Consider the following 288,358-nt stretch of genomic DNA (forward strand, 5'->3'; position numbering starts at 1 on the left):
AAATGTTAATGCAAACAACATGCTAAAATATGTCAACAATACAACAAAAATACTGTATTTACAATTACAGTACTATTTACCTTGTTGGGTATATATTTACAGTATTGCACATTTGTACTGTTAAATATACAGTTTTTTTAACAGTGCAACTTTAAAATACAGTAAAATACTGCACATCTGTTCTACAGTACAATTCAGTTTATTTTACGGTTCAGTTCACCAGTAACTTTCTGAAAAATTAATTACAGCAAAAAGAAAAAGTTAAAGTAAAAATAAATAAGTAAAAGTACCATATTTACATTTACAGCACTATTTACCTTGTTGTGTATGTATTTACGGTATTGTATAACTTAACTGTAAAATATACAGTAATTTTCACACTGAAACTTTAAAATACAGTAACATACTGCATAACTGTCCAACAGTAAAATTAGGTCATATAACAGTTTAACAGTATCTTCCTGTAAATCAATTACAGCAACAATACTACATTTACAGGACTATTTACCTTGCTGTTTATGTATCTAGAGTATTGCATATTTTACTGTAAAATATACCATAATTTTCCCAGTGGAACTTTAAAATACAGCAAGATACTGTATAAGTGTCTTAAAGTAAAATTCAGTTCATATTACAGTTCACCAGTAACACTGTAAATCAATTACGGCAAACATGCTATATTTAGATTCACAGCAATATTTACCTTGTTGTGTATGTGTTTGCAGTATTTGATATTTTTACTGTAAAATATACAGTCATTTTCACAGTTCAACTTTAAAATACAGTCAGACACTTCGTAACTGTCCTACAGTAAAATTCAGTTCATATTACAGTTCACTAGTAACACTTCAAATCAATTGCAGCAAAAGTATTACATTTACAGCACTATTTACCTTGTTGAATATGTATTTACACTACAGTTTTGTATATCTTAAAACAATGCAACTTTAAAATACAGTAATGTACTGCATAACTCTCCTACAGTAAATTCAGTCTATATTACAGTTTAATACCGTGTTATTTATAAAAAAACATTAACAGCATAGTAATGTGTTTAAATGTGCTAGTAATACTGTGCAAAACCATAGTAGCACTATGCTAAAACATGGTTTATCTTTCTTTCCTCAAAATGATCTATGCAACCTCAACATTTTCGACTTTGGTCTTTCATAACTTCTTAGACTCAAGATAACTAAAAATAAATGATGATTCATTGATTCATTTGTTCAAAGAACCACAGAGCCAAATCTGACATTTTCTGAAAAATAATTTATTTGCAGAATAAAATAAAAGATACTTTGCCATAAAAAATGATATGAAAAGTACACTGCGCACATTTCTACCTGCAGTGACGGCTGTAAAATAAGAAGGATGTGCTATGAAGCTTTTGAAGAAATTCAGATAACGTGAAAAGCAGAAACTCATCACGAACACTTTTCATCCCGGAGTGTCTTTTGATTATAGCACTCTTTCTGAACTTCTGAAGAACCCACAGTGCCATGTCTTATTGCTGTGAAGTGAAATAAAACCATTTAATCTAAACCCATAGCCGGAACACACATGATATGCAACATCATTACGGTATAAAATGTCATATTCTCCATCCAGCTCATAAATAGCAAGGGCCAGCCTGATCACCACCAGAAAGTTATTTGCTCTACGGAGATGAGAGAGCTGCTTATGAATGACAATGCTCTTCTGCCATTTAATGAAATGGCCTTTTTCCTAATACTCCTTCTCGGATGTCAGTCATAAGTTATATCGCAATATTCCCAAAAATCTAGACATGCCATTATTGTCATCTGAATAAAGAGGCATTCTTACGTTTATTAATAAAACTACTCATAGAAATTCTCTGTCTTAATTATCCAAAACAAAATCTAATGACAAAGAAAACAATTATTTATAGACAAAAAACCTTTCTGGCTTTTTTCTTTTTTAAATAGACGCTCCCACTATTGCACAGATGTATAAAGATGCTAATCATATACAGTATCAATAGTCTTTACAAATTAAGACATTTTAGGCCTTAATAACCAATATAAATTAACAACAGCAGAAAAAAAAGCACTTAGAAAGAGAAAGATTTCTCAAACATATTTATGTTTTAAGAAATAATTGATATAGTTTTTTTAATATATATATGTGTGTGTGTAAAAAAAACTGCAGTATAGTTTGTAATAGAACGATATATTAGTATTGATGTACTAAAATGATCTCCATAATAAAACCCAACAGGGATGGAGAGCGAAAACATGAACAGCATCAACCAGCCGTATGACAGATGACGAGTTAAACTAGTTAATCTTTTTAGTTGTATATACACACCTCCAGTCCAAAGTTTGGAATAATTATAGGAATCTTAAAATGTTTTTCAACGAGGCTCACCAAAGCTGCATTTATATGATCAAATAAATTAGTATTGCTGCCAAATATTTTTACAAGCTATATTCTATTTTAAAAGTTTAGTTATTGCTTTGTTGGCAAACAATTAATTAATTGTGCCAAAAGATCCTTTAAAAATCATTCTAACGTGAGGATTAGTTGCTCGAGAAACATGTATTATGTTATGTATCTTATAAAGTCTTAATTGTGTAGAATTGTTTTGTCTTGCATTATTGCAACCAGCTGATTCAAATGTCAATTAAATGGGTGTTCTCAGTGGTTATCAGCTGATAGATATGGGCTAGTGGGGGCCTTCGGCGCCTACTTGTTAAAAATTTTTAATTAGACATTGTATATCTAAAAAAATGTACTTAAGATTATGATTAACCTAAAAAATAAGTTTTATTAACATTAAAAGCGGCATAGGGGCGCAGTGAGTAGCACTGTTGCCTCATAGCAAGAAGGTCGCTGGTTTAATTGAGTTGGAATTTTTGTGTGGGGTTTGGATGTTATTATCCATCCACATTGTTAATCAGCTATAGATCACATACAGCCGTGGCTGGAAGTTCACAAGAATTATTTATATTGTTTATATTAAATTCCCATTAATTGTATTACATTAACGTTTACCCCTACCCCTACCCTAAACCCAACCGTCACAGTAAAACAGATCTGGAGTCTTCTCTATTAGTATAGCTGATTAACCATGTGGATAGGTTAAAAAAGCCTTCTGAGCCTACCAGTAGGCACAGAAGGTCCCTACTGGCCCATATCTATCAGCTGATAACCACTGATAATGAGTGATAACATTCAAAGTGGCTGATTGCAACATGCATGTTTTGAATGGAATTGAGTATGGAAATTAAGTGTTTTGCTTTATATTTTGTGGAAACGGTAATAACTAGAAAAGCATCGAAATATATAAAAAAATCGAAAAGCCTGAGAATGACTCTGATGTCATCAAGACTCTGAGGATGGAAAAATGTAATTGCAAAATTAATAGTTCATACATTGAGTTGCGTAAATTGTTTGCAATGCAATTAAATCATTTGTGTCATTTCCTTTTTGGCACTGAGGGATGTCACATGATGTGATTGACACTTTTGTCAATATTTGGCATTAAAATAGTGAATTCATTTCCCAACTATGAACAATGATACACTGCCACAGAAGAGTGCGGTGTAAAAAATGAATGAATTAACACTTTGATGGCTAAACCGGGGTTTACACGGTGGTTCAGTGGCTAGCACTGTCACCTCACGGTTGCTGTTTCGAGTCCCAGCTGGGCCAGTTGGGATTTCTGTGTGGAGTTTGCATGTTCTCCCTGTGTTGCTGTGGGTTTCCTCTGGGTGCTCTGGTTTCCCTCATAGTCCAAAGACATGCGCTATAGAATTGAATAGTGTAAATGTTAGTGTGTGTAAATGATTGCGTTTTGATGTTTCCCAGTACTGGGTTGCAGCTGGAAGAGCATCAGCTGTGTAAAAAATATGCTGGATAAGTTGGTGGTTCATTCCACTGTGGTGACCGCTGATGAATAAAGGGACTAAGCAGAAGGAAAATAAATGAATGAATGGTCAAACTGACTATTAAATGCTGGGTTCAAACTATACAGAATGGTTTGGCACAATCCGTATTTAATATGGCGACCGTGATTAGTTGATCATGGCAATTTAAAAACATGTGCATGCAAGCATCAATTATTTGATGTCATATAGTATGTAATAGTGGAGGACAAACAACTGCTCTGTCACTGTAATCTTGAAGGCTCCGAAAATGGCTTTCAAACATGGTGAAAGGAAAGAATCGATGATATTGGTGACGAGAAGCGCCAATATGATGCGCTACAGCTTTATACTGTTTTCTATTTGCCACATACAGACACCAAATAGCGTGTGTAGCGTGTGCGCATAGTCATAGAAGAAAATGTTTAGAACTTTAAAAGATGTGGTGGGATGCGGTGGCGCTTGTCTGCTCCAAGTCTTTAAAGTCTCTCCATGAGTGATCATACAGGTGCAGATACATCTCTAGACTAGAGGGAGTCGATCACAGTGTCTCTGTGTGAATGTATGCTAACACCAAAAGCGACAAGAGGGTCAAAGTACCCAGAAGTCATTCATTTTTAAATGCAATAAGCGGCAGGGTGCGTGTTCGCGGGTGTGAGCGTCGAGGAGAGTTGAAATCCAGTTAACTTTATGATAACGAGCTATGACGCGGTTCGGCGGCAAGCAATCATAGTTTGTGCATTCTCCACTGTTACAATAGTGTAGTCTGAACCAGCCATATAACAATTAGGCAACAATTATTCCAAACTATGACTGATGGTGTTGTGTAGTTATTTTAGTAAAAAAAATTGTAGAAACAGTCATTTCATGGCTGCATTTGTGTTTGACGTCAGCGAATGCGCAGCTATGTGGATTTAAACAATCCAGTTGTCAGGCAACGACGTAGACGCCTTTAACTAACTACTACAACAAAAGTTTACTGGCACTGGAGAAACACCTTTGAACGTACTTCTAAAAACAAGATGGACCCAGTAGAAGAGTTTGAACGAGTTCACAATAAAGCTCAGTCCTGGAATAATAGTTAAACAATGCTTCAACTCACGCACTATAAAACGGACTCCATGTTTTCGCACCACTCGTGATCCTCCAGGTTGTATATAAATTTAGTCCTGTTGACTTGACTTTGACTGCTGTCCTTTCCGAGACTGTCCAGGTTCATGCTGGACGAGAACACTTCAGTGGGGGTGAGGTAGCCCTCAATGTTTTTGATGTATTTCTTGTAGTTTCTGCGCAGGCAATGCCAGGTGGTGGTGTAGAGGAGGAACGCCATGATTTTGAGGACGATAGCCATGCTGATGTACAGGTGCCGGTAGGTCACGTTATCGTACAGCAGACAGGCACCTTTGACCCCGCATTCGGCACTCCAGAAAAGACATGTGGAGTCGATCCCAGCACCAAATATCAAAGGAGGGGGAATGAACCCTGCAAGATAGTTTATTCTGCTGTAATAATGGTATGTGTAATACATTTTAATGACAGAATGATCAGTTTAAATAGACTTAAATGCATCTGCTCCAGCACATATGAGGTGTTTAGCCATATTATGTTGAGCTGCAGGATTGTTTTGCAAGTGTTTTAAACCTTTGACAGGTCAATAAGTGTTTGTACTGCTGCTAATAATACACAAGACATGTTTATGTAAAAAAAAAACACATTCAGTATCTTAAACCACACAGTATCATTATTTATGTTTCATAACAATTTTTATTGTTACAGAAGTACTGGTATAAATGTAAAATATTTATATTAGCATATTATAATACAACACAGATTAACATATATAATATTATTTACAATAGAATAAATTAGAATATATTTAGTTAAATTTATACAACAGTTCTGTCTGGTTCTAACTGCTGATAGCCATGCGATATTCTACAAATAACAGCACTCATCCAGCCTCCTCACCCTTCACACTTGTGTATTACTCCACCCACATACATTAACAAGAAGAGGACACTCTGAAGTTTGATGAATATTGCTACTGTTGGACAACATAATGTACTTTAATGGCTTTTTTTTTGTCAAGAACATAGTTGTTTAGATTGAAACTATGCAGTTTATTTATAAGGATAGTGCCTATTTTAAATATTTATTATTTCTGAAAGACAGCGCGTTGGTGGCCATTTGCCAGTCATTGAGCAGACCAAAGACAACTGACATTTCAATCCACAAGATGGCGACAGAGATCGCACAATAAGCCTTTAGAAGAGAAAACACCCAGCGTAATTTTAACCTACAGCTGATCAAATCATTATAAATCTGCTAGACAACTTTCTAAGTCGATCTCTCTCTTTTGTATGTTGTAGTGCTGTATTTATACCACAGTAATAGTAGTGTTTTGAGTGTGAGATGAGACTCAAATATTAGGAAAGTATGTATTTTGTGTTGGCCACTCTGTTTCTAATGAGTCTCCTGTTTTCGCCACTGTAGAATAGTTCAGTAAACAGAAAGCAAGATGAAACGCATGTGTTTAGCATTTTTCCTTTTCTTCTCCTTATCTAAATCTCTCTAGACTGATGGCATTTCATGCTTTTCAGCCTTATAATTTTAAAATGTGAGCAAAATCACCTGTTTTTTCATCACTTTAGATATTACGCTAGAGAATCATTCAAATATATACTTAAATGATGTTGGTGAAGTAGCAACGATTTTTGCTGTTCTGATGTCAGCTGCAGATGTCAATGAATGGCAGAAGAAAGTAGATCCTCACACAAAAGGGTTTTTAGACTCTCCGTGTTTGATTTTCTTTTTTTTTATACACGATTATGCTGTTAAACTGTTATAAATGCAATTTCACACTCGTAGCAGTGCAATGTGGCTGCATATCGTTGGCCTGTAGTCTTGTGCCAATGCACGCCTCCCACTCGTGCCGATATATAGCCACATTGCACTGTACGAGTGTGATATTGCTCATATATATATCAGACCTTTTAATCAGGACAAATCAACCCAACCTCACAGGAAACTGTAACAACTGTTGGCCAATTAGTGGCTAGTTTTTATGTTGTGTGATCTAAAAAATGTACAATTTTGTGGAAAATGTAAGCATGGAGGCTAGTCTGGAAGCATAAACCTCACTGGACCATGACCAAATTGTGGGAAAGCAAATTTATATGGATTAGTAGCTAGTTATTTGCCATTAAATTGTTTTGGACAAACAGCTGTAATTTTACTAAAGGGAAACCAGAAGGGGTTCTGAATAGAGTTGGCAAATCGACATGTCCTTATTTGACTGCACTTTGAATTGTGAGAAAATCTAATCCTTAATATGTTTCTCTTAACCCACTTTCAGCAAGGCAAACACATTATCTCCACTGTGTACTGTAAAAAGCAGTAGTTTGAGCTGTAAATGTGGCTGTGATTTCTCACCTAAGAGTCTCAGCAACAGAAAAAGAACTCCAAGGGCGTATGACTTCAGCTCTGGGCTGACAGTTCTAAAAGAGCAAGAGAAAAGTCATAAAAATATGCCCATTTCCATACACATATTTTTATCACACACACACACACACACTTTTTTTCTATTCCACTTTTTTGTGCATTCATGTTTTTGGAATCAACAAGATGTGAAAAGACGGTTTGAACTATATTCGTTCTGCAAAATGTAGTTTTTTTTGCAAGGACAAATCAAATCACTGGTCAAAATCAACCATTAAGACAACAGAAAATTAAAATAACCACAGAAGATTTGAAATAAATGATGCTCTTTAAAATGTTTATCAGGATATTATTGAAATAATCCCAAAGAAAAAGCATCATGGTTTACACTAAAATATGAAGCAGCATCTATATTGATTTAAACATCAATAATAATATGTAATGTTAATTGAGCATCTGCATATTAGAATGTTTCCTGAATTATAATATCATGTAATTGTAAATAATGTTCCACCCAGCAGGCACAGGACATCAACATGGCATCAGATTGATACTGTACCCCAATGTCTTGGGGATGTTGTATTTTGTTTGGAAATGAAAATCGAGTTGAACATTGTCCAACCTGATATCAACCAAATATCAATGTTTAATGATGTTACAACTTGAAATTGTGTTTGAACTTTACCACTATGACGTCTATCTAGTGTTGCATTTTGGTTGCCAGACCTGACAAATAAATGTCAGTATTTGACATCAATATGACGTTGGTTTAAAATGTTTGCTCGATATTGGATTTTGGTCACTTTCCAACACAACCAAATATCAACGTCATTTGATGTCGTTATTGGATGTCAAAATAACATTGTTTTTAGAAGCAGACTAGACATTTTGAATTTTTGGCTATTTCAATCTGAATCTAACCTAATATTAATGTCTTATGACGTTGTGTGCCTGCTGGGTATTCACTCTTGAATTGTATGTGGAGTAAGTCACCTGATGAGTATGATGACAGATGGGGTTTGGGCCATTGCCCCGATCATACTGCAGCCACAGATCACACACAGGAAGGTGAGAAAGGCCTCCTGGCAGCCTGGCCGCGGGCACTTGCCTGGCACAGCTGTGGCAAAGTCATTGTATCCGGAAATACATGCACATCCTGACAGGTTCTGAAAGTGTAAAAACACATAAGCACAATAACAACCAGGAAACAGGATTAGCTCACCATAAAAAAAACATTGTTTTCATCATTTAGAGATACAAATAAACATATTTTTAGTCAGATTTAAAAGATTTCTGTTCCTTCATTAAAACTCTGATTACCAAAATCTCCATAAAGAGATGTAAGATTCATTCCAATTGAATCAAATGGTTAAATCCAAGACTTTTAAAGCGATATGATCAATATATGAGAGCATATTAATTTTGGATATTTTTTTTAACCTGTAAACATTAAAGAGTAAACATGTGAACACTGCACATTTGCAGCTCAAATATGCAGCATTTAAAAAAAAAGAACCTCATTGGTTTTCACATTAAGCACACTTTCTTGTTCTTTAAGGTTCAATTCTAAATTCAGAATTTTTTTTCATTGATCAATGTTTAATGTTTACAAAAGCCTAAATTTAACTTAATAGATTGAGATTAAATGACTCACTTACGTAGATGTATTTATTCTATCCCTTTATGAGCATGTTTAAATACATTATGCATTTCGGGTGAATAATCCTTCAAAGGAAGAAATCTATAAAATGATACTATTTTTAATTTCTGTTATGAAGTTGAATAAAAATCAAATGAATATGGAATGACAAGATTTTTTTTTATTTTTTGGTCAAACAAACCTTTCAAACTGCTTGATTCAATAAAAATTACAAGTGTAAACACTGTCGGAAATGTTTAGAGCTTGTCCCCATTCAAACACTTTCAGAGCCAGAAACAATTGGATTGGTATTATAGGTTATCACATATACTGCACAAGAAATAGCAGTGCTTAATGTAACCAATGTAAACATGATGACCGGACAACTAGATATTTAATAACCCCAAAGAGAAGAAATTGCAGCAGTGTAATAACTATATCAGAACAAAACAAACTATCAAAAATTGTGTGAAAATGCCATTTTAAAGTTTGCCATCATCAAGTCATAAGTTTCGATTTAGCAGTGTGCGATGTTCTTTCAATAGTCCTTTTTTAACCACAAACCCACACCAACATCTTGCGGCTAAGAGAGCAGAATCGAAAACTAGTGCTCTCTGTATTACTTTCCATTTTCTCCTGTTACATTCATATATTCAAATTACACAATTTCATATCGCAATTTTAGATTAAAAGATCAGAAAATGCCAATACAAGACTCTCCCCTTAAATAAATCAATAAAAGTGTACAAAATAGACAGATCAAAACTCCAGGCATACACAGTGTGTGATTGGATTAACCAAAACACATTTTAACACTACGTAAGTGTAAACAGGAATTATAAATGCCACTGATTAAAAAAATAAAAAAGTAAATGTTAAATGAGCTTATAGTGAATTGGTGTAAAGTAAACGACTCATTATTAGCCATCTATTCGTGGTATAGTCAATTTTATCTACAGAGAACTGATGCACCCGAGAACCCTGGTGCGAAAAGCCTCATTAAACCCACCAGTTGGTATATTCACATCGTGCGCTAGCGCTCAATTACGATAATGCTAGTGGACTGTTGTCTTGGATTCATCTATTCCAGTCTGAACCATTCGCTTTGTATGGTAATGAGCGCAGAGGCCCCATAATGCACTGCCCATTAAGATGCCTGGCAGGCAGAGCGTCGTGTCCTTTCCGACATACTGTATATCTGATGAGCCGTGTGGGCTTCACTCCTAATGACCCACGCCGGACATGTGCTGTCCAGGAAATGAGCGCACAGTCAAAGAAACAGACATACGGAGAGACTATGACAGGGCTCAGAAATGAAGCAAAGAGAAGGAGACGAACGCTGTTGTGTAAATGATATGGGTAATGACCTGAGAGAGCGGAGCTGGTAGTCCGGTACTGATGGCTCTGGTGCAGCCGGCGAAACATGAGGACAAGTAGGTCACACCGTTGGAGCCACAAACCGGGCTGACGGATGAAGTGTAGCAGTTACAATGACTCATGCAGGGGGCTTCCGGTGTCTGGCCTACTTGCAGTGTCCTATTTACACACAAACACACATTCACCTGTTAAGGTTTTGTTGATATACTTAGAGTTTATCAAGTTATACAGAAATGTTCAATTGGTGTAGGGCTGCATGATAAATTGAAATAAAATCGCAATCTTGATTAATCAAAGGAGGCTTCTATGATCAGAAGTAAATGTCCCCAGAGAGCCAGAGGGGGCGCTCTGGAGCGGATTCTTCAAATACCCATGAAGAAGAAATTCAGGAAATCCCTATATCAGTTGTATAATAAACACAAGATTTAACTACTTTCGTTGATTCAATGTGCCTTAACACTCAACAAAAGTTATGCTTTTAAATGCAGCAGCAACACAGAGCTGTGGTTCTCTGAGAAGCGATACAAACAGCTATCATTATCAAAGAAAGATTATCTTCAATTTCATAATCGGCCAGCTAAAACTTCTGCGATTATGGCCATGATTTGTCATAGCTTATCAGTGTACTATGACTCTGTGTAGTAAATGCTGTCTCATCAAAAAGCACATAATAGAGATTTACTACTAATAACAGAACCGGCTTTACTGACAAAATGTGCATAAAATCATTTTTAACAAATTGTGCAGTGTTTATTTAGCTTAATGTTTCTCAATTTGATTCCCCGCGCTCCACCACTCTGCCCATTTTGTAACAGCTCACAAAGCAGACTCTTTGGGGACATACAGAGGGGTGTCGGACGTTTCCAAAACAGTATACCTCATTCACTCAGCCCTTTTAAACTTCTTCTTGTCCTTAAATGAAGAGTGAAAAAGAACTTTGTTTGAAGTATACTGGGGCTTTAAGTGCTGCCATGTGGTCCACAGTATATTCCACTATGCTTTAAGTTCGAGGGGAGGCATTCAGTAATTCAAATGGCGCTTTTGTGTCTGATATTGTAAATTGCATTTATTTAGAGAGGGATATTATGTCACACATCACGTCTTTAATTGTTCTATGAATGAACATTACCAAGTAAAGTAAAAATTTCCTGTGTTCAGGAAGTGTAGGGACCCTGTTATTTGAATAACGTGCGTTAAATATACGTAAGCAAAATATGCAGAGCAGTGGGGCACGAGGACTGCTACTGAGAACCACTGATTCTGTAAGTTATGTATTATCAGGTCCAGATAGAATTGCTTGACTTTGATTAGAGATTACATGTAGAGATTTTGTTAAAAGAGATAATTCACTAAAACATTTAAATGTACGATTCATTTTCTTTCACGGAAGAAATAAAGGTCAAGTACACCTTAGATAACCTGAGGGTGAGTAAATTAACAGGAAATTTTCATTTAATTTTTAGAGATATCCCTTTAATTAAAATGTTTAAACTTTGCATTTTATTTATTGATAATATTTGATATGTTGGACCTGTAATTAGTTGTGTAATTAAAAGTTTTATGTTTGATTAATATTTATTTAATATTTCTACATTTTTGAGCTAACAATTGCCTTAAAGTACGTTTATTACATGTATGTATATCTTAAAATGTAAAAAAAAGAAATGGTCTGTCACACGTGGCTAAGATATACACCATAAATTGATTGATTTTTACAGAAACGGTACTATATATCGAGATACACTGTATGTCATCAGCTTATGAGATGGCTTATATTGGGATATGAGATTTCTGTCATATTGCCCAGCCCTTGTTTCCATCATGAATTTCTTGTTTTCGGTAATCAGTGTGATTTAATAACTCAACACACCAATCTGTCGCCACCTACTGGTCTAATGATACAAACAACACAAACAAAGTCAACAGATCTTTTCCATGAACAGATTTAAAACACTTGATTCATCAATCTGATTCTGACTCATCCATATTGACCTTATTCTTCAATGCGGAAGTGCGCTTGTGTTTTTGATTATTTTAGAACTTCTGATTCAGTTGCCTATGGGAGAAATGACTTAGAAATAATAATAACGCCAGAAAACGGTCAAACTACTTGCTGTACAAACAAGTATTTGCATGACTATACAGACAAAATAGAATAATATAATAAGAAAATATCAGTTAGCAACATCAAGCAGGAGAAAGAGCTGTTTTAACATCTAAAAAATAAATGGAAGTGAATGACTGGAAGTCTTGAACTAAAAAGATTCAAATGGCTGCACCCGCTCGTGCGTAAAAAATAAGGTAAAAGTACCTTACAAAGGTACTTTTGAAGATTTTGAAGATACAAAGTAAAAGTAGCATGTAGTCCTGTCTTCCCTGTATCCCTTCAGTAAGGATTGTATAAATGGCACAGAAAATAAGACTTGTTTCGATTCTTATAATCGCTAGGTAATTTTGTAAAAGGGGGCTTCTGGTTTCTGGCCTACTTACAGTGGCCTATATACACAAACACACATTCACCTGTTTCTCTGATCTATTTAGTGTGAGTGAGTTCATCAGGATTTACAGTACTTAATTTAATTGATGTACAGTATTTTCAGCGGTTGCTTGACTTCCTTCTTATTCTGGGGTTTAAGCGTGATTTTCTAAGCAGAAACAAATAGTGAATGAGTCTGTGTTTCGGGCCTGAACAAACTGGAGCGGCACTGACATCCTGTTCGTGAGTGAACTGAATGAACTGGGACATGTTGTTCGTGAACAAACTGAATGAACTAAACATCTGTGGACTGACTGAGCAAGAAGGGGGCATGTAGTTTGTTCAGATCATCAGGCTTGTTTAAAGAACAGTTTTAAAAATGGCTGCTGCTGATGATAAGAAGTTATTGAAAATCTGAATTTAATTCATTTATTTAATTTATTTATTTTCTCTGCTTTTCTTTAAAAGTAAAGGAAACACGTGATTTAAAATCTAATTTGCTAAAAACAAACAAACAAAACATAGTTATATTAGAAAACAAATCATATTTCTTCCTTATAATAGTTTTAAAATGTTTTCAAAATAATAAATATATACCGGATGATAATAATGTGACTTTTTAAAAGTAAAATGAGTTAATAAAGATAATAATAACATACTATTTTTGATACTAAATCTGATACTGACAAAATGTAAGTGTAAAAAGTAAATCTAATAAACAACTGTTTTTTTTAACAAACACATGCTCTACTGATAATTTAGATTCAAATAAGTTATATTACAGTGGGTATAGAAAGAATTCAAATTTTTCACTCTTTGTTATGTTGCAGCCATTTGCTAAAATCATTACAGTTAATTTTTCCCCTCGTTACACACAGCACCCCATATTGGCACAGAATTGTTGACATTTTTGGATTTATTAAAAAGGAAAAATCGAAATATCACATGGTCCTAGGTATTCAGACATAATAATAGCTGTCCACCAACGCTTACCATCCAACCTGACAGAACTGAAGAGGATCTGCAAGGATGAATGGCAGAGGATCCCCAAATCCAGGTGTGAAACACTTGTTGCATCCCAAAAAGACTCAAGCTGTATTATATCAAAAGGGTGCTTCAACTAAATACTGAGCAAAGGGTCTGAATGCTTAGGACCATGTGATATTTTATTTTTTTTATCAATCTGCGAAAATGTCAACAATTCTGTGTTTTTCAGCCATTTGCTAAAATCATTTATGTTAATTTTTCCCTCATTAATGTACACACTGCACACCATACTGACAGAAAAACACAGAATTGTTGACATTTTCGCAGATATAATTGTAAAAATGGCTGTCCACCAAGGTTTACCATCCAAACTACAGAACTGGAAAAGATCTGCAAGGAGGAATGGCAGAGGATCCCCAAATCCAGGTGTGAAAAACTTGTTGCATCTTCCCAAAAAGACTCAAACGGTATTAGATCAAAAGAGTGCATCTACTAAATACTGAGCAAAAGGTCTGAATACTAAGGACAATGTGATATTTCAGTTTTGTTTTTTTAAATCAGTCTGCCAGAATGTCAACAATTCTGTGTCTTTCTGTCAATATGATGTGCTGTGTGTACATTAATGATGAAAAAAATAACGTTAATGATTTTAGCAAATGGCTGCAATATAACAACAAGTGAAAAATCAACGAGGGTCTGAATACTTTCCGTACCCACTGTACATTATTTTAAAAAGTATTCAAACAAAACTGATTAAATTCAGTATAGATTATAATAAAAATGATGATAGACTAATAATTTGAAGTAAAATTGAATTTACAAAAATATTAAAGTGCAAGAGAATAACAGGCATGTTTAAATTTACCTGCCATTTTTTTATATAATTATTAATTTAATTAGAAATTAAGTAATTTTATTTGTATGATTAATTTGTATAAAAAACAATTATATAATATAAATAAGAGTTGTTTTAGATTAGAAAAAGGAAATGAATTTATCTCAATAATTAAACATATTAAATAAATTTGCATTAAAATTAGAAGAAAATAATTTAGAATTCATTAATACATTTTCATTAAAAACATAGTAAAAATCAGCAACAATTTTTTTTTGTGAAAAATAACAATAAAACAATGTATTTTATGTAAAGTATCTTTATGTTTTGTAATTTTGTAAACACGTATATTTTATTTAAGGATAATAGGAATTATTTAAATCCTGAATTTCTTCTTTTAAGTGATTCAGTGCCTCAAAATACACACATTTTGGCCAGCTATGAACACTGAGATTTTAGAAGCATGTTTCACATGGGCCTGAAAAATAAACCTGCATGTATTACTGAACCATTCTATCCCCCTCCCCTTAAATTCTCAATAAGAGCAATCTCTGAAGAGCTGAAGCTGACTCATCCATATTATCCAAGTAAAAATATCGGTTTCAATATGTAGACTTGTCATCCCTGTACCGTATAAATGGCACAGAAAATAAGGAGACTGAGAGGAGAAAGCCGTCCGTACTCGTTGCCATAGGCGACGGTCACCCCGGCGACAGGACCCGTGTCACAGCCCAGGAAGAGGAAAGACACGTAGCAGGCGGTGGAGATCAGATTGACCAGCATGGCCATCCGAATGGCTCCCAGAGCAGACAGATTCAGCTTCTTCACCAGCAAACCTCCCAGAAATATGCCCAGACAGGCACATGGGATCGCCGTCATGCCTGGTTACAGAGAGAAAATTGGCAGAACATTGTGTTTATGTCAGATATATTTATACCCTTATTCTTTTTGCTGTTCTTTTGTGTTGCAGAACGTCTGATGTTGATGAACTGCTTTTTATCCAAAATTACAGATTTGGAAGTCATTTTGCTTAAATATAAATCATAATTTTTGCAATTACAACTTAAAATTGGGGTTATTTCAGGTCTACTGTGGATGTGCCATGGATTAATGTGTTAAAGGATTAAGAAAAAATTGAGAAGTCAACATTTATATAACCACAAATTGTTCTTTAATTTCATTTAATTTAATTATTTGTATTTAATTTAATTAGAAAACAATAAGCAATTTTTTTGCTGATTTATTATTGTTTCCTAATTTAATTTAATTTATTGCTAATACATATTTTATAAGTATATGTAAAAACACATTTTTAAAAATATTTTTTTGTTGCTAATAGCCCCTTTCACACATACAGACTTTTCTGAAAAAAAAAAAAACAAAACAAAAAAAAAAACAGAAAGGGATCATGTGTGAACAGACCCCTTTTTGAAAGTACCGGTAAATTAGTTTCTGCAATTGTCCCGAAAAGAGAAGTTGTAACACTACCGGTAAATTGCCGAAAGGCTGCTCTGTGTGTAAACTGAAGGAAAACTGCCCGAAAGAGTGTATTCACGTTTAAAATGTGCTGACATGACACGTGTACTCCAGACAAATTCACAACTGCACTGTTTAATAACATAAATGGCTTTAAATCCTTCTCCAGACACATTTAGCTGCTGCTCATTAGAAAAAAAGTTAAGGAAAAAATGATCAATAAAATGATAAACCGCTGTGAGTTTACCTGCCAACTCTGCGTGAGGCACATGCACGTGAAGGAGCGCTCCTGTGAGTCAGATTTCAGAAGCCTACAACATCGGTAGTCTTTTGTTTTAAAAAGCATCTCAAAAGCTGCAGCACAAACTCAAATGTACATCTCGATATGCGAAAGTGTTCCTCTATAACTTTGTTGCTCACAGTATCCATCAGAATATGTAACATTGTTGTCAAATGTGTAAACAAAGGTGATTTAAGCTGCGGTTAGCACCTCAAATGTTAAAGTTGGAAGAATTTTCCCAGTTATTTGGTCCATTTCTAGGACAAAAACATCTACATGAATGCTAAAGTTTTAAATAAAAGTAAAATCATCAAGAAAAAGACTGACGCCCTTCATGTTTAATACAAGCGTGGCTGTTTAGAGCTTATTTTTGGTTAATGATATCAGAATTTACCGGCATTTTGAAATGGAGGTGTAAAGCGTGGCCTGTGCGAAGAGCACATGTTTGAATCTACTGGTAAAGTCGTTCCAGTAATTTTCCGCATATTTACCAATATTACTGTGTGAAAGGGGCTAATTTTATAATTTTATTTTTTGTAATTTTATGTTATTTTTTTTACATATTTTTTTCCCCTGCCCTGGTAAAAATTTTGAATTTTAGTTTGGTTTTGATTTTTAAAACTAAAACAGCAGAGAAATTGCTAATAATAGATATTTTAAAAATCTAATACATATGGGGAAAGAGTTTATATACATTTGTTTTTGCCAACAATATGCGATGAAAATATAATTGTTTTGACATTATTTAATGTATTTTTTCCTCTGGAGAAAGTCTTTTATCTCTTTTAGCTTGTAGTTTTTACACTTTTAAAACAAATGTCAAATTATTGGATAGCAGATATATATATATATATATATATATATATATATATATATATATATATATATATATGTATATATATATATATATATATACTGTATATATATAGCAATTGAAGTCAGAATTATTTTTTTCATTTTTAAATATTTCTCAAATGATGTTTAATAGAGCAAGAAAATATGTTTTTGCTTCTAGAGAAAGTTTTATTTGAGCTAGAATAAAAGCAGTTTTTAATAATAAAAACATTTTAATTGTAAGTTTTTTTTGAGCTGTATTTAAAAAAAAAACTATGAAAAAAGATCTCAATAAATAAATAAAAAAATTAAATAGAAATATGCATAAACAATCTATACAAAAATGTGTCTTAAAATATAAATATACAGTTGAAGTCAGAATTATTAGCCCCCTGAATAGTTTTTTCTTTTTTAAATATTTCCTAATTTATGTTTAACATTTGAAAATGTACATACTTGCAGAGATTTATAGAAATAAATTGTTGCATACTCATGTTTCCTTACTTGTTAAATCATTGTTGACAACTATTGTGAGAAATCATTCACGTTCAGTGTCTCTTTACATAGATAAATATTTATTCATTTTCTTTTTGGCTATTTGGGAGTCGCCACAGCGGAATGAACTGCCACATAGATGAATATCTTTAAATTATTTTTTCATTCATTTTCTTTTCGGCTTAGTCCCTTTATTAATTTGGGGTCTCCACAGTGGAATGAATGGAATATTTTACGCAGCAGATGCCCTTCCAGCTGCAACTTATCTCTGGGAAAAATATCAATAATTATTATTAATAATATATAATTAAAAGTAAATTAAGCAAATTTGTTATTTGAGAAGTGTGTATAAAACTGGTAGACCTTCACATTAATAAGTACCCAAGAAGTAGCTCTCAGTTTCAAAAAGGTTGGTGACCTCTGCCCTAACCTATTAACCCAATTAACCTTGTTAAGTCTTTAAATGTCACTTTAAGCTGTATAGTAAGTGTCTTAAAAAATATCTTGTAAAATAATATTTACTGTCATCATGGCAAAGATAAAATAAATCAGTTATATGAGAAATGAGTTATTAAAAGTATTATGTTTAGAAATGTGTTGAAGAAATCTTCTCTTCGTTAAACAGAAATTGGGGAAAAAAATAAACAGGGGGGCTAATAAGTCTGACTTCAACCGTATTACATAATTCAAACGCAATATATTTTCTCCAAAAAATCTGAAAAAAGGTGGAAACAGAAAATAAATATAAGATTAAATTGGTTAAATATATTAATTTTGTAATAAAATAAAATAAAACGTGTACTTGTGTGAATGTACAGACAGTATGCATTTATTTCTACACACCCAGCAGCTGGTTAGCAGAAGAGGTGGTGAGGTTGAACTGCTGCTCCAGGTATTTGCCCAGGAAAGCAGCAAAGCCAGCAACAACCGCAATCTCCATACAGGCGGCCAAGACGATGCAAGTGAACACTGGGTTTGACAGCAGGTGCTTGGTCACCTTGGGAATAACTGGAGTGAAAAGAAAAAGACAGACGAGCAGTGAAGAGACAGTGAGGATGGACGAGAGAAAGACAGGCTTCAGTGAGTAATGAGAGCATATAGTTCAGTCTACGCCATTCAGTAAAAGTTAAGATGCCAATGACCTAGAAACATATGATTTATGATGCAATCGACAGACATTCACCCTTTAATTTCCTGTTTCTTTTCTAAAGTGCTGCAGAGCCATTCAGAAGAGTTGTCATTTTAACTGATATTTTTGACAGATGTTTCGGAAACGTCAGGACCGAGACTGCATTCACACCAGATGGCAAAACCTCCAAAAATGCATCAACCAAGAAGGACAAAACAGCTGCCTGCATTAAAGTGTGCCTTTAGCTAGTGGCTTCTGTGCTAGTAATGCATCACGATAGCAAGTATATAATCAGATCTTACATGATTGATGGTTCCTTTTGTACAAAATGAAAGGCTTACAAGTATAGCACAATACCAGCATAACAATTACTCTATTTACAGACAAACAGACGAGAAACGAAATGGCTGGTATGTGAAACTATAGAGTGACAGTTATCCTGCAAGTGTTTGGGCTGAAAGCTTCACTTCTTTTTTTTTTTAGTTTTGGCTGAAATCATGTTTAAAACTATAATAACAAAATGCAGATACAAACTAATGCATTTTGTGGCATATTTCTACAATTCTGTGACTTAAATATTTTTTGAAAATGTATGTAAAATGGTTTTGATTTATATCCTTGGTTTTACAGCACGGAATAATTCAAAGCACTTTTTGTTTTAGTCTACATATCACAAGATAATGTTCATAAACAAATCCTTGATATCTCCAGCAGAGTTGCTTTTTAACAAGTAGCATAAGGTGAGAGTCGTACACTTCTATCCAGTGAAAGCATAATCAAAATGTTACTGTGAGCAGCAATAGGACACCAAGCACAATGGAGGCAGAATGAACAGTGAGGGATCAACAGTGAGTAATGAAATGCATTTTAGGATCACTGCAGTCATAATGACTTAAATGTCATTACTAAATGTATTGGTTTGTCTTTTTAGGTGCTGTTGTACGCAAGTTTTGTCATGCAACATGGGAGAGAAGCTGTTCTCGCAGTGTTTGAAATATAGGAGTGCAAAAGCAGAGCCTTTATTCTTTACTCGTGCCTTCACCATGGTTGAATGAATGCAATACTTGAAACTCATAGACCGCTAAAAATTTTGTAGCGAACATGGAGACAACACAAAACATTTAATTTTAATGCTCATTTATAAATATATATATATTTTTATCTACTTTTTTCTGATTAAAAAAATAATGAAAAAAAAAAAACTATTTCTCATTTCGCACGCACGGACCTGCTTGGACAACACTGAAATAGATCACATCCGGTCGGCCAGTCCCAGTCTAGTCGCAGGAGTTCAAATATTTCAATGTATTCGCAGCTCAAATCGGAATTTAATTTTCCATATACAGAGATGATCAGAACTCCATGCAGCTCCCGGACTATTCTCCATTGGAAATGAATAACTTCCAGTCTGTGGTTTGTTTTTTGTCACGTGCAGTGGAAAGGTGGCTTCATTCAGGCTGTTTCTCAATATGGGTTCTTAAGCAATCTTCGTGTTCTCGTGTAACGTCATCATCAAAAATGCCAAAGTTCAGTTCCAATACTCAAGACAGCAAGAACTGAGGATCTGTGAAACTTCCCAGTTGTGTTCTTGATATCGATGACGCACCGATGCAGATGCAGACTTGAGCACCGATCTCACTCTGGAAGTCTCAGCAACTGGAGGTGGAAAGCGCAGCATTTTATTTAGATTTATTATTAAAGTTCAGAGATATCACTTATTTATCTCAGGAGTTTCCTTAAATGAAACGATTAATATAAACATTTTATGGACATCTTAATAAAGGAATAAACACATTAAGGATGTTTGTTTTCTGAAATTTGTATTAAAATCTGTTTTATTTATATTGTGCAATTATTTAAAATGTTTTTATGCAGAGTATATATTGAAAAGAATAAATCGCTGTATGAATGCTGTAATGTTTAAATAATTTTCCATTTAAACGCTGGAAGGGTCATGTGACCATTAGGAAGAACACAGGATCTCATTTCTCACTGGACGCGTTCTCTGGTCTGGTAGTGTCCCGAGTTCATTCTTCCGAGGTAACTTGGCAAGACTATTTTCCACAAGAACGCAAGTCTGTTCTCTGTTTTCTTGGAATTGAGAAACAGCCTCAGACTATTGAGAAGCCTTCAAATTTTTGCAAATGAAGAGACTATCTTGAGCGACAGCCAGTAGGAGCACCAGTAGAGCTTACGTGATCCTCTCTCTGCTCACTCAGAGACCGGTTGTATTCTCTGTGCTGTAGACCTAAACAGACCAGCGTTTGCAGCAGTTCGCCACTCAGAGCAACAGCCGGCTACTAAGTCGCTGCTAGTGTGAATGAGGCATCATTTTGCAACTCTCCTAACATTAAATGGTTGAGTTGTACAATTTCTTTTATGATTCAGAAAATCTTCGAGTCTGGAAGTAGCACTTTTAGCTTAGCTTAACATAAATCCTTGAATCAGGTTAGATTATTAGCATCTCGCTCGAATAAAACTTTTCCTATTTAAAGCTGCATTCTTCTGTAGTCATATCGTGTACTAAGACTGACAGAAAATGAAAAGTTTTCTTTCAAATGAGCTTTGCTGCTCTACCTTGGCTGCACTAGGCACAATAACATTACACAAAGCAGTAACCTAAATGGGGATTGTTTTTAGAAGCTGCATAATATCACTGCATCTGCATTTTTTGAATTTCATCAATTAATGAATGAATGAATGAATGAATGAATGAATGAATTAATTAATTCATACATTCATTCATTCATTCATTCATTCATTCATTCATTCATTCATTATCCTTAGTCCCTTTATTCATCTGGGGTCACCACAGTGGAATGAACCGCCAACTTATCCATCATAACCAAATATCAGCCATATCTTAGATTTTTTTAAATGTAGCTTTTTAAATAAAATTTTAAATGCAAGTGAAAATATTTAAAGTTCTTTCATTTTGTACCACTAGGATTCGATACTGTGCTGGAACTGTGGACATAAACTCAGGACATTTTTACCAAAACACACATCTACACTGATGAGCTCCTTTTCAAATTCATTTGTGCATTATTGAACATGACCATTATGAAAAAATGGCAGGGCAGAAGTTTGAAAAAAGCTTTTTTCAAAAATTCTAAATAGTGGAAAAATAGGATTATGAAGAATCATGCTATGTTATAATTCAGTTATGTTTTTCACAGAGCTTATTTTACTTATTACTTGAAAACCTTTATTATAACAGGAAAATCTTGAGGGAACTCGTTGTCAAAGGAATGATAAATTTTAACTCATTCCTTTCTAAAATGAATGGTAACTCTAACACATATCCACCTCTAAATTAGCAAAGCAAACTGTATGATGCAATTCATAGACCACCAGTCTATTTTATAAACATACAATTGAAAAGTTGTACCAGGTAATATTACTTTTATTGGCATTTTTATAAGCTAACATAATAACCCTGACTCTGACTTAGTTAACAAACAAAACTGCAACATGAGTACACTGGGATGTGTAGAACTCTGTAAATGACGAGCACTAAAATTCAGAGAAAATCTGCTAAGCTTTCAACAAACTCTTCAGGCTGTAGATTCCATGTAAGTCTGCTACTGAGTAAGACTTAAATCTAATTGTCTAATTGTCTCCTCAGTGTATCATTAAGTATAATTCGGCATGCGATTAGAGGAACATGTCCGGTACAGTTTAAACAGATTTAAACAGATCAAGCCTTCAATTTACGTACGCATGCTAATAAAAAAAGACCCACATCATGTTTTTGTGACTAACATTTCTTCAAATTCTTTAAAGGCATATTCACCCAAAAATATAAATCCCTTCGTCATTTAGTCAACCTTGTTCAAAACTTTTAGGATTTTCTTTTTTCTGATAAAAACAAAAGAAGATATTTTGAAGAAAACCAGAAACCTGCAACCGTTTACTTCCACAGTATTTGATTTTTCCTATTATGGAAGTCATTTGTTACAGATTTCCAGCTTATTTAATTTTTTTTCAATCATATTTCATGCTTTAAACTCATAAAGGAGTGGAACTCCATAAATAGTGAGTGCATTTTTTGGGGGGTGTACTATCCCTTTAAATGCAACTATACTCATTGACCTTAAGCAGACTAATCTCAATACGAGACATCACACAGTGACATTGGAGGTCTTAGACTGTGTGGAATGGAAGTGTTTAGCAGTTTTGTAAGTGCGTGTGTGTGTAGAGCTATTGGAACTGAGACCTCTGAGCTGCTGGCAGCAGGACAGACTGTTGCTGTTGGGCTGGTAGTTCTGCACGACTCCATTGCTGGGCTTGGATTTCTCAAAATCCTGTGATAAAGACGCGGGCAGCATGGCCTGTTCACTTTCAGGCACTCCTTCCATCTCCTTGCTGGGCAGGGATTGAGGGAAACCAAACATGAAGAGGGCCGAGAAGAAGAGTAAGGCACCGCAGATGAGGAATCCGCCCCACCATGCACCAATCCAGCGCGGGTCATCGGGGGTGATGTTCAGCTGAGCTAAAAAAAGCAAATATATAAATAAAATAAGGAGCATGTAGAGGAATGATATGCTCCCTTATATTCAGACATTTGAAAAGATCCACTTCTAAATCAGAAAAGCAAACTGTATGATGCAATTCAGAGACATCTGACATCAAAACTGAGCTTAGCTATTTGGTACATCTTATTCTACTAAAAATGTCTGAAGGGATTTCGTGTAATATCTGATGCAATGTGTGAAGTTGAAAAAGCCAAGACACTTACATTAAAAGAGATGTCCAACACTGACTACATTGTAATACATTTATATTAGCCACCTACTTAAAAATGATTACACTTCTTGTTTGAAGTACTTCCACTCAAAATCACTGAAAATAAATCACTTAAAATAATAAGATTGTGCTACAAATAATTAATATCTGTAGTTAAAAACCAGAGTATATTTGGCTTTGTGCTTTATTTTAATCCATTATGAAAATAACATTACACTTGGTATTGGAACATACAGTAAGATTAGCATCACAAGGCAATCTGTAGTGAAGCTCTTTTGAGATTCAGTAGCTTTGTTCCTTTAGATTATTTTCTCTTTGTATTCCCTACAGTACAGCAATTTTTTTTTTTACATTTCTGTAATATTGCTATATTTGTGGAGGTTAAAGGTGCAGTATGTAAGTTTGACACCCAGTGGTTGAACTAGGTATTACATTTCTGGATCATAACACACTAGCGCAGGTTTCCAGATTGACCAGCTGGAGCGAGTCTAACTATTGAGCCTAAAGACTGATTCAAATCATGTTCTAAATAAAAGCAACACGCAATAGAAGGAATATTTTCCATTTTAAAAGGAGTTTTTGTTCTAACCAACACCTCGATTTGTATTAGAAACAGCTTCTATTTCTTGCAGCTGAACAACAGGATAAACTGACAGAGTTGTTTACCTCAGGTACACCTCATGTGCTTTATTCAGTGTCAAATGCTACTAATGTGAGGTTAAATGCCATTTTACATTGAATTTATTGCCATACTACTGAAAGCAGCAGCAGATAGTTCACCTCAGATCTTGGAAATCAAATAAACTGTTTGAAAATTAACTTTAGAACTGTGAAATAATGCAAACCAACACATATGAGTGATTCAGCATGTCCATTTAATAACGTTAAAGAGGTTTAATATGTATTTATTAGATTATAAACCTTACCATTTTATGTGTGAGTGCATATTCAGTGCTACTGCACTGTAAAAAACAAAATCACCATTTGTTCAGCACACTGTACTTTTTCTGTCATATATACTAAAAATTGCGAATACGAACTAATTACATAAAAATATATGTTATGTCAACAATATTCACTAATATGTTATATCTACATGTTTAACTGACTTTTCTGGACAAACATTTTTGTGTTGAACAGGAATGTTGATATTTAAATAATTTATGCATGCGTGATGTGACGATCGAAAACTTAGTTTGTTTATCAGGTGCTTGAAAGACGGGTGACACAGTGGCGCAGTTGGTAGCACAGTCACCTCACAGCAAGAAGGTTGCTGGTTCGAGACCCGGCTGGGTCAGTTGGCATCATGTGGGTTTTCTCCGGGTGCTCCGGTTTCTGCCACAGTTCAAAGACATGAGGTTCAGGTGTCTGAGTGTGAATGGATGTTTGCCAGTACTGGGTTGCAGCTGGAAAGGCATGCGCTGTGTAGAACAGATGCTAAACAAGTTGGCGGTTCATTCTGCTGTGGTGACCCCGATGAATAAAGGGACTTAGCCAAAGGAAAATAAATGGATGAAGTAGTGAGTTTATGTTCATTTTTAAGTAAAATGATTAAAAACAGTATGATATGCTAACTAGAACTAATTACTTATTTTGCAAATTTGAAAAAAATCATCCACTAAACAGAAAAAAAATTATTTGACTCAACAGCAGTAATTGTTGCTTCAGTTGATGTGACAATAATATCTTTATTAGTAAAATACAATAATCAACATTGCATAAATAAACAAAATTATGTTAGCTGAACAAAATATTGTTACTGAGAAAAACTAAAAAACTGTTGTTGAGACAACTCAAAGTTCTTACTGCATCAAGTTGCCTTATTTTTTTAATGTTTCCTCAACAATTTATTTTTTACAGTGTGGAAGGTTATATTTAAATTTCTTGTTTCGTCTGGTGCAAACAGCCAAATTGCTTATCAATGCAAATCTCGTCACAGTGTATTGTTAGAACATGGTGTTACAATATAACCTGCTCACCGAATGTTTGTATTAGTAATATTCATATTATTTGGTAATTAATAATTACCTCATGTGGAAATCTGAATCGGTGTCTCATTTCGGAATCTGCTACTGTCTGCTACTATTTTTAAATGAATTAATTAAACATGTGGTTTTCCACCAAGGTATCCCAGGGTGCTGAAATATAAGTGGCTATACTGGCATTGGGTGGGTTAAAGAAACTAAAACAAAGACAGTGTTGTGTCACAGAACACCCCTTTTCAAGCAGAATATCTGACTTTAGCATTGTTTTTCAGATAAGCAAGAATGTTCACTTGGCATGTTTCTTTAATATCTGCGCACATATTATGGTGTTTATTTACATACAGCCTCCTAATCATGGTGTGCTGAAAGTATTTTGTTCATACTAATAAGTTGCCTTATATTGTTTGATGAACGCCAATATATTGGTCGATAGCTGGGTGGTACACTTCTTTGGGGCTTCTCCACTCCATAACTCTCCCAGATGTGGAAAGACAGTGCACTATATTCAAAACACACTAGCCCTGTTGGTTAGATTACATTTATGAATAATTATTTGTAAAAATTTGAGGGCAAATTCCTTTTTCAGATATCCCTTACAGCAGGAGTGTCAAATGTATGGCCTGTGGGCTGGATCAGGCCCGCAAATGGGTGTAATCTGGCTCACGAGATGATTCTGTAAAGTACAAAATAAGAGCTGCAATTTTTCAATAAAAGAAACTGCTGTTCCAATAGTGTCCACTGGATGGCACAATTGCAAACTGTTAATTTCATCCAATCCAAAGCCCTAAATCAGCGTCAGGTTAACAGCCTTCTCAGAGAGAAAGACCACATCTATGCCCTGCCATAGAGGTGGTCTTACAAGGAAACTTAATTATTTTCCGTTTTATCAGTTTAGTTTACCTTAGAGTTCAGTCGTATGAAAATGTACGATATAAAAAAAGGAGGCGTTGCACCCGACACACACCCCTAAACGCAACGGTCATTGGTGGATAAGCAAATCTCACTAAATTGTACGAATGAGATCATACAAATTCATATAAATTAGCCACTAAATCAAAATGTTATGAACTGCCATGAGATTGTGTTGTCCTCATGCTCCGGCTTTACGTTTTATGTTAAACGCAATAAAATAAACAAAACAATCTGAAGTTGTTGTTCTTAAGTTATATGATATATACCGCTTGTTCATTCTGCTGTGGCGACCCCAAATTAATAAAGGGACTAAGCCGAAAAGAAAATGAATGATTTAATTAATGATATGTACCATGATTTTACTGGTCTGTTGATTGATTTTCCTACATGTGGCCTCTGAGCTAAAATGAGTTTGACACCTCTGCCTTACAGTATATTACACTTTTTTTGTTAATGCCCGTTTGAGATTAAGTAAAAATAACAGAAGATGTAAAACACTAAAAACTGAACTACCCTGATCCAGTTACTATGACCATTTATGTGAAGCTGCTTTGACACAATCTACATTGTAAAAGCGCTATACAAATAAAGCTGAATTGAATTGAATGTAAATGCATTTGCTGAATAAACTCTGATGTAGTGAACATAAAACCAACATGACTAATCAGCTGCTCCATTGATAGTGTTTGTGGATAGATTTGCTTTACGTTGAAACACAGCTAACATCTTTCTGTATTATATGTGTGTGGTTTTGGAAGACACAATGGAGGAATGGAAAAACATCTGTAAATAAAATATCATTTTGCTGACATTTGAGAAAAGCTTCTAAAACAACAATGACAACAAATCTCTACATGACGAAACTCGCAGAAATCTAACATCAAAACTAAGTCACTGATCCACTTGGTGTATTTTATTCTACAAAAATATGTATCTAAAGAGTTTTCTTGTTTTATTTAATGCAATGTGTCTATTATAGAGATGCCAACATAGTGTATCAGCAAGCAGGAATGTGGATTCCAAGCGTGGCTGAAATGAATGCCAAATTTTTCTTCTATTTCAGATTCACTTGCTGATTATTGATTGTGACAGTGAGCCAGAATTTGAGGCCTTGTGCTTTCAATTATTCAAAAGACACAAGAGCCGTGGTGGTAAGAAACAAAATGCCTAGCAGCATTTTCTGTTGTTCTGAGTGTTTGTGTTGTATTTGGATTTGGAGTGCAGAGGATAAAGAGAAACTCACTTGTGTCGATGAACAAAGCATCCACATAAAAGTTGGTACAGACAGATCCCAGGATGAAACCACATGCAGGTCCAAACACCAATGTGGAAAAGAGGATACCTGAAATGCAATGATAAAAAATCATCAGAAATCTTATTTCAGTTTCACAATGATAAATCGAGCATGCATAAATTGAAGTTAAAGTGAAAAAATGTGAAGTCAAAGGGAACGCTTTACTTTACACTGCACTGCACTTTTCTCCCCATAGACTTCCATTCATACGTACGCAAATGCGTCAGATCAAAAATGCAAGCTCGTGCAACAAGTTTTTCAATTTCGCTGCATTGCAAAGTTCTAGTTTTGTGGACTCTGACCTGCGAAATTGCATCACTTGACTACGTGAGACCAATCAAGGATCAAAACATGACCTCTCTGTACAGTATGCAGCGCCATACGAGAGAATATTGCATGTTAAAACTCTAGTTTGACCGCAGCTTAATTTCGAGAGGAGCATGTAATATGATTAATTGTGGCTGGTCTCCCATCCATAATCATTAGTAAGCCAGTCGGATTAATCCAAACTCACTCTAAATAGCTGGTCTAGTATTACTCCCTTATTTTTATTTTTTTGAAGAATCTTCCCATCCTCCCCATCTCCCCTTTCCTCCTTTACCAAGGGAAGCTCTCGAGAACTTCCTGATCTCGTACCCCCTACATGCTCATCGACCAGGCGGGAGCCCTGGGCTCAATTATCTCCGAGCTCAGGGTCTTCTCCTGGGAAAGGATGCCAAACTTGCTAATATTATCAAGCAATATCGAAGTGTGAACTCTTGAAATGATGCTCATTATTGTAGTGCTACAAGAACAAAGTTATTTTAGTACCCAAGAAATACTTAGTTGTTGAGAAAATATTTTTATAATTCTTATCAATACCATATAAATAAATAAATAAATAAATAAATAAATAAATATATATATATATATATATATATATATATATATATATATATATATATATATATATATATATATATATATATATATATATATATATATATATATATATATATATATATATATGGGTCTATCCACACTACCACCACTGTGCCAGTATTAGAAATGAGTATTTCTAGAAAAAATCTTCTCTCTGTTAAAAAGAAATTGGGGAAAAAATTAACAGGGGGCTAAAAATATGTGTATAAAAAAATTGAAGTCAAAAATATTAGCCCCCCTGAATACAGAAGAAAAAAAATTATCAGAAGAAAAAAGGTTATTTTAAATGTTTTTAATATTAAAAAGTAGAAAAAAAGCAGTATTTCTTCTAAATAAAATGATTGTATATCCTGTAAATAATATTTTAAACAGTGTTTTTACATCTTCTGTAAGCAAATATTTTAATGTAAATAAAAAATTGAATGTAATGGACAATATGCTGTCTCTGCATCTCTGGTTCAGCTTCCAATCATTGCCACTATAGTGCAAAGTAAGGCTCAAGAATAGGTCCATCATCCTTCTTGACCAGAGATCAGATGTGGCTGCAAACCCTTGACCCTACACACATAATAGGAAAAGTAATTGAAAAAATTGACCTGGAAAAATTAGATTGATTATAGGTTCTAACTGTCGATTTCAATTACTTTTCAATTAATCGCCCAGCTCTAATAACTAACATTATTACAGTAGTTAATATTATAACTGAAGTAAATATTTCGTATCAAGCCACAAGGTGGCGCACTCAACCAAATAAATGGTCTCTTCTTAAAAAGAGACTGATCTTATTTGCCTTTAAAAATACATGGACATTTTTTGTTTGAGAAATCCTTCATCCTTTTCACACCTTTCAGTTTTTCTTAAAATATCAAGCAGAATCATTAAAGTGGGTGGAGTCAGTGTCTGAAGTAAGATTATATCTTAATGCATTGCTTAAATGAAAACATTACACTTTGAATATAATTTAGTAATTATACCGCATGTAAAGTAATACTAAAGACAAGCATTCAAACAAACGTCATTCCCAAATTATAACCATACGCTTTCTGAACAAATAACCAAATAAAAGTGAAGAATGACAACTAATTTTCCCCACAGTCAGAGTCATTCAGCAGGGATGACACTTTTGCATACAAAGCAAGAAAAAAAAAGGGATTTGCTTTGGAGAGAAATGGAGTGGCAGAGCTGCGCTGGCACCTCTCAGAAGCGGCAGACATCTGGGCCACAAATCCCTATTAATATGCTGTCAAAAAGTGTGACAGCGGCCCAGCACTATTCCTGCGGGTCACATGAAGCCTCGAGCTTATCCAGGCACTCTCATCAGCTTTCCCATGCACTGCCATTCTCTTATTAAAACACACACAATATTGCTTCATTATGGAGAGACACTGCAGGAGAAAACACTGCTGTTTAAAGCACCTGCCAATTTTTAAATTTTGTCTTTTTGGCTTTCCTGAAGTGTTTTTTGTTTTCAAAATACCCTTTAAAGTGTTTGTTGTAGGTAATTAGTCCATGTCTTCAGATTTCAAATATAAACTACAATATATATTTTACAGGCCACTTTCTCGAAGGCCTTTTTTCTTATGGACTGAACCATTTCAGCAGCACTTCATTTTACTGAGGGATTTGTTAATACATTATGTGCCTTATTTTAGGCTCACACAGAATCTGTGCACGCAGAAACCAATAATTGAGTCTCTTTATTGACTTGTGTAAATGTTTATATTTATTCAGTTTTATTAATAATTTCAGTAATTGACTAATATGAATGTGTTCATTTGATTTATTTACAATACAGTTTGTAAAGTAATATTTTCTGTCTGTCAGTAGATCTATTATATGAGAGATTCGCTTTGTTTACCAAATAAGTGGATCTAATTGGATTTGCATTGTAAACATTAAATACATTTTTTAAATATACACTATAAAGTTTTTAGTTATGATACTCCAAAAAGCATTTCACATAAATCCACAGATTTTTTTTGCAGAAATAGCTACTGGCCATGCTCATTATATATTATTTTATTTGACCAAATAAAAAAAAAAGAATTGAAAATGTATTTTCCAAATTATGGAGTGACAGATTTTACCAAATTCCTCTAACCTTAAAAAAAAACACCTGTTGAGATTATTATGATACAAATGTATGCAAATTAGGTATGCTGCATTACTCCGTACAATTTTAAACGATATATCCTCCGCAGTACAATATGCATATAGATATTGCAGTTTTTCAGTTTTGCATAAAAATTTTAAAATTGCATTTTGCATTTTCTACATTCTTTTATTACTCTCTAAACTGGCTCTGTGCATGTTAAAAGGTATGTTAAAACATTGCTCCTGGCGAGTAAAACACCCATTAATGAGCACTGAAGTAGGAGTCACTTTCATGTAAAAGTGAAAGTTACATGGGCCATATGTCAGAGTGCAAGTCCATGTGGGAAATCTGAGAAATGCCTTATTTGAACATGTGAATTAAAGTTATGATGCACAAATTAAATCTTGTTCTCAAAGATAAAAGTCAGTTATGACCATTAATTATGTCCATTGTCAGATGAAGCATTCAATTGGTTTTGCCTTGGAATGTAAACATTCATGAATTGTGTGGTATGTAACTTTCTCATTTTGCTGGCTGTGCCTTAAAGTAAAAACATCTTATTCCTGCTGTCTGAGCATTTAATATTAGTCAAACAACAACAGATAATGAGCAGTCAGCTCTTAACTGAATAATTATATACAGTAGGTTAATAAAAACCTTAAAAAGTATGTATTGCTGCAAATAGGTGCAAATTTAATGAATAATTTTTCATTTGATCACAAAAACTGGTCTCCTCTCCGAAAAATATTAAGTAAAAAAAAAAAAAACATACTAAAGGTTTCAGTAAATGTACTAAATGATAGACTAGTCATAATAATCAGAATATCAACTTATCGCACAACATGTAGACATGTCCTCAATAATATAATTTTTGGTGATTCAATATATATCGCTCATACAAAAAAAAAAAAAAAACAATTCTAACCACATTTTAGCAGGTTGCCCAACCTCTCTATCTCTATTGGATGTGTCAGTATGGTTAAAAAAACACAGTTTTTACAATAAACTACTATAGTATATTTTCATGTGGGTGCCTGATGACTGAAATTAGATCTGTTACTTTTTTCTAGTTCTTTTAACCTTGGACATCTTTGCTAATATTTATTATTGTTATTTATTTATTAAGGATATCCGTTTTCACAACCTGATTCCTATGCCTAATTACTAAATTGTTAAAATACTATAAATATTGACATATTCTTAAGAATAAGATATTATGTCTCCTTTGGAAGAGTGTACTTGCCTTATGATGCCATTATAGTGTCAAAATGCTCTTAAAAAGACAATAATCTTGTTTATCTCAATACATTTTGTTGCTGTATATCATACCACAAAAACAGATATGTTGACAGGCCTAGTAAATTACTGTTTTGAATAATGCAAAACTGCCATTTGACATGGAATCAGAATTGATGCTCACATTCAGTTAAAGCTAATGACAGATCATGATATCAAATTTGGCTATATATTATAACAGTTGTGCCAAAATACAGACATGTAGCACTGCTAGAAGTATGATATTGCATTTCATTTTTAGCGCTTTGAGTCTAAAAAAAAGTGTATTACAAATAAAATGTATTATTACTATAATTTATACCACAGTTCGTAAATTCAGTTAAAGCTAGTGACAGATCACAGTATAAAAAGTGTAACAGTGGGATAAAGCTGTATTTGGCTATATATAATAAGCAGTGTCAAAATACAGCCCTGAAGTACTGCTAGAAGTGTGACATTGCATTTATATAATACAACAGTTCAACAGCGTTCAAAAGTGTGTAAATAAAAAACAAAAATAACACAAAGTGTATTAAAACAATCTTTTAAAAGTGAACTACTTTATTCTGCCAATGTATCAAATATAAGGTCGACAGTTTTACCAGCTGAGCAAAATCTCAAAACCAGCACTTTTTACAGTTTTTCTCAGTCGCTTTGGTAAATTTCTCAGATCAGAATTGACATTTTTACAAAACCAAAAGTGCATTTCTCAAAACAACATGGTCAAGTAGCAAAACACCATGGATGACCTGCAGACCCAGTCTCTTGCTCAAAATTCTTAGTTCATCTCTCAAAATTAAATCAAAAACTGAATAAGAAGAGCAAGTCCTTGAGTCATTGTGTATGGATAAGACTATGGAAATTACTTCATGTTGTCAATACAACAGTGTAGTCTTGAGGGGTGTTCTGATGTAAACTATGGCAATATTTGCTGTTTGTACTGTAATTTGTTGACAGATGATGTCATTGTGATACAGAAAGGAAACGACAGCACTACACAGCACTACGAAAAATCAAAACAAAAGCAGAAATGTAAACATAGGACAATTTCCTTTGAGATGCACTTACATTAGAAAAAGTCAAGATTTACCTGGGAGAAATTTACCAATTGTAGACAGATCAGTCTAATGGAAATGTACAGAAAAATGCATTAAGACAAAATATTATGACAACTTTTTCAGCCATCTTGCATATAAAGACTTTTGTCATTAACAAATGAGTAAACATTAAATAATTACACATTATTAAACTAATCAAGAGAGACCAAAATAATACATTTTGATCAGCATGATATACGCAACTGATAACGTAGGAATCATCGAAGAATTGCACATAATCATTTGCATGGGTGTACAAAAGCATTTGCAACTTTTTCAAAGGAATGAGAAAGTGCTTTTTGATGTGCACAAGTTAGATAATAATGTTAATAAAAAAAAATTATATAATGGACAATATGCTGTCTTAAAGCATCTCTGGCGCAGCTTCCAATCATAGCCACTTTAGTGCAAAGTAAGGCTCAAGAATTAATCAGAGATTAGATGTGGTAAGATTTAACAGGTAGTTTTGAACAGGTAGTGTTTTGGTTTCGAGTTAATTCAATTCTGATCTGGGAAATGTACCAAAGCAACTGAGAAAAACTGTAAATTAGTATTTGAACATGTTTATTGCATTTCATTTCATTGGGTTTATTCGAGATTAAAACAACATCAGAAAAAATAAATAAAATCAAAAGTTATCTGCACAACTCATATAGCAATTTACCACCATTAACCACATAACACAAATAAATTTCTACAGAATTCAAAATAAAACCTAATCCGAGTCCGCAGACCACTAAAAGCACAATGATAAGCTTCAGTAGAAACCTGGCTTTGATGTGTGTGTGCTGAAACAACAGCTGCACCGGTGCCTGCTCTCCACTGTGACCTTTGATCAGTGAGCTGGAATTTTTCAAGTGCTGCTTATAATGTGCCTGATCTCAGCTCTGGGAAACAATGCACATCATCACACTATACAGTGTGAACGGATATGAGAACCACACCCAAACCCACAGACACACACGTCACTTCTGCATTCTGCCTCTGCATTTCAGCATCAGACGGATGGAGAAGAAGCCACAGTGAGGTCAGTTGTGGAGAGGAAGAGCTCTAGCAGTAGTGTTGTCACAATACTGAAACTTTATAACAATTGATATACATTGACACTTTGTATCTAGTTTGATGCCACTGGGAAATACTGCCATGGCATTAATTTAAATGACAACAAGGGTACTCACTGTCTTCATTTCTTTACTTGTTCAAGTTATAACCTCATGAAATGGCTCGATAGTAAAGATTTTTGCCACTGGTTTGGTCATGCCAGCTGTTTAGATTTTTTAGAAAAGCCATTCCAAAATGTTTACTAATCAACCAACCAATCAGTCCATAAATGAATAAAATAACAATAAAAATAAACATATCATTTAATAAATTATGCCATTTGGCATTCTAGTAAATGAGCACATTTATTCATTCTAATTTCAATATTAGAGAAGAAACTCCTAGCCTAATTATAATTTTGAAATGTCACTAAAGACAATTGAGCAATAAGCAATGCCAACCACAGAGCACTTCTATAGGTATCCATAATCCTGAACCAGGCCGTTACCTGAGCAGATGCTGTAGCGGTCATGGAGGAGTGTAGACCATGAGACTGATTCCTGAAAGATGCCAATCACAGACAAGTCTTTGCATTGGTCCAGCCTGAACACTTGCCGGTGACCAACTCACACCTGCAGCTTCTCCACGATGGACGTCTAGTTTTTTACAGCCTCTGGCGCCTAGACTGCAGCTCTGCACAAGAAGTTTGGCCAGAGGAGAAGTGGTCATGCCCATCTGAGCCTGGTTTCTCTTGAGTGTTTTTTCCTTCACTTATCAAATGGTCAAGTTTTGTTCCTTGCTATTGGCTTAGGACTTGTGCAGCTGCTCATCGATGGACTTGCTCTTCAGTGTTTAGACTTTCAGCAGTGAAATTTAAACCACACTGAACTGAACTGACAGTCTTACAGTTTTAATTTACTAGAACTTCTATGTAAAGCTGCTTTCACACAATCTACATTGTAAAAGCGCTATAGAAATAAACATGAATTGAACTGAATTAAATAAGAAAACTGCAACCAATAACAAATAAATGCAAAAAATGCAAAAAATAAAAAAATTTACAAGGAGAAGCTTAACAGCTTCAGTTTGGCCTTACAGTGTTTAGTTGCCACCTTATGAAGTTTCGTTCTCAATTTTTTCCCACAATATATTACTTAAACATTAGATACTGAGTATGTTTTAAATATGGGTATTATAGGATTATTAAAATACATTTAGCATATCAACTGAAGTGAAAGAAGGAAAAAAAGTGAAAGTGAAAGTGAAAAAGAGAACTCTGAGCACACCATGAAAAAAAGTAAACACAAACAATACAAGCATTGTGTTCTCTACTACACTTGATCTTTAAAATGAAATCTGAAACACCCATGGAGTTTGCAATTTTAGCTCTAAAAGGAGGAACCAAAACCTCTGGATAAATAAACAAAGTGAAACTGAAGCAAGGCAGTAGTCCAATGGAGGGCTGTAACATCAGAACAAACTGCTTTGAATGGTCTGAATGAGATGACAGGAGATGAGGACATGTTGGATTGTCTTTTGTGCAAACTCGGTCACTACATTTAAACGGAGAACAATATACCAACATGAACACAATTAAAACTCAACCATTTAGACAGAGATTTTTGATTCCCCTAATCTCTCGAAAGGAATACTCTCGCCAAAGTGGTGTATTACTATTTTAGTTACATAGTGCATTACATGTTCTTCACAACTATTGCCATTGTGTAGGACTTTTGACCACATTTTCTGAACAGATGTACAAAGATATATTAGTTTTATAACGAACTAAAGAAAATGGCTTTGAGTAAGAATTTGTTTACGCTGCAATCAGTTTGCACTTATATCATGATACAGAGACAAACAGGAATTGAACTGAATTAAAAAAAAACAATAAAGAACTGATTGTTTTAGTTGAATGTTTTTCTTCATTGCATTTATCTTTGCTTGTAGATTGTTTATTATATGTTATGTAGCTTCACTCCCCTACAGAACCATCCTAATCAATATAAAAATAGAAATTATTTTCAAATAGGGATATTTAAGTCATCTGGTGAAATTATATTCATATTGCAAAATATATTGTAGAAAAACAAAATATTGCAATGCAATTTTTTTGTTATATTATATTTAGCTATATGTCTGTTGAAGGAGCAGTTTTAGATATTAAGCAGACTCAAATGGACCATCAAAATAAAATGTTACCAAAAAAAATATTCTGGATGATTTAAAATGGCGTCATTTGCAGACATAAAGACATCTGCCACTAATTAATCTATCTAATTGCTATAACATTTATATCAGGAACATATATATAAGTTATTTTTTCAACTTATGTGAACTCATGTAAAAAAAATTTAATAGCGTCCTATTTAGACTGACGTAATTGACTGATGTCCATGTAAACGTACACACTGTCACACATCCTGATAGAGGATGGCAGTATGGATTAGGGCTGCACAATATATTGTTTCAGCATCGATATCGCTATGTGAACAAATCCGCAATATCACAGGATCTGCATTGTCAAGTGGGAATTATAGTTAGCCAGGAAATAGTTCAAAGCACATGATGTGATTACAAAGTTTAATCCTAATATAATGGTGTGAAAGATTTTTCATGTGCTTTCAAGGCCTGTGACTAAGATTTCAAGTGAACTTAAAATAATTTAGGAACAACAAATGATAAAGTCTGCCACTTTAACAATAAATGAATGTATATATTTATACAATGAAGACTCCATGCAGAGTTATTTTACACTATACTTTACCTTTTACACACCACCAAAAGCTATAAAGTGCTGTTTATTGAATTTCTATCATTGTGCTATTGTTTTCATCTGTGCTTTAACTTGTTTTGGGGTATATATATATTGCACTGTCGTTTTTTCCAAAACCATACAGCCCTAGTATGGACACTGTGGAAATAGATCAATATAGAACACTAGCTCATAGTAAACTGCACCAGGCCGACGCTACAACCACTTATAAGGCAGAAGCATAACAGATGTGGCTCACTGTCCTCCAGCAACTGCTTAATGAGTCTGTCTGGAAAAAATGAGTCACTTTCACCAGTCCCTACATTCTCAATGCTCAGATCAAAGCTGGAGTCTGGATATTAGAATGCTCGTTCGTGAGCTCTGCTTCCTGAGCTGCTGGCCATTCAAGAGCTCGAACTCACTTTCACACACGTACACTCTGAAACCACATGTCACCACTGAAAACCACAAACAGAAGATTTACTGAGCATCTTCACGTTTACCATGAACTAAGCAGGAACAGGTGGTTGTGAAATGTTTTCCTTTAGCTTAAGTTGAAAAATAATGCTTATTGAAGTTTACTCTAGAGAAGGTGGGTTGCACAAGATACTTTAGATAGACCAATTCAACTTTGTCATCAAAAGAATAAATTATCTTTAAAAAACTTTAATCTTTAAAAAAAATACAGTAGTATACAATAGTTTGACTGCACTTTCAATCAAAAGAACACAGCTTTGACAAATCTTCTTTCAAAACCATTAACAAATCGTGTGTATATTTGCTCATTTGACAAAAATGTGTATGTACACTATTATATTCACACAATATTTTCAAATTTACAGCCCTTTTTAGTGTATAAACAACAAATCAAACTGTTAAACCGGTGAGGTACTGGACTCGCAAGAAGCAGCTGCTACATCCAGTTGTTGGATTGCCAGTTAAAGACACTGCTGTGTTTTTACTGTGTGTTTCCTAAGAGACTGTGTGTGTATGTTTGTGTGTGTGTGCTCATCACTCATAGCAACACTTCAGCACTGACTACCTCACAGGAAAACCTCAAGAAGACAGCCGAAATCTTCCAGTTAACTTTAAAGAAGAGTCTGCTTGGGCTGAAGATCCCACCGCAGAGAAAACAAAACAAAAAACACACACTCCATCAACTGCTTCCATGTGCTGCTTACACAAATATATAGACTAAATGTATAGAGCAATTTCAGCAATATGGATGAGAAAACTCAAAAACACAAAACATAACCTCACAGAGAAACTATATGCAAATGTTAAATTGAAACATCAGTTTATATTTTCTAAAACAACTAACCACAGAGTTATGAGACCAGAAAAATATCAACCTGTAAACATTTTTTTGATTTAAAATGAGGGAAATGAACATGTAATATGGATGTGACAAAAAGTTAGCGAGTTTACAAAGTACAACATTGTTGTAACTTTGTTACAACTTTGTTGTAAATTAAACTGCACAACCCAAAAGAATTAAAGCAAATCAAAAGGTTAAGCTTGCTCACTATAGAACAATTTGTTCTACAATGATTTTTTATTTAACATTTTTGCTTTTATGAGGAAAAAGCTTTGTTAAGGTTATGACACCTCTTCATTATGGATGTGCCAAAAGTGAAATTGTTACATGTGTGACTTTGGTAAATAGGGCTGGGCGATATAATTGGTATCGATATTTATTGACGGAACACCCTTATTAATATTGATTAAAAAAAGAAGATTTGATATGTAGTTTCGGTATGAAGCTCTATAGCAGTGGTCACCAAACTTGTTCCTGGAGGGCCGGTGTCCTGCAGATTTTAGCTCCAACTCTAATCAAACACACCTGAACAAGCTAATCAAGGTATTACTTGGCATACTTGAAACGTTCAGGCAGGTGTGTTGAGGCAAGTTGGAGCTAAAACCTGCAGGGACACCGGCCCTCCAGGACCGAGATTGGTGACCCCTGCTCTATAGTTTTATAAAAATGTGGCAGCTGAGTGCATGCCTTGTAAGCAATATCAATAAGCTTAGGGTGTCAGTTTGTCATTTCCAATAAAGACGCGCAACTGAACCATGCACATTTTCCAGCCGCATCTAGTTGAAAACGTCTCAACTTTTCCAAATGCCACAAGGGCACAGCAATTCACGCAAGTAGAACCAATCTGCTTCACACTTTGAAATATAAACATTTTTGTAATAACGGCAGACTAATTACCTCAGACAAACACAGCGCACCCAAACATTGCAGCGCTTTTTACTTTCCATGTTGGTGTCTATTTTAAATGGTCAAGGAATCCACTCGCATGCTTGTCACTTCAGGTCAGAATCCCAACACATGCGAAAATGAGTGCCATGGCTAGCAGCAGTGAAGTAATTGTGAATAAAAAAGGATGTAAGGATGTCGCCAGAGTGGCTTTTTGGTTTCTTTTCTTGTGCATCACAACCACTAGCTCCCCATTTGAAAGATGTTTTAGCATAGGGGTAATATAGTCGTTCAACTTCACAATTTGTAATGTTGTAATATGTATTTGAATAATGATGGCTGGTTACAGGGGCGGACTGGGACTAAAAATCAGCCCTGGCCCTGTAGTCACACCAGCCCACATTACCACACCGACACAGCCCCACCCAAGCACACGCACATCACTACTTATATTGGTGTACAGATGGTAAAATTATATAAGCAGTACCTTATTTAAGAGATATTTAAACATTTAATGTATGTGACTGGAACAAAAGCAACCCATTTATATATGCAATCATGTCTTTCATTTTCTTTTCGGCTTAGTCCCTTTATTAATCTGGGAATCAGCAACTTATCCAGCATATGTTTTACACAGCGGATGGCCTCAAAGCTGCAACCCATTATACTGAGGTACCCAATTCACAATTGGCCTACCCAATTCACCTATAGCATGTGTTTGGACTTGTGAAAGAAACCAGAAGGAAATCCACACGAACATGCAAACTCCACACAGAAACACCAACTGACCCAGATGAGGCTCAAACCAGCGACTTTCTTGCTTGAGGCGACAGCACTACCTACTGCGCCATCACACTGACTCCTTTCGAGACTAGTTCAGTAAATTTAATGTATTTGGCAATGTCTGACTTGACTGCCTTTCCCTTTTTTTTTTTTTTGCACTTACTGTTTGTTTGACATTCTTGCCAGATTTTGATTACATCTGAGTAGCCTCAGATTGGGTCGGCCCATCTCTAAACCAGCTGGTTGTTGCCAATTGGGCCAATGCTTAACATTTACTATTATTCTTACTATTATCACCATCATCATCATAATATTCACATCTTGCACAAGATAAAAGCTGCCTACATTTAAAAAACAATACATATGAAAAAATAAATAAATAAAATAGGTGACCGGCCCACATTTAAAAAATGGTCCGGCCCTTCTGGCATTTGCCAGAATTACCAGATGGCCAGTCCGCCCCTGGCTGGTTCCTTTACTTAAAAGCTTAGATTTTTATTATCATACGTTGTGTTGTTGACAGTTTGAGGTTTACTGTATTATTATTATTCACACCTTAAAGTTTGCTTTGATTGTTCAGTATTTACTCTTTGCACACACTTTGTAACATTTTATTTATCAAGTTTAAGAGTCTCTTTGCCACTTACAGTATGTTTATCTTATTATAAAGATACGAGTTGATTTTTTTGACTATTAAAATTATTTGCCTTAGTAATGTAGGTAAATTAAATAAAGCGGTTAACTAAAAAAATCCTCATATTGCTAAATGTATTATTAAAAATATTTAACAATTATCAATATCAAATTGTATGAAACATGATATTATATTATTTTTGCAATATATCCCAGCCTTACTGGTAAATCAAATATAATGGTTCAAAAATATTGACAGAAACAGTTTTGAGTATTTTTAAAATACTGTAAAATACACACACACACACACGCACGCACGCACGCACGCACACACACACACACACACATACACACACAAATTCGCTATTTTTGACTAAATATTTGAGTGTTGAATAATATTATCAAAAACTCTTTTTCTCTTAATATGTGTTTTTCTGCTGCATTCTCTTTCTGTGCTGGGAGCCCTTTTATAATTTCGATTGATACAGTATATGTAACATATATAGGGTTAATAAAAACTTCCATGAACACAAAACTGTTCCTTTAGTCACTGAAGAAATGGGCTGCTTCCTACATCCTTTCCTCTAATCTTCAGCTTGCAGGTAATTAAGTCCAATTTTCTGCGGAGACCAAATTGTGTGGTTTGCATTTTTTACTTTACAACTTAAATCTTCATTATAGCAAAAAGCAGGTATTAAAATGGCATGCTGGGTAAGGTCCATGATTCACTTAATTACCTCTGAAATGGGTCTTTCTTCCAGGAAGTGTTGTTTGGGTACTAAGGAATAACATTTCTGTTGGCCTGCTAGAGCAGCACATTTTACCATCCTGTAGATACACTTTCAGCACAGTCTAGACACAACGGTATAATGCTGCAACATTTTACTGCCTGAAATGTCTTGATATGCATGATATCCTGAAAGAAAAAAATAAATTAAATATATATATATATATATATATATATATATATATATATATATATATATATATATATATATATATATATATATATATATATATATATATATATATATATATATATAAATGCATAAAAAATATTACAAAAGAGAAAGGTAAGCTCCATAAATTATTTGGTTATTATACTGTTGGTGTAGACTTTAGGGATGCTCATTTCAGTTATGTTTGCCAACTAACCAATGCTTTTTTTACCAAATCAGATTGATATTAAAGAGCCCCTATTTTGCATTATAAAACGTCATATTTTGGTTTAGGGGGACTCCAACAACAGACTGGCATGCAGCACTTTCATTGTCTTATAATATGCATTTATTTTTACCTAATTATCTCAATGACTCCCATATGACTCATTCAGGGATTCATTTGAATGAGACATGACAAATTTAGATTACAAAAACAAAAACATGACTCAATCTTTTTAAGAACTAGCATGGGCAGTTTTTTTTTTGTCCATCATATGTTTTTTTTTTTTATTCCATCAAATAAAAATAGCAGGCTACCTCAAATCGAACGCTCCAGGGAGAATATGCATTTAATTATTGGTCTGATGTTATTCTTATATCATAAAACTCAGTCAACATTTTTAAAAGAGTTAAAGTTTTATAGAGTTTAAAGTTTAAGCATCTGGTTTTACCTCAGAGCTTGTGTGCTAGACCGGGGTTGCCCAAACTTTTTCATAAGAAGGACCAAAAACCAAATATCATTAATTGTATTTTACATTATTGTTGCAATGGGTAATTTGCTTATTTATTTCCTAATATTTAAACATAAATAGAAAACTTTACTTTGAATCATATTAATGCAGTATACCATTTTTAAATTAGCCTAAACAATCACGTTTTTTAAAACATTGGAGTTCATTGCTAAATACACTAGTCAAGTGAAACCTGCTTTTGCCTTCATTTGCTTACCACAATCCTTTGTCCATTTGGTGACAGAATGTGGTTTTAAACTAAATCTGATAAATTGACATGATTCAAATTGAAACGTTTAATTTTAGTTTGTCTTTTTTGTAGCTTAACAATAAAACAAACAAATTAAAAGGTCACATTAAGTTAGAAATGACTCAAAAAGTCATCAAAAAACAGTGTCCCTCTCTGATCAGATGGGTTGGTGGGCCAAAGCAAAGGTTACTATGGGCCAACTTTGGCCCCCGGGTAGGTGGGTGCACACATAGGGCTCAACCTGTGCAGTGCACATGCCCTTTTTCTCTTAGCTAAAAAGTGTACCTGAAAAATTAACGAAAGGGCCCCCTGGTCTCAGTTTGCGAATTTTGCTAGTTCGGGCATCTCTGTGTGCTAGACAATGACAAGGATCATATGTTTACTTTTTGTAAAGCTACAACAGCATATAACAAATTTGTTGTTTTATATGATATTGCATGAATTCATATGAATTCATATACATGTTTTATAAACTATAAAATGAAAGCCTCAGTTTGGTGCACAGTTATCGTTATGCAAAAATCAAGAAAATCTTTGAATTTGTTTGATTCGTAGATTATGTAGGCTATTTTAAAAATGGATATTTTATAATAACTATTAATAACTGTAATTTTCCACATAGAAAAAAAGGTTGGTTTGTTGGTTGGACATGAAATCATTAAAACTATAGCCTATTTGTTGTGTTTATGAGCGTGCTCTGAGAGAAAACCCAGATGCTTCGACTTGTGGCCAGCTTGTTTCCAAAGCAGTGCACATTTCAGAAAGTTTTGTTTTGTGGTTTCTTTCTCCAATTGTGCAAATAAACAGAAGTGTTTATGACGGGACAGGACATCCAGAAAAGAGGCAATCAGCATCAGCACTGGTTTGGCATCCACTCATCTGTGTCAAACTCACCAGCAATATTCTTCTTTCATTTAGCTTCTTTGGCAAAATATGTCTGTAGGCACGTTTGGTTGCATGTGTTACCATTCCGCGACTTCATCACTAATGTTTAAGTAAAAAATCATCAGGCTCCGCAATTACTGACATTTTCAATATATATTTTTCTCTGGATTCACAGAGGAACCAAATGTGTGTGATGTGTCTCTGATGTTAAAGCTGCCAGTTGATCTTAATTGAACATTCTAATTTGATCATTTAATTGTTAAAGACTGGTCAAAAATAGAATGAATTAAAAAAATACAATAAAAACAAAAAATATCCTAGTGTCATTTGTGGCATTGCTGTTGCCTATTAGCACTGTGATAACTGCCTATGTTCTGTAATCTAGCCCAATGTACTGTAATACAGCTATCTGATTAGAAAAAATGCATGGAGCGAACATGCGTAAACAACCCCTATGACATACCAATGAGATAAAATAATAGATTCTTGAATCTCTTTGCCCATTGTTTACAATTCACAGCTCATCCTACATCAAACAGATTGTGCCAAAATTAAGCTGATATTGTTTAGTCTGAACCCAGCATTAACCTAGGTTGTCTACAATATAATCTGTTTTTAGACAAACAACAAAGCATTGAGTTTTGAAACTTACAGGATGTTTTTATAGAACAATCACCTCTTTTATGTCAGCACATTAAGGGAAAACTTTATTTCTCAGTTCATGACCCCTTTAATCAGTTCTAAGCCTTTATTTATATAAATATGGTGGTTAAAAATACAAATCAGCAAATGCTTAAGAACATAAAAGAGCATTTCAATACTTTTAATCACAATTTTGGAAATAAACATTTAAAATCTGCAGTAACTGAATAATTTTTGGCAGTAGTTTATTGAAAGCATATGGCAGTGGGTGACTTTAATGAGCTGTAAAATGAAACACTATGGTGTATTATATTATCATACAAGACTGCAAGATAAACCATGGTTTATGATAAATCCCTTACACTGTATGTACTACAATTAAGATAAAATAATATTAAGACAAAACATTTATAATTATCCTTATTCAATATCAATAAGGATTGCTCCTTTCTTTTATAAAGATCTGAAGACAAGCTGTTGTTTGTACATCACATAAAATACATCATAAAAGTATCTCAATAGGTTACTAATAATGATATGAAAAATGTGTGATGATTTAAATCAGTTGGGAATGGTAAACAAACTGTGATAGAACTGGAACATGGGGGTGAAAGTGGAACAGGCTGAATAGGATGCCTAAATTGACCTAAATTTAAAGTGGCAGATTCAGCACTAAAGCAGTAGTGTAACATACGAAACACTAAGCATGGGTTTAACTAGGATATTTATCTAGCTAAGCATTACTGCTACCCTTATAAATACAGCTAGAGTCAGTATATACTATGGTTCGGAATTTGCATACAAGCAGGACTAAAATATGTTTCCCTAAAGGCACAAAAACCTGTAGTTAAGCTTCAGTCAAGTGCTTTTTGATGTGCTCATCATAACCTGCTGCAGGAGACATTTTATTACCTGCATACCATAATCCAGAGTGAGCTTATAAAGCAAAATATGTGCATAATTCCACCTTAGCTTTCTTGACAAGAACAGACATACTCTGCAAAAAGACGTGACTAAACATGCACATACTGTACAGTACTTCTGATTTATTTTGAGTGCTTAAAATTATAGTTAACTTAAATAATCATTCTTTCATTTATTCATTCATTTTCTTTTCAGCTTAGTCGCTTTAATAAACAGGGGTCGCCACAGTGGAATGAACCGACAACTTATCCAGCATATGTTTTACGTTGCAGATCTTCCAGCTGCAACCTGTCACTGGGAAACACCCATATACTCATTCATCCACACAAATATACTATAGACAATTTAGCTTAACCAATTCACCTATAGCACGTCTTTGGACTTGTGGGGGAAACCGGAGCACCCGGAGCAAACCCACACGAACACAGGAAGAGCATGCAGACTCCATACAGAAATGCCAACTGACCCAGCTGAGGCTCGAACCAGCAACCTTCTTGCTGTGAGGCAACAGCGCTAACCACTGCACCGCCGTTAACTTAAACATAATGAATACTAAATGTCACAATGTAAACATGTGGCCCAAACATACACCTGGACCAAGTGGAAAGTTGCACCATGCTCAATGGAATAGCTTTTTGCTAGCTTTACCTGGTTCAGTTATCATTTTCCCATCCTGCACCACATGTTTAAATACAAATACATTTGCACCCATTTGTGTGCCCATAGGCCTGCTGCTCAGAAAAAAGAGGTGTAGTAAGGCACATTGTTGTCTCATTACTATTTTGAGGCAACTGAAACAGACCATGCATTTGACCAACTAAAAGCTAGCCATAAGTCAATGGTGTACTTACATTTTGTTTGTATTATTTAAAGAGTGTGTTAATGACAGGCAAATCCAAAATGCACGTACACATTGCTTATTACACACACAGTGATGTGCAGTAGCACAGAAATATCTTTAAAAATAAAAAAAAATTAAAGGATTAAAATGTAAAAAAGACTATTATTGTCTATATAAATATAAAAACTGTTACCTCCTCCCACACCTTTTTCACCTCTGAAGGCTTTAATGGAATCCAGCTCATTCATTTCCTTGCTAGTGAAACAGTCAGTTTTTCAGCCTACAAAGTTTGTCATGTAAATAGCCGATGCACCAGGGCATGACCAAAACTTGCTCTTAAAGGGAATGGGAGACTCTGGCCCCATTTACACTAATATGTTTAGTTTTAAAATGGCGTTGTAGAATGAAAACGATCCATGTCCACACTGGCGTTTCACCTAGCGTTTCCAAAAAGATCTCTGTCCACACTATACTGCTGAAAACGCACATCACGTGACCATACACAGATTCTGGCATGTGCTGCAATGAATGCGCGCGTCTGAGCTCCAGGCAGTCAGCTGGTGCTTTGAGCACACCTCCCCAGGTGATATACCGTTGGATTAGTTGTTAAACTTGATGTTTAATTCATTTGGTCTCTATCTAACGACTCTTTGGTCTTTTTAATCTATTAGTTTTTCCTCAGGTAATGTGTTTTGGCTGAGCACAAGGATAAGTTAATATATTAATGTAGCCACATGCACTGATTCTGCACATTTGACTCATTGCTTGCCTTTATGTCCTATATTGTATATAGTAAACTTCATGTACGTTATACTTCTATAATGGTCATTGTGGTGGGGAAGGCGTGATCGAACACCCAGAAAGGGGGGAGAGCAGGCGGAGACACCGGCGGCTGGTCAGTGGTCTAATCATAAATAATTATTAACACCTGTGTTTTCTAGTGATTGGGCCGGAAAGACATCTTCATAAGGGGAGGAGAAGGAGAAGCCGGGAGAGGAGAGAGCCTGTCGACCTTCAGACTCGACACGCGCACACACACAGAAAATTATAAATAAAAATTGTGCTTACCTGATATCGCCGACCCTGCCTTCTTCTTCCCACGAAACGAACATTATTACAGTGGTGCCGAAGTGCTTGTACTGCTGCCTTCTTCTAGCTCTAAATTACTCGCCAAGTGGCAAGGGCCATTTGAGGTCACACGGCGAGTGAACGATCTCGATTATGAGGTGGTACGAACAGACAGGAGTGGGGCACGTCAAATTTATCATATTAATTTATTAAAACTTTGGAGGGAGCCGGAGGACGTGGCGTTAGCAACGGTGATTACAGGCGAGGATGACCTGGGACCGGAGTGCGTAGACTGTAATCGGTCGAGTGCTCTGGTTGCCGGGGGTGATCATCTCTCGCTCGCCCAGCTCGCTGACGTCCAGCTCCTACAAAATGAATTTAAAGACGTGTTCTCACCCCTGCCCGGTCACACTAATATGATTCAGCACCACATCGAGACCGAGCCAGGCGTGGTCGTTAGAACCCGCCCGTACCGTCTGCCTGAACACAAAAAAAAAGTGGTTCAGGAAGAATTGGGAAAAATGCTAGAGATGGGGGTAGTAGAAGAATCACACAGCGACTGGGCGAGCCCGATCGTCTTAGTTCCTAAGACAGACGGCACGGTCCGGTTCTGTGTAGATTATCGTAAATTAAATGCCGTATCAAAATTTGATGCGTATCCAATGCCGCGGATTGACGAGTTGCTCGACCGGTTAGGCGCTGCTCGCTTTTATTCGACATTGGATTTAACGAAAGGGTATTGGCAAATTCCCCTTTCTCCAATATCCCGAGAAAAAACTGCCTTCACAACGCCGTTTGGATTACACCAATTCGTGACACTTCCATTCGGGCTGTTCGGGGCTCCGGCGACGTTTCAGCGCCTGATGGACAAAATACTTGCCCGCCACTCAGCATATGCCGCTGCGTATTTGGATGATATCATTATCTTCAGTAATGACTGGCAGCGGCATATGCAGCACCTGCGGGCGGTATTATCAGCGCTGAGATGGGCAGGACTCACGGCCAACCCGAGGAAGTGTGCAATTGGGCGAGTGGAGGTAAGGTATCTGGGCTTCCACTTGGGTCATGGGCAGGTGCGGCCACAAATTGATAAAACCGCAGCTATTGCAACCTGCCCGAGGCCCAAGACCAAAAAGGAGGTGAGACAGTTTTTGGGGCTGGCGGGATATTATAGACGGTTTGTCCCTGAATATTCGGCCCTCGTCAGTCCCTTAACCGATCTCACTAAAAAGGGGGAACCAGATACCGTCCAGTGGACGGAGCAGTGTCAACAGGCCTTCACCAAAGTTAAAGCTGCACTTTGCGGGGGGCCGCTATTGCATGCTCCTAATTTTGCTCTCCCCTTTATTTTACAGACGGATGCGTCCGATCGGGGTTTGGGGGCGGTGCTCGCCCAGGAGGTGGAGGGTGAGGAACGGCCGGTGCTGTACATTAGCCGCAAATTATCTAACAGGGAGGCGAAGTACAGCACCATAGAAAAAGAGTGTTTGGCGATCAGGTGGGCCGTCCTCACTCTCCGCTATTATCTCTTGGGCAAGGAGTTCGTCCTCTGTTCGGATCATGCCCCCCTCCAGTGGCTCCACCGCATGAAGGATACCAACGCGCGGATCACCCGTTGGTATCTCGCTTTACAGCCTTTCAAATTCAAAGTGATCCACAGGCCGGGCGCGCAGATGGTTGTAGCGGACTTCCTCTCCCGGGCGGGGGGAGGGGGGGGAGCTGCAGGCCGGACGGCTGCCCGGCCTGAGACGGGCGGTGGGGGTATGTGGTGGGGAAGGCGTGATCGAACACCCAGAAAGGGGGGAGAGCAGGCGGAGACACCGGCGGCTGGTCAGTGGTCTAATCATAAATAATTATTAACACCTGTGTTTTCTAGTGATTGGGCCGGAGAGACACCTTCATAAGGGGAGGAGAAGGAGAAGCCGGGAGAGGAGAGAGCCTGTCGACCTTCAGACTGGACACGCGCACACACACACAGAAAATTATAAATAAAAATTGTGCTTACCTGATATCGCCGACCCTGCCTTCTTCTTCCCACGAAACGAACATTATTACAGTCATTATTGATTTTTAAAACTGATATTCAGCAAAGAGAGGGTATGTTTTGTATTTTTCGAAAGAAATGAAAGGAGCCAGTTATGTTTGTTTTGTTATAAATATGCAGTGAAGATGACGGTCATATAAATATGTAACACCATGATGCCTAAACATTTTTGGTGTTGCTAATATCAAAATAAAAATAGGCAGTTCCTCTTATCATGTTTTCATTTTATTGTTAAGATAGTAAAACAACGTAGCCTGTGTGATGCGAATGACGGTTTAAATTACACTGTTTTTACCTGACGTGTCCTCAGGAGTGTGTTTTCCATGTCAAACTTGCAAAGTCTTAAGAAAAGGATGCATGACTAAACTGTGTGAACTTAATATTGAGGAAAAGCCCCGATCATATAGGACTGTCTCAGTTTTCCCTCATCCACACTGACACAGAGCAGCAACGTTTTAAAACCAAAACAGCCTCTCCAGCATTGCCAAATGCTCCATTTTCTGGGCTCGAAAACTCTGGGGTAGTGGGGACGGAAGGCGTAATCTTAAGCAAAACTTAGGCATTTTAAAACTAAAACGTATTAGTGTAAACAAGGCCTCTGATAAGATTAATGCCCATTATGCGCAAAACAAACACATAACTCATTAAATGAATAAGTACAACTCTTCTAGACCATGTGCCGGGAATACAAACTGTTTTCCTGTCTATAAAATAACATAAGTAGATTTTGAACACTCTAAATGCCCTTTAAGATCACACGCTCAGATTGTTGAAATAGTGTTTTCAAACATGTATCCCTTGGGTGTCACAGTGTTTGACCTAATAAACAAGGCAGCTTTAGAATGAAGCAAAAAAGTGCTTCTCTGTTCATCTTTAAAGTTTGAAGGGTGTGCCCTTTAGATCTGCTGACAGACTGACGGAGAAAAACATCCACAGTGACACTGAAGCAATTGGACTGGACATTTACACAGCAAAGGAATGCAAGAATAAAGAATACACAAATATAAAGACAGGTCGGGGCTTATTCATGATAACAGACTCCAAAATTTCATTTTCTGTTCCTCCACTTCTGTTTTGCTTTTTGAATGTGTAATATTTAGTTTGTATGGAGGAGATTATGAATGATGTAACACAAGATGTGTTGTGACACTGTCCATTATGAGTAAATGGCTCAAATGAAACCACCCTATTATATGTTTTTAGAGCTCTTGACTGGTAAAATGATGCTGATAAATGCTAAATAAATTACAGTATATGAATACATAACAGTTAAAAGGAGAGAAGAGGAAAAATAATTTAATTTAATAATGGTAAGTAACAGTCATTAACTGCATTTATTCTAGTGAGTTTTTTAGTTTAAAGGTTTAAAGTCACACTTTGTTACTAAAATTTACATTTTGAAAAAGTGACACCCAAGTGACAGTTTTTGTACCTTTATTTCTGAGAGTGTGTATTTTAAAATGACAACATAATAGTTTAAATACAGCAGCACTTTAGTTGGCTTAATTTTGGCACTCCACAATTACCTTTTGGTTTGTATTCTGGCCTAATACATGTATGTAACGTTACCTGATTTTTTTAGGTAAATTTTGACTACTTATCTCCAAATAAAGATTTTGAACGACAGACAGACAGACAGACAGATAAAAAATATTTAGGCAAAAAACTTTTTATATGCTTTACAAGCAAAACTTTTTTGATATGACATCATATGAAGTCCCGATCAAATAAATGTTTGTGTTGCTTCTATTCTTTTCTCCCCTGCTGTTCAAATCTATCAAACTGTCTGTCAATCACAGACTAATGTTACACGCCACTGACCAGAGGGCTGTCAGTCTCAATCCAACCTTGGATTTGGATAATGTTTTAGACAAAACTATCAAAGACAATAGATTTATATTTTCAAGACATTGTCAGCCCAAAAATCAAACATTCATTTTATCAGTGCAAAACTTAAATGAAATAATAAAATAAAACTTTTTCTAAATATGAACCTACTGTATGATATTTCTTAGAAGCAAGAAAATGCCCCAATAACCAAAATTTTAAATCACAAGCATGGAAAAATGAGCTAAAACCATATATAAAAACACTTCACAGTGGAAATGCAGACCACTAGATTTCTTCTCTGTTGTGATATACACTCACCAACTACTTTATTAGGTACATCTTAATAGTACCGTGTTGCACCCCCTTTTGCCTTCAGAACTGCCTTTATCCTTCGTGGCTCTGAAATGCTCAGACCAGCCCGTCTGGCACCAACAACCATACCACTTAAAAAAAAAACATTCTTACCTATTCTGATGCTTGGTTTGAACGGTAGCAGATCATCTTGACCATGTCTACATTCCTAAATACATTGAGTTGCTGTCATGTGATTGGCTGATTAGAAATTTCCGTTAAAGAGCGGTTGAACAGGTGTACCTAATAAAGTGGCCGGTGAGTGTATGCATGAACCTGTATAACAAAACATCACAGTCATGTTTAACTGTTTCTACAGCTTTACAACAAGTGTTTTCAGCACGTGCATTAAATGTAATATTATTTTGAAAAAATTTTGCCATGCGAACATATTTTTGAGACTGGGCTGGCTCTACTGCCTGTTACAAAAAACTAAAAACTTTTGTAATGTAAAATGCAAAGAATCCACAATCATGTCAAAATGAAACTGGAAACCAAGGAACCCAGTGCAAACAAACCATTTTAAGGTGAAACCAATGCAAATATGTACTTTCCCTACAGTGAATCAGACACACACACACACACACACACACACACACACACACACACACACACACACACACACACACACACACACACACACACACACACACACACACACACACACAAATGCTCACAGACACACGTCTTTTCTGATTTGGGCATGTTTAGAGTCCAGAAGGCTTTAGATTTCTGTCCAAGTGGTTTAGAACTGTTTGGTTTTCCCAGGGCGTGGGAGGAATTTACTCAAATTCCCTGTCTAAGAACTTTTTTCCGTCTGGCATCTGGAACATGAGGCGAAAAAAAAAAACAAGCATAAGCAATCTCTCAGATTATATAATTCACAACCTGCTTGACACACACATTCTGGTTTTATCGGAAAATGGATTTCTATTTCAGACTATCCAGACTGCTTGATGCTGAAAGATTAATGACTCAGTCACCTATAAATATAAAAAACACAGATGCGCATGCCATGGACGTTGATAATGATTATGATTACGCAACTATAGCCTGTCATGTGACCAAATTGCCTGAAAACATGGATCTGGAGCACAATCGGCCTTTAATTTTCCTCTAGTCAGATGAGGCGAACTTGTCCACTGCTTGTCAGTGTGTGATCGACATGCCTCATCTCATCAAAGTGACAGCGAGGAACAAACGCAGCCTTTGAAAAAAGAAAAGAATGGTATTCTCTGCAGGGTAATCAGAACATAAAGACCACCAAATGTCACTAAATGTCCTCCTTTTAACTAGACCTGCTTTACACTCTACACATTTTATTTTTCAAGCTATTTTTTTCTCTTTATTTGTTTCCAAGTGATACTCATCTTGAGCTATATGGGATGATTGATTACAGTTTTCAAGATATACCACGGTTTGGAAAAGTCAGGGTTTTAAAATAGCCAAAATTTTCTGCAATACTATTTCTAAGGTATGTGTAAGAATTTTTTTAAACTGTTTTTTTGTTTTGTTTTATAGGACAGCAATATCTTTAGCGGAAAATATATCTAAAGATGCCATTTCATGTCGTCAAGTATTTTTAGAATTGAATTCAATTTGATTTATGTTAAATTACATCTGTATCACAAATGCATGCAAGAACAAAGTAGAACAATATGATACAAGTCATCCTAAAATTCACTGTAAACGTTGAGCCTGGTTTCAAACAAAGCTTTTGAGAGATGTTTGTTTCTTGCTCATGTTGTATTGGCTGAATCTTACCGGGCTGCAAACTAGGCATGACATGTCTTTACGTTGTTTTTGATATGTTGCTTAATAACATAAACAGATGCAGCCCAGTTTGCATACCCACATAAAATAATGTGTCACAATCAGCTTCCTTGTTCAGTAGTCAAGGCACTGATTAAGGAGTGAGTAATTTTATGCGCTGTCTTAATTGCAAAATACTACTAGTGCACTGAAATGTTCGCAACCTGTAATGCACGGTGACAATGTAGCAAGAAAATCAGGGCTTACTGATGTGCACTATCCAACCATAGCAGAAGTTTAGAAGCATCAAACATATAACAAACTAAAGACATTTTTCCAAAGAAATAATACGTTATTTATATTCAACATGATTGAACACAGTTAGATAGGTTAAGAACAATCTAGCAAACGTTTATATTTGTTTAATGGATAAACTGTTGCTGGAATTTAAAATCTACAAAAAAAATCTAATCTAACCATATGATTTTGTTGCTCTGCACAAGACGTTAGGCCATAGGAGAAATGGTTGTTCGCAACTGAGCCTGGTTTTACTCAAGGTTTTTTAATTCTTCGCTTTTGCCAACTGGTGAAGTTTTTTTCTCTGCGCTTTTTTGTCGCCACTGGCTTGCATGTCTGTAGAGCTGTGCATCAATGGATTTGCTCTTCAGTGTTTGGACTCTCAGTAATGAATATTAAAACACACTGAACTGAGCTAACTGAACTGAACTTAAAGACTGAAAACTGAACTACACTGTTTTAATTTACTATGATCTTCTATGTGAAGCTGCTTTGACACAAGCTACATCGTAAAAGTGCTATACAAATAAAGGTGAATTGCATTGAATGATTTTGTTAGCTCATATGGCCAGTTTTGTGGCAAACAATTCATCTGTGCATGTCATTAAGAAAAAAATGGTTTGCTTTTCTAATTTTTTATTGAAATCTGAAAATGCACTTCCTGTTTGTTTTTCAGTTAAATTGTCAGACTATATATATATATATATATATATATATATATATATATATATATATATATATATATATATATATATATATATATATATATATATATATATATATATATATTAGCAATTGGGCATGGCTAACCTATTTTATCACACGGCTCCAACTGTCAGTTTTGACAGCAAACAGAAATAGTGAGCAGAAGGAGTCTGTTAGGTTGAAATAACTCTCCCCAAACCCTTTTCCCCATCTTTCTGAATGAAATTCCTAATTTACTACATCCATTCAGCTCAAACAGCTAACAAGCCACACCCACTTATTTCTCATTTAAAATTCAGTTACTCAAGGAACTGCGTCACAATACGACAAATAAGAATCGCAGCTTCCAGTTCATGGGGACTTTAAAACAATCAAAATATTTAGCTATGGTGTACTTTTAAAAATGATGTAAATGTAATATATGAAAAAAATATTAGTTCTGCTCTTGTTTATAAATTTTATTCCATTTGATATACAATAAGACTGTTCTTGTGTCACACGTCACACAACTCTAAAAGCATAGGCTTTTTGCATCTGGTGTACGATGTGCACAAATATGGATATTGGTTCTTTGAGGAAAAACTCAAAATGAAGTGAGATTGCATATTAATTTTGAAATCTTGTGGCTCAGTAACATCTATACCCGGTACTGGTTCACGACTTGTGCGTTTGGGACCCCTGCTCTACGACAATATTGTAAAAATAAAAAAAGTAAACACATGGCCCTAGATGAAATGAAAAGAGATTCTCCTCTGACTGTTCAAGCACTTTCTGAGAGACAAAAATGTATTTAGGTGCACAGATTGAACCAATGTTGCTGTGTTGGACCTTTGATTAATCAAATAATTATTTAACAAAAATAAAACAAGGGCTCACAGTGGCTAGCACTCACAGCAAGAAGGTCCCTGGTTCTAGTTCCATCTGGGTCAGTTGGCATTTGGGTGTGGAGTTTGGGGTTGTGTGGTTTTCCTCTGGGTGCTTCAATTTCCCCTACAGTCCAAAGACATGCGCTATAGGTGAATTGAATAAACTAAATTGGTCAAAGTTGATGCGTGTGAAGTGTGTTTTTCAATAATGGGTTGCTGCTGTAAGGGCATCAACTGCGCAAAACATGTGGTGGATAAGTTGGTGGTTCATTCCGCTGTGGTGACCCCTGATATTTAAAGGGACTAAGCCGAAGAAAAATGAATGAATGAATGAAAAAAACAAAACAAAATTAATATAATAAAAACAAATACAAATATTTTGTTAGGCAATCTATATGGAAAACATAAGCCATGCAACTATTTAAAAAAAAATGGTAGAATGGTGTATATACAAAATATAGAAACTATTAATAGCGTTTGGAGTTGAAATGTGCCCATACATGGTTCTACTGTATACAGAACACATGAAAAATTGAGGACAAAAAAGAGATTTGATAAGTCTGATAATCCTTTAATCTATTTGAGCCACAGAATTTAGGGTCCCATCAGCCAAAATGGGAGTGGATGCTTATAGATTATACTGCTTTTATTCTTGCTGTTCATTACAGCATAGGTTGTGTCATAAAGCATTATTATACACAACAACTACAAAAGCAGTAAGCTATCTTTTACAAAATAGTTTTTTAAATCAGATAAAAAGATCTAAAATGCTACAACTGTAATATTTGCAACAGTAACAGTAAAATCAAATCAAAGACATAACTCTACTGAAACCAATCTCAACTACGAGGCAGCACAAAACGCTTTAAGCGACTGTCTCATTGGCACATTTCTGTGGGTTATCAGGGATCATATTAATTAACTTCCTCTCATTAAATGCACAGTATTTCTGTTCTCCACCATGCTGACCTAAATTATAATCACAAAGCTAAAGAGAACAAAAGCAGAAGCCAAGTTCATAGCTAAATGATTACTTGTATAGACGACGACAAGCATACAATTACTAAAACACACATACTGTATTATACTTAAAGAGACAGCTCACCCAAATATGAAAATGTCCCTAAAATTTACTCCCACTCAAGTGGTTTTTAAATTGAATTCTTTCCCTGTGAGTGTTAAGATGTCTTGTCATTTACGGGACAATGCTTCTCTGCCAATGGCAAGTATTACGGGAATCTGTGTTAAAGCCAGCGTCAGGATGCAGATGCGCTGGGGCACTGTTGTTGCACGTCAGTGTTTATGAATAGATTACACCAAAAAGAACATGAGTAATCTTGACAAACTATACATCCTTCTAAAGCTACAACCCTCAAGCAGTGATTAGTCGATATAGCTACAATTTGCTACGTTTGTGTAAGTTGTACAGAAAACACTTATTAGATATAGAGTGAATATCATCGTCATAACAAAACACACATGCATTCATTCCTGTACATCATGGTTAATTTTGAAAGGTAAGAGTCCACAGAAATGTCAATCAATGGCGGCAACACCAAGGCTCCAAAAATACAAATTTATTAAATTAAAAAGGCTGACACAGAGCGTGTAACGTTTCGAGCCACCCGGCTCTTCATCAGACAATGTTCATCACAATCAGGTGCTCCTTTTTGTACACTTCCGGATCACATGATCTCTCACATATATATAAGAGTCCACAGAACAACATCCCATCACACACATTTAGTCCACCGACACAATAGTGTTGAATTATGGATGGTTATTCATTTGTTTATGTCACTGTTTCTACCGGAGACCTGTTGTTTACATGTTGCCTACGCGCAAAAATGTCACCTTTGTAAAACAAGACACACACAAATGCATTCCTGTACATCACGATTTGTTTTGAAGGGTAGGAGTACACAAAACAACATCACATTGAACACATTTAGTCCACTGACACAATGGTGTTGAATTATGGATAGTTATTCATATTTATGTCACCGTTTCTTGCGGATTCCTGTTGTTTACATTATTTACTATGCTACTTATGAGCGAAAATGGCGTCTTTGTGGTAAAAGGCAAGTCTATGTCATAGCTTACCGTGTTACAAATAAAATAAGACCAGAAACTGAATAAGAAGTCAAAGCTATATCTACTAAAATCTAAACAATGAGTGTTCTGTCAGTCACTTATGAGTAGTTACTTCCTAGTTTGACTGATGGAGAATTTAGCCAATGGCTGCATGATTCTTTCGATATATGGTGATGTATATTCTGTTATTGGACACATTGTTGTTTTATTGCACTGGTTCAGTGACCTGTCAATTATTACGTGACGTGATCTAACACACCTGCCCTGGACAGCTTTATGCTAACAGTTCAAGCTAATGGAAGAAAGGCTCGTTTGCAAAAAGGAAACAAAGAAAATCGACTAAATGCAATACTTCGTGTTTTGTCAAAGATGCTGCAAACTTGGGCTGTGTGATTTGTGAAAAATCTGTAATTGTGATTTTTTTAACAGATATTGCGGTTTTGATTTGATTTGCGATTTAATTTTGCAGTCAAGCTTCAGCTCAACATTCTTAGCTTCTTACTGCTAAAATGCAGTGAGTGTTAGTTAAAAAAGGAATTGAAAGATATCAACTTACTCCAACATATATTGACATTTGTTTAGAAATATTCAGAAATGAAACACTAATTTTTCTCTAGAGCAATCAGTAGTGAGTTATCATGGCGTTAGTTAAGTCCTGGTGCCATTGTGATGCTTTTTCATATGGTGTAACAACTGCAAACAACACTGAAATTGCACTTTGCTGTTGCTAGCTACTAGATTGAGTGTCACAGACAATACTTTATATATATATATATATATATATATATATATATATATATATATATATATGTGTGTGTGTGTGTGTGTGTGTGTGTGTGTGTGTGTGTGTGTGTGTGTGTATGTGTGCATTCTTTCATGGTCATCCATTGATAGGTGCAGGAATTCCTTTGAGCTCAAAAAAAGAAACTCAAACTGAAACAAGTGGAGGATGGTAACTGAATTTTCATCATTGGGTGAACTATCTCTTTAAAAATGGCTATTTTTAGTACTGCTACTGTATATGAAATAGCTTGTGCAATCAGTCTAGTTGCTTAGTGAAAGCCAAATATTCCAGAGATATGAGCATCTGGAAATGTTTAAATATTATGTATACTGCGGTATATTGTTCTAATATTCATGCAGTTTAACACATCTTGACTTATGATTTAGTGGAATATAAAGCTCCTGTAAGGTTGAAAGCTCATATTAGACTCGAGAATGATCGCTGATGGCTCTTTAATGCACTGGCGCCTCAGTGTTGAGTACCGTACCCTGAAACCGCAGCAAATAGCACACAGTCTAAAGCGCTGCAGGCAGGCGTATAATAGTAACAGCAATTATACTTGAGAAATGGGGTCTTACAAGGACAGCAGATAACACACTAAACACAGAAATCACTGTTTAAAATGAACAAAAATAGGCTCTTATTAAATTCCGGTGTTTCGTCTGAGGATATTTTGAATGCAAATATACAGTAAGCAGCCTATATTTGAAAAACATAGAACTATATAATGTGATTATGCTGTGATGATGGATCACAGAAAAAATAAAACATTATTAAAAACAATACTTTTCAATGCCTTCTTCAGATTTTATCGAGCAAACTTTAAATGGTTCAGAGGAAAAAAAAACAACAGATTTCATATTTGCTGTGTTTATTCATGAAATAATCATGTTTGTGTGCTGTTTTGGTTTTTCATAATTCTTAGATCTCTAACGTCTTCATCAAAACAGCTTACCATTCACACTCACACACAGACACACACACCTTAGGAACAGACGCATCTTGCCGCAGCAGAATCTCAGTCCAGTGTGTTAACCTTAAGTCAGGTTCACAGAAACAAGATAAGCCACGCTGCCTTTTGAAGAAAGATAGAAATCTGCACCTGTGCACTTTCTTTGACTCACTTCAAAGGATCCCAAAATACCCCAGGGTGGTAAAATCCACCAAAATGCAGGCTTATATGCAGAGAGATGCTAAAATGTGAATAACTAAAATATGCTCTTGAGTAGGAAATGTGTTTATGGTGGTCACGTTCAGGTTATTCAAGCAGATCAAATCACTAGAAAGAAATGTTCAAGTGATTTAATTTTTGCTTTTAAGGCTAAAACAACAACACCAACAACAACAACAACAACAACAACAACAACAAAAAGAAAGAAAACAAAACCAAACCTAATAATAAAAATTTATATAATAAATAATAAAAAAGAAGGAAAAACATTATAAAAAAAGAATTTATCGAGAATGATAAGAAAATTGGTTAGATGTTCAATTTCTTAACTTCAGAAAAAAAACCTAAATCAAAACAACAAAACAGAATTGAACAAAACACTAAATAAATAAACAAATAACATAAAACAAACAAACAAACAAACAAACAAATAAATACATAAATTAATTAATGAATTACTGAGTAAATAAAGAAATGGATAAAATAAATAAATAAATAAATAAATATAAAATGGAATTAAAATAAAAACTAAACCATCTTAATCAATTAAACCTTGACCCTTTTATTTAAACAGATAATGCCCAAGCAATCTCTTCTCCGGTCTAAATTGGCATTCTGAATTTCTTTGCATCTTCTGCATCACTGCCCTTTCTTTGCAGATGCTGCTTGTATAACAGTAGCTCGTGGCAGTCACACATTACCACAAACAAGATAAAAAATTATAAAAGCAGCACTGGCATGTTTGCAAACAGACCTGCCTGACTGTTTATACAGAACTGCACTGCAAGGACAACAAAAAAGAACAACAACAAAAAAAAGGAAAGACAACAAAAAGATTTCTTAATGATCTTTTTTCATTCATTCATTCATTTTCCATCAACTTAGTCGCTGATTTATCAGAGGTCACCACAGCGGACTGAACCCCCAACTATTTTCTTTCAGGCAAGTCATTTCACTTGGCGGCCATCTTTGAAACGCCTCTCGGGCAGTAAGCTCTGGCAAGCTTCTGTTTGAATGGGGAAACATGAAATTCTCTAAAACTTTTATCCAGGCTTACAATTGCATTACATATTTTGAATCACCAATAAAATTAACCAACAACTGTCTCATAAGTTTCATATCCAAATGTCCGAATCAAACAAAATCAGCAAATTTTCAGGTTGCCCAAGCTAATGTGCATGCTCAAAAGGAACTCAAAAGAAACAAGATCACCACATCAACCTCATTTACAGCCATTCTACACATTTTCATGCTCTGGATAATGATTGTCTGATCACGCTGGTCTTCTGAAGCAATTCACAAATTAGTCTTGATGGCGAATCTCTTTGTTTACACGTTTGTGGGTGTCGAGTAGTTGCTGTCATGTGATGTGTATTTGACAGGACAGACTGTACCTCACATTCGTTTCATACAAATTATAAAACCAAAAAACTATTAGTTTTTTAGTGTAGTGTCTTCATTTTAATAGACAGATTTCAAGCTTTATATTGATATATTTCTTAGTCTGTTAAGCAAGTATTTGCTGAGATTCCAGTAAGTTTGTTGAGTAAGGACTGGTGAGAGTGTTATGGAATGTACTAACGCATGGCAAATTGAAAGAAAAAAACTTCAGCGTTTCACCATGTGTGTGTGTATGTTTGTGTGTATGGCTCTTTACTGAGAGCCCCGTGTGTGGATCTTGTCGGAAAATATGGCGAAAAATCCTACATGAAATTATACGAGGCTTTGAGTGTCTCCATATGACACCTGAGGCAACCCATTGAATGCAATGGAATTCCTTTTGCGTCGGTATAGTAAACACAAGTACATCTTATTGAAAATCATTTATTTTCATCACCAATTATCATAGTAGAACAGTTTCTCAAGCAGTTTGTGATGCATTTTGGAAACAGGAGATGAGCCCCTTGTCCAATGCGCCACCAGAATTGAGAAACCCGATCTCAAAGGCTTATGATTTGGGTAGCACACATAATCTGAATGCCTTTGGCAGAATTCAAGTGAGCCATTTCAATCTAGATTAATCTAGATTAATTACAAGAATAATCTAGATAAAAAATAAAATCTATGCCCACCTATAATATTTTTCTATATTCTGTATTTCTAAAGTTTTCTAACTGTGGAAATTGATTTTTTTTTCTATATAGTTCATCTGTAAAAAAATCTGTGCAGTGAAGTGATACTTACATACATAAGATGAACAAAGACACATAAACGAATGTAAAGAATGTGCAGAAACAAAATACTATAGTAAACTATAGTATCTGAAACTTCCTTTTTAGAAATATCAATACCATCTGTGTTAAATCTGTTATCACCGAACTGCATCACAAATCGAATGGGATTCAGTTTTTGAATAAGCATCATATTGAACTATGACATCATACCCAGCCGTCATACAGTTTACAGCAGAGACAAAAATCCAGCAGTTCTGTCTACTAACATACTCTGACTACAGTGTCAGATGTTTCTCTTGGGCTGATAGCCAGAAACAGCCAGAGGCCTGAGCGCAGAGAGACAGACAGACAGTGGCCATGAGGAAGCAGCAGGCCTGAGTCTCCATGGAGCGATTGGAGAAGAGCTCCAGCTGCACTGCAGGAGGAGGAGGAGGAGGCGCAGTATTGACTACAGCTGCTCTACTCTCCTTCAGCAGGTGCATTGGCCCAATTACCAGCCTGACAGTGCCAACAGCAACTCTCCAGATATTTCCACACGGCATCCAGAGAGGAACCAGGCCACCGAATAAAGAGGCCCTTTAGAGCAATGCTATTCGTAATTGGCTGCTAATTGTACTGCATCCGGAAAGGAGGTGGTACAGGGGTCTCATTTATAATTGTGGCGTATGCCCAAAACATGTGCGTATGACACTATCCATGCAAAAGTTAGAGAAGTAAAAACTTCTTTAGAGAAAAAAATAAAAATTAAATGAGAGAATGTGAGCAGCGAACTCTAAAAAAAAAACATTTAACATATATATACTTTTATTTAACTTTGAACACACAAAAAATATACAGTTGAAGTCAGAATTCTTAGCCCCCCTGACTTATAAGTGCCCCCCCCCCCCCCTGTTTATGAGGGAGAATAAAGGTTGAGGGAATTTGATTTTTTTTAATCAACTAAACCTTTAAACACTAATCCATTACAATTATTTGTTTTTATTTATTTATTCATTAAATTTTTTGCATAATTTCACAAACTTAAAAATATTTATTTTATTCCAGTTTTATTATATCGCATAACAATAAACACACTGGTTTGCAGCACAAAGACTTAACTGACATTCATTAACCTTACACACTTCAAGAAACAAATCTGTAAAATAACAGAATAAAGTACTAAAAAGCTCATTACCCGCATCATTACCAGTGATTTACATGACCAACTCAGATAATATAGCCTCTTAAACAACTAAAAATGTCAATAAAAGCTATTTTGTAAAGTTTTTCAATAACAGGCTGTCAGAACACAGATCAAGGTCTAACAATACAATTCAAAAGCCAACAAAATGTGTAATAGGGACCATCAAGTCTTTCACAAAATAAAATAAAATAAAATAATAAAATTAAATACAATAAAATTAAATACAATAAAATTAAATAAAATAAAAAAGGCTAAAAGTGAGTGTTTAGCAATTTCAACTGGCATTACATTAAAGTTAATATAAATAAAGTTAAAATACAAACTTGAATCTTATATTACAACATTTATTAAGTAGCATAGAAAAACATGTCATAATGGCTAACTGACCAGTGTTCTGCTTTAAAGATTATATTTAATCATGTAATTAAGTTTAAATATAAACATCAGATGACAGCAAATATTAAAAATTTTACCTGTTTCTGTTTCTTTTTTCGATTTTACACAAAATGTCCTGTTTTGACTTTCACAGTATTTGTTTTTCCTATGGAAGTCAATGGTTTCAGTTTCAAAATATCTCCTTTTGTCTTCAAAAGATAAAGAAAACTCATAAAAATTTTAGATTGAAACAACTTGAAGGTATGTAAAGTTTCATTTTTAGGTGAACAATTCCTTTAAAATGTTCCATGCATCCAGAAAATGGTCGTGTAATGGGTGTTACTTAAACAGGAACAATAAACTAGCTCTTTAAAGAACTCAAAATAGTCTATTTCAGCAAACACCTCCCTTTAAGAACATTTCTTTTCAAAGTGTATCAATCTATCGCTAGCCCCAACAAAAGAAAACAAATAGCCACAGTCAGTATTGACTGTAAACACGTCTCAACTGACCAACACTAAACAGTGGATTATGGTTGGAAACCTGAGCTGTGAATTAGCTCACTGATGTATTTAATGCACAATCCCATTATGCATATTTACTTACCAACAGTGCTTCTGTTTCCCTAATAGTGGAGGATGTTTCAAACAATCAATATTGTGAATGAATTCAGAATGCAATAATTATAGCCATCCGTTATTGATCCGCAACCATTTAATTAGACAGTCTTATCCTGTGCCTCAAAATCCCTGTTGAAACGAAGTGCTGAACATGCAGAAGGGAGTTTAGAGAGCTACTACTTAAAAACCACTCAATCAATGCATCCAGGTATTTACACTAATGCCAAGGGCAACCTGAATCTCTAAGAACAGGCTATTCTAATCAAATCATCCCTGGTTAGAAGTGACACTGTTCCGGGATCAGTGAAAGTCAGTGAGATGGCGTGCCTTAAGAGGGACTGAGTGTCTCAATCTAATCGGTTCAAGGCCATATAGTACAATCAGACAAGCCACAGTTGTATTTTTTAATGCAACCCTCCCCCTATATTTTCGAACAACATCAAAAAAAAAAAAATCCGCTTTGTAATCAGCAGAGACAGAGACTTGTGACCCAGATTTCAGCAGTGAGGGTTATCAAGGTCAGGGGGATTGGTGAAATGTGGTAGATGATGCAGTTTAAGGATCACCATCAGTCGACCACTCTGTCTTTCTGGAGACTTTCTGGGCCTCAAGGGACATTCATAGCTGAAAAATGACCACTTTAAGAGTTTGCCAAAATGCCATCTCTTGTGACACATCTGCAGTCAGGCCAAACACTGTTGGTTAACTGAGAATAAAAATTATGTGTGTCCGAATCAAAGGTTGAGCAGCTTCAGAAGATATTTGGATACTTTGATCCAGGCAGCAAAGAATTCTGAACATTACAGAACAACTAAAGCAACATCTGAGTTGCACAATATGACTGGTCCGCTATTAGTCCATTTACTAAATCTAATAATAAGCTGAGACAAAGGCCCAAATCCATTTCTAGTTTTTTTTTTTTTTTACCCCAACCCCAGTGTGAAGGGCTTCACATTTTACCCCTAAGAAATGGGACACTAATACAACATCTGCACACGTCATGTGGTTGTAATCTTTTTATTCATAGCATATCAATGACAGCGACTGCTGTAGTTATTCCAATTGCATTATTTTTGGTATCTTAGGGAAATCCCTAAAGGCAACAATATCATGTTATCATAACAATATAATGCAGCAATAAGCATGTAATTGTACTGTGTATTTACACCGTGGCCATATTTCTCTACTGTATGTAAACACACAAAAAACAACATTCATGTTGTTGTCATGTCAAACAACATTAAATTCATTTAAACACTTTCCTCCCAGGATATTTGGATCTGACTGGGAAACTCCTACAAATGCACATTCAGAAAGGTCAGGTGCAAAAATAGCTGTGATCACTTCTTTTCAGACGTATTCTTCTCTGCATGTTTAGTAAATAGTAGAAATGTCCTGATCAGGTTTTTTGCCTTCGAGTCCGAGCATTTGATTTGAAGTATCTACCGATACTGAAAGCCAATCCGATACTTAATACATTAAAAAAAGAATAAAGCAGATCGGATCAAAAAGAGATTCAGGATGATTCTTATTTTTTTATTTAATTCACCTTATTTTAACATTCAACAACTTAACTGTTAACAAACAGAGCACTTCTGTTAGGTAGCTTAAAGATCAAGTAATAAATAACATCTACACTTCTGGACAGTAAATATATAAAAAATGTAACAAAAAAAAACAATAGCACCTCAACCTAAAATAACCCGGCAGGCAATCCCAATATCTCACAGTTTGCTATGGCAATGCTGTCGTCATCAACTTTATAATACTTCCAGACTGAAGACATACTCGCGTTTTCCACTTTAAGCTGCTTCTGTGATCTACTTTGCCAGCATTTATCCAATAGCGTCTCTGCAACAAAGTGATACCATGCCGCACTCGTTGTTATTGCTGTGTTAAGTCAATAAAGAGGTCTAAATATGAGAAAAAATAAGGAGAATATTGTATATATACATATATATATTTGAGTCCTGATCTGTAGGTAACGTCCTATTCCAATCGAATCTGAAGCCACGTGATCGGACCTGATTTCCTATCTCAAGATAGGATATGGACATTCCTAGTAAATAGTGAAAGTACTGATTTAAAGCCAAAAGTCAGTGCTCTAATGCCATGTGTTTGTAAATTGTCAAATGCATTATGGTCAAAGGGTTGACATTTATTTGTGTTTTGATAATATACTGTTAAATACACCTTGTTCAGTAACTGGGTTTGGTCATATAAAGGAATGAAAGTTAAAAAATGAAAAAAAAGAAAAAAAAGTAAAAAAAAATGAAAATGCAGTCTTGCAAGAAACATCCAAGAAACTTTCCCCCCATTAAAACACTCTACAAAACACCATTTTACAGTATGTCATGCTAAAAAAGCTTATAATGAAGAACAAATGACGCAATAAAACACAAGATAAAAATGTTCCTTTTTTAAATGCTGTATTTTATTCCTTCGTCACGGCTGAATGTCAGTCTCTGCTAAGCACAGATTGTTTGGAATGGAAAGTAGCTCTATTCTATTACACAGGATTTGTTTAGTCTGATTGGCGAGCTGGATTGACCAATGATAGGATTAAGTAAGCAAGTGACGCCAGATGACTCCAGTGATGTTACTCAACCTCTTTCTAATGCAGTCTTGAAGCTAATCTTGAAGTCTGCCTTTGTTCCATTTAAATTGATCACAGTTTCATCCAAGTTCAAAAGCAGTGGCTCCTCTGAGGTTGGACACGCTCTCCTCTGTCTAATCACCTTAGCTAGCTGCCTTCTGCCCACGTGATTCATTTCTTTCTGTCATGGATCCCCTCTTTACCTGCTATCTGACAGACTCTGCAGAAGTGTCATGTTGATGAAACCAACTTAACTTATCCAATTTCTGACTTTAGGATTTTTAAATCAACAAAAATATGAGAGTTTTTTAGGGCTGTAAGATATTAAAACAATCTGACAATGTTTTGTTTTGCTGCGATATATTTTGTGATATGAAAATACTTTCAACTGATGATTTGAATAGCTCTATTTGAAAAGATTTCATTAATGTAGATCAACTAGGAGGATCAAGACCTTTTCTATGCAGTGCATCAGCATAAACTATAATAAATTACGAGCATATATAAATACAGCAAAAATAAAAGATAAATAAACAGTGCTTTAAGGTTTTCTGGGGAGTCTAACAGCATTTAAGAAAAGAAATTAATAATCAAACGTAAAATAACAAGGTCATCATTGTTTTTCTATTTTTAATAATAATATTTTTATCTCTTAAACTTAATTTAAATAATCTAATCCTCTGATGTGACTACTGCGGATACACACATTGTGATATCGATGCTCAAACAATATATTGTTCAGCCCTAGTGCGTTTGATAGCTTGAGTTTCACAAACACTGTTTTGTAGGTCAAAATCTGTTTGAAATGTTTTATTTGTTACACTTGGTCTGTCATAACATCCACATAATTATTTTTCCTCATCTGCCCACTTTCAAAACTTTATTTATGTAATATCCTGTTTATTTTAAACACAACACAACATCATACATTTAAAGTAACAGTATTTGACAGTAAAATAAAATTTGTGACACCAGTGGCCATTAAGTGAATTGCAGCCAGAAACTTTTTTAACTTATCTTACTTTAACTTATCTTATCTTTTCTAATGTATGTGCATATTAGTCTGATAGTACATTATATTTTGTATATTTTCAAGTCCGGGCCTTCTGCATGCCAGTTTCCACTAAACCTTAGATGTACTCTATATTCAAATATAAAAACGTTAAAAAAAAAAAAAAAAAAAAATCGAACATTACTGTGTGTTGCAATTTAGTCAGTTATTACCGAGATATGATTGTATTGATGCATAGAAATATACATTAGATGTCGCCTACCCTGTTGTTGTCTATTAGAAGCAATGCATCAATAAAGCCGCCATTTTAGTACAGGGTAGCGCTCCTTTGAAATGAATGCAGGACCAAGCTGCCGTGGAGGACTGTGGCCATCCAGAGCCAGAGAATTACACATATACACATATATCTATGATCGGGAGTTTTCCCAGAGGTCAGTATGTACATTTTTTTTTTTGTTTAATTACGAAACTTATAATTTTACATCACTTTTCTACACTGATGGATGAGTGATCGCACAGGCATTCCTGACAAAAAGCTTGTGTTTGTGTGTTTGGAAATGTACTATTCACACTCCCTGTTAAATTTGATCTAATCATGTTCTGAAACAGACCTCCTCTCCTGCTTTCACTTCTTATACTGACGGAGGGAGCGATTTGTTTGTGAATGAATCTCCGTTGTGAACGTCTCATTCACTTAGCCGTCAATAATACAAGTTTCTGGCACCGCAGCATCTTGTCATATTTATTTTGCATTGTTTGCTGATTTTATTCAACAAAACTAGTATAAGCCGAGTGTTTAGTGTAAGTTGGTGCTACTTTGCCTTATGGTGAATGCAGTAAGTGACTGTATTATCATCAATAATGCTACCTGTTTAGCACAAAAGTTCATAACATCCAAAAAACGTAAAAAACTAAATCTTACCTATGAAATGTTCTGCCTTTGTGCTTTGTTTTCTTTGTTTGCTCATAACTACAATCGTAGACAGCGCTAAAGTCCCGCATCTTCACGTAGTAATAATGTCTTGTCTAGTGCGGTTGAATCACATTTGTCCTGGGAGCACTGTACAAATATGGCGGCACTATTCACGCACACTCAGGGTCCGTATACGATATCTAGTGTATATATCTATGGTATTGATGTCCCAAAGTACTCATGGTTAAGACGGTTTTGTATTCTGAGTAAAAAGAAGTTGGAAACACCTTTGCTTGTGGTATATGGATATTAAACAGCCTGACGCCACCCACACTGCTGACAGTGATGTTTAGATAAATAAATATGTGCTACGCTCTTTCTTCCCAATAAGAAAATAAACACAAACCACAAAGTCCGAGGTGAGAAAACAGCATTTAAGATGCATTTAATCACAGTGATTTGGATATGTTTGCACCAGCTCTGGATTTTAAGTAAACAGATGATGCCATTAAAATTACACTGTTCTAAGAGACTGATTACAATGTTTATCTAAAATTTTAGACAATGTGAGACGTGATTTTAACACAGCATTTACAGTTGTTTACTGTTAAAATTGCAATAATATTATATTTTGCATGACCCATGCATGTTTAACTATAATTTTAATAGTGTAATGCCATTTAGCACGTGCCTTTGGTAACTTCAGAGTGAAGCATCTGTGTTTTCAACGGCACAATATTAATAATTAATAATATTGGCAAATGTAATAAATGTAATCTTTTGAACACTGAAGTTTGTTACTTTAAGTCATGATGTTTCAGAAAACAAAGGGATGCAAATATATCAACACAGGCTCATTGGACATTGGTGCTTCAGCTTACATTTTTGTCAAATCTTAAAAATGACCTTCAACTTTAGTTTGACTGCAGTTATGGGGTAGTATGCCAACAACTGTTGTTCCTTTTCACACTTATTGTAATGTGAAGGGGATGCTGGACAACAGGGGTGCGGATCCAAATGCAGGTTTATTAAACAGAGATGGTCAGGCTAGCAACAGTCAACACAGGAACAAGCAAATACAGGCAATCTAGAGTCGTGGTCAATAAACAGACAGAAAGGTCAAAAGGTAGGCAGAAGACTAGAGGTGTGAACCTACACTGGTCTCACGGTTTGGTTCGGTTACTATTATCATGCCATCGATTTGGTTCAATTCGATATCTTGGTCATTACCGTCCATTGATGTTGCTTTCCATACACAGTTTTATACTTTCATATGGCAGTACAGAGTTATGATTAGGCTAACAAGCATTTGATATGCTATTTTCTTTCTTAGCGAACACAAAGTGTTGAGCAGGAGAATAAACAGTACACCTACATATAATATTAATATAGTTTTTTTTTTTTTTTTTACCACATGTTTGAGAAATAGCAATAATGATAGCCCGCTCATAATAACCTTTAAGTTACACCAACAGAATCGTGAGAAAATCGTGATCTTTATTTTAGGTAAAAAAATCGTGATTCTCATTTTAGCCAGAATCGTGCAGCTCTATTAAATACTAATCGGAATACAATTTTGTCCTTTAAAACAAACAGTTAGATGTATAAACTGTACCTTTAAAAACTCACATGCACAAAACAACATGAGCATTTATAGCAAATAAACAAAATAAATATCCCGCACACTTTTTGAGTCCTGTCTAACGAATTCTTTCTTACACCCCTTTGATTGGTCACGCGCTAAACAGAAAGAGGGCTGCGCGATTAGCTTTAACGCTCTGCCGCTGTTCACCGATAAATACATGGGAAAAACTCATTCTGCAGACCCTCACCATAGTAAGCTACCGTGACATATCACATATGAGATAAATGACGTCAGTACGTAATAACCGATTATGATTATTACTGTACTGATACTAAATTGTCTGCGTTTGCATAGCGGTGCACCAAAGAAACAACACCCCTACAGCAGACAGCGTAAAATAAACAAAATGGTACAAACACGGAAAATGCGTATAAATAATCATACTCAGTATTATGAGACTCAGCAATGAGGGTGTCAGAGTGAGCTTGTGAGTGTAATCAGTCCATGAGCAGCCTCAGCTGTTTGAGTCTAATCAATGGGAAACTGGAACAGGTGTGAGTGTGTGGTGCATGACAGGAGCTTGTTCATATACCGGCTGATTTGTAATTCTATGCAATCTGTGAGTTTACCAGCGATCTGTAAGGATTAAGTCGCTGGTGATTGTGACACTTATGATGAATAAAGGAATATTTTTGTGGAGTTCTTTAGACAACACTAAATAAATATCGCAAAACTATTTAATGTATATGATTTGTAATCAAATACATTTATTCATGTCTAACCTTTCTATCTCTGTATTGACAAATATTCTGGCAAGGTTAGTTTTCTCAGCAGCTCACTTTGTGAGTATTTGCGTTTGAGTCCATTCCAATACGATCCCGCAAAAGAGATATAAGCAATGTACAATCAAGGTAAAAATGTAGTTGCAATGCACTTTTCTCTAATGTTTGAAACATTTGAAAACATTATTGGTTTGGTTTAAAGGGTGTTGGACATTAGTTTGCATGTGTTCTGTATGACAAAAAGTGCATGTATCTGAAACAAACAACAAAGCATAAACTAAATAATGTTATTCAGATTAAAAAAAATGTAAACAGCACACTCTAGTGGATTTCACATCTGAAACTTGCATCGAAACACACCTGGAGCAACATATTTTAAGTTTTTACAAAATGTAGGCCAAGGCATGTGTTTTCAATCTGTTTGAAGCATTCAGATGCATTAAATAAAAATGTTTGTTACATTCTACAAAGATTGTGTATTATTATTTATACTTTGAAGTCTATACAGCGTTCTTTCATATTTAAATTTTCAATTTCTGCACCCAAATCTTCATAAAATCATGAAACGCTCTTCATTTCATTGACATATCATTCATGTACTGTTTTTATTAAAGTGTGTATTTTGAACTAATGAATTCCAAAAACTAGAACCATTAATGTCTTCTGGTGAAAATAAAACATTACAATATATATATATATTGTTCCAAATTCCATGCCGTACTATGATAGTAGCACTATCTGCAGTAAATGCAGTACTATCTCCTCTGCATCCTTCAGAGACACTACAGCGCGAGTCCTAACCTCCTGCCGTCAGCCACGCATGCTCATAAGCTACTTAAACACTGCACATGTAATGTCATCTTGAAGGATTAGATTCTAAATGGGTTTTTCCATCTCGCTGATAAGCTCAGTGCCAGAACCGCGCCTTATCAACTCCTGTTTGTTTAATTCAAGAACAATGAACGTTGTCATCTCTTGCTCAGCGGGGGTGAGGGAACAGACTCCAGCAGTCTTTTCTCTCCCAGACAAACCTATTGCTTTCAGGCTCCTGTCAACTCCTGCACTGCTGCACAAGACAAATGTAACCAAACCTCTCTTTAAGTTAGTCTCAAGTGCTGTAGCGCTAACCATTTTCAGTATAATTGGAACAGTCATGGGTGTCACACATCTATTTCTTTGGAGGTGTAGGAATTTAATCAATTTAACTTCAACTGTTTGAAAATAAATTTATACAAATTTTAAACAATTCAGTATATTTACTGGAAATATAAAGATTCTGTCTGGAATACTTCAAATATTGCTACAACATTTTGAACTGTATGTTGTTAACATTTATTAGTAATAAAATTACTACACTGTAAAAACTAATAAGTTGAGACTACTCACATGATTTGAGGAAAGCGATTCCCTCAGTTCGTTTGAGTAATGAGAAATCGACAGCTCAAATAATTGAGTTGACCAAATGTGGTCTCATTATTAAATTAACTTAAATGTTTAATTACAAATAACTTTAATGTTTAAGTACAGATAACTTAAAATGGCTAATAGACTAAACTTTGAAATTTATTAGCTTATATATTCTTTATTTATTTACTCCCAGGGCCATTTATATCGAAGTTGATATTTAGCCGCACCATGTTGGAAAAAAAAAAATGTAAATTTTTTTTTTTAAAAAACATAAATTTTTTTACGAGGTGAGTCGTTAGCTCAAAGCTCAACCCCCAATCAGGATATAAACACATTTACTACAGACAATTTAGCCTACAAAATTCACCTGTAGCGCGAACCAGCGACCTTCTTGCTGTGCTATCCACTGTGCCACCACTGCGTATATATACCAATTAAGTATATAATGCATATAAGCATTTAATTATCTACTTACTAACTGAACTTTTCTCTTTCGTCAGATGGGTTTAGGTAGTGCCTCTGTCCTGCTGCGCTTCAGCAAAATGCAGCATCACAAGCAAAACGACCTCCTTGTATCATATAACATATATCGACCAATCAGTGCGGTTTTCAAGGCAGAATTTCTAGCGCAACCAATCATTTTAAATAGAGACATGGTTAATCGTTTAAAGAAATTGAAATTTTAATTACTAATAACCTAAAATATTATTTAAAAGTTTTTTGCTGTCCAATGAGTAAGATAATTTTAAGTAATGTAAAGTAATATTAACATTCCCAGTGTTGGGTTGCGGCTGGAAGTGCATCTGCTGCATAAAGCATATGCAGGATAAGTTGGCGGTTCATTCTGCTGTGGCAACCCCAGATTAACAAAGGGACTAAGCCAAAAATAAAATGAATGAATGAAAGTTATATTAACCTAATATCTTCAGTAATGGCAACAGCTAGGTTTACAGTGTAAGTGTACCTAAAAGCAATGTTATTTAAGAGGGTCGATTACACAACAGTTTCAGTCAAAAACTGGAAACTCTTTGTACATTTAGCCACTTTTTGACACAACAACAGCATTTTTTGAAATGATAATGCATACATTTGAAACCAGGTATTAAAGTGGAGGTAGTTTAGACACAACCACTGAGCTAATGAAGGCATATCGCCATATCTCTTTAGGTACTGTTTACTAATCAGATGACAACACTAAATACTGGCCTGGTATACGAAACAGTGTATAACAAAGGCGGTTTGTGCAGATATGTGTAAAGTGGTTTCTTTTGTCATATAGATGTCAACATTTTCAAAATCGCAAGGAAAATACTGCTGCATCTTTATCAAGTACACTGGAAAAAATATCTGTTAATTAATTTGTTTGTGTTTATTTACTGTTATAAATTGCATTTATGATGTCTCTGCTCTGTTGACTTTGATGTTGGAAATTCAACTCTACAGTTTAACAGTGTTATTGCCATTTTAGTAGTTTGAGACAAGATATTGTTTAAAAATTAATATAGAACAAAATTTGTAAAATAACAAAATGTCTTGGCAGCTTATTACCAGGTTTTTGCAACCTAGACAATATATCACTTTAAACTATTAAAAATGTTCATTAAAGTCACTTTTTTAACTTTTCAAGGTTAAAAGTTGTTGTAAGAAAGATCAAGATCCCTTCATGCAATTTGAAAATATAGAAAACAGATTTTTTTTACACTGTAGTCTTATACATATTTTTATTTTAATAAGCTTAGCATTTTAGTTTCAGTATTCTTGTTGACATATGTCATTTTTGCTTGTATTTTTAATATAATATTTACTATTTTAACCACATGTTAAAGAAAAATGACTACCATAATTCCATATAATGCACATATTCTGAAAAAGTAAACGCGTAAACATTTAAGACCAATTTAAAAAGATGTGTGGTTACATATATCTATTTATTCAACTTATTAAAATAAAATAATTTTATAGCTTTTGAAATAGCTTGTTTCAGTTAACATATTCATTATTAATTTCGCATAACAAAAATAATTCAAATGACATGCTTATAGCTCTAGTTAAACATAACCCTGCATTTAAATTTTTTTATTATTTTATCTTATATTTATTTATCTTTTCCTTTTGTTTTTGGTAACTGGAGTGGTGGCATGCAAAATGTTTGCTGTGTAAACAAAATTGTTATTGATGGTGTAATCTGTATTCTATAGTAATATGCACAGTGAAAAATAATAAATAAATATCCTGCTTAAAAATAGAGAAATGATCGCAATATCTTAACAGGGTGCACACATTAGATGTTTAACAGCAGGCAAAAATTCATCTACCACATACATTAGCCAAACTTCAACAAATTAAATTAGTTCAAACTAATTTTCAAACAGTGAATTTGCTGCTTGCATTTTGTATTTTAAAGACACTGTTAAGCATCCAAACCAACAACTTCTTCTCTGCCTTTATCAGCCACTCATCTGCCTTTTCTTCTTTGGCCCGAGTGCAGTGATGAAGCCCAGAGCAGGTCTGGGTTAACTCTTCCCAGAAGAGTAAAGCAAGCAGCATTTACCTCTGCAATATTTGGACTTCACTGCATAAAATTGCATATTTACTTTTTTACAAACATCACTGGCCAATTTTTACATTTTTCAATTTGAAACCCAAGTAGAAAGACTCCTTATCAATGTTTTGGTGATTTTTGTCCATGCATTTCTGAATCTATAGCTTTTGTTGTAGATTTGTCTGGAAATTTTTGTAACCTCATTGATTTTAATCAGTTACTAGATATTGGATACTCAATGTGTTTAAGTGAATAAACCCTGTCTACAGATTGTGGACCATCCAATCGTCTGCGTCAACATACAGGAATCATGTTACTGACACTGGAAAGCATGTAAAGCATGCAAATAAATCATTGGTGGAACTTAATATAATATTGACCCACATTTCCACATATGGAATGGTAATACTTCAACTTAATATTTGGGCAAATGGTCATATTAGAATTAATTAGACCAAACCACTTTCACTTTTCATATTATCTTGTGAATATAACACAGTTTACTCTTGTTGAGTTAAATAATCTTAATCACTGAGATAAAAAAGAATGTTTTGTTAATAATTGTAGGTCAAATCCACAACTATTTTAATAACGTTGATTGTTTGTAAATGTAAGATATGGACCAGGCAGATAAAAAAAAGATTAATGGCTCTTTGTGTGAAGCAACAAACATTATTGATGTAAATGAAGCTGGTAACACCAAACTTAATTAAAAAATCTTCAAACTAAGTCAATATAAGCAAATAAATAACTACGATTAACAAGTAATCTAAAATAACCCAGGTCTTTCTCTTTACCTAACAGCCAACTAACTACACTTGGTGTTTCTCTTTTTAACACATGCAAATCATGCTGGACTATGAATCAACTACCCACTCAGTTATATGTCAACAAAATATATTGATGTCATCTCTGTACAAAATGATTTATTTTTTTAAAGATTTGAGTTAAAACATAATACAAATAAAGTGTCAAAAGAAATTGCGTTGTTTAAGCTTAATTTGAATTGAACGAACAGCAAAAATCTTGTATTTATTTATTTAGTGTGGTGACCCAGTTTGGGGTTCAAGCATTCCTGACTATCATGGCAGTACCCTGATCCCTGTATGTACTTGCTGCGATTTGTTTTCAGTCGAGCCCCTGTGGGAAGACCCAAAATTAGCAGTGGACTGCAAAAGGTTACAGGAGCTCTGGGAACAGCGTCCATTTTGACTCCAGAGTCCTGTCTGTATTTGTTTGCTAGCAGGCAAATGCTTTGTTTATCTGCAGTAAAAAAGCAAACTCTTATAAATGACATGACGATCAGCTACATAGTTAAATATTGTCAAATGATAAAGTCAACATTTGAAAAGAACTTGGCATAAGTAAAATGAAATTATGAGTCCATCCTGTTTTCTATTAATGGATCAGGAAGGTGCTGCTGTAGTAGCATGGAGGCTGTTGTTTAGGCATACTTTGGGTCCTATAGTAGCAACTAAGCATTGATAAGATTATTAGCATTGCATTGTTAGGATTAGCATAGCATTGTTATGAACCATGTGAAACTCATGGGTCGTTTCCACTGAGTGGTACAGTACGGTACGGTACGGTTGAGTGTGAGTCACCTTCATCAGGCTTGTGTTTTCACAGCCGAAATATGGTGGACAGAAAGTTTTAGTCATTATTATTTAGTACATCATTCTTGCACGAGGAAATGTCAAAGTAAAGCTGTACAGGTCGTTCACATATAATGCGAGAAGCACTTCTCAGAAAACAGATGCTTTACACACATAAATACTTGTGTATAAATGTTCATTTCTAACCTTACTATGAACATGATTTGATTATAACTGCAGATCAATAAGTGCGAAATAGCCTACTGTAACATCTGCAATTATATAAGATAAATAAATAAATGCAACATTTACAGTGTGAACACATACAGACCCTTACAGACTCTGATATGTTATCAATTACCGAAAAAACTACACACCGCATACATTTAGTCCTTATTTGTGTTCATCAACAACAAGCAACATATAGCCCACAGTCAGTGCAAACCTCTCATTTGTATCTTTTATCTTCACCAGCACTTGTAACCTCTTATTAGAAAGTAATTCCGTCATTCTGTGTTCATAATAGTCCAAAGGGTGATGATAATAGCTAAACATGGAAGTTTGTTCATGTTTTAGGTTGCTGAAAGAATCATTTGCTAATTTGTTTTTTCGGATTTCTCCTTAATTTTTTTGATGTCATTCACACGTTTGTTCGTTTCTGAAAGGATCGGATGTGACATTCTTGCGAATTAGCCCTGACAAATCTGCAATAGCTGGGTGATCCTATCATGTTAATATATACCAAAAGTTTAAGTTACATTATTAAAGTAATGGTTCCAGCACCTTTCTACCATGGTGAATTAAGTTCTGAACCCAAAAGAAGGTCCGAAGAGGAGGTATTGTGCATACAGACACAGTGAGATATAAAATCATAATTATAAGAAATAATTGTGGTTGTAGGATATTACATTTAAGATGCAACTTGAAATATATACTGCAAATGCAAATAAAGTAATATAATATGTAATAATATATATATAGTACTATGTATTAAATATATAGTATAACACCATATATAGCCCCAATTACAAGTATTACATCAATTACATTACTTTAATACACGATTGATTAATAGTTGCCAGGTACAAAGCCAAAAAAGTTTGTTAGATATAGTCCAAAACACAGAGATAGAGCTGCTACAGCGATATGTTCAGGCAGTGTTGCAGAAAAGGGTGACCTCTGACCTACTGTTGCTCCTAAAGGTGTCCACTAACACACCACTATGCTGCCTCAGCATATACATGATGCATCTTCATGTGTGCATCAGCTACAGCAAGAAGAGGGGGCTAATAGTGACCTAATAGCTTAAATCTGTGCATTTTCTGATGAAAAGCAGTTGGCACGGCGGGCAAATTTGTGGGAGGCTTTACAGTAAGGAAGCAGGAAAAGCCAAGCTCCCCCTGTGGGAGTTGTTTTTTTCATAGGACTGTCGGTATGCATGTGCTGCCGGGCCAGTTCAGACCTACCTCATGGCTGGCTGGTTGGCATTCCAGCCTCATTCTTTAATTACGTCTCCACTCCTACACAGATCAACCAGAAGACCGCTCTAAAAGCACTTGTGTCAGTCATCTGATGGTCTTATTTAAGTAGACTGCAGACACATGTAAAGCACAGGGCATAAAGTAAAACACAGTATGCATAGCTTACTGACCTCTGCCATTTAGAATGGATGACTGTACTTTAAAATTACTGCTACAGTGAAAACATGCATTCCAAAATTATAGCAGTCATATACAAGAAATGTTCACAAGTTTCTTATTCATTATCAGACAACAAATGTATGGATAGCATGGCTCTTGTTGCATTTTTATTTTATTTTCATCGAATCAATTTGATTTAACTTTAACGATACATACATTAAAAAATTGTAAATAATACATAAGAAATAGCAAGACATAAAGTCATAATGTGAGGGATCAAGATTGACTGTGAGATATTAAGCTACGTTTGAAGATGTAATTAATACAGACATAACATTGGTTCAAATATTGAGGGAATTAGCGGGCCCGGACTAATGCCAAGAAGTCTATATTAAATAGCTATAGCTCTTTTGTACATTTTGATGGTACGTTGAAAAATCTGTCGATAACCATTAAGATTTTTATGTTATTACTTCTTTATAAAACTGGAAGCTCTCATGAATAGTGGAACGTTCCTTCCGTACTGCACATGCAAATATTACAATCTAATCACAAATAAGGCTAATTACCTGTACACATAGTTAGTTTATGGGCTTGCTTTTCATTTCTGAATTTATTGTATTTAATTTATATTTTAAGATGCAGTATTTACAAAAAACAAGCAAACAACTAAAAAAAAATAGAGAAAGTTTTTAGGAATGTTTTGAGTTTTATTGCTAGGACCCCATACCTGAAGTTGCTTAGATTCCCCAAATCACAGCCCCTGCTGATAACTGATATGCATAGTCGATAATTTTAACTGTAAGATTAAAGTCAAAACTACAGGATATAGGATTTATGGCTAGATTGTAGTCACATTGTTAAAACAAAAAATAAAGTATATTGCTGAATGTCAATGCAAAAAAAAAAAAAACAACTAAGAATGCAAATGCAAGATGTTATCAAATTGTTGAATATAAAATGAAAATTTACAAGAAATTAAGTTTCAATGGAAAGATATATTGTCACCTTGCTAAACAGTAATTCGCAATTACTAGAAATACAGGTACAATAATGGGATCTAGGGCTATTTTAATGATCTAAAATGCATGTTGCAAAAGCATTAAGGGCATGTCCAAGTCAGCTTTTGCTATTTTAAGGATGGAAAAACAAGGTCTGCACCCTGAGGCATGGTCTAACAGGGCTGTGCTTTTTGGCATAACAAGATATCGTTGTGTTTTGAGCATAATGTGCATTAAACCAATCAGAAACTCATCTTCTATTTGCTTTAGAGTCAGTTGTGTCACGCCATGGCGCATGTGCTAGTTACACGGCAGACTTTGTAAGTGGAAAAACTGAATGCTTCACTAACGAGAAAACAGTTAAACAGACCATCTGCAGTAAGGATAAAGAACAAGCCTCCTCCATTTGGCCACTTTACTTTCTCTTTACTTTTACTCCTTTACTTTCATGGAGTAAGAAAACAGTGGAAACTCTCTTAAATATAGACATACATTAGCCTATTTATTTAATTTTGTTTGCTGAGTGCAAAGATTTGTTTCAAAACTATTTCCAAATTCAGTTTTAATTTCTAGCAAACAAATAAATTAACATTAATAATAAAATGTAGTAAAAAAAAAAAAACTCAGTTGTATTAAAACACACTTTCTATTCTCCTCCATATAGTGACGCATACATCTCCAAAACCCGGCAAATATAATAAAACAAATATAAATATGCATATAATAAATACTACTACTACTACTAATAACCTTATACAAATACAAGTTACAGTTGTGCTGATATGCCAATTGCAACAAACCACGGCAAACACGCCTTGCGCCTTATTGCGCCAGGTGTATGATAGGGCCCCTAATGTCATAACCGCCTAAAACAAATTAGTTACCACAGAATCTCATTGGAAAAATGTGCTTTAGCCTACATTTTTGTGAAACTGCAAAAAAATACTTCAACAAACCTTAGATTGCAGTTTTCAGGTAAATAAACGCTACAGGGCAGCTATAATAGTTACCGTGAAATTATCATTGAATAAAGGATTATATTTGTTCGGTTCTTTGCACAACACTAAATAAATACCACAAGACACCTTAATGCTGTCTATAAGGTAGCTCCATTTGTACGGTGTCGTTTTTGTCATGCAAGCACTGGGGTTCAAATCCAGCGAAGCACAGTTCCGCAAAAGAGATAAAAAGCAATGTGAAATCCAGTTACAACAACGTGGTCGCAGTCCATTTTATCCTCAAATGTTTGCATTCGAAAGCAATATACTGGTTGAATAGGTTAAGGGAAGAGTTTATTTCAGTGTTTAGGTGATCTGTAATCTTTTGTTGTAATCTGTGATCTTTTGTTAACGTATAAAAGAATGACGTTGATCTTACAACATACAACAAAACATACTCTAAGTAATGTATTTCAAATTCAAAAGCATTAGACAGCGCCCTCTAGTGGATTTGTTTTCTGAAACGTGCAAAGAAACATATGAAAGGAATGAAACTGTAATTTAGGTTGAGGCACATATTATAGCAGAAAACACCTGCATGTCATGCATGCATCTTAATGCATCTGAAGGTGTTTATTAGAGGAATAAGCCTCACCATTAAGTCAGTCAGTTGTTGCTATAGCCAACAGGTCGTAATTGTCTCATCCAACATTACCATATTTCTCCAACAGCTTTCTGGAGTATAAAAGCTCTATTTAGTATTCGTTTAAGTTTTAAGTAGGAAAAAAATTAAGCCTAGCTTTTATTAGCACTTAAGATCTTGTTAGATAATAACAGACGCTGAGGTGTATTTCATGAAGCTTTTTTCCTTTGAGAGCATCTTGCATTAAAACACTAAATTTGCTAATGAATGTTTTTTAAGCTCCACTAATGAAGGCTTTCACTGTGGAGAGGTGCAGGGGTGTACTGAAACATATGAATGCAATGCGCAGGAGTACAGAATAGAACTGTGGGTTCAGACTGACCGGAAAGCCACATTCAATGAAGCTGACAGGCAATAAAAAGACACAATCATGCGGTCTGTTCTAACTCAATCAAGATAAAGGGTAACCGAGGCTCTTATAGGGTCTATATATGGTTATGTGCATATATAAAGTCTGCCTGGTTTTCCTGTCAGACACTTATCCGTTCAGAAAACAACTAAAAACTACTTCATTTAAATGCTAATGCATAATATTGTATTGTTTAATCGTTGTATTTCTTTTGTAAAGCTGCATTTATTTAATAACAAATAAAAATAAATTGTGAATGTGGTAACGACTTTAATCTACAGTGTCACAGGATATTCCAGAATTCATTCGGTCACACTTTATTTTAATGGTCCGTTAGTTGAATTTAAGTTACATTGCTGTTAGTAGACTGTTAGGTTGGAGTTAGGGTTAGTCTAAGTTGACATGTACTTGCAAAGTTTCTTATAGTCAGTTAAATGTCAATTGAAGGAGCATTATCAGCAGATATTAAGCAGACAGTCTACTAATACTCAAATGGACCATCAAAATAAAGTTACCAATCATTCTAGTATGGGTTGCTTTTATTTTAGAAATTATTATTACAAAAAAGAAGCAAATAGCAGAAAAAAATCTAATGATAATTATGTCATTATTAATTATTGAGCACCAGTAACAATCAATCATAATCGGACACCATATCAGTGCATAAGAATGATTTCTGAAGAAAGACAATTAAGAAGAAAAAAAAACATACAATATTTAAAGTTTTATAATATTTTTTAAAAAATATAAAAAATTCAATTTATAATCATATTTCACAAAATTGTTGATATTCCTATATTGGTGATCAAATAAATGCAATAAATGAATAAGCCTGAAGATGATACTGCCACGAAATCAACACAAATATTCACTACATCCCCAAAACTGAATAAAAATTAACATAACAGCATGCGGCCACTCTGAAAATATCTTCATCTAAATGTTAATCCTCAAGCTTAAGGCATAAAAATCTAAATAACTCAAATGCATTGCTTTGATATGCACTAGTTCATTCACAACACATAAAAGGTTTCACTCATTCGAATCAAGCATTTAGCTTACATCAGTGGATTGCAAATAAACCTGAACGGTTTCTACAAGTGGAAAAACAATTACACAAGCTAGGTTGTTGTTGTGTTGCAAATTGAGAATATATTAGTGAAACATTAAAAAAAAGAAATCTCAGTGATGGCTGAACAATCTGGCCTATTCATGCAGCACATGCCATGCCTGCAGCCTCGGGATTTAGCCGATCAGCTGAGCACAGCCTTCACTACAATACAACATTGTTCTCAAACGAAACGCTGCTTGTTTGCCTTCAAACTCCGCAGTGCGGCTTATCGGTGGAGAAACAGCTTCAAATCTCCCTCTGAGCTTGCAAACTGAAATCAGTGTGTGTCCATTTCCCACTGCAAGCTGTCAAACAAGAACTGCGCTTGCCCAAAACCCTTTTGAAATGACGGGTTTTTCTGTTGCAAGTTTTTTTTAAGAACTATGGGGTAAGTAGCATCACTCAACAGGAAAAGGAAGAAAGGATTTTGCATAACTTGAGAAAAAACCTGAAAGGAAAGTAAAATCCATACAACACAATAAGTACTTTGCAAAGAAAGAAAGAATGAAATATGATTGGAGAGGACTCTTGTCGTATGTTAAATGAGAAAATTGCCCGAACGTGGAATACAAAGGCTATTTAAAAAGGAAATGTATCTTTGAAAATAAGATTATAGAGTTAAATAATGAATTAAAATTTACCATTATTGAAAGTCTGACGCGAGCACTTTCCGCTTAGCTTAACATAAATCATTGAATCAGATTAGACCGTTAGCATCTCGCCCCTTCAAAAATAAATATTGTATAATTTTTCTATTTAAATAGACTCTTCTGTAGTTACATTGTGTACTAAGATCAAAGGAAAATGACAAGTTAATTTCCAGGAACTATACTCCCATTCCAGCGTAATAATCAAGAAATTTTGTTGTCGTATCATGGTTTCAGCAGGCGCAATGATATCATGCAGCGCTGTTACCTAGTAACCTGTGATGTATTTTCAGTTGTTGTGTAATATTATTGTGCTTGCTACAGCCTTTGCATCTAGGCCATAGTTCCTTGATTATTATACCGGAATGGGAGTATAGTTACTAGCCATATAGGCCTACAAAATAGCACTTATTTTGAAATATATTTTAATATCAACTTTTAATAATATACAATGTAATTACACAATAGTCAAGATTTAAGGCAATTTATGAGTGAGAACATGCTATGGTCATTGGTTTTCTGAAATTGCTGAACATTTTAATACTGAAAGTGCTTTTGTCTTGACCTGAAAGAGTGTTTCATTATGAAAAGTAATTGAAACCTTTTTGCGAGAATGGCAGAAGGTACACTTGCAATTTAAGAGTTTTGAGGGACATAAATGTAAAGTTAGGAGGCTACAACTTCAATTTGCAAGTTGCAATCTCAAACCTTTGAGAAAATGGTGATAGAAATTGTTACCTTACAACTGTACTTTGTCTCACAAAATTGAAAAAAGTCAACATTTATAAGATGACCTCAGAAATTAGGTAAAATTGCAAGATTGCCAATAAATATTGTGCAAAATAAATGAGCAGCTCTAAGAAAAAGAAAAAACTGTTTGTTTGTATCTCATCCTTGGTTTTTAAACATTACTACGCCACTATTTTTCATACTGAAAGTGCATTTCGTAGGAAAGTCCTAAAAACATGTTTGAGGAAAAGAAAAAAAAGTAATTGAAACCTTTAACTCAAAATGACAGAACATTTATTTTCATTTAGAAGAGCTTTAGTAGAAAAACAAACAGTTGTATGGCTTTAACTTAAAAGATGCAAACTCTAAAATTGGAAAATTGTGTTTGCATTTTACCACTTTAAACTATAACCTCACAACTGAATGTTTGCATCTGACAGATTTGAAAAACAAATCACAGTTAAAAGACAAACTGAAACTAGTGAGAAATGAAGTCAAGATTGCAAGATAAATAAATTTGCTATTGTGCAAAATAAATTCACAAAAACTTGAATAAATTGAACACCTATATTTGAGGAAAGTCTATGAGATGTTTTACAAACTCAGATTTGAAAGAAATAGATATATTGGTAACACTTTACAATAAGGTTCATTAGTTAATGCATTTACTAACATAAACTAATCATGAACAACACATGTAAAGCATTTATTAATCATAATTGAACATTTACTAATGCATTATTAACATCCAAGTCCATGCTTGTTAACATTAGTTAATGCACCATGAGTTAACATGAACTAACTATGAACTACTGTATTTACATTAACTAACGTCAACTATCATGAACAAATACAGTAGTAAATGTATTGTTCATTGTTTGTTCATGTTAGTAAATGCATTAATTAACATTAACTAATGAACCTTATTGTAAAGTGTGACCGATATATTATAAATATGTCATAAAAGGGTGACGCAGTGGCGCAGTAGGAAGTGCTGTCGCCTCACATCAAGAAGTTCGCTGGGTCGCTGGTTCGAGCCTCGGCTCAGTTGGCGTTTCTGTGTAGAGTTTGCATGTTCTCCCTGCGTTCTTGTGGGTTTCCTCCGGGTGCTCCTGTTTCCCCCACAATCCAAAGACATGCGGTACAGGTGAATTGGGTAGGACAAATTGTCTGTAGTGAATGAGTGTGTGTTTGAATGTATGTGTGGATGTTTCCCAGAGATGGGTTGCGGGTGGAAGGGCATCTGCTGCGTAAAAACGTGCTGGATAAGTTGAAGGTTCATTCCACTGTGGAGACTACGTATAAATAAAAGGACTTAGCCAACAAGAAAATATGTAATAAATAATTAGCAAGTCACTTTTGCAAGATATAATGACAAAATTCTCAGGGAAAAATCTAAACTGTGAGAAAAAAAAGTGAGAAACAAAATGAACTCAGAAAAAGAGTTGCAAGAAAAAAGGTCTGAATTGTGAGATGCAAAGTGGGACGTAATTTGTATTTGTAAGCAGGCTTTCATACTCCTCAATATAAAAGCTATAAAGCATCAAACAGCGACTGAATTTAGTTTTTCCTTTAACATTTCTCCTCTTGCTCTCATCACTGAGATGCACACAGCAGTCATGTGAAATAAATCACAGCCCACCTACTTTGAGACTTGGAAATCTGTGCACTTTGATAAGATTTGCTTCCTGTACTGATAAGATATGTTTCCTGTTATCTCTGAACATGACATTTGTCTTGTTCTTGTCACCTTGACAACTGCTAAATCAACAAGTTAGTGACGTTGAGTATACTTCTGCACTGAGGATAATCTTAAAGTCATGTTCTGTCTTGTTTTTTAGATTAATTATTTGTGTGTGTGTGTGCGTGTGTGTGTGTGTGTGTGTGTGTGTGTGTGTGTGTGTGTGTGTGAAAACACTTTTAACAATAAAATGTCTATCATTGTGACAACAGTTTTATAACAAAAATAAAGCATTGTGTATATTTAGAACAAGAATCAGTAGATAACATAAAACTTTGAGGACAGTGCAGCACCAAAACACTAATTATGTATTATTTTGAATCTTTATATTTTACAAAAATCAATCAACAACTTGATTTGGCCTACACTTTTGTGCTGCTTAAGGTTTGGCTTGGAGTTTTCAAGCTAAAATGACATATGTATTAAAAAAATAATAATAATATAAAATAATGCAACAATCTTATTATATCACTCTTGATCATCTGGAATATGTTTACACAGACTGCTCTTTTTCATATTGACCCAGTGCTTTATGGCACATAACAGGCTCAAGCTTAGCTTATTTGCTGTTCCACTTTAATACATCAGTGCTTTTTGACTTGCCACTGGAAGGCCAGAAACCACAATAAATCACCCTGATAATCATCTTCTTTTTACTTACTAGGCCCTAGAGATGTGTGCTTTCCCTTAAATAATTCTGCTTCAACCTACTAGGTGAACAAAACAAAAGCAAAACTGATGCCTGTATATATGTTAATTAAATGGAAGTGATTCACCTATCAACCTACCAGGGGATGCTTTTTTTTCCAGAGATGGGTTGTGGCTGAAATATATGAATTTCCATTTGCAGAATACATTGCTCCTTGCATACATTGCAATATCGAGGTTAAAAGATATATCGTGCAGCCCTATATAATGTAACATTTATTTGAAAACAGTGATATTTTATGATAACCTCCAGGCTCAGGCCGAGCCGTCATGGGAAAGCAGCTTTGAATTTAACAGCTAATCACATGATGTACTGAATGTGTCTTACACTCCACGGATGAGCCAAGACCAATCACACCGGGTTAACAGAGGCTTTTAAAGCTCAAGTGAAAAAGGAATGATGGAGCACTCACATAAATACATACATAAGAATTCTGAATTCACTTAAACAAATTTAACAAATGTTTAGTTGATACTTCTGTGATTGTTTGATGTTTTAGAAGGCATGTTTAGTGCTTGTGTTTTATTATAGCTTCTGTTTGGAACATCGACTCTTGAAACTTTTCAATATTGTTTGAATTTTCTAAATATTTGAGCATCTACTGATTTTGGTTGTTTTTCAAAAACTCATTAGGAGAAGTGCACATTCAACACAAGTGACACTAATCTTTTCAGAAAAGTTTAAATCTCCTTTACTTTAAAGATTACCTCAGTTAAATGCCTTTTTATTCAGCCTGTCCACACTGAAAAATCAATACAAAGATGATACCTTGGATTTACTAAATGTTTGCACTAAAAGTGAAGTGGATGTAAACAATTCATTTTGTTTGGCTGAATTTAAACAAACAAATTAAGTTGAACATTACAAAATTTTATTTGCTTGCCTAAATTCAACCCCTTTAAATAGTTTGCAACAAGTTTGCAGACATCCTTTTTTTTCAGTGTACTGTTTTTGTTTTGTACACATAATAATGTACACAAAATAATTTCAATAAGATCAATCATAATACTTTTTACGTTGTATTTTGCAATTATACAATTCAAATTAATATGATTAAAAATGACAAAAAAATCTGTATCAGAATCAGACAATTTCCTTGTGAGAAAAAACAAACAACAACAAACTAGGGATGTCCCGATCCGATATTGATTGGAAATAGGTCCGATATTAGTCCAAAAAACTATATCGGACTGCGCTAAAATCTTCGATATAAGCAGTCTGATGTGCTCTAGACTCCGTTACAGCTATTCTAGCCAGCAGCGTCCAGAGCCAGCGTGCAAAGCCCACGTGATCACAACACTGCTTGCTAGCAAAGTCACTTTAAGATTTAACATGCTCTTCACACTAAGTTATAGTGTATTACGATAGAAATCTATTGTGACGGTAGCACATGCTGACACTATCAACAACACCACATCTGATTTATTTACTTCACGTCAAGGGTTTTGTATACGCTGTTAAGCAACGCAAGGCACCGAATGACGGCAAATACTCCGGCACAGTCTTCATGTTCTGCTGCTGCAGACCCACAGATACGCGCTGGACATCTGTTCTGACTTTGGTAGTAGCTTTGAGAAGAGCGCGAGGACACACGGAAAAGAAAAGCCTTTTACTAAATAGACTGATCCAGCACATTATTTAGGGTGACAATACATCCTCTTTTTTTTCCGGACATGTCCTCTATTTGGGACTTAAAAATGCATTTAGCCAAGATTTCTAAATCGCCTAACATGTCCCGGATTCTGCTTTCATTTTCTGTAGCTGCGTTTTTGCATTTCTTTACACGCAAACTTTGGTCGGTGCATCTCAATCTCTCAGCAGCACCAAGACTAAAGAGGGAGAGAGAGAGAGAAAGAGAGAGAGAGAGAGAGAGAGCAGATTTGACCTGTCAGTGGTGCACATGGATAGTAGGAAATCATTCTGTTGCTGAGAGCCATTACAGTTTAAAATAAAGATCCTATTTCTTTATTTTAAAGAATGGTATTAGAGGCATTCCCATATTTAACTCTTCTTTAAAAAGCCCAGAAAGAGAAAGTGCTCTGATAAACAGTGTCAGCTTTGCACATGAGTTTGCAGTTCTGTCTTTCTTTACATTGTCGTACTTTTCCCATGTGGGCAGTAGGGCTGAATCAGTGCAATATATTATGCAAATAAAGTAAATTTGATAAATAAAATTATTCTTAAAAGTCACATTATTTAATGTGCTGTGGAGAACAGGTGTTTCAATCCATCTACAGCAAGTTTATTTATGTTAAAGATAATATGTGCAATACATATTATTATAAAATAATAATGTTTTGTTTGGGAACATTGATACAGCCATAATCTTAAATGATACAAACAACGATTAAACAGATCTGATCATATAAATGTGTACTAACCATCCTGCACATTTTTATTAATTTAACAATAACTTATAACAATAACTCCCTATTTCTGCTGCCCAGTGTGAAAGATATTTTTCAGCTTGAAACTTGAGCAAAAATTCATCAAGAAGCTGTGTGTGAAATTGAAACTTTGAACACTCAACCTTTAGCAGTTAGTCAGTTAACAATGTTTTTTTCTTATGTTCCTGCTCTCAGCTGTTTTTACCATTTGCTGATGGTAAAAAATAAATAACTGAAGTGACCTTTAATTAGTATTTTGCACTTTAAAAATGTAAAAAAATTTAATTATTTTTCAGGGTCTTAATATTTATTCTTTAATTCTTTTTTTATATATCCTTATGTAAAAGGTTCACATTTATGCAACTAATAGTAAATACATTGGTCGTTGTTTTCTTTACTGACTGTTGCTGACTTTTGTTCTTGGTTTGATCTAGCCGTTCATACATTCCACTCAACGAAATAGGTAAAAGTAAAGTATTCATGATTTGTGCTGATTATTGTATCGGATTTGTATCGGTTAGTACTGAAGGCTGCAATATCTGTATTATATTGGAAGTTAAAATGTTGTATTAGGACATTCCTACAACAAACAGAATGAGACAGTAAAAAAGTCACCGCATTGCTGCTAAATGAATTAGAAACCATCTCTTACATACCGATATAGAGCGAAGAATCTTTCTTCCGCACGTGATCGTCTATGTAGGAAACACCCAGGGGCTGAACGGGTGTCGCGCCGATTCCCAGCAACACCTGTGCTCCAATCAGAAGCAGGTACATCATGTTGGTGTTTGCTCTGTTTCCACATGGTTCATCAGCTTTTGAGGTGTTGGAGCAAACATCTCGGCCCTGATCTTTGCTCCAAGTGTCTGTGATCTTGTATTGACTGGCGAGGAATTCTGGTAATGCAGAAAGCAAGGCTCCCAAAGCCATGACAATGCCTCCGCAGCCAATTAAACGAGGACGGTGGGCTTTAGCACCAAAATAACTAACGAAGAGAATGAGGGCCAGGTTGCCGATCTCAAAGCTGCTTGCGATGACACCAACATCAGCGCTCTGAAGATTGAAGCGCCGCTCCAACGTGGTCAACACACTTACCTGGAATAAACAAATGAGAAGATTGTATGTTAATGTGTAATGTACAGTCATCATTTGTTCCATTGCGCAATTTGAGAAAGACAGTAGTTCTATTAAGGACAGATTGAAGTTCGAAGATTGAAGGCAGAGTGTAATAAAGTAAAAAAGTAAACGTATGTCATTCTGCAGCTTTATATCCACCCTTTTCTATACAAAATAGTGTTTCAAATGATAGGTTGCACTTGCAATTTGGGGTACTTACATTTAAAACCACTGAAACAAATCACTTTTTTATGACTGTATTATAAATGAGTCATATACACGCTGAACACAAAGAGAGATACTGTACGTTTGACTTTGTGGCTATTTGTGGCTATAGTAAGTAAGTAATGTGTATTTATATAGGGCATTTTATTTTGTATGGCTATACACCCAAAGCGCTTTACAATAATGAGTGTGGGTCCCTCCGCACCACCACCACTAGTCAGCAGCATCCACTTGGATGACGCGAAAGCAGTGAAATGAAAAGACAATGATAGAGCCAATACGATGATTGGAAGGCCATGATAAGTAAGGGCTGATGGAGTGAATTAGGCCAGGACACTGGGGTTACACCCCTACTCTTTTAAATGCCATGGGATTTTTAATGATCACAGAGAGTCAAGACCTCAGTTACAGTCTGGGGTTGTCAGAATACTGGAATTCATTATCAATTGAATTGATTTGTAGAGCACGTTCTTAAAGAGCGACGATTTGCCATTGTGTTCATATGCTCAACAGAAATGACTTTGATTGGCCGTAAAGTTCATCAGTTCACCAAACTCACCGCTGTTTGCTGAGTGTAATCACAGATACAGGGACACTGGGGCATTTCAAAGTCACGTTGATGAGCTGGTTTGTCTATAAGCTGACATATGAGCGATCCGCTGATGAATCGCTGCTTTAAAATGCTCCAGGGTCCCTGTCTCTGTGGTTACACTCAGTAAACAGTGGTGAGTTCGGTGAACCGATCCCCTTCACGGCCAATCAGAGTCATTTCTGTCAATCATCGCTGTTTAAGAATGTGCTGCACAGTGCTCAAATGTTTACGGGAAATTGACGTTTTTACAATTTCAGTACTGATTGGTATTGAGTTCCAGTATCATGACAACGCTATTATAGTCTCATCTGAAAGACGGTGCTCACTGAAAGTATAGTGTCCCCTTCACTTTACTAGGGCATTAGGACTCACGCAGACCTTAAGTTGAGCACCCCCTGCCAGCCTCACTAACACCACTTCCAACAGCAACCTAGTTTTCCTACATGGTCACCCATCCAGGTATTGACCAGGCTCAGCCCTGCTTAGCTTCAGAGAGTAACTGGTTTTGGGCTGCAGAGTGATATGGCTGTAAACAATGTTACACTTGATATTTTAGCATGACATTAGGTGGTCTACTTCATGAGCTTTCACTGGAGGCTTCAGTGATATGATCTTAAATGGGGTCCTTCAACTGGACCCCCCCCCCACTGGCTGGATGAGCAACTGCCACATAAAAGAGTAACGCCAGAATAATTACTGTCGGTTTTTACGTCAAGGTCTTATGTTTTTAATGGCTGCATTTACTAAAATATTCATTAAATTGGGCCTGAAGTATTTGATAATACTTCTTTTATTTTCTTTTTAAATGATAAAAGCTGTAATTTATTTAACTAAGCTTGAAACAGCCACACCATAGGACAGTTTGGAGATTTCTACAGTACACTGAAAAATATGATTTCTAAAATTGTTTCAAACAATTAAATGGGATATATTTAAACAAACTAATTAAATTTAATAATGTACAACTTAATTTGTTTGTTTAAATTCAGCCCAAATAAATGTCATTGTAAATAAATAAATGTTTGCAACCACGTATCTTTAAAAAAAAAACTCTTTGAATGGATGTTTTTCATTATATAGATTTTTGTCATATATGACAATGAAAATGCAACGTCACATTAACAACCTATACATAGCTCCAGTTTTATTTTGTGAGTCCCAGATGGGTGTTTACATGCATTAATTAGTATTGATATTAACATGTCAAGGGCTGACACCATACAGAAGTCATAAAAAATTGTAACACATGTTATAATGTATAGATATAATGTGAGATGTTCAAGATTAGTTCAAAATAAAGCAGCGGTCTTAACTTTCTCTAGTGTGTACACAAGATACAGTACATTGTGAGATACAGTAACATTGAAATAGGCATCAGGGCATGTCAGATTAAAGTAATTAAAAGTCTAACACAGCTATTGTAACTAGCATAGAACAGGACATAAAAAACAATGGCACATTAAATAATTGGTTTGACAAAGCCTTTCAATCTGTGAAATAATCATCATGCTTATCAAAACCTATGACAGAAATAGCTGCTGGAAGTGAAATAATTCCACCAGGCAACCATGAAGAGGAACCACAGGCCTTTAATGAAGCAGCTTTGAGCAACATAAATATGGCATGGCTGTAAAAAGAGCATGTTATTAAGGCCACGCTCTTTACTATAATCCTATTCCTCTAAAGCAATCCAGCTCCAGGAGTCTGTGTGGTGGCGTTTGCAAAGCTCTTGGTTCTGCACTACTGATTTCTTTGACTGAGAGATCATTTCAATTCAATGGGCAAAACACTATTTACTTATTGATTTCCTCTAATTGTGAATCAATATCCTATTATTTAGTTGTTGTTTTTTATGCTTTATTCTGAATGGTCAGTCATGACATTAAGCAACAATGTGATTGATTGGACACTATTTATTGAGTAAGTTTATTTAAATTGTATTGATTATAATATGCAATGCTTTCAACTGACTGACTCATTCTGAAATTAAGTAAATAGCCCTTTAAATAAATGGTCAATTGAGTCATAAGTTGACCTGGTTTGAGAAAGAAATGTTAATTGACTAGTCAACTACATTTCTCAGAAACAAATGCTGTCACTGAGGCAGTACCTAATCATAATGTACATTTTTTTTAACAAAAGGCTACATAATGGTAACGTAAAGCCACATATTAGCACTTAAAATGCACAGTAGTATATATTTAGGTACTAATATGTATCGGTATGGTACTAATATGGACACTTTTGAAAAGGTACCATCCAAATAACAACATTTGTACCTTTAGAGCAAAGATGCCCAAAGTAGGCCCTGTGGACCAAAGTTGGCCCAATTGTAACCTTTGATTTGGCCCACCGTCCCATGAGAAGAGAGTGAGAATGATGGAGAAAGTTGAGGAGAATCCTTTTAGCAGACATCCTCAGAGCTACAAAAAAGCAAACTGAAATTAAATGTTGTAAATTAATCTGAGTTTTTAAAATGTAAATACCGTCACTTGATGGATAGAGCATTATGACGAAGACATCAGTGAGTAAATCATGGGAAAAACTGTTATAAATGAGTTAAACAGTTCATCATAAAATGTAATGTACAATATATGTATTAGTTAATGTAAAGCCATGTTTACTAGTTATTTTAAAATATTAGTAAATAAATAAAGAAATTACCCATGGCAATAATATTTACCTTCGGGCAACTATAGCCTCAATAAAGTTTGGTTTTTTTTTCCCGTTCATAAGAAAAAGTTTGGGCACCCCTGCCTAAGAGTGTGGTATAAGAAACTCCAGTCAAAATCAGCCTTAAAAATCAATGAATCAAACATGCCTCTGAAAAATAGATTATATGTTATGATCTTGCCTTGCTTTATGATCATTAAACTGGGGCTGTTCAAGATTGTACATTGAACTTCAGCATTGGCTTATCCAGTGTCACCCAATAAAGACATACTGTATACACAACTGAATCAACAGACAATGTAGGACCAACAAAGTATGAAGTCGATATTATAAATTGAATTCCTAAAATATAAGTAAAATAATATACAGAGCAGCACATCTGTATGTTACAGTAAATAAATGTTGTTTGTTCGAAGGGCAACCTCATTTTCGTCTATGTTTGAGCATGCTTGTTGTTTATGATAAGTACATGTGCATACAGTGTATATGGCAGATGGCAAAATCAAAAAATTTGTACAGGCAACTATACAAACCCTAAGTACAATTTAATTTACCAAATACTTCATAATCCAACACTGTCCAATTCAATGCAGTCTAACATATTCCTAAACAATAGGGTTGCGCAATATTGGAAAAAAAAAAATACGATATTTTATTTTTATTAAATTGTATTAAATTGAGTATAATTTTGCCAGACAAAACTAATAGTTATGTTTGGAAAGAGTGAATAATTTTAGATTTTTTGTATAGGCATCTGAAAAATTACAAGAAACCAATAACAAGCATTTATAAATACAGAAAAGCAAAGACACAAATTAAATTTTCAGTACTTTATGGTTTTCTGGAAGTCTAGCAGCCTTCGGGTACACAAATTGAAATTAAATTTAAAATAACAATGTTTAGTTTCTCATATACACTCACCGGCCACTTTATTAGGTACAACTGTCCAACTTCTCGTTAACGCAAATTTCTAATCAGCCAACCATATGGCAGCAAATCAATGCATTTAGCATGTAGACATGTTCAAGACGATGTGCTGCAGTTCAAACCGAGCATCAGAATGGGGAAGAAAGGTGTTTTAAGTGACTTTGAACGTGGCATGGTTGTTGGTGCCATACGGGCTGGTGCCACACCCTATTGTTGCTGACCATATCCATCCCTTTATGACCACAGTGTACCCATTATCTAATGGCTACTTCCAGCAGGATAATGTGCCATGTCATAAAACCCAAATCACCTCAGGTGTGTGGGGGAATGGGAGATTTACATCATGGATGTGCAGCAAAATAATCTGCAGCAACTGCGTGATGCTATCATGTCAATATGGACCACAATCTCTGAGGAATATTTTCAGTACTTTGTTGAGTCTATGCCACAAAGCAGTGGTTCTCAAACTTTGGTACGTGTACCACTAGTGGTGCGTGATCTTCATTCTAGTGGTACCCACAGGAATTAAATATGTCATATGTACCTGGTACATATATTTCAAAATGTATCAAAAATTATTTGAATATGAATATGACATATAATATTATTTATTATATGACATATAGCCTATATTTCTGAGGTCCAGGCAACATTTCCAGGTGTTGATGAATTAACAACTATATGTTAATACTTTAAATTTAAGTTTTCTTTTTACTTTTTAAGAACTGTAACTTACCATTTTTTACTTTTAAAAGCACATTTTAATTTAAATGTTGACGTTTTTTCCATGACGTTCTTTTTTACATATAAGCACAGTACAGTGTTAACGTTCAGACTATTCATAATGTTTAAAGTTCCTTAAAATAATAAATATTCTGAATAATAGGAAGCAATCTGCCACGTTTTTGAACTGTGCAGAACTGGAGCTGCTTTACTGGGCTTACTATGCTACTGTATTTCAGGACTGCTCATTTTGGTGATACTTGGAGAGACTTTTTTTTTTCTGAGGTGGTACTTGATGGAAAAAAGTTTAAGAATCACTGTCACAGAGGATTAAAGCAGTTCTGAATGTAAAAGTGAGTCCAACCTGGTACTAGTAAAGTGTACCTAATAAAGTGGCCAGTGAGTGTATAAATTTTTTTTTTCTTAAAGTTAAAATTATTATAATTTCTTGTGCCTGAATCTTTTAAACTGGCTTTAAATACTCACACGGTCATAGGCCTTGAACACACATGCAAATGACAAACATTTTGGTAACTTTAAAGTTCAATTTTGCAGTGACTCCACAAATTGTGAGCTCCTCGTCAACTATGATCCCATTTCAATATGGCAGTTTCTGCAGTGTGACTATTGTGGATGTTCGCATTGCAATATCAATGCTAAAACTATATATTGTGCTGCCCTACTAAACTTAAAAATACATATAATGAGTTTATTGCGAGGCTTATACCTAGAGCAGTGACGCTGTTGTCAAAACGCTCCGATAACTCAGTTAGCTCTAACTCAATTTCCTATAGTTAGCCTGGTGCAGTTTAACTGAGATGTGCATTGGACAGTCAAAAAGACCCCTCTGTTTTGTGCAGAGCTCATATATGAGGCACATTTGCATTCCACTAGAGAAGTCTTAAAGATATCTTGCATTTCGGTTGGTTATATGACATCTCTCTTCCCTACACTGCTGGTATATGACCACGATAATCTGCAGCAAACATAATATAGATACTGGACACATTTTGTGTTTGAATACCAAATTTAGATTGTATTATTATTCTATGTCCACAACCATGCTTTATGTTTGAATACCTTTATCAAATAGAATACTTCACTGTTCAAAGGTCTGTGCACTAAGTCTAAGAGTCTCTAATTTAATGAAAAATTTAAGAAGCTATATTTTGCTAATAATATCCCCACTGTGCCAACAGAAGACTATTGTAGGATTTGGCCTAAAACATCCTATAAACGGCATCTGAATATTTAAATCCCATAGCCTTTCAAACATTAGCCAGATTAAGCCCTAATGTCACAATCATACAAACGGGTTTTTCGACTTAACACAGATAAACAACAACATTAATTATTCAATTTAGTTCTATATTTATTTTGTTGGAGTTGTATCATACTGTATGTGTCATACTGTATAGAGTCTGCCATTAATGCATTTGTCATCCACAAGTGTAAACAAGTCTCTCATGCCATATTAAAGGGATAACTCATGCAAAAATAAAAAGTCTGTCATCATTTACTCGCACTTCATGTATTCAGAACCTATCTGAGTTTCTTTTTGCTGTTGAATATAAAAAAGATACTTTGAAAAATACTGCATGTGGAAGTTAATTTGTGCCAGAAACCAACATTTTCAAAATATCTTATTTTGTGTTAAACAGAAGAACGAAAGCTTAAAAACAAACGAGGGAGACTAAATAAAGAGGTAATTTTCAATTTTGTAAAATATCCCTTTAAATTATTTATATATATATATATATATATATATATATATATATATATATATATATATATATATATATATATATATATATATATATAATTTAAATATTATAATATTATATATATATATATATATATATATATATATATATATATATATATATATATATATATATATATATATATATATATATATATAGATATAGTGAAATATCCCTTTAAAAAATGGAGATTGGTCCATTCAAATTTGTCAATTTAGATCAACCAATAATCTTAAGTCTGAGAATTATTTAGTCAGAATTTTTTAAGATTCGCTTACAGAAATAAAAGACAAAATTGTCAAATTTGCCAAATTTGATAAAAGGCAACAGGGTAAAACAAGGGTAAACGTTGGCTGTCATTCTACAAGATGGAGGACTAAAAATGAGTAGCTGACATACAGAATTCTTTCATCTGTTGAACACAAAATAAGTTTACTTTGGAAAACTCTTAGGATCAAAACAAATATAAAGATGAAGGTGATAGAAAAAGGATAAAATGAGAAAGGTATGATGAAACTTTAATTAATGGCTATTTGCAGTACTATGTTTTTTTTTTCTTTGGGTCTGTGTTACAAAATGTAAGGGTACAAATGGATTTAAACATATAATATGTCAAAGACGCCAGAGGGATAAAATATTTCTCACGTAAAAAAGATGAAAAAAGAAATAAGTTTAGGTAATAGACAAATGAAGTATTTGGTAATGGGGTGGGAAAATAATAAGCTTGTGCTTTATCCCACTCTATTTTCGACCATGTTGAATGTATTTTTTGGTAGTGATATTTTATGTATGATATTTTTGATTGAAAATAAATAAGTCAAATCAAGTCATAGTAGGGAAACAAATACTATGGAAATCAATAGAGACCATCAACTGGAAGTGAACTATTATTCATTTATTCATTTTAGTTCAGCTTAACCCTTTATTCATCAGGAGTCACCACAGCAAACTGAAACACCAACTTATCAAGCATATGTTTCACACAGTGGATGCCCTTCCAGCCGAAACCCAGTACTAAGAAACAACCATACACTCTCACATGCTCACACATTTACTACGGCCAATAGCGCATTGCGCATGTCTTTGGACTGTGGAGGAAACCAGAGCACCCAGAGGAAACTTATGCAAACATGGGGAGAACATGCAAACTCAACACAGACATGCCAACTCACCCAGACGGGACTCGAACCAGTGACCTTCTTGCAGTGAGGTGACAGTGCTATCCACCGTTACAATGTCACCCCAATGACTAATAATTTTATGACAAATTTGACAGACTGAGACAAAACTGCAAAGGTTAATCTTGACATGTAAGCTAAACTTAAGCTTTTGACACAAAACTAGCCCTTTACTGTAAACTCTGTGCCTTTAATGCTAGTTTTCCCTGCCTGGGTTCCCATATGCATTTGGGGGGGGGGGGGGGGGGGGTGGAATCTCCAGCTGTGTGTGTTAGATAAACAGCACAGTGACAGACATGAAGGAAGCAGATCTCACTAATGTTTGAGAGAAATACTACAGTAAGAACTTTCCCAATTATTATTATTTGATGTATTTGTTGTGGAGTTAATGAGTCGATGAGAACGATGAGTCACACACAATGTTGTTACAAAGTTCATGTACACACACACAGACTTTAACTGTGGACTATTTTTGAATGCAAATGTGACAGAATATACTGTACATTAATATCCACTGCTGTATGGATATCCGTTATGTTAATGTACAAAATAAACCAGATTAAAGTGGAGATAAAGATGGTTATATTCCTGTAATTCATTACAAACATTTACTGTTTTAAGAACGTTTTAAACTAGTAAAACTCATTCTTGACCATATGATCACAGCACGCTGAACAGATCTTCTAATCCCAGTTGCTTTCCTGTGTCTTGTTGATATGATTTTACAGTAAGCATTACTGCAGAGACATGTAAATAATCAATTTGGTGGGTGGGGAAACTGAACTCCTACTTCACATTGTGGTGGGCTTCAAAATGGGAGGGATTTGGATCCTATTTCAATGTTAGGACATGTTAAAAAAGAGACTTATTGTCTTTTTATCACGATAATATGACTGTGGAAACTATATCAATACACAGTTCTGTCCAAACAGTTTACAAAAGATGATTTTCATCATAGGTGCCCTTTAAGAAACTTACTGTGAGCGTACAAAGCATTAGCAAAACTTAAAAATTTTGTTTAAATAAATGTTAAAAAATTTAAGAATTGAGGGACACGGTGGCGCATAAGGTAGTGCTGTTGCCTCACAGCAGGAAGGTCGCTGGTTCAAGCCTCGACTGGGTCAGTTGGCATGTTCTCCCCGCTTTCGCATGGGTTTCCTTCGGGTGCTCAGGTGAATTGGGTAAGCTAAAAAAATTGTCCGTAGTGTACTGTATGTATGTGCATGGGAGTGTGTGGGTGTTTCCCAGTTATGGGTTGCCACTAGAAGGACATCCCCTGCGTAAAACATATGCTGGATAAGTTGGCGGTTTATTCTGCTGTGGTAACCCCAGATTAATAAAGGGACAAAGCCCAAAAGAAAATTAATGAATGAAATTTGGGAATGCTTTTCTTTGTGTGAGATTTTGTAACACTAGTATTGCAGAAACAACACAATTGTCCCTTTAAAAAAGCTGGTTGAAACAGCTCATTACTTTTTCAAGATAAAAAAAACCTTTCAAATTTTAGTCAAGCTTATTTTTCCTCTTGAATGTGTGGTGTTTGTGTGTGTTTTCTACTATTCACACCAGCTCTGCTCAGTTGCCAGGTCCAAAGCTATGTGCCAGCCTACTAGTTCTGGAAGCGTGACGAAAGGCCAGGACAGGCTACATCCCCCATCTGCCTGCCTAAGAATCTGTGCCAACCTGCTGAAACCTGTTGACTGAAAAGCTGAGTCTCTCTGCGTACACCACTGCCAGAGCCATTGCAATAGGGCACACAGAATGCCACCTTAATGCCAAGACATATTCAACAATAACAACAGTGTCAACTAATGCCAAATCTCATTCGTCTCCACCTTGACATACTCACACCCGTCGTCTTCTAATCCCTCAGCATGAAAACATGTTATTATAGTAAAACTATGAATTATTGAACAATGTGACAAAAATGTCCATCATGTTATTGTTGAGTCAACTTGGTCTTACATAATAAGCGATGACAAATTCCTGAGTGCAGAACAACCAGTCTGTATCGTTCAAGCGTGAAATGGTTTCAAGAACATGTGCAGCTAGCAGGCATCCTTCAGCAATCTGTGTTTGATTTTGAACATGAAAGAGATTCAGCATCACCTTATCAGTATGACAGGAAACAGAACTGAATTACTTTCCACAGTTTCTGCAAAAAGAGCATGGACCAATGGACATGGTGAATTTTCACACATTTATTTCTGTTCTAAATGTGGCATAAACCGCTTTTCATTTTACACGGTAGTTATGTACTTTACAGCAATTTACTGTAATTGCTTTTGGAGGAATCAAATCTGGTATGTTTAAATTATTATTTAAAACAATGAAGAACATAATGGCTGTCTGAAATTATACTATTGTGAGGACCTCATATTTTAGACAGATTTCTGAGATGGCATAAAGATTAATCATGTAAATCACAATACAGAGATCTTTGGTTATAACTTAAGGGAATATTTGCTTTCAACTAGCAATGCAACAAGAAGTGGAAAATGTTGGTCAAAAATATACATTTACACACATAATAACACAGATCAACTACACGATAGTGAAAGTACAACTTTCCAAAAAAAGGAAGAAAAAAAAAAAACATTGTGTGAGACTGATAAATGCAGCCAGAAGAGAACAAATGTACAAACAAATGCAAATGTTCTACTCATAGATGCAGCATAAGAAACACCATTTCAAATGAAATACTAATAATATATGCAAAGATAGTGTAATACAAGTTATTGCTTTACAAATATACATATGTTTCTTTAAAAATATGAATAATAAAACTTTTACAGAAACTGTTGACCACTGAAAGGCATCAGCATATTCTTATAAAAGGTTTTAAAAAGAGCAATTATCACAACACTAAAAATAAATAAGGGATATCATTTACAGTATTAGTCTGTTGGTACACTGAAAGAAAATATTCAGAGATGATTCCTTAAATTTACTTAATTTTTTTTACGTCAACTGGTTGTAAACAATTTATTTTTGTTGAATTTAAACAAACAAATTAAGTTGAAGATTACTAAACTTAATTTGTTTGTTTAAATTCAACACCAATAAATTGTTTGCAACAGTTCTGCATGCAACACTTTTTTCAGTGTAGCTGTCAGATATAGATTGATTTTGAATCCTGCATAATTATCAATAACACATTATTTGGTAACACTTTAGTTTAACCCTCAGGGGTCTGAGGTGATTGTTTGTATAAAGCAATGTCCAGCTGCAACAGCTAGTCCAAACTAAATGCTTGTTGAATTACTGCCTGTATTATGACCATGTACACACTCGGGGTAAACAATAGTGATCAGCATATATAAGTACACCCCTCACAAATCTATCTTTTAAATTCATATTTTTAATAGGAAGATACCAATTCTTACTATTAATAGTGGCTTATGACCTGCTTATTATAAAGATATCAGCTGTTTACTTGTTCTTTTAAAGTACATATGTATTTCCCATGGTTTTGTCAATGCCTAAACCCAAGTACTACCTAATTTAAAAAGCTAAAACGCTGCAAATTAGGAGTTCATTGAGCTAAAATTTACAGTTAATGGTTTGTTTATGGTAAGAATTTTACCTTAAAATAGTTTGACCCATATTTTTGTATTTCTCTAAAACTTTATCAGCCCTTGTCACATCTCTGAAGTCACATGCTCTCACGTTTGATGGACAGGATATCAGAAGCCTATTAAAAGCTGGTTGATTCTGCAGTGTGAAACGCTTCTTTTTTATATGAAGCCATTTTATATGAAAATCATGTCGAAAGTAAAATGGCTTTATCAGGTTATTACTTCACAAATTACTTCATTTAACACAGATATAATGTCTGACAAACTCTAACCACAGTTTTGTAGCATAAATGTAGGGTATTTGTCAATTACCAAACTGGTATATTAAACTACATTAAATTAGGTATGTGGCGTCAATTATATTCCATTACTCCTTCAATAAATTTATACTATTTATGTTATTAAGTTATAGGGATTTTTGACATTTTAATAATAATGTTCTCAGCTGTACTAAATACTGTATGCTACCTTTTTCATAACAAACACAGCAGAAATGATATCAAGGACATGCCAAAAACAAATTTGTCCGGCCACACCCTTATTTGATGAGTAATTGTTTTAAATATATAAATGTATATATACACATCTCTGTCTGAGAGCAAATGCATGACAGTCCCTTTTGTGTGACATGTTTATTAACCAACAGAGTGAGCGCAGCTTTATTCCTCCCAATCAGCTCTGCCCAAACCCATTTCAAAACCAGCCCACCGTAAACAAACGGGAAAGTGCGACTGTGAAAAGAGGAGTCTCCCAGTCCGAGGCCAGAGAGAAAACATAAACTTAAGAGTTTATTTGCCAATGAATGAGTTTAAACCTACAGAGTTTGACCCTACAGACTTTGTGGGTTTATAGCTGAGTACAGTGTCATAAATGAGCGTTTAGAAGATACAACGCCCTTCACTTCTGCCTATATGGAGCAATGCTTTAATGGCATCACTATACACCTCAGCTTCTCTTCAAAACATCACTTAATTTTCATTCATCTAAGCATTGTTCATGCCAAACAGCACGACTCTGCTTAGCAAAAGCAAAGTGAGTAGGCACAAAATAAATGAGTTGAGGTTAGATGACCACGATATATTTGTTTAGATATATCACGTGACTTTCCTGCCAAGAGGCATTTGCAAACACTGTCCCAGCATTTTTGCATGACAGTCAGAGTAGATAAACAAATGCAGATTGAAAGCTATACAAAGATGTCTACAAGATACGAGAGCTTTCAGCAGTTTTATAAAAAAAGAAACCGACTCTCTTATAGCACATGGGGGAAGTCCAGACCGCCTAAAGTCAAACCCAGGGCTGAGGCTAAACATAGGAAACTGACACAATGCCCAGGAATGAGCATGATGTCTCAAACAAGCCACTGAGTCAGTCTGTGAAATAGGGTGGAGGCTCCATCTCAAAATGGATTAGTATTACAGCAGCTTCTGAGATCATCTAAATCAGGGTCACTAAACTTGGTCCTGAAGGGTTGGTATTCTTCATAGTTTAGTTCCAACTTGCCACAGCACACATACCTGGAAATTTCAAGTATGCACTGTAAGTGATTTATTAGCCTGTTCAGGTGTGTTTGGAGGAGTGGAGGGTTGGAGCTAAACTTTGAAGGAAACCGGCCCTCCAGGACTGTATTCAGTGGTTAGGCCTGTCACGATCAGGAATTCACTGTCATTTTGAGATCATTTTATGCCACTGATTTTATAATAATCATGTAACAGCATAATAACGGAAATAATCATAGCATTCTTGAGGTTATTCAGATTCTATAATTTGATGTTAAAAAGGTAAATGTCTTAATATATATACAGTGCTCAGCATATATGACTACACCCCTCACAAATCTATCTTTTAAATTCATATTTTAATTAGGAAGCTGTACAATATTTTAATTGTACATGCTGTATACATTAGATTATTAGAAGCATCAGAAGCAAATTCTGGAGCTTATCTAACTAAATAACTTGTTTTAATGGTCCAAAAACTAGTACACCCAAATTTATATATTATAGAAAAATAATAAACACAAATTTTATTATTATTTTTTTTGCAATATTTAACTTGAATTTAATTGTATTTTCTTTCAATTTCTAAATATGTTTGGTGACAAATATATTATTATTTAAATAATATATCTGTTTAACAAATCTATTTTGTTTCAATGCACCAAAATACCAACCCAAGCTCATTCTGAAAACGTGGTCCCGCAGACGTTTCTGGAGACAGCGGAATACGCGTTTATTTTTTTCAAGCGAACGCTGCAGGCCGGTGTGACGCTGTTCCCTTTCGCGCTTGCCTTACCTCCTTGTGGAGGGCTTCCCCGCTGCAACTCGTTTGTCCACTCAGCTCACCGTGTACGTCGGCAGGCTCGAGATGCAGAGAGGAGTTGACCACAGTGACCGGTTTCGAGTCAGGGGAAGAGCGTTTCCAGCAATCAGGTAAGACAAAAACACAATCCCAAAAATTAAGTGAACGAGTTTCGTGACAGGGTGAGAACGTGGTAAAATCCGAAAACAGGGTAGAAAAAAAACAAAAAAAAAACAAATCAGGGCTTTTATTTTTTTGGACGGCTTTTGTAAACTGTTGCTCAGGTTTAGGGAAGCAAGCGGGCGGGCGGGTCGATCAGTAAAATTAGTTGGTTTCAGGGAAGGAGGAGGGCGGGTCGGCCGATTGGCCGGTCGCGCAGTCAATCATCCGGTTAGTCGGACAGCAGCCTCTAGTGGGTTCACGCGAGAACAGTGCGGGCGCGAACCGCACTCGTGAGAGGCATCTGAGGTGTGAAAAAGCGCACAACAGCGGCCTCTCACGGATTGGCAAAAACAAAAACTGCAGCCGTACGTAGCCGCCGGGACATATTCCACGGTCTCCAGAAACGTCCGCGGGACTACGTTTCCACAATGAGCCCGGGTTGCAACATACATTACCTGTAAAATGGGGTATACTCAATTATTCTAAGCACTGTACTATTAAACGTTCTATTGGGTAAATGTCCAGTTATAAAACTTTGACACCGCTGAAATAGAATGTAAATGTCATAGTAAAACGGCTTCAACATTATTTGTGAATTTGTAAATATATATTGCAATGCCAAAAAATTATTAAGGGTCATCTCCATGTATTGCACAATAAGTCGATATACTGAATATTGCAACAGGTTTAGCGGTGGTCAAAATGAATCAGGCCAAAATGTGTTGAAATTTCAAATGCTACTGCATGCTGATAAAATGTATTATATTTTGACCTAAAGCTGGATGATAACCGATTACAAGGTATAATTTTATCTTTATGAGACAATAGCTCATGTTCAATAAATGTTTAACATGCTTCAATGTGAAACTGAGGCCCTGTCCACATGGAGTTTTTGAACATATTTGCTATATACAAAAAAAACATTCTAGATAGAAATTGAACTTGGGAGCAGGGCTGGGCGATATGGCAAAATTGCAATCTCGATAATTATTTTCCATGTTGAACGCTAATGATATATATCGATTTAATTTGTTGATGCTTTTAGATTTAAGACTATCCCGACAATGACTTAAGCCACAACAATTAGAGGGTCCATTAAATGGCATAACATATTTTGAGCTAATAAATTTTCGGTACATCTCTAATATTAACACACTTTTAAATTCCTATTGTTGCACACTTCTGCTGTGTGATTGGCTCTTAGATCAATATTGAGTTAAAAAAAGTCCAGAGCTTATCATTGTTATTAAGATCAATTTTATTGCTGTTTGATATAATATCGTTTATCAGCCCAGCCCTACTTAGGAGAGTGCAACAGCTATTTTTTTAAATCAGGTCCCAGATTGGAAATCCAACACGATGTCACTGCAATTCTTAAACATTTTGATTTAGTCGCTAATTTATTAATCAATTTGTATTTATTTACACAATCTCAATCAAAGATTTTATAAGGATTCACTAATTTCCAAAGGAAGGGTAGGGTTAGGAGTGGGGTTTGGGGATGCGCCAAAAAATCGTCAGTTTTTATATGAACTAAATAAGGGGTCCCCAAACTTTTGCATATGAAGGGCCAAAACCAAACTTGATTGAGGTGGTAGCCCAAAAATAAGTATATCATTAAAGCTGCCATGGTAATTTTGCAATGTATTGATATAAAAAAAAAAAAACTTGAATCGTGTAAATACAGTAACTATACTTTTTACATTTTATAATGAACCTCTTAAAATAGAAACATAAACAGACACATTTATAACACAATGGTGCACCTCCCTGTGCGTTGTGCTCTATCTTCGAGTATCAGCATTTACATTTTTAAAAATCTAATTCACGCACAACATTTAAATGAAACATTTAATTTCAGTTGGCTTTTTTTGTAGCTCAACAATTAAACAAGCAAACAAACAAAAGGTTACGTTAAACTAGAAATGACGATCTCTGTTGAAGGCATTCTCCCTAACCTTCTCATCATTCTAAATCTCTTCTCAGATGGGATGGTTGGCCAAATCAAAGGTTACCATGGGCCAACTTTGGTCCACGGACCCTAGTTTGGGCATCTCTGAATTAGCCACTATTCTGACGATACATAAAATAGTTATGATTCCTCATGAGATCATCTCTGTGGTTGTTCAAAATCCAATGGCACTTCTCGTAAAGCGTGGGGTGTAAACCTGCTATCCTGGCCAAATTCCCTCTCGGCCCTTAACCATCATGGCCAAGTGGATGTTGCACACTGGTGGTGGTGTGGAGAGACCCCCCTCATGATTGTAAAGCACTCCGGGTGTATGGCCATATATTACATTACATTAAATCTGAAAATAAATCTGAATAAATCTGATTTGTGAATATATTCATCTGGTTGACACTACTGTTATGTTAACAAGCCTTTAAACTTGAAAGAGAGATTTGACATTCATCATCATTGATTAAACACATATGAAAAAAATGGGTGCCAATTTTTTTGCCCATATTGCATTGCAATATTTTATCCTTGAACAAATACAGATGGATTTTCTTGTAATGGAAACAATTTCACATGAGAACAATCTTCCATCCTATGTATAAATAACCTAATGTCCCAGACATCACACAAGCTCTCAGAGTTTACAAATGTCTACCATCCGTTTCACACAAATGTTTGCTTCAGTAGGACATCTTTGGAAATATTATGAAGCTGGTTTGTCTAGGGAAAAACCCCAGGGAGGATAAGTTTAGTTTAACGCCCTATCTATCTGTCAAAATAAATCTGGCCAATCTTAACATCTTCCAGTCCCACAAAGTTTTTTGGTTAAAATGACAGAGTTGATTTGGTTTCCAAACATAAGAATTTCCATACGCTGGGAACAAATCCAGTCCACAACAAGTGTACCCCTTTGAGACTGTTCCCATGATGTATTGTGGCTTTCTGGCACAGAGCAAATGATTGTTTCCTTTCCAAATATGGTCTGAGCTCGCACAGACATCAGAGACGTCCCATGGGTATGAAGGACATGGCTGGACAAATCTCTTCCTTATCAAAGATGCTATATAGAGAGGTATCCAACTCACTGGCACCAAGAAATGTGAGCATTTTGTCTTGATATCAGACTCTTTACCAATGAAGCAGATATGACTACAAAGAAGAGACTTTTACAAAGAGACTTATCAAAATAGAAAATACAAACATGATTTGTGTGTTTATCAGAAGAAGGACAAGATAAAAACCTTGCTAGCTGTCTACAAATAGTGAAAAGGTTATCAACAAACAAAGCAATCTCTCTCAGATGCTAAAACAAAATCATTTCCTGCATTTTGTCATGGCCATCTCTAATTATCCTCAGTAGCAGCACTTGCCTTATCGTTGAGTTTAAGAATGCCATGTAATAAAATAAGGTTAAAAATGACATTTGTGCTTCACGCAAATATCAAAAAAGAACTTCATCAAAAAAATAAAAATAAAAAAATCTACCAGATATCAAAAATTGGCTGGTTTTGTATTCTGTTTTTAGTATTATCAATAAAGATTATACTTATTATGGGTCATTCATTCATTCATTTTCTTTTCGGATTAGTCCCTTTATTGATCTGAGGTCGCCACAGCGGAAAAAACCTCCAACTTATCCAGCATATGTTTTACTCAGCAGATGCCCTTCCAGCTGCAACCCATAACTGGGAGACATCCATACACACTCATTCACACACATACACTGTGAACAATTTAGCTTACCCAATTCACTTATAGCTATTCAAATGTTTTTGGACTTGTGGGGGAAACCGGAGCACCTGGAGGAAACCCACGTGAACATGAGGAGAACATGCAAACACAGAAATGCCCAGCCGGGGCTCGAACCAGTGACCTTCTTGTTGTGAGGTGATTGTGCAACCCACTATCCCACCGTAATACTTATTAATGGGTGTAATAATGAACCTTTTTTGATGTTTGAAGTCAAGAATGACCATGTTTTAACAAACAGGAAACTAATATAACATAACGGAAATGTTTGTTAGCACACTCAAACAAATTCTTCCCGAAAGCTTTTTTTTTTTATCAGACCCAAATTTGAAACTTGGGTTACGGTTTTATTATTCCCCCCAGTTTAGAGCTAAACATGTCTTAGAAAATATATACTGATATCTAATATGAAAACATTTTTTATTTTCATTACAATAAACTAAAATTTCCATAACATTTAGTACACCTCACTTTAGTTGATTTAATAGTCTATGTTAAAAAGTGGATAACGTAATAAATAGATTATAATTACAGCATAATTATATTTTTGTACCATAAAATCATAAAAAAATACTTTTTAAAAATATATACTGCGTTCAAATATAGTATATTAATTTCAATTAAACAAAACAATAATCATTTAAGTCATTTAAGTAGAACATGTTTACCAAAATAACTTTTTTATTGTTATTTTTTAAATATAGTATCCATTTAATAAAAGTGATTATAAACTTATACTGAGGAAAATAAACTGTTGTAATTCGATGTAAAACCTAGATGGTATTTTTAAACAGAATGCTGATATAGAAATAGTACATTCCCAACAGTGATGTATGTGATATTATTGTGTGATGGTGTAAAAACATAAACATGAGATCACTCTGAGCCATGAAGGAAAATTTCTGTCACTGAGTTCCACTCATACTCGGTTCTATACCAGCAGAAAGCATATGGCTTTACAAAACACAAAGCTTGACACTCTTGCTAATTTAGAAATATTTTTGGTTGGTGGAACAGCAATAAACATAAAATAACAGTCTGCAACATGTAAGTTTTACTATATTATTTTTTATAGAGAGAGAAAGCTGTTGAAGTAATACTCCAAGCATTGGCAAAACTGATGTGATGACCTGATGCAGAATTTCAGCACTGCTGCTATACATTATTGTTCCAACAGCACTTTGGCTTATATTAAATGATTTTTTACATTAATAGAGGTTTAAAATATCCCACATACGGTTATCTGCCATAGCAGTGCACTAGCCTACAGCCTGCCAGCCAACTTATTCCTCACAGCTATAATCTCTGTTTACATCTGCTGAGGCAGCTATGCTTTACATGAACACTCAGCGATGGGTTCCCTTCTTCACGTCTGTTTCTTTTAAACCCAATGCATGTGCAATGAATAGTTTAAGACCATTATATGATTATGTCACATCCGCGTCACGTTTCATGCCATGCACTAAGTTGCACCGAAGTACAGGAAGGTTAAGGTTGAAGAAAAGGATTAGCGTAAAGCAAATGAGTCAAATAAGTTGAGCAAGTTCGAAAGAGGCAGTCATTTTCAGTCAAAACCAAAAGCAAAACAAAAGCATCGCTTACCAAGTATGCCCCCACTGTGCCCTGTGCCAACATCAGAGCACATTCGGCCACTAAAAATATCTTAATATTCGAGAAACACGAGGGCTTTTTCTTAATATCATCCCGCTGAGGGTCCTCGGAGCTCCTCTGTTTTTTCACCTGCATCCTGAGCGGTAAGCGAAAAACTACTGTAACCTATAAAAAACGCTAAATAAAGCGTGTCTTTATGTATCGGGAACACTCCGACTGTTGTTTACACTCAGACTCCGCGCAGTTTGACAGCTTGCAGACTTTTCATTGAAACTCCGCCGATGAATGGAGACGAAATAAACTCTCCTCCTTTGCTCTCTGTCGCTGAAAGGGAGGATAAATCGACGCTGGTTTTTACTCCAAACATCTTTGTTGTCCTCTGAGTCTGTCCGGGCGGCTGTGCTGTTAGTGTTTGCCCGTATTCCTCCTCCACCATCGCTGGAGTCCGCGGGCTTGATTCTCCGCCTCGGTCATTGTGACTGATGTGTGCGCGCTTCCACCGGACGCCTGACTGACTTCTACTGTAAAAGGCACATGTCTCGGTAGAGGCGCTGTGCAGCAGACACACATAAGCTGAACGCTTTACTGACTCCTATTGTCAAAATATAGGTAGATAGTGATGAATGGCAGAAATAGGGTGTTTTATGAGCAAAATATCTCGTTTTATTTAGTTGATTTTTGATGTTCTCTATTTGTTTCAAGTGGCTTAAATACATTTAATTAAAACATTTCCAATAGGCTATCTGAGGAATTATGCCTATGTGTAACTGTACATAATAAATAACACAAACTTCGGTCAAAATAAATATAGCTATAATATAACATATTCCAGGTCAACAAAAGTGTCTAAAAATTGTTTTGTTGTTGTTTGTATGTTTGTTTTGAGTTCAGACATGCATTAAAAACAACAGTATTGTGAATTGTTAGTATATTTTAAAATGTTATTTATTAATGTGATGGCCATGCTGAATTCAGATCATATTTGAATGATTCAAAATCAACCATGTGTTAATTTTATCATCTCAAGCCAGATAAATGTGACAGCTGCACAATTCGCCTATCAAAAAATCTGGAACCTGACAAAAATTTAAATACTGAAATTGCCTTTAAACTGTCTAAACGAGGGGCCTAGCCATGCACATTAATAAGTAAAAAAACTATTTTTTAAATATAAAGTATTTTTACTGTTGGAAATATACAAAAATAGCTTAATAGTTACAGTGCCCATTATCCTAATAACCTTTGACATAAAAGAAAAATCAATAACTTTGATCCATACAATGCATTTTTGATTATTGCTAAATATGTAACCTTGGAACTTAACTTGGAATAGGATTTTGGTCTCCAGGGTGACATTATTCTGTGGCATATTGATTATTGATTAGGCATGGGGTAAAAGTTTTGAAGTTATAAATGTTTATTGTTGTGGAAAATGTATTTCAAAAATTATTTGATAAATACTATAAATAAAATAAAGCTCACACAAGAAATTAATAAACAAATATATAAATCTTAATTTGACATTCAAATTTAATATTATTAAAAAAGTTAAATTTAGTTTGCTCATTCATTTTTTATTTAGATGCGTATTTGTTTCCATTTGCACATAACTAAATAAAATATTAAAATAAAGTTGGAGATAAACAAAAAATACTTCATAAACTATGTACCTAATATCCTAATAATCTTTGGCATAAAAGAAAAATCAATAACTTTGATCCATACAATGTATTTTTGGTTATTGCTAAAAATATACCCTTGGATTTTAAGACTTATTTTGGGATCCAGGGTCACAATATTCTGAGACATACTAAACATTTATGAGGCATGTGGAAGAAGTTTCAGTAAATTTTTGAAGTTATGAAAATTTATTGTTGTGAAAAGTGTATAAAAATTTGTTTTTTAAATATTCTGAATAAAATAAAGGACGTGGAAGAAATTTCACGATTAAATTTGATGTTATAAAAATATCAAGCTTGATTTAGTTTTCACGATTTTTAATTTATTCAGTTGCTTAATTGTTTTCATTTGCACATCACTAAACAAAATATTGATATAAAGTTGGAAACATACAAAAATAGCTTAATGGAGCATGCTATTTATTTTTTATGCTATTTTTATTCTTTTTTATTCTATTTTTTTTTTGGTGTTGGTGATTGCCAAAAATAAGTGTACATCTTATGACAGCCTTTGTGCTCCAGGGTCACCTATTTTTTGGCATAAACGATTTGTTATGACACAACATGGTCTTTTTTAAAAATTCAGTGATTAATAAAGCATTTAAAAGAACAGCTTTAATTTGAATGAAGAATATAACATATAAGCCTTTACTGTAACTTTTGATCATTGATGAGGCATGATGAAAAAGTAACAGTGACTTTTCTGAAGTTTTTTGTTGTGGGAAATGTATATAAAAATCTAATTTCAAATATTTTGAATTAAACAAAGCACACACAAAAATAATGATAAAGTAATAATAAACAAATAAATATATCTTACTTTGACAATAAAATCCGAGGTTGGCATAGCTTTCAGAAGATTTTTGTTTGCTTGCTTATTAATTTGTTTGTTTGTTTCCATTTCTCACTCTCAATTTGATCATTTAATTGCATATTATATTATTGCAGCAAATAGGCACCACTAATTGATCTGTATATACCAGGCCTTTGTTTTGTGGCAGTATGGCACCAGTGGTCACACTTAAAGTAAAAACACGCTGTTCTGGTCAGAGTTTGGAGGAAGAAGAGTGTGAAATTGTGATGAGTAGGCAGAGGCTGACACTCAGAATTCACACTGATGACAAATGCTGTGTTTGGGTTACCATAGCAAACAAATTATAGCAAGGGTTAAGTGACAAAAGCCTGTTTATTAACTTGTGTTGTTATCAGAGCAAAATACAGTAGTTAAATAGTTATTAAACTAATAATTGAATAGTAATGCTTGTAATAATTGTTTGAACAATGGATTGTCAGTATATCATTGATTCATTTTCTTTTCGGCTTAGTCCCTTTATTAATCTGAGGTCGTCACAGCAGAATGAACCACCAACGTATCCAGCATATCTCCAGCGGATTCCCTTCCAGCTGCAACCCATCACTGAGAAACATCCATACACAACCATTCACACTCATACACTATGGACAATTTAGCTTACCCAATTCATCTAAACAGCATGTCTTTAGACTTGTAGGAGAAACTGGAGCACCCGGAGGAAACCCACACTAACACGGGGAGAACATGCAAACTTTACACAGAAATGCCAACTGAGGTGCTCGAAGCTCGAGCTGTGAGGTGATTGTGCTACCCACTGTGCCACTGTGCTGCCCTGTCAGTAAATCAAACAGGGCAATTATTATTAACTCAAAACAAACAAACAAAAAAAAAAAATCTTGTTGTTTTAACTCAAACTTGGGTAAATAAAGACAAACCAAAAAGCAGTGGCTTTATCACTGTTTAACTCAAATAAGAAGCACTAAAGATAAAACTGACAACTCCACACTATAAGATGAAGATAAAATCTAAAAACTGAACTTAAATTTATGTAAGAAATAATAAAAAAGTACTTAAAACAATAAAATGGTAATAAACATGACCAACTCATCATCTCAAAATGACAAAAAACTGATATAGTTCAAATAAAAGACAATTAATATTGGTATAAAATATAACAATGTAAAACTGTTGGTATATTGATATATAGGGAGGCTAAAATAACAATGGTATCATGAATATTGTAATTAAGAATGCATTTTGGATGTCCTGCATTTAGTTTTTTCATCAGGATATGAGTCAGGTTTGTGGGTGTACTAGTCTAAATGGTGAAAACAATTTTAAAATAGACCAAATATAAACATGACTACTGCTATCGCTCTGTAGAGATTTTATTCATAGGTTTAGGGATTGACAGTGGAAACAGTTACTGGTATAAATTGTATTCACATTCACAACGGGGGAAAATTCAAAGAAAAAATCAATGCTTGGCATTGATTGCAGCGATGACATCAATGGTCTTAAACACTATTTAATGCTTATGGAACAAGTGGTATGTTTCCCATGAGGTCGATATTTCAGCACTGTTGTGAACAGAAAAAAGCAAAGACACTAAATCTCAATCGGATACTGCAGAAGATTTGCTAAACTAACCAACACTCCACTCACACTGCACAAATAATGTCTCTACAGCACAAAAATATGATAGAGCATTTATTTTATGTAATGTCAAGTTATAACAATGCCAGGTTAGATCATGGACATTTACGCATTGTAGACAAGTGTTTTGCAGTTTTTCAGCTGTTAAATGGATGGCTATATGTGTATTTAGATTCACCATGCAGTTTTTTATGCACACAAATCTAATCCACTTAAAAAATAAATAAATAAATAAAAATAAAAACATTACATCAATGTTTCAGGCAGACCCTTGACATGTTAGCATCCATTAGTAGATGCAAAACATGCATTAAAGTAAGTTGCTAGAGGGGAAAAGACATCTTCACAGTATAAGAAACCCCCTGACAATCTTCCATATGGTCCATGCATTTTGCATGAGGATCTAAGGAGAGAAAAAAAAAGGAAAAATATACAGAAAAGAACAGCTTTAAATTCTGGATTATTTTTAATATATTGTCACAAATTACATTATCACAAGTTGTCAAAAAAGGGTCAAAAAACTCAAATGAAATAGAAGAAATGATAACACTCAAAATTGCAACGTATATTTTACATTTGGTCAGTTTAGTGGCTAATTCAGTTCAGTCATACGAATATGTACGATTTTGTAGCATCCCATTCCAACAGCCCAACGACAGAATCTAAGGTTAAATGCTTGAAAGCCTTTTTAGCGATTACGAAAAAAATTTTGGTTGTTTATTAGAATTTATTTATTTATTCAACTCAGAGTTCAGTCTGACTCCAATTTTGATTAATTCCAATTTGTTGGAATATATCAAATTAAATCAAATCAAATCATATCAAATCAAATTAAATCATATCATATCATATCATATCATATCACATCATAACATATCATATCATATCATATCATATCATATCATATCATATCACATCATATCATATCATATCATATCATATCATATCATATCATATATCAAATCAAATCACTTTTATTGTCACATCATCAGCTGTACGTGTGCCATGATGAGTGAAAAGCTTAGGTGATGGCTCCAGACAGTACAAAACACAGATAGTGCAAATAAAATGACAATGCAAATACAACGACAGTGCAAATACAACGACAATGTGAAATTGACAACGATATGTACAATGAATGGGTGTCCACATAGTTGTAGGGAGTATTGTTTCAAGTATGGATTGGTTAAAGTGCAGTGCATGCTACATATTGATGGTGCACAGTGAGGGGTATGGAAGAGTCTGTGTTGTGTGTGTTAAGTATTCATCAGCCTGATAGTTTGAGGGAAGAAACTGATGTTTTAAGCTGTTAGCATTATTAGTTGTGATACAATTAAGATTTAGATATTTTCTTGGGTCCAATGTTCTTAACTGTATGTTCATTAGGGACCAAACGCTGCTTAGAGTTCCACGCCCCCAGGATTGCGTTTCTTCTCACGGACAATATCTCAACACTCTGAAGTTAGTTTGAGGATAGGGTTAACTAATACTCAAGTAGTCTGGTTGCCTCCTGCTCACTCATACTAAAAGAGTAGGGAATTTAGCAGGGTCGAAGTAGCCCAGGAGTTTCTAGCCTTAGATTGGCCCACTTCAGTTCACGACTGACTATATTAAAATAACAGTTTCTGTCATTTGCACAGTACTTCAGTGAAGACATTTAAACAGTTAACACAATGTATTATTTCATAGTACAAGAATCTATTTTATGTATGTAAGAATTAGAGCTTATTAATATCCAAACATTGAAAGGAAAAAAAAAATCAAATAAATACAATTATATATTAAGCTATACAGTATGTATAAAATAAAGATTAAAATTAAATGTATTGACATTTTTTAATGACACTGTCATGTCTCAAGGAAACAGCTGCTTTATAACTTTAAACACTTTTCATAATATTTTTAAAACACCACATTGTCCTTTTCTGCAATATCTGAATATATATTCTGTGAAAACTTGTTTCAGAGAAATCCAGTCCTTAAACACAAATAAAAAACAAGTAATGCACTGTTAAGACATTTTAACCACAGTATTACTTTCTAATGATGGCTTTGTCTGTTTTCCTCTTTTTAGATTTCTGATTAAGTTAAGTCAGATTTATTAAAGGTGCAGTAGGTAATCTTTCACAATGCTAGCAGCTTAGCATAAATCTCTGAATCACAGTCCCTCCCCTGCAGTCTAGAGCCACACCTCCTTAAACACGAGCACAGCAAAAGAACCCTCTCTCATGTGTTAAAAGAGACTAGTGCTTGTCTTGGCAAGCAAGCCAAACTGACATGCTATTTCAGAGTGAATATTTAGAGTTGCATGGTAAACAATATAGGAAAACTAGGCAGAATAGCAATATTTACTTGTGTTTTGTTGTTAAACTAATTAAAATCTACATTACAGATGCTGTAAAAGGTCCCTTATGAAACTGAAAATAGTCTTATCAATCTTTTATCGGAAGATTTTAGTGGCTGAACAACACTTCTGTGAAGATATAACCCGTTTGTAACAACAACATCTAACGTTACATCAGCTTTGCGTGAAGCTAAAATAGTTTTAAAACAAAACATTACCTGTCTAAGAGAAATCCTTCAGCCACTGTTTCATCCTTTCTCCAGCGTGCAAAGGTAACTCCAATATTGATTTAGGTTTTTAAAAAGTTTTGAAAAAAAAAAAAGTTCCCCTCTTTCATGAAAGTGCGGCACCAACAGCGGTCGGTGAAGATGTGTACAAACGGCTGAGCAGTTGTTCAAATCTGCATTTGCTGACAGACAGCTTCGCCTATTTATCGGAATTATGAGAGATGTCGGTCCAACTCTATTTAATTGCATGAACATTTTTTAGTTTTATGCCTCACCCAAAATATAAAAATACATATAAATACATTCAGATCATTTACTGAAATGATTACTATTGGACTGTGAAGAAGAGACTTTCAATCAGCACAACAAAAACTGCTTCTGAAGACAATCACCTACTGTACCTTTAATGTAGGGAATCATCTGATTTCATTAAATGTCTCAAGGCATTTTTCAATGAGCAGGTGTAATATAAATTAATATTAAAAATTCAAATTATATTCATTCAGTGACAATCCTACCTGACTGGTGCTTGGTAACATTACGGGACCTCTTCACTGTTAACAGCAAACTGGACAAGAGGCTGCTGCTGCTGAAGAGCTACAATACAAGAGAAAGTTGGTACATAAACGGTGGCTTGCAGACTTCATTGTTTTGCACTGCTCCTAACTAGCTTAACGTTAACTTACTGGCAGTTTCATCATCTTCATGTGTTGTTGTACTCTCACTGCCACCGGTTTTAACCAAAAAATGTACTCAGCTTTTAAAATTCTGGCCTTTTCAGTACCACCTTCGTGCTTTCTATTGTCCTTTTTTTTTATCTTTCGAGGATCAACACTTAACAAATGATTTTGCTGATGAGCAAGGTTCCCCTGTTGGGGAGTGAAATGATAATTATCTTAACCTGTAGGCTGCATTCTGCTCGTGTAATAATAAAAATAAATAAAAAAGAGTGGAGCTGTGGTAAAATAATTAATAAAAAGACTGAGGCTATGGTCAAATGAGCAAATAAACAAATGAAAGAAAAAAAAGACTGCTGAGAGTGCAGGCAGCTAGGGACACTGGCCCTCGCGGCCAAAAAATGGACCTGCTCACCAGGAGTACTCCCAGTCCTCCGATTAGCCAATCCAGCCCTGAAATTTAGTCATTTTCATACAACTTGCTAATATCACTAAATAAATGGTTACATGGTCTTAATGCTGCCTCGCTGCATACAGTCAAGTGCGCCTTAAAAATCGTTAAAATCATGTTACATCATAGCGGTAATGCAGACTCCACTTAATTTAGTAGATACAATGAATTCTGAAAAACTAATCAAAAAGGCTAAAATTTCTTTCCAGGTAGTAAGTGTATCATGCCAATTACAGAATCAAACAATAAAAGCCAATTCAGAATTAAATGCACAACATCATATAATCAAAGATAAATCTAGGCCTCGTTTACACTGTCAGGTCTTGATGCCCAGTTCTGATTTGTTGCCTATATCGAATTTGCTTGCCTTTCCATTTACACGTTCTTTTAAATGTGACCCATATCCAATTTATGTGTTTACACTTGCCATACAATTTAAAATGTCCCACAAGCTAGGAGGGTTCCAGCATCTATGCCACACTAGTGACGATGAAAGAAATTGTCTTATATTAGCTCTGTGAAATATGCAAAGTTCGCCCAACTTGATTTTGAGGCGGAGGTGAAGAGAAAAGGGCCGTCATTGTAGCTTGTTCCGTGTCCCACCATTTAAGGGAATTTGTGTGTAAGAGATAAATCTCAGGTCTGGTGGGAGCAAACTGTGGTGACTGACCACTTTTCTCCTCCATGTTTCCTCTGTTGTTGCGGTTTACCTTGTCAGCATCTCCACAAACGCTTTTCCTTCTACGTCATTAAACCACGAAGTACCACATTATCGCAAGTTTAATGATGTACAAAACGGACTGCCTCATCAAATTCTACCTGTTTACATGATAGTAGCATCGTCACATATCCAATTTATATCTGATTTATTTCCACACATGAAGGAGGCCTGAAACTAATCTCTGAATATCTGAATGTATGTTTTTTTTTTTTTTTTTTTTTGTGTTTACGCAGTCACAGAACAGATCCGATCTGTGTCACATATGGAATCGGAATTGGGTCACATTTAACTGGCAGTGTAAATGGGGTTTAAGAGTATAGTGAAAGTCAAAATTTTACATATGTTGAGCTTGAGAGCTCTTCACTACGGGCCGGTCTGGATATAGACCGAGACATTTTGTCCTTCTCTTTAAATGCCTTTGAAAAGCAATCAAGGGTAATGAATGGTTATTTTGCCAAAGTTAACCAGTGACTTAAAGATTTCCTCATCTTTCATTTGTTCAAAATTTATCAAAGATAGTGAACAAAACCTTGTTACCAGTCACACCTGAGCATTTATCAATACCAGAGGGGAAGGCAAGTTCAAACAAGAGGGCAAAGTTCATCCTGGGAATTTTTCTTTAGATTTCAGAGTTTTTGTTGTTTTATTAAATGGCACATTTAAATCTGAGCAGCCCGCCCTGAATCCCGACCATGATTAGTTTATTAGCAAACCATACTAAATTGTACAAATAAGATTCATATGAATTAGCCACTAAATCAAAAAGTTATGAATTGGCTTGAGATTTTTCGTGAAGTCACCTGTAACAAAGTTTTCTTTCTCTTTATTTTGTGTCCTGACTGGCCACAGTAGTTTGATTCTGTCTATACCAGACAAGCCAAAGTGAACATACCAGATTTATTAGTCCTGCTGTGTGAAGTAGTGTGGGCGCTACAGTAGGAATGCATCAGAAACAGAGCTGAGCATTGGTTTGCTACCAAAAACTTAACAGATTTCATAATATTTTGCAGAAATGTTATCATGGACACACCTGCGTGATAACAGTTCTTCAAATATTCTGATATTTCTTGCACATTTTGCAACACTGCTGATTTGTGAAGTGTGGCTGTAAAAGCATGTTTGTTTTTTAAGATTTATGCAAGCTGTTAATAAGTTGTTAAATAAAAGATCCGATAAGCTATGAGGTTAATTCAGATTGGAAAATGGTATCACTAAACCTTGGTATTAAACTGATGCTTGTGAAGTGAGACAAAATTACATTTGCTGAACCTGTGCAAACACTTTATTTCATAGCTTGTTTTCTACACACGTTTCATACATGAGAGCCCGTTCAAAAGAAATACACATCTGTAACTTTATCACCATTCTGAAGTTTTCTCACAACTCAAAGATTATTTGTCAAAATTGTAAACTAGATGTAAACCAGACTCAAAATTGCAATAAAACAATATTTATTTATTTATTATTTATTTATTTATTTATTTATTTATTTATTTATTTATTTATTTATTTATTTATTTATTTATTTATTTATAAATAATTTATAAATAAATAAATAAATGTATTATTTGTCTGTCTGTCTGTCTGACAACCAGTCAATCAATCAATCAATCAATCAATCAATCAATCAATCATTTAAACATTTATATCTCAGAAATCCAATATTTCCCCCGTTAAATATGGAAAATGTATCTAGTTTAGATCATTTAATTTTGATGTAATTTTATCAACCAGGACATTAATCCTTATAATTGTGATTTTATATGGGGTTTCCTGCAATTCTGACTTTAATTCATTCATTCATTTATTTATTTTCTTGTCTGCTTAGTCCCTTTATTAATTCAGGGTCGCCACTGCAGAATGAATCGTCAACTTATCCAGCACATTTTTACGCAGTGGATGCCCTTCCAGCCACAACCCATCTCTGGGAAACATCCACACACACACATCCACACACACACTTATACGCTACGGACAATTTAGCCTACCCAATTCATCTGTACCGCATGTCTTTGGACTGTGGGGGAAACCGGAGCACCAGGAGGAAACCCACGCGAACGCAGGGAGAACATGCAAACTCCACACAGAAACGCCTACTGAGCCGAGGATCAAACCATCGAACCAGCAACCTTCTTGCTGTGAGGTGACAGCACTACTTACTGCGCCTTTAGGTGACATTAATTTGCGCAATTAAAAGAGTTAAAATTAGTTATATTACAATTATCTCTTTTCTTTATCCAATCTGAACTATGAAATGCAAACCTGCAACTGAAAAATAATCTAAAATTGGAAGAAATGAAAAAACTAAGCAATTTTCTTATTTATTTTTACTTTGCTGTAGAAACCAGCTTCCATATATATATATGAGTTCTTCACATCGCAAGTGAAAAAGCTACAGATCAAGTTTCGCATGTCAAAAAAGTCATACTTAAACGTAAAGTATTAAGATAGGTATCTGAAGTACCAATAATCAAAATGGCCTTTAAGTGGACTGACTTGCCTTATAAAGTAGTTACTCATTTCAAACAGCCCAGTGAAAAAAAATATTATTGGAAGTCTTTGAAATGCTTTGATTTTGATGATGTATTTGTATATCCATACAGTGTGTACAGTACAATCATGCTAGATTAACACACAGCAACACAACTTCTAAAATTGTAACTTTACTCTCCAAACATAGAATTCTAAGAAAGAATAAATATTTAAAGGCTCTTTCTGGAAAAGTGCTTTACTTTTATCATACGGACTGGCCGGGCAAAGGTTACATCATTACACAAGCAAACAATATATACATCTGCACAGTTTCCTAAATTAGAACTCTGAATTCGGAAACACATTTGAAACTGGTGTCTTCTAGGGAATTAAAGGTGCTAAAGGTATTTGAAAAAATATATATTACATAACAGATGAACTTGTGGTACTGCATCAAAAGATCCATTATTACAGAAAAACACATATTTGTGTGAAACAAAGGGTGTGAAACAAAATGATGTTCACACAGTGACCAAAATATCAGACACACACACTTCCTGCTCTCCTGAAGTTATTTTCCACTCCTCATTCCATGGAAACTCCCTTTATACAAACAGAGAGATACAAATACTTGACATGTTTCCTGTAACGGTCTCATGGAGCTGTATTATATGTGTGCAAATATAATATATTGTATTTTCACAGGTGTGTGTGTTTATACTTATTAAAGAAAAAAATATTACATTTTGATTGAAGAGGGTGTTCATAAATCTGTCATGAAACCTTTATAACATGACATCATGAATATTAATGAGAATTTATGCATGCTTTTGACAACTGTTATTACGTGCCATTTGAAATGCAAAGTTGACATTTTTTAAGACAGACTTAGATTTATGACAACTTGTCATAAATCTGTCATAAATTTGATTGTCATGAGGTCAATATAATTGTGTTGTAAAGTTTATAATCTTTATAAAATTGATTTAAATTAATTTCATTATTTTTGTTGATATTTTTTTGACCTCAGCTTCAGTTGAAATATTTTGTCATTATAAACTTTATTAAATGAAAAGGAAAAAAATTTACTAAAATTCATTTTGTTCCACTGAAAAAAGTTATTAGAATAATGTTAATGATACGTGTCATTCTGGTTTAGGTATACTCTAATTGATATGTTCTGGTTCTGCCCTTCTCTGCTTTTGTTTTGTAGGCAAATTTTTGTCTCATCTGCGATTACTGCTGTTGATAGTCCACCTTGTTCAATTATTAGTTTATTTGGGGTTCTCCCGCCTGGCCACACTTTAGCTTCTCATTTTGCAGACTTTGTAGCTTTTTTAACCCTTCTGAAGCAATGTTCTGCACAGTTTGCCGTCAGCTTGGCAAGTCAGTCTTCTTTTTTTTTTTTTTTTGCAAAAAAATACCTGCACATTTTCTATACTGCTATATTTTACTACAAAAAAAAAATAAATAAATTAAAAAAAAAAAAAAAAAAAAAAATATATATATATATATATATATATATATATATATATATATATATATATATATATATATATATATATATATATATATATATATATATATATATTAAACATTTAAATTCTAGATTCACAGATGTTATTTTTGACACTTGTTTCAAATGCAACAAAGGCTCATTCTGAAAATGTAGTCCTACACGTTTCTGGAGACAGCAAATTTTGCAGCCAGAGGTACGTATGGCTGCATTTCATTTTTCAAATGAACGAGACCGGGCGGTATGACGCCATTCCTTTTTGCGCTTACCAGCTCACCTCTTACCTTAATATGAACAGCTGTCCTGCTGTAGCCAGTTTGTCCGTTAGCTCACCATGTACGTCGGTGGACTTGAGACGCAGAGAGGAGTTGACCACGATGACGGGTTTGAGTTCGGTGAAAAAGCAGATAAGACAAAAACAGAATCCAAAAAATAAAATAAAGAAGTAAATAACAGTGTGAGAATGTGGTAAAATCTGAAAATGTGGCAAAAATCAGACGAGGGCTTTTCTTTTTCTGTATTACTTTTGAAAGTTGTTGTTTGGGATTAGGGAAGTGGGGGCGGGTCAATCGATATAATTGGTTAGGTTTATATGTCCTCCTCACATTTAGAAACAGACAATTTAGAAAGAGGTCATTAATAATTATGTTAATATAAACTTTTGGATGTCACACAGCTGTCCCCCCACTTTTAAAATGTCTGCTACGCCCCTGACCTTTAGCTATACAGTCGAAAGCTTTTCATTTGTCTTTCTGCAGTTAATGTACTTTTGAAAAATGCTTAACCAAACTTGTTGCGTTTGTTGCAACGGGCATTGCCGGTGCCCACTCGGGAAATGCAACCTGTTTGGTTCTCTCCGCCACTCCGCAAGCTTACGAGCTGTGTTTGTGTGCGAGTCTGTGTTGTGAGCGTGTTACTTAGCGTGAGCCTCCGCTGAGTGCGCGCACACAGCCAAGAACTGTGAAGGCTTTTACACTTGATGCGCTCCCTGGAAAGACAAGCATTTCTCATGTGAGAAATATCGCAAATTAGAAAAGTTGGCCAGTTAAATATGCAACTGTATGTAATGTTAATTCAGCAATAATTCTCTAGTACTGATAGCAGAACTGTCAACGTCAGAGCTTATTGATATTTTGGCCTTATATAATTTAGTACTGATACCGCTAAAGTACAGAGTTTCGATACCCATCCCTAGAGAAGGGTGGGTCAGTCAATTGGTCGGTCAGTCAGTCAGTCAGTCAGTCAGTCAGTCAGTCAGTCAGTCAGTCAAACAGTCAGTTGACAGCGGCCTCTGGTGGGTTTATGCTAGAACAGCAGCCACGAATGGCACTCGCAAGAGAAATTTGAGATTTAAAAAAAGCATACATAGCGGCCTCTCGTGGATTCGTGAAAACAAAAGCTGCCAAAAAACATACCTCCTAGGACATATTTCGCAGTCTCCAGAACTTTATATAGAGGTAAGTTTTCAGAATGAGCCTGAGTTGGTAAAATATGTGGCTAAAAATAGCTATTAACTTTTTCTTTCTTTTGTATTTTCTCTTTTTTTTTGTTAAAATTTTGGCAGGGCAAGTAAAAATATGAACCACTGATCCAATCTGGCCAGTAGAACAAATCTTTAGCTTTGAACCCTGCCCCCTTCAACTGAAGATTTGCCAGCAAAATTCAATATTCTTCGAAATATTAAATGTTTTTCTTATATTTATAAAAACTCAGCACTGACATATTTTGGATTTTCAACATATCTTACTTGACTACACCAAAACAGTTGTGAGATGTCATATAAACATATTTCTAAGAAGTGCAATGTGTTTCTAGATGCATTATCATTCCTCAGATGCATTAGTGTATGGAATATGTCTTGGCACTCCAATGACAGCACACATTACAGGGAAGGCAGTCAGCAGGCTCTATCACCTCTAATGACTTCTCCATGCACAACAAAAGCTTGCTCATTACACTAATGTGCTTTATGGTGCACAAACTGCATGATATTATGACAAGACTAGTGGCCCTATTTCTACTTGTAAGCACAAATGAAACACAAGCTCCCACTGCTAAAATCAATTTACGTTTAATTAAATGGCCTGTCTTTTGCTTCGAAATGAAAGTGGCACTGTAGATTTTAGATGGATGCAACAATAACATTGTTCTGATAGGAAATTAATAAAGGAACAAACTAATGATTTGCTGTCAATTGTGTCTCGTTCGAGCCTTACTGATAGGTTTGGGGGTCGGGGGTTGGGGGGAAATTACATTTTGAACATTTTGTCAGACACTGGACTTAATTTGGTCTCCTACAGGCATTATTTCTATGCCGTACTAAAAGCCATCATTCAGGTGCAGAGGAAATCTGTCCTGGGGTGCAATATAATTACTCACACAAGCAGGCTGGAATTCCACCTGGAGACAGAACATATGCGATGTCTCCAGATGCCATCATTTAGCAAATAACTTGCTGCAAGACTCAAAACTATATATTCTGCAGACTATAAATGGAAGCAAACATCATGTTTCATTGTGAAATGTAGTTTGGGCTAACATTTAGATCTGAAACCACATGCTTTTAGCTGTCACAAATGGTGTTGCAGCTAATAATGGATCTAAATGCAACACGTTTACTTTTATTTAACACACCATCGAACATGCAGGAGAACAATTACAAGCACAAGTCAATAGACCCTTTTCACAAGTCGAGGATGATGTGTTTAATGGTCATCTTCTTAAATCAATGAAAGTTTTTAATATTTTGACTTTTTTTTTTCCAAAACATATGTACATTTAAAGCTATACCTTGTGTTATACACTACTGCATGGTCAAATGTTTGGGGTCAGTATGATTTTTAAATGTTTTAAAATAGGCTTATCCTGCTCACCTCTTACAACCTCTAATCATCATAGATTGCTGGAGAACATCAAATCCACACAAACTACAATCCTACCTCAATATGAACTACAAGTCTTGTCATGCAACACACACACCTGCTCCAAGTCTCCATTGATTACACTCCCACAACTGATGCTGTTCATGGACTGATTACACACACGCATATTCAGCTCACATTGATACTTTCACAGGTGAGTCTTGTTAAACTGAATTGTGAACATTTGCCTTTGCCTTGCTTTGCCGTGTTTTGACCCTCACCTTGTTTTTTTGTTTATTTACGTTGTTCTGCTGCCTGCCTTTTGACCATCGTTTACTGACCACAACTCTAGATTGCCTTCACACATCTGTTAAACCCTGTATTGACTGTTGCTCGTCTGACTATTTCTAATAAACATGCGTTTGGATCGGCACTCCCTTGTCCAGTGTCCCATTCACATTACATCACCAATGCTGCATTTATTTAACCAAAAATACAGTATAAATTGCAAAATTGTGAAATGTTATTGCATTATAAAATAACTGTTCAAAATTAGTTTATAATTTAATTTAATAATTTATTTGAGTGATTTTTATGATTATTTTCAGCTTCATTACTAGTCACATAATCCTTCAGAAATCACTCTTATTATCATGATTATTATTATTATTAATTTTATCATTATTAATAGTGATGGTAATAAAAGAAATAATGACAGGAGTAATACTTTCATTTGAAAATGCATACAATCAATAATAAATAAATATTTAATAAATATGTATTGAACAATTTTTTTTTTTTTTACATTTAATAAATGCCACCTTGATAAACAGAATCATTTTCTTAAAATAATAGTAAAAAAAAATTACCCCAAACTTTTGACTGGTAGTGTTTAATCTTTGCATCAAATAAGTAAAAGCAAGATGTTTTTAATGAAGTGTCTATGGACAGGACGGTACATTAAACATTGTTCTCTTTTCTGGCTACCCTTAATAGTTTCACACATTTTGTTTCTGTTTTCTAAAAGTGGTGATAACACTATCATAAAGTCTTTCTTTTGTAATTTAAGAGAATTTGAATGCAAAAAAAAAATATTTGTGGTACTCTTACATTCACTGATCTCTTGGTTTACACAACTATGTTGACTTCTGTTGCTGAGAAAACCGGAAATGTCAAAAGTGTTTACACCACATCAAGAGCTGAACCAAATTGAGAGCATAAAGGAAATAACCAAACAGATTAAAGGTGCAGTAGGTGATTGTCCTCAGAAACATTCTTGTTGTGCTGGTTAAAAGTCTCTTCACATTCCAGTATTAATCTATAAAGTAAATGATCAAAATGTATTTATATGTATTTTTATATTCTGGGTAAGGCATAAGACTAAAAAAAATGTTCATCCAATCAAAAATTGTCTGGCCGATAATTCCTACAATTCTGAGCCCAAACTTTCTGTCCGCAAATGTAGATTTGTACAACTGCACACTTCTATTGACACAGATTCATCATTTATGCGTGCACATGTGCCACAGTTACGTGCCACGGTTTCAACAAATGCTGAAACTTTTAAAAATCTTGAATATTGGAGTTATGCTGGAGGAAGGATAACACCATGGGTGTAGTATTTCATTAGACAGGTAATATTATGTTTTAAAAGTATTTTAGTCACGCAAAGCTGATGTTGTTAAGAATGGGCTATATATAAATATAGAAGTGTTGTTCAGCCCCTGAAATCTTCCAGTGAAAAATTGATGTGACTATTTTAAATTTTATAAGGGACCTTTTACAACATCGATAATGTAGAATTTTTTATTTACTTTAACAACAAAACATCAGTAAACAGCACTATTCCACCTTGCCTGCTTTATGAGGTCAAGTTGGTTTTATATTCACATTGGTTTATTTTTTAACAATGGCAACCTGTGGTGCGCTCCCTGTAGTGTCTGGTACTCTCAATATTCAGTCTGAAATAGCATGCAAGTATGGCTTAGTAATAAGTGTAATTACTGCATGCCGCTGACCAACCACTAAGCATACAGTAGTCATCTTAGGACAAAGCGCGTGAAAGAGTGAGACTGATTTCTTCTTTTGTGGCCGCTTTGCTGCCCCTATTGGTCTCTGTTCAAGTAGGACGAAGGACAAATTCTTGAGACTTACTTTGCACTACAGTGATGATGGTTTTAAGATGCATCAGGGATGCCTTGAGACAGCATATTTTGCATTACAATATAATTATTATTATTTACATTAAAATATTTGTTCACAGAAGATACGCGGAATGCTTAAATATTATTTACAGGATATCCAAGAGAATATTATATTCTTTAGAAGGGATACTGCTTATTATTTTCTACTTTTAATATGAAAAACACAGAAAAACATTTATTTTGTTCAAAAGTGAAAGTTATTAAGGCAAAATGTGCTTTTATTTCAGTTTCAGTCAACGTTGATGTTCAATAAATAATCATAGATAGTAAATAGTGTGTGTTTACATCAATTATTTTAAAATCAAGGAATTTACCCTTCATTCAGTAACAACTTGTAATATGTGTACAAAACTTATCAGTGAACTATAAGGGCTAAAAATAAAATAAATAAATAAAACATCATAATTGTAATCGAGTTATAATGTTTAATTAATCAAAAGTTTGATTTTAGGCTAAATCACCCAGCCCTACGATTATGTTACACTTCTGCTTTTGATATATATATATATATATATTGGACCATTCTAGAAATCCATCAAATGTTTCAGTTGGGAAGAGAAACCAACAGGCACAACTTCACAAACATAAGCCAAACAAAAATGTAAAGATTCACTAAACTAAACTAAATTCTCTAAATCTTGGTTTCATGAATGTTACTTAGTTGCGATACCTGACATCAGAGTAGCCAAGTTCTGGCTAGGCTGGGTCTAGCAACAAGGCTGGGTCATCTCTGACTCAAGCAATCAAATTTAATGACTTTAATAAGAAGACAAATGCAGGTTGCATTATTTTACGTCCGAAACCAAAGTGGACATTCTTAAGTGCACTCAATAAATCCCACAATGCATTTCAATAGTGATTGTACACCCAATGTACACTCAAAGACTACAGAATAGTCTTAATGCACTGTCTGACCCCATGCACCTAATGAATTCTGCATCTGACCACAAGATAATCTTGTAATCTCAAACACTGTTAATGTTTATATTATATTTTATTATTACTCAAATTTACTCACTCATTTACTTTAAGTGGACTATGTTAGTGCACTAATAGTGAATATGAGGGTTTAGTGGGTGATTTTTGATACAGCTTAAACCTTTAGCATATTTGGTTGCCAGTACCTACATTTTTAAAAGTTAATTAAGCTAAATTAATTATTGCTAAATCTAGTTTTCACTCCTGTGTATACTGAACTTTATGTGTACATAACAAGGTGTAAAAGTTTAAATGACAAAATGATTTAGCTACTACAAGTACACACACAGTGCTGCTTTTCAGCAAAATTTCACACATAGCACACAAAGAAAACACACGCGACTATGGCTAATACCTCAGGGTACAGCTTTGTACTCTTAAACCTCATGATAATACCTCTGCCAAAAAGCAACAGCACCCTTGGGAAACATCTTGATTATAAAGATACCACAGTGGCATTTGAAGGCTTAGCAGATGTTGACTGAGAAAATGTCAGCCGATGTTCTTTTTTTCCGGTTTGGCGGTTCTGGCTATTAATAGAGAATCAGTATCTATTCTGTGTTCAAACCATACACACTTGCAAACACACGCACAGCAAGACCTCTACTATCTATTTTTACTTCGGTATCAATAGAGAGGCCAGCATGTGCTTTTAAACTTCAGTGGCACTGCAGCAAGAGGGTTTCAAAAATAGAGCCTTCAACACATACAGTGATACCCTACTTGGATTAAACACAATACAAATTATGCAGTCTCATGTTTTATCTGTAGTTGACAAACTATTTTCCTTTCCATATGCACCAGATTCTTTCTTATAAGCACCTCATAGTTCTTGTTAAACATTGTGTAAATCTGAGTGTGTTCCAAACAGGTGTGTGGGCTGGACAATTCCTATATAGGACACACTATCCCCCACCTTCTAATGCAATCCCATGGCAATTAATTTTTTATTTTTTTAATTGGCTATATGGACAACTAGTGTTTTTCAGCCACTAATAAATGTCTGGTAAATGGTAAAGTCACTGTTTTAAATTTCAAAAGGTTCCTTTTAAAGAAATGAGCGTGTAATATAATTAAAATATAATCAGTTAAATAGACTTAAGCCTTCATTTAGATGTTCAGGTGTTAAACAAGATGAAAGACTGTTTAAATGCAAGCGCCACCAGGAGCAGCAGGCAAGCACAGAAACTCTATTGAAGATACTGTTGTAGAATTAATTTCCATATTATAAGGCATGATGCAGTGAATTAATGTATTGAATTGAACTAATGCAATGAAATTATGATGAATTTAATGCAGTCCTTTATGTATTGTCTAAGACCCATTTTATAATGTCTATCAATTAGGCAGTGAAGGTAATTGATTTGTAAATGGCACCTGTGATGGAAACCACCTTTTGTAAGTTGTTTGGACAGAACTGTGTGTAGGTATAGTGTGTCCACAGTCATATTGGGGTAATATAAAGACAATAAGTCTATTTTTTTCTGACATCAATATGAGGCCACATTTTGAGGCCCATCACAACATAACATGGGAGTGCGATTTCCCCGTCCACCGAATTGATTGACAGACGCGTATTAACATGTCTCCATAGTAAAATGTACAATCATAACAACAAGACAGAACATGCGCAAAGCAATCGGGATTAAACAATTTGTTCAGCTTGCTAGGATTATCACTCATCATCAAATGTGATCAAGAATGAGTTTTGCAAGTTTGATACTTTTTTTTTTTTAAAGAGCATGTTTATAGTGAATAACAGCGATTTTACTGTTTATACTTCATCACCACAGCTGCAGGTCAGTACAATTATAAAAGAAAAGCTTCAGTCCCTGTTTGTGGATGTTAAATCAGGTTTATTTTGTACAGTATCATAACTGTTATCCATACAGTAGTGAATATCAATGGTATCCTGTCACATCTGTGTGCAAAAACAGTGCAAAGTCAACGGCCACGCTGTATGTATGTGGGTTTGCTGTGTGTGTGTGTGTGCTTGAAATTTTGACATTGTGTGTGACTCACCATTGCGGAAGGGCTTGAATTAACTCAACAACAAATGCATCAAGTACTCTTTGGTAAAGTTCTTACTGTGGTATTTCTCACAAACGTTACATGAAATCTGCTTCATTCATGTCTGTCTGTCCAGATCTTAAAAGTCCATGTGCATAAACCTAATTCAAAGGCTATTTGGTGTTAATTGAAAGAATCTCATTTGCACAATTTAGTACAATTTGCTCATCCCCTAATTAGGGTTGGTGGTGGGGTTCGGGGGCATGCCTACTTAAAAAAAAAAAAAAAAAAAAAAAAAAAAGTTTTCCTACAATTTGCTTGAATTGGTGCAAACTAGCCACTTTTCTGTCATTCATTCATTTTCATTTCGGCTTAGTCCCTTTATTAATCTGGGGTCGCCACAGCGGAATGAACCGCCAGCTTATTTAGCATATGTTTTACGCAGCGGATGCCCTTCCGGCTGGAACCCATCACTGGGAAACACCCATACACTCTCATTCACACACATACACTACGATCAATTTAGCTTACCCGATTCACCTATAGCAAATGTCTTTGGACTTGTGGGTGAAACCGGAGCACCCGGGGGAAGCCCACACGAACACTGGGAGAACATGCAAACTCCACGCAGATATGCCAACTGACCCAGCAGAGGCTCGACCTTCTTGCTGTGAGGCGACAGCGCTAACCTGCACCACTGCACCACTGAACTGCCCAGCCACTTTACTAACAAATGTAAAAATAAATACCATTCTCATGTGAGACTGGGTTGTGATCTAAGTGAAAAATATTAGGCTTGTCATAGCATTTATTCAATGCAACCCTCTGCAGATTTGAAAAGTTTCTCTGCTGTGCACACTTTTTCAGGCCGCTGTTGACTGACTTATTTACTGATATACTGGCCCAGCCTCCTCCTTCCCTAAACCAAATTAAACCCAGAGCTTAATTTGGAGCACATTGAATCCGGCACTACTGAAATCTGATTCTCATTCTACCGAACCATTCTTTACCGGACTTAAACCCTATCATCATAGTCAACACTGCTCTGCGTATCAAGTTTGCCAACATACGCAATAAGCCACTGGACAAAGTGGTAACATCGGGTCAGCTAATAAGCTAGTAAGCACGAAGAGGAACAACGTCATATCGCCCCGTAACATTCGTTTTAAAGATGAAATGCAGCCATAAGTACTTCTGGCTACATAATTCGCAATCTCCAGAAATGTATACAGGGGGACATGTTGATCCAGTACTATACTTTGTCTACATGCCCCTAGAGGTCCATGTGTTCCTCTATGCCTTAGTTCTCCCTCACATGTTCTGGTATACTTAACTCAGCCTGTTATTGTTTCTCTGTCTCTCACTCCTTTTTTGAATCTGTACACTAAGCTTGCCTTGCGTTTCCTAGACCACCTGATCTGTGCCTAGTAAGACTTTTGTTTTTCCTGTTGTCTACTGCCTTGTTTTGTTTTCTTTTATGTTAATTTCCCTATTTTAACAATCTGACAATAACCTAAGTTTACTGTTTTTGCTAAGTGTGAATTATTTTATTAATAAATATATGTCTCACAATAAGTGTTTTGCCCCCGTGGTTTAGTGGTACATCTGTCCAGTCATTACACAGGGCATCTGGGTTTAAGCTTCAGAGGAAAGAACGACGTTAAACATTCACATGCTCAAATGGCTTCAGTAGTGGTCTAGGTGTTATGAGGTAAGAGTTCAGTGGTTCAGTAAACTAGAACAAATTGCTCTCTAACTGCTTCGCTGGAAGGTCCCACCATGCTTGTTGACTCAAAACCAAACCTGCAGCTTTATTTCTGGGAAAAAAAATATAAATCCACACACTTGGTGCAGGCAAGCCAACTGCATCAGGAAGGCCTCTGCCTATTGGAGTCAAACAAAACAAAACTGAAAGGTGTCTGTAGAGTGACAAGTGATCTCCTGCAGGTGCAGTTTGATGCCACAAGACGAGATAGACAAGTTTAGCCATTGTATATGTGGTAATGAAAACATTTAGTCATCTTTAAGTGACAGAGGGGAAAAGAGCACTGTGAATAGTACAAATGTTTGTAAGTCATTTTTTGTGTGTTTGACAAAGGAGGGACAGGTCATGGTGCCACATATAATCCTCACAATCTTCTGTTTTGATGAAATCTGAAGTTATTAGATACAGTATGTAGTATTAGTTTTTGATTTTCAAATCCCTCTGTTCAAGTTATTAATTTAACTGCTCTAGTCAAGAGGAAGAAGCATTATTTTTAGCAGACATTCCCACTGGAGGCAAACAAACAACATAACAAACCAGCAGCAGTAACAACTGACACATATTTCAATTAAGGCTGTGAATCAGTTCAGTACAAACAGTATGTTGTAATATCTATAAATGGTTTACCACACGTTTAAATGAAAATAAATGCAATTATTATCACAATTGCAAGAATTAACAGGATTGAAGTAAACGGTTTAAAAGAGATGATTTAGATAAAAGTTGAACATATGGAAAATATATATTTGTTTCTACTTTCTACCTTATCTCCTTTTAAAAGTATAGTTTAACTGGATTTAAATTGGAATAAATTGTGAAGTTTACTAGTCATTTCTCACCTGACTGAACAAAGAAATACACACATTTTTTAGAGAATAAATAATCAATAAATGCACATTTGTAACATCCACTTAATCCAAACTTTACACAACCAAGTAATTAGAATTAAGTAATAGCAGTTTTTGTGATTTAATTCTGCATCCTATTTAAAAGTTAAATTTTTAAAGTTAATTTCATTTAACTTTGAACCGCCAACTTATCCAGCAAGTTTTTACGCAGCTGATGCCCTTCCAGCCACAACCCATCTCTGGGAAACATCCACACACACACTCATACACTACGGACAATTTAGCCTATACCAATTCATAACCTGTACCGCATGTCTTTGGACTGTGGGGGAAACCGAAGCACCTGGAGGAATCCCACGCGAAGGCAGGGAGAACATGCAAACTCCACACAGAAACACCAACTGAGCCAAGGTTCGAACCAGCGACCCAGCAACCTTCTTGCTGTGAGGCGACACGACAGCACTACCTACTGTGCCACTGCCTCGCCTAAATTTCAAAGTAATTTTACAAAACATTTAAATCTGTTTATAAATATAAAACTAAGGGCGTAGGTTTAGCATAGACAGAGAGGATGCGTCCCCACCAAATATTAGCTTGTCCTCACTAGTTTAATTCACTTGAAAAAAAAATAATCACGCTGTCAATATTAACCTAGCCATGCAGAACAGGTTAAATCAATTAGCTGTTTTTCAATATGCCTTCTTCAGCGATCTTGTGTCCTCGTGTTCTTATGTTACGTCATCATCAACTGCTAAAGTTCAGTTCTAAAACACAAGAGAACAAAGGACGCATGAAATTTCCCAAATGTGTTCTTGGTATCGAGGATGCGTTGATGCAGACTTCAGCTAGACTTATTATTAAAGTTCGGTGATATAACTTATTTACTTCAAGATTTTCCCTAAATGAAACATTAAAAGTAAACATTAATATGAAAATCTTAATAAAGGAATTGACACATTAAGGGTGTTTATTTGCTGAAATTAGTTTTAAAATCTGTTTTATTTATATTGTGCAGCATATATTTGTAAGGTCTTTATGCAGAGTGTATATTTTGAAAAGAGGAAAAACAATAAATTGTTGTGTGAATGCTGTAATGTTTAAATAATTTTCCATTAAAATGCATGAAGGTCATGTGACCATATGGAAGAACGCAGCATCTCATGTCTCAGAGGACGTGTTCTCTGTTTTTGTGTTCTCCAGAGTTCGTTCTTCCAAGGTGACCTGGCAAGTCCGTTCTCTGCATTCTTGGAATTAAGAAACAGCCAATCTCTCCTAGAGTTGCACTGCCCCCAAACACATATGAACATTGTGATTGGCCGTGCCTTTGCCTGCTGCCATGTGAGAGGCTGTAGCTGCATTCAGATACAGGCAACGCCAAAAATGCTCAGGGGAATTTCTCGTACAAGAATAAGGAATGTGAGGTGTGTTACACACACAAGTGAGTATGGCGGCAACAAAAAATTGGTGGACATAAGGAGCTTTTTTCAACAAAAAGTATAACTGGCCAGCACATTCAACTTTCCTCAGTCTAAATTAGACCATTTGAATAAGAAAAAATTCAAACGTAATAATAATAACAGTTCAACTTTTCGTCCACTTTTCGAACCACCCAAACTCTTGGCTACAGGCCTGACTATTTAACTTAACTTAATAAATTGTATGAAGAAAGGATTAATTTATATTAATACTTTATTTTAATAGCAGTTAAATAATTAACAGCAATATATATATATATATATATATATATATATATATATATATATATATATATATATATATATATATATATATATATATATATATATATATATATAAATATTAACAACATACTTAGGCCTACATGCCAATTTGCACATAACAATTGCATAAATACCTCTGTATATAATATACCTGTACATGCAAATAGACAACTTGACAAGTGTTTTCACTACTTACTTCTATTTTTAAAATATATTTATTATTATCTGTTTTTAGTCCTGTCTCTGTAATTCTGTTGCACTGTAGAAGCTCTGTCACGAAAACAAATTCCTTGTATGTGTGAACATACCTGGCAATAAAGCTCTTTATCTGATTCTGATTATTATCATTATTTTTACTATATATTTTTTTGCTATTTTAGTTATTTCAGTCAGCAGTATGCATAAAAACTGAAAGTATTGTATATAAACTTCAAACAATGTTTTTTTTTTCCATAATGAAATGTGAAGTTAAAGGTTTGTAGATCCTGCACACCACAAATTCAAGAATCGAAATCCCATCCCATCATCCAAACCCAGAAACTAATTACTTGTCCCGATTTAATCTTTGACGTTCATAAGGCTTCTAAACTGTTCTCAAAATGGCATCCTTCAAAGCCCAGCGCCTCTTTCCTAATGCCCAGTCCCTCACAGGACTTCCCTAATCCACATATTCACACAACATTTGTATTATGGCCACAGAAGTGACACAGAATTAGCATCATTAGCTCTGCACTTTCTCACGAAATATGATTTTGTGCTTTGATTTTTAATTTTTTTTCTGAGCAGCGAAAGTCTGAAATAGCACTTTATGATTAAAAGATTTGGTAAATTAAACTTCAGTGAGATGAAAAGCTGGTAGGAAAAGACCTGCGCTGAGCCGTCACGTTAGCGATTTAATAGCTTTGCCATACTGCGAGTGTTGGATCAGCCCCCAGTTTTAAATTTCACTGGGTAAATAATCCCTTTAATTAAACCTTCCCACCCAGGCATTTTAAAGCTGGCAACTAGAAATAAACAGACATGCTATCAAATATCTCCACAGAGAGGCCTGCACATAATCTTTTACGTGTTATTTTGCCACTGGGAGTGACTGAAGTTTTCCCTTTGTTTATATCTGCAAATAATTTGCAAGAGAATGTTTGGAACATCATTAAGGGGATATAGATACAGTAATGCCTTTAGTTGTTATGCAATTATATAATTATTTTAGGTGTAACAAGTTGAAATAAACAATTTTTTTTTTTCAGTGTAGTAAAGTGTAGTAAGTTATTTTGCTGTGATTAGATAAAATGACTAAAATTGGTCAATGTTGAAGGGTCGTGTCTGTTATGCGGTGCCTTCTAAAATGTTAAATAATGCATATGAATATGCTCATGTCGTAATGTCTATGAATTATATACCTGACTTTCAGATGGGCTGTGATACAGCTTGGGTACTTATATGTAAAGGAATTTAAATATTTATACGACCACATGAAAAGGCCTGATATAAAGGAGCTAAAGGTTGATCGAAAATTCAATAAAAACAGTTTGAGTTTTTTATGTTTCATCCCATGAATTTCTTTGTTTCGCCATTTCTTTTGTAATTGTGAAAATTAATAGTAATTTATGCATATGTTCTTTATAACATATGCATGTCTTAGTGTCCCACCAGTGATGATTTACAGTCATATCGTACTGCTACAAGTGTGATAACGCCATAAAGAAAAATCAAACACGGAAAGTCTAAAAATCTTTTTGTATGAGGAACTATTTTCTTATGCTATTTATTTATATCTGCAGCTGACATTAGAACAGCAGAAACCATTGCTACTTAGCACACGTCACTTTAGAACTAGTATTTGAATGATTGTCTAGCGTAATATCTAAAGTGATGACAAATCAGGTGATTTTGCTGACATTTTAAGGTTATAAGGCTGAACGGCATGAAATGCCACCAGTCTGACCTTTCCCAGTATTTCTCTGTTGCAATCGGGATATCACATAATTAACCCAGAAAAGGCCAAAGCAGAGCAAACACTACCAGAAACACTACCAGACTATGACATAAATACAGCACTACAACATACAAAAGGGAGAGAGATCGACTCAGAAAGCCACTTACCTGTTTTATAATGATTTGATCGGCTGTAGTTTGAAATTACGTTGAGTTTTTCTCCTCTAAGGGTTTATGTGGTTTTCTTGTGGTGGAGCGTCAGCCATCTTTGCTCTGCTCAGTATGACAGGCTGATGGATGTCGACTCTCTGTATCGCTGAAATTATAAATATTTAAAATAAGCACTATCCTTATAAATAAACTGCATAGTTGCAATCTAAACAACTTCTGTCTCACCTAAAAAGCCTCAAAAGTACATTATGTTGTCTAACATCTGCAATATTTGTCTAACTGTGGTGAGTTTATTAAACTGCTGTAATACAAAAGGGTGAGGAGGCTGTACAAGTGCGTAATACACATAATTCATCAATAGTTTAACAAAAATAATGAATGAATGAATGAATGAATGAATGAATGAATGAATGAATGAATGAATGAGTACATAGATTAAAACAAAATAGAAATCCACTCAAACCAAATTGACCAAAATTAATTAAAACTATGGACATGACATACAGAAAATTCCTAGTACATTTTACGAGTAACACTTTAAAAAGATATATTTCACCAATTGTAAATTTTTTTGTTATTAAATTTAATTATTAAATTATATCATTTTCATGTTCAATGAGTTGATCAAACAAATTCAAATAAATTCAATTAAATTCAATTAAATAAAATAAATTACAAATATTATGAAAGCATGAACTACTACACAACAAAAATAAATTATTTCTCCAAAATAATTCTTTCACCCAAGTGTGGAAACCAACACAAAACAAAACAAAACAAAACTGTGTTTTAGTCCTGGCATAATGTATAGAGAGTTGTTTTTAAGTGTGATTTTACAGCTGAGAAGAGACAAAATGCCATAGCCTCCTTTCCAAAGAGCCTGTGTTGTTTCTACGTTTACCACCACAGACAGCCAAATACACAGCGTGTTTATAAATTCAGAGTGTTTCACTCTGGAAAACACTGATATACTGAGTTGGAGTTGAAAAGCTGCTGACAGTGATGTAGTTTTCAGGCTGGATGAGGATAGCGGTGTGGAGACAGAGAGCTGAGACACTTTTTAATTCATCACAAACACACTGACAGAGAGAAGAGACACACTGACGGCCACACAGTCACGCCACACTGTTTTACTTACAGTTTTTTTACAATTGTTTTGCCACAAATTTTAGAACACTGATGTAAATTTTCAAAACTTTAGACACAAAAATAAACAGTCAAGACAAACTCTCCAGTGTCCAAAACTCTACATGCTGCATTCATTTCCTTAAAGAAGTTTTGCATTTGCAGGATCATTAGTTCACATAATCCTTTTATCATACAAATACTACAGGAATATTACTTTAAATCACCAGCACACATTGTTTCAATAAACAATCATTAACAAATATTAACTATTGTTGTTTAAAATGTATGCTACAGCTTTCATTATGGTTTATATCTAAGTGTAGAGGGAATAGTAGAGACAGTTGTATCACTATCCTGAAACTTTCATCATCTAGAAATGTAACATTGTACATCAGTTTCCATGCATCCAGAGTAATGCAACAGTTATTTATTATTCAACTATCAGTTGATAGTTACATCAAGTTAATCAAATGAATACTCATTAATTAGTTTAGTTACTTAGTTATTTCAGAAGCTGTTTGAGTTACAATTTAAAATGGGATCAATTTGATGTTTAATTGTATTATATTAAAAAGGTAATTTTAGTTCAATGAACAAAGTCTCTTTGACTTGTGTATATTGTATACAAGCATTTAAAAAAAGAGTTAATATTTTTTTTATGCAAAAATGAGCAATTTTTGCAATGGTTGTAAATTTTGTGTCTAGATTTTGAAAATTGACTAAAGTTTGTGATTGTAAAACACAGTATACACAACTAAGAAGAGCAATTAGGAAGTGCTATTAAGCAAACTAAAAAAACTTTCCTAAAAATGTCACATTTATTCATTCATTCATTCATTCATTCATTCATTCATTCATTCATTCATTCATTCTCCTTTTGGCTTAGTCCTTTTATTAATCTGGGGTAGCTTCAGCGGAATGAGCTGCCAACTTATCCAGCATGTGTTTTACACAGCGGATGCTGTTTTCCCAGCATCACTGGGAAACATCCATACACACTCATTCACACACTACGGACAATTTAGCTTATTCAATTGACTTGTACCACATCTTTGGACTTGTTGGGGAAACCGGAGCACCCTGAGGAAACCCACGCCAACTCGTTAGAACATGCAAACTCCACACAGAAATGTCAGACTTGAACCAGTGACCTTCTTGCTGTGAGGCGACAGCGCTACCCAGTGCGCCACCACATCATGTCACATTCATATAAAGAATAAATTCAGAGGGTATTTATAGACAATAAAATCAAAAATTTAAAACTGTTTTTTTTTTTTTTTTAACCAAAAATGTATATTAATGTATATTCAACACAGTGGCTCAGTGGTTAGCTCTGTCACCTCAAAGCAAGAACGTTGCTGATTCGAGTCCTTGCTGGGCCTTGTGGGCGGTGGGCCTTTCTGTGTGGAGTTTGCATGTTTTTCCCATGTTGCGTGGGTTTCCTTCAGGTGCTACATATGCTGGAATACAGCAGTTCATTCCACTGTGGCGACCTCTGAAATAGAACCTAAGCCGAAGCAAAATGAATGACTGAATGAATGAATGAACTGAATGAGAGAAAAATAGGTGTTAAAGAGTAAATAAACGTCATTACAACTGCTAATAATAATTGTTTTTATTCATTCATTTTCTTTTCGGCTTAGTCCCTTTTTTAATCCGGGGTCGCCACATCGGAATGAACCGCCAACTTATCCAACTCATGTTTTACACAGCGGATGCCCTTCCAGCTGTAACCCATCTCTAAGAAACATATATACACACTAATTCACACTCATACAAGCCTACCCAATTCACCGGTACCGCATGTCTTTAGACTGTGGGGGAAACCGGAGCACCCGGAGGAAACCCACATGAACGCGGGGACAACATGTAAACTCCATACAGAAACACCAACTGACCCAGCAACAAACCAGCTCAAACCAGCAACCCTCTTGCTGTGAGGCGACAGCACTACATACTGTGCCACCGCATCGCCTGTTTTTATTATTATTATTATTATTATTATTATTAACATTATTATTAAAAAATAGATTACAGTCTAATAGTATAATTGTAATTTATTAACTTTAACTACTAGCACTAAATGCCTATAATACTATGTATGTTCTGTATAGTGATCCAAGATTTAGAGTTGATTTTGAGGTTAAATTTAGTAGCAGGATTGGATTAGGGTTAAGATTAAGGAATAGTTTTTGCTTTTAAGGGTACTTGGGCTTCGTTTAGGGGTAAAGTTAACATTGTAACTAGTGATAATTAAACCAAGTACTTTAAATATAATTACAGTTGACAGAGTACATTTACAGTATATAAGTATACTTCATCAAACAGTTAAGTACATTAAGGCCTGCTAATATAAAATGTCATTTCATAAAGCGTTTCACAATAAAGTTCATAACCCTTTCTAAACAAAGTTTGTTAGACAATATATACTGTAGCTTGTTTTTGAAATGTATTTTGATAGTTTGCATTTTTGGCATTTCACACACACACCCAATTGGCTCATATCCTGTGCAGCTCTAAAGAAGGAAAAGGCTCCTTGATTTCATTTGTCTTTTAAAACAATGCAAGCCAAGCATGTACTCGGCCTTTTGTCATGGCAGCGCCTCGGCTCTCATTCAACCAGTGACATTCTGGAGATATTTATAAATGTTAAACAGGTCTCTCTGTGGAGACAATCCGGGACGCTGCCATTCAAATAGGGTAAATGTGTCCTCAGAGAGACTTATTGAAAATTTTAAAGGCATAAAGTCGTTTCTGTTTTACATGAGAATATACAATATGGCTAAATGTAATGGTGCGTTCATGTGTCCTTAAACTGATAAAAATGAAAGTCTGTTTACACTGCAGCAAGTTTTACTGGAGTATCAAAGGGTAAATATGACATTCTATAAATCATACTATAAATCTTATCTTAATAGACACAATTGCTTTTTACTGGTCTTAAAATGTCAACTGTAGAGTTGAGGATAAAACAAATGTCACCCGTAAAATAAAATAAATAGTTGTGTTTAAAAAAACAACTAGTATCTAATCAGTAAGTACCAATAATGAATACATATATTTAGGTACAAGTGTAAACTCTATTCTGATCTAATAAGTATTGACTAGTACAGTGTGTTATGAATAAATAGTGGTATTTAATAAAAACTATTTAATATGTTTGAGTAACTAATAGTTTTCCAATACTGGGCTGTGGCTGGAAGGGCATCCATTGCATAAAACATATACTGGAATAATTGGTTCATTTAGCTGTGGCGGCCCCTAGTTAATAAAGAACTAGGCCAAAGGAAAATGAATGAATGAATGAATGAATGAATGAATGAATGAATGAATGAATGATCATCTAATAAATAAGTACTTGTACCTATTTATTTAGAACTAAAATATGTACTACAACTGGAAGACAGTCATAAATTAAATGTTGCCAGATCTTTGCAGAAGAATTTGACATTTGTTGCTAATAACTATACTGATAAGCTGAATTAATTACTAAAATAATTACTAGCAGTATGTAATTAACAAGACCTAGTATCTAATAAATAAAAAAGTAATACCTTATAAAAAGGGTAACACCTTACAATAAGATTGTTTGATAAGAATGAGAGGCAAAAGACGTTCCAACTAGGTACTAGTAAGGTGTACCTAATAAAGTGGCCGGTAAGTGTACTTGTAAATGTTAGATGAACAGCCCCAACACAACGGACAGCTTTTAGCTTATTACATTCTTCAGCAGGAACACTTCTCAGCCATCCCCACTCTTCCACTATCAATTCCGACTGCACCCACTTCCATTAAACACTCATAAAGCTAGAGTACAAAAAGGCAAGAAGCAAATTAAAATTCAAAAAGTATTAGCTGCTCAAGTATAGGCAATTTTGGATGCAGCCATAAACTACACAGTTGACTGCAGTGAATAAGTGCATAGTGTGTTAGTACAGAGCAGGGCACAGAAGTCAATTGGTAAAGACCTCCAAACTCTATCTAGCCTTTCAAATGAGCTATTAGAGTGTGTAGAGAGCTTCCAAACCTTAATTCATCAACTGTAATTTAGCAGTGGAAACGTGATAAATTACAACAGAGATTGAGAGCCAGGACTTCTTGTCCAACATCAGTGCCTGACCTGAAACCTGCACTTTTAAATCAATGGTCAAAAACTCCCATAAACACTTTCCAGAAGAGTTGAAGCTATTATAGCTATTATTTTTTACGTTAAAGGGTAAAGTGCATTTCCAAAGGTTGTTTGAAATTATTATTTATTTTTGAATACTGCTAGGTGACACAAACACATTCATCACATTCATCTTTAAAGGTTGGCCTTCTCACGTGGGGGTTTGCATGATCTAATTTACAGTGCTTAATAGTGAAGTAATGTCAGTGCTGTTGAGGTTCAATCATGCATGCATAGTACTATACATGCAAGTGAATATAAAGCGAAGAGCACGGGTGCACTGTCGTAGCGATGGTGAGCGTTTAGGGACCGTTTGAAAGCACTTACCATATTTATGTTATGAATTATTCATGTGCTGCATTCCCTCAGATGCACATATGCCAAATACCTAGAGGCAAATTCAGCTATATTAAAGCAAAACCAGGAGCCAGTAACTTGTGTCTTACCAGACAATTGATTGACTGGGTATTTATGTTGATACATTATTTTAGACTATAATAGAGTTATAAATGGAGGCATTTATTTCATTACAGTCTGGACTTTGACTTCTTATGCCTATACCAATGCTGCACTGTCAAATAAAAAATACAGTACAGAAAAATAGATTATAGATGCAATATCTATTTAATAGACAAAAACATATGCTGGATAAGTTGGTGGTTCATTCCACTGTGGCGACCCTTGATTAATAAAGAGACTAAGCCAAAATAAATGAATGAATGACTGAATGAGTTACTATTAATTACTAAATTAATAACAATATTATTACTATTGAAAATAGCTGTTTTGTTAATATGTTTTTTTTCCTGTAACTCCTGTAATTAAAATGATGGGCAATTATGTAATTTTTAGAAACAATTATTATTATTTGTGCTGTTTTTTTTATTTTGTGCAAATTTATTTTGAAGTATTATTTATGGAATATAAAGCTCAAAAGTGAACATTTGTTGGCAGCATGAATCATTTTTACAATTTAATCTTCACTTTTGAATCACGTAAACACATCAGGGGTGAAGATGTATATTTACTCATTTGAGTATAAATATGATCAACCTAGTTTAAATATAATTAACTCAGGCTCATGGTGAAAATGTACCGCTATATACATTTCTGGAGAGTGCCAAATACGTCCCAGGAGCTACAGTATGTTTTTTTTTTTTTTTTTTTTTTGCAGTTTTTGTTTTCGCGAATCACCGTGTGAGGTCACTGTTTACACTTTTTCAGATCTCAAATATTGCTCGTGAGAGCCATTTGCGCTTGCTCTTTTCACATAAATCCCCAGAGGCCACTGTCGACTGACTCACCGATCGACTGACTCACTATTGGCTCTAAACCTGACCAAAAGTGTTTTCAAAAGCACAGATTGACCCGCCCACCCATTTCCCTAAACCCAACAGTTTTAAAAAGCAATCCAGAAAAAGAAAAGCCCTCACCTGATTTTTTACCATGTACCACATTCTCACCCTTTTATTTACGTGTTTATTTTATTTTTTGGCTTTAGTTTTTGTCTTACTCGCTTTCTCTTCTTCCAGTTTTTCTGTTTCTTTTCCGCTTTAACTATTTTTAAAGGTAGATTTACTGATACAAAATATGGCAAATTATGTCATTAATAAAATACATATACAATAAAATACTTATGTATTTACATATGTTTATATATAACCCACACAAACATGAGAACATGCAAACTCCACAGAAATGCCAACTGGCTAAGCCAGAACTCGAACCAGCAACGTTTTTGCTGTGAGGTGACAGTGCTGCTAACCATTAAGCTACCGTGCCTAATATTATTATCATTTTTATTATTAGTATCATAACATTAGATAAAATCAATAAATACAGGAAGTTGCTAACACCTAAAGCATTAACTAATTGACAACAAATAGAGCCTCATTATTATGCTATAATCTTGCTTTTCCCTGTTTTAAATCAATGCACAAAAGCAGATATTTTTGAAAAAACTTTCACATGGCGTACCAACAGACATAAGCAACAAGCAACAGGATGTCTCATTAAAATTCAGCAGCAGTTTCTCGTTGATATACACACAGCAATAAAGGCCCGGGTAATGGAAAGTAAGACACATTAACACTGAACTGATAACATTTTCTGGCACGTTGAGAAATGCAGGGAGCAGTTTCCACCCCCTTCCCACTAAAATACATCTAGTGGCACTAAAGCAGCTGTTTGTGAAAGGCTGGATGTGCGATTCTGCCTGCTCATTGCACAGCTTGTGGCTCTAGAGCAAAGCAGCTCAAGCGTTTCCTTCCTGAGGGGAGATGAAAAAGCTATGCTCTCATCTTTCCCTTTTGTAAAGGTTCTTCTGCAGATGTCTAATGATGTCTAATGAAAGCTGTGTCTTACAAAGTACAGGTTACCAGCTCAAGACAGGCAGTACAATAGGGTCGAGATGGGATTGGATATTGGCTTTGACAGATTGATTAATTTCAAGCCCTACAAAAAAAAAAAAAAAAAAAAAAAAATTATACATATATATATATATATATATATATATATATATATATATATATATATATATATATATATATACACAAACAAAAAATGCACCTACAGGAGAAGACAAAATTATTAGTCCTCTTGTGAACGTTCAAATAATTCCCAAGAGATATACTTAACTGAGAAAGTTTTTTTTTCCACTGAAAGAATTTTTCCCCATTATCTATATCTTTATCTTATCACTCTTTTTTATTTTGGCTAAAACTGTTAAGGTTAAAACTATTAGGCACCTTAAGAAATTATTATTTTTTGATGGACTACAGAATCATATTTGTCCAATGAACTACCAGATTAAACTAACTTGCATAAAATAATTAACCTAATTAACCTAGTTAAGCATTTAAATTTAACTTAAGCTGGATACTGTTATCTTGCAAAATAGCTAAAAGTGCATGTATTGTTATTATGGCAAAGACAAAAATAATTGTAATAAGAAATTAGCTATTAAATGAATAATAATGTGTGGAAAAAATCTCTTTATTACACCTGGGCACTTGGGAAACATTTTAAAAAGAATATATATATATTTTTTTTTTAGAAGAGCCAATAATTGTGACTTGAAATGTATATTTACTGCAGTTTTCAGTGTATACAGTGAATAAAGACAAGCATTGACTGCATCCTTATTTCCTTAGAAAACTATTTATATTTGTAAAGGTGATGTTGACTTGAAATGTTCACCATGATGTCAACCAAAGTAATTTACGCATACAAAGAAAACTCATTAATTCATTCATTTTCTTGTCGGCTTAGTCCCTTTATTAATCCGGGGAAGCCACAGAAGAATGAACCACCAACTTCCAGCACATTTTTACGCAGCGGATGGCCTTCCAGCCGCAACCCATTTCTGGGAAACATCCACACACACATACACTCATACACTATGGACAATTTAGCCTAACCAATTCAACTGAACCGCATGTCTTTGGACTGTGGGGGAAACCGGAGCACCCGGAGGAAACCCAAGCGAGCGGAGCGAGAACATGCAAACACCATACAGAAACGCCAACTGAGCCGAGGCTCGAACCAGCGACCCAGCTACCTTCTTGCTGTGAGGCGACAGCACTACCTACTGCGCCACTGCGTTGCCTTACAAAGAAAACTAAAATAAATATTTAGTTTAGAAAGGAAGTTATGTATAATAAAAAGAAATGACACAAGGAAACAGTATTGAACACATGAAGAAAGGGAAGTGTAGAAAGGCATGGAAAGCTCAGACAGCAACTGAAATCTCATTCATTTTCCTTTGGCTTAGCTCCTTTATTAATCAGAGGTTGCCATAGTGGAATGAACCGACAACTTATCTAGGATACATTTTACCCAGCGGATGCCCTTCCACCTGCAACCCAGTACTGGGAAACCAACTGAAATCTCCCATTAAAAAACAACAGCAACAACTCTGCCTCTCAGTGTAAATGGATATTCCGTTTCATGACCTACATTACCAGATAATGAAGAGGAAATTAGGGTGGACATTTCACTAAGACAATGATCACAAACACAGCAAAGCAAACTCTCAATTGGCTTTAGAAAAGAAAATAAAGCTATAGAATGGCCCAGCCAACCACCTGACCTGAATCCATAAGAAAATAAAAACTAAAGATCAAATTTTAAACAAAAAAAACTCACAAAACTACCAAGATTATAAGACTTTGTTATACAGTATGGGTTAAAATCACATCTGATCAATGCATGTGACACTCATCATAAAAAAAAAAGCTTTTGTACAAAGCATTAAATACATTTCAGCAATTCAGTTCTATGGCTTTGCATTGTTATTGCACTTAACAATTTTCAGATTTTTATTTGTTTTATTTGTATGTTTGCATTGTTGGGTTTTTACCTCAATCTGGGTCAATTTCATGTCAACAGCTTCATCAGAAATATATTTACCATGCCATACTCCATTCTTATTTTAACCAATGTATATATACAGCAGTCAACATTTGATGTAGGGCAAAGAATGCATGTTATTCAATAGTTTTAGGACAACTTCGATGAAAGTTGATGATTCTCTTCTAATGTTGACCACTGTAGTGTATATGATTTTGTAGTATAGATAATATTTTTAAGAAGACATGTTTCTGCATGGTTCCTAACACAATATTTGTTATTACATGAAATCAGTTCTACCAAAGGTCATTATCTGATTAGTGCAATCTAATGCATATTTACATGTTTGCATTATGGTTATCTAAATATGCACAGATTTTTCTACATATCGTTCTTGCTCAGCATACAGTTCCAATGATAATGGCATGTTTTTTTTTTTTTTTTTTTTTCTCAAATGCATTTTATTTCTTTATTTCTTTATTGTCCGTTGTGTTTAGTGTGGGTGGTGTGTTATTTTCAAATGTGATAAAGCATTAACCTTTTATCATCACTTATCTGACATTCAATTATCAGCTAAATTGCCACAATACATCAATGAATCACATGAATAACAACCGGTAAGGACTATACATATACAGACACACCAAATTAATAAATAAGGAGCAGCTGATATAAATCAACCCCGTACTAAGCTATCACAGAAACAAACAAATACATGCTTTGAAACCATGTAAACAAAAAAGTTAAAGACATGAAACATTACTACAACTTTGTGGCAATGAAAAAGGTTGTCCCTTCAAAATTATTTTAATTAAATAAGCTTTTCATTGATGTATGATCTGTTAGGATTGGTTGAGATACAAGTATTAAAAAAAAAAAAAACTGAAATCCGAGGGTTAAAAAAAAAAAAAAAACTAAATTGAGAAAAATGCCTTTAAAACTGTCTAAATGCTTAGTAATGCACATTGGTAATCATAAATTTTACCCCCTTTTCAAGATTAAGGATGAGCCTTTGGTCTCCAGAATGTGTCTGTAAAGTTTCAGCTCAAAACATTCATCAGATTATTTATTATACCTTTTAGAATGATGACACTTTCTGCTTTAAACAATCTGTAGCTGTTTTTGTTGCCTGTGCCTTTAATGCTAGTTCTCCCCGCCAAACCGTTCCAATATGCCTGTCAGAGTGTGCCTCAATCTCCACCTTGGCTACGTCAGAAAAACAACACATTGATAGACATGAAGGAAGCAATCTCATGTAACGTTTGTGAGAAATACTACAGTAAGTTTGAACAGTTTGCATGCAAATGTGACAGGATCCACTTAAAAATCTACTTCTGTAAAGATGTTAATGTCTAAAATAAATTAGACTTAATGTCCACAAACTGGGTTTGAAGCATTTTCTTTTATAATTGTACTGACACCCGTCTGTGGTGATAAAGTAAAAATGGTAAAATTGCTGTAATTCATTACAAACATGCCCTGTTTTAAAATCGTTTTAAACTAGTAAAACTCCTTCTTGATCACATTTGATGATTGATGATCACAGAGAGCTGAACAGATCTTTTATTATTGGTTGCATTGCCATTTATGTCTTGATGATATGATTATACATGTCACTACGGAGATGTGTTAATACGTGGCTGTCAATCAAATCGGTGGGCATTGAAACCGCACTCCTATGTCATCTTGCAGTGGGACTCAAAATAGGAAAGGGGTTTTGATCCTATATTAACATAAAGAAGATAAAAAAAGAGGCTTTTTTTTTTCTTTTTATCACCCCAATATAACTGTGCACACACTATACCTGAACACAATCCTGTCAAAACAGCTTACAAAAGAAAATTTTCATCATAGGTGCCCTTTAATGTATTTGACGTAGGACATTTAAAAAATGTATTTATGGAAGATGACCTTTACTCAATATTCCAATGATTGTTAGCACAAATGAAAAATCAATAATGTTGACCTATATAATAATCCAAAATATAATCATGCAACATACTGTAGGACTGGTTTTATGATCCAGGGTAACACCCACAGTATGTGTAACACAAGCATACAGCTATTGCTGTTAAAAATATTGTTGTTTTTTTCCCTAAGCATCTTGAAACAATCAGTAAATTGCAGTGATTTTAAGATGCTTCAAAAAGCTATACTGACCTTTTAGTTTTTGTTTTGGTCAAAAAAGAACATTAGAGTACATTATACAAGAAAATAAATTTTTAGGGGGCAGCATTTAGTGGTCTGTTTTAAGAACAGGTCAAACATTCATTTGAAGATCAGTCTGCTACTGAAATGGGATTAAAGGGATAGTTCACAAAAAAATGAAAATTTACTGACTATTTCCTAACCTTGAGGTGGTTTTACACCTTCTGTTGAAGACAAGAGGAGGCATTTTGAAGAATGTTAGAAATCTGTAACCGTCAACCTCCATATAGGAAAAATAGAAACTAAGGAAGTCAGTGGTTAGATTTTTCCAACATTTTTTTCTACTGTAAATGTCTTCTTTTGTGTTCCCCAGAAGAAAGAAACAGGTTTAAGTTTTGGGTAAGCTATCCTTTTCAATCCCATCATTCATGGTTCAAAGTGAGCAATTCGTTGGATGGTTCCTTAAGAAAATCCGTCCAGCTGAATAATTGAAGTGTCTGAAAAGCATGAATATGCAAGAAGGGAATCAAAATGTCTGAATGTCTCTCCTCCATCAGCCTCCTCTGGGAGTAAACAGCACATCTGGGCCACAGTGGAAGATTCAGTCATCATACAGCACTAAAGATCTCTGCCTCAGCATGAAGGGTATTACTAAAACTTAATGGAATAAAATAAAACTCAATCAAACGTGCTAATGAGCTCATAACAAGTATGTGCCACGTGTTGCAAGAGACAAGAAAAAACTATGATCTCATATGTGTCAGTATAGTCAAAAACACTCAGAAATGAACAATAATGTTTGTCATGTCTGTAATTGAAGAGTTCAGATGCAAAAACCTCTAATTGCCATCTTAATTTTTTTCTAAAATTAGCATAACATGTTTATGTTAGGTTATAAAAGAACCTATCCTTTGCAGATGGCACTTTTGGCAGATTTAGGCACTGCAGGCTACATACTGCTCACGAGGCTGCGAGACAATAAATAAGAAGAGCGGAGCTATGGCAAAATAATGGATAAAAAGAGTTAGGCTATGGTCAAATAATTAAATAAATGAAAAAAAGTGTGACTGCTGCTTTCTCCGTTCGCCATGCTGGAGAGAAATAGTCTGCGCAAATGAAGCGCAGAGTTGGTGTCATTGACTACAGCTCTCATCTGATTGGCTGAACGGTACGAGTTACCCTGCCTCTGGCAGGAAAGTCTCAAAAATACACACACACGTATTCAGGGGGAGTCGTACGTGAAAGAGGATTTGCACGTTCTCATTCAGGATAAACTCGCAAGTTTTAAACATACAAAACTTTTTGTACACTCTTATACATTTGCAAATGGTGTTTTGCATTTGTGAAACATATTTTATGAAAATGTATTTTTATTTTGAGCACGTGAAATTTTTTTGTGAATATAAATAAATATTTTACGCACATGAATTTGATTTTATGCACGTGAATTTGGCTACGCATGTGTACATCGTGTCTTTTGCGTGAATTTCTTTTGAGACTAAACTGATTCCATACACACCTGCTTCCAATCAGAGCAAGTTGGATCTGTTGCTGTTGATAGAGCATCCAGACTTTATTAAGAGGCAGAGCAGCAAAGCACAGAGAGAGTCCCTGTTTTCGCTATCCCAGTGATATAGTGTGATATTTAAAACGTGAACTTGTGGGATTATAGCGTGAATAAGAGTGACGTGTAACTTTAAGTGAACCGTAAGCCATGTAGGGAGATGGGTGTCGATTTATTTTGGGTTTATCCCTTAAGTTTTCTTACGTTTTGGGTTTAGTCAGGGAGTGGGGTAAGAGCATTGTCATTGATTTGAGTTTTTTATATTAGGAAATATAGGACTTCTTGTCTATTAAGGAAGATTTAGTTTTGTTTGTTATTTTTATTTTGTGTATAATTTTTTGTTGTGTTACCTTTTCTATGAACCCCTAGAAAGGAGGCTAAATGTAAAAGGAGGGACACGTGTAAGTGATGGAAAATATGTGTCTTTCCAGGTGAAAATATGTAATCTTTTCAGGATGATGCAAGTGCACCAGGACTCTCGCAACGAGAACTGACCAATCAGCTTTATACTTTGTATTGAATACACACATTTTAGTGGACTAATTATCTCAGACAAACAAAAAAACACCCAAACACTGCAGTGGTTTTTAATTTTCTCCATAAGTAAAACCTGTATCAGCGTTGGAGCAATGTTTTGTCTGCTTGTCGTTCTCTGAGAAAACAGTTGATGGTAATCTAGCAATGTTTCAGGTAGGGGCATGTTGTACAGATCACATATAGGGAACTGCTGACCTAAACCCTTCTCTTAACTCAACCAATAATGTTTTTGAAAAGCAAGCGTATAAGTAAAAAAAAAAAATAATTCACTGTGAACACATAGTTTTACCTTGATTGTTTACCTACAACATCATACAAAGTGAGGTACTGAACAAAATGACCATGCCAGAAAAGTTGTCACTATGGAGATAGATAGGTGAGGCAAATTCAATTACTAGACACTGTTAGGTAGTTTTGTGGTGTTTATTTGGCAAAATACTGCATGAAAATAATACTTTAATAGTTACAAAATGTCACTCTTAATATCATTAGTGTGAAAAGAAACCAATTTGTTGGCATAAAAACTGCCCCTTGATGCTCATTCACTTAAAACTGCAGTCAAAGATATGTATAAGTACGTTTTTGCAGTTTCACAAAAATGTAGACTGAAGCATGCATTTTCATCAAGCCTGTGTTGAAACTTTGACATGTTCATTCATGGAAGAACACTCAACTCTAATTCTTAATAACTTTCTTTTGAGCAGACATTGTGATTTATAACATTGCAAATCTTTTTTTTTTCTTTTCAAATGGCAACACACTTAATAAGCTGATATGACTCCATTTAAATAAATAAAAAAAGTCACTCTTTGCTTTGGACACAATTCTTGTTTGCAAAATTGCAAATCCAATATAGTATTCAGATATAAAACTTCAACTGGCTAATCCATACCTTTACTCAGGCAGTGTGTTACACCCTTGAATCAGGGAAGAATGGATTTATCAAGCACTGAAGTGGGTTTAGATAAGTCCATAAGGAGATTCATTTGCATAAGCTCACACATGGACTGCTTTACTAGAACTGGCTCAGCCTGAACAAATGGTTAAAATAAGAAGAGGATTTGGAGTATTGGGTTTGTAATATCAACTCTTTTGCATTTTCATGGAAATGTGAACCATGAGACTGTCTTGTGTCTGTCATAATTTTAATAACCAAAATATTTTTAATTTAAAAAATATTTTATTTTATGTTTTTATACCAGATGCTTTCTAATGAAATTACAAGAAAAAAAAATCAATCACATATCAGCCAAATAAAAAAAAAATTACATTTCAAGATTGAAAACATTTTAGCTTATTTAAAATGATTTGAGTATATTAATACATGAATATTATTGCAGAAAATAAAAAAGTAAGAAAAGAAAGATAGTAACAAGAAATGTTTAACTTATTTTAAAATAATAAGTGTAAAAAACAAATGTTTGTCAAGCATGAACTTGAGTAATTTTAAAGTATATAAATACTAATAAATAATATATAATATTATATATAAATAATAAATTTGGTAAAATATGCAAAATATATAAATAAATAAATTAAAAACATAGGAATCATATAACAATAAAAAAACAATTTTACATTTAAGGGTTTGGTGGTTCTAGTTACTAGTTTGTGGTTAACTGAATTGACTAATGTGATTTCATATAAATAAATTTATTATTAATTAAAAATAGTTTTTAATATTTCAAATAACTTTTGTGAAAATATGTGTAAAATAATGTTTCATTAACATTTAGTCTAAAAATTGAAACAACATAATCTAACATGTATTTATTAAACTATATGTTAAAATAAGTAATAATATAAATTTTATTTATTATATTATTTACTTATTTCATTATTGTTCACATCTGACAAGTGGGTGAAGTAGAAATATTTAAAATTAAACTAAGTCATTATTTCAGGGCTGCACAGTGATACTTAAGTCATCAAATAATTATTTTTCTAAATATGTTTGAGATTATTACTTTAGTATATAAACAATTTTTGCACTAAAATACATTTTAATGTGTGTATTTAGAGCTGTATTATGAGTTAAAAGTCTTGCTGCTTTAAAACCCCTTTTCTTCTTTGATCCACACACATTTAACAAAGCACAACCAATACAGGATATAATGATGTCTCTAAGACACTCCTGCAGTATTTCACACATATATGGGAAAATTAGAGCAAATATTACCTCTGACAGCTCAGAAAATTGAGAAACTGGCCCAAGGGCCTATACATTATTATCTACAATCCCTTTGGTGCCAGCAGCATAAAATATATATTTCATTTCACAAGACATTAAAACATTTTCAAAAGAAAATCACACTGACCTCGAACACTTTGGTCTTCTGACCCTGCAGCAGAACAGAAAACCACATTTTACTGCCCATCAAGCATGTTATGAACTATATCCCATACTGCACTATGTCTTCATATGGCCCATTTATTGTCATTGCTTTGACCTTTCAGAATTTTCCGTTTTAATATAGACAGCTAAAAAAGGAAACATTCAACTATTCCTTTGAGACTGAGCTTGGATGTTTTAATGTGTTCAGGTGAGCATATTTCACACATTTAGAAGCTTTAGTTTGACCTCTAATTTATTAAAAAATGTTTTTTTTTTAGGTCAGAGAGAATTTATTTGAGATAACATTTCTCCTTAAAAAAATAATCTAAACTAAATAGATGAATATTTTTCCATCATTTATTTTTATTTTAGAACTTTTGAAAAGATATTTTTGCTCACAAATAAATGATTCTGAAAATCTGACAGTAGTCGGAGAAAACAAATCAAAAGGATGTTAGATTAACAAAATACTGCTAATTAGCTTGGATGAATAATTAACCAAGCATGAAATGTTTTGATTGAATGCATGTGTTTGCTTTAATTAGTCATAACTTATAACCCATTCAAGCGCACCAGGGCTATAAAAACATGAAACACGTGATGTGACATGACCTTTAAAAAGCAGAGAGGCTGGACTGGCAGGTTAACATTTTGAACAATAAAGTGCTGAGTTAACCTGAGCTCACACTTTATTGAGATCTCATTTAGAGGTAGATGAGTTACAGATGTGTTGTACTGTATTGCTTTTTATTGTGACAAAAGGCCAATATAAATGCCACAAAATGTACAAAAATGGTTGTATTATAAGTTGTATTATATGTTGGTAAATAATGCCCCTATAATGACTGTTGAGAGCATCAATGCAATGCAGTCAAAGAGATTTGAGAAGCTGGTAACACTTTACGATAAGGTTCATTAGTTAATGCATTTACTAACATGAACTAATCATGAACAACACTTGTACAGCATTTATTAATCATAATTGAACATTAATGCATTATTAACATTTAAGTCCATGCTTGTTAACATTAGTTAATGCACCATGAGTTAACATGAACTAACAATGAACTACTGTATTTTCATTAACTAACGTTTATTAACATGAATAAATACAGTAGTAAATGTATTGTTCATTGTTTGTTCATGTTAGTAAATGCATTACTATACATCAACTAATGAACCTTAAGTGTGACCAAGAAGGTTTTAAATAAGAAAGTATTCTGTTAACATTATGCATAATTAAAGGCAAAATATTAAAAGTAATGGATATTAAAAAAAATAATAAAAACATAGACTTTAGCAATTCTTGTTTCATTCACTGTGAAAAATTAAAAGTCTTTTGTATTTTGTGATTTGTAAGTTTTTAATTCATGAGTACGATTTGCATTATAGGATCTTTGTTTTCCTTTTAACAATTTTTGATGTTTAGCAGTATGAAAAGAGTTTAAAGCAATGATACATTGCCAGGGTTGTAAATTACAACACAAAAACCTGGCAATAAGCAGCCAGTAATCAAGCAAAGATCTGAAATTACTATGAATCAGGTTCAAAAATAGTTTAGCTTTTTTACATATATCAAAGTTGTGGCTTAAAGGGCATCTACCACATAAAACATACACTCTAAAACCTAAAAGTAAAGATCACTTAATGAAATAAGTTAATTTAACTTATTAAACTTATAATTTTTTTTTCAAGTTACTTTGACTTAATGGAAAAGTGTTATGGTAACTCATAAACTAATTATATCAAGCAGAACTCAAACCAGAACTCAGAACTTTTTTTTTTTTTTTTTTTTATTAGTTAATTCTAATGATAGAAGCAATGACAAACCTTTTGAGTAGCTACAGGTATAAAGTTTTTTTGGACTGAACATTGATGAAGACAAATAATATACGTCTATATGACTCAATATGTTTATACATATATACAGTTACAGTACTCGAACCACTTTGTTTTTGTAACTTTAATAGTTTGCTGCAGTCGGTTTCCTCAAACAGTTTTAATTACGTAACTTATCAGGTTTTACAGTTTACTGTTTGCCAGAGTAATTGGCGGTTCATTTCACTGTGGGGTCCCATTATAAATGAAGGATAGTGTAAAAGTCAAAGGTTTTTAAAGGCTTATGAGGATCTCTTTTTATCACTCCATTATTTAGAAAATCACAAGTTTTTGTAGAATAGAATGTATGCAATCAGACAAATCATGTAAGAATATATTCTTCAAAGACATTCAGAATACAGATGAATAAGTGCTACATAGATAAACATGGCTCAATAGAGATAAAATGCTTTCTTTTGAATAGACCTGCAGAGGGAAAAAAACTATTTATGAATAGCCAAAAAGCTTTTTAAAAAACATTTATTGACTGCAGTGTCTTGCCTTAAAAGAATAGCTCACCCAAAAATACATTTACTCACCCTCAAGTGTTTCAAAACCTTTAGTAAGAGTTTCTTTTTCCTGTTAAACACACACTTATTTTAAAGATATTTTGAAAAATGTTAGAAACCTGTTAAAAAAGTAAATGGTTACAGGCTTTCGGCATTTTTCAAATGATCTTCTTTTGTGTTCAACAGAAAAAGGAAATTCCAAGAGAAGGAGTAAAATATGCCGTTTTGACTGCATTTATTTAATCAAAAATACAGTACAAATTGCAAAATTGTGAAATGTTATTACATTATAAAAGAACTGTTCAAAGTAGTTTATAATTTAATTTAATTCATTAATTATTGATTTTAAAAATTATTTTTATCTTCATTACTCCAGTCTTTAGAGTTGCATGATCCTTAACAAACCACTGTAATATTAATAATAATAATAATAATAATTTTAATAATAATAATAATAGAGAGTGATTTATTAAGGATCATGTATTATAGTATTTTTTTTTAGAAAATTATTCTGTTCATCAAGGTGACATTTATTAAATGTAAAAAAAAGTTAAATATTTGTTAAAATTTTAAATAACTGCTTTCTTATTGTATGTAGTTTCAAATGAAATTATTACTCCAGTCATCATTGCTTTTACCAATATTTAATAATAATAAATAATATTTATTATTGTTATTATTATTAATGGTAAAAGCAATGATGACTGGAGTAATAATTTCATTTGTTTTTTAAACATTTAATAAATGTCACCTTGATGAACAGAATAATTTTCTAAAAAAAATAAAAATAAAAAAAAACTGACCCCAAACTTTTGACTGGTAGTGTATATATAGACACAAACACACACCAGCAGCTCAGCAGGGTGACTTCAGGTCAGTAGCAGGGAAAGATTATGCAGACCCCCAGATACTGAACACTTTCTACACAGGCACTATTTAAAGCATCCCATCAGGTAGGATTACGGCCTGGCATGAGAGCAGATCTACTCAGCATGCAGGAAACGTGCGGACAGTCAGCTGAGCGTTTGACTTGAGATATAGTACTGAACTATGCAGATGTCTAGGAATCAATGAAGGTCACTGCAATCCAAACAAAAGCCCATTCTCTCTACTGTAGTGAGGAAAATGGTACCTCTTCCTTTGGGCCAAAATATAAATCAAGTAGAGCTGCACCCTTTAGGCCACCCATATCTTTAATGAGAAGACTGGTGGCCACACGCAAACCATGACTTTATTCGTTATATAAATGCTTAGTATACACAAATGGCTGTTATTCTTTCAGTAAGTCTATGTTTTAGATTTGATATACAGCATTATCATGTAAACATATTCCTCTGACAGAGCTCCAAGGTAGAAAAAGCATATAATAATGAATAAAAAATAATACTTGTCATACATTATAAGCCGAACAAATTACACAATATAAAATAAATCTAATTAAAATGTTTAAGAAAATACATTTAATAAACCTAAAATAAAGATACATAAACAATTTGTTATTGTAAAAACACATAAGAATGTGTAGCATAATATAAATACTAATTTACCTTATTATTTATTTATTTATTTTTCTAAACCAACTCTGGCACGAAAGCTTTGTAATTTTTGGGATTATGCTGAGCCCTAGTGGCCAAATGTGGACAAGGCACTTCATTTTAACTTTCCATAACTATTTTCCACAGTCCAAACAGCAAAAGGATGTTGTTGATGACCATTTTTAGTTCTCAACCTACAGTATTTAAAAAAAAAAAAAAAAAAAAAAACTGTTAAAAAGTGTATTTTAGATGACTACTATGCTAAAACTGTGAGGTGGAATGCATTGAATACACAGACACTATTTAGGACTGAACAAGATTTTTAAAACAACAAACTAAAACAGTACTTTTTTTTGACTAGTTATACACTGCAACTATTGTAAAAAGAAAGAAAAGAAGAACATTCTACACAAACGCGTTTTATGAAAACATAAATGGCAGCTTAATGCTTTTCATAATCATACATCTATTTAAAGAACACAACATATAATTTGTTTGTCACCAGTGTTATCTACGTTTTTTAAATATTAACAGCTTTTATAAAACAACATTTCCTGGTTATTTTCAGCACATTTAGTTAGAGTTAAAGAAAACAAAATAATGATACTGTAACAGATATGAAGCTTGTTTTATTTGTTTTATTAAAAGTGTGATTTAGTGATACAAGTTAATTTCATTACCATATACAGTATGTGCAATAACAATGAAAATATTTGAAATGATGAATGTGTATTTATGCATTCCTTAATCATAAATCTTGTGTGTAGTAGAATACAAGGGATGTAAAGTTATTTCTTGTCACATGTGACATAGTTTAAGTAATGTTATGGAGAGAACAAAAAACCCAACAACAACAGTATTATTGACGTAATGAATCACCAGTAAGAAACATAATGACATTCAGTGTTACACATAAAAATAAAACACCAATGACATTTTTTCATGTCTGAAGGCTGTTGACTAAATTAAGTAGTCCAATCAATTCATATTCTAGCAACAGAGATCATACCAGCGAGGCCAAAAGCTTCATATAAAATCATGAATAATTTCTGATGGGCCTTTCTTTATAAATCTTTAGGAAACATGAAGAAGAAAGTCAAGTTATGTCATATTATTTGGTTCAAAATAATAGATTTGTGTTAAACCATAACAGCAATGCCATGTTCCAAGGCATCAATACTTTAGTAGACTAATGTGCATAATAGTGTTTGATTTAAATATTTAAAAAAAAAAATTGAACCTAAAGATTTAATATTTTTGTTACACTAGGGACAGAAAAACTTTAATTTCTGTGGAATGACCCCAAACCCTGGATCAGTGTCTACAAACCTGCTAGTCCACTCATGCCACCTTGTGGACTTAAACAGGTTACTTTTCTGACAAAAAAATCTTTGTAAACAATAAACAGTGGTCAAACAAGTACAGTATTCACACTTACGATAAAGAAAATATGATAACTAAATTCAGGAATTTGACTTACAGCCGCTTGCTATTTGCTCCTCCAGTAGTTCATGAAACCAAACTCTTTGATTAAACTCACCGGCGATGCATCATCATATCATCATCACGGGAGCGAGCACGTCTAAGCTCCGCCTTCTCCTCAACTTTGTTGACAGCTGCGGAGACGCGCCAGATCATTCTCTCGCAGCATCTTTCTAAACAACATGACTGGACTAAACGGACAGAGAATGGACGCAAACGTCGTTGTTCTAGGCACTGACAATGTTGGTAAATCTGGTGAGTTTATTAACTAGCAATAAGTTTATAACATGCATGCGTTTCTCTTTTTTGTTCTGCTTTTCTCACATAAGTAACGTTTATGATTGCAACTTTTGTTTTGCAGCTCTCATTGTCCGGTTCCTGACTCGCAGATTTATTGGGGAATATGGTGATATCGGTAAGTAGTTCATTCATTGGCTTATTTATAAGTTTTGTTATGTTTCTTTCTTAATGTTTCACAAACCTGTTTTCTCTGTAGAATCGTTTTACACTCACAATATTGTTGTGGATGGACGAGAGCAAACTCTGAATATATGGGATGCGCCGTATTCACAGGTGAGTAATGTTTCAGAACCTATTTGTATATATAACAAGTAATAGTAACGAAAGGTATAATAGTAATAATAAATAAATATTATTTAGAAGAAAAATAATAACAGCATAAACCAGTCTAAAATGCTGGTTCACTATCTCGGCCGTGTTGGCTGGTTTTAAGCTGACACATAAAATTTCTGTAGTGAATATATTAAATACTCTGGTTTAAATGCTGAACGAATACCCAGTGTTTGTCTTATCAACAGCTGTAGCTCAGCATAAAAGTTTAGTTTGATCTTTTTTTCATGTATAAAATGCTCTTTATTGAATAACATTACACCATTTGAAATATTGAATTAACACCCAGTGGTTGTCTTTTCAGCAGGACCCATCCTTCGAGACTCTGCTGTGTGAGAAAAGACTTCAGTGGGCGGACGGTTTGGTGCTGGTCTACAGCATTTGTGACAGAGCCAGTTTCAACACTGTCTCCAGACTCGTTCATACAATAAAAACCACCAAAGACTTTCTGGGCTTTGAGAAGATGCCCATAGTTATAGTAGGAAACAAGAGAGACCTGCACCATCGCCGTACAGTGCTTAGTGAGGAGGGCCGGCTGCTTGCACTCTCAGCGGATTGTCAGTTTTATGAGGTCTCGGCTGCTGAGAACTACCACAGCGTTCTCATGGTTTTCCATGGGCTGGTGGATCGTATCAGAGAATCCAGAGTGTCTGTGAAGAAGTTAGCAGGCATTAAGGGAATTGTGAAGAGCATGTCTGCAGTGTTTGCCCGCAGGCGAACAGATTCACTGTGAAGCTGATGGGAGTTCTGGAAATAAAGCCTATTAGGTCTGATATGACCTATTTTAGACCCACTGAGAGAGATGAACCCTGCTCTCGTTCAGGACCTCTCATGTAACTACAGCTGGACCTTCCGCTTGGGCACTTAAGAGGTTGCCCTAACATGTCTGCCAAGGTGATGGCTTCCACTGAGAACATGTTGAATATAGGGAGCTGTCAAGAAAAGTGAAAGTCCATTGTCTGGGGAGAAATAGGAGAAATAAGTGTTTTAGGGTGTGTTCACACTTGGCAAGCTTGGCAATGTGGTTTTCATAAGAGTTTGAAATCTTTAATGTGACCACAGCTAGACCCTCTGTATGAGCAACTAAGGCTGCATTTACAAAAATGCAAGTGTTATCTTATATGGAGTCTTAGACTGAAAATGCTCCTTGTCCATACTGGTGTTTTTATACGTTTAAAAAACAAAAACATGTCCACACTATAAAATAGAAAAAACAAATGATACAGTGCTCAGCATATATACAGTAAGTACACCCCTCACAATTTATATTTTAAATACATATTTTTAATAGGATGCTATACAATATTATACTTGTGCATATGCATTAGATTAGTCAGTACTGAGGCAAAATCTGGAGCTTAGCTAACAAAATAACTTATGACAACGGTCCAAAAACTAGTACACCCAAATTTATGTTACAGAAAAATAATAAATACGAATTTAAAAAAGAGGAAAAATCAAGTGAAGCAAAATAATAATAATAAAAAAATGAAATGATGTAGGTTGTAATTTTTGTTTTAAATATTCATCAAAGGCGGCAAAAAATACAAATTTATTAAATGAAAAAAGCTTACACAAAGCGCTTGTAATTTTTGTTTTGCAATATTTAGCTTGAATTAAATTGTATTATCTTTCAATTTTTTAAATATGTTTGGTGACTAAAATATTATTTTAATAAATGTTTTTGTTTAATAAATCTGTTTTGTTTAAGTGCATCAAAATACATTGCCTATATTGACTGAGAAATGGATTTTAAAATGGGGTGTACATAATTATGCTGAGCACTGTATGCATACATAGCACTGATAGCCTTTGTTTTTCAAAAGTTAGCATTTTAGTCAGTCTACATTGAAAAGGAACACCAGTGTAAACTGGTTCCAGAATAAAACAGGGTCTACAATTATTTTTAAGACATTTCACTAGTAAGTTTGCTAAGGTTATAGCTTCTATTGACAACTTGTTGAAATGGAAGAGTTAAATGGTGCAAGTTCTGTCACAAAAAATACATATTAATAGCCTTATGCATTAAAATGAAAAGTAAACCAGTATTAAATGTACCATTTTTTTCATGGTCTGGTCCAAAATAAGTCAAGAGAACTTATCAACAAGTGTGAATTCACCCTTAATTTCCTTTGCTTAAAATAAGCATGAACAATTTCAGTGCTTCTGCAAATAATGGAAACAGAAAGTAAACATGATAGTGATTTTGGTAGTCTAGTGGTAAACTGCTGATGCGCTGTGGTCTAAAAATATGAGTAGACGTAAAACAACATTGTCTCTCACTACATTCAAATACAGAAGTCTCCCACAGTATCAGGTATTGTCATCCAAGAAGCTGTTATCAGTTCAAGGCTGACTTGCAGTTTAATTTCAATAGACTGGTTGGTGATTGTGTCTGTGTGCATTCAGATAACAGCAGAGGATGTGTTTTTCCCAAGCTGCTTCTTTTCTGAAACTGCAAGTGTTTTCTAAGAAAAAAACAACAACAACACAAACATGTATGCTAATGAATGAAGACTTTTCTTAAATGTCATTGTACAGTGTAAAGTTACCATCAGTTGATGAATATGCTGTCTTTGTAATTAATACAAAAATTGCCAAAGTATGTAAACGTTAGTTTGAAAGACTTCAAATAAAAGGTTAAAGTGAAACAAATGCAATATATATGTGTGTTAACTTGTCAATATATATATATATATATATATATATATATATATATATATATATATATATATATATATATATATATATATATATATATATATATATATATTAAACACAATCTTACATGTACATCATAAGTATTTTATACATTTCAATCAGATCTTTGTGCCACACTGTTTGTATAAATTAATAACGATTTGTATTAGCATATATAGAAATGAAATACTGTCATACACTATTTCATCAATACTTATGCTGCAAATGTTTTCCTGGGTTACAGAAGTTAGATTTGCATAAAGTGTCAAAACATTTTTAAATAGAAGCTTAAAAATATTGTCTCGAGACAATTCTCATGGCAAATTCATAAGAATTGATTTTTATGTTTAGATGATGGACCTCTTAAATATTTCTTTTTTTTTCAATGAATGAGAGTGTAACATTTTTTATAGATTACCCATTAATTCCCCAAATTGTAAAAAATAAAACTTGGTGGGAAAACGCATATAATCCGCTTTTTAATACAACAAATACTACCTAAAAGTAACCAAACTTGGCTGCACAGTCTTGCAGTTTGTATAGTCACAAATAAGAGATTTGTATAATTTTATACTATTATTTAAACTTCTCTAGCATTCATTACCTCAACATTACATTCTTCCTTATTAAGATAATTGTCACACTACAATTTATAAAATCTCTTTAAAAGTTAGTTTTCTTTTTGTGTGTTACTCTTCAAAGACTTGAGGTCAGTACTTTGTTTTGAAAAGAAATACTTTTCAGCAAGCATGCATTAAATTGATGTGAAAGTGAAATTGATGTAAAATTAAAAGTGAAAAAAAAAATTCTCAAAGAATCTTGAAAAAAATATTTATCACAAAAATATCAAACAATTCTAAATTATATTAACTAATGTAGTGTAATATATATATATATATATATATATATATATATATATATATATATATATATATATATATACACATATATACATATACATATATATATATATATATATATATATATATATATATATATATATATATATATATATATATATATATATATATATATATAGCATTTATTACAGTAAAATTAATACAAAAAAATTACAGTAAAAATCTCAATGTTCAATGCTGAATAAACTAAACTGCAGGCCCCATTGTTCTTTATCCATCACGGGACAATATTTACATTTTTTTTTTTTCCAAAATTAGAGCCAAATAAATTACTAAATAAACAGAAATTTACATTAAATTCAAAATGACAATCTCTGCCATAAATATTCACCCCATCATTCTCCCTCTATTGTCAGATGGGACGGTGGGCCAAATCAAAAGTTATCATGCTTAGGCCAACGTTGGCCCTTTGGGGATCTCTGTTCTATAGGATTTTTATTTCACACTGGAATAATCATGCTAAATCATGCTGAAAATTTCGATTAGCATTTTTTTTTTTTGCAATTTTATATTCTTCATTTATAAAATCTTACAGACCTTAGATTATAGAGATATCAAGTGATTTATGAATACAGCAAACTTAATTGCAAACTCACAATTCAGAGGCACCATATAAAGTACCTGGACCACAAAACCATTTTATGTTGCACGAGAAATTGGCAAGAATACATTGCATGGCTTAAAATGATTGATTAGGTCAAACACCATTAGATAATCAAGTAATTATCATATTACATGAAGACATCTGATGAATGTTCCACTGTGAATATAACAAAACCTAGATTAGTAATATGCATTGCTAAGAAATTAGACAACTGTGAAGTCAATTTTCTCAATATTTTGATTTGTTAAATCCTCAAATTCCAAATACCTCAAACAAATATTGTCCTATCCTAACAAACTATACGCCAATGTAAAGCTTATTATTCAGCTTTCAGAGGATGTATGAATCTCAATTTTAATAAAGGACACCATCTATTAATATTTCTAAAAGATTCTATGGTGCTATGGTCACATCATTTCTGTAAATGTAGGTACTGTTGACTTTAACGTCTGGTAAAAGTGATGATGTACTGCACTGCCAGAACTCATAACAATCCTAACCCGGACATGACTTTTTAAACAAACACTCACAGCAGGCAGAAAACTGTCTCTCTCCTCTCTAGTCTCACTCAAATTAATGGTGGCACTCATGTTGTTTTGAACAGTGCGAATATATGAAGAGGAGGAAGAGATTTGGATGTGATCTGTCAGACTCTTCTTCCTACTGGCTCTGTGGTTGGAGACTTCTTATTACTTCCACCAAGAACTACTCTGTGCTGCATAGGAATCTGCTTCATGAGCTTCTTCTTCAGTTGACGGGTCTCCTCCGAAATATCCATAGGTTCTGTAACCTTAAGAGGCTGTTTCTCAGAGTTGTCATTGCGACTGTGAATTATGTTTCCTACATTGGATTCCAGCACCAGGAAGCCACACAGACATTCCTCTGCGCCATCTTTTTCAGCCGGTTGGGAACCTCCTTCTGTCTTGGATAGTCGCCTAGGAATCTGTTATGAAAGAAAACAAAGCCAGTCTTTAGTCTGCCACATGTGAAGGCTCTCAAAGGTAGCAGTGATTATGAAATTTGGCAGTCAAGAACAACTGTTCATTCACACAAATACACATGCCATAGTATGCTTCAAACAAAAAGAGCTTTATAAAATACAAAATCAGGCCAAAATTGAATTAAATTGGAATTTGGATCAGATTGTCAAAGTGAACTTTCTGGAAAAGTTTGTTTATTTTGGTAAACCTTTGCATCTTCATTGGTCTGTGTTGATTATGTAATATGGAGGTGTGGCTTTGAGGCTCTGTCTGCAATGACATCAATTTCCAGCAGTTTTATTTTGTCCAAAACAGTTCATTTTGGAATTTAAAACAGATTTTCAATGCAATTTGGTTGATAATCAAGTAGTTTATGTGATGATTATCATGTATTAGCTATGTGTAACAGTATAATTACCTTAAAGTACGTTTGCCTTAATGTAATGTAAATGATGTCTCTTAATGAAATAACTGTTATATATAAATGTTCACAGTTTTATTAATATTTTGGATGAATATTTTATGAATATATTTTTCTTTATTACAAAACATAAACAATAGCATAAAACTGAGGAATACAGTATACTTACAATTTTATTATTACAAACATCAACAGAGAATGAACACAAAAAATGCATACAATTAAAGGGGACTTACAAATAACAAGACATTTGTATAAGAAAATGGTTCCAAAATTGCATACATCCTTTTTAAATGTCTTTTAGAGTTTCAATATAATGCTTAAGATCAATTTTAAACAAATAACCATTGGACCATTTTTGTTTGTGTACATGGTACTTCCCACATACAATCATTAAATTAATAAACAAGTTTTGCTCCAAAGTTTTATTATTATTTTTGTATGTCAAAAAATATCTTTACAAGAAAATAGAATTTTTCAATTTTGTAAGTTTAAATACAAGATATTCAACATCAAACCAAAACATGTGGGTATATGTGCACTCAAAAAATAGGTGTTTTATCGATTCCTCCTTTAATTGATAAACAGTACATACTGATTCAATGGCTCTAAAAAAATAACAACTTGATTACTGGATAGATTAAATGAATTAGTTTACATGTCACTTCTTTAACTTTATTGGTGAGACAGTATTTACTCTAAGTTCCAAACTTGTTTCCATTCAATCTGCTCAAATAAGGAATTCCAAAAAGGTTTGCATTTAGTCAAAAATGTGGTTCTACACATTCTGCAAGTCGTAGATTAGCGTTTGATATTGATAGGGACCTAGTTTGACATTGTAAAATTTTAAATTTACATTTAAAATGTAAAGTTAAAGGAATGTCTGACAAAAAGGTAGTTTAATAAAGACTTCTGTTTACTTATTTTTGCATAATTACCACCGCGTCTAAACACATTTTTTCAAGTATAATATTGTCTTTTCTGCACTGTAAACTAAAAGATGACTATAAATGTCCATTTTCTTTTCTTTCTCTGAGCGTGCAAACAGAGCAGAATATGTTCTATTTCACACTTAAAAAACGTAAAAAATAAATAAATAAATACTATATTTATATAAAATACTATAAAATATAATATTTTTTATAGTAAATATAAAATATTTATAGTAATAAAAACAACATTAAATCAAGCAAAAGTATGGTACAAAAGTAAATTGACATGATTTTACTTTAACAAGGAATGAAAGCAGACTTCTGGAAAGAGGGAGGCATATGACACAATAACCATTTCATCTCGATTGTTGTTTTTTCCTAATTGTTGTGGAGGCCAAAATCGTAACAAATTTGTCATTAATTGCCCATCTATGGTTACTATTATGGTGGACTTTTAGTGAACTTGACTGCAAGTGACTGAAACTCTTCTTTGAATTGTACAAAGTAAGTCTGACTGGACAAGTATTATTAAAAGTTTTATTTTGGAGGCTATTGAATTATTGGAGCACTGTAAAACCCAACAGTCAACTTTATTAAAAGAAATGAGTGTAGTTAACTCAAAATTTACAGAAAGTTAATTCTACTTATTTGAAAAGAGTTTTGAACTCAGTGTTGAAGGTATTGAGTTAATTACCTCATTATTTTAACTCAAATTAAGTTCACAGTACTCATTTGGATTAGTTTTTGAATCTATATGGTTTGTTACAATCGGTTTCCTCAAACAGTTTGAGTTACCTTAACTTTTTGGGTTTTGCAGTCTGGTGACATTTTGATAATCTGTGGATATTGGTGGGAACACGTCCCCTCCGTCCATTCTAATTTTACACTCTTGGTTTTGCATAACTTTAAAATGTAAAAGTTATTAAATTTATTGTCTGTAATTTTCACACCATTGGTTAGTATGTAAAATATTGGATTTAGAGCACATATTACCAGATAAGAGCTTCATATTTTGGAGTATGATGGCCACCGTTATTTTCAATGACATCAAACAGCTGCACCACTACTGGTGCCCTATCTGTTTCTATTATCAATTAATCAAAAATGAGAATACAAAATACCATATTGTGCAGATTTTGTTCGTAATTTTCAGATAAACAACTCCAAAAAGAGAAGTGACGTATATCTTTATGCAGTTTTTCTACTGATAAGAAGATAAAAAAGGATGAGAAGATGGCTGATGACTTTTAAAGTCGATCTGAAATCAAAATTCCAAGTTAAGACCAACATCTCTTTGATTACAAAATTTAATCCAGCACAATGCGGCATCAAATCAGTATTTTGCTTTCCACGTTGAGTCAAAATAGCTGCAGGCAGCATCAGAGGCTCACCAAGTGCATCCGTTTGATATCACATACTGCACACCTAAAATAATTGCAGCTGCAATAGTCCAGACTAAATTAGATTTTTTTTAAACAATGTAAATTTCATATGAATGTTATATAAGCCATACATACTTCCCATTAACACTTTTAAAAAAACTTGACAGTGCTTCCTTCAATATAACACTGTAGACCTATTAGTTGTGGAATTACCAGCGGCCCCTGAAAACAGCACCAGAAAGGCACAAGTCACACAATATCTCCTTGTATGTGGACAGATATCCAGCTGCTGGAGGGCAGAGTAACTTTGGTGCCAGACCTATTGGAGTCTACTCCTTTTGTCTGGCTATTTTATGGGATCTCAAACAGTCCCAGGCCAGGGGTTAATTAGGGAGGGATGTGTCAGTCTGTGGCCAATTACAACTCTTTGTCACATTCCCTGACCTCCACTGCCTCCTCTACTGTGACTGATCTCTGAGCTACAGTAAGGGCTTAGGATTCATCTCATTTAATGGATAGTTCATCCAAAAAATGAAATCAACTCATTGCTTTCACATGTGCGTGTCGTCTGAATGTCAAGGTAAATGAAATCAGGAATAAGCCAAACAAACAAACAAGAAAAAAAAAATCTGAATGCAAAAACAAAATAAAACTTAGCAAATAATTGTGCCAAAGCATCAGAAAGACAAGGTTCTAGGCAATTTTCTGGCACAAGAAGCTAAACAAACCACACAAAACTCACAAATCACAGATGAGGGGAAAATATTAGGAAAATATTAAAGGTAGTAAAACTAATTGGAAAAATTATGGGACAAAAACAGCAACATCAGCAAAATAATGAATAAATGATCAGCAAATTATCATAACAGAGAATGTTCTGGAAGAAAAATGGGAAAAACAAAACAAAATTGTAGTTTAGCAACTGTGTTATTTTGCATGGCACAGGGGCTGAATGGCATGGACCTGGTTAAAGCCCTGCATTTGAGCCCAAGCCTGTCAGGGCCTGACTTTTATATGCCCCTAGGGCTGGGCTTTGGGCCAATTATCACGTCATAGGTAGCACGCATTTCGGGCTTTGGGCCTGCTTTAGAAAAAAAGTGTCAAAAAATGTTTAATGAGATCTAATGCGTGCGGTCCAGAAACACCAGTGATGTCTTGCATCTAGAAATTTCCTGCCATGTACAATGGAGAACATAAAGAGAAAAATTGCCAATAGCGATCTTAAAACTATGAAAAAGGAAAGACAAACTTCTGGTCAACTTTTCAAATAGTGACAACTTTTAATCATTTAAATCATTTAATCATTTCAGCTTTGTTTTAACTTGTTGTAAGTTAAATAAACTCACTGTGGACATCATAGCGCTTGGATATCGATGTCACTTAAAAACTAAAACTTACATTTAACAAAAAAACAAACAAACAAAAAAACAAAAAAAAGGAAAAACTCTAAATTTTTCTGATAAAAAAAACAACAACAAAAAACAAAACAAATTTTCTAATATATACAAATCTGGTCTATTTTAATGGCTTCTGCAGTATAAGAATAGTATGAGAAAAAAAATAACAGCTTCAGGTTGGACTCGGGCCAAAGTTTTTGATGAGCAGTTGCACAAGGGGACGGCTACAGCCTGTGCGTCTCGGGCCAGGGCAGGGCAGGGCTACACTAAAAGAAAATGATGTCTGCAAAATCATTGCAAACGTGTTAAACGTGTTGAATTTCATTCATTCATTTTCTTTTTGGCTGAGTCCCTTAATTAATCTGGGGTTGCAACGGCGGAATGAACCACCAAATAATCCAGCTTATGTTTTATGCAGCAGATACCCTTCCAGCTGCAACCCATCACTAGCTACGTTTCCATCCACCTACTTTATTTTTAATTTGGATATGTACATAAAAATATGGTTGATGGATATGCTATATATTTTGAAAATTCACATAAAAAACATATCACATAAATCAGTAGGATTAACTTTTTATTCAATGAGAAATTATGCACATAAACTACGATGGAAAAAAAATTCAGCATGCACATTAAAAAGGTCATGTGATTTTGTTATAAGAAATCATGTGATGATCGAAATGTGTAAATGGACAAACCAGCAGGCTGAGCACACTGAAAACTTCTGCAATGTTGTTTTGGTCATTCTGAAATGCCTTAACTATCTTATTATTAGTGTTATTATAGTACTATTGAGCTCCAGAATTGAGAGCGTCTGTGCTCCACGTCTCATGCCTTCAAGCGCCACAGTGAATTCACTGCGTGTCAGGATTGTCTTCTGAAGCCTTGTTTATACTTCTGCGTCAAGTGATAAGTGTGACCCATGGCGCATGTCTTGCACGTTGTTCTGCATGCTGTTTGTGTTTCTCTGCAATAACACTTCCGAAACACTAGCAGCCAGAAGGTTTTTATGTTTCTCAGTGTCGAGTTTCTTTGCTGATGTTTTGTGTTTTCTGAACACTTCTTAGGGCGCTCTCACACTTTGCTATCTGAACCGTGACCAGACCTGTTTCCTGGATCGTTTAAGAAGTGTGAGTGCGCAGAATCGGGCTCACTTGGCGCGGTTTACTTGGGCTTTAACGTGGTACAATTGTAGTGCAAAACGCGCCAAAGCCCGAAACTGAAAGTGAGACGTGACTTTTAAAGGACTGTTTCATATGGATTTATTAATCAATCTTACTGTTCAATGAACGCAAACTGCCGTAGCTTATAAAATATGCAAACCCCTTACTGCCTGACAGCTGCACACCTTCAGCAAACCTCCTCATTCCTGCAGCACGAGGGCTTTATGATTGTTTATGAGCGTCAAAAGTGGCGGATCTGTTCGACGAAATATCTGACTGCATGTCACCGCATCCCTAAGGACTGTTTGGCGAAATATTTGACTGCATGTCACTGCATATCAAACGATTGAAACAATATAACTAGAGAAATCTCCATTGTGCAGCGACCTGCTTGCTGTGAGGCGATCGTGCTACCCCCTGCACCACCGTGACTTGCTTTTGTTTAAATTCAGCCCAAATAAATACTTTATAACCACTTAACTTAAAAAAAAAAGAAGAAATCATCTTTGGATAACTTTTTTTTCAGTGTTGAGCTTAGATTTAAGGCCTGTGCAGGGCTCTACATCTGGTACAGAAATTAGAAAAACAAACAAAACAGAACTTGCAAACATGCACAAATAAACATAAAATAAAACAGAGCCTCAAGACACAAAAACAAAGCAAAATTACAGACTTGGCAAAAGATTATAGAACAGCAATTGAACGCCAAGGTTGTGGCACAGAAATGAAAAAAGAAAGGCCAAAGAAAGTTTTCGTGCAGTTTTCCGAAGCCAGACAAGAGCACCTTATCTACATCTAAAAACATGAAGAAACGTGTGGCTTTGGCTCTCCACTTTTAACACTGTTCTGCTATCAAAGATCTTGCACTCCTGATTTTCCACTCAGTTAAACTCAAGCAGAGCCTTAAGAAACATGCAGACACAAGAGTCAACATATCTCTTCCTCGCACTGCTACTGATAAGCCTGTGAGCAAAAACAAAAACAAAGAAACTCTCAGACAAAACAACCTAGCTATCCATACAGTGATAAGATCATTGGTGAGACGTGACTTACTTTCACAGTCTATACAAATTTTACAAACATTATTATGTGTAACAAGGTACAAAGGCAATGACCTGTTCGAAAAATGCTCTGTATGTGTTTACAAAGAACTTTCATGCAAAATTCATTCACTTGACGAGCATATTACATAAGTAGATTATTAGATTGATGTAGTTGCATTCATTGGCTTTTGTTATATCATGGACGTCATCTTCCAGCTGCTTTCTGGGTATTGTGATATAATCATCTCTGTGCCCAGTTCTGTCTTCACACATGGGATGTCTGTACTCATAGTCTGTGTTTAATTACAATTTCAGACCATGTTTCTTAGAAACAAGCAGTGGGGTTTGTCCAACTGGTGGATGGATGTCTCCCAGCAAGACGCGCCTGCTGTTTTTCAAGGAATCCAAGAGTAATATGGCAAGAAGAAAAATAGAGGACTTTTGAATGATTCATTATTTTTCTCATCTGGCATACACATTGCAACATTATTAACCACGGAAGCAGATGTTTAATTACATCCTGATGATCTGCTGCAAGGATACTTGGCATATTGTGAGAAAGTTTTGCAGACTAAAATCATTGATTAAAGAGTCAGAGAAGAAATTCATGCTATTAGTGACACTGGTATCCATAAGGTGAACTGCAGCCATTTGTGGTGGCTCCAGATAAATCAGAGAATAAACAAAAGGATAACGAGTGAGGCAATGTATTGTAAACATTATAATGGTAACGCATAAATCTTTCGCAAATCTATCTATCTATCTATCTATCTATCTATCTATCTATCTATCTATCTATCTATCTATCTATCTATCTATCTATCTATCTATCTATCTATCTATCTATCTATCTATCTATCTATCTATCTATCTATCTATCTATCTATCTATCTATCTATCTATCTATCATCAGAACAAAGCCGGTATTGTCTAGCACAGAGCGTGTTAGTTGTCTGCCTCGCTTACACACTGCTTAATACACACAAGATATAAATCCATATCTTTGCATATGAAAAAGAATTAAAATATTGAGGATATATATATATATATATATATATATATATATATATATATATATATATATATATATATATATATATATATATGATATAATAAGGATATATAGGATATAAATATAAAGTATTAAAATATTACAAAACTTATTATAAAGACCACTGCCTTCATGCCTTCTTCATCTCGGGAGGCTTTTTTAGTTCATTAATGACAATTTGCTTTTGTATAATGTTACTATTATTAGCAGTATTATTATATGTGATGTATATTATATCATTATATGGATATTTATATTTGTTTTATTAAAAACAAGCTTAGATTTGTCCACTTGTCAAGTTTTAGACCATATGGGCCATAGCATGTGTATTGAGATATAACTCAGGTTTTTGAACACACTTCGTTATTATTGTTCATTTGTTCATTTGCTGGAAATTAGAACTGAATTTTGAAATAGTTTTGAAACAAATCTTTGCGCTTAACAAACAAAATTCATTATTTATAGGCTAATTAATGTCTGTGCGTGTTTCCCTATCCACAAGAGAGAAAGTGAAAGTTTATAATTTATCTCTCATATTTTCTTGCTAGTGAAATGCTCAGTTTGTCCAATTATACTTACTTTACGTCATGTAAATAGCAAATGCGCTATGGCGTGACACACCTGACTCCTAGAGGGAATGGGAGATGAACTCTGGTTTATTCTCAAAACACACCTATAACTCATTAAGAAAATAAACTCACCACCTTTTAGACCATGCGCTACGGCCCAAAGCGGATTTTTCTGTCCTTATATTAGCAAAAGTGGATTCTGATATGCCCCTAATGCGTTTGCGCCCTGTGCTTTGCACATGGATTGTCAAAATAGAGCCCTATGTCTTTTCTAGAGTTCACACAAGTTCATTTATTTCCAATAGAGATGCGCACCTTTCCAAGGGATGGGTTGCAGCTGGAAGGGCATACGCTGCGAAAAACATATGCTGGATAATTTGGCGGTTCATTCTACTGTGGCGACCCCAGATTAATAAAGAGACTAAGCCAAAAAGAAAATGAATGAATGAATGAATGAATGAATGAATGAAATGCGTGCCTTCCAAAATTCATTCATGAATGAATGAATGAATGAATGAAATGCGTGCCTTCCAGAAGTACGCGGTTGAATGAATGTTGCAAGCATATCGTAAGTCACGTCATTAGAACTGACCGATCAGCTTCATGCTTTGTATGGAATATACACATTTCGGTAGACTAATTATTTTAGACAAAAACAGAATACCCAAACACTGCAGTGCTTTGTAATTTTCTCCATAAATAAAACTTATATCAGAGTGACAGCAATGATTTGTCAGCTTGTCATCTTTTGAGAAAAAAGGTTGATGGTCGCCTAGCAATCTATGAACCACCGCCCCTTCCCCTTCTGGTCCGCGGTAACGTTTTCAAGAGTTGACTGTTCCACGGTGATAAAAAAAGTTGGGGACCGATGCCTTAACACACCTCTTTTTTCAGACTAGCATGCACACGGGCACACAAATGGACTCAAATGCATTTGCAATTTAAACAATGTTGCACAAGACGCTGCACCAGGTATACACCGAGCCCACTGTCTGTGTGATCATGTGAATAATGGTACACAAACTGTGTAACAGTCAGGTCTTTAATTGTACTTGTAGAGATGTATTAATGTACTACTTATTGCATAAAACTTTATATCATTTCAAAATTGTAAAAAGCCTATTTATAAAACATTTAAAAATCATAAGCTGTAAGGATAGAGATTTGAAAGTTAGTTAACTGTAAAGTTAAAGCTTCAACATAACATTTGTCTATACAGTAAGTTACACAAGGCATTTGTGAGCATTAGAAAATGAAACTTAAACCAGCATGAGAATTTAGAGTTAATTCAATTAATTTCATAGTCTTTCTCAAGCCTCTCTGAGCTTGATCAGATTTGAGTTTATTTTTATCCTTACAACAGTACGCAAGAACTTATCTATACAGTTGCCTCATGACAGTTCTTTATGTAAACAGGACACACATTCTTGCAGTGAGAACAACTAGGTTTGATCTAGGGGAAAAATCTAGCCCATAACAAGCAGCTGATTTATTACTTTGATAAGCTTGTCAAATCAAATGATGAAAAATATCTTCAAGAAGCAAACAGAAGACTTTAATTTAAGACATATCTAAATGTGTTCTTGCTACAGAATGTGTCTCATCCACCAATGAAATGAATTACAGAAAATGCCATTCATCAAACCATTATGGGTGTTTAAAAGAAGGCATGCACTTCTGAAAATATTTTGAAGAATGTAGTATGAACTAGATTTATGGTTGGGCTGTTAGGAGGTCAGGAACTCTGCTTTTCCCGAATAACATCTGTCAATATTTGTCAAGCCACCAAAATAAGATCCAACAATTGCACTGTTTAGCCATCCATTAATATATCTGTCTCCATATCAGCTGACTTCTCAGATGTGTGTGGTTGTCTGCCATTGTCATTACCTAGGTACATGTTACCCACTGACTGAGTGTACAAAAAAATGAATGAATACAATAACTTAAAAAAGTCATTTAAAAAGCAAAAAACATTCTGATTATTTAAATAATCCAAATTCCACAGAGAGGCAGATATTAAAGTCTACAAGTAAAATGTAGAAGTCAGTATGAAACTGTCACACTGTGCTCTCAGTGGAATTGGAAATATTAAATAACACTAAGAGAACGGACAAAGCAGTGGCGCAGTAAGTAGTGCTGTCGCCTCACAGCAAGAAGGTCGCTGGTTCGATCCTTGGCTCAGTTGGTGTTTCTGTGTGAAGTTTGCATGTTCTCCCTGTGTTCGCATGGTTTTCCTCCGGGTGCTCCGGTTTCCCCCACAGTCCAAAGACATGCGGTACAGGTGAATTGGGTAGGCTAAACTATCCGAAGTGTATGAGTGTGTGTGTGTGAATGTGTGTGTGGATGTTTCCCAGAGATGGGTTGCAGCAGGAAGGGCATCCGGTGCGTAAAAAGTACTGGATAAGTTGGCGGTTCATTCCGCTGTGGCGACCCCGGATTATTAAAGGGACAAAGCCGACAAGAAAATGAATGAATGAATGAACACTAAGAGAACACTATGGCAATCATTTAATACCTTTCACAAGTGCAGATTTTGTAGGGGTCTGGAATATGTGAAATATTCACGTTTAAATGGACCCTCTTGGTAAAAAATGACTTTAGGAATGAAATAAACATCAGTTCTTGAACTCTCTATTTGGAACCACTTGCTAATATGATTCCCAAACATACTTTTAAACATGGGCTGCATTGTAAATACCCATAGTAATACAGAGTAGGTGAAAACAGTACATAAAAGTACAGTATATGTCTGAATTACAGTAATGATAAAACACTAGGAAAAGTACTAGTGACATATTACTGGTGTTCTTTTAAGCATACATACAATATATTACTACTTTGCCATCCCAGGTGACAAGGACAGGATTTGTAAATGTCAGTGAAGTAAGAGAATTGACACTAGATTACATGAAAATAACAACAGGCCTTCATTTCAATGTGACTAGTGTATTCATTTTTGTGCAATTAAAATGAATAACAACAAATGTTGGCATAATTCATTAAAGTTCTTCAGTTGGTTTCAGATCTCTGATTCATGACAGTGTTTGTATTTATGAACAGTTTGTACATAAACTTGGAGAAGTTAATATTATTACTGCTTTTTATATTGAGTTACATTCCTCAGAACGATAAGTCACTGACAATTTGCACTGTAGAAAATATCCGTAAATTAGCAGTTTTCTATATTTTGTGATATATGTTTTTATAATTTTTTTTTCTCTGTTTATGTAGGATTTTGATGTCATTCTTAGGATTATGTCATTCTTCCAACATCTTTTAACCTTGAAAATTTTGAAAAAGTTACACAAACACACACACACACACACACACACACACACACACACACACACACACACACACACACACATATATATATATATATATATATATATATATATATATATATATATATATATATATATATATATATATATTTATATATATATATATATATATATATATATATATATATATATATATATATATATATATATATATATATATATATATATATTAAGGGTGTCATGATCCTCCAAATCCTCGATTCGATTACATTTTCGATTCTAAAGGCACGATTCGATTCAATTTTCGATTATGAATATTTAATTAATTAATGACCAATTAATTATTTGTAGCCTACCGTTTAAACTACCTGACCTGCATGGTCTTTGTTTTACCCATAAACAAATCATACAGTAAATGAATAAATGCAAGATACACACATAATTACCACCTGTCAATCACTTTTTCTGCAGGAATAGGCAGTGATCTGTGTCTTTATAATGGCGTCGGTAAAAAAAGATGCACAACCAACAGGAACCAGCCAACAGTATCTGAGGTGTTTGCTAAAATGACTAAGTACAAGTGAGTGAAAGATTGAAGCAGTCCTCTGACTGCCTGGACCTGCTGTCTCGAGCGCATGGCTGTGTCTGTGTGGTCACGTGATGTGCATTTTCAGAGGTAGAGAGGAAGGAGGGCTGCTCAGAAATGCTACACGCCACTGTGGATGTCAAATCGTTGTTCTAAAATGCCATTTAAAAACAAAGACAGTGTAAACAGGGTCTGAGTGTGTACTTTTCGCGAGCAGATTTGCAACGGGGGCGGGCGGAAGATCGCGATGCCAGTGTTGTCTATCGGACGAACCGTGACGTGACATGGGGGTGTGGCAGCATCGACGATTCTATTTTTTGATTCGATAATCGAAATTGAGCATAAATTTTTATCAATTTCGATTAAAAATCAAAATCGTGACACCCCTAATATATATATATATTACTTTAGTGTCAAATAATTCAAATAACATTCAAATATGAGAAAGAAAAAATAATAAAAATATATATTTTTTATTATCATTGTAAGCAGTTCACTATTAGCGCAATCCTTTCATTGTTACAACATTTAAGGAAGAACATTTATTTAAAAATATATATAATAAAAATTATATATATTAAAATTAAATATAAATCTTTTATAACTTTGCATATTGTGATATTTTTTTAATTGAATGCATCCCTGCTAAAACCAGAATGTATTTCTCAATGTATTTCTAACACAATCTCACGGCAATTCGTAACTTTTTCATTTAGTGGCTAATTCGTATGAATTCGTACGATCTAATTCGTACAATTTAGTACGATTTGCTTATCCCCCAATGACGGTTGGGGTTAGGGGTGGGGTCAGGTGCCACGCCTCCTTTTTAAAATCGAACCATTTCGTACGACTGAACTCGTCCGAATTCGTACGAATTAGCCACTAAACTGGCAAAACGTAAAATACTTACGTTTTCTCGTGAGATCAGGCTGGTATTTCTCAATAGTTTGTCCTCTAAGTTAAAATATCTAGACCGACTCAATTTTACTTTTTAAAATTATAGTAGTAGACAAAACCAGACGGGAACAGTAGCTTCTCATCTGCCTGCTAAAACACTCAGATCTATAATAGAGACGAGCTCCACCTCTTCTGTTTTTGATCAGATCCTCATGTGGGCATCTGCTCTTCACACAACACTTCACAAAACCCTGCAGAACATCTTTGCACATGCGCTTGTACTTTGGTTATAAATACCCCACTCAACAATAATCATGAAAGCAGCTGAGACCATTTCACCTTTAAAAGTTTTCCTGGCATTGAAATATTACTTATCTGAAACAAATTGAACCTAATTCATACTAATGAACAAGTACAAGTTTAGAATTCAAACCGGCTGAAATGGATAGCCTGCCAAAACAAACTTTTTTCAGTGGATTATTTTGCTCAAAATAATTGTTCACTTAAAGAATAACAATGACTGCTAACAAACATTAGGAATTTAGATTTTACACACATGGATTTAACTAGTTGCTTATAAGCATGCCTTCACATATTGGCTATATTAATATTTATAAATTACATATTCTACATAACTATATTCTACATTCCCAATCCAACCCAATACCCAAACATAACTACAATACTCTTTTAGCTATAAATAAGCAGCAAATTAAGAATCCATTTAGGCAAAAATCTGATAATTGTTTGTTAATAGTGAGAATTGAGACTTAAAATAAAGTGGGAGTATAATGTGTTATAATATGCAAAGGTAAAGCTACTGTTTTGTTTTACACCACTTCAGGAAAGATAAAGGATGTATATTATGTTGCAAATTTATATGACTTTGAGTGGAAACTCATTCCAAAATTGCTGGCAGTAAATCCTCACAGAGTGAGAAAAACAAATTAATAATATATTGCACTTTAATTTTTTCACTAAAGAATTTGGTCGTTGGAAGCAAATCTGTATTCATATTGAGTGCAATAATACTAATGGGCTGTTGAGAGGAATACAGGAAGCCTCCATGACTTGAGTGATATGAAACTATGTCAGAGTCATTTAGCTTTTAAAATAATGTTGCTGATTTTTGGCAAAGAGCTTCAGGTCAAAATATTCCGACTAAAACATGTAAGATGAGAACAGAATATAAAAGTGTATTCATCTGAAATATTTGTAACATATACAGTTGAAGTCAGAATTATTTGCCCCCCTTTGATTTTTTTCTTTTTCAAATATTCCCCAAAGGATGTTTAACAGAGCAAGGACATTTTCACAGTATGTCTGATAATATTTGTTTTTTTCTGGAGAAAGTCTTATTTGTTTTATTTCAGCTAAAATATAAGCAGTTTTTAATTTTTGATAAAACATTTTAGGGTCAAAATTATTAGCCGCTTTAAGCTATAGGCTTTAAGCTTATAGTCTACAGAACAAAACATTGTTATGCAATAAATTGCCTAATTACCCTAACCTGCCTAGTTAACCTAATTAACCTAGTTAAGCCTTTAAATGTCACTTTAAGCTGTTTAGAAGTGTCTAGAAAAATATCCAGTCAAATATTATTTACTGTCATCATGGCAAAGGTAAAAAAAAAAACTTCTATTTGTTAAACAGAAATTGGGGGAAAAAATAAACGGGGCCAAAAATTTTGACTTCAACTGTATAACATTAAATAAAACATTTCAGATTAAATAAACAATCAGTGTTAGAATTACCTTTACTTACAGAAACCATGATATTAATAAAATATAAATTAATAAAATGTAAAAACTCTACTGTCTGTATGAAACACTTTTTACGTTTTATTTTAAAGCACATTTTAAAATGTTTTGTCATGTATTCAAGTGCATTTTGATGTGTAAATTAACCCTTTTCTTAATTGTTTCAATATTAAAGTGATCTTAAAGCGTTGTGAAGAACGGTCACCATTTATTAAAAGAATCAAATGATGCTCTCTAGTCTAGACAGAACCTATGAAGGAAATCTCCTGCTGAAGTGTGTCATCATAGCAGGAGTGGTGATGAGGCTGAGGTGTAAGTGTGTGTGTGGTTGTGTCTGTATGCATTCACATGTGAAGAGTCCACGTGCATTAGATTCCAGATGCATCAAAGCACGTGAGGGCCTAAATCAAATGACTGACTCACTCACCAGCCCATAATAAGAAAGCTTGTGGAGTGTTTTCTCTCTGACTGTGCCGAAGGAGCCCAGGACAATGTTCACTCCATCTTTAGCCAGATTGAAGCTGGTTCGAGAGGTTTTCTTTATATTAGCCACCACAGATCCATAGACTTTCAATAACCGCTGCCCTAATCCACTGACCAGCCCATTACTCTGCAACAGATAACACCAAAAATATTTGTGTACTGCATGTGCAATATGTCTTCAAGGAAGTGTGTTAGAATGATTATGCAAAACAACAAAGAATGCACTCTTTACCCGATTACTAGCCCTAAATTGCACCCAACTTTTTTTGAAATGTGTTGCAAGAATAAAAAATGGAACACGTTTATTTTGAAAAAACAAACAACAAAAGTCATAAGGGATACATTAAGTAATGTTTGTTGTATTGTATGAAATGAAATACAAACAGACATCCTTAGTCTCCCAGAAGCTCTGCAAATGCATATGCATCAAATGCATCAAATGCATAAATAAGATATAGTGTCCGGGAAATGGAGGTGATCCAATTTCTCCAAGTCAAAACATAACTTTTTAGATTGCTACATTTATGGACAGAGGCTGCATGTGGATTGATTGTTATAATGTTGCAAATAAGTGTCAGTTTCTTGCACAGACTGATCATCTCACTTCATAAGGCCTTAGTGTATTATCAGGAGTCAGAGATAGTAGTGATTTACTTGCATTGTATAAATCTTGTGTTATCTGAGTGAAATTAAAATAGCAGTAAATTTTCTTTTTGGGTAAACAATCACCTTATATTAGGTGGCAATTATTTACAGCAGTCATATACTATTCAAAGAAAGTAAAGTAAAGTAAAGTAGATAAGTAAGTAAATAAATTTAAGTGATGAAAAATCTCTGACCTTGACTTGCCCATGCTCATCATTGGCCATCTCCTTTAGAGGACTGTGCTGTTGGCCATCTTTCAAATACGTTGCCATTGAGCTTGGGAATCCTTTTATTATACCTCCCATGGTCCTCATAGTACTCATGGTAAATTCAACCTTTAAACAGATAAAAATGTGCATCGAGTACTGTATCATTGAGTTAACTTTAAAACTTGTTCTTTAAAACCCATTTCTGGCTTTACAACACACACACAAAAAAAATATTAACTGTTAGTTAAAAAAGGCAAAAACTTTTAGTTTAGTTGCCAAAATATAATGCTGTTAACAAAAACACACTAGAAAGTCCATCTCTGAATGGCTTAAGAAAAAAAAAGTGGCCTAGTCAAAGTCCTGATCTGAATTTAATTGAATCCAATCGCTGTGGTATGATCCTAAAAAGACATTCTTGCTAGTTCATGCTAGAAACCCTATCCCATGTGGCTAAATTACAATAATTCTGCAAAGATGAGTGGGTCAAATTTCCTCCACAGCACAGTAAAAGACTAAATGCAAATTATCGAAAATCCTTGATTGCAGTTGTTGCTGATAAGGGTGGCTAACCAGTTATTAGGTTTAGAGGGTAAATAATTTTTCACACTGGGCTACACTTTATACAGTTTTTTTTTCCTCTTAATAATAAAAACCTTCATTTAAACTGCATGATGCATTTTTTTTTTACAGAAACTAAAAGTAAATATGTTTCTAAAGCTAAAACCAGAATTGGAATTGGTCACAGTTTATTTTAAAATATAATAGATTTACAATTATAGCAACCACAATAACAACAATGTGAATTAACTGATTGACTGTCAAACTGATATGGGATAGGTATGTATGTTATATATCCCTTGTCATGACTTTCAATTTTGATATAGTCACTCTGCAGTCCAAATTCCTTTGATTATGGGAAAATCTCATATTTTTGTTTTCACCCTGAGGCAGATTTGGTCTAATGGTTAGGAAGTTCCAGCAGGAGTGGATGTACTGGACTCTCTCATGCCTTTGATACCCAACTGAGGAGCTCTTGAGCAAGGCACCCAGCCTCTAATTGCTCCCCTGTGCTGAAAACAATGTGTGCTCTCAGTATGTGCGTGCTCTCACTTCTCAGTTGGTGGGTCAAATGCAGAGCACCAATTTGAATATGGGTAACCATATTTGACAATACTCACTTCACTTCTTGATCGTTTATTGCAGTTGTTGTGAGAAAAGGCTATAAATGATCTGATATTAGCTAGGCAGGACTTCTACTTTATGTATACAGACGTAAATATATAAATATATCGTCACCTTAGAATTATAAGGTTCTATCTGCGTTCTACATGATTTTGAGATATTGAGCTTTAAAGTTTTTGCATTCCATATTGCAAACAACATGTGTGTAACGTGTGTTCTCTTTTATACATTAACATGACAGAGACCCTAAGGATACTCTAAATGTAAATGATCAGAGTTCTTTTACATTTGCAAATTGGAGTAAAACAACCACGGTAAATGCAGATCGAACCTTCTCATTCTGGAAAGTCATTTTCCTCTTGGAATTGTAAGGTTCTATTTGGCAGATCATTCATTGAAGCATTACTTTTCAAGAAATACAATCAAAAAATATATAAACTGATGTTTTAACAATATGTTGATGCTTCATTTCTTTTACTTTTATTTTATGTTTTAGACAAATTAATACAAGGCTGTGCTAAATATTTTTGTGCAGTGCAGATGTTAATTTTATTTAATTTATAACTTCATATTTTTTTTTATTTTTTGCTTTATATGAATTATTGAATTATATTTATTGAATTATAAGCCCCGTGAATTAAATTAAGTATTTGCCCTTCAAGACTTAATATTAAATTTAAAGACTTTAAAAGAAATAGACGTGTCACTGACTCGGTCCCAGTCATTCCCCTCGCTGGCCAGCAGAGGCCACCATCTCCGGATTTCTAAGCATTACATCATCCTTTCACCTTGATCATGCTCAGCTGAACTCAATCCCGCTAATGACCCATGTACCCATTATAAGCCAGCACCAAACGCTCATTCATTGCGAAGTCTTGTTTAGCCCCGGCCAGCATTTCTGAGCGTTATTCCTGCCTGATTCTCTGTGTATTACTCCAGCCTGTTTATTGACCCTGCTTCGCCTTCTGCCTGCCCACGACCCACGCTTTGTATACAGACTCTGACACTCGCTGCCTGCCAACGAACCACGCCTGTTATACGGACTCTAATGTTTGCTATCTGCCCACGACCCACGCCTGGTTCACGGACTCTGATACTTGCAGCCTGCCCCCGATCTATGCCTGGTAATACCCACTGTGTCTATCCATCGCCAGTCTTTAGTCATCATAGACTGCTGTTGTTGTGTGTTTGCACGTTAGTGCATTTTGTGTGTGTGTAGGAGAACTTGAGCAATAAATACTGCATAATGGATCCCTCCGTGTCAGTCTCCTCGTTACAGAAGACTTCGCCTAACACGGATCCCGCAGCCATACAGGTTTTATCACAGGAAGTGACCACTCAGGCTCAGGTACTCACCACACATCAACAACAACTAACTCATTTGACTCAGTTAACAGATGAACTGGTGAGATCTCTGCAAAACCTGCAAGCTGCTCCCACAGTGCAACTTACCGCTAACTACTCTCCGACTCAACCCATGCAAACCCAGACTCAGAACGCTTCAGGAGTACGCTTGGCGTTCCCCGATAAATTCTCAGGTAACCCAGCTAAATGTAAAGGCTTTTTGCTGCAGTGTAAACTATTTATTGCTCAACAACCCTACTTATTTAAGGATGAGAATGGGAAAATCGCTTTTGTATGTTCACTGCTTACTGGCAAAGCTTTAGACTGGGCTACTGCTGTCTGGCCAGATAATACCCCGATATTCCCCTTGTTCAATGACTTTCTCAAGCGCTTTTGCACTGTGTTTGATCACCCCGAGGGTGGTCGTAACGCTGGTGAGGAGCTTTTATGTGTACAACAGGGAGATCAACCCGCAGCTGAATTCGCTCTGCACTTCCGCACGCTGGCAGCGCAAACAGGCTGGGCTGATGATCCACTCACTACACTCTACCGCAAAGCTCTAAGACCAGATGTTGCAGAAGGAAATGGCATGTCGGGATGAGGGGAAGACTCTGGATCAACTCATCGAACTGTCAATCAGGTTAGACACCTTGCTTCGCACCCGTAACCCCCTATGCTCTGCTATGTCCAGTCCTGTATCCCCTGAAACTCCCACGGAACCCATGCAGTTGGGTAGAACTCGGTTGACCCCCGAAGAACGTGAACGGAGGAGACGGAACCAATTATGCCTGTATTGCGGACTTTCAGGTCACATGAAGAACTTATGTCCCAATAAACCTCCACCGAAGGCACTTCCGGTGAGTACAACCACCGTTTTCACAACCACTAATGACTCTATGAGTGTACCTGTTTGTTTGAAGTATGAGGAGGTAGAGATTTCGACTTTGGCTATGGTCGATTCAGGAGCCGCTGGTAACTTTATTGACTACAAGTTTGCTGCTGCTCACTCCATCCCTCTAACTTCCTGTACTTCCTCCCTAGCCGTCACTGCTATAGATGGGCACCCCCTGGGGAAAGGACACATAAAATATCAAACTCAGCCCTTATGTCTTCGCACAGGCTCTCTCCATGTGGAAGAAATCTCCCTTCTCGTTATCGACTCTCCCCGTCACAATGTGATTATCGGACTCCCCTGGTTACAACATCATGATCCCCAAGTCTCGTGGAAGAAGGGTGAGATTGTAAAATGGAGTGAGAGGTGTCTAACCCAGTGTCTGTACTCCGTATCTCCCGTTCAGGTTAATGTTATCTCTAGTTTGGAGGATTCTGAACTCTGTCAAGTTCCCAGAATGTATCACGATTTGCTCGAAGCCTTTAACAAGAGAAAAGCAACCAAACTCCCACCTCATCGTGAGTATGATTGTGCCATCGAACTATTGCCCGGCACCACGCCCCCTCGTGGTCGCATATTCCCTCTCTCTCAACCTGAAACCGAAGCCATGAATTCTTACATCTCTGAGGAGCTGGAGAAGGGTTTCATAAGACCTTCTACGTCACCTGCTTCAGCGGGGTTCTTTTTTGTTAAGAAGAAGGACGGCAGCTTACGCCCTTGTATAGATTATAGAGGTCTGAATGAAATAACCAGTAAATACCGTTATCCCCTACCACTAGTTCCAGCAGCACTTGAACAGCTCCGCTCAGCCCAATATTTCACCAAATTGGATCTCCGAAATGCTTACAACCTGGTTCGCATTCGCCAAGGAGATGAGTGGAAGACCGGGTTCTCCACCATTAACGGGCACTACGAATATCTCGTTATGCCCTTCGGCCTAGCTAACAGTCCTTCTGTGTTTTAAGCCTTTATCAATGAGATATTTAGAGACATGCTCAATAAGTGGGTCACCGTATACATTGACGACATCCTGATCTACTCCAATTCCCTACCAGAACACGTTCAACATGTCAGAGCAGTGCTACAACGCCTCATCCAGAACCAATTATATGCCAAGGTATCCAAATGTGAGTTTCATCAGACATGTATTTCATTCATGGGTTACATCATCAGTCACGAGGGAGTTGCTATGGATCAGCAGAAAGTTGACGCTGTCACTCAATGGCCACAACCCGAAACCATCCGGCAATTACAACGGTTCCTGGGATTCGCCAACTTCTACAGACGGTTCATAAGAAACTTCAGCTCAGTAGCTGCTCCTCTCACCGCGATGGTAAAAGCCAATAATGCCCGTCTGAAATGGCACTCGGAAGCCATTCGGGCTTTCAACCAACTCAAAGCTCGCTTCACGGAGGCACCCATTCTGTGTCACCCAGATCCCACACGACCCTTTATTGTGGAAATTGACGCTTCTAATTCCGGTCTCGGAGCCATCCTGTCCCAAAGATCCCCTACTACGAATAAGCTTCATCCCTGTGCATTTTCCCGTAAACTGAATTCTGCTGAGAGAAACTATGATGTGGGTAACCGAGAACTTCTCGCCATGAAGGCTGCACTCGAGGAATGGAGACATTGGCTTGAGGGAGCAACACACCCGTTCACCGTCATTACTGATCACAAGAATTTGGAGTATATTCGTTCATGTAAATGCCTGAATCCCAGACAAGCCCGATGGGCGTTGTTCTTCACCCGATTTGACTTTCAAGTCACCTACATTCCAGGCTCCAAGAATATTAAGGCGGACGCCCTCTCTCGTATCTCTAACGAGGAAACTTCGCTAGAGGAGGTAGAACCCATCCTTAAGGACCCGTTGATTATCGCACCCATTAGATGGGACATCGAGCATGAGATCACGCAGGCTTCCGAACAAATTCCTACTCCGCAGGCATGTCCCGAGGATAAAATATATGTGCCTCCCATGCTCCGTGAGAAGTTGATCGCTGAAATACACAGTCACCCCAGTTCAGGTCATCCAGGCAGCACTGCTACGGCTCAGATGATTCAGTCTCTGTACTGGTGGTCCTCCCTGAATAAAGACGTGATTAACTTTCTGAATAAATGTTCTCCCTGCCAAATGGCTAAACATTCCCGTCATCGTCCAGCTGGCTTATTACAACCTTTGGAGATTCCCCGTCGACCCTGGTCTCACATAGCCATAGACTTCATCACGGATTTGCCCCTATCACAAGGAAAAACCACTATCCTAACAATTGTGGATCGCTTCTCCAAAGCCTGTCGACTCATTGCCATACCCAAGCTACCCACAGCCCTCGAAACCGCAGAGCTTCTGTGTGAACATGTATTTCGCTATTATGGTCTTCCCGAAGACATCGTCTCAGACCGAGGTCCCCAGTTTACATCCCGATTATGGTCAGCCTTTTTCCAGAACCTCCAGATCAACATCAGTCTAACTTCCGGCTATCACCCCCAGTCTAACGGACAAACTGAACGCCTTAATCAGGAGATCGGGCACTTCCTCCGCACATGCTGTCACGCTAACCAATCTGACTGGAACAAGTTCCTAATGTGGGCGGAGTACGCACAAAACTCCCTGAGAAAGGCAGCCACAGGTCTAACCCCGTTTTAATGTGTATTAGGTTTCCAACCTCCCCTGTTTCCCTGGTCCAGTGAGACCACTGACCTTCCCGCAGTCGATACGTGGTTCAAGAGTAGTGAGAAGGTTTGGAACGCAGCTCACACTCATCTGTCACACGCTATCCGAAGGTTTAAAGAACAAGCCGATCGTCACTGTCGTCCTGGTCCCACGTATTCCCCAGGACAGTGGGTATGGCTATCTACAAGAGACCTTTGCTTGAGACTCCCCTGTAAAAAGCTCAGTCCCAGGTACGTGGGTCCTTTCCAAATAGAGCGTCAGATTTCACCTGTTTCCTTTCGCCTGACTCTCCCTAACCATTATCGCATTTCTCCTACCTTCCATGTTTCCCTGCTCAAGCCTGCTGTTGGTCCAGCCGAGGCGGATAGGGAGGTGGCAGCCGGTGTACAGGGTCCCCCGCCTCTCATGATCGACGGAGAGGAAGCCTATAAGATCCACGAGATCCTGAGATCCAGACGCCGGGGTGGTCAACTGCAGTATCTCATCGATTGGGAGGGGTACGGTCCGGAGGAAAGATCATGGATCAATCGTAAGGACATTCTTGATTCTACACTACTGGATGAGTTCCACTTACAGCACCCGGATATGCCGGCCCCTCGCCCCCGTGGAAGACCCCGGCGTCGAGACTCTTCTCACTTCAGGAGCCGTTCGTTGGGGGGTTTAATTTATAACTTCATATTTTTTTTTGATTTTTTGCTTTATATGAATTATTGAATTATATTTATTGAATTATAAGCCCCGTGAATTAAATTAAGTATTTGCCCTTCAAGACTTAATATTAAATTTAAAGACTTTAAAAGAAATAGACGTGTCACTGACTCGGTCCCAGTCATTCCCCTCGCTGGCCAGCAGAGGCCACCATCTCTGGACTTCTAAGCATTACATCATCCTTTCACCTTGATCATGCTCAGCTGAAGTCAATCCCACTAATGACCCACGTACCCGTTATAAGCCAGCACCAAACGCTCATTCATTGCGAAGTCTTGTTTAGCCCCGGCCAGCATTTCTGAGCGTTATTCCTGCCTGATTCTCTGTGTATTACTCCAGCCTGTTTATTGACCCTGCTTTGCCTTCTGCCTGCCCACGACCCACGCTTTGTATACAGACTCTGACACTCACTGCCTGCCAACGAACCACGCCTGTTATACGGACTCTGATGTTTGCTATCTGCCCACGACCCACGCCTGGTTCACGGACTCTGATACTTGCAGCCTGCCCCCGATCTATGCCTGGTAATACCCACTGTGTCTATCCATCGCCAGTCTTTAGTCATCATAGACTGCTGTTGTTGTGTGTTTGCACGTTAGTGCATTTTGTGTGTGTGTGTGTGTGTGTGTGTATGAGAACTTGAGCATTAAATATTGCATAATGGATCCCTCCGTGTCAGTCTCCTCGTTACAAGACAATGACCAAATGAGTTAAAAAAACACTGAAAAGTGTTTCGCTGACTATATGTAAACAAATAAATATATTTCACATTTAATATATACATTTTTAAATATTCATTTCTTTTTCAACAATGTAAAATTTAACATTTCATCTCAATGTCAGTGACGCGGTGGTGCAATAGGTAGCACAATCGCCTCACAGCAAGAAGGTCGCTGGTTCGAGCCTCGGCTGGGTCAGTTGACATTTCTGTGTGGAGTTTGCATGTTCTCCCTGTGTTCGCGTGGGTTTCCTCCGGTAGCTCCAGTTTCCCTCAGTAAATTCCAAAGACATGCGGTACAGGTGAATTGGGTTAGGTAAAATTGGCCATAGTGTATGTGTGTAATTGAGTGTGTATAGGTGTTTCCCAGTGATGGATTGCATCTGGAAGGGCATCCGTTTGGCAAAACACATTGATAATTGGCGGTTCATTCTGCTGTGGCTCCCCCGGATTAATAAAGGAACTAAGCCGAAAAGAAAATGAATGAATCTCAATGTCAAGAAATGCTTATAAAATCATCACATTTACACACATCTCAATTTTGTGTTGTGCAGCATTATTTAGCTGACTCTGATTTTGTGTGATTTTGTCTTTCTGGTGTTTCCCGCTGTCAATAGTGCAGTCCGGCGAAATGACAAAGAAAGCTGATCCTGATTGGTCCTCGTGGGTGCATTAAAAATGCTGATTGGCTCACAGAAAGAATCTTAACGAACCAAGCTAGAGTTCGACTTTGTAGATAAAACCTTTTGTTGTTTGTTAAATAAAAAAATCTTAAAATGTAAAAAAACATATAAAAAAACATCACATAATGTAAACAAGTTGTCATTTATTAAGAATGTCAATAACTCAATTTTGACAAAAATGTCAGATAGAACCTTATAATTCTAAGCTGACGATATGTAATGATATTAAATATAAATACATGCAATGATGCAAAGATGAAAAGGCCCCATTCATATTTCTTATAAAAAACGCCTAGAACGTGTCAATTTTAAAACAGTACTACTGCTAATAGTTGTGTACTGGACTAGGGATGTAGTTTTGAACACTAGACTTACAGATATTAACATTTCAGTTTTGTATTCATATATATTTGTTATGTAATACTTTATTTTAAAAATCCCCAAAACCCTGTTTACAACTGGCCATGTGACAACATTGGAATGGTACAGTAGGGAGTGAGTGCATGTTCTGGCTCATGTGCTCAGTAGTTATTGGACAGTTATTATTGGCAGGGTGTGGATACAAAGTAATTTGGTGTAATACATGTACTAATGAAGCAAGAGGCACGCATAACTGTGCTTTCCAAAACAAGCGAGACACACAACAAAGCAAAGACAAACTAACAGAGCTGAATAGAGTTTGCAGCTCACCAGAGGATTCAGGCCAGGGATCCGCTTGACCAGTGTGTGACCCTGGTGTGTGGATAGCTGGAGCTGTGCAAATGTCTTTTCAAAGGCACGTCTGCAGATGGTGCTTGCCAGAGCTCCAAGCCTGCTGAAGATCGGCATAGGGTCAGAAGCTCCAACATAAGACTCCTGTTGCTCTTCTGTACTCCTATCATTCTCTGCAGGAAAAAATAAAAATCTAAATAGTGAGGGAGGGCAGCACGGTGGCGCAGTGGGTAGCACAATCGCCTCACAGCAAGAAGGTCGCTGGTTCGAGCCCCGGCTGGGTCAGTTGGCATTTCTGTGTGGAATTTGCATGTTCTCCCCGTGTTTGCATGGGTTTCCTCAAGGTGCTCCGGTTTCCCCCCACAGTCCAAATACAAGTGGCATAGGTGAATTGAATAAGCTAAATTGGCTGTAGTGTATGTGAGTGTGTGGGTTGCGACTGGAAAGGCATCCGCAGTGTAAAACGTACTGAATAAGTTGGAGGTTTATTCCGCTGTGGGACCCCTGCTTAATAAAGGGACTAAGCCGAAAAAGAAAATGAATGAATGAGCGAATGAGTAATTGTGAGGGACAAAAAAGTGAAATGGTTGTATTTTGTGATCTCTTTACAGCTATTTAAACAGCATATCCTAATTACTCACCCTTTGTGACAACAAATGACTGCATTTTTTATTGTCAAGAAAATATTTTACTTACCAAGGTTGCATTTTTTATATAAAAAATACATTAAAACTTATAGTATTGTAATTATTATTACTATTATTATTATTTATTTATTATAAATTTTTACAATTTACAAAAGCTGTTTTCTATTTGAAAATATTTTAAATGAACCTTATTTATGTAATGCCAAACTGAACATGCTATAATTACAATATACTATGGGACAACAACTACAGAGCAGCATTTGTAAAAACAAATGAATACTTTTATTCAGCAAGTGTATATTAACTAGTCTAAAAGTGATTTTTAGTGCTTCACAAAATTATCACCATGTGATAGCATCCCCTTAACCTGATTTCACCATGTTTCTGGATTAACACCTATGTTATGATCCTGGAACAACATTTCAATAAGCCAATCTAAATTAATATTCGTTTACCATTTATGTTAAGTTTAGGCTTGCGGTTAGGTTTATGCACTTCTACATGATCGTTATCCAATTATTATTTTCCTCCGATTTTGGTAATATTTTATAGTTATGGTTGGGTTTATGGGTAGGGAATAGGTATAGGTATTTTCGAGCAAAAATGATGTTCCAGGATCAACACAAATGTTAAGCCAGGATCGCACCGTACAAGGCAAAATCATGGCGTGCCATAACATCATGTGACTAGAGCAGGGGTGCTCAAACTTTTCGTTTGAAGGGACAAAAACCAAATATCATTGAGAGCCATGAGCCAAAATTTTAAAAACAAATCAAAAACATTACTTTAAATCGTATTGACTAATGCGAATATTTTTAAATGATAACGTACTACAATAAAAACATTTATAACACAGTGGAGGTTAATGTTGAATACACTAGTCAAGCAGAACTGATTTGCGTACTGATGTCTCTGCATTGTACTCGATCGGTCGGGTGACATGAAGTACATTTAAAAAAAAATGATTTATGATTTATTTACAACATTTCATTTAAACTTTTCATATTTCATTTAGTTTTTTGTAGTTTTACAATAAAACAAACAAACAAAAAAGGTTACATTTAATTAGATATTACAGTGTCCAAACCATCCTCCCTGTCTTAAGTCTCCTTCTCTTCTCAGATGGGATGGTGGGCCAAATCAAAGGTGACCGTGGGCCAGCTTTGGCCCGCAGGCCCTAGTTTGAGCATCTCTGGACTAGAGCAATGATATTTAAAATTCAGCTTTAAAACCACAAGAATACATATTACGTTAAAATATTTTTAGATGAAAACTTTGACTGCAACCTGTTAAATATATTTTTGTTGTATTTTTGACCAATGCAGTTTTGGTGAGGCTAATAATAAAGATATATAACTAATCAATTTTGTCAGCAACAATAATGTTATGTCCATGTTTTTTTGTTTTGTTTTTAGCACAGGTTTTTCGGAGACAGCATGGCTCACTACTGTGTCATGAATTCCTTCAGGCAAGGAAATGACAAAAGCACAAAGCTGGCGGAAGTGAAGAGAACTTCTTTGTGGTCTCTTCAGGGCAGATTTAGGGATGATGTGAATGAGTAAGGGTTAAAAAGAGAAGTTCCTCAGGAAGCACTTCCTCTTGCTGTATAAACAGAACAAACAGCAGCCAATGTAATAAAGAGGCACATGTCCACTGATTTCAGGGCTTCTCGCTCGATATCCTACCTTAAATGCATTCCAATTCAATTTACCAAGCCAGACAAAACACACACTAAACAGATTTTGTCTGCTGAATGTACCATTAAATGTGCCCGGAGAAAGATACAAGCAAGAAAAAAATGCTCTTATCATATCGGGATAGAAATAACCAGCAAGATGTTGCTTCTTTAAGCACACGTGAGGAAAGAATTAGCAGTTCAATACACTTTTACACTCAGAGATAAACAAAAGAGAAGGGAAAAACAGGCTTCTTTCAAGGAAATCGGGCAATCATTGCCTCTGAGCAAAAGGCTGCAAATGTCACTATGCCAAACAGTTATTACAGTAATTGTATAATATATTATAATACCATGATATGTTAAAGCATAATAGCATAATTAAAATTTTTTTATGATACTGTAGTGTCGTTTGAGTTGGCATATCTGTGTGGAGTTTGCATGTTCTCCTCATGTTCGTGTGGGTTTCCTCCGGGTTCTTCGATTTCCTCCACAGTCCAAAAACATGCACTATAGGTGAATTCAATTAACAAAATTGGCTGTAGTGTATGTGTATGAATGTTAGATTGTATGGATGTTTCCATACACTCTAACCGCAGGCCCATTTCACTGTGGCAAACCATGATTAATAAAGGGACTAAGGCAAAGGAAAATTAATGAATTATTGATACTGTAGCAAATAAAAACTAAAACCATTTTCTGCAATCAAATTAAAATGTATTAATCAATGTAAGACATAAATAAAACAAGAAATTCTAGTTAAAATGTAAACATTTGAAGGTAAAGATAAAAAAGTTAAACACTAAATTAATTACAATTACCTGAAAATTGTAATGAAAAAAAAAAAAAAAAAAAAAAAAAAAAAAAATATATATATATATATATATATATATATATATATATATATATATATATATATATATATATATATATATATGCAACATATAGCATTTTTGATTTATTATTATTTGATTTATTTCTATTTTTGATTTATTTATATTTATTCTTATTTTGAATAAAAATGGTGGTGCAGTGGGCAGCAATGCCGCCTCACAAAATTTTATTGATTGTTTTGATAAAATTTTTAATTTATTATTTTATTGTTTTGCAGAAACAACTTTGTAGATTTTTGATTTGTAGATGTTTAAATTTAAAAAAATGAAAATAAGGATAAAAAGTAATAATAATAGTAATTCTACTAATATGAATGACATATTATTTATTTAGGAAATTATTTGTTAATCAATAACAGTAAAAATATATGTGTTTTTATTCATTAGACAATCCAGTGAGCAAATCCATCCTTCTGTTAAACCTTAACAGTTGTTCTTTCTATCTTTAAATAAACATGCTTTAATAATTTTAGTTTAAGAGAGTATTGCCCTCTTAACAGACATCAAATACAAACTCTAGGGATCAGCTCAAGGCAAAGTTCAAAGCCTAAATAGTTTAGCTCCATCAAATAACAAAAGTATGCAGTTAAGAATAACTGAATGTCTCGGTGGAAAAGATACTGAATAATGATGTGATGAATCACCCTCTTTAAAAAATCCTCTTAACAAATGATGCAATTTCAGACCATGAATGTGAATACGTGCTGGAGGACACATCTCTGCAACGGAAAGGCACACACTGCATGTTTAAAGATGAAAAATTACAATAAACAAACAGCAGAGAAGAAACAAGGCAGCTATAGTTCTTCCAATGGATCAACATTTATTAAATCAAACTTTGTCCATGGCTCTAAGACTTTAACCACAACAGTACAGTACAGCACAGTACAATGCATCAGCGGTTCCCAACAGGGGGGGGGGGGGGGGGGGTGGGGTGGGTCCCAGCCCACAAGGGGGCCTCAGCGAGCTCTGTGGGGGTCTTAGCAGTGGACAATTAGAAGAATGACCATGTTGCCTTAGCTCATTTTATCCCCTAGCTCAGTGGTCCTCAACCATCGGTCCTTGAATGAATTGGTACCAGGCTGCACAAGAAATCAATAATTATTTCTGTTTTATTATTATTTGAGTCTAAACAATCTTTTATTTTGAAAAGTTTTTTATTTCGAAAAATTATCGTTTTTTCTCGCTTATATCTCGGTCACTTTAGCACCCAAATTAAACCCAAAAGCAGCAAAATGAGTAAGAAACAGACATCTCTGGAAAGTTTCTTTGCCAAGGGGAAAAGGCCAAGTAAAGGAACTGCCAAGGAATGGATCCGCAGCCCATTTGTCAACAAATCAGGTGAATCAAGCCTCTCTGTGCAAGAAGATCAACTGATGGAGATTACAAATGACGGCTGCCTTCTAGGGGCCGTTCACATATTGCATATTATTAGAATTTGCACAAGCTTGTTGTTTCCAATAGAGGTGCGTGGTATGCGCACATAAGCGGCGTGACATGCTCGCACCAATAAACCACAGGCCGCAAACGCATCGCAAGTCAAGTGACAAGAATTTACCGATCAGCTTTAGCTTCTATGGAATATTCACATTTCTGTAAGATTAGTTTTGTCAGACAAACACAGAACACACCAACACTGCAGTGTTTTGTACTTTTTTCAATAAATAAAACTGAGCGACAACAATGTTTTTTCAGCTTGTCATCTTCTGAGAAAACGGTTAATAGTCGCCTAGCAACGTACAAAACACTGAAAATTGTCAAGCGTTGACTGCTCCGCGGTGATAAACAGGTTAAGGACCACTGCCCTAGCTGACCAAAAATGGACAAATTTGTAATACGTCCTCCACAAAAAAAGACTCACTGATTCACCTGGCAGCAGTCCTCACACTACTTGATAGAGCATAACAAATAACATGCAAGTATTAAATTGTAATAGCCTATATTGTTTTTTTCCCCTTATGCACCAGTGTGAAGACTGATATTTTTGTTATTGAATTTCAAATAGGGTTTCCCAGAGATGGGTTGGGGCTGGAAGAGCATCCACTGTGTAAAAACGTGCTGGATAAGTTGGCAGTTCATTCCGCTGTGGCGACCCCGAAAGAATTAAAAGGGACTAAGCCGACAAGAAAATGAATGAATGAATGAATGAATGAATTTAAAATAGGGCCAATTTAAAAGGCCAAAGTCTTATGTTTTTCAGTTACAAATGGCCTAATGATGTTTTGCTTTACATTTTACATTAGGCTATTATTTGTGCACAAACATATCTAGATATAGTAATAATAAACATATTGTTTGTTTGAAAACAACATTTTTCGTCATCATACTGCAAACTTTTATGAGTGGTAATATCATTAAATGTGGAGAGGGGCCTCACAATATTTTCTGGGAGAAAAGGGGGTCTCAGGCAAAAAAAAGGTATGGAACCACTGCAGTACACTACACAGTCAACCATTATAATATGGCTGTAGCTGTAGTTGTAAATGTAGCTGTGTGAAGGATAAATCAATAAGGCAAAAAAGAGCAGTAATTCTTTAAAACCAGACAATGCAACTTGTAAGTAAATGTACAACAGAAAGACACAGTCAATAATATCCACTAGAGGAGTATACTGTCCATTTGTTTTGGAGATGAGAAGATTGAAGAAGCTGAGCAGGAATTCCAGGACAAAAGGAAGACACAATGAGGCAGGTAACAATGAAGTAAACAGAAGAAGTCCTTAGCTCTAAAGACTGATTCATACTATCGACTGGGTCTGCAGAACCAGCCTCCGCTGACTGCACACACACAGCCGAAAGTTGTGAAGGTTTTTATACTTGATGTGCTCCCCTTTGTAATAACAACAGGGGGCGATTCGATGTAATTTTTGGCTGACATGACGAAACAGTGGGGAACATGAATTCAACAAGTGAAGTTGCTATATGAATGAATTTAGTTCTATAAAACTGAATAGGTTGTGGATAAAATGGAAGGACAATCATGAAAATGTTGCTTTTAAACCACACTTTTTTGTATCCAAGCTAACTGTGTAATTAATGCAAAAACTTTTATACAATAAACATGAAAAAAATATTTATTATTATTAACAAAAAACATTTACCTCAAAGCTTCTAAGAAAACCTAATGAACTTCACATCAGGCAGTTGTTTCAGATTTCAAAATTTGGGTGCAAATTCCCCCAGCTCGGTCAGACTTGGGCCCATGTCAACCCAGGCTTATTGTGGATACGTTCCCCTGTATACATTTCTAAAGAGTACGAAATACATACCAGGAGGTACATTTTTTTGCAGTTTTTGTTTTTTGCGAAGTCACCAGAGGTGATCATAAATTCTTTTGCGATTGCCATTCTCACCGGCTCTTCTCGCGTTAATCCACCAGCTGATGCCGACTGACTGACCTCTCGAACGACTGACCAATCCACCAACTGAGTAACCGAGCGACCGATCCATCCACCTACCCCCTTCCCTAAACCCAACCGATAGTGTTTTGAAAAACTACTGATTGACCCGCTCACCACCTTCCCTAAACCCAGCCACCAGTGTTTTCAACAGCAATTTAAAAAAAGAAAAGCCCTCACAGCCGTCTGTTTTTAACACTATCTTCAGATCTTACCACGTTCTAACCCTTTTATTTACTTGTTTATTTTATTTTTTGTCTTATGAAGAACCCTTCTTCACTTGACTCAAACCCCGTTGTAACGGCCAACTCCGCTCCACCTCCAAAGTCCGCTGGCGTATACATGGCTACATAATTCGTGCTCTCCAGAAATTACGGTCTACATTGTGCATCTTCAGATGCAAATCCACACACACAGTTACAAAAAAATGTTGTGTGCTCCACCAGCAAAATGATGCTGCGCACAGACAAATCGAACATACACCAATATTGTGATAATGTCACATTTGCCGCATGCACCCAAGCAAACAAGTGGTGCTCGCTGCAGAGCCATTTGAGGAGAGCTGAGCTCCAGCGAGGGAAAGCTTAAGATTAAGCTCCACCTTTTTTGGACTTCTTCTACGAGTGATGTCACTGGGGGTAGGGTTAGGGGTGGGGTTGGTGTACGCATTAAAACAGTTTACAGGAGGAGGAGCGACAGCTCATGCTCCCCCTCGCTGGAGCTCAGCTCTCCTCAAATGGCTCTGCAGCGAGCACCCTCTCAAGCAAAACCAGCCTTCATGAAAACAGATGAGCAGTTGCTTTGCTCACACTGCGAATTCAGCCACAATTTAGTTGTCTGAGACATTTTTTTTTAAATCCTGTAATCCTAGACTAAAATCTGTGGTCTTTGATTGTTAGTTTGATGTATTGACTGACAGCCGCTTAATGGCCTTTGTATGATGTATGGGAAAAATGTTTTTTCCCTCTGAAAAAAATGTTGACAGAGTCAGAAGATTTGAGCTCACTTACCGGCAGTGTGACTTTAGCTACAATAAATGTCAAACCTAGAACCAATAGCCAATTGTTGAAGCATGCCATGAGGTATCATTTCAGAATGCTGGATAATGAATGAGTCAGAGATAGATGACGTCAAACTCCGGGAGATTTTCTTTGCATGTCCGTATTTGGTGTATCGTCATTGACATTTAGTCTTACATTATGACAACTGAGATCCTAGTTTAACATGATTGTCACAGACCTGGCTTTTCAATCAACTAGGCAATGGCCCTTGTGATCAGTAAGCCGATGGGTTGTTTGGTTGTGCTGGAATATCATCTCTGGCTCAGTCTCACTGAATTTAAAGATGCTGAGGAGATGCTTTTTCTTGATTCACTAATGTAGCTAAAAGGTATATTTGGTACAGTTGTAGATGGGATCAGAACATTTCTTCAAAGCTCAGAAGCCGTTTTAAGTGATGCAACTTCTCTCCAAGTGTCTAGTTTCCGCACACACAGTCACCTGAAGCCTATGTTCCCTCAACAGCCTGTCAAACTAGTGCAGTAGCTGCAAACCTAAGGTGTCAAGGTGCTTCCCTAAGTACTAGGACTCTTAACTGTCTGGTGATAGACCAGGGACCGCAGAAGTCAGCCTGTACTGATGGATGGAAGAAAGGGATAGTTCTCTCCTCAACCAGAACCCCCCTAAAGTAATCTCATTCACTTCTTACCTCAGAACTGTGGGCTCCCACAATACACACTCTAATAGAGTGCATCTTTCCTCTGCCTCACAGAGGTTGCACAAATGCAAACTCCCCATACACTCTAGAAGAGTCACCACTCATACAGCCTCTTGGGTCATGACAAGCATCCAGGGCAGTCATTATTGGCATGTCAAGTTGGGTTCTAAAAATAATAAAACAAAATTACTTAATTTTAATTTTTAGACCAGCCCACCTCAGGGGCATTCTCTATACTTCAGTATCGGAAATCGAAGCTCACGTTTTCCTTCTTAAAGTTCAAACTCTGTTTAAGAAGGTCAAAAGGAGTGGTCGAGAGGGTTTCCAAAGTAAAGAGTGATTTCTAACTTCTTTTGTTCCAAAGAAAGATGGAGGGGTCAGACCCATTTAAGACCTCAGCTATCTGAATCACTTGCTCATACTGTATGTTGGCCATTCAAAATGATACCAAAACCCAGAGCACATAGAGCCCGGAAATTGGTTTATTGGAGAAACACATCATGCTGACACCAAAAAACTAGCGTTGAAAAAAGCAAATTGTGTTGTCGTCTCAAGTCAGCCACATCTGGTCCCATCTGGACCAAAAAGTTTACCTTGAACACAGCAAATAGAAGACAGCTTACTGAAAGAAGAGTGTGTGTTCTGCACCTACTGTACAAGTGTCTCACCTAATGTGTCTTTCCGCACCTGTGTCGAAATTACACTGAAAAAAGTGTTGCATGCAGAAATGTTGCAAACAATTTATTTGTGTTGAATTTAAACAAACAAATTAAATTTAATAATGTTCAACTTAATTTGTTTGTATAAATTCAGCTCAAATAAATTGTTTACAACCACTGAACATAAGAAAAAAAAATTGTAAATCCAAGGAATCATCTTTGAATATATTTATTTCAGTGTACAGCCGACAAACTTCTTTAGTTACTTCTTGATTTGAATCATTTGCTTGGTTTCATCACTTCAGTTTTTGTTCTCACACAATGCCAAAAAGACATAGTTCCCCTTCGGTTGGGGAACTCCAGTACTATAAGTGGATTTGATGTTCTAAATCCACGTATGGGAGATTCGGTTCAGAAGCTACTTGTCTGAAAGAGTATTGAACGATGTGCTGCATCGCCAATTAACTGAGCATATAAGCACACCTGGCGCCAGCAAACGATATCCTTTTCGCTTCAGAGACTTTTCTGATCGAGCTTCATGAGGGTTCCTCTTGCTGTCTACAGCCACATCGAGCGAACGAGTGTCTCCCGGTCTAGAGCGAGTCCACGCAGCGGCAGACGGTCGAGCTGGGTTTTCTCCCTTGCCTGGCGTCCCTTTGGTTCCGGTCCTCCAGAGCGGTGCGTATTGTTGCAGTTTCCTAAAAGAGCAACACAGTCGTGCAGCACGTCCTTTTCAGGATGTCGCTCCAACTGTGCGTTTCTGGTTGCGGGGGTTTCCTGGCTCCGGATGATGGGCACGATCACTGCATTACATGTTTGGGGGTCCAGCATGTTAATGTGGTGCTCGGGGGCGGTTCATGTCGTCACTGCAATGCCATGACAGTTGTGCAGTTGAGATCACAGCTAACTTTCATAAGAGAGCGAGCCACCTCAGTCGCCTCCTGCTCTGCAGCGGGCGCTCGGGCAGATCTGAGGGTTCCAGCGAAAGATAATCTGCCGCCTAAGGGCTCGCGGACCTCTCGCTCCTCCAAGCGCTCCATCCAAGCTTCGGGTGCTGGGAGTGATCGTCTAATCAGATGGTAGCTCTCACGCTCGCTGACACCGGAGATCAGATGTTCTCCGCGGCATTGGAGGGTGGGCTTTCATTGTCCGACGATGATCCGGACCCGCTCGCCCCCTCTGGGCAAGCGAGCGCCGTCAAAACGGATCCTGAAGCGGACATGTTGGCCGTGTTTTCTCGGGCTGCTTCGGTCGTCGGGTTGGAGATGGTTCATCCCCCAGCCCCGCGGCTGGACAGACTAGATGGGTGTTACGTAGAGGACCAAAAGGCGAAGCCTTTGAAGCCTCTCGTCCCCTTCTTCCCGGAAGTGCACAGTAGGCTCACGCAGTCCTGGAGGGCCCCTTTCTCTGCCCGCACTGTGTCCACCTCCGCCCTCACCACCCTGGATGGTGGAGCTGCCAGGGGCTATGAGGCGATCCCGCAGGTGGAGTGCGCCATTGCGGTCAATCTTTGCCTGCGTGGCACCCCTACTTTGCGCGGTCCGCCCCGTCTCCCGTCCAAAGCCTGTAGGTTATCTGCCTCTCTCGGAGCTAGAGCTTACAAGGCTGCGGGCCAGGCAGCTTCCGCCTTGGACGCGATGGCCACCTACCAGCGCTACCAAGCACAGGCGCTGGTCGAGCTGCACGAGGGTGGGTCTAACCCATGCTTGTTACACGAGCTGCGCACCGCGACCGACTATGCTCTCCGGACTACTAAGTCCGCCGCGTGCGCACTGGGGAAGACGATGTCCACACTTGTGGTCCAGGAACGCCACCTCTGGCTAAACCTGGCACATATGCGCGATGTTGACAAAGTTCGCTTTCTTGACTCGCCCATATCCCAGGCTGGCCTGTTTGGCGACACCATCTGTGAATTCACCCAGGAGTTCAAGGCGGTGAATGATGTCATCTATCGGCGCGACCATAAGCCCACTCCGTCCCCCGCCGAGCCATCCACCTCCGCTGCTCCTCGCCGAGGGCGCCCGCCAACGGCCGCTGCCCCAAGCTGCCCAGGGCGCCGCCAAGTCCAGTAAACGGACCGCGAAGCGTCCCTAAGACAGGCCATCTGGAGAGGAGGAAACTTGCTCTTTCCCCGCTGGAGGGCGGGGCCCATATTCCAACGGTACTTTTCAGTGCCACCAAAGTTTCGAACAAAGAGCATTTTTCTCGTTCCCCGGATGTCACAGCTCAAGCCCTGCCAGTCTGGGACGCGCTGCCTCTCAGCTCGCAGGGTCTGCATACTCCGCCAGCGGCTCACGGGCGCTGGGGGGGCGGTCTCCCTTCTCCCAGCCCCCAAGCCCCCCTTTCGGAGTCAGGGTGCGGAGCCAGAGCGAATCGCTCTCCTCCAGCTCTTCTTTGGGACCCTCGCGCTCCCCGGATCAGCACACCCGCTCCGCGCTGCCCCTCCGCGGGTACGTCAATGATTGCTGCGATGATGTCATTAGCGAGGGCTTTGCCTGCCTGGTTAGCGTGGGCCAGCCCCTCGCGGTGGCTCATACGCACGATCAGACTCGGCTACGAACTACAGTTCTCGAAACGGCCTCCCAAGTTCACGGGCGTGTATTTCACCAGGGTCAATCCCCTGTCCGCCCCTGTCTTGCGAGAGGAGATTGCTGCCCTCCTGGCGAATGGTGCAATCGAGCCGGTACCTCCAGCCGAGGTGGAGAGCGGGCTTTACAGCCCGTACTTCATCGTACCCAAAAAGAGCGGTGGGTCACGGGCAATCCGCGTTTTGAACCGCTGCCTTCACAAGCTGTCGTTCAGAATGCTTACGCAGAAGCGCATCCTCCGATGCGTCCGCCCTCAGGATTGGTTTGCAGCCATAGACCTGAAGGACGCGTATTTTCATGTCTCCATTCTTCCACGCCACCGCCAGTTTCTGCGGTTTGCGTTCGAAGGTCGAGCATGGCAGTACAAGGTCCTCCCCTTCGGGCTCTCTCTGTCTCCGCGGGTCTTCACCAAACTCGCGGAGGGTGCCCTAGCACCCCTTCGGCTTGCGGGCCGCGTACTCAATTATCTCGACAACTGGCTGATTTTAGCCCACTCTCGGGAGCAATTGACTGCGCACAGAGACGAGGTGCTCCGGCATCTTCGCCTATTGGGGTTGCAGGTTAACTGGGAAAAGAGCAAACTCGCCCCGGTGCAGAGGATCTCTTTTCTCGGGATGGAGCTGGACTCGGTCACCATGGTAGCGCACCTCTCCGGAGAGCGCGTTCGCCTGCTGCTGAACTGTCTGAGGGAGCTCGACAGCAAAGTTGTGGTCCCACTGAAATATTTTCAGAGGCTCCTGGGGCATATGGCTTCCGCTGCGGCTGTCACGCCGCTCGGACTGCTCCATATGAGACCACTTCAGCACTGGCTTCAAGATCCAATTCCAAGACGCGCATGACATGCGGGCGCACACCGAGTCTCTGTTACTGTGCTGTGTTGCCGCACCCTCAGCCCCTGGAACGACCCCTCGTTTCTGCAGGCCGGTGTGCCTCTGGGACAGGCGTCCAGTCATATTGTTGTCTCAACAGATGCTTCCAGCACAGGCTGGGGAGCCGTGTGTCGCGGGCAAGCAGCTGCGGGCCTGTGGGTAGGTGCCCAGCTGCATTGGCATATCAATCACCTAGAGCTGTTGGCAGTGTTCCTTGCTCTCCGCCGTTTTTCTCCGGTGCTGGAGCAGCAACACGTGCTGGTCAGGACGGACAGTAAGGCGGTGGCAGCGTATATCAACCGCATGGGGGGTATGCGCTCTCGCCGCATGTCTCAGCTCGCCCGCCGTCTGCTTCTCTGGAGTCACCCGCGGCTGAAGTCGCTGCGCGCCATTCACATCCCAGGTATGCTCAACCGCGCAGCCGATGCGCTCTCACGGCAGCAGATTCACTCTTGAGAATGGAGACTCCACCCCGAGTCTGTTCAGCTGATATGGGCGCAATTCGGGGAGGCCCAGATCGATCTGTTTGCTTCCCCCGAGAACGCTCATTGCCAGTTGTTTTATTCCCTGACCGAGGGCACGGATGCACTGGCCCACAGCTGGCCTCGGGGCATATGGAAGTATGCGTTTCCCTCAGTGAGCCTGATCGTGCAGTTACTGTGCAAGGTCAGGGAGGACGAGGAGCAGGTTCTGTTAGTTGCGCCCCTCTGGCCCAACCGGACCTGGATATCAGAGCTCTCCCTCCTCGCGACAGCCCTCCCCTGGCGGATCCCTTTGAGAGAGAACCTACTCTCTCAGGGACAAGGCACCATCTGGCACCCTCGCCCCTGACGCGGTGGCTGGCAGCACCGTGGGAAAGCATAACCTCATCATCCGGTTCCTCATAGGTGCTAGGCGAATTAATCCAACTCGCCCCCCTCGCACGCCCTCTTGGGATCTCGCCCTCGTTCTCACGAGCCTGCGATTTGATCCGTTCGAGCCACTCGATTCAGTATCCTTAAGATTTCTTTCCCTGAAGACAGCTCTGCTGGTCGCGTTGGCCTCCATTAAGAGGGTCGGGGACCTGGAGGCATTTTCGGTCAGTGACTCGTGCCTGGAATTCGGGCCGGATTATTCTCACGTTATCCTGAGACCCCGCCCGGGTTATGTGCCCAAAGTTCCTATCACTCCCTTTAGAGATCAGGTAGTAACCCTGCAAGCGCTGCCCCCGGAGGAGGCAGACCCAGCCCTTTCCTTACTTTGTCCAGTTCGCGCCATGCACATTTATGTGGGCCGTACTCAGTACTTTAGATCTTTTGAGCAGCTCTTTGTCTGTTATGGCGGACGGCAGCAGGGAAGTGCCGTGTCCAAACAAAGATTATCCCACTGGATTGTGGAGGCCATTTCATGTGCTCTTTAACAGACATTTGTAGAGCTGCGGGCTGGGCGACACCCAACACATTTGCAAGGTTTTACAATCTGCGAGTGAAGCTGGTTTCCTCAAGGGTGTTAGGTACCTTTGGTGATTGAGGAAACAACTCGGTGGGGTGTTGTAGCACGCTTGCGGTGCCTTTTTTCCATAACACGGAGAGATGTGCACCTTCCTGTCTGTCAGTAAAGTTCCCCATTCGGTGAGCCCTGCAGATTCCTCCGAGGCCCCCAGCACTGACTCAGCGGAGGAGTCACTCGCTGGCCCACTACGTTAGGTCTGCCCGCTGGTCAGCCCGCGTTTTTGGGTATAGGTGCTTGTTATGTGCGATCCCCGCTGGTGATCCCCATATGCTTTTTCCGCCACGGTTAAGTCCCCCCCTGGGTGGACCCGTGCCTTCCCTATCCGCTAACCAACTTCTTATGCGCACTCCCCCTTCTTAGGGTTAGTCCATATGTAATTCCATTTGTCTCCCTATTGGGTGCGGATGGTCTCCGCAGCGTCCTCCCAACCGGGATTGCACGCTTCCTAACGTACTGTCGTATTTCCTAGAATTATCTAGACGCTAGCGACTCCCAAAAAAATATACCTATTCCGTAAAGCTTTTTTTGAAGTGGGAATAAGTTAGGGCCAAGGGCATGTTGGAGGACCACGCCTTCCATGATTTGGGTGCGTCACGCTTGCCTGACAGCCCTCTCATCGGAGGCGTTGGTAAGGTGCAGTCATTATGGTGCTTTCAATGGACTCCCATACGTGGATTTAGAACATCAAATCCACTTATAGTACTGGAGTTCCCCAACCGAAGGGGAACGTTCGAGGTTACAGAAGTAACCCTTCGTTCCCCGAGGACGGGGAACGGAAGTACTATACTCCGTCGCCATAATGACTGTCCCTTAGCTGTTAAAAGTCTCTTCAGCTTAAAAAGGATAGCGTTTGCTGGCGCCATGTGTGCTTATATGCTCAGTTAATTGGCGATGCAGCGCACCTGCGCAAGCTTACGCTGCCAATTCATTGCTTTCATGGGCCCGTTCAATACTCTTTCAGACAAGTAGCTTCTGAACCGAATCTCTCATACGTGGATTTAGAACATCAAATCCACTTATAATACTTCCGTTCCCCGAGGGTTACTTCTGTAACCTCGAACGTTCTCTCAAGTATCATTCACACATTTGTCTTAATCTATGTTGATCACTTCTCCTTTGCTGAGATAATCCATTATTTCACAAGTAAGGTTAATTAAAATGTTCAGATGTTAATTAGATGCCATGATTAATACACAGGTGTGCCTTATGCTAAGCTCACACTGATCAATTGTTGCCCTGAATTTCCCTCGCCAAAGCTGCGGTCACACTGGGCTTTTCCTCCCATAGACTTCCATTCATACGCACGTGGATGCGTCAGACCAGAAACGCAGGGTCATGCGTCAAGTTTCGCAGGTTGCTGTGGTGCAAAGTTCAAGCTTGGTGAACTCTGACCTGCGAAATCGCATCACTTGACTGCGTGAGATCAATCGAGGATCAAAGCATGACATCTCTGGGCAGATATTTCAAACAAGGAGCAATCACTCGCTTTTTTAAATGTCTAATAAGCTTGTTTAATCCCGCCCCTTTACGCAGCGCCGCTAATTTATACATTTGAGGTACCAATAAGGACCCTTTAAGTAAAAATTTGTATCTTTTGAAAAGGTACCACCCCAGTGACATCTCGCGTACCACTATTTCTGAGAGTATAGTAGGACACAAAGAAGGAATGATCAAAACACGATCAGAAAAAAATCACGCTGTTTGAAATGAGTTCTGACTAAAAAACACATCAGGAATGGCCTACAGCCAATGAGAGAGAAGGACACAGGTCAGTGGAGAGTCAAGGAAGAATTATAGACCACAATATTAGAAAACATAAGCTTTACAATAACATTAAATAGAAACAAAGAAACATGTGCTTGATCAGTCCCAGCAGCAATAAAGTATTTTTCTCTAACTATTTTTTTTCTCTCTTTGCTCAATGCACAGTCCTTGTCCCCTGCATTCCCCCAAACGTTTCTTTTTACTTTGTGCCCTTTAGCTGTAGACAAACATTCAGCAAACAAACCATTTGAATGGCAGATTATTTAAAATATTTATTGCAGGAGGGGTGCCATTTATAGTCTTGGATGTAATGTTGAATGATCTTATCACTTCTCGCATGCGTTTGTAAGCCAGACAGAGTTGTTGGCAATTGTTTATAGTCCAGCAGTTTGTATCCTCATGTCATTGATCCATCATGCAGTATGAACACACATCAACTGAGAGCTAACCTAGATAGTCGTGCAGTGTGAAAACAACTGTGAACCGGCTATTGTGAAAATCATGTTTCCCTCTCCAGCTAAACACCATTGGCACTCCACTAATATGCCATAAAAGGTTGTAACAAAATGTTTAAATATCAAATAATGTGCTGTGAATCTTATAAACTCATATTTCTATAACTTGACTATGACTATGACTTGGTTTCTCAATTCACTGTTTTATCACTTTTTTATTTTTGAATTATCTTCATCCCACATTTTGATTTACATTTGGGTTTTTTACTTATATGGAAGACATAACCTTTTAATATTATTGTGAACCCATACAACGTTATCAAAGAAGTAATCTTTTAGGAATTCATTACTTCAACAATGAAGCTTCAGTGACATCTAGTGCCCAGCTTTAAAAGCACAAATATTTAGCTATTTGTATTTCCCCAATGATATGGCTATGTATTGTACGACTAAAAGGGTCAGAATAACCACAACATAATTAAAATACCTGTCTTGTCTGAAGTTCCAGGAAGGATGCAGTCGATCAGGTTTTCTGTTAGACTTAGAGCCCTGCTGGCTCTCTGTTCAGCCAAGAAGACAAGCTTGCTGTTCAGGATGTACTGTATGCCGCCACTGAGAGTGTTCTTACTCTGCTGGTACCTTGAAGAAACCTTGTCCAGAACAACATTAGAGCTGTGTTTGATTGGACAGGTGATCCCATCCTTGGCGGCTTCCAGGGTTGAAGACATTAGCCCCTTTATGTTTGCTGCCAGCTGTTGTGTAGAAAGCAAACAAACCACCCACATCTTAGCTAAATGTCTGCCCACGGTTAAAGAAAACCAGTTAACAACTTAAAGAGTAGTATTAGCAAACAGATTTAAACATCCAAATAATTTTACCTCTGCAGGTGGAGATTGCAATGCTGGTACCTTCTCTTCCAGTCGGTCCAGTCCTTTGCAGGCCATTGAGTTTGCTGCTACAACTATGAATATTTAATTATCATATACAAATATGTAAGACAAGTTATTGTTTTATAACATGCAGGTGCAGCAATTTTTAATGGAAGCACATGCATTCTGTAAAAATGTTAAATGTTACTTCAAAGAGTTTTCCCTTGCTAACACTAAGCCTTAAGAACTAAATCAAAATTAACAAGGCTAACCTTTAATTTCTAAATCTAATGTTGAATAGAATTTTATGTTCACAAAGGCTGTTTTAAATTTTATCAAAAGATAACAACAATAAAATAAAAATAAATACTGTTATGTGTTTGCTGGGGCAATTATGTGCTTTCTTTTAGCTAACATTGCTAGCCAATTTTAATACATTGTAATACATTGTGTACTTGTTTTTATCATTTGTTTGGTTTTGTTAGCATTTTGCTAACACCGTTCTAACACACCTAAGTATTTTACTAACCTGAATTAACATGGGGTTATCTTGACTGATAACATTTTAACTTTGTCAGCATGATTTAGCCATTGATAGCATCTTAAGCATGCTATTGGCCTAATTAAATCATCACTGTTAACAATATACTGCAGAATTTACAGTAACTTACTGACAACAGTATGGCAGTAACATACTGTCAACCGTTTACAGCAAAAGTACTGTATTTACATTTACAGCACCATTGCTGTATATGTATTAACAGGATTGTATATCATTACTGTAAAATATAGTCATTTTTATAATACAAATTTAAAATACAATAAGATACTGCATAACTGTCCTACAGTAAAAGTCATATTACAGTTCAATTCACCAGTAACTTACTGTAAATTAATTACAGAAAAAATACTATATTTACTGTACATTTATAGCACTATTTACCTTGTGTATGCATTTACAGTATTGTATATCTGTAGTGTAAAATATACAGTAATTTTCACAATGCAACTTTTAAACACATTTTAACACATTTAACTGTGGGTTAGGGCAGACTACTTTATTACGCTAAAGACTACGTATTATTACGCTAAAGCATATGGCCAAAATGTTTTAATGGGTTCCGAACTTGTTTTATGCTGAAATGTAAAAATGATTTGATTTTAACATGCTTGTAATATTCTTCACACTGATTTAACACATATTTTAACACACTTTGAAACATGTTTATGCTAACATTTTTTAGCATACTGCAAACTTATGCTATTTTTATTCTTAGCTAGTGGCAGACAGACATATCTAGAAGTCATTCTGATTTGGTCTTCAGGAAACATGTCTCACAATTATTAATGCTGTAAAACAGTAGTCCTGATTACATTTACTGGAAATCATGATTTTTTTCACAATTCTTTGATTAATATTTTTTATTTTAATTTTCATTAACTTCATTGTTGCTTGCTGTAAAATATACTGTGTACATTATTTTTTTTTTTTAAATTAAAACAATAGAAAGATGTTAGGTAGTTTACATACTCTCTGTACCTTATAGATTTTCACAATGATGCTGTTAGAGTACATAGAAAAAGAATTATCCAGCACCAGACTACATGATGTCGAAGCATTAGCTCATTACAAAAATGAAATCTACACAGGCAAGTCAAAGCTTTAGTAAATTGTAATAAGGTCACTCAGCAGATTAGTCTTTTGTAATGCTCAAGTGGGTCCTTGAAACACTCAAATATTTAACATTGTTGCCCAATTAGTCATATAATCCCAAACACTGACCCCAGAGTTCAGTTTTGCAACGGCAAACTACAACCCCGATTGCACTACATATCCCAACTGTGAATTTGAGTTAATTTGAATCTATTTCTACAAAATCTCAAAAAGACAAAAGAAAGATTTTACACAGTTATTAATGTTTGATGACACGTGAAGGCTTTTAAAGGACCATTTGCAAAAAAGAAATAGTACTTAGACTTTTTGATTGGTATGTTCATTAAATACTTTTTGAAATACAAATACTTCCTCGTGCAGGTGACTGATTATATTAAGAACTGTAATCTTGTTTGCAATACAGGTTTTCTAAAATGTTATGTTTAAATATACAAATGAGGCACTATTTAATTAAAAATGAACCAATTAGTATTTAGTTCAAACTTTTTAATTATATACAATTCAAAGGAGAAATTAAGAGTTGCTGAAGTGGAGATTGATGCATCTTGACTCAACTTCAATGTGCATGAAATGTTTTAATTATCTAAATAAATGATATTTTATTGTTATCTAATAAATCACAATTAAATGTCAATAGATGTCAAGATGTATTCAATGCAATAAACAAATCACTAAAGTTTTAGATTTAACATTGACTTTTCAGAAGCTCAGTATCACTACATGTCAGAAGTAATTAATGTGTCACACTGTGTCTAGACAGAAAATCCCCAACTAAAGCATCAATATCTACGTTTGAAGACCAAAACAGCTCATTAAAATCTCTGCACATTTTCTAATTGGCAGGATATCATTAAAACTTTTTTCTTCACAAAAAAAAAAAAAAGACTTTTAATAGGTTAAAAAAAAGTTTAAACTTTATTGTACTGACACATTTAGTGGCAAACTAGAAAATGAATTGCAGTGTCTTTTTTTTTTTTACGTTTGAGCACATTTGCTTGCTGAAAACACAAATACTTTATGCAACTGATAATTTGACTAGCTAATTCTTGTTTTTAGTTTATCTTGTACACTGCACTGCATGGTTTGCAACATCAGTTTGAATCTTATAATTAAAAAACCCTAGAAAATATACATTTTATTTTATTATTACTAGTAGTATAAGATTGATGTATTTTTACATATTATAGTAGTTTATTAGTTTATTTTTTTGTCATAAAATAATTATCTGGTAAAACGCCAATTTTTATGGATCTGTAAAATAACATGACACTTCAAATTAAGCCACTACATGGCTAATGTATATCAAATGACTGTTTTGCCAAAGTCATTTTTACAATATTTATATTTACCAAATTAATATAATAAACAAAAAACATCAATTTTCATTAGTGACCCAAGTGGTTCATAAAACGGCAAAAGATAAGAATAGGTTTCTTTCAAATGTTTTAGACAATTTTCATAAACTTGTTTTGATTCAATGTTGACTCCTGTAATAGTAGATCAATGGTTTTAGGTCTTGAGAAGTGTTCTATGTTAGATAAAATAAATCCTTTTTGTTTGAGACTAGGAGTTTTGAGACTGTTGATGTTATTAATTCACAGACATATACAATTATATAATAATATTAATATTGTGTATTATTGTGCGAGGAAGAAGACTGAGACTCACGCTGGGGTTGTAGCACATGGAGGGCAGGTTTCATGCTCCACACAGCCAGATTTCCAGCCCTACTCACACCCTTCTCATACAGGCCACAAACAGAGCTTATAATGGGGTGAGACTGCTTCGTACTAGTGTACGTCTTCTCAATAGATTCCAGAGCAGCATTGACAGACCGAATATTGAGGATTCGAAAAAATACATTCTGGAAGAAAAAACACAATATGATTTTTACCATTAATTTAACAGAATATTAATATATAAAATACAAATTAACTGCTCAAATATGCTAATTAAAAGAGTTAAATGTATAAAAAGTTCATAAAAAGTCAGTTTTTACTTCATAATTTGTAATACTTATGTGATCTGTCTTTTAAATAGACTAGAACAGTTTTGGACATGCTGATAAACAACACTGACCCTCAAGAAAGAACAGGTGCATTCATATTAAAAAGTGAAAGACAACAACCTTCAAAAAGAAAAACTGAGCTGTCGGCAAGAGGACGCCAACTGTCTCACTATGAAACATTACCTGATCCTTCAAAACTTCACCGGTGTCCTTTTTCTCAGACGCCATCTCCAATAGTCTTCAATGAGCTGCTGAAATACGTGGAAAAAAAACTTCAGCTAGTCTAATCCCACATGTACACAAATATCTCGTGACAGAATTATTAGATCATGAGTGCTGCTGCTCACTAGACCATGTTTAAGTCTAGTAATCTCAGAAAACTTAGTAGGTTATACTCAAGATAAAGCTGTCATCAACAAATCACAGAAAGACTGAAACAACTGCACCTACAGGTATGAGCACTGGCAATCCTTTCATGATTTCAAAATCTCTTTCTGAATGACATAAATCTGTGTTTGTATTGGTGAATTCCAAAGTCTAACAAACTGTACTCAATTTACCTGTGCAACAGATTATGAAATAAGTTTCTTATTGGTAGAAAAATAGTCTGATCATTTATCCCAATGCAAAAAATAAAAAAAAATAAAATAAAATAAAAATGTTTTTCTTACTTGGATTATTTGTCTTGTTTGTAGTCTGAATATCTAAATATTGTTGACTCAAAAAGCAATTTGTAGACAAGCTAAACTTGTCTTGATTTAAGAACTACTATGCCAAAATTAAGTGAGTTTTGCCTTAATTAAATAATATAAAAATATAAAAAAATATTATAAAAATAATCTGCCAATGGGGTAGGCAAAATAATCTAAAGAAGAATCTTTTCTTACCTCATTGGTAGATTATTTAGCTTGTTTTAAGGAAAAACTCACTCAATTTTGACACATCATTTCTCAAAACCTTTCTTGTCTAGAAAATGCTTCTTGATTTAGGAATTTGTAGATATTTGGACAAGAAACAAGACAAAACCTCTGGGTAAAAAAGCATTTTTATGCAGTGCATTCATCATGCAGTTCAGCCATATCCAACAAAAACATGGTCTACTTCAGCCTAACCAATTGAAAAAGGCACAAATGGAATAAAATTACAGTTTTTCTCCATTGGTTTGGCTCATTTCTTGAAACAGAAATTACATTCTCAAAACAACATGGACAAACCTCCTAACCACTTGGCAATTGTTCACAACAGAATTTAATTTCTTATTAATTTCTTCAAATTGCAAATGTCTTAGTACATCTTTGCAAATGATTAAGTACAGATTTTAGCAGATTAAGTACAGATTACTACATTTAGCACAATTTCCAAGTGAATAGATCTTGTCGATCTAAACTGATTGTCAATTCTCAGTCTAATGGTTGTTCTCTGCAAAACGTGTTAGCGTCATTTCATTGTATACTGTAAGTCATCACATGCACAATAGTTTGTTCAATTGTCAAAATTAGTCAAGACCATAATACCATGAATACCATACAGTAGATGAATGCTTGGTACATTTAATCATTGTAGGGGATGTTTGCGACATTCATACCATTTCTTCCCTCGTTGCATCGCAAGAGAGAATATACGCTGTGATGTGGATGAGAATCTGTGGCCACACAGGCTGCAGCGTGTGGATGGTCAGGAGGGTGAGGACAGCAGGCAGTGAAGAACTGTTATGAAACTCCAGCTTTATTTATAGCACTCTAGTTTTTTTTTGTTTGTGTGTTTATATTACAGTTTATTTTGCTGTATACAATTTCTTTTTGCTCTGATATATGGAAGTTATATTGTGTGTGGTTGATCATTACAATAAAAAAAGATGTTACCATTTCCTTGGCAGTGTGAGTGCAATGTGTGACGTCAAACCTTGGAGGATAATCTTACCCTAAAATCCTATTTCTTTTTTTCATTTTTATACATAATTGTATTCTGTTAGCTAGACAAAACAGTACAGTAACAATTGTCAGTGAAGGACTGGGCTAAGACTGTAAGGTGGCATGAGGGATATTTTAGTGGTCCTTTGCCATAATGACAAAACAACTAAACATTTTGACTTGCAGTGCTTACACAATGCTAAAGGGACAAAGTGTTTTGGGGGCACTGACTGTTTAAATGAGAAGGAAATTTAGTTTTGACACATGAGTGAACTGTTTTGGGAAAGGTATGAGCCATTGCAGGTGCATGGTGTTGTGCCAAACCATCCACATTATTTTGGCAAAAGCACCAAGAGTGTTGAGAATGTCCGGTCTGTTTCAAGAAATAAGCCAAAGCAACTGAGAAGGATATTTGCCTTTTTTGTGGCACTGACTTTCTATATGGGAAAGGAATTTAGTTTTGATGCATGAGTGAACTGTTTTGGGAGAGATATGAGCTTTTGCAAGTGAGCTATAGTGTTCTGCTAAACTGTAACACTGTTTTACCAAATGATCTTAGAATTGTGAGAATGTAATTTCTGTTTCAAGAAATTAGCCAAACCAATGGAGAAAAACTGTAAAACAGTCACAGAAGTTCTAAGGCTTTTTTTTACGTTATTGCAACAAAAATCAAACCAAAGCTAAATTGCTACATTTGAATGGCTTAGTGTTTTGGAGCTTTTTTTTTTTTTTTTTTTGGATAACATGCCACAAAGGCAAAAATTACCAGTAGACTGTAACAAAGGCTATTTGAGTTTCATTAAAAACAAGTCTCATTGTAACTATTAAACCCCTTTTAAATTCCATCGGAATTGGGCTTGGGTATTTTCTGTCTCTCAGAACGGTAGGGTAGGCTAAAAGGCTAATTTAATACACACTTACCTGGTTAAAAACGTTTTTGTTAGCATAGCAAACACAGCTGTCAGCCCACTAGATGTCACAGTTCAACAAGTATTACAAATTTTCACCTTCGCCACTAGATGTCAGATTTTCTCTATTTACCTTTATACGAACTGTGGTGTTTTTTTTTTTTTTAGACAATGAAAAAACTGTAACATGACGGGTGCAAAAAAGTATGATTAACTGTAAGGCATGCTTTCTGTAGCTTACTAAAAACATTAGAATTGTTAGCACAATCTCTACAGATCTGACAGGGTAGTTGGCTCCAACTTTAATATTTAGCTAATTTTTTAGAATGAATTTGAATATTTTCCTAAAGTTTATTATTTGTTTATTTATTATTATTAATTATTTAATTTGTTCTACTGAGTTGAGGTGAGTTGCAGTACCCAAGTGTAGTTTTTATTCAAATTTCCACAAACAAGATACAAAACAAACAAGAGCTCACCCGAACATGGCTTAAACCTGAAAACTGGATTAAACACACTCACCAGCAGTGGGTTTCACAATAAACAAGCAGGCAATACTAAGGCAAACTTGAGAGGGTTTAAATTAGTTTAAATTCACTGACCACACCTGCCAATGAAAAATAGAACTTTTTAAGTCCAGGGTAATGGTGGAGCAAAGGAGAACCAGGGGAAGGTATGGGGGCACGGAGCATAGAGCAGAGGCCAAGCCCTTAGACCGTGGAGCAGTGAACGAGAACATGGACTGTGTAACAGTAGATGAGCCCATGGACCGTGGAGCATTGGGCAAGAACATGTGCTGTGAAGCCATGGTGAACCTCATAGGGGATCAGCTGGCCATGCTGTAGTCAACTGAAATGGGAAAGCTGTCAAAAGAAATGACCATGATGCCAGAGCTGCCAAAACAGGACAAGCAGAAGATGATTGGGGGTCAGGAGTTCATGACGGATAAGAATAATACCATGGATCAGGAGCTTATGGTGGAGACGAATCCTGGACAGCCTGTTCTATAACAGAGTAAGCACCTCTGTGAAAACGACATGGAGCATATGAAGTTTGTGGATAGTCACTGTGCCCGTAACTAAGCTGTCATGTATGTCCTTCATGGCTGTCCGTGTTGGCCGGGACACAGTGAGACTGTGACGGGTATCATTAAATTGCAGAGCTCCTTCTCTGCAATTTCCACAGTCAGTGATGAACTGCACAGCAGCCATACATTCAGTTGGCATCCCCAGAACATCACTCTCAGACATCAAGTAATTCAACATGTCATTGAAGCTGTGCCGGAAAATGTCCATTAGTGTCACATCACTGCATCCTGCCTGACTTGAAAGTTCACAGAACTTCCATATAATCCTGAATTGCACGACTGCCTTAACAGTGCCTTGACTTCATAGCTGGTCTATAATTATCTTCTGTGGTATTAGGCCACTAGGGTGAGCCAAAGTTGAGTAACCAAGTGTAGTTTTATCAGAAAAAATAAAGAAAGAAGACAAACAAAATCACATACTGTAGTGTTGAGAATTTGACAATAACAGATAATCTCACTGCTACAAACAGTTTATGACTGGTTTGACTTTTTTTTAGATGGTAGTTTTTATTTTATTTAGATGGATTAGTCCCGCATTGTTTTACCCATGTCAAGTTCACAAATTTACCTGTATATTTGAATATACTTTAAATCATCGTTTTCAGCCATTCATTTATCGGTATGGGTGGTCAATAGGATCAAAGTGAAACCCATATTTGCTGCACAACATCAGCACAATTATCTACTATTATTATTATTAATATTATTATTATAACAACACTAATGCTAATGTAACGAATTGCTTCCAAACACATCTACAACTAGTCCAAAAGGTTGATCACTTGACAAATAAGTCGAGTGTAGTCGAGTAAAAAGTCGAGTAAATAGAATACTATAAGGAGAAAATATTAATTCAATGTTTACCTGCTCTTTTATGCTTATGTCTTTGGTCAGCTCACCTCTTCATGTCTTCAAATGTCAGTGGTTCGTTTACGTTACACTGACAGTCACATAATCTTAACCAATGTGCACAGTCTGAGCCGAAAGGAGCCATGATAATTAGTTCACCTTTCAATTCAATTGTTTTTCCGGTTGTAAACGCGATTGGCCCGTGATGAACGAATATGACTCAGACCCGATAGAGGACTCGAGAGGTGAATGGATACATTTTTAGTTTTCAGGCTCTAAAAGCATATGATTGGCTTCTGCCTTTTCGCGATGAACGACTCAAAAGACTTGAAATGAACGATACCTGCACAAATGTGCACACATGCCGATAAACGAATCAAATCACTCCCTGAAAGGATTCGTAGTTCCCGAGTCATATTGAAGATTCGTTCAAAATGAACGAATCGTTCATGATTGACCCATCATACAGACAGCTTAGTAATAGGTAAAGCTTCTGATTTTGTATGATCCTGATGAGCTGAGATTGTGAGAGATTTATAGAGTTTTCAGGTTCCTAAGGTTGTGTCCACACGTACGCACGTTTTTTTGTTAACAAAATGTATTTAGTTTTTCTTAATTTTCTAAAAAAAACCCAGCTCCTAGCACTTCACCCTAGAGCTTTCAAAAATGTGAGTTTCAGTGATCTGATACTGCATTTTTCTGATTCTGCTTTTTAACAGCAGAAGTTCATTATTCTCTGTTCACTCAGTACTTTAACTCTGCCCCTGTTTCTTTTTAAAACTTTTTGTAGAAGTGGGCCAGTTATAAAAGTTAAATTTACTCTGAGATTTTGCTGTGTATAAAATTGTGCATCAAAAACGTCCACTTTACAGTAAAGATATCAGTTAAATGGTTATGTTTAGATGGGGAATCATAAAAGCAAAAATCATTGAAGAAGACTAATAACCTTGATTTATTAACTTATTAACACATTATTCCCTAATACCCCATGATTTATGTATTTAAAAGGCATTTGCTCACTGGTAACTATAGTTGCCGATTGAACTTTTGACAAAGTATACAATCAAAACTATAGATCTCTTGAAAGACTTGTTTTATTTGGAGGAATCTAGAGACCTTATGATTATGTTGATATATATTTGTGAACAAAAAATATTTTTAGTAACATGAAAACTACTTTTGTTTGGGAGGGTTTGCTTCCATTTTGAATCTTGGAATTAGGGGTAGGAAGCTGAGGGCTTCATGTGGCAGGAAATAAATCAATTAATTTTTTTTTCTTTTTTGAAATCTTTTATTTGGTTGTTTGCTAGCATGTCATTGAGAAATGAAACATGTATAACACAGAAAATTACTTATAAAGGAAAATGGCAACTATGAACTTGCTAGTCTTAAATGGATTAAAAGAGTTTTAATGTTCATTTTAATGTTCAAGTAATTTAATGAATAATGTTCTATATGCATTGACTTAATGAATGAGTTACACTTTTAAAATTCAATTAAAATAAGCTTCTTTCCCAATTAAAATATAAGTTTTCTATTGTTTATACTAAAGTTTTATTCAATTTATTCATTAAGTCTTTTTTGTAATTTTTTTTTTTTTTTTTTGTAATACTAAGGTAAGCTACATAAAATTGTAAAATGTTGTCTTGGCAAAAAGCTCCAAAAATTATTAAAAAGTTTTAAACCTTTTATAGTTGACGTTCAAGTAACAGAAAGCCCATAATAGCCCTGCTTCATTATGTTTATCAAAATGAAAGCTGTAATTGTCTCTGAATGAGCCATGCTGACATTCAGTACAGCAACTCTTGTTTATCATCTCAAGCTGTAGTTTATTTTAAGAGCATCATCACAAAACCTTCATTTTTCATTATTGTTGACAAGGTTATCATACTTTTACACGTTCTGTATTTTGGCTCAGTATTTGGTCATGTTCTAAAAGAAATACAGGCACACAATAGTCCCTAAATATAACTGAACATTAAAAATTATGATTCTCTGATTGTTTGTTTTGCATGCCAAAGCTTAATAAATAAACAAATAATTCCAACAGGAATCACTAATGCAGCTCATGCACAGCAAACACTGAAATTGCATTGGACATCATTGTTTGAATAAAGGCTCAATTGCATTAGACAGGGAGAAAAAAAGCTTCCCCGTAACCATGAGATAATTTTATTAGTTTAGACATGGCTAGATTGCCTCTAATAAATGTCTCTTCCACCTTAAAGCGAATGGATCCTGAGCGAAATAACATTGTCCATCATTGCAGCTCAATAATTGTGATTTGCGTTTCACAGACACATCATGACAGAAGTGAGCAGGAGTGCTTGAACTGATAATAGACTCTGTGTGTGTCGCTCTCGATGTGGATCCAGCTGTCCGTGTTTGTAATAGCATCTGAAATGTGTTCACAACCCCTTCAAAAGGATCAGACGCATCAAGATCTGATGATTGAACAAGCAAATACTGTTATTTTTGTAAATTCAAATAGTAAGTTCACAAATTTTACAGTGTATTTTATTTACAGTAAATATGTTTAAATATTAAACAACAATATGAGTTACCTGTGCTTTTCACAATAATTATTGTTCCGTTGCAGCTTCACAAAAGGTGCACATCATTACATTATAGTCAAAATCAGAAAGGTTAAGAAGTTGTGTATAGTGTGGGCAGCATATTAACATAGTTAACCTGCCGTTATAGTGTCTGTCCAAAAGTGTTAGGTCCATGTGTATAATAAATGTTCACTGATGTGTATTTGTGTATTAAGTGTTTATTATCCTCAAAGGAAAACATGAAATATGAAAGGAATATTGAAATAAAGGGATATCAAACACCATTTTAACTTACACTGTTACACAAGGGCACAGGGGTCAGATTCAGACTTGGTGCAGAGCAATTTGAGCTGCATCCAATGATTTTTAATGGGCTCACCTAACCCTACCCCTTACAGTGACCTCACTCGCTCCATTTGATTGCATTGTGTCTGACATTGCATCGCTGAGTGATGCAATCTCAGCTTGCATCATAAAGGCTGCATCTAGATACTATTGGAAAAGAGGGTAACAAGCACTACTTTAATTTACAGACGGAAAACATTGCTGTTTATAGAAAAACTGGTCTATTGGAACTATGTGCTTTAACCTACAATTTTATTTATCTACAAAAACTTACTTTAACGTATGTTTGACTGCAGTTTCTGGCTAAAATGAACGCTATGGGGCAGTGTGAAAACAATAACTTTTGTTCCTTTTCACTCTAATGATATTTACAGGTGTATATTACTGACAAATATAGGATTATTTTCATGCTGTTCTTTGCACAAAACCAAATAAATACAACAAAACAACTGTATATATGTGATGAGCTTGCTTATTAGTTGTACAGTGTTGTTTTTGTGATGCAGAGCACTCAGGTTCAAGTCTGGATTAGCACAGTTCCACAAAAAAGATAAAAGCAATTTCAAATTAAAGAGCAAAGGTAAATATACAGTAAGTGACTGAGATGGACTTTCTCTAATAATTGGCTTTGAAAACACTATTGGTGGGTTTTAGGTGTCACAATCACCAGCGATCCAGGCTTGTAGATCACTGGGAATCGTTTACTTTTACTCAGTACTACAAATCTGTCAACATACGGACTACAAATCCTGTCATGCACCGCACACTCCCACCTGTCCCAGTTTTCCTGCTGACTGCTAACACACACAGCTGAAGCTGTTCATAATTGATTACATGGACTTTTAAAGCAGCACAGACACACATACACACGCACACCAGTTGCTGAGTCTTGTTTAACTGTTTATGACATTGACACATTTTCCTTGCCTTGTCCTTGCTTTGTTGTATTGTTTATTCCTGTATGCTGCCTACCTATTGACCATCTGCCTGTTTACTGACCACGACTCTGGGTTTGCCCCTGTGTTAAGCATTGCTTGCCTGACCATTATTTTTATAAACCTGCATTTAGATCCTCAACTCAGTTACCAGCACCCATCACATTATTAGCTGGTCTAGAAAATCAGTGCAACAAGTCCTGCCTTTTCATGGACATGTATAAAAACACATACAAAGTATCTATCTATCTATCTATCTATCTATCTATCTATCTATCTATCTATCTATCTATCTATCTATCTATCTATCTATCTATCTATCTATCTATCTATCTATCTATCTATCTATCTATCTATCTATCTATCTATCTATCTATCTATCTATCTATCTATCTATCTATCTATCTATCTATCTATCTATCTATCTATCTATCTATCTATCTATCTATCATTCATTCATTTATTCATTCTGGGTTGTTATATGTACCCAGTAAGCACAAGAAACAATGAGGTAACAAGCACCAATTTAATCTACAGCCCGCAATATCATATTTACCCAGTACCTACAAGAAACAAGGAAGTAACAAGTGCCACTTTAATCTACACACTCAAATATTGGATTTAGCATGTATAAGAAACAACAATGTAACAAGCACCTCTTTAGTTAACAGCCTGCTATGGTTTTATTTAGAATTTACCATGTTTGGATCTTCTCTAATAAAAGTCTAATCCACCAACTGCAACCAACCTCACATGAAAGAGGATGTTCTAATCTTGTTAAGTGGTGACGTGTTGGTGACGTATGTAATACTGCTTTCGGGTCCAAGCCGCCACTCATATAGGTTGAGAAATTATTCGTTTATGATCATTTTTTATTCATATCACACATTAAAGTTAATTTTATATAAAGTCATAGTGTACACAACAATCTCTGGGCTTGCTGCATCACAAATACCAAAATTTTAACAATTTATAAAAAAATTGATCACTTTCTGGCCATTAGAAATTAGGCCTGGACATATATACTGCGATCGTCATTTTCGAAAGTATTAAATCGCTTTGTAAACGTTTATTATTACCATTTCACGAGTCTCCCCATTCAGTTGAATAGAGTGCTTGGACCCGGAAGCCGCTTTGCTTGACGTCACACTTAACAAGCGGAAAGAAAGACACTTGATGTACACTCTTAAAAAAAAAGGTTCCTTGAGGTTCTATATTGAACCTTGGGGTTCTATACTTGGCCAGTAGAACCTTTTACCCAAAAAATGGTTCCATTTAGAACCCTTTGACTGCAAAGAACCTTTTTGATTAAAACGGTTCTATAATTTTTGAATCATAACATAATTATTTAGTAAAGATTATGAAACAATTATAAGTTATAACACAGAGAGACAAAGCTTTTTGAGTCAAAACCTAATAAAATGAATGCTGTGGTCAAAAACTTAATCAGTGTACAGTATGTGTTTAACATTTTTGACAAATTATTTTGTGAAATAAATAAAATAACCAATTTATTTAGACTGTGCAGTAACATGTTGTTATGGTTTAATAATTTATTTGAAACTAATAATCATAAAAAAGCCCTCTGGTGACGTCAGTCATTGACAAGGACATCGTCATGGACCAGTGGTGAAGAGCCTCGAGAGAAGGTTAATTTTTCGAAAGGAGAAGTCCACTATTTCAGCTTCATCATTCAGGTATGTTAGTACATTTAATATATATAGTGAAATATTTTGTATTATGAAGTAAGGTTTCTATTTGATAGAAAATCCCTCGTGTTATATGGTGATACAGATTGAATGGGGTTGACTTTAGCGTTAATATGGATAAACACTGTGCTTGCGATGACCTCGGTCGTCACCCTTCGGTTCAGAAATCTGTTAAGTTGAATTTGTTCTGCTTTTTATTCGAAATAAGTTACAATATCACTATAGTTGTTTGTCAGTACTACTAATTAAATTACCGATAACAGTACACAGCTGTGTTATTTTAAGGCGAGCTTCGAGAGAGCGTGAATGAAGCATTTGCATGTTACTTTAAAATTAACTAGATTTGTGCCGATTTCATTGTGTTTTTCGTGTTGTTTTTAGCTCCAACCTTGAACAAACGCTCACTTTTAGCTTGGTTCGTGTGTGTTTTATCAGTGATTGAGCTAAACTCTGCAAAGTAGTGGACATTACTGCCCGCTTTTGAGATGTTCCCGCTAGTCTGCATAAAACCGCAAGATAGCAGTGCACAGCTCGTGCCCACACAAGCAGATTCGTGCCCGAGTCTGTGCACGCGCGGGAGGCCAGTCACGGTGGCAAGTTCTCCCTATGGCCAGTCCGCCCCTGAATATTATTGAAACCTTTAAAAAGCCAAACATATTTTAACAATCCATAGATGAAAGATCAGGTCTTATTTATAAAAGACACAAAAATGCAGACTAAATGTATTGTAAAATTATATATATACATACATATATATATATATATATATATATATATATATATATATATATATATATATATATATATATATATAGTGCAAAATAAGTTTAAAATAAGTATTTTAATGTATATTTTATTTTTCTTCAAACAGCCTGGAAACTGAACTGCTTCATAAAACTTGTGCTTGGTATCATTGTTTTAAAATCCAAACAAACTGTATTGTGGTCAGTAAAATGAAATAAATATTATAAAAGACTTCAAGATTGTATTTATCATTACAGAAAAGTGTCATGGGACCCATATTAAGTTTCCAAATTTGGTCTGCTGCACACAAGTAGCTTTGAAGAAGAAGGATCCCAGCTTAAAGAAAAACATGTGTCACATCCATAATTGTTTGACATCATCTTCAAGCACACCTGGTAAAGTATTGTATTTTATAACATGCATAATTCAGACTTTTTGGTTGTTGTGTACTGAAAAAATATATTTATCAAAAAAATATTCTATTACTTACTACTGCTGTTTTATTACAGTGAGAATATTAAGGTCGTTGCTTAAAAAAAGTCCTGCAGAGAAGAAATATGTATTGAAAGGTGTAATTTTGCCTACAAGATTCCTTGTTGCAATGTCTTCAAAACAAATGTAAAAATGAAAGGATTTCAGTGGTGAGCTCAAATGATGGGATCAAAATGAAGTGAACTGGACTCTGAGGGACTTCACACAAGGCAAGTTCATTTCAATACATTTTATGTCAAGATTAATTCTGTGATTTAAATTCATATTTACACACTCTACAAATGCTGTCTTCCTACCTCAGATTGTGATGGACATAGAATGCGACACCGTTTACGAATAAGTCAAGAACCAAATGAAACACACTATTTTCCAGAGTACAGATTATTGAGGGGTCTGCAAAACTAATGGAGCAGTTTCTTCTTCTTGGAGTGCCACAGCTTGTGAGTAACCAAACACTGTTACATTGTGTGCCAAATAGATATGAAAAATCTGTGTATATGACATTTTAAAGCTCATTTGGTAAAGCAATGCATTAGCAATGCCAAATGTGTTCCAGGTCTCACATATTAATAAATGTATAGAATAAACACAATCTACGTCCCTTTGGATAAAAGTATGCCAAATATGATGTATGTTATTTGATAAACAATTATTTTGTTTTGTTCCTATTCTAATTTTATTGTTTTATTTAATGTTCATACTAAATTGAGGTCACTCAGAAATGTCAATTTCATTAAATTCTGTAACAAATGAAATGCAGATTAAATAGAAAATATATTACAGCTGTCTACACTGTATTTCTGTATTTTTGATGACTTTAAAGTACTTGTATTGCTGAAAATATGTCACTTGGAAACTTACACAAAGTAAACAAAATGTTTTAATTTAGGATGCTGCATATAAGGACTTAGTGAAGGACACAGAAACATCTTTAAAAGAAATGGCCCAATAGAAGGGAAGGAAAGAAGGAAGTACTCAGCATTGAAATATTGTTTTACAGAAATCCAAAGATCCTAACAGCTCCCCTGATTCCGTCAAGGCTTGAAGTGTCAGCATTACGATGGCCAACACTCGCTCACTATCCTTCTGCTCCCTCATTTATCAGAGGCACCACAGTAGAATGAATTAGCAATTACTCTTTACTTTCCAGCCGCAACCCAGCACTGGGAAACACCCATACACTCTCTCATACACCTGCACACATTCACTTACTATGGCCAATTCACCAATACCGTACGCATGCCTTTGGACTGTGGGGGCAACTGGAGCACCCAGAGGAAACCCACACAAACACTGGGAGAACTTGCAAACTTCACACAGAAACACCAACTGACCCAGTCAGGACTCGAACCAGTGACCTTCTTGCTGTGATGTGACAGTTCTAACCAGTGAGCCACTGTGCCACCCATGGACAAAACTATTTACGTTATAAGAGAGGCCGGCAAACATGGACATGCTACAGGTTGTGGAATGGCTGTTCTCAGTGTTTTGTTTAATCATTTTGCAAAGTTTTGTGTGCCATTAAGCACTTTCTTAATAACTTTTATTGAAAATGATGTATAAAAATGGATGTTGCCATGACCAGTACATACATGTACCGTCAACTTGTTGAAATTGTAGTGTTATTTAATAGATGTTTGTGTATTGTTTCTATCTGCATTGTAATACATTTTTCATCATTTTAGAGATGTTTGAAAGTTAAGTTTTGTATTTGTTCAATCAGTAAGCAAGCTTACAAATGTTTAATAAAAAGTGAAATCATTACAATTAGATTGTTGAATGCCATTAAGCCGTTAATTATGTTTACTAATTAAATAGTAAAAATGTATAATGTTTAGAGGTAGATCTTATACAAAGTATGCAGAGGTGCAATTTTAAATATTATCTAAAACTTATTTTGTGAAGTAAATTGAATAAATTTAAACAATTTGAATTTTCTGCATTGGTTTTATTTTTTCATTCAATAATAAATAAAGAACCCTCAAATGGTTCTAAATAGAACCATGTAACTTGAATTCAAAGAACCATTTGGGGTTCTATTTAATGAACCCTTAAATGGTTCTATTTTTAATCTTTTTGGGGTTCCATATATGAAGCGCTTGAAAGAACCATTTGGGGATCTATTTAATGAACCCTTAAATGGTTCTATTTTTAATCTTTTTGGGGTTCCATATATGAAGCGTTTGAAAGAACCATTTTTGGTTCTATATAGAACCGGTTATTTTAAGAGTGAAAGAACCATTTGGGGTTCTATTTAATGAACCCTTAAAATGGTTCTATTTAGAACCTTTTTGGGGTTCCATATATGAAGCGCTTAATAGAACCATTTTTGGTTCTATATAGAACCGTTTCTTTTGAGAGTGTACCCCAGTGCTATGAACCATGTTTTTTTTTTTTTCCCAAAAAAAGAGAATAAAAGTAAAGGATATTTGGCTATTCAGCAAAACTCAAAATAGAATGTTAATGAAAGAAACAGTCAAGGCAAATAAAGAAACAATGAAAAAAAATAGACAAGGCGAAGTAGAAAAACATTTTGCAGTTTTTTTTTTTTTTACCATTGCTTTAGCACAATTTTGAAAGTAAGGCTCATTTTGACAAAACACTACACACAATTTACACATCCATGCACACAAATAGCAGAGCGCATCAATTATTTTGCAGAATAAAACACTTCAAAAGTTTACAACAAATCAAAACACATTTTTGACACTGTATGGAACACAATTCATTCAATATAAATCTGTTAGCTAATCGATCTTAAACACTTGTATCATTTCTAATTGACTAATACTAATCATGGCAAGAAGGTTGCTGGTTTGAGCCTCGGCTGGGTCAGTTGGCATTTCTGTGTGGAGTTTGCATGTTCTCCCTGCGTTCGTGTGGGTTTCCTCCGGGTGCGCCGGTTTCCCCCACAGTCTAAAGAGATGCAGTACAGGTGAATTGGGTAGACTAAATTGTCCGTATATGAGTGTAAATAAGTGTGTGTGGATGATTCCCAGAGGTGGGTTGCGGCTGGAAGGGCATCCGCTACATAAAAATGTGCTGGATAAGTTGGCGGTTCATTCTGCTGTGGCGACCCCAGATTAATAAAGGAATTAAGCTGAAAAGAAAATGAATGAATGAATAATATTTGTAGCTATCCTACTGTAAACATACTTGTTGAAGACATTGTTGCATAACCATACTATAATTAAACTATTATTACAAAAAAAAAAAAAACATTTTTACACAAGCAATTTGCTTTGCTTTGTAATGCAGGCTATTTTTGAAAATGTTATTTTTTGTCAATAAAGACAGATGCAGAATACTATGACTAGTCTGACACTAATCAAGGCTTATATCATAAATAAAACTCAGCAAAAACTGATAAAAAGGAACAACAAATAATTCAAAAGAAAATTTTCCTAAAGTTGCTGTGGAGTCTCAAACCAATACAGATACACAAAGCAACAAGAAGCACAGAAGAGGTGGGAGATCAAAGGAAGAAAAAAAAAGTATCATACCATGGGGATGAAAAATAGACAGCAAGACAAGAATTAAAAGACACATGATCTTTTCAAAGACAGCCGGAAGTTACTGTGTTCTGCATCTTAGTCAGCTTTTGTGCACCACAAGAGGTTTTTAAAAATGGTAAGAAACAAAAAGGAACTATATGGGTAGCCTGTAAATAAATCAATATATTCATTCAGCAGGGAAGCATTAAAATGATGAAACTTTTATTCATTCATTTCCTTTTCGGCTTAGTCCCTTTATTAATTAGGGGTCACCGCAGCGGAATGAACCGCCAACTTAACCAGCAAATGTTTTAGCAGCGGTTGCCCTTCCAGCTGCAACCCATAACTGGGAAAAATCCGTACACACTTATTCACACTCATATACTACAGACAATTTAGCCTACCCATTTCACCTATTGCACAAGAAAGAAAGAGAGAGAGGAAAAGAGAGATGCAAAAAAGCCCAAATGCCATCTGAAATTTCTTTCAAAAACATGCATCTCAACCTCCGATATTTATGTTAAGTTATTTCACTTTATAGGTAATAGAAATACCCTATTCATTGCCATAAAAGTTCAATTACTGAACCTACACACCAGGTCTTTTATCTAAATCTATGACACCATTTTGTTGAGCTTACAAAAGTGGATCCGACATTTATAAAGTATTAAGTCTTTCCTTTGTGTTCATATTTTAATATAAATATGTATTCAATATCTCCAAAAGAAAAAAAAAAAGGAAAGACCCAGCCACTCGCAGCATCGACAAAGCTGTAAAGTGAGCGCTCTTTCATCCGACCTCTCACACGCATACATGCATCTAAATGCGCATGTTTCATGCACAAACACACCTTTTAAATGTGACAAAACTCGACAACTGAAAGTTACTGCCTGCTGTTTCTTTATTCATCATTTTCTTGTTGGCTTAGTCCCTTTATTAATCCGGGCCACCACAGCGGAATGAATCACCAACTTATCCTACACATTTTTACGCAGCGGATGCCCTTCCAGCTGCAACCCATCTCTGGGAAACATCCACACACTCATTCACACACACTCATACACTACGGACAATTCAGCCTACCCATTTGACCTGTACCACATGTCTTTGGACTGTGGGGGAAACCAGAGCACCCGGAGGAAACTCATGCGAACGCAGGGAGAACATGGAAACTCCACACAGAGTGGGTGCTGCAGATCTGCAGAGTGGATGCGCGCGTACTGAAGAACGGTGTTATCGCGCGCGTACTGATCAGCTGTGTTGTCGCGCGCGTACTCAAGAGCGGTGTTGTCACGCGCCTACTGAAGGGCGGGACCGAAGGTGTGCTGCGTCGCGGGGGCACTTTTGATCATTTTGGAAGGGCACTTTCTATCCAAGACTAAAAAGGGCATGTGCACTGCACAGGTTGAGCCCTATGTGTGCACGTGCCTGCTCATCGGGTTGTTTGATTTGGGAGGCGTTCCCTCGCACTGGCCCAACAATGAAAAAGCAGTTGTTCCTTGTGCCACCAGGTGGATATTGTGTAAATCGCACTTTTTTTTTTTTTTAAATAAAACGGTGACATTTGCTGCTGCAGCACAGCGGGTAACTGTACATGACAAACTGCAGCTTTATACGTGAAGAAACTGTATAATCTGTATACATCACAACACACATGCAGCACTATGATGTATGTAATGTATAAAGGGAATGCTTTGTAGATAATCAATTATGGTTTAATGTTTTTTTGTTTTTAAAAATTTTTAGTAAATACGAAGGATGATTAGAATCTTGCTCAGATATTAGGATAAAAATAACAGATGGGACAACAGTGTATATTACTCTTCAACAGAGGTGACCAACCACTTTCCTGAAGGGCCACCGACACTGCATGTTTTGGATGTCTCCTTTGTCTACCACACCCATTACATGTTATTCAGTCTCTGCTAATGAACTGATGATCTGAATCAGGTGTGTTTAGTTAAGGAGACCTGGAAAATGTGCAGAGCTGGTGGTCCTCCAGGAACGTGGTTGAGAAACACTGCTCTACAACATGGTTGACCAACCCTGTTGCTGGAGATTTACCTTCCTGCAGGTTTCAGTTGCAACCCATATCAAACACGCATGCCTGTAATTATCAAGTGCTGTTCAGGTCCTAGGCCATGTGGTGACGCTGTAGGTAGTGCTGTTGCCTCACAGCAAGAAAGTTGCTGGTTCGAGCCTCGGCTGGGTCAGTAGGCATTTCTGTGGGAAGTTTGCCCCTTGACCGTGTGGGTTTCCTCCAGGTGCTCCAGTTTCCCCCACAAGTCCAAAGACATGGGTAGGCTAGCCATAGTGTATGTGTGTAAATGAGTGTCTATGGATGTTTAACAGTGACGGGTTGCAGCTGGAAGAGCATCCACTGCAAAAAAAAAAAAAAAAAAAAAACATATGCTGGATAAGTTGCCGACCCCAGATTAATAAAGGGACTAAGTTTACATTTTACATTTACATTTAATCATTTAGCAGACGCTTTTATCCAAAGCGACTTACAAATGAGGACAAGGAAGCAATTTACAGAACTAAGAGCAACAGTGAATAAGTACTAAAGGCAAGTTTCAGGTCTGTAAAGTCTAAGAAGGGAAGTATTAGTAGTATTATTTTTTATTTTTTTTTGTACAGTTAGTGTGATATTCAAAGAGGCAATTGCAGATTAGGAAGTGAAGTGGAGACTAAATAGTTGAGTTTTTAGTCGTTTCTTGAAAGTAGCGAGTGACTCTGCTGTTCTGATGCAGTTACGGAGTTCATTCCACCAACTGGGCAGATTGAGCGTGAGCGTTCGCGAAAGTGATTTCTTCCCTCTTTGGGATGGAACCACGAGGCGACGTTCATTCACAGAACGCAAGTTTCTGGAGGGCACATAGATCTGCAGAAGTGAGAGCAGATAAGAAGGAGCTAGGCCAGAAGTCACTTTGTAGGCAAACATCAGAGCTTTGAATTTGATGCGAGCAGCAACTGGCAGCCAGTGCAAACGGACTAGCAGCGGAGTGACATGTGCTCGTTTAGGTTCATTGAAGACAACTCGTGCTGCTGCGTTCTGGAGCAGTTGAAGAGGCTTGATAGAGTTAGCTGAAAGCCCAGCTAGTAGAGAGTTGCAGTAATCCAGTTTGGAGAGAACAAGAGCTTGAACAAGGAGTTGAGCTGCATGTTCAGATAAGAAGGGTCGGATCTTTCTGATGTTATAGAGTGCGAATCTGCACGATCGAGCAGTTCTAGAAATGTGGTCAGAGAAGTTTAGTTGGTCATCAATCGTTACTCCAAGGCTTTTCACCATTTTGGATGCAGTAATGGTTGCCCCATCCATCTGGATTAAAAAGTTATGGTGTAGAGTCGAGTTGGCAGAAACTACAAGCATTTCCGTTTTTGTGAGGTTCAGCTGAAGATGATGATCTTTCATCCAGTGTGAAATATCCAACAGGCAGGCTGAGATACGAACTGGAACCGAGGGATCATCAGGATGAAAAGAGAGGTATAGCTGGGTATCATCAGCATAGCAGTGGTAGGAGAATCCATGTCTCTGGATGACTGGTCCTAGAGATGATGTGTAGATGGAGAAGAGAAGTGGCCCAAGAACAGAGCCTTGAGGTACCCCAGTGTTTAGATGCTGTAGGTTGGACACCTCTCCCCTCCAAGACACCCTGAATGACCTGTTAGAGAGGTAAGATCTGAACCATTGTATAACAGTGCTCGCAACGCCCAGTGACTCGAGCGTAGATAGCTGTAGTTTTCAAGTAGCGTATGGTCCAGGTTGGGTTTCTTTAGCAGTGGGGTTACCCTAGCCTGCTTAAATAAAGTGGGGAATAAACCAGAGTCAAGAGTTGTGTTAATTATGTGAGTCAGTGTTGGTATGACTGCAGGAGAGATGGCTTGCAAGAGATGAGAGGGAATGGGATCGAGTGGACAGGTGGTTGCATGGCTAGATAGCACGAGTTTGGACACCTCAGACTCAGAGAGCTGAGAAAAAGAGGTGAGTGTGTGTGGTGTTGTATCTTGCGTGTTTGTTGTAGGTGCAGCAAATTGAGCACTGATTTTTGCAAAGTCATCAGTAGTAAGTGTGGAGGGTGCGGGTGGAGGAGGAGGATAGAGGAGGGAGGAAAATGTTTTAAAAAGTAGGCGAGGATTAGTGGCATTGTTGATTTTCAGACGGTAATATGTCTGCTTTGCAGAAGTAACCTCAGCTGAGAAAGAGGACAGAAGAGTTTGGTATGTTAAGAGCTGTGCAGGATTTTAAGTTTTCCGCCAAATTCTCACGGAGAGCATCCGAGAGCCAGGGTGCAGGAGGACTGGCACGGGCTGGCCTGGATGCAAGAGGACATAATCGGTCTAGACATGATGCTAGTGTGGAGCAGAGTGTATTAGTGGCACTGTTCGAATCAAGTGCAGTGAGTTTCCGAGATGGAGGAAGAGAGTCTGAAACAATGGTGGATAGTCTATTGGGTGAGAGAGATCGTAGGTTTCTGCGAAAGGTAACCAGTGTTGGAGTGTGTGACGGCTCAGAAGTAATGTGGATGTTGAGAGACAGAAGGAAATGATCAGATATTTGTAGTGGAGTTACTATTGTTTGATCAGTGAAGCAGTGTCGTGTGTAAATAAGGTCTAGCTGATTACCTGAATTGTGGGTAGCAGAAGTAGGTGCTCTTTTTAGGTCAAAAGAGGCAAGCAGAGTCTGAAAGTCTGCAGCTTGCGGTTTGTCAACGTAAATGTTGAAGTCACCTAGCACCAACAAGGGAGTGGCAAAATTAGAAAAAGATGAGAGAAGAACATCCAGTTCATCTAGGAAGTGACCTAATTTACCTGGTGGGCGGTAGATGACAACCACATTTATGTAGAAAGGGTGGATAATGGTGACTGCATGGAATTCAAAGGAGCTGATTGTTGGCAGGGACGGTATCAGAGTAAATTTCCATTCTTTGGAAATTAGTAGTCCAGTCCCACCCCCTCTCCCTGTCTGACGAGGAGTGTGGGAAAAAGAGAAATTAGCAGAAAGAGTAGCATGTGTAGCAGTGTCCTCCGGCCTCAACCAGGTCTCAGTTAGAACCATGAGATTATAGTCAGAATATGTAGCTATGGAGGTAATAAAATCTGCCTTGTTAACAGCTGATTGACAATTCCAGAGGCCCACGGAGAGAGAGAGTTGTGAAATAGTAGATACATGTATTGAACGAAGGTTGTGAGGATTATGCCTGCAGCGTACCTCCCGTGTTTTGCGAGTGTTAGTAACAACAGGAATTAGAAAACACATAATAAAAGTGCTATGACAACAAAAAAATAAGTGTAAAGATAAAGTAAAACAAGAAAGTAAAGTACTCAAGTGCTTTGTCTGTGTCTTTGCTCGGTGTAGTCGCGCAGGTAGAGTCGATGGTCTTTACACTCGTCGGTCTTCACACGAGGCTGCCGCGACCGCTGCCGCGGTTAACTAGTTGTTTATATAACCCCAAAGCACTAGCTGATTGAATTCAGCTGGACACGCCTCGAGAGTCAAAACAAGGGCCGAAACTGAGGCGGACGACACGAAACCGCGTCTGCGTTCGCTACACAAGCTCTTATAGTAACCAAGGAAACAGTGGCTAAACACTTCTAGTATTATACACAACTGAAAGCAAGTTTAAATGTCCTACAACTTTACACAAACAGCTGAAAACAAGTCCTCAAACCATACACAACAACTGAAACAAGTCTTAAATGTACTTACAGGCTGCTGGTCTAGATGCTAAAGTGCTTCTCCTGCCGACTAATGCTAGCGTGCTCACTATATAGTGGTTACCTGGCGTTTGGACACGGCTCGAGAGTCAAAACAAGGGCCGAAACTGAGGCGGACGACGCGAAACCGCGTCTGCGTTCGCTACACAAGCTCTTATAGTAACCAAGGAAACAGTGGCTAAACACTTCTAGTATTATACACAACTGAAAGCAAGTTTAAATGTCCTACAACTTTACACAAACAGCTGAAAACAAGTCCTCAAACCATACACAACAACTGAAACAAGTCTTAAATGTACTTACAGGTTGCTGGTCTAGATGCTAAAGTGCTTCTCCTGCTGACTAATGCTAGCTTGCTCACTAAGTCTAAAAGAAAATGAATGAATGAATGTTCAGGCCCTAATTAATTGGTTCAGGTGTGTTTGTTGGAGCTAAACTCCAACAGGAAGGTAGATCTCTAGAAGAAGGGTTGAGCACTCCTGCTCTAAAAACAAACATTTAACTTTTAAAGTATAACTACTAGGGGTGTCAAAATTAATCGTTTCTTTGGTGCACTGCGATGCAGACGTGGAGAATTCGGTATCGGTTTAGTAATAATCATAACCTGTTATTACTGACGTCATTTACCTCATATGCGCTCTGTCGCGAGGGAGGCGATCGCGAGTATTTACAGCGCTTTAACTACTTAAAACTCATAAACTGTGCACAATTTCACTGTGTGTGTTTGCTGGATCAGTCTTTCACTGACATATACACTTCTCGGCTGTTTTACAGCGTTACTTTTGCATACAGAAACGAGCACGTGTCTGCAGAGTTTTCTCCACCGTGTCTATCATACATCAGCTGTGAGATCGCCGCTGCCGCCTGCCGCTTATCAGTATCACTCATCTGTGAAGAACGCTGTGCGCAAGAGCCAATCGCAACCGTTTTTTTGAGGGTGTGACCAGGCCCGGATTAAGAACTCAGGGGCCCCTGGGCACATTGTCTTGTGAGGCCCCCTACCTGGCCGCACCCCTATAGTTGAATTTAAAAAATAAGAATAATATAATAATTTTTAAATAAAATAAATCTATAATTTGTTGCCCACATATTTAAATAAATGATATATAGTACATGTGTATTTATAGTCTACAAAGATTTAACTTATTTTTCAAAGCATTGAATAAAAAATAAAATAAAACTAATAAAACTATAAATAAATATATATATATATATATATATATATATATATATATATATATATATATATATATATATATATATATATATATATATATATATAATTTTTTTAAGGGTATTTTAATGTATGCTTTTACAAACTTATAAAGCATACTAGTGCCATGGCATATAACGCACACAATGCTTCTCCAATCCAGTTCTATGAATCTGAGTCTTTCATAATACAAACACTGATTTACTGTCTCTCCCCTCCTCTCCCTGTATTTTCTCTACTCTTCTCGTGATGAAGACTTGATTATAAACCTAAAAGTATCACACACACTATACCTCTTCTCTCCCGTCTCTCTCCTCTTCTGGGCCTTTCTCTCTCTCTCTCCCTCTCTCTCGCCTTTTCTGTCTGTCTCTCACGCGATGAATCCAGTCCGCACTGCGCTGCCGTTAGCCTCCTCCGCCTGGTTAATGCTAGCTTCTCATCATTTAAAGTTACCATAACGTCTTCTTCTGTACCCTCATTCTCCTGATCATGGGTCTGTTTAAAGATGGTGTGTATGGAAAATGCCTCAATAAAGATGCCTCCTCTTCTCTTTCTCTCGCGTTTGCTAAATCCACTTGTCCACTCATTTTTGATCTATGACAGATATAACATTACACTAAAGTCCGCTCAGTTTAGTGCGGGTTATTACAAAACTGACGTTTCCGCGCTTGACCAATTACAGCATTCTGTTTAGTTAAAGAAAAAAAGGCAGTTTAAATATAATAATTATATTAATATGTGATTGCGATTTTTTTGCTCAGAGGAAATACAGTTGTCTGAGCAATATAGTTTTTGCAGAGAGGGAGGCACCTATAATAAGGCTAAACATTTTTAAGTACCCACGAGACACTTGTGACTTTATATCGCATTTGCATTATTTAAAAAAAATGTTTCCTTCCTGTTAAAAATAAATATATTTCCAATCTGATTTGTAAAGGGGAGAAAAAAAAGTAGCACGAGTTCAGCTGATGGTGGATTCGAAACGAGTTTATGATTAATCGCGTCAAAAGATGTTGGTGGGCGCCTTACAAGGTGCGCCACTGCGGCTATAACGATTACTAGCTCTTTACTCTTGTTGTCTCTATCAATCAGGCATCGATGGGCGTAAACCCTAAATAGCTTTTTCCAACTAGATGCGCTATTTGTAATTAGCCTAAAAAGACACTCCGAAATTGTCTTTTTTTCTCCCCTCTCGCAGGGGCCCCTAGTGCGCACGGGCCCCTGGGCCTGTGCCCATGAGGCCCATTGGTTAATCCGGCCCTGGGTGTGACCAATCAAAGGGGTGTAAGAGAACTAGACAAGGATCAGAAATTGAGCTGGATTTGTTTATATTATTTGCTAAATGCTCGTTTTGTTTAAAGTTACAGTTTATCTGACTGTTTGTATTAAATTACAAAATTGTATTACAAATAGTATATAAATATAAATATATTCATACATTTTAATACAAGAAATGCAGCTGTGAAGAAAATATAAAAATGTATGGAAAGCACCGTCAATGCACCGAAATATCGAATTGAATCGAATCGATGGCATGATAATCGTAACCGAACCGAACCGTGAGACTAGTGTAGGTTCACAGCTCTAATAACTACATACAATAATATAAAGAAAGACACAGAGTGTAATTTACCTTAATTTCTGCACTAAAAAAATATATCTCTTCTCCCTGTGTTCATGTGGGTTTCCTCCAGATGCTTTGGTTTCCCCCACAAGTCTAAAGACATGTGCCATACAGTGGGTTTATTGTGTAAGCAAAACTGTCCATAGTGTATGTGTGTGAATGGGAGTGTGTGAGTGTTTTCCAGTGATGGTTGCAGCCTGTGCTAGATACGTTAGTGGTACATTCCACTGTGGCGACCCCTGATTAATAAAGGGACTAAGCCCAAAAAAATGATAAAAAATGGTGCAAGAATCAGGAGTCATTGGAATTTAAATGCATTTACTTTCTATTTCTAAGGATGTTGTATCATACTTCAGTAGCAGATAAGTGGCTTTGCTATACAGCATGAACACAATAAGAACATTGTATCTAAAACCTACATGTAGTGCGTCATGGAAAAATACTTAATATACTGTAAAGTGGAACCCAAAAATCATTATTGTAAAATGTATATAGACAGAAATTCTCTATGTACACTCCTCCGTCATTATCTCCTTCTAAAAGGTGCTTGTCATGGACTATTATTAGCGCTATTACAGGCACAAATCTTTACTTTAGTAATCTAAGTGCTGTTTCAAATCCATTAGCGCAAATGTGTGCAGCTCTGTTTGCCACTTCCAATTAAGTCACTCAGCAGTATTTAAGTTTTCTCAAGCATGAAGTGTATTTGAACTGTATGTTCCAGAAACATATTTAACATTTTTAGGAATAAAATATAAACCATACCTACTCCCTACATTAAGGATAAAGTGTTGTGTCTTAGAAAATAATTTATAAAAAAAGTAACCCTTTACAATGTTATTGGTAATGCTAGTTAATGCATGTACGTTTAAACACACAACACATTTATTATAGTTTTTATGTTGTTAGTTATGTAAATACATATGTGTTCATTGTTCCTTAATGTTAACTCATAGTGCATGTTAACAAACATAAATTTTGATTTTAATAAACATCAGTAAATGTTGATCTAGCATTAATAATATTATGTACAAGTATTGTTCATGCTTAGTTTTGTTATACTGGTTGCAGGAAAGAGAATCCAGTTACCGCAATAAACAGAAGAATGCATTTATTGACAGGACAATGTATATGTAGACAGACAAGGGGCCATAAGATCCAAAATGTAGGGACAATCACATACAGTGAAGCTAGTCAGGAAGGGATGAGAAAGTGCCAGAACCAATGGAACAGAGAGAAGGAACAAAATCAGTTATGAAAGTTAAAGATAAACAAAGATTAGAACACAAAAAGAGTAAACACTAGAAATAAATAAAAGATAAACACAAAAACATAAAAAATAGAGAACTAGAATAACAGGCAAAAATGTAAGACATAAATAGGCAATGGTATAAGGCTAGGATAAAAGGTACGGTAAGTGAGGATAAGCTCACATGAAATAAAACAGCAAAGAAATGAAAACGCACAGCACTAAAGAGACAGGTGAGAACAATCAACCTAACAATGTTAGTAAAATACACTAATGTTAGTAAATACACTAAGTATAGTATATTTATTCTGCTTTTAAGTAATGGCTAAATCCCAATTTCAAAAAATTGACACCACAAATGTACATTTATAACACACTATATAAGGTCTCCCCCTTTCTGAAAATATAAAGAGAATCTAAGAGAATTGTACAAAAAATTAATTTGAAAAGGCACATCTGAATAAAGCAGTAACATTCTAGTCAATAGGCCTAAGCTAAGTCTCCACCTCAGCTACAAAAATCAATCCTGGCTCATTTTGATTACATACATCCTCTACACACATCTTTGGAAAGTAGCAAAGAAATTAGGAGCTACAGTATGTTTTTTTTTTTTTTTGCAGTTGTTGTGTTTGCAAATCCATTAGAGGCCACTGTGTGCACTTTTTCAGATCTCAAATTTCTCAGAAAGCCATTCACACTTGCTCTTCTCGTGTAAATCCACCAGAGGCTGCTGTTGACTAACTGACTTACTAACTGACCAACCGACCAATCGCATTCAGCTGATAAGCGAGAAAAGGCATCATGAAATAAACATTTTTTATATGTCTACAAACTTTTTTTGAATGCAATAATTAGTTTTACAGCACCAATAAAGACTTTATACAGGCCTAGCCATGTGTATAAATATTTTAATGTGTTATAAAATCAGATGCAAACACCACCATACTCATCCAAAATCGAGAAGAATATCTATAAAACTTACCCTGCCATTTAATCGCTGTAATGAAATATCCATCTTGTTTTACAACAATCCATGTCTTTACTGGTGGACTAAACAACTGTAACGCTAACATTGAGATGCGCAGCAGCAGTGAATGTTTGTTGCTGCTAAGTTCATCAATAGAACGAAAAGAAATGCAACCCTTGTGACATAACTAGGCGGTTATTATTGTGGAGCATATTTTCCTCCATATAAAAATAAATAATAATGTAGACTATGCGTTTATGCTTTTGTGTGCTTTCATCTTTTTTCATTTTGTGTTATTTCATGGTGTCTGGAAGATATCCGCATGGAAAAAAAAGGTATATAGTCATTTAAAACATTACATTTAGAATAAAAACGGTTTCAACATCGTAAACTATATAATGTGTACAACTCTTTGCTGATGAATGCTACCGATTACTGTAGTATAGTCAACTGATAAACTGTAATACATACTGTAATGTTAGTATAAACTGTGGGTATAATTATAATTAAAACGTAGAAACTAAAGTCTGTTGAATGCTTTGTTTTGTACCACAGCAACAATATAATTACTATGACAGTTTAATTCAAGCAATTATCTATAGTATGCTTCCAAACACTATAATATTTAAATTTTTTTCATGTGACCTAATAGCTTAAACAGTATTTACAGCCTCAATAAAAGGCAACCATCATTCACTTCAGTAAAAAACTCAGCCCTCTTCATGACACAGGGACCATGCCCAACATATTTTTTATTTATATCTCCTTTCAAATAGGGTATAAATCACAAAAATACTGACTTCCCTCTATGTCTCCCATTCAGTTTTACTTCCTGCCCTCCATCGCAATTTTATGCATCATCAAAACCACATGACCCGAAACAACCTATATGTCAGATTTGCTGGTTTTGCTGTTTCTGTCACAATAATGTAAAGACTCCACCCTTTTCAGGAAAGCAGCAGCACATTTACATTTAAAGCAATACATAAATACTCACAGAGACATGCATGCACACATGCACCCACGCACACACTGCTTATATTTAAACTCTAAAATGATGGGCAAATTTGACAAGCTATATATAGATCTGTGGAGTATTGCTGCACCTCTGGCCACAGGATTTATTCAAACATCTCATGAAAAGAGACTTAATATGCCTCCTTTACCATTAAACTACTTCCAAAAAAATTCTCTCAGGAGCACAAATATCCTTAAATATTTTAGGAAACTGCAAACTAATCTACTGTGTGTATGTATGTCTGTATGTATGTATGTATGTATATATACATATATACATATGTATATATATACACACACACGCACACATATATACATATATGTATGTATATATATATATATATATATATATATATATATATATATATATATATATATACACAGACACACACACACACACACACACACACACACACACACACACACACATATACATATATGTATGTATGTATGTATGTTTATATATATATATATATATATATATATATATATATATATATATATATATATATATATATATATATATATATATATATATATATATATATACACACACACACACACACACACACCCATATATACATATATGTATATATATATATATATATATATATATATATATATATATATATATATATATATATATATATATATATATATATATATATATTTACACAAATATATATACTGTAGCAAGCACACAAATGCCACGTCGCCCTGGTCGCAGATCCACCCCAGCTGGATCATCATTAACACTGGATCGCTCACAGCTGGACCTCATCAGAAGGAGAGGCATAAAAGCCAAGCCTACGCCAGAGGAAGATGAGCTTCATTCAACTAATGACTCCCTGCGCTAATGCTTGTCTCTCTGTCTCTCCACAGCAGACTCCAGCTCTTGACGATCCCACACCCGACTACTCACTGTCCTTCACCTACTTCCCGAAGCACCAGAGCACCTCACCTAGAAGAAGAGCACCGTTTGCACTCCCTTCACTTTGTAAATAAAGCACCCTCCTGGGACTTGTCTGTAAACTTATCCAACTGTGTCGCTGTTTTCCCTCTGCCTCATTACAACTGGTGGAGAATGCGCGCTATTACAGAGGGAAAAAATTCAGAAAACAGCACTTACCAGTAAGGAGAAATAATCGCTGAATTTTTTCTTGTTTCTTGTGTTTACAGACAGGCATTCGCTCTCTCTCTCTCTCACTCACGCTCTCTTGCTCGGCTGTCATCCTCTCCTGAGTCATGTCAATGGAAGAAGTAGTACGCCATCTAGCGGAAATTTCAAGAAGACAACAGGTGATAACAGAACAGCTCACCGCCAGACAAGACCGAATGGAGCAACAGCTCCGCCAAGCGGCCGGTTCTAGCCAGTTCCCTGAGGTGAGCGCTCACCGTTATATCACCAAACTCAGCGACCTGGATGATATAGATTCTTACCTTCACACTTTTGAAGTGATTGCCAAAAGAGAGGGATGGCCGAAGGAAAGTTGGGCGAGGATGTTGGAACCATTCTTAACTGGAGAAGCTCAACGAGCATATTTTGCATTGGAGACACCGAAAAATGACGATTATAAAGCATTGAAGAAGGAGATACTCGCCAGAATGGGACTCTCCAACATAAGCGCAGCGCAACAGTTCTCTCAGTGGTCGTATGACGAAAAGCAGCCGGTACGTACCCAAGCAGCTCACCTATCTCGATTGGGGCGTTTATTGTTGCTGGGAGGAGATCCTTCCGCGGTCCAGGTCGCTGAGAAAGTGGTGATCGAAAAGATGATGAGGGCGTTACCCAGACGGCTCTGCACACTTACCAGCATGAGAAATCCCGACTCGCTGGCCGCCTTGGTGGAGGCGGTGGAGCTGGCAGAAGCTCACGTGGCCCGGGAGACTGGGGAGAGAGCGGCTCAGCCACCCCGGAGGGTAAATGCACCATGGCGACCGGTGGAGGGCACAGCACGACCAGGCAGCAGACCGGCGGTCCCCAGCCCAGTCGACGAGCCGATGCCCACAGAGCCCACATCACACTCGACCCCGGCCTGGACAGCAGGGTGCGTGGTACATCGCAACGTCCCTCCTGAAGCTCCCACCCGAAGAGTTTTTCTAGACGGGAAAACACAAACAGCCACGTTGGATACAGGAACCTCCATAACCCTAGTTCATCCGAAAACTTTAAAAATCCATCATGTAGGAAAAAGCCGAATCCCAATTACGTGTGTGCACAGGGATACTCGCCACGTACCCTCACAGAGAGTGACCATCGCAGCAAAGTCGGGCAGCTGGCGCATCGAAGTAGGAGTGGTTCCGGATCTTCCCGTACCCCTCCTTCTGGGCAGAGACTGGCCGGGGTTCGATGATCTCCTCACCCACCATCAGGCTCGATCGGCTCGTCCGAAGAAAAACAACAAAGGACGGGCTCAGCGGGACCGCCAACCAGCGCTGATGGCCACTGAGAGCGACAGAGGGGGTGATTCATCATTGGCTAACCTATATTTTGATCTGTTCCAACAGATAACTGCAGGTGGCGATTTCGGAAGGGCGCAACGAGAAGACGAAACGTTGAAACACTGCTGGCCACAAGTGAGGATCATTGACGGTAACGAACGGTTTCCCAGCCCTCACCCCCTCCCACATTTTATTGTACAAAATGGTCTGCTGTACTGTGTAGCAGAGAGGCGGGGGGAAAGGAAGACACTGTTGGTCGTCCCGAGGACCAAGAGGGAGACGGTTCTGGAATTGGCACATACTCATCCGATGGCGGGACATCTAGGAGCGGCCAACACAATTAAAAGAATCAGAGATCGGTTCCACTGGCCCGGGTTGGATGGAGAAGTCAAGAGGTATTGTCAGGCATGCGACATCTGCCAAAGAACGTCTCCCCAACGACCACCCCCCAGCCCTCTGATACCATTACCCATCATCGATGTGCCCTTCAACCGCATTGGCATGGACTTGATAGGGCCTTTGCCGAAGTCGGCCCGGGGACATGAGCACATCCTTGTCATCCTCGACTACGCCACCAGATATCCTGAAGCGATTCCCCTGAGGAAAGCCACGTCATCGGCGATCGCAAAGGAGCTGTTTCTGTTATGCAGCCGAGTAGGAATACCAGCGGAGATACTGACCGACCAGGGCACCCCATTCATGTCCCGGTTGATGGCAGAACTCTGCCGCCTCCTAAAGGTAAAGCAAATAAAAACATCTGTTTATCATCCACAGACTGACGGCCTTGTAGAGAGGTTCAACAAGACGCTGAAGCAGATGCTCCGCAGGGTGGTGGCAGAGGATGGGCGCGACTGGGACCTCATGATCCCGTATGTGCTATTCGGGATCAGAGAAGTTCCCCAAGCATCCACAGGTTTCACCCCCTTCGAATTGCTGTTTGGCCGCCAACCACGTGGTTTATTGGACGTGGCTCGTCAAGCTTGGGAGCAGGAGCCAGCCCCACAACGGTCGGTAATTGAGCACGTACGGGACATGAGAGGACGCATTGAAAAAGTCATGCCCATCGTCAAGCAACATCTGACCGAAGCCCAGCGCGCCCAACAGAGATTATATAACCGGCCCGCCCAACTCAGAGAGTTCCACCCAGGGGACAAGGTGATGATCCTCATACCTACCACTACTTCAAAGTTCTTGGCATCTTGGAAGGGGCCATATACAGTGGTAGAAAGGGTAGGGCCGGTAAACTATCGAGTCCGTCAGCCGGGACGAAGAAGAGAAGAACAACTGTACCACATCAACTTGATGAAGAAATGGGTTGCAGCTCCAGGTCATCTAGTTGCCTTCTCAGAAGAAACTTCTCCCGTTGTCCATATAGGTGAGCAACTCTCACCGAATCAGAAGGCAGAGCTGCAAGCCTTGGTCGGTCATTTCAAGGATGTGTTCTCAGAGAAACCGGGCCGAACCACCATTATCCAGCACGACATCATCACCCCACCTGGCACCATCATCCGGCAGAGGCCTTATCGAGTACCAGAAGCTCGCCGGCTGGCTATCAACGAAGAGATCCAAAAGATGAGGAAATTAGGAATCATCGAACCATCTCGTAGCCCGTGGTCCAGCCCCATAGTGATGGTCCCCAAACCCGACGGCACCCTCCGCTTCTGCAACGACTTCAGGAAGCTCAACGAAATATCTAAGTTCGACGGGTACCCCATGCCTCGGGTGGACGAGCTGCTGGATCGGCTGGGTGGAGCCCGATTCATATCCACGATCGACCTCACCAAAGGCTACTGGCAATTACCACTAAGTGAAAGCGCCAAGGAGAAAACCGCCTTCTCCACTCCCGGTGGACACTGGCAATACCGGGTTCTTCCCTTCGGGCTCCACGGGGCCCCAGCCACATTCCAACGAATGATGGACATCTTGCTGAGGCCCCACCAGCCGTATGCAGCAGCATACCTCGACGACCTGATCGTCCACTCCAAGTCATGGGAAGAACATATATCCCGGTTGCGGAGGGTGCTCCTAGATCTTCGTAGGGCTGGGCTCACAGCTAATCCCAAGAAATGCCACCTGGGTCTAGCAGAAGCCAAATACCTCGGATTCCACATCGGTAGAGGTCTCATACAACCACAACATAGCAAGATCAAAGCACTACAAGAAACTCCACAACCCACTGCAAGCCTTGGTCGGTCAGTTCAAGGATGTGTTCTCAGAGAAACCGGGCCGAACCACCATTATCCAGCACGACATCATCACCCCACCTGGCACCATCGTCCGGCAGAGGCCTTATCGAGTACCAGAAGCTCGCCGGCTGGCTATCAACGAAGAGATCCAAAAGATGAGGAAATTAGGAATCATCGAACCATCTCGTAGCCCGTGGTCCAGCCCCATAGTGATGGTCCCCAAACCCGACGGCACCCTCCGCTTCTGCAACGACTTCAGGAAGCTCAACGAAATATCTAAGTTCGACGGGTACCCCATGCCTCGGGTGGACGAGCTGCTGGATCAGCTGGGTGGAGCCCGATTCATATCCACGATCGACCTCACCAAAGGCTACTGGCAATTACCACTAAGTGAAAGCGCCAAGGAGAAAACCGCCTTCTCCACTCCCGGTGGACACTGGCAATACCGGGTTCTTCCCTTCGGGCTCCACGGGGCCCCAGCCACATTCCAACGAATGATGGACATCTTGCTGAGGCCCCACCAGCCGTATGCAGCAGCATACCTCGACGACCTGATCGTTCACTCCTAGTCATGGGAAGAACATATATCCCGGTTGCGGAGGGTGCTCCTAGATCTTCGTAGGGCTGGGCTCACAGCTAATCCCAAGAAATGCCACCTGGGTCTAGCAGAAGCCAAATACCTCGGATTCCACATCGGTAGAGGTCTCATAGAGCCACAACAAAGCAAGATCAAAGCACTACAAGAAACTCCACAACCCACCACAAAGACCCAGGTACGTGCATTTCTGGGGTTAGCGGAAGTAGGTGAAGCTACTATAGATGTTTTATTCCTAATTTCTCATCCATAGCCAGCCCTCTGACAGACCTGACCAGAAAGGGGCAGCCGGAGAAGATCCAGTGGAACAAAAGAGCAGATGACGCGTTCCAAGCCCTGAAGACGGCCCTCACATCCTCACCGGTACTGCACGCACCTGACTTCGGCTGCCCCTTCATTCTTCAGACAGATGCTTCCGACTTGGGCCTGGGCGCGGTCCTCTCCCAGGTCCATGGCGATGAAGAACACCCCATCATGTACGTGAGTCGGAAGCTTACCCCTGCAGAGACCCGGTATGCAACGGTGGAAAAGGAGGCCCTGGCGATCAAGTGGGCAATCCTGGAGCTCAGATATTATCTCCTAGGCAGGAAATTTACCCTGGTGACCGACCACGCGCCACTACAGTGGATGGCGACTGCGAAAAACAACAACGCTCGAGTCACCAGATGGTTCCTGTCGCTCCAGGATTACAACTTCTCAGTACAACATCGAGCCGGGGCCTCCCACGGAAACGCGGACGGCCTCTCAAGGCTCTGGTCAGGATGGGCAGGTCTGTCAAAACATTCTACCCCCCCTCTCAATACTTTACCTTTCCTCCGCAGGAAACCCAGGACCAGGACTACGCTAAGGGGGGATGTAGCAAGCACACAAATGCCACGTCGCCCTGGTCGCAGATCCACCCCAGCTGGATCATCATTAACACTGGATCGCTCACAGCTGGACCTCATCAGAAGGAGAGGCATAAAAGCCAAGCCCACGCCAGAGGAAGATGAGCTTCATTCAACTAATGACTCCCTGCGCTAATGCTTGTCTCTCTGTCTCTCCACAGCAGACTCCAGCTCGTGACGATCCCACACTCGACTACTCACTGTCCTTCACCTACTTCCCGGAGCACCAGAGCACCTCACCTAGAAGAAGAGCACCGTTTGCACTCCCTTCACTTTGTAAATAAAGCACCCTCCGGGGACTTGTCTGTAAACTTATCCAACTGTGTCGCTGTTTTCCCTCTGCCTCGCTACAATACATATATATATACATATATATACATACATATATATATATATATAAATCAATTACAGCAAAAGTACTTTACATGTACATTCTTGTTTATGCAAGCAATTTGAATTACCATTGTATATCAACTGTGGTTTACAAATAAACTTGCCTTGCCTTTAATTTTACAGCATCATTTGTCTTACTGTATATGTATTAACACTATTGTTTATCATTACTGTATAATATAATAACTTTCACAATACAACTTTAAAATACAGTAAGATACTGCATAACTGTCCAACAGTAAAATTCAGTTCATAATACAGTTCAGTTCAGCAGTAACTCACTGTAAATCAATACATATACAGCACCATTTATCTTACTGTATATGCATTTACAGTATTGTATATCATTAATGTAATATATAGTCATTTTCACAATGCAACTTCAAAATACAGTTAGATATTGCATATCTGTCCTACAGTAATATTCAGTTCATATTACAGTTTAGTTTGCCAGTAACTTACTGTAAATCAATACATTTACAGCACCCTTTATTTTGCTGTAAATGTATTGACAGTATTGCATATCATTACAGTGAAATAAACAGTACTTTTCACAATGCAACTTTACAATACTGTAACATACCGCAAATCTGTCCTTCAGTAAAATACAGTTCATATTACAGTTCAGTTCACCTGTAACTTACTGTAAAACAATACATTTACAGTGCCATTTATCTTGCTGTATATGTATTTACAGTATCACGTATCATTACAGTAGAATAAACTAGTTTTCACAATGCAACTTTAAAATACAGTAAGATACCGCATATCTGACCTACAGTAAAATACAGTTCATATTACAGTTCAGTTTGCCAGTAACTTACTGTAGATCATTACATTTACAGCACCATTTATCTGGCTGTATATGTATTTACAGTATTGTACATCATTATTGTAAAATATACAGTAATTTTCACAATGCAACTTTAAAATACAGTAACATACTGCATAAATGTCCTACAATAAAATTCATACGTATAACCTAAAAGTGCAAAAAGAAAATACAATATCAGTCTGGGGCTTTATTGGTCTGCAAGTGAATTACTTCCGTTGGAATATGGGGTACAGAACATCTTAATGGTGCATCCATAATGGTAACAGTTTCTTTAATGGTATTAAAATATAGCTTTTTGAGACATCCATATTTAAAACTACATAAAATGGAACACCTACACTGAATAAACGATATTTTTTCAAAGTTTCTAATTCTTAACTTTCTATTACAGCCTGTGATTGTAATTATGAACTTCTACAGCTGTATGAATATACTTTTCTAAGAATACACTTTCAAAAAAATGAACCGAAAATAGGTTGGTATCTTTTTTAAAACCCCATTTTCACATTAAAGATGCTTATTAGTACCTCAATGATAGAATGTAATATATTTTTAAAGTGCACTGGCCCAGCAACAGCTTTTGTACCTTTTTCTGGAAGTGTCTATGAGTCACAGCTTCACAGTCAAAGAGAGTTAATCTGAGGATCAAGTCTGCAAGGCTATTAATAGAGCAGGACTCTGTCATTGAATAATAATGAAGCTATTGGTGTCTCCCTGCAGCAAATCCCACTGTGAGATTGCTTTCCCTGGGTATATAGTGAAATGTTGTGACTCACTAAACTCCTGAATACCATCCTCTGAAGCTCTTGTAATGTGAACACAGCAGGGTCTAAGAGGTGCCATCCTGCTCCTGTCTCACGTCTGAATCTCTCAGACGCCGCAGGAGAATCGGGACTTATGGCATGATTGATTGATGCCCATGTTCATATCGACTGACATAGAAGGATTCTTTTTTTATGGATTTACAATATTTAGTGTGTGTAGAAAGACAGTGTATTAAATGTATGTGTATATTTCCCCCCAAATAAATTGTATGTGATAATTCCATAATTTATAAAAGGTTAATATAAACAGACTCAGACTCATTCTGTTTTGTGGAGGTGTTACAGATTCTATCTAAATATTGCCTTTATAAACAGCTATAGTAAATTAACTGTATTAAGTGTTAATGTATTTATTTATTTATTTATAGGAGTTTTGCACTTCTTAGCCCCAGCTGTTCACTCTTGCAGGAGCTCTGTTTTGTTTTACAATCTGTTTAGTCAAAATATTGTGTTAAAACTGTTAATTTATTTATTTATTTTATACCTCTTGGATGGTCTTATGTTCCTTATAGTCAAAATGAAATTGGCATTTATGTTATTTATCCTTTTTACCATTTTATTCAGTTGCTAACAAGTGTTTGTCGAACCAGTTGTCATGTTTTTTAAACTCTAAACAGCATCAGTCCTTTGAGACCATACTATTTACACAGTTTTTACTCAATATTAGTGGACACATTTCACCAATGCTTACATTCTTACAGTTTTTTCCTCCATTGCCAAGACATTTCTTGAAAGCTGCTCTACTTTTCTCTAAACTATGAACACACACACACATACACAAAAACATTTTTCAAGCTACATTCACAAAAACTCAGACTCCTCTTGCAAAACCAAACTTTCACCTCAAAACAGTTGAATCGGTGCTTAAAACTGAACTATGTTGTAAAACCGTTCCTCCGGTTAATCAAAATGAAAAACACTAAACACAGAAACATAGAAAACAAAATGCTCAGGACATGAAGCAGGAGAAATAAAGGTGTTCACTGTAGGCTAAATACATGTTGCAAAACAGAGATAACCTGTGCATTTAGTGCTTGTACAAAAAGACAAAACAAAAATCTTGTGCATTTGCACATAGCACTTGTAAATATAAACAGTGAGCCCATGTAAAAATAAAATACAAAAATATACAATAAGTGCATAAAGCTGCGATCACACTGGACTTTTGTCCCCATAGACTTCCATTCATATGCACATCAGGCTGGAAATGCAAGTTCTAAATCTCTATTGTTAAATTCAAGCTTAGGGAACTCTGACCTGCGAAATCGCATCACTTGACTGCGTGAAACCAATTGAGGATCAAAACATGACCTCTCTGGACAGAAATTTAAAACATGGATCAAATCGCTCTCTTTTTTAAATGACTAATCATCTTGTTTAAACCCACCCCTTGTAGGGCCTCTCAAACCAGTGCTCACTGAACTGGCTTGCTGTATATGTTCGCTAACCTTATTAGCAGGGCCAGACGGAATCTGCAGACATTTTTTGCTATTTCTGAGGAGAATTTTGGTAAAAATCTGCGGATTTCTGCTGAATTATTTTGGGAGTATCCAGCAGAGTATCATAACTTACACCTTAATATATTAAATAAAAAGTAATAAATAACTGAACAAAAACTGAATAAATTCAGATTTACACATTTACTCAAGTAAATAAACAGAATTAATAATGGGCTAAAAATCTGCAGAATTCTGCGCGCACAGATTCCGTGTGGGCCTACTTATTAGTCACAAGTGTGCTCAGTTTTGAGTTGTTATGTTCAAATGGTGACACCTGTGCTTTAATTGTGTTTTACTTTTGTCACCTGTGCTAACCATTTTGCAGCACTGGTGCATTACAATGAAAATGTGTTGGCAATTTGTGTCTAAATAGGTGAAAAGTGCTTAAAGCTGCGGTCACACTGAGCTTCCCCCCCATAGACTTCCATTCATACACATGCGGAAACAAAGGGGTCATGCGTTAAGTTTCGCAGGTTGCTGCAGTGCAAAGTTCAAGCTTCGTGAACTCTGACCTGCGAAATCGCATCACTTGACTGCGTGAGACAGATCGAGGATCAAAACATGACCTGTCTGAACAGAAATTTAAAACATGGAGCAATCGCTCGCTTTTTAAAACGTCGAATAATATTGTTTAATACCGCCCCTTTTCGCAGCGCAGTACAACAGAATTTCGCACACACACTCTAGTGTGACTGTAGCTTTAGCTGCGGTCACACTAAAGTTTGATAATGCGAAATTTATATTTAAAATAAAATAAAACATAAAAATCTAGGCCAAAAAAAAACATGCTTTGGCTATAGAGATACAGTTTGCCAATTTTCATCCCTGTTCTCTCAAATATATATGTGTGGTTGTGTGTGTGTAGATATATATTAAGCTGTTAAGATTCAAACTTAAACCATGCAGACTTTATCCACATTAAAAGCTTCACATGCTGAACTACTTTAATCTCAGTTGGAAGCATATTTCACTGGTAGAGCTTTTTATAGAATCAGCTCTTTGTCCTTGTGTGATTCTTCAGAAGTCACTCTTACAATTTCCACCCACTGTGCTCCTGATGCTTCTGCTCTTATCAGCCTGTCTTTTTGTCAGATTACTTCTTGTGCAACAATTTTAAAATCATTTTTATGTATGACATATTTATACAGTAACAGTATACGTTATATCCCAGAGAGCACCTCTATGTCAAAACTGCATAAATTAAAACAAGTAAAAAAACACATCAAACTAATCTTGTCAGTGCCATTAGCCTAGCGGTTAAGTGCACTTACTGTACATATAGCACCTGAGTTCCTTCCCAACACAATGTCCTTTGTAAGATCTGTTCCCCTCTCTGCTCTCCACACTTTCCTGTTTCAACTCCACTGTCAAATACAATAAAGATAAAAAAGGCAAACTTATTTGATGTCAATTTACTAACATTGATGTAAAAGTTACAGCAAATTTATATATTATGCTGGCATTAAGAAATATAAAGAATGTATTACACTGTCCTGTTTATGTAATGTATTACACTGTTGTACATATACAAAATCCAGTGTAAATTTGTAATTGAAGCTTTCAGAATGATACAATCAATCTATCACAATTTAGAAGCTATATATATATATATATATATATATATATATATATATATATATATATATATATATATATATATATATATATATATATATATATATTGAGATTTACTTGTTGCAAAACTCTACACACAGTGATTTGCAAAACCCTAAACACACTTAACATACATTGCACACAAAAATATATCATAAAGTCACTTCCTTGCACTACCACTACCTTGCTGCAGATCTGCAGAGTGGATGCGCGCGTACTGGAGAGCGGTGTTATCGCGCGCGTACCGATCAGCTATGTTGTTGCGCGCATACTCAAGAGCGGTGTTGTCGCGCGCCTACTGAAGGGCGGGACTGAAGTTGTGCCGCGTCGCTTGGGCACTTTTGATCATTTTTGAAGGGCACTTTCTATCCAAGACTAAAAAGGGCATGTGCACTGCACAGGTTGAGCCCTATGTGTGCACGTGCCTGCTTCCTTGCAATACCAAAGCATTGACTGTCAATTTACCACCGTGTCCAACCAATTGCTTCAATAGTCATCAGGGGCCTCATGTATCAACGCTGCGTACGCACAAAAACTTTGCGTACGCCAGGTTTCACGCTCAGAATCGCTCACGTTTGGATTTACTTACAATGAACTGAACGTGGGAATTTGCGCAGGTTCACGGCAGCTTTATGGCAGGCGTACGCACATTTTTTGTGCGTGTCTGTTTTATTTCCATTGGCGACTCCTAGAGGCAGTTGTGTTAAATTCTTCTCTACAAAGTGTCTGATCCTTGCAATGGCGTCTGTATGAGACGGGTTCATATAGTAGGTATGTAAGATTTCCATACCATACAGTTGACCAGCTAAACATTAAAGCACAATTTGCAGCGGTCGCCTGTTTTCCCAATGTAATCTGAGCTATCTACTGCACGCACATTGCTATAAAGACACTATGTGAAGATAAATTTGCATGCATGAATCAGAAACATTTCCATTCAATAAATGTGCAAATAAAATATGATGCACAAACTTATTGATGATTCCTACTTGTCTTTCTCGTGATAAATAGTGGGCAAAATCTGATATGTAGCGGGGAAAAAAAAGAAGAAGGAATTCATCAGACGCTGGATTCGAGCCGAGTTTATGCTCGAACGTGTCAGTACATGATCATATGCTTCTTATGAGGTGCGCCACTGAGACTGCGAAGGGTACTGCAACATTTTACAGATATAAACCACACTATTTCTTTTTTAAATGCACTCAGTGCGATGTTCAGACCCAACTGTGTTAACCGTATCAGCTAAACTCTCCCACTCTATTTTTTTTCTTTTGTTGTTAATTCCGCCGAACAAACTTGCAAATAACACCGCTTTTCTCCGTTCTACCTCCGAAAGCAGCACCTCCATTTCACATTCTGTTCAAAGTTTCTCTTTTTGCTTGCTTTTGCCATTGCTTTTTCGTTGGGTTTTGACATTAGCATAGTCATTAGCATATTCATACGGGGGAGGAGGCAGGGAGGGGTTTTGTGCTCGTGCATGTTGCGCTCAGTTTCACGTTCATTCAGATTTACAAAAGAATATGCGTGAGATTCGGCGTACGCAGTGTTTCATACATCTGAATTTTTTTCTGCGTACGCACATTTACAGCTTTGTGCGTACGCAATGTTTTAGTAAGATTTCCACGCAAGTCTTCGTACATGAGGCCCCAGGTGAGCAAACACTTGTTTGCTTAATTGTAGACACAATCAGGTGTTTAACCACTATAAAATGCCAGTTTCAATAGGCTCGTTTGACATGGGCATAATCTGCGCAGAATCGATCACCGGTGATCACCGCAGGATGCATGCCGGTTAGAAATGTGTCCGCCTTGCCTTCGCCTTGCTCTGATGTCACCCTGACGTGCGTCAAAAAACTCTCGCGATCGCGAGGCGGGTACCTCGGATTAAGCAGTCGGCAGCAGTTGATCTCAAAAGACTGCGTTACCAAAAGCATGAAGGGAAACGACTGGCTGACGACACAGCTGAATGCTAATTGGATGAGACTGATACATAACACTTTAATATCTTGTTTAACTAAGGTTTATACCTGGATTTGTTGAATACCTTTTTTGTATTTTCGTTGATAATTTAAAAAAAGTCAAAAAGAGCATTACACATGGTTATTTATTTAGATTTACACGCAAACAAAAACAAAACACATCTTTGTAAAACATAACGTGACCTATGTAATATAACTAAATGTTACTAATAAATCATTAGGATGTGTGTGTGCTGTATTTTATTTCTCTCTCAGTTTTAAGTCCTGTTTGTTTTCATTTTCACTTTTTGTATGTTTGTGTGAATTTTGTATTGTAATTTTTATGCAGCGTTATTCCATGAAAGTCAATCTAATACATACATATATTCAGACATACAAAGGTAATCAGACTGCTTTGTCATTATGCCTCATCTTTGTGTGGTTTCATATGAGAAGCGAAAAGGGTGTAGTAAACAAGACACACACACACACACACACACACACACACACACGCACACACACACACACACACACTCACACACACATATGTATATGTATGTGAAGTCAAACGTCATGTTTAATAGACCAAGAATATTTTCACAGTTTTTCCTACAGTCTAATAGTTTTTATTCTGGAGAAAGTCTTGGGCTGTTTATTTTAGTCTGGCTGGAGTAAAAGCAGTTTATATAGACCTAATAAGCATGTCAATATAATTAACCCCCTAAGAATTTCTTTGTCAAACAAACATTTGTCATGACCCGTCACTCAATAGCATCTTGCTATGGCTACTTCATTTATAATGTAGCCAAATTAGGTTTCTTGAAAGTTTTCTTGCTGTATAAGCTGTTTATTTTGTTATTCTTTTAACGTTTGTTGAATATACAGAATTATATTTTAAATACACCCTTTTAGTTAATGAGCTGTTCATCCTCTGTAATTCTGAACATCTTTTTGTAAAAACAGTGATATTTCTATTGCATCCACTCCCACATTAAAAATACTATAGTAATGTATACTGTAGTGCTTTTGAACCATGTTATAAAATAGCCTATTTAAATTTTATAGTTGGTCTGGTATCACAACAACTATAAACATAACCCAATACTGAAAAAACATGTTCAAAGATGCTATAATATTTACTATAAATCACCATAGTATTTTTTCATGAGGTCTTTCGTCTGCGATAAAAAACACGATCGAGATCTCCGTCCCTGGTGACGTTTCCAGGTGGCTAAACAGCGAGATTCGGCAAGTGTCCAACTTCTGATGTAATTTTTTAGCCCTCCTCTTACTGCAGATGCCTGCTCTCGTTTACAATGCAGTCAAGGTGAGGCGCACCTCAAACGAGCCTAATGATAACCATTAGATCCCAACTCACGTTTTTTTCTGAGTATCAACATATACTCAGAAAAAATTCCCATCCACTGTCACCTGTTTACCAATCTTACTCTCTTTCGTGCGTCCTCTTCCATACTGCAACATTGCCTTCATATTTATTGAAGACTAATATATAGCTATACAACTGTAAACATATTTAACAAAGATTATGATTTATAGCTATACTGCTGTAAACATATTTATTTTAGACTAATATTTATAGCTATACTACTGTAAACATATTTAATAAAGTATTAGCTATACTACTGTAAATTGAAGACTATTAGTTTATACCTATTGCTTTTTTGTTGTGGTTTCAGCTGATTGGTGTGTACAGTTTTACAGCAGTGTGTGTGCACACCTGATGGCTGTGTTTAAGCTATGGTTCATGTGTATGTTTATTTGAAGGCCTTTGTTTTAAAACTGCTAGGAAATTCCATCATGAAAAATATCTCAAAAGCATCCAAGTGTGTTAAGTGAAGCTGACAACATGCTTAAAGTTGTGCTCTGGCATTGTGTTTTGCTCTTTGAGTTTTGCTTATTGTGGGAAAAGTTTAATTATAGTGTGTAAGCAATCATAAAAAACTGTAAACTAATTTCTTGGTTAAGCCTTTCAATGTCACTTAAACTGAACTCTAGCATCTTGAAAAATATCTAGTAAAACATTATGTACTATCGTCATGGCAAAGATAAAAGTAACCAGTTAATAAAAAAGAGTTATTAAAACTATTATATTATGTTTAGGAATGTGTTGACAAATATTTTTTTACAAAAAAAAAAAAAACTAAAAATAATCAAAGAAAATCCTGAAAAAACATACAGGGGGCTAATAAAACTTGTGATTAAAAAAAACATGTGATTAAAAGGCTCGTGAAGGTAATTTCAAACACAAAAGGTCTGACATGAGCATCAGAAAGGAAACTGATTGTATCAGTGATTTTCACACATTCTTGCTCGGTTGTTTCAGAGAATTTCACCTATATCCTTATTACCTCACGCCTGCTTATATTCGGTCAGCAGCTACGACATTAAACATCTGACCTTTATTTGTTCAAACATATGCAAATGAACTGAAGATTGCACCCATCAATGTCAACTTTTATCTCCTGTTCCCTCAGTTTCTTTATTGGATTTATTCATTCTTGTTATTTATATGATAATTCACCTAATAAAACCACTGCAGAGACTGAAATGAGAAGGTTGTGGTCAACATCCATCCAGCACTTGACATTGTAAAGTAATAAAGCAACAGCATCACTGCTGAATTAGACATTTCAAGATAATAGAATCAAATCGTGTAAAAACATTTCACCAGAACACTGACAAGAACCCCCATGAAAGTGTAAAAAAACACACTTGTAATCTTGAAGATTTGTATGCTAGTGGACAAATAAACACTTTGACATTTGGCTCCATTTGTTTTGAGTATTAATGTGTTGTGCTTTGTGTGTTTGACCAGCTCGCTATTGAGAACACCATGGAATATATTGGACCGTTATGATCAAAGTCTTCCATGCTGGTTGTAATAATTCAGACTGTGCTTCTACAAAAATAATCCCCTATGGTGGCCATCACTAGGGCTGTGCTTTGATAAATACGAGATAGTCTCGATCGGTCTAGCCTTGAAGTAAAAAAAAAAAAACACACAATCATTTCTAAAAAATGGAGAAGAAACTATTCCTCTGGTGTAGGGGACAGATCTTTCACATTTATGACAGGCCTTTACATCCATTTTAATCATTCAGAGTGCAAATATATACAGTTAAATTCAGAATTATTAGCCCCCCCTGATTTATTAGCCACCCTGTTTATTTTTTCCCCAATTTCTGTTTAACGAAGAGAAGATTTTTAACACATTTCTAAACATAATAGTTTTAATTACTCATCTCTAATAACTGTTTTATTTTATCTTTGCCATGATGAGAGTAAATAATATTTGACTAGATATTTTTAAGACATTTCTATAAAGCTTTAAGTGACATTTAAAGGCTTAACTAGGTTAATTAGGTTAACTAGGCAGGTTAGGGTAATTAGACAAGTTATTGTATAACGATGGTTTGTTCTGTAGACTATCGAAAAATATATAGTTTAAAGGGGCTAATAATTTTGTCCCTAAAATGTTGTTTAAAAAATTAAAATCTGCTGTTATTCCAGCTGAAATAAAACAAATAAGACTTTCTCCAGAAAAAAAATAAAAAATAAATTATATATATATATATATATATATATATATATATATATAATTAATTTTTTTATTTTTATATATATATATATATATATATATATATATATATATATATATATATATATATATATATATATATATATATATATATCTGTATATTATCAGACACACTGTGAAAATTTCCTTGCTCTCCTTGACATCATTTAAAAAAAAAAAAACTAAATAAATAAATATAAGGGCTAAAAATTCTGACTTTAACTGTATATATGCGGAGGCAGACTTGTGATTTGGGGGCACCTAAGCAATTCCAGGTGTGGGGCCCTAGCTTTGAAACTCAAGCACATTCTCTGAAGCACATTCTTTTCCTCTATAGATATTTTTTTCTCTGTAGATTAGATTAGCCAGCGCTTATCATCTGACAGGTGTTTCAGCCAGAAAGCAGAATTGCGGAGGTAGCTGCATTTCATTGTTTGGCTTGTTTCTACTTTTTCATGAATTTTTTCTAAAAATTCTCCATCTTGCACACTTCACCTGCATCTATCTCAGTTCTTCTCTGATGATCGCTGGCAGACCGGCAGTGTCTTTGAACCAGGGCCGGAGTGGGACTCCTTTTCAGCCCTGGAGTTTCAAGCCTCAGACCGGCCCACCTCAGTTCACGACTGACTATATTAAAATAAAGTCATTTCCAATTCAGTTTCTAATGACACTATCACATATTTTTTTGAGAAAACAGCTGCTTTAGAACTTCAAATGTCCAACAACCCTAACAGTATTATATGTCTTAACAATAAAAATGAAAACATTTCGTTACTTTAATAGGGATCGAACCCGGGCCCGCTGCCTCATTACCTAACGTGCTAACCGCTGGACCACAACAGCTATGTGGAATAAGGAGGCACAACTAAGTTTTATCTTAGTATTTATTAACTAAGAAACTAAGTATTTATTTAAAAGTGTGACTGCTGAGAGCAACAGATTCTGGAGCTAGGGACACCGGCCCTCGCGGCCAAAAAGCGGACCGGCCCACCGGGAATTCTCCCGGTCCTCCCGATTAGCCAATCCGGGCCTGCTTTGAACCATTCACACCTCATGCATGTGCAGTACGGAAGGAACTGAAAAGTAACAGAAAAGAAGAAACAATGTAAAGTAACAGTTATAGACAGATTTATGATATGATTATGATATTATGATAGAAAAAGTATAAAAGAGCTACAAATATAGGCTTATATTATTTTTGTTAGACTAATGACAACTATGAATTTCAGTGGCTGCATGGTGGTGCAGAGGGTAGCACATTCACCTCACAGCAAGAATGTCACTGGTTCAAGCCTCGGCTGGGTCAGTTGGTGTTTCTGTGTGGAGTTTGCATGTTCTGCCCATGTTGGCATGGGTTTCCTCCTTGTCGTTGGGTTTCCCCCTATAGTCCAAAGACATGCGATGCAGGAGAATTGTGTAGGCTAAATTGTCCGTAGTATATGTGTGTGTGTGTGAGTGAGTGTGTATGGGTGTTTACCAGTGATGGGTTGCAGCTGGAAGGGCATCCGCGGCGTAAAACATAAGCTGGATAAGTTAGCGGTTCATTCTGCTGTGGAATAGAAAAGCTGAAAAGAAAATTAATAAATAAATCTTAGAGCAAAAAAGTGGTTACACTTTGTACGTGGTAATATGGACAGATTAAATTATTACATTTAATTTACTTAAAAATGGTAGAAAAGTCACGCTCATTAAGGTCGTATTAGTTGTAGTTTATTTTCCTAATTATATTTCTTTTTTGAAAATTATCCATCTTATTTCTGATAAAACAGAATGTGGTTTTATTTCAATTCAATAGGAATTATTAACATGAATCATTAATTGAAAGTGTCCTTTATGCCAGATTAGTTCTCCTTCGGTTGGGGAACTTCAGTGCCATAGAGTGGATTGATTGAAATCCACGAAATGGGAGGATTCGGTTCAGAAGCCGCTTGTCTGAAAGAGTATTGAACGGGCCAATGAAAGCAATGAATTGGCAGGTAAGCTTGCACAGGTGTACTTCATTGCCAATTATCCCAGCATATAAGCACACCTGGAGCGAGCAAACGCCATCCTTTTCGCTTCAGAGACTTTCTGATCGAGTCGATGAGGGTTCCTCCTGCTGTGACCAGCGATTCTGAGCGAACGAGAGCATTCTCCCGGTCCAGAGTGTGTACACGCAGCGGCAGACGGTCGAGCTGGGTTTCTCCCTTGCCTGGCGTTCTTTGGGTCCGGTCCTCCAGAGCGGTGCGTATAAAGTTGCAAATTTCACAGGAAGAGCAACACAGTCGTGCAGCACGTCCTTTTCAGGACGGCGCTCCGACTGTGCGTTTCTGGATACGGTGGTTTCCTGTCCTCGGATGATGGGCACGGGCACTGCGTTACATGTCTGGGGGGTCCAGCATGTTAATGCGCTGCTCGCGGGCAGTTCATGTCATCATTGCGATGCCATGACTTTTGCACAGTAAAGATCGCGGCTAGCCTTTGCAAAAGGGCGAACCACCCCAGTTGTCCCCTGCTCTGCAGCGGGCACTCGGGCAGATCTGAGGGTTTCAGCGAGAGATAATCTGTCGCCCACGGGCCCGCAGACCTCCCGCTCCTCTAAGCGCTCCATCCAAGCTTCGGGCGGGGGAAGCGATCCGTCTAACAGATGGTAGCCCTTACGCCCGATGACACCGGAGACCAGACGTCCACCGCGGCATCGGAGGGTGGGCTTTCATTGTCCGATGATGATCCAGACCCACTCGCCCCCTTCGGGCTGGTGAGCGCTGTCACTACGGATCCTGAAACGGACATGTTAGCCGTGCTTTCGCGGGCTGCTTCGGCCGTGGGTTGGAGATGGTTTATCCCCCAGCTCCGCGGCCGGACCGACTAGAGGGGCGTTCCCTTCTTCCCGGAGGTGCACAGTAGGCTCACGCGGTCTTGAAAAGCACTTTTTTCTGCTCGTGCTGCGTGTCCCTCCACCCTCACCACTCTTGACGGTGGAACAGCCAGGGGGTATGTGGTGATTCCTCAAGTTGAGTGCGCGATGGCGGTCAATCCGTGCGGCGCCTCTTCTTGGCGGGGTCCGCCTCGTCTCCCATCCAAAGCCTGTAAGTTCCCTCGGAGCTAGAGTTTACATAGCTGCGGGCCAGGCTGCTTCCGCCTTGCATGCGATAGCCACCTACCAGCGCTACCAAGCGCAGGCGCTGGCCGAGCTGCACGAGGGGGGGTCTAACCCAGGCTTACGAGCTTCGCACCGCCGCCGACTTAGCTCTACAGACTACTGAGTCCGCTGCGTGTGCGTTGGGGAGGACGATGTCCACATTAGTGATCCAGGAGCGCCACCCCTGGCTGATATACGCGAAGTCGACAAAGTCCGCTTTCTTGACTTTCCCCATATCCCAAGCCATGTTCGGCGACACTGTCTGTGAATTCACCCAGGAATTCAAGGCGGTGAGAGAGCAGTTGATGGGTGATGTCTTATCGGCGGTCCTTAGCCCGCTCCGCCCGCCGTGCCATTCATACCTGCTCCTCGCCGAAGGCGCCCGCCTACGAGAGCTGCTCCGCCCCCGCACACGCCTCTGGCGAAGCGAGCGCGTCGGGCACCTCGGAAGCAGGCAGCCCCCCTGCCCAGAACGCCGCTAAGTCTGGCAATGGACCGCTAAGCGTCCCTGGGACAGGCCATCTGGAGAAGAGGGAACTTGCTCTTTCCCCGCTGGAGGGCGGGGCCCCATTTCCAACAACACTTTTTTACTGCCATGAAAACATTATGAAAGGGCACTTTTCCACTTCCCCGGATGTGACAGCCCAACATCTGCCAGTCTGGGACGCTATGCTTTCTAGCTTGCAGATTCGGTGCGTTTCGCCAGTGGCTCATGAGCGCTGGGAGGACGGTCTCCTTTCTCCCACCCCTCGAGCCTCCCCTCCGGAGCTCGGGTGCGGAGTGAGAGCAAATATCTCACCTCCAGCTTTTCCGTGGGACCCGCGCGCTTCCCGGATCAGCACACCCACTCCGCGCTGCCCCACTGCTGGTACGTCAGCGATTGTAGCGATGAGTCCATTAGCGAGAGCTCTGCCTGCCTGGTTAGCGGGGGCCAGCTCTTCGCGGTGGCTCATACGCACAATCAGACTCGGCTATGCGATTCAGTTCGCGAAACGGCCCCCCAAGTCACGGGTGTGTATTCAACAGGGTCAGCCCCCTGTCCGCCCCTGTCTTGCGAGAGAAGATTGCTGTCCTCCTGGCGAAGGATGCAATCGAGCCGCTCCCTCCAGCCGAGATGGAGAGCGGGTTTTACAGCCCACACTTCATCGTGCCCAAAAAGATGGGTCACGGCCAATCCTAGATCTGCGCGTTTTGAACCGCTGTCTGCACAAGCTGCCGTTCAGAATGCTCACGCAGAAGCGCATCCTCCGGTGCGTTCGTCCTCTGGGTTGGTCTGCAGCATTAGACCTGATGGACGCGTATTTCCATGTCTCCATTCTTCCTCGCCACCGACAGTTTCTGTGATTGCGTTTGAAGGTCGAGCTTGGCAATACAAAGCCCTCCCCTTCGGGCTCTCTCTGTCTCCGCAAGTCCTCACCAAGCCCGCGGAGGGTGCCTTAGCGCCCCTTCGGCTCGCGGGCATCTGCATACTTAAATTCTTGACGACTGGCTGATTTTTGCCCTCTCTCGGAGCAATTGATTATGCACAGAGACAAAGTGCTCCGGCACTTCCATCTGTTGGGGTTTCAGGTCAACCGAGAAAAGAGCAAACTCGCCCCCGTGCAGAGGATCTCTTCTCTCGGGCTGGAGCTGGACTCGGTCACCATGGCAGCGCGCCTCTCCGGAGAGCGCGCTCAGCTGATGCTGTACTGTCTGAGAGAGCTCGACAGTAAAATAGTAGTCCCACTGAAACTATTTCAGAGGCTCCTGGGGCATATGGCATCCGCAGCCGCTTCATGCCGCTCGGATTACTCTATATGAGACCACTTCAGCACTGGCTTCACGATCGAGTCCCCAGACGCGCATGGTACGCGCGCGCACACCGAGTCTCTGTTACTGCGCTGTGTCGCCGCACCCTCAGCCCTTGGAGCGACCCCTTGTTCCTACAGGCCTGGGTGTCTCTAGAACAGGCGTCCAGTCTTGTTGTCGTTTCAGTAGACACTTCCGACACGGGCTGGGGGGCTGTGCGTTGCGGGCATGCGGCTGCGGACCTGTGGAAAGGTACCCAGTTGCATTGGCATATCGCCTGGAGCTGTTGGCAGTGTTCCTCGCTCTCCACCGTTTTTTTCCGGTGCTGGAGCGGCAACACGTGCTGGTCAGGACGGACAGTACGGCGGCGGTGGCGTACATCAGCCGTATGGGGGGTATGCACTCTCGCCGCATGTCTCAGCTCGCCTGCCGTCTGCTCCTCTGGAGTCATCCGCGGCTGAAATCGCTGCACGCCATTCATATTCAGGCAAGCTCAACCATGCAGCCGATGCGCTCTCACGGCAGCCTTACGTCCTGGAGAATGGAGACTCCACCCCGAGTCTGTTCAGCTGATATGGGCGCGATTCGGGGAAGCCCAGATCGATCTGTTGCTTCCCCCGAGATCGCTCATTGCCAGTTGTTCTTTCCCTGACCGAGTGCTCTCGGCACGGATGCACTGGCTTACAGCTGGCCTCGGGGCATGCGCAAATATGCGTTTCCCCCAGTGAGCCTGCTCGCGTAGTTACTGTGCAAGTTCAGGGAGGACGAGGAACAGGTTGCTGGTTGCGCCCCTCTGGCTCAACCGGACCTGGATGTCAGAGCTCTCTCTCGCGATAGCCCTCCCCTGGCAGTCCCTTCGAGAGAGCACCTACTCTCTCAGGGACAGGGCACCATCTGGCACCCTCGCCGAGCGCGCCTATGCCCTGAAGTCTATTCACTGAATGGTGTGTCTCTCGCAGAGAAGACCCCCGTAATTTGCCAGATCAGCGTTGTGCTTTCTTTACGCCGAGAGAAGCTGGAGAGCAGGCTGTCGCCCTCCACACTCAAGGTTACGTGGCTGCCATCTCCGCTCTCATGACGCGGTGGCTGGCGGCACCGTGGGAACGCATAACCTCATCATCCGGTTCCTCAGGGGCGCTAAGCGAATTAATCCACCCCGCCCCCTCTCATGCCCTCTTAGGATCTCGCCCTCGCTACACAAGCCGCGTCAGATCCCTTCGATCCTCAACTCAGTATCTTTCTGTCCCTGAAGACAGCTCTGCTGGTCGCGTTGATATCGATTAGAGGGTCGGGGATCCGGAGGCATTTTTCGGTCAGCGACTCGTGCCTGTAATTGGGCTGGCTTTCTCTCACGTCCTGAGACCCCGCCCGTGATATGCCCTTCTTTATTGTACAGTTCGCGTTTTGCGTATTATCCGGACCGCACTCAGAGTTTAGATCATCTGAGCTGCTCTTCGTCTGTTATGGCGGTCGGCAGCAGGGAAGTGCCGTACCGAAATAAGTTCCCACTAGATTGTGGATGCCTTTCTTTCGCTATCAGAGCCGAGGTGAGCCGCTTCCCCCGAGAGTGCATGCGCACTCCACTCGGAGCTTCGCATCCTCTCGAGCGCGCGCACGCGGCGCCTCTCTAACAGACATCTGTAGAGCTGCGGGCTGGGTGACACCCATCATATTTGCAAGGTTTTACAATCTGCGGATGGAGCCGGTTTCCTCAAGGGTATTAGGTAACCCTTGGTGATTGAGGAAACAATTCGGTAGGGTGTTGAAACATGCTTGCTGCGCCATTCTCCCTAACACGGAGGTACGTGCGCCTTTTTATCTGTCAGTAAAGTTCCCCGTCAGGTGAGCCCTGCAGATTCCTCCGTGGCCCCCAGCACTGACTCAGCGGAGGAGTCACTTGCTGGCCCACTACGTTGTAGGTCTGCCTGCTGGTCAGCCCGCGTTTTGGGTAAAGGTGCCTGCTATGCGTGATCCCCACTAGGCGATCCCATATGCTTATTCCGCCACGGTTAAGTCCCTCCCCCCCCCTGGGCGGACCCGTGTCTTCCCTCTCCGCTAACCACTCTTTTGCTATGTGTACTCCCCCTTTTTAGGGCTAGTCCATATGTAATTCTGCCATCTGTCCTCCCTATCGGGATTGCACGCTTCCCAACGTACTGTCGTATTTTCCTAGAATTATCTAGATGCTCACGGCTTCCCAAAAAATATATCTAAATCCGTAAGACTTCTGTTGAAGTAGGATAAATAAGGGCCAGGGATACGTTGGAGGACCGCGCCTCCCATGATGTGGGTGCGTCACGCTTGCTTGACTATCCCCTCATCGGGGGCGTTGGTAAGGTGCAGTCATTATGGCGCTTTCCATGCTTCTCCCATTTCGTGGATTTCAATCAATCCACTCTATGGCACTGAAGTTCCCCAACCGAAGGGGAACGTTCGAGGTTACAGAAGTAACCCTTCATTCCCCGAGGAGGGGAACGGAAGTGCCATACTCCGCCGCCATAATGACTGTCCCTTAGCTGTTTGAAAGTCTCTTCAGCTTAAAAGGATGGCGTTTGCTTGCTCCAGGTGTGCTTATATGCTGGGATAATTGGCAATGAAGTACACCTGTGCAAGCTTACGCTGCCAATTCATTGCTTTCATTGGCCCGTTCAATACTCTTTCAGACAAGCGGCTTCTGAACCGAATCCTCCCATTTCGTGGATTTCAATCAATCTACTCTATGGCACTTCCGTTCCCCTCCTCGGGGAACGAAGGGTTACTTCTGTAACCTCGAACGTTCCCCTCTCTCTGCTTCTCACACAAAGGGGAGCATTAAGAATATACAGTATATTCCACATGCATTAACGACATTTGAGTGCACATTTTCACACAATTTATTTATTTTTAGATTTTAATAACAATGTTAATAATAATTAATATTCATTCATTTTCTTTTCGGCTTAGTACCTTTATTACTCTGGGGTCACCACAGCAGAATGAACCGCCAACTTATCCAGCATATGTTTTACAGGGAAAACCGGGGAACCTGGAGGAAACTCATGCGAACACGTGGAGAATGTGCAAACTCCACACAGAAATGCCAACTGACCCAGCCGAGGCTCGAACCAGCGACCTTCTTGCTGTGAGGCGCACATGCTACCCACTGCACCACCTTACAGCTCACAATTAATATTCATTAATTCATTTATTTTCTTTTCAGCTTAGTCCCTTAATTAACCCGTGGTCGCCACAGCGGAATAAACCGCCAACTTGTCCAGCACATGTTTTTATGCAACGGATGCCCTTCCAGCAGCAACCCATTTCTGAGCACCCGGAGGAAACCCACATGAACGCAGGCTCGAACCAGCAACCTTTTTGCTGTAAGTCAACACCTACTGCGTTGCCTCTAATTAATATAATTAATAATATTATTAACATATTATTTATTTTTATAGTGTTATGTTAAAAAGGGCATATTCTTTGATGTTTTTCCATTTTTCTTCCATTTATTTTCTGATTATCTTCCATTTATTAAAAACAAACTAATAATAATAATGTTATTTCAAGAAATCTCTCTATCTCTTCAATCTCTCCATATTCTATTTGTTTTTAAATCAAAAACATTGATTTTAAACTGCAATACTATTTCACAATATTGTAAATACTGCACTTTGCATTAAATAAATGCAGTCTTGTGAAATTCTACTTTCTAATAGAAATCTTAGTATAAATATTATTTTAGTTCTGACAGAAAAGTTCAGCAGGTGTTCAGCTTAATGACTTAGTGTTGTCCTTCAATATGTTTGTCAGTTTTCCTTGTGTCTAAAGCAAAGAGTAAGACTCTGTGAAATCCTCTTTCAAATGATCAATCAAAAACTGGTTACGCAAAGAGTGCATGTACAAAACACACATGAATGCAAAGCGTGAGCTGAATGAAAGACTGACTGGGATTAAATATTTCTGCTCAGACCGCGAATATTGCATCATTTGCATTTCAAAATTGCATTGACCATATCTGATATTCTGTTCCTGGACCTATTTTGTTGTTGTTTATGTTATTCCAGGAACATTTTTAAGACTATATTTTTTTCCAAGCCTGTACCATAAGCCTCTTTTCTTAAAGAAAGGAGGACTGCTCAGCTTCTGCATTCCGATGACTTCTCAACGGATAAACATTAAAGCTCCAAGATGAGTCAATTGTGTGTTCCTCAGCAGTATAGAGTGTCCTCTCTGAAGAATTTCCGTCTAATAAGATGATTGTTAATTTATTTTGTGTACAAAGCAGATGCTAGGCTGCACACACTCTCATCTCTCATGTCAGCGCTCTTTAGTTGTTTACGGTTATCGTCGATATAATTACAACAGTTTAATTGCAAGCCATGGTCATATCAGCTTTTGTTGTATCTAAGTGCCCTTTTGTTTGCAGAAAATGGAGTGAGTAATTTAAGAATGGCTATGATTCTCTACTGAGTTTCTGTGCTGAGGGAGCAGCTTTTATCGGTTATCGTTACTTGAATGGCATGTTTCTGAAATACAGCAGCTGTTGACGGAGTTGGGGATTAATTTTTTTATTATACAACAGAGTGTGGTAGGGATGATGTTAAAACCGAGTAAATCGCCTGAGGTTCTTTCAAGATATGAAAGGGCTTTATAATGGGGTCTTTCAAATGATCTGTAAAATGAGGCCTGTGGTTAAGTGCACATACTCAGATCAAAAATGTCAGTTGTCAAGCTATGTATATATACATAAATAAGTTGTGATTAATGTGTGAGTGTGCCATGTAGAGCAAAACTTTTTTATTTGAATTTTATGTCATTTTTAGTACAGCGTTCTGACTTTATCAGAATCTTGTGAATCTAAGTGGGAGAGACTCTGGAAAATGGAATAAAAAGTAATTTATCATATTTACAGTCAAGTTCTTTTGGCACAAGCATATTTTTAAATGCAAATACTCTTTCTTTTAATGGTGGAGAACTGATATTGCAATTTTAAAATTATTTTAGGCAAGAATGTTGTTCAAATGTTGTTTCAAATGTTTAATTTGTACTGCTCAGTATGAAAGACAGTACCCAATTAAAAATATGTTTTAATGATTTGTAAGATGTGAGTTGGCGATGCAATGGTGCAGTAAGTAGAACTGTCACCTCACAGCAAGAAGGTTGCTGGTTTGAGCCTCGGCTGGGTCAGTTGGCATTTCTGTTTGGAGTTTGCATGTTCTCCCTGTATATGCATGGGTTTCCTCCGGGTGCTCCGGTTTCCCCCACAGTCCAAAGACATGCGCTACAGGTGAATTGGGTAGGCTAAATTTACTCTAGTGTATGAGTGTGAATGAATCCGAATTCCGCTGTGGCGACCCCAGATTAATAAAGGGACTAAGCCGAAAAGAAAATGAATGAATGAATGAGTAAGATGTGAGTTCCATTGCAACAGTGGACATTCATCGATCAACAAAAAATCAACCACACCAGCAACCAAAGACACTTCTTCTTAATAGTTTGTATAATTTGTTTTGTGCCTATCTAATGGCAAAATTTGTTTTCATACATTTGCTATTTTTCCAGAGCAAACAAATTTACCTGGGGCCAAAATGTATGTTTTAAAACTTAAATTGTTCTCTGATATCTACATAGAAGTTAGAAGGCTTAGGTACTTTTAAACGTTCTCCAGAAATAGCTTTTAATGCTCTTTTCTAAACACAGAAATAACCCCTGGAATGAAAAGTTCCATTTGCAATATTTCATACTTCATTTATGTAAAAGTATTTTATCATATTACGAGGTTATTTTGTTCAATCTTTTCTACTGAAGTGGTAGAGGTTTATTTTAGCTAGAATGAGTGAGTGAATTATCTTTAAGCCACAATTTTGAGTTGTGTTGGGGATGAAATACAGGCCAAATTATATTTATACTCCACAAAAGGGACTAAAGGAGATGTATTTAAAGCTGTATTTTAAAAACACTAGCAAGCATTTATCATCCTCTGCATAAAAAGATGATTTATTTTACATTTATTGGCATCCTTTAAATCAGGAAAAATCACAGTAAGAGCAGAGTGATATGACACTATGCATAAACTTGCATTAAACATATATTTAGCAGTCTACATGTGTTAGTTGCCTCATTACAAATTTACAAAATGCAGTAGGCTTGGGCGGTATCCAAATTTTGATACCATCAAACCTCCTCCCTGTTTTACCTCGGTATCCGGTATTACCGTGCATAATAAAAAAATGATGACGTAAGGCTCAGACAGCGTCACCAAACTGTTGGCTTGTGCCTAAACCATTGAGAATCTGAATACCGTTTATGCAAACTTATTCGCCGTCACCTGTTTGTCTTGTTTGTATTCCTCTGCGCGGGACACTCCTCTCATTCGCATGCAGGCAGGCAGACACACACACACACACACACACGCACGCACGCACACACACACACACACACACACACACACACACACACACACACACACACATACACAGAGTGAAAGAGAGAGAGAGAGACAAGCGAAGCACTGTCTCTCTCTCTCTCTCTCACTTAATATTCACACACACATACACACACACACATAGAGAGAGAGCATTGCTCGCGTTATCGCTCGCTTTCATATTAAACCAGAGTTACCGACCGCTCCCACGCTTTATTTGGAAATTTATTCCCATACCGCAAGAAATCTGGTTGGCTCCCGTGGTACAGCAGTGGGAATGCAGCCTAGAGCTGTAATCAGACCATAAAAACTAGGCCCGATGGTGCCCAAGCCCAACAGGTACATTTTGATTGACAGCTTTTTAAAAGCTCAACATCGTAACATTTCAGCGCTCTAAATAGGTCTAGGTACATTAGCCTTTTAATTGGCCAACACACCAATGAAAAGAAGTCTTGCTTAACAAATTAAATCAAAATAAATTACAAATTATGACGGGTATTTTGGCAATAACGAAATTAAGATAAAGGCTGTGCAAGATTTGTTTCACCACTTCTCTTCACAATCTCACCTTAAGGCGACGGTGAAGCTGAATATTAAAAGAATAATGCCAACATTAGCCTGTATACTCTGTCTACATTATGATTATATGGTTTAATTAATATTCATTTATATTTTTAAAACCCTCATCAAGATTAGGCTATGTGTTTTTGTGGAGGAACATTAATGAATCCAATGGCTTTAGCGCAGTCCTGTGCTCAGGATTGTGCAACCAGCAGCACAGAACACCCTTTCACTGCTGCTGCTACAGGCCTGAGATGCATAGTTTTGATCTGGTTAATTTTGCATGTTTTGGGTAGGATTGTTTGTTCATCTTCTACCAGCCAGGAACATCCATTTAATTTTCAATTACAATGTAATTTCAATGTAGCGAGTCACCTGGTCTTTTTACCTGTCAGCTTGCGGTTTAGCGCTCTACCGTAATACTCAATGTATGAGCGACCGCCGAAATACCTTGGCGGCTAGAATGACTGTTCCTTCTGAACTAGTGGCTAGCTTGACCGCCGTCTAAAATTGCTCTTTTTAACTTCTCCGTCATCATTTATTTCACCTAGCAGAGATGGATTTTAACGTTGTACCAAACAATTTGATTACTTTCTCGCTCTAATCCGAATGCATCACAAGACTATTAATTTACCTATTGGGCAAGCCAAGCTATTGTCCTGTGATGACAATTACGCATACACATTAAATAAAGGATATTTAATATTTAATACTTGTCTCCTATATAAGTGCATTGTTTTTATGACGGTATAACGGTATTGAAACTGACTACAGCAGAATATTTTAACAGACTGTATGCCTCTTCTGGGTGGTGTCAAATTAATTTATGATCCATATATGTTACATTTTGTGTTCTGATGTAAATGTGGCCAGCTAAGAGCTGCTCCATACAGATTTTTTCCTAACTGCTTAGACACATTTTCAAAACAGTGTACAATTTTTTAAAAACCCAGCACAATTCTCAAAACTACACACATACAATGCAAAATGCCTCACATTGCCTTCAAAATGCAACACTGCATTCAAAATCAAAAAACACATTTCAAAATGAAGCTTTTGCATCAAATGGCAAACATGTCTTTCATAATAGTAAATTTTCGGATATACCAATGTAAACACCAACCTAAATCTAAAGCTCTTTGCTCTAATCGGCTTATATCTACATTTCTATACAATGTTTTACATTGACAGTAATCTGCTAAGAGGAGTGACAGTAACACTGTAAACACTAATGCAATGAAGAAATAAAAAAAAAATAAAAAAAAAACATTTATTAGACCAAATATTGCTGTTGTATACAGTAGCATACAACAAAACTATAAGCATGCTGTATGTAAAAAAAAAAAATAATAAAAAATAAATAAATCTGCATATTGTTGGAATATTCAATCAAATCCATGCATGTTCAAGAAAAAAGGTCAGGAGAGGTTTTTCTTCAATGTCAAAAATCTTAACAATTTATTAAATACAAATGAATAATTAAATTCACAGAATTCTGTTATCCTCAATGCAATGCAAAAGTTACATTAAGGAGGTGCGCAACAACTTTCTTTTCCTGACTCCAACTTATATAGGCAGCTGATATTAACAGGTGGTGTTTAGTGAAGTTCGTCATTTGTCAATCATTGTTCAGTCCTCAATTGGCCGCACCCCAGACATAAGTCCTCTTTTTCTATGAATTCTCTGCACAACATTAAAAGCATTCGACTTTCTGTGTTCTGTGTTCAGTTTTAACACCTTTCTTCAGACAGAAAGTTTCTGCAGAGCTGAATTTAATTTTGGACCCGCATTTATTTACTTTGCACAGCATCCCACACACAACAGTAAAAGTTCAGTTAATATATGACCCTTACATGACCTTTACAAATAATTGTTTGATTAAAAGAAAAAGAGACAAAAATAATAAAAAAACTGATTCCTATTTTCTAAAAATATGTAAAGCAAAAGTATATTCTCCAGAATACAGTAAAGAACACAGTTGTGTGTTGGAGGTCCTGGGGGAAAAGTGTCCATTGCCTGGAGAAGCTTTAATAACTTTGGGTACATTATACTTTACAGTGCCAGGCTGAGAAGAATTTCTCTATTCTTTTCTAAAGAAATTTAGAATTTAAGATTTAGAAAAAGTGAAAAATGTGGTAGGTACAAAACTACAAGTTGTGGATCGGTGGCAAATCTGTTTTTTTTTTTTTTTTTTTGACCAGAACAGCCCAGTGTCCTGCCACTTTTGACCTATTTATAGTTTTTTATATTTATAGGTTAGTTGTTACAGTTGTTTACAATCGCTATGAGAGCTTTTTCAATACATTAAAATGGTTAATTTCATGCTCAAAATCACACAGTGTAAACTAAACCCCAAAACTAATTTTCAAAATACAAAAATAAACATTTAGTCAATCATAACACACTGACAAAAAACACTATCATCAGCAGAAATGACAGAAACTGCATTAGTTTATGTGTCAGCTCTGCCCTTATATTTCAAGCCTCTCTATATTATTGTTTTGTTGGGGTTAGGAAATGCATGCATTTTGTTTTCTTATGCTGGAAAAAATTCAATACAAAAAAAAATAATAATGACCATCTCAGACTAGCTTTATAAAATGTAAAGTTTATGTAAAATATATAATAAAATACTGACACAGAATTGCTGCAGTACAGACTTTATTTGCAAGAGGACATTACTGCAAGATATAATGTACAAACAGAAAAAGCACCGCAGTTATAATAAAAAAAACAAAGTAGTCTTCTGCATTTGGCCACATGTTTTCACCTGATATCTTCTCTGGCAAGACATGGAAAGAATTCTCTTGTTCCTTTTCCACAAAAGATCAGCCCGAGGAGTCCTCTTTTAGAACATATGATGGTGTGATTTGAAAAAACCTGAGTGTGGTTCCTAAATTGGAATCTGCTGTGACTGCAATAAGCTGTTTCTCATTGGCAATCAAATAAAATACAGGGAATGTACTGTTCACAACAGCTGTTCACTTTGACTTTAACCTGTATAAGTTATGTTTGGAGCATGATGTCATCTGTTCTGACATACAGTGTGAAATCATTTGTAAATCTGACTGTAAAATTACATTGTTTTGGTTTTGGTTAAGCTTGTGTGTAAAATAAGTTCAAGCAATTTAAAGAGATACTTTACACACACGTACAGTGGCCGAGAGAGCTTAACATACTGCAATGTAAGAAAACACATGCAATTACAAAAAAACACCAGCAAATTAAGAAAAAATCTTCATCTGTTAGACAGTACATGTGCTGTACATTGTTGTAATCTAGGCAATGTTGTGGAGTAGAACGTGATGAAAGGGTTTGTTTAATGATTACATTTGTTTAATGATCTGAAACCTTAAAGAGTGAAAAAAAAAACATGCAAAAAAGAAAAAATAAGAAAATTAATAACATTTTTTTAATAACATTTGATTTATTATTATTATTATTATTATTATTATTATTATTATTATTATTATTAAGATAGTAGTATTCAACTTAAAGTGCAATTTAATGGCTTAATTAGGTTAAGTTTGGTTTTAGTAGCTCTGGAGCCCCAAAAGTGCATAGGTCCTTACAAGTGAAATTTTTTCTCCACCTAGTAGAGGTGGTCAGGGACACCAGAGTGGTGTTAGAGAAGGAGAAGGTAGAAGGAGTAGAGAGTAGGAGTAGAAGTAGAGTAGGAGTAGAGGTGATGAAGGAGGGAGAAGAAAAAGGAGGTCAAAAACCAATTCTGGGTAAAACCGGCATACTACGCTCCTTTTAAACAAAACTCTGACAGTGAAAAACCTATGAGTGTAATATGTTCACGTATGATCTTTGATGTTGCATGACGTTTTGTGTTCCATCACAGCATATCAGTTTATGCTTTCGTTTGTGCACTCTAGTGATTTACACTGGTATGTTTTATGTGTACTGCAGAGAATCTTTAAGATTGAAAGACAGCATGGTCTCCATGAAACTATATTTGTGAATAAGGAGGACCAAAAGGAGGACAAGGGGGAGCAAGAAAATTGGCCGTCGGTCTATTGTAAATGGCCTATTGTAATTGTCTATGGCCAGCGTGGTGGGAATGTCACCATGTGACCACCCATCAGCCAACGAGTGCTACTCCACTGGCATGCCATTCTGGGACCCTATCCTTAGTTTCCTTGATGGTCTAATAAAGCATATGTTCTAGCTGGACTACAGAGAACCAGAACAGCTTCACTAGTGTTGTTTGGGACAACGTCAGATTCTATTGCGCTGATCTGGTTCGTGACTGGTTTATCAACATCTCAAGATTTTCTGCCTACATACTCTCTTTCCAAACCCAATAGAGGAGAGTTTTTATTTTTTGCATAACGGTTGAAAGTGTATGTCTAAGAACCTTGTGTCCGTGCTCACCTCCTCTAGGCCATGAAAGACAAATCAGTAGATGCATGACAAGGATGGATCAGCCATGCAAGAGGATTTTACCCCCCGCTGCCTGGCTAGAGCCAATATAACCTGTGATGTTGATGAGATTCTCTGGCCTGACCCAGCCCTTAGACAGGATGCTGAGGTGGAATCATTTGTGTGTGTTGTATTGTATAGTAGATTAATAAATAGGTAGTTTAAATTAAATAAATTGTGTATTTGTTCATCATCAAGAAATCAAAAGCAACATAACTTGCTAGTTTTGGAAGTATTGTTCTTCATCTATTGCACCACTGTGGAAGACTATGTTGTAGTGTGTGTGTGTGTGTGTGTGTGTGTGTGTGTGTGTGTGTGTGTGTGTGCATTGTGTGTTGTGTCTGAGGGGAACGTTTGGCTTTTCAGAAAGAGTGAATGGTTTTGAGGGTGGAGTTTCATTTTGACCAAAAAATGGCATGTTTGGGAAATGTTGTGAGACGTTATGGATTTGTGTTTACTGTTTTGAGAATATGAGGATGAAATGTTTTTTATGGTTTTTAAATGCCATTTATTCCCGCTAAACTGAAATAAAAAAGACTTTCTCAAAAGGAAAAATCATTTACTAGTAAATACTGTGAAAAAATGTCCTTGCTCTGTTAAATATCACTTGGGAAGTATTTGAAATAGAATAAAATTGCACAGGAGGGCCAATAATTTTGCTCTCAAATATGTTGTAAAAGCTTCTTTAAAAACATCCTGTTGTCACCAACCTGAAATAAAACCATGGGATATTCTAAGAAGGATCAATCAGTTGTTATCCTTCATTACCCTGGAAACAAAAAAATGCATTCGGAGGCCACATTTGAAGGAGATTTCAAATTGGACAGCCTTTGTTGCATTATAATGATGCAATCGGTCTTCAAATGCATCCCTCTTCTGAAACGGGATGCATCAAATGATTATGTGTCCACCAGAGCTTAGCTGTTGGCTAATACATCAGTCTTTGTATACATCATTTTCAGCCACTTTCACATCTTGATCATTCTAATGCATAGTTCTGAACCTTTTGCCTGCTTCTGTCTGAAATCTATGAAAAGCCCTGTGACAAAATATATAATCCTTGATTAATCACACACAATGACTCTAAAACATCCATTATCAATTGTATAATTGTATTTGCCGTACTGGTTTGATTGCAATGTACCAGTTTTTCATGTAAGTTTATTTTTATTACAGAAAAAATATATCAATTTTTACACAGAAGCACAAACTAATAAATAATATTTAGTACTGATATATATACTGTTTCAATATTGCTATCACGATCACCTGCAATCTAATCACTGGAGATCGCTGGAGAACTACACGTCTGTCACTGAACTGGACAACACAATACCATCGTGCACCTCATACACATCAGGGGCCGGTTGCACCAGCAGTGTGTAAATTAAAAAAGAGCCAAGTTGTGACTTAAAGGGGTGCTGTTCACTTTCACTGTTCACGACTCCCCAACCCTCTTCAATTTTATCCGCGACAACCCGACCCACTATTCTCTTTCGTTCGCTACACATCTCCACCATTAAACACCCCAACATTGTGCACCACTGAACTTTTCCTCCCATCCTTTGAAAGAGTTTAATTTTGTTTCAAGGACTGTTTTGTGTTAATTGTATCCATAAATTATTATGAGTATTTCTTCATGACTGAGTTTTGCTTCATCTTCTTTTCTCATTCATGTAAAGATGTAAAAAAATTAAAATTTAATGTTTTGATAACTTGTATTTTGAGTGCATTCATGGCTCATGATAGAGGTGTGTGTTGTTTGTTATAGTGACTAACTGTAATTTAATGTGCTATAAAATGTGATTAGTTATATGTGAAAGTTATATATAGATGGATTAGAATTTTAAAGCAGTTTAACGGTTTAAATGCTTTTTATTGGATATTATGTCATTTAATGTGACTACACATGACTTTACGGAGAGCTTATGACCTACTGTACTAACTAAGGTTTGCCATAAGAACATGCAATACAACCAAAATGAGAACAAATTTAGTTGCAAACTAGCTAGTTTAAGAATGAACTTACGAACAGTTGGTGCAACCCTACCCAAATCCTGACTCCCCCTGATTACACACACATAGTTGGTAACTGATCATGGACTGATTACCTGGGGCCTCATGTATCAACAATGCATACGCACAAAAACTTTGCATACGCCAAGTTTCATGCTCACGTTTGGATTTACTAACGATGAAATGAACGTGGGAGTGTGCGCAGGTCCACGCCAACTTCATGCCTGGCGTACGCACATTTTTTGTGTGTGCCTGTTTTACTTCCATTGGCGACTCCTAGAGGCAGTTGTGTTAAATTGCACTCTACAAAGTGTATTTGAGCCATGCAATGGCAGCTGTATGAGACGGGTTCATCCGCATGTCTAGCAGGTATATAAGGTTTCCAAACCATGCAGTTGACCAGCCAAACATTAAAGCGCAATTTGCAGCAATCGCCGGTTTTCCCAATGTAATCGGAGCGATCTACTGCGCACACATTGCTATAAAGGCACTATCTGAAGATGAATTTGCATACGTGAATCAGAAACATTTCTATTCAGTAAATGTGCAAATAAAATATGATGCACATACTTATTAATGATTCCTACTTGTTTTCCTCATGATGAAGAGTATAGGCAAAATCTGATATGTAGCGGGGGGAAAAAAGAAGGATAAGTTCATCAGACGCTGTATTCGAACCGAGTTTATGCTTAAACGAGTCAAAACATGATGGCATGCGTTTTACAAGCTACGCCACTCACGCTGTTAAAGACATTACAAAATTTTACAGCTTTACATCACCCTATTTCTTTTTTAATACACTCAGTGCAATGTTTTAGTATGATTTCAACGCAAGTCTTCGTACATGAGGCCACTGGACGTTATATTCACCTCACACACACATTTTGCGGAGTCTTGTTATTGTAACACCACGAAAGGTTTCTTGGCCTGTCTAGCCGTGTTTTTGAACCTTTATCATGTTTTATTGTTTTCGTTGCCTCCGCTTGACAGTGTCCTGCCTGACTACTGTTTAATAAACTGCACATATATCCTCAACTCTGTTGTAAGTGTCTGGATGTTCCAATTGCAAAGCTATTTGTGGATGTTTATTCAAACATTAATTTTCTTTTTATGTTAGCTAGCTCGCTATCATTCTTTTGCAAGATACCTCTGTAGTGATAAGTGGTAAAGACAGGAACTTATGGAAATTAATTTCCAAAATAAACAAATGCTGCAGAGTTTACACTAAACTCTGACCCTTTTCTTAAGCTCATCAGAAATTGGCAATTGAGACAGCCTAATCAACATTCTACATTGTCTCAAACACAGAGAGACTCAAGAATCAGAAAACTTACATTTCACAAAAGAGACACAAATGGAATATTTCACTTCATATACCAATAGATGCAAATGATCATGTATATATTTAATATGCACTGCTTGAAATACTCCACTGAAACTTTTCTTATGAATGCTTGGGTAAAGATCAACATTACATAGTGATCTTTAGACTCCCTATATTGCAAATAATGCCTTGGGTCAATTGGATGTGATTTGGAAAGTGAATTATGCATAGAAAAATATTTAAGACTTAAAAAGATCTCCATTTCTGCCTGTTCCAGAATCTACAGATTTCTACATTCAAGGTTAAAGACGTCGGCGTGTCCCCGACATCAGAACCTCCAACTCCAGAAATCTTTATTTCTGTGTGTTCCAGAATCTACAGATTTCTAGTTCAATGATAAAGACGTCGGCGTGTCCCTGACATCAGAACCTCCACCTCTAGAAATCTCCAGTTCAGCGTGTTTCAGAATCTACATATTTTTTCTTCTCAAAGCTTAAGAGAGCCAAGTCTGCTCGTTCCATGCTTTAAGATCTGCAAGAACATCCAACTTCTTTCAACCACTGCATCAACAGCATAAATTTAAACATTCCACTTTCCAACCCCCTAAATGAGACCTTGGCATAGTGTGTTTCACTATAAAATTCTAATTAATTAGATGTTTATAACTGAGATTCATTAATAACAAAAAGTTCTTTGTTATAGAATAAGGTTTACCCTAATCACCTTCATCACTCGCACATGCACTTCATTTATTGTACATTTAGTAATTGCAGTTACCCTTGATTACTATTTTGTTAATGACTACACATTTATTACAATTGTGTCTCCTTGTGTTGATAATACGGTAAAAGGCTCCAGATAATAAACTCCACGTTTGTATATTTTAATTAACATTTTATTTTTACGTTTTATTGTTAATTATTTTGACAGTGGAAAGCTGTCTTGTGCCCTGGCTATAAGGAGTTATTTATCAGTTAATTCTACATTATTTGGCACCCTCGTGCAAGGTTATTAATATCAATATTAATATCAATACCAAAATATTGATTTTAATATTTGATAAATCCAATTATCACTACACCCCAATTGTTTATATTATTTTTTTTAACTTACCTTTATCTCAGTATATTTTCTCTTCTTCAGTTTTCTTCTTTTCTTTTTATCCATGTTAGAAAGATGTCTATTGTCGATGTTTATTGAGTTTTCTGATGTAGTGCCACTGTTTCTTTATTTTTTTATATCATTCAGTATAGCTGTGCATGCAACCTGCAGCAGACTGTTCTTACATATTATAATTGTTTTCTTTTAATAATGCATTTGTATAATCACTGTTATCCATTCACATATTGCAATTTAATAATAATAATAATAAAAATTAAAGAGCAGTGGTGACCTGGAAATGATCAAGTGGGGCTTTGAGCTTTAAATAAGCAAAACCACAGAAGCCTATTAAGTGTGAACATCAAGCAGTGTTGAATTAGACCATCTTTCAGAAACTCAGAAAGGATTTATACAAAAACAAAATTATAAAAAATGTCCAAGATTTATTGAATATCACAAATTGATGTGCTGTAAAAATAATTAAAGTGGAAGTCTCTCTCTAGACACACTTTGAAAATGTATCACTTGGAGCATGTTAAAAAGTAAAAAGTTTGTAAAAAGTTTGCTGTTTATGTTCTGCCACCATTTTAGCTCATTGTACTCATAGTTTCCCTTGAATCTTTTCTTTCTTTACAAGTGTCTTTATAAACACAGCCCTGCATTTGATGCTTTCTTATCCTTTGAATCCAAGGTGATGAGAAAAGTGATAGGCAGGATAAATCGCCCACTTTCTTCTATTATTGAATGCATGGATGTCTTGCTTTTATATTAATAAAGTTTTTATTAAGGAGGAGGAGGGAACAAAAAATGTATAAAGTCTGGATTCTGTAAGTTAGTTTGAAAAGTTGGCTGTCATACATTTTATCATTATACTTAAAGTGCCATTCAGAGTCACAATAGTTCATACAGTGGATCAAAAAAGCTTTTCAAAATAGTCCTAAGACAAGAACTGGTGTTCAATCATTTTAGTCAGAGATGTAAAGTAACAAAGTAGCACTACTTAAGTGCCAAAAGGCTGTATCTGATCTCTACTCGAGCATTGTTTTTTTGTTTTTTTTCCTACTTCCACTTTTTCTTCAGTAGATATTTATGATGAGTTAAATAATTTTACTCCGATATATTTTTTATGTGCTGCATTGTTACTCATTACTAGGGGTGTCAAAATTATCAATATCGGTTCAGTAATAGATCACAACCGGTTATTACGTACTGTCATCATTTATCTCCAATGCGCGATGTCGCAGTAAAATACTATATGGCGAAGGAGGCAAGGCAGAGTAATGAACACTTTTACTGTTTGAAAGGTAGATAATTGTGCACAATTCAACTTCTTGTGAGTTTGCTGGACAGTCTTTTACTAGGGAGAAATGATGTAAAACTCCATCTCTGCTTCTCTCTCTCTCTCTCTCTCTCTCACTTTGGACATTTGACCTGCTGGCATGTTTGGGAGGTAAGTTTTACTCTCCTCTTGGCTGTTAAAGTGATACCTGTGTAACATATTGTAACCTGCATTCTGGAGATAAACATTCCATTTAACATTCCAGAAAACAATCTGGGTGAATCGCCAGGACAATAAAATCACTTGGTGACGAAAAGTCTGGCTTGGTAATCCCTGGTGACATGTTAACAAGTCTGGGAGACTTCACAGAACCACTCTCTGCCTACTTCAAAAGAACATGACAGATAAGTTAAGAAAGAAAATGAACTCATCAAATCCAGAACCAGCACAAAACCAATGTGTTATGTTTTGTAAACTTTGTATCTCATTTCTGACTTTTCTTACCTGTGTAACATCTCTTATAACCTGTATGCATGTTCCATTTAGGCCTTTGTAAAGCATAAATATTGTAAGGATATGAAAAATTATGTTGATTTACATTTAACCCCCCCATGTTTGGTACCGATGGGATTCTGCTGACATTTTACAACACATGATGCATAGATCGAGACCATAACTCGCATTGCTTTATTCTTTAAAGCCCTGTATTAAATGCCTGTCCGCATGCTTTAGGCGGACGCTCAAATTTGCATACGAGCAGCCCAGAGACAAAGGAAGGTTCGCGCGCAAACTTTCCCCTGAAATCATTGGTCAGAATGCTGTACGGGTCGTCACGTGACCCGCAGGTATAACTCATTCTGCCCTCCCAAACATCTGGGCAGAAAGAGAACGTCCTAAGAAGAACATCATTGTCGGTGGCCTTCGGGCCACGCGACTTTCCTACGCCGCATGGACTTTCCCGCCACGTTTCTTTATTTTCCGGCAAAGTAAATTCAGTTTAAAGTTTGCGATCGTGTTCGTCCGAACTGCATTACAAACTCCACGCATCAAAGGACATCAAGAGTAGTTTTCATCACGACGGAAGAGAGACGCATAAAAGAGACCTCCAGACATGAAAAACCAGGTGATTTTAGTTATGCGATTAAGCTGTGCCCCTTTTATCAAAAAGGTGTTTTTTATAACCTTGGTGGTCCGTAATGGTGCGTGTGGAACTGAAAGTTTTGTCACTTTTTTACCTGAAATCTCCATTTTCTCGCTTTACTATTTCTCTTTGCTGTTACACGTTCTTTAGACCCGATATCGCCACGTGGTTTACCTTTGTTTTGTGTTTAATGTATGTTTGTGCGTTTGTTTGTTCGTTACGTCTGACTAGTCAATAAATTACATTTATAATCAAATGAATTGTATTGTTTGCCTCACGAGAAAATGTCACTGAAATACAGATTCCCCTGCCTTGCTATTATAAGTTGTTTAAAACTTTTGAATGATTAATCTACTTCACAAGAAGTAGCAATTAAATTCCCTTTTTCTAAATGAATAGATTACCGTGTCCGCTCGGAAGAGCGGCGGCTCTGCTTGTGTTCATTTGGTCAAATTAACAATAAATTGATCTGGAATATTAATTATTAATAATAATTCGTTATTGTTGATAATTAATATTCATAATCTGGGAATCCGCTCGGTCGCGCGAGCATGATCATTTACAATCATATGTTTGTTTGACCAAACTGACTGAAGCTTAAGCCGGAATATTAATAATTAAGAATAAACCGTTATTGTTGATTATTAATATTCATAAAATGAGCTAATTTCATGTTACATATATTGGTGGAGAGAATGCGGGCAGTTTTCCAAACATTTTCTGTGGAACGAACTTTCCAATTCAATGTGATTTATGAAGCGCGCTATAGAAGAAAAAAAAAAGGACCGCGAGAAGCATTTCCTTTTCTTCAAAGCTGGGAGGACGGAAAGCCTGCTCCAGCTATTCTGTTCACTAAACACAGCAGAGAGCTGCCCGTGTAGAGTATAACAATTTAAACTGCAGTTCATATATATTTTGAATCGATTTTGCTGAGACGCACGTTCCGCAAATCATTTGAATATATTAGTGTGCCTGTCGGAGGAAAATACACCTCCCTCAGCGCTTGTGGGACAGTTTGGAAACCCCAAACCTGTCCGTTTAAAAGGTCTTTATAGCTAGAAAACCTCTAGACTATTTCTCCCGTGGTTTCAAACTGTTAGATAAGCTGCCTAACGTTTAACCTCTTTGCTTCGCCGCCGTGCGAAATTAATTTCAGAACTGCTGGACGGTTCTAAACTAATGTATTTGGGAGCTGCAAGCTTGCCTGTTAACCACTTTCTGACGAAAGGAATTCTCAGAACCATAAGCGTGTTTTAAATGGTACCGAAATCTGATATGGATGTGAATTCCCATATTTCAGTTATGTTCGTCCAGACCAAATCTGTGTACAAGCGTGCACCGCCTCGAGAGACGTCTCGCATTTTATGTTTGTTTGTCTAATTGTAATGGTCGAATATTATTATCAGTGTTACGGCAACATGATATATAATGACCGTTTATGCGAATCTTGGTGGTTCGCGCTTTGCCTTTGTGAAGTCAGCCGCATACCAAGTTATGAATGAGAGCTTCTCCCATTCATCAATCCGCTCTTCGAGCGCTCATTGACTCCTCGTCCACGTAACTCGTGCGCGCGCACGCATGCGTGAATGACGCAGTCACCACCCCAAAGCATAAGATCCGCCTTCAGGAGGCAGAGTGTGTGACGCGGCTTACATCACAGGGCAAAACAACTCGCTAGCTTCTAACGACTAGCCTTAAGTAAACTAACCCTTTGCGTCTTAATATTACCAAACTGTTAGCACAAGGCTAACCGGAAGCGAAGCGTAACAACTTGCTAGCGGCTAACGCCAGCTAATGCTTAAGCAAACCAACCCTTCACATTTTGTAACATTAACAAACTTTAGCACAAGGCTAACCGAATGTGAAGTGCAACTTGGAAACATCTCCCCCTGTCTCCTTCTGCTCTTCTCACATCAGTTCCGCCCACCATTGTGTCTCAAGTGGTCTGAAATGGTCAAACAGTTTGGAGTTAATTTGTTTTAATTTCGATTAAGCATTTTATTTTCCCTGTTATCATTTTATCCAAACAATAGTTTAGTTACCTAAGTATAGATTATTGGTCTGTTTTTATTTCTTTTGGTATTATGAATTATTTTGTTACTTTCAATTTTTTTTTATTAATTTTCTGCCTTCTGTCTTTTTCGTTTTAATACCGTTGTACAGTTTATTTTGTTATTACTTGATTTTTAATCAAGTTCCCAATAATCTATTCTAAACTTAGGTCATGTTTTATTTTAATTTTGTTGGTTTTGCTATTTGGGGAATAGCCTTCAATCTCTCTATTATTATCATTAATAGGCATAATTTTCTTCCCTTTTGATTTTTTTTTTCTCCATCTTTTCCTCATGCCTTATTTATTCCCTCACCTCTTAGGTTATAGGGAAAGTATAACTATATTAGGGCAAGTATTAGTCTGAAGCTAAATTCAGAGCTATCAATCTATAGATCCCACATCTGATCAAAACATGTTGGGCTAACCCATTAATGTTTGTAGATGCCCCTGAATACTAAGGCACTCTTTCTACTTTTTCTAAGCCGTCCTGTACTGCTTTTACCTATAGGGGATTATTATGATTATTCTTTTAGATTCTTTTATGCCGATTTAATTTTCCTTTAGCCTCCCTCCATCACAGGGTGATAACCTTCTCTATCCATCAGATACTACAGCATACTAAGATTTCTACTCCAACTGGCTCGCCCAGAATAGTAGATCCATAGTACTGCCCGTATCCGGACCCGAGTCCTCTGTGCTTGTGTGGTTAAGCGTACAGGTTATTCAGGTTGCAGATCAAAAGATTGGGTTCATCTGTCTGACATAACTGACCCTGCTGAAGGATGCGTTAGATACCTTGGCGTTTTGTCTCTCCGGCTTGTGTGGATCACAGTGGCATCAGCAATCGTACTCCAAGAAGCACCGTCCGTGTCAACTGGCATACGGTCAATCCTGGTTAATAACCCTGTCATGATTCCACACACGTGCCCGCCTGAGTGAGATTGGCCACCTCATTCTACAGGCCTAGTGCGGCACCGGAATCATCAGGCAAAACCCAATTTTGAATCATGCCAGGCGGTCGGTGACTTTCTTGAGTGCTACGTATTGTGCTAAAAGCCTACGCTGTGTGAGTTCACAACCGAGTTACATTATAGGCAAGTGATCTGATAGCGACTGCAGTAGGAGTTGGGGAAAGTCTAGTCAGATAGCACGCTCTGGCGATCTTCATCTGATTGCCTTTCACTCACCACCAAGTGTAAATAGCATGTAAAACCTAGTCTAAACCTAGCCCACTACAGGACTATAAAACGAACATTTTAGACATGCCCATAGGTTTTGCTATTCTCTCTCTCTCTCTATCTCTCCCTCGTTTCTCATCCTTGTCTGTCTTTCAGTTTTATTTTTATTCATATTTACTGATATCCATATTAGTTTTTTCTTTCATTTTTCTTTCCCTGTACACTCGTTCATCCGAGCGAGGTGCCTTTTTGTCTAACTTATCGTTAGTATTATTCATTTTTGTTTTTTGGGTTACTGTTATTTTTATTTACTTAATTATTTTTAGTTACTTTGACCTGCTCAGAGACCACGCCATTGAGAACCACCAGGGGGATTTAAATAATTGATTGATAATTTGCACAGCCTGGCGCATGACTAAAAGCCTTGAGGCCAGTACGTAGATATCAACTGTTATCTAGCCACCCAAATTCGACATCCGAATTGTCCGGCCCCCAGAGGATCCTTAGAAGGACCAACGTCTAGCCGGCACATACCCCCTAGCTGACAACCCTGTCAGACTAATAATATAGCACAATGCTAGCATCTACTCGATTTGGCCATGTGGGTCTCTCTCTCTCTCCCTTGTGATCTCTTTCTCACCCAACAGACCAGCATGTCAAGTGCGTCCAGCCGCTGCTCACTGGGACCAACTGGAGGCCTGGTTAAGTGCTTAACCCACAACCTCCAGCCCAACGACGCCATGAAGCTGCAGCGGCCAAGCAGAGAACAGCTGGACGTCTGCATTAATCCGCTGAGGGCGAACGACCTAGCCCGGAGCCATGACAGCCAAGCCCAGACTCAACTCTCCAGGGCCCTGACACACCTCACCCTTGCACCGGCCAGACCCATAGGAAAGGGTCTCAACCAGCTGGAGCATCGAGCCCAGGACGCCTGCAAGACGACGAGGGAAAAGGACGCCGAACTTCTGGAGCAAATGGACGGACTACAGCGCGCCCCGATGGAGCTACAAGCGGACAACGGACACAAGGAGCGACAAGAGGAGAAAGCCAAAGATGAACTGAGTGTAAAGCTACAAAGCTGAAACACTATTGTAAAGAGCAGAACTAAAGACAGTGAAGCTCGGGCCAAAGCCTCTAAAGTCAAAGGCTGAGGGCCCGAGCAAAATTCCAACACGGAACCCAACCAAAAGACTTTATGCATGAACTTGACAGAGTTCACCCAGAACGGTCACATTCCTACAACCCATGTGACTACCTGAAAGGGGAAGTGCCACAGTCAGCCCCACAAGCCAAGACTGGATAGACCAGCAGAGGGGGGTGAATCCAACTCATACCGCCCCGCCAGCCAGCATTCCAGCAACGCCCATCAGCAACACAGGGCCAGGACTCCCTCCAAAGGGGTCCCCCACGACAGACACCATCTGTCAGCCAAAGACTTTGAACCAGCTGGCCAGGGAAATGCCAACTTTCACCCCAAACCCTGCTGGAGGCGACGACACGCACCCCTAATTCTAAGACATTGACTTTTACACTTTTACACAGAGGCCAAGTGCCACTCTTTGTGACAAACTGTATCTGCTAAGAATTACTTCGAGCCGTGAGGCAAGAAGTTTCCTGAATCAACAGCGCCGTGCCATCAAAGCAGATTACGAGCCGATGCAAGAGCTCTTACTAGAGTGTTTTACCTGACCCCGTGTCAGAGTAAGGACTGATTGTCGCCATGGGTCTCAGAACAGCCAAGAGACCTCACAAGCATACTGCAGTCGACTACACCAACCCTACTTCGAGACAGGAAATGAGCCACGGACGGAGGAGGAGTTCACCTTCCAGATCCTCTCTCTCTCAAAAGCCTGCTTTCTGTGGTGAGTCCGCACACGGGCAATGCCCTGCCCCCACGCCCTGACCACCCAACAGCGGCAGAGTTTAGCTCATAAAATCTGTTCAAAACAAAGACTGCTTTGAAAGACTATCAAACACCTACGAGCTACCCTGTCTCAGAATCTCATCCGGAGCTGACTTTAAAAGGCACGTTACTGTTTCCCAGCCGCAAGACTTCCAAACAGTGAGTTAAAGCCTTTCTCCGCCAGCAGAGGACAGCACCTCCAGGAAGGCGCATGTCCCAACACCAGACAGGATGCTCAGAGACACACTGGGACAAACCACTCACCACAAGCAGCCCAAAAGGAGCCTAACAGCAACCAAGGAATGAACAACCTGCAGTAGCTAGGAGCTCAAGCAACCAGCATCCAGCTAGTTACACGCCAGAGAAAGCCAAAGGTGAAAACCTGACACCAAACAACGGCACAGTGGCGTCATGAGCAGCAGAACTGCTAAAAAGCTTGAAGGGGCCCTACAGGAAGTCAAGCCAGACTCCTTATGACTAGAGGGGGGTCCAAAACCATTTACCCCCCCTGAACACCTGCTTTCTGCTCCATCTCCGCAGAGTACTGCGAGTCCAACACAAGCTAAAGACTGTGTATCTAACTGCAGCATCACGCTTCCCCCAAGAAGCAGCCAGTGCCACCATGCTTGCAACCTCAGGTACCAGGAAACACTGGTCTGGTTGTCTGTTTACCTCCCGAGCCACAGCCCACCAACCAGCCACACCTGCGTACAAAAAACTGCTCAGGCCCCTGCACTTCAACTCTTGGGGAACCTGAACAAAATGGCGTGGCAACAACGCGCTACTCGGCTGTAACCGTGGAGATGAAAGAAAGATGAAAAAACGCGCGTCACCACGGGAGCAGACCTCACATTAATGTCATCTTTCCTGTTTGAGTAACTCAAAGCAAGAGCTCAGAGACTAAAACGACCACTTAAATGCCAACCAGGCAGGCTGATGGTGCAAATCATACAGCCAAACTGAGGTTCAACTCACATACATCGCTCCCATTCAAGTAACGACTGTCCCCATGACTGCAGTGCACCCTGTGTACCCGTCGCCAATGGGCACATACCTGCTGCTGAATGGTAAAAATCCGCTGCGTACGTGTGAACCTCTTTCGAACTTTGAACCCCTTTAAAATCTGGGCCCAAGTGCGAGAACTCTCTCACAGCCGTCAGGTCAACCCCAACAGACTGTCAGGTCACCGAGGTCGCGGGAAACTGCTGGAACCCGCGAGAACCCAAACTCAACAACATAGAAGGGGTCAAGGTCGCTACTCTGCAGCCTTCAAACCAGCTAGCAACCCCAACGCTTGCTGCCCCAGGCCTCAAAGGGCTTAATGTTGAATAACCGGACTGGGAATGACATTGTACTTGCACTGTGAGCAGACAACCCAGCAGCCATCAGCCTCGCACGGTGCGACACTCCGCCTGAACACACCCCCAGACCTGTGTTCAACTCACAAGCATACACACTACTGTCCAAATGCTGAACTCTCACACATGACAACTGCCAACAACATTTGCACATTGAACTTGAATCGGAATGGCGGATGGTTGACCCATCCCGTCCTAACTCTCACGGCCCTGCCGCACGACGTTACATCAGAGCTAATAGCCTGATACATCTTCAGGCATATATATAGACACCTTTAACGACTGGTGATAGGCACCCACACTTCTCACAGCCAACAACAATGGCTGTCACCCTCAAAAGCCCCACTCAGGCCAGACCATGCCAGAGGTCTGCTCCGTCATCAGCAAACAAGACTCTGTGGTGCCAGCCTATACAAACAGGTGCTCTATATGGTTCTCCATACGAAAGGCCGAACTCTAAACCATACATTGGGTTTTCTTCCAACCAACAACAGAAGGGGCATAAAACTGGGCCTCAACCTGGAAGCCATACCCTAAATTGAACTGTCCTCATGAACAGTATATGTCTTGTGTAATAGCTGCATGGCAACTGACATAAAAATCCCCAAAGACTACCTACTAGGACGATTGGTCAGCTACGAGTTCCATGACTTTGAACTCTTGGGCCAATTAGTGGCCTCACCCTACATGCAACGACACCAGAGGGGAGCTTAGAAAACACAGACTATACTGTTTCATTCCAGCTCGCCACACTCACGTCTGTCTTACCAGTAAACAAAGAACCGGTAGGCAGAAGTGAGCTCACAGAGGACTAACTCCTTGCCGTGTGCCCAGCCACTCGTCACCCCATCACTAACATGGATGAAGACAGGGCACTTTCCTCATCAGAACAGACATGCTGAGGCCACGCAGGACGAGGCCAACCGACAAACGTCAGCACATCCTGTATAACTACCACGGTGCCCTCACTAAAGAGTCTTTAGACTGCAAGTCCCACTGACCTTCACATGGAAATATCCAACTCCATGCTGGAAAAAGGACATCGGGCTACGCAACAAAACCTGCTCGGCACCCATCTGGCCCGTCCTCAAGCCCAGGGTCGAAGGGTGCCTGACCATAGAAAGCTAAATCAGCAAATGCCATTGTCACGAGGGCCAACGACACCACTGGAACAGGAAGTGCCCAGAATTCAAGGACCAACCATCTCCTCAACGCTTGATGTGGTCCCCGCCTTCTGGACGATACCTGTACATCCAAATGACCAGCATAAGCTAGCTTTCACCTTGAACAACAGACACTAAACGATCATGAGTTGCCCCGTCGGCTAGGCCAACTCACCAGCCGAAAGCAACACCCTCCTGAACAAAGCATATGCCGATGCTTATGTTAGAGGCAACCTCATCTACGTTGATGACATCCTTAATGAAAGTACCACCGTGTCTGCCCACTCAAAGGAGATAGACCATGGCCTACAACAGTTGACTGTGGCTAGCGCAAAGACTACCGCCTAGCAAGGTCTCTGAACTGAGCGGCTCCCTAAGGGGGTGCAACTACTCCAGACACGTCATTAAGAACTGTTCAAAGACTTCTCGACCCGTGACCACCCTGTCAAAAAGGGCTGTCCTTCTGTTTGACGGAAGATCAACAGCTGGCCACGATTGAAGTGAGACAACGTCTGGGCATATGCAAGTAAGACACTCCTTGCGCCAGAAGGCAAATACTAAGACTGTGCAAAAACATCGCTCTGCACGGTGGGTGCCATTTCAACAGCTATTCTCCAATTTCTTTGGAGCACAGAAGCCATCATAGACACCTGCCACCAACCTGTCATGTTACTGAACAGTCAGCACATCCGGGATGGCATAAAGACTAACGCCAGTACGGCCATGCGGCCGATGGCCCCCTAGGGCCACTGTATTGACACTTGTTACACCTTAAGCCACAAATCCACGCTGGGTAACAGCATAGCTGTTTACCAAGACTGTACAACTGACAGACAATTGGCAACGCTGTAGAGGAGGAACCCCAGCCACCTCTGCCAACCTGTCATTCTAGTACTCCCAAGTACTGGGATGAGAATGCGTGCCAAGGTATGCCCACAACCTGTGTCGATGGATGCTCCCACAACCACTGCAGTATGCAGAAATGGCAGCCACCATTGTAACCCTTCAAAGCACAGCAGCCCATGACATCAGAGTGCACTTAGCTGCAGACTCCAACTTGCTAGACTCTGTTTCACGTTCCACCTCCCAGGGGGGAAACAAAAGGCTTCAGAACTGCCCACCACAAGCCCGTGAAATGTCAACACTTTTTCTTCTTCCCAAGTAGGCGACCACAACACTGACAACCACATCATGGTCGTCTACAGAAGAAGATAAGAACAGTTCAAACTTTCAGGCACTGACAAGGACCTGAATGACTGGACCGATGCCCTTACCAAAAAGGTGCATCACATGGTGGACCATGGTCACCACCCAACCAAAACCCCGAGATCTGGCAGCTGTAACCGGCAGCCAACAACCCTGCCTAGCCTAGCTGCCACATCCAATCTTACCAGCCCGACAAATGTCGCAAACGACATTGCGACCACGTAGGCATCTGACTCCTCACGTCAGACCAGTTTTATTTTTTACTTTTACTTTGTCTCTTGTTTTGTTAGTTTTCCACCACTCACCCCACCTACCACCCGATCTTTCTGTCTGACCTCAGCGTCAACACAGATGTCACTCAACACCTCCTACATCTTAAAAAAACAGGTGCGTGTGAATCCTTTTTGGGTTGTCCCTGAAGACCCCACGACACCACAGTTCGTGCTGCCTCAGAGCCAGAGGGGGGTAATGCTAATGTACTGACCCTGCACACAGCAAAACATGCCCAGGGCGCTGATTCACCGAACACCACAGCAACAGAGAAACCATCCTCTCATGATCAGACACCCAGATGGACACTTCCATGGGCTCACAAGGAGCAACAATTTTTTTTTTTTTTGTTGTGTTTTCCTCTCCTTCGCTTTCTCTTCCCCTTGAACTCATATGCCAGTACACCAAATGGGTAGAGTGTCTCTCAGCACCGACGACACAGCCCAGACCATGGCATATCTTCTGATGATGTAAACAACTTGGACAGAGGCACCCACCCTGCACTACCAACATCACACAGGAAGGGCAAAGACTCCTGGTTGTATACGCTCAGCTGCATAGCAGCCAACCCTCAAACCTACGTATCACAACCAGAGTAACAAACACTGGGCCACAAGCCAGGAAAGGGGGTAGAGACCCTGCAACCGGTGTCACAGTGGAATGCCCAGCCAAGCACAGTCATCACAGACACCACCTACTCTCTCCCCTGTTCCCTCTCTCTCTCTTCCTTTCCAACACAGGATACAGCCACGATCCTGTACCTCAGTCTCACCAGAAGACCACTGCAACCTCACAACTATACTCCTCTATCACTCATCTCTGGAAAACTGCGGAACAACTACCACTCCGTGCCTCCCGACAACAGGGAAGCACACATTAACAAGGGCCTCGCCATTCAATAAGATGCAAGCACCAGTGAACAAGTGCACCGCCATACTCCCACGAGCCTTTCAGCGGAAAGCTGGGAAAGGAAAGGAACGCCAAGGAGCTGCACCCACGTTGATCGAAATGAAACTCCGTCCAGCTGACTCAGGAACGGACATCGAGGGGCCCTCACTTCCTGCCCAACCAACAAGTTAAAGTTAGATCCCAACCAACCGGGTTTTCTCCGAACCACGTTGTCTGGGAAGAGGGGGACTGTAACATATTGTAACCTGCATTCTGGAGATAAACATTCCATTTAACATTCCAGAAAACAATCTGGGAGAATCGCCAGGACAATAAAATCACTTGGTGACGAAAAGTCTGGCTTGGTAATCCCTGGTGACATGTTAACAAGTCTGGGAGACTTCACAGAACCACTCCCTGCCTACTTCAAAAGAACATGACAGATAAGATAAGAAAGAAAATGAACTCATCAAATCCAGAACCAGCACAAAACCAATGTGTTATGTTTTGTAAACTTTGTATCTCATTTCTGACTTTTCTTACCTGTGTAACATCTCTTATAACCTGTATGCATGTTCCATTTAGGCCTTTGTAAAGCATAAATATTGTAAGGATATGAAAAATTATGTTGATTTACATTTAACCCCCCCATGTTTGGTACCGATGGGTTTCTGCTGACATTTTACAACACATGATGCATAGATCGAGACCATAACTCGCATTGCTTTATTCTTTAAAGCCCTGTATTAAATGCCTGTCCGCATGCTTTAGGCGGACGCTCAAATTTGCATACGAGCAGCCCAGAGACAAAGGAAGGTTCGCGCGCAAACTTTCCCCTGAAATCATTGGTCAGAATGCTGTACGGGTCGTCACGTGACCCGCAGGTATAACTCATTCTGCCCTCCCAAACATCTGGGCAGAAAGAGAACGTCCTAAGAAGAACATCATTGTCGGTGGCCTTCGGGCCACGCGGCTTTCCTACGCCGCATGGACTTTCCCGCCACGTTTCTTTATTTTCCGGCAAAGTAAATTCAGTTTAAAGTTTGCGATCGTGTTCGTCCGAACTGCATTACAAACTCCACGCATCAAAGGACATCAAGAGTAGTTTTCATCACGACGGAAGAGAGACGCATAAAAGAGACCTCCAGACATGAAAAACCAGGTGATTTTAGTTATGCGATTAAGCTGTGCCCCTTTTATCAAAAAGGTGTTTTTTATAACCTTGGTGGTCCGTAATGGTGCGTGTGGAACTGAAAGTTTTGTCACTTTTTTACCTGAAATCTCCATTTTCTCGCTTTACTATTTCTCTTTGCTGTTACACGTTCTTTAGACCCGATATCGCCACGTGGTTTACCTTTGTTTTGTGTTTAATGTATGTTTGTGCGTTTGTTTGTTCGTTACGTCTGACTAGTCAATAAATTACATTTATAATCAAATGAATTGTATTGTTTGCCTCACGAGAAAATGTCACTGAAATACAGATTCCCCTGCCTTGCTATTATAAGTTGTTTAAAACTTTTGAATGATTAATCTACTTCACAAGAAGTAGCAATTAAATTCCCTTTTTCTAAATGAATAGATTACCGTGTCCGCTCGGAAGAGCGGCGGCTCTGCTTGTGTTCATTTGGTCAAATTAACAATAAATTGATCCGGAATATTAATTATTAATAATAATTCGTTATTGTTGATAATTAATATTCATAATCTGGGAATCCGCTCGGTTGCGCGAGCATGATCATTTACAATCATATGTTTGTTTGACCAAACTGACTGAAGCTTAAGCCGGAATATTAATAATTAAGAATAAACCGTTATTGTTGATTATTAATATTCATAAAATGAGCTAATTTCATGTTACACCTGACAAGAGCGTGCCCGTGGTGCTATTTTTCTCCACTGTCTATTACGGATAACTTGTAATAACCATGTATTAAGCGCATATAAACTGTAACCGCGGATGTTCTTCCTGCCATCGATGAACAGTGCTTTCATTTCTAAAGCCAATCGCAGCCCTTTCTGTTTAGTAGGTAAGGACAATAACCAATCATAGGGGCGCAAGACCTTGTCTGTCAGCACTCAAAAAGCAAGCCGTAAAATTCTGTGCATGTTTAGGAGTTTTGTTTGTTACATTAAGAAAGAGTGTATTCTTTACTGCAGTCACGCCATCTGTGGTTCCGAGAGAGACGGTCACAGAGTTGGCATAAAACTTTTTGATTGAATTTTTTTCCAAATATGACTGTATAAAAAGTCAGTATTTTACCTGATTTTGGTATGTTTTTATTTATTTGTGATTTAAGTAGGGAAAATAAACATTTGTACAATAATATATATATATATATATATATATATATATATATATATATATATATATATATATATATATATATCTATACATATATATATATATATATATATATATATATATATATATATATACATACATACAGGCTTTTACATTAACACCCGCCAACCGGGTTGCAGGTTGATTTTCGCTTTGGCTGGTTAGACAGTCACCTCCACTAGCCACTTTGGCTGGTTTAAGATCATTTTAAATGATAGTTTTCTTAAAAGCAGGGTTCAAAAATAAGGATGACTTAATATTCGTGCAAATGTCATCTTAGAATCGAGAAGCAGCACATCAGACAAAAATAGCTTTATAAAAAAATAGCGCACAAGCAAAAGAAAGCTGGTGAATACTGAATGAGAGGATGATCACTCGCAGGCTCAGGTAATTTGATGCGCGCTCAAGTATCCTAGCCCGAAGAAACCTTGCCTGGAAAGGCAACTGCTACGATCAGTTCTGGACAAAAGATAGACTGGACAAAAAGTGATACTCGTGCAGCCACAATCTTGCTGCTTCTAAAAGCTCTGGATGTTTTTAAATTAGTCTTTGTAAGCAGCAGCAATTGCCGGTTTTGTTTGAACTTCTGTGAACAGAACAGATTATGGGCCTAGCGTTACCCGTCTGCACCTGATCATCCTACCATGATTACACACGGTATATTTTCACCTGCTTTTGTTTTTGCTTAAGGTTATTTTTGTTAATATGGGTAAATTATCATTTTTACAACAACATTGCTTTAATAGGAGATTAATGCCGTACTCACACTAGGTACAGTTGCCTCGAACCGGGCCAAAGTAGTGCACGCTTGTCCCCCCTCCCGTCTCCCCCGACGGCCCGCGCTCACACCATATCGGGCCTCGGCACGCTTACGTCATCGCTGCTGCTCTGTTTAGTGAGAAGCGCTCTCTATGGCAAGCCTTTTTAGCATTTAAATCTTTGTTCTGACTCCATAAATATATTTAGAGATATCTCTAATTATATTTTGACTAGTCATAATTATAATTCCACTACTCAGAATGACAATTAGAGATATCTGCAATTACAATTGTACTAGTACGAAATTAGATTGGAGATATCTGCAAATATATTATGACTAGTCATATTCCTCCATTGACTTCCATTGAAAAATATTTGCA

At 36.9% G+C, this 288,358-nt stretch overlaps 3 protein-coding genes and 2 long non-coding RNA genes across 15 annotated transcripts; 2 read left to right on the forward strand and 3 right to left on the reverse strand.

Annotated features, from left to right (window-relative positions):
- Nucleotides 1-1,249: 1,249 nt before the first annotated feature.
- Nucleotides 1,250-108,582, reverse strand: slco3a1a (solute carrier organic anion transporter family member 3A1a). 3 transcript variants are annotated; one of them, XR_012393777.1, is made up of 11 exons: nucleotides 108,061-108,582; nucleotides 88,168-88,606; nucleotides 27,743-27,841; nucleotides 23,073-23,348; nucleotides 18,568-18,732; nucleotides 15,322-15,520; nucleotides 10,332-10,500; nucleotides 8,319-8,491; nucleotides 7,320-7,384; nucleotides 3,216-5,369; nucleotides 1,250-2,686 (listed from the first exon to the last, which is right to left on the reverse strand). XR_012393777.1 is itself a non-coding variant. In NM_001045188.2 (10 exons), exons 1-10 carry the CDS (start codon nucleotides 108,202-108,204, stop codon nucleotides 4,993-4,995), a joined length of 2,106 nt encoding a protein of 701 aa, NP_001038653.1. The 3 variants fall into 3 exon arrangements, 2 of the variants coding, with proteins under 2 accessions (XP_073785565.1, NP_001038653.1); NM_001045188.2 differs by lacking the exon at nucleotides 1,250-2,686 and having other exon boundaries at nucleotides 4,993-5,369; nucleotides 108,061-108,204; XM_073929464.1 differs by lacking the exons at nucleotides 88,168-88,606; nucleotides 108,061-108,582 and adding an exon at nucleotides 63,111-63,375 and having other exon boundaries at nucleotides 1,250-5,369.
- Nucleotides 108,583-111,934: 3,352 nt separating this feature from the next.
- On the reverse strand, nucleotides 111,935-156,817 carry LOC141378836 (uncharacterized). Of its 3 annotated transcripts, none has more exons than XR_012394330.1 (5): nucleotides 156,770-156,817; nucleotides 135,135-135,282; nucleotides 120,911-120,975; nucleotides 115,308-115,386; nucleotides 111,935-112,621 (listed from the first exon to the last, which is right to left on the reverse strand). It is a non-coding gene; the product is annotated as an uncharacterized lncRNA (long non-coding RNA). The 3 variants fall into 3 exon arrangements; XR_012394331.1 differs by lacking the exon at nucleotides 120,911-120,975 and adding an exon at nucleotides 151,351-151,374; XR_012394329.1 differs by lacking the exon at nucleotides 120,911-120,975.
- Nucleotides 156,818-156,920: 103 nt separating this feature from the next.
- Nucleotides 156,921-160,057, forward strand: si:dkeyp-59c12.1. 2 transcript variants are annotated; one of them, XM_009293619.5, is made up of 4 exons: nucleotides 156,921-157,026; nucleotides 157,133-157,186; nucleotides 157,268-157,344; nucleotides 157,709-160,057. In XM_009293619.5, the coding sequence occupies exons 1-4, from the start codon at nucleotides 156,954-156,956 to the stop codon at nucleotides 158,132-158,134; spliced, it is 630 nt and encodes a 209-aa protein (XP_009291894.1). In that variant the 5' UTR covers nucleotides 156,921-156,953; the 3' UTR covers nucleotides 158,135-160,057. The 2 variants fall into 2 exon arrangements, with proteins under 2 accessions (XP_009291894.1, NP_001037795.1); NM_001044330.1 differs by having other exon boundaries at nucleotides 156,954-157,026; nucleotides 157,706-158,134.
- Nucleotides 160,058-161,599: 1,542 nt separating this feature from the next.
- plin1 (perilipin 1) lies at nucleotides 161,600-231,267 on the reverse strand. 5 transcript variants are annotated; one of them, XM_073930332.1, is made up of 9 exons: nucleotides 230,304-231,267; nucleotides 208,235-208,302; nucleotides 207,712-207,907; nucleotides 204,378-204,460; nucleotides 203,987-204,251; nucleotides 187,325-187,518; nucleotides 178,419-178,559; nucleotides 177,524-177,706; nucleotides 161,600-162,568 (listed from the first exon to the last, which is right to left on the reverse strand). In XM_073930332.1, the coding sequence occupies exons 2-9, from the start codon at nucleotides 208,277-208,279 to the stop codon at nucleotides 162,272-162,274; spliced, it is 1,404 nt and encodes a 467-aa protein (XP_073786433.1). In that variant the 5' UTR covers nucleotides 208,280-208,302; nucleotides 230,304-231,267; the 3' UTR covers nucleotides 161,600-162,271. The 5 variants fall into 5 exon arrangements, with proteins under 5 accessions (XP_073786433.1, XP_073786436.1, XP_073786435.1 ...); XM_073930335.1 differs by having other exon boundaries at nucleotides 204,378-204,451; nucleotides 230,304-230,659; XM_073930334.1 differs by lacking the exon at nucleotides 230,304-231,267 and adding an exon at nucleotides 210,883-210,978 and having other exon boundaries at nucleotides 204,378-204,451.
- Nucleotides 218,244-222,688, forward strand: LOC141378837 (uncharacterized). Of its 2 annotated transcripts, XR_012394332.1 has the most exons (6): nucleotides 218,244-218,337; nucleotides 219,351-219,488; nucleotides 219,603-219,794; nucleotides 219,887-220,025; nucleotides 220,475-221,955; nucleotides 222,555-222,688. It is a non-coding gene; the product is annotated as an uncharacterized lncRNA (long non-coding RNA). The 2 variants fall into 2 exon arrangements; XR_012394333.1 differs by lacking the exons at nucleotides 219,603-219,794; nucleotides 219,887-220,025; nucleotides 220,475-221,955; nucleotides 222,555-222,688 and adding an exon at nucleotides 219,221-219,256 and having other exon boundaries at nucleotides 219,351-219,486.
- Nucleotides 231,268-288,358: the final 57,091 nt, after the last annotated feature.

This window comes from Danio rerio, chromosome 18 (genome assembly GCF_049306965.1).
Source record: "Danio rerio strain Tuebingen ecotype United States chromosome 18, GRCz12tu, whole genome shotgun sequence".
NCBI classification, from domain to species: Eukaryota; Metazoa; Chordata; class Actinopteri; order Cypriniformes; family Danionidae; genus Danio; species Danio rerio.

Bases quoted from the DNA above. Each gene is read 5' to 3' on its own strand.
- slco3a1a (NM_001045188.2), bottom strand. From the start codon at position 108,204: ATGCAGGTGAAAAAACAGAGGAGCTCCGAGGACCCTCAGCGGGATGAT. The intron at 88,607-108,060 runs GTAAGCGATGCT...TGTTTATTCCAG, and splicing joins GCACAGTGGGGGCATACTTG to GTAAGTGTGTTGACCACGTT. The intron at 27,842-88,167 runs GTATGTAAGAGA...ATTGCATTTCAG, and splicing joins AGATTCTTCGCTCTATATCG to GTATCCTCTTTTCCACATTG.
- si:dkeyp-59c12.1 (NM_001044330.1), top strand. From the start codon at position 156,954: ATGACTGGACTAAACGGACAGAGAATGGACGCAAACGTCGTTGTTCTA. The intron at 157,187-157,267 runs GTAAGTAGTTCA...TTTTCTCTGTAG, and splicing joins TGGGGAATATGGTGATATCG to AATCGTTTTACACTCACAAT. The intron at 157,345-157,705 runs GTGAGTAATGTT...TTGTCTTTTCAG, and splicing joins GGGATGCGCCGTATTCACAG to CAGGACCCATCCTTCGAGAC.
- plin1 (XM_073930332.1), bottom strand. From the start codon at position 208,279: ATGGCGTCTGAGAAAAAGGACACCGGTGAAGTTTTGAAGGATCAG. The intron at 187,519-203,986 runs GTATTTTAATTA...TTTTTCCTGCAG, and splicing joins TGGAACTTCAGACAAGACAG to AGAATGATAGGAGTACAGAA. The intron at 162,569-177,523 runs GTGAGTGAGTCA...CTTTCATAACAG, and splicing joins AGCTTTCTTATTATGGGCTG to ATTCCTAGGCGACTATCCAA.